The 288358-nt window shown below is 46.2% G+C and overlaps 1 protein-coding gene across 2 annotated transcripts; it reads left to right on the forward strand.

Moving 5' to 3' along the window:
- The first annotated feature begins 28988 nt into the window (after nucleotides 1-28988).
- LOC142565849 (neuropeptide Y receptor type 6) lies at nucleotides 28989-204671 on the forward strand. 2 transcript variants are annotated; one of them, XM_075676396.1, is made up of 4 exons: nucleotides 28989-29031; nucleotides 110192-110405; nucleotides 163310-164546; nucleotides 203991-204671. In XM_075676396.1, exon 3 carries the CDS (start codon nucleotides 163313-163315, stop codon nucleotides 164522-164524), a length of 1212 nt encoding a protein of 403 aa, XP_075532511.1. In that variant the 5' UTR covers nucleotides 28989-29031; nucleotides 110192-110405; nucleotides 163310-163312; the 3' UTR covers nucleotides 164525-164546; nucleotides 203991-204671. The 2 variants fall into 2 exon arrangements, with proteins under 2 accessions (XP_075532511.1, XP_075532513.1); XM_075676398.1 differs by lacking the exon at nucleotides 28989-29031 and having other exon boundaries at nucleotides 110138-110405.
- The last annotated feature ends 83687 nt before the right edge of the window (nucleotides 204672-288358 follow it).

Genomic DNA, 288358 nt, shown 5'->3' on the forward strand with positions numbered 1-288358 from the left:
GGAATTATGGAAATAAATACAGTTGTTATGTCTGCTTGCACTGCTCTTGCCTAAAAGTTTTCAAGGATAGTGTCCAGAATGGGGCACCAGTGCTTTGACTGCTTTAAATTTTTACCTGCAGGTGTTGCTGTGAGATCATTGGTACCCACGAAACACGGAAGCAGCTAATTGAGGTCTAAAAGATGTCTTGAACGGCTAATTCAAAAGTGTAGTAGCTGTCTTGATCAAGACATTTTGTAACCATGAATGTCTAGAAGTACTTAACGAAGCCCTGCTAATGTTACGCTAAAGGTTCGCCAATGGACAGCTTACAAGAACAACTGAAGACTTCTATTAGACATTTCCTCAAATTTTTGCGGCAGCTGTTACAGTAACAGGAGGTTTGGCCACAGTTTCAATTAATTTTAAACGAGGCATGGACATCAGAAAAAATATTTTATATTGTCGAATAGAGTGATTCACTGGTAGTTTTTTCAGATGTGAACCATGGTAATAGTGTAGTAGAGCCTCAATGGTCAATTAGTGCCTTTTACTTTGACCAATCAATTGCATGACGCCTGTCAGAATTATTTTGCAAATAAAACAATATCTGTATTGTATGCTCATACCATGCCAATGTTCGCCCATTGACCTAAACAAGAATATTTCTGCATGAAACACGTCAATATTGACAGAACTTCGCCCTGCTGGCTCTCCACCGAATTGAAATAGTTTCTAGCAGGGAAACATTTTGTCAGTGATGCTGCAGTTCAGGCAAAAATTACATCTTTTTTTCAGCTACAGGGGCAGGATAGCCTGACACAACTAAACGAAACAGAACGTTGTGCTGAAATGAATTGTTAAGAAAGGAAGGATAGTTCACATCTGGAAAAACACTCTGCGAACCACTCAAACTAACAATATGAATATTATTTTTCTGATGTCCATGCCTCATTTAATAGTAAATTGTAACTTACTTTGTGGGCGCCCCTTGTTAGGTAGTGCCACATGCTCGCACAGCATCACGCAGAAATAATGGCCAGTTCTTTGGTATACCACCCATTAGTGAATTACTTGTACGTTGCATCTTACCGGAACTGAAAGATAAATCATAATATGCTGTTATTTTTTTTAATACAACATACGGTGAGTTTTTCATTAATAAAATCTGGCTGCATGCAGCATTGTAAGACTTGGTGGAGGCATTTGAAGTGGTAGCCGAAAATATTAAGAGTCATCCTTGTCTGCATGGATGCTTTCAATTTCTAAATGCAGTGGTAACTGTCACTATTAGTGCAAGGCCCCCACAGCTATGCGGCGAGTGCCATAGCTCTACATTGACTTTTTCCTTTACTGCTTCACAAGGTGTCTGATGTGTACACATTAGAGGTGATCCATTTTTTTATTGACCCCAGCGTGAAGAGAGCACCATTAAAGTGCTTTTTTTGCGTGGCTTGTTTCTTGGTTTGTTTATGAATTTATGAATCAGCAGTTTCATGATGCTAAAGGGACTCATGTAATGACAATAATCAGCTTTCATTTTGCAGAAAAACAACATATTTCCTGATCCATTGTTTGCTATCCCATTCCTCGCATAATTTCACTGAGTAGTCTACCTATATTTGTTTGCTCGACCTCAACTAAAGAGTCTTGTATTTTAAAATACCACTGTCTCCTTAAAATCATTTGACACTTCTCAATTTCTGTACCATGAGCTTCTGATACTATGCATTCACCATTTTTGCTTGTTGATTCTCAATAGAAATGGGTGTTTAATTTAGAGGTTAAATTTTACCTTTGGAACACACAGAAGGGCTTGTCATTGCATATCTGCATAACAGGGAAACATGTTTCATTGAACATTTGCAAAATCCAATAGAAGATTTATGAATGCAGCTTGCAGTTTTATTTGACTGAATGAGCCATAAAAGTAACTCACCTCACTTGGAAAATAAAGCACATATTAGTGTGATGTACCACATATGTTACACTAATGTGGTGGTTTCTCTTCCTTACACAGCAAAATAATCGGTGTGCTAGAAAAAAATTATTTTTGCAAATCCCTCGTACACTCTGATTTAAGAAAAATGAGCTGGAGCTGTCCACATGATCTACTTATTTGACCTTCGAGTATACGCAACAAAAATTTGTCCCAGCTGCTTAGTGGTATTTGAGATTATGCCAGTATTGCATATGTGCGCGTTGTCTAAAATAATTGAAATTTTAAAATGCTGGTAGGTATCTGATGTGCATATATGCAGTTTATGGATATATGTAAAAGACTCAGCATCAAGCGCAAGTGAACGTTACCACAGGCCCGGAGTGCATCGTGCAAATAGATTCGCTGCGTACATTTGTAACCAGAAAAGATATGTCACATGAAATCACATGCAAGGACGTGTTGCAAATATTGCACAGTTAATAAAACGTCTACGCTATTATTATGTAAATTCATGCAATTGATTTCGTCCGTATTATGAACTCGCCTCTTGATTGATTCCTGGCACAGAAATACTCGGCATCAGGCTGTTTTTCTGCTGCGGCCTTTGTAAAAGCATGATTTTTCAAAGTGCAACGATTAAACATATTCTATAACTTGCTTGTTGATTCGTCCATACAATTCCCATTGCGTTGAGCCACCTGTCCAGCAATTCCCTATTACTGAAGGGAAACCTGCAAATAAATCGCGCATTCATCTAACTCAGGCGTGCAGTTACAATCTTGGCAATGTAGGGAAAGATTAGAAGGCTGTCCACCATCTTTCCCTACATTGCCAAGATTGTAACTGCACGCCAGAGTTAGACGAATGCGTGATGTTGTACAGGCACAAGAATGAAGATACGCGTCTTATGGTAGAGGCATGGCATATCTATAATGGTGGAAGTGCATGCGTGAGTCGACCTTCGATTACTTTACATAAGCAAGAGCTTAAGTGCCTTAACAGTTATCTCTCATGTAGACCGGCACATGTACCCGACTGACCCATGGTGATACCATTCATGAGCTTGCGCAGATCAGTTTTGTGTCTTCTTTCTTTTCTCGCCTCAGGGCTCCCTTCAGTTGATAGTCGGCGTTCGTATTGTCCACTCCTCTACTCTTGTGTCATGTCTGCACGCCTCACCTCTTTTTTGCATAATGAATCCTCACCAACTAGCTCAGCTTTCTGTCGTTCTAAGCCTTGGCGCCTGTCTACTGCTTGCTTAAGCGGCGAGCCGCGTGGTAGTTGGGTGCGTTATTTGACGGACATAACACAGGCTCGACTGCTTCACACACTTGAATTCCTTCGCACAACCTCGGCGTGCTTTCCCCACGCCTACTATGTGCCCATTCCAAAACTCCCACAGCCGACGCAACTAAAGTGAGCCGACTAAATCTACCATTTGCCTATCACATGAGGGCCCCATCACCCCATTCCTCTAAACTTTTCATGACTAGACTTCAAGATTGTCATGTGACGCTCTCTCTTAGTTTTTCTTCTCTCTTTTCTTTGCAGGAAGGTTCGTCCAGCGGCCCACATGTCGCCAAGAAACGGGCGCGCGCCTCTCGTTTCGCCACAGCCTTCAGACCATGCTTCAAACACTCGCGGGGTATGGGGAACCACGGTCGTTGTTTCGTGTTTCTTTCTGCCATAACACATAGCCAGGGACGGAGGCAGACGGAGGAAGGAACACTTATTGTCAGTGCCTATGATGGAGTGTTCTGCTTTCACGGTATCCAAGGAAAATGTTATGAAGAAATACTTGCACGAACTAAAGAAGGATGGACACACATGAACCGGCTACAGACCGTCTAGAAACCATTCCATGAGCTCAAAAAGACGTCACCGCTATAAATGTGTGTTCTCAAACAAAACGCTCCGCCAGGTTAAAGGGTGCGCTTCATACCTACCATGCATGTCGAGCACCCATTTGCTGATTGAGTGTTGCGTGATGACACACACTTTCGTTCAATATATCTGCAGGCAGGCTGCTTTTGAGTGTTCAGCGAGGACATGTTGTTCTGAAAGAGCATGCCGTTCAAGATAATACAGTGTGTTGACGAAGGCTGCCTCTTCGGACGTGACCAGCACAACTTGGAAGAATAAAGAAGTAAACAACCAAGTATCAGCTGATCTGAGTGACACGTATGGCGTATTAATTAGCTTTGTAATGCCGCCAGTGGGTGTGTAGCGTATGTTGCACGGAGGCATTCTGCCACAAAAAGTTCTGGTTATTATTACATTTTGTTGACGCAAGGATATCTAAGGCAAAAAAGTGGGCAAATTACGGTGTTTTATGTGTCAGAATCACGATATGATTTTGAGGCGCGTCGTAGTAGGGAACTCAGAAAATTTCGAGCGCCTGGGGATCTTAACGTGCACTCAATGCATGACATACCGGCATCTTTGCATTTCGCCTCCATTAAAATGCCGCCGCCGCTGCCCGGATTTGATCCCAAGACCTCGTGCTTACAGCCCCACGCCATAGCCGCTAAACCACCATGGCGGGTGGTATTCTCACATGCATACGTTTCATGCAAGGTATTTTTCCTGGGAGGACCTTAACTGATGGTGCATTCGTTGCGACTTACGTGGCTTTGGACGAATTACGATGTTTAATAAATATGGAGCTCGCATAATTATTTCCTCATCGGATTGTAGCCTTGTAAATCAAAGTAAACAGGAATCTCTACAGAGCTTAACATCCTCGCCGATACTGACATAGCAAAGATCAGCAAGACCCAAACATTTTCGAAACATGCTTTGGCAAGGGTCTAAAAAGCGCTGCTTAAATTGGTTGCCCAGAGTCAGCTTTGTCGCTATACAAGGATGTTACGCAAAGAAGCATATTACGAGTTGAACGGGGCCATTGTCACGGGACAGAGTTCCTTAATTATACACGCGCGCACCCACCGTCTCCTGTCATGGTACGAGCACTGAGACGCCTAATAAGCCTACTGGCAGGCCTTTGGAACTATTTTGGAAGTGGCTGTGGCGGTTTAAGCGTTGGTTTCCTCCACCTTGCAAGCATCCATGTAGCTATTATTGTAGAAATTATTGAACACTTCAAAGAACATAAATCGCATGAACGTCAGCTTGATAATCGAAACATTACTCTCTTACAATAAGGGCCGCACGTGTCGGTGCAAAACAATGAAGGGGATTATGTCACCACACCAACGTCAGCAAAAGATTCGCATGACTGCCAGTACAGTTATTAGACTTCTCGGGCCTCATGTGCATCACAGAAGGCGGCTGGTGCCCGCGGTATTAAGCAACACGGACTATGTCCGGTGACCGTGGCCCCTTTACGCTCTTCAGTGCTTGACAGCAATGCTCAGACTACTCAGCAATACTTATGCTTTATTGCATAATATTGCTATATTGCGGCGAAGCTAACTTTAGAAATCCCAATCATACAACGCTGCTTAGAAGCTTGTCATTGCTTGGTGCGTAATCTGGGCGGTATAACGTAAAGCTATTCCAAACTTTTCTATTCCAATTCTGAAAGCAGCCTTCCGCGATTGGTCAAAAACATTTTTGGACCACCCCCACTTCGCCTGTCTGTCGCGCGACGTCACGAAAACCGCGATGGCTTCCCACCTGATATGACGTGTACACACTGATGATGCATCATTGGACCGAACAAAAGAGAAGTAGTTATTTCTGATTCGACCCCTTTTCACCATTATCCCTCGGCTATTGGTCAAAAGTATTTTGCCTGATCCACTTCACCTGCCTGTCACGCGACGTCACAAAGCCGCGAAAACTCACCGCGTCAAAGTGACGTGTACGCATTAAATATGCATTAATATGCCGAACAAAACTGAATTTTTTTTCTGAATAGCCGCAGGCTGCCCCGTAACGAAAGCAATAAAAGATGGCTGCCACCGATCGCTCAGGCACTGGCTAATCGCACATGTCGGAGAGCGTGCGTTTATTTGTGCACAATAAAACTTTTTGCGTGGCCATGTAACGTTTTCGAGCACTTTCGGCACGTTTACGACTTCGCTCTGCCAACTCTTCTTTGCTGCGGATCCGTTTTAGCGGCATTCTTAACCTTCCGTTGCATGCCGCCGCGATTTTCGACCAGCCCCCGCAAGCAAAGTAAGGGAAAGCGGAACAATCGCAGACGCTGGCACTACCCTCTTCATACGGTTATCGATTGTCAGTGTGCTGTCTCGGCCCCATTCAATCTCTCTCCACTTGAGCGTGCTCCTCACCTCTTATCAACCAATTAGATAAGACAAGCCGCTCACTGTAGGCAATTTTATTCGTTTTGAAAGCAAACAAAAGTGACCGCCTATAAACGAGGAGGGCCTTTGATTGGTCTGTTCAGGCAACCGTGTGGATCACCACCCGATGCTTGCGTCGGTGGTTACGCAAATTTGACGTCAGGAGATTGAAAAAAAACATATTGGAATATTTTTACGTTATAGGGCCCCTGTAACGAAAACAGTGGGAACCAAATGCGATAATTTCGATCTTTTCAATGCGTGACGGTATCGTATGATATGAAACACTTTGATGCAGATTGCCTGTCCCGCGCTCTATCGACTCGCCGACGCAAAACGACCAGGACGATGACTCTTTCCTAGGGACAATAAGTGCTGACGACTTCGTTGAACAGCAGTGAGCAGACTCGGAAGTAAGAAGCCTTGTCGAGTCCTTGGAAGGGAAGACGGACATAGTCCAAAGGGCACCTAAATGGGGATTGTTTTCGTACTTCCCTCCAGTCCACGCGAACTACCTTCTGGTTGTGCCTTCAGCACTGCGACCAGAAGTTCTCCACACACTTCCTGACGACCAGATGGCATCTCTGGTTTTGCCGCACGATCGCGAGGATTCAATGGAAGTATTACTGGTTTGAACACGGACGTCGTCCAAGACGTGCCGAGACTGCCAGTGACGCAAGACACCACCTACAAGGCCAGCGGGATTGCTGCGACCGATCGAGCCTAGTTGCCGACCATTTCAGCAGATCGGGATGTTGGGCTCTTTCTGCCGTTAACATCCCGATACAAGTGGATCGTGGCCACCGATTCAGTTATCCGCTACGCCGAAACAAAAGCCCTGCCGAAACGTAGTGCGGCGGAAGCATCGAAATTCTTCGCTTCTTTTACAGCGGAGCTGTCTTAGGCGTGTGTCTAGCGTTTCCTGAGGTGCGTAGGCAAAGACAATGGTGGTGTCTATGGAGCTAAAATAAAGGAGAGTAGATTTTTGTGCTAGTTCGTTTGTTGCAATGACTCAGGTCATACCACTCGACCCACACGGACAAGAAATACGGCAGGACGTGCGCTATCGGTTTAGAACGAGTCGCCGAGAATGGGCGAAGAGTCACCGGCGGCCGTTTGCGCACTGCGCGCAAGGTTTCGTATATCACTTCTCTTTTTCGTGCGGCGGAGTGTACATAGGTCAGACAGGTAGATGCCTCAATCACAGGCATGAGTAACAGGAACATGAGTAAAAACTCAACTGTTATCAAGATGGGCATGTCTCCAAGCACTGTGACGATTGAGGGTGTAAACCACTTTTTAAAGATTGTTCCGTGATGTTTACAAATACGGATAAGGTTACGCGAGAAGTTGTCCAAGCAAGGTTGATTAAAAAGAAGGTGCTAACTGCGTATTCAGCTTTAACTCAGGAAGAGGACTTAGTGTTGAAGCAATGAACGACAATCTTATGGGCGTCATTAAGGAGTGCACAATAAAAGCTGGTGGTAGCTTGCTTAGTCAGGATACCGGTAAGCTATCGCAGGAGACCAAAGATCTGATTAAGAAACGCCAATGTATGAAAGCCTCTAACCCTACAGCTATAATAGAACTGGCATAATTTTCCAAGTTAATCAACAAGCGTAAGACAGCTGACATAAGGAAGCATAATATATACAGACTTGAACATGCTCTCAGGAACGGAGGAAGCTCAAAGCCGTGAAGAAGAAACTAGGAATAGGCAAGAGTCAGATGTATGCGGTAAGAGACAAAGCCAGCAATATTATTACTAATATGAATAAGATAGTTCAAGTGCCTGAGGAGTTCTATAGAGATTTATACAGTACCAGTGGCACCCACGACGATAATGGAAGAGGGAATAGTCTAGACGAATGTGACATCCCACAAGTAACGCCGGAAGAAATAAAGAAAGCCTTGGGAGCTATGCAAAAGGGGAAGGAAGCTGGGGAGGATCAGGTAACAGCAGATTTGTTGAAGGACGCTGGGCAGATTGTTCTAGAAAAACTGGCCACCCTGTATACGCAATGCCTCATGACCTCGAGCATACCAGAATCTTGGAAGAACGCCAACATAATCTTAATCCATAAGAAAGGGGATGCCAAAGACTTGAAAAATTACAGAGTCATCAGCTTACCGTCCGTTGCCTACAAAGTATTTACTAAGGTAATCGCAAATAGAATCAGGAACACCTTAAACTTCTGTCAACCAAAGGACCAGGCAGGATTTCGTAAAGGCTACTCAACAACAGACCATATCCACGCTATCAATCAGGTGATAGAGGAATGTGCGGAATTTAACCAAGCCTTATATATAGCTTTCTTTGATTACGAGAAAGCGTTTGATTCAGTCGAAACCTCAGCAGCCGTACAGGCATTACGGAGCCAGGGTGCAGACGAGCCGTATGTAAAAATGCTGAAAGATATCTATAGCGGCTCCACAGACACCGTAATCCTCCATAAAGAAAGCAACAGAATCCGAATAAAGAAGGGCGTCAGGCAGGGAGATACAATCTCTCCAATACTATTCACAGCGTGTTTACAGGAGGTATTCTGAAATCTGGATTGGGAAGAATTGGGGACAATAGTTAATCGAGAATACCTTCGTAACTTGCGATTCGCAGATGATATTGCCTTGCTTAGTAACTCAGGGGACCAATTGCAATGCATGTTCACTGACCTGGACAGGCAAAGCAGAAGGGTGGTTCTAAAAATCAATCTGCAGAAAACAAAAGTAATGTTTAACATTCTCAGAAGAGGACAGCAGTTCACGATAGGTAGCGAGGCACTGGAAGTGGTAAGGGAATACATCTATTTAGTGCAGTTAGTGACCGCAGATCCGGATCATGAGACTGAAATAATCAGAATTATTAGAATGGGCTGGGGTGCGTTTGGCAGGCATTCTCAGATCATGAACAGCAGGGTGCCATTATCCCTCAAGAGAGAAGTGTATAACAGCTGTGTCTTACCGGTACTTAGCTACGGGACAGAAACCTTCAGGCATGATTTTTTAGTTGTTGTTGAGAATAGATGCCCCTTGCCGTGCCATGATATGGTTGAGCAGTTTTTAGATGTTTTTAGAGCAAACGCAAAAGGACTTACTTTTACTAACGAGCTTCCGAAGGACAGTTCGTTGCAGTTTTTATACCTTTACCTAACACTTAAGAGTGATCACGTTTGCTGCGCGTACCTCCCTCGAGGTGAAAAAGAATTGCTACAATATGACTCAGCGCACTCTAAGACCGTGAAGCATGGAATCGCCCTACTTTGCCTGGAATCGGCTCTGCGCAAGTCATGTGTGCATGTGATGCAGGCGAGTTTTTGCCATCAACTTGAGAGACTTCTGAAAGCGCCCTCAGTCTCTCTTAAATTCCGTGGTCGAGTCCCTCCTACAGAAGCTATAAACTAGCGCTGCGAGTGGGAAAACGCACTCGAAGGAAAGGGAGCGAGTAAAACAAGAAGAAGTACCGTATGTGCACCGTGTGAGCCATAACCTCAAGAAGGTAGCTACCAGATATGGCATTCCGGTTGTCTTTTCGGCTCCCAACAAGTTAGCTCAATTGTGACCCCGGATCACACGCGAGGGGCCGTGGGGCTGCCAGAAGCAGTACGCCAAACTATTCAGGGACTGTGTTAAAGGGGTGGCCTGCGAGATACCCCTAGATTGCGGCAAGTCATACATCGGACAAACGGGACGTTGTATTAATGACAGACTGAGGGAGCACGCTAATAGTATCGCTAAGTGTGACAAGGTGCATCTTTCTGCGCACTGTAAAGCTTGTTTGTTGTACGCCATGCTTTGAACAATATTAATTCTTCGCAAAAGTAGCGACCAAACTGCAAGGGAGTTGTTGGAAGCGTTTTATATTAAAAATAAATGGTCTGATTGTGCCAGCGATACATCTATCGTATTATATTCCACAGTAATGTGCTTTATCCAAAGTATGTTATGATGACCATGTTGTATTGTCACACCTTGGCTCCCTGCGCATGAGCGGAAGTTGTTTTTTCTTCCATACGTTTGTTCAGGCTGTCATTAAACAGTTGGTAGTTTGGCGCTTTACTGTCTTCCTTTCTTCTGTCCCTCTTCAATAAATGTATTTTGCGCCAAAAAGTATGCCTAGGGACGTCATTAGGTTTCCCGCACGAAGTGTACAAACAATGTCTAATTAATCGCAGGCAGAAGCTTACGCTGTAGCTTAAAGGAGGCATCGTATAAGCGCTTTCCGACCATAGAGCAAGGCCGCTTCCAAGGTTGCCTGTTTTACGCGCGGCTCAAAAACTATTGTTTGGCGGCCCGTATCGCCACTGAGAATTTGCCTTTGAGCGAAAGTCTCAGTCATGCACCCTCCTCACATCCGACGTCTCAGCCTAGCACGGCGCATCAGTACCAGTTCCGTCTCGTTCGGAAAGACTTATGCGATGCATGAGACAGGCAGCCGAGACCGTGAACTGTTTGATGTACCTCCCTCCAGACGCGACTAGTGAATTCGCGGTAAGCGCTGAAAGTTCTTTCATTTTCTAATTTTCTTTCTTTTCTACTCTACTTTTAAGTGCTTTTCGATTCCAACGGAAATATATCGTGTATCTAGCCGCGTTCATGGCCGCTTGCGTATGGGGGACTTCAAAATCGCGATGATAGAACTATTGAGAAATACTATGCCGTGCCACCTGCGACGATCATCATAACCCGTGTACCGTGGATAATTCAAGCATGTTTTCAGAAACTTCAGATATACTAAATGGACTTAAACTGACTCTACCGACATGCCTCGCGCTGACTTTCTAATGAACGAAAGCCCCCCACCCCCCTCCCGAAAAAATGCAGCGCTAAAGGAGAAAAAGTGATGAGAAGATTTGCAGTAGCACGCAAACAATACGAAATATACAACGTAACGTCAACAGTTGCAAAGTTCACATGATCATTTTTATGAAGTCGTAGTTTGTGGCCAAGTCGTAGTTTGTGACCAGTTATTTCTTGTACATTTGCACTTATATTGGTTTTCGCGGGTTTCTGTTTGTACTTTTGTACATCACGATCAAGTATTCGCAACTGTGAATGGCCGCCGGTACGCCTGCAGGGTTCGCCTAGCCAAGTTCACGGCCGTCTGCGAACGTGCGATTCTGGAACTACGAGATCAGAACCATCTAGGAATCATTTTATATTGAGTTACGCGTCTATCGCAGATAAATCAAAGAAGTTGTTAGGCATGCAGGGCTCTCTGAGCTGTAGTTGTCGGTGATAAAATAGCCTCGCCACCTATGGGATTATCTGACTGAGCAATGCCAATGTTCGGTTGCCATAGTCGGAAGTTCCAATCCCTCTATAAGGATTTTTGACGATGGTGAGCTTGAAATTCACATCCTTCAGTGCACAACATCCACAGGCTTGGAGTGACACCCGTGACCAGCAAAAGATGCCTAGAGTGAGTGGGGCTATACTAAACCAGGTACAACCAAATTAGGAAGGCCCACTAAGCTTCCAACAAGAACCTCCCTCACCAGAACAGGAATTGGCCTTCCTGGTGCAGTATTCGGCCACTCACTCCCGAATGACTAACTCAATTATCCAATGGCCCTCAGTCCCCAGCAGCTGCGGAACTCCTGACCAATGCGGCGGTCAGACCTGTAATGCAGCAGAGGGTGCTAAGAATCTCTGGGTCCGGACAGGCCGCCAATGGAAACTGACCCTTGCAACACCCGAACCCTCTCGAGAGAGGCTAGCTTGGCAGGACTCTTTGAGCAACTATCAGACATTGTTTGGGATATCATCGGCCTTAGTGAGATTAGAAGAACTGGTGAGGCTTACACATTGCTGAATAACGGACATCTCCTCTGCTATAGAGGTCTCCTAGATAAGAAACAATGCGGGGCAGGATTCCTAATACATAAGGACATAGCGGGCAACATTGACGAACCTAATAAAAGGTATAGATTAAATGTAGTACAAGCCTACGCTCCAACATCCAGTCACGATGACGAGGAAGTAGGTCAGTTTGATGAAGATGATGAATTAGCGATGAGAAACGTGCAAACTCAGTATACTGTAGTTATGGGCGACTTCAATGCAAAAGTGGGAAAAAAGCAGGCTGGTGATCAAGCAAACTGGCAACTACGGCATAGATTCTAGGAACGCTAGAGGAGAGATGCTGTTAGAATTCCCAGACAGGAATAAGCTTCGAATGATCAACACCTTTTTCAGGAAGTGTAGCAATAGAAAGTGGACCTGGAAAAGCCCCAATTGTGAAAGAAGAAATGAAATTGACTTCATACTTTCTGCTGATCCCAGCCTAGTGTAGGATATAGAAGTGTTAGGTAGGGTAAAGAGCAGTGATCATGGATTAGTGAGGGCTAAGATTCACCTCAATTTGAAGAGAGAAAGAGAAAAATTGGTCAAGAAGAAACAGGTCAACCTAGAGGCCGTAAAGGTAAAAACAGTCGAAAACAGGCGACAATCCCGCCATGCGGACGCAACTCCTGGAGCTTCCCGACCCCACGCTGGACGACGCCGTGAAGGCAGCGCTGGCAATGGAAGCTGCCGCCAAGGACGCCGGCGAGATTTTCCGTGCGACTGGCTCACCGTCGGCGGTGAGGCAGTACCTGCGGTCACTGTGGTGGTGCCCACTCCCCCTCACAGTGCCAGTTCTCTCAAGCACAATGCTTTACGTGAGGGAAAACTGGGCACCTCGCACGTGTATGCCGAAGGGGGAGGACGAACAGCAAAGAGCAGCAGCAGCCTGATTCAAGCCCACGTACCACACAAGCCCGCGGCCAGGGTAGCCGTCGCAAGAGTATGCGGCGGGGACGTGCGGCAGCAGGCTCAAGTTCGTCCGAAGCCAGGCTCCACGTCGTGGCGGAGAACCCGCCGATTTTCGACATGTCGCACACAAGCTTTGTACCGTCGTCTGTGCCGCCGTGGAGGCTGACTGTCAAAATCTGCGGGCACCCCATTTCCATAGAGCTGCACACAGGGACCAGCGCGTCAGTAATGGCCGGAAAACTCTTCAAGCGCACTTTCCCCGGCGTGTCCGTCGAGGCTTCGGGCGTGATGCTCCGCAGCTACTCCGGGCAACTCTCCCAGGTCCAGGGTCAGGCACAGGTCAGCGTTCGCTTTGGCGACAGGGAGGCAACCCTTCCCCTTTACTTAACGAAGAGGTCGTCGCCGACGCTGCTGGGCCGAAACTGGATTGATGCACTGGGCGTTCGTCTGCCAGAGTACCCGGAGGCCAGCCTGCATGTGATGCAAGACGTCCCCAGTCTCTTGACCGAGTTCAAGTCCCTGTTACAGCCAGGGGTGGGCACATTTGCCGGCACGACGACTGGCATCTATGTACCTGAGGGAGCCCGGCCGCGTTTTTTCAAGCCTCGCCCACTGCCGTTCGACCTGAAGGATGGGGTCACTCAGGAGCTGCAGCGGTTACAGCGCGAGGGCATCCTGGTAGCTGTCAAGACATCTGAATGGGCCGCTCCCATCGTACCAGTCCTCAAGCGAGACGGCAGTGTCAGGATCTGCTGGGATTTCAAGGTTACCATCAACCCCGTCGCTACCGTTGAGAAGTACCCGCTACCCCGGATTTAAGATCTCTGGTCAGCATTGTCCGGTAGACAGAAGTTTACCAAACTCGACCTCAGAGATGCTTACCAGCAGCTGGTGCTCCAGGATGGCTCCCGGAAGTATGTCACAATATCGACAACTTTGGGGCTCTTTCAGTACACGCGCTTACCGTTTGGCGTGGCCTCGGCCCCAGCGATATTCCAGAGGGAGATGGACAACGTCTTCAGGGGCATGAGGCACGTGGCGGTGTCCTTGGTTACTGACAGCGACGACGGGGACCACCTGCAGAACCTGCACAACGTCTTGGCACGACTACAGGACGCCGGCCTCAAGTTCAAGCTGGAAAAGTGTGTTTTCTTAGCCTCCAGCGTTGAGTACGTGGGACATGTCATTTCCCAGGCAGGCCTAGCCCCGGCTCCCCGCAAAGTTGATGCGGTGCTCAAGGCACCTAAGCCCCAGAACAAGAGGGAGCTTCAGAGCTACCTGGGCCTCATCAACTTCTACAGGAGTTTTCTGCCGAACCTGTCGCAGCATCTACAGCAGCTCCATCTTCTGCTTCGAAATGGTCAACAATGGGTCTGGAAGAAGGAGCAGGACCAGGCCTTCTAGCGCAGCAAGGAGCTAATCACCAAGACTCCAGTGCTGGTGCACTTCGATCCTGCTAAGCATGTTGTCCTTACCGTAGATGCGTCGCCATACGGTGTGGGAGCCGTCCTCGCACACCGGGCCAAAGATGGCCAGGAACGCCCTGTGTCGTTTGCTTCTCGACGGCTTCATGCTGCGGAGCAACGTTACAGCCAGCTGGACAAGGAAGGTTTGGTCCTCATGCTCGGTGTCGACCGCTTCCACCAGTACCTGTGGGGCCGGAAGTTCGAGGCGGTCATGGACCACAAGCCGTTGTTGGGGCTGCTGGGGCCTGACAATGCAGTTCCTGTGCAGGCATTACCTCGAGTGGTACGCTGGGCCTTGAGACTGGCAGCTTACATTCACCAGCTGGTTTACCGTCCCGGAAAGGACCTGGGACCTGCTGATGCCCTGAGCCGCCTGCCCCTGCCAGAGGTGTCTGATGCTGTTCCAGAACCTGCTGAAGTGTTCATGCTAGAACACGCGTGCCCGGAGGTGCTCTCCAGATCTGCGGTATCTCAAGCGAGCAGCAGGAACCCTTTCCTTTCTCAGGTAGGCAAAGCGGTGTCCCGCGGAGAGGAATTGGTGCAGCAGGCCTATAGCCAACAGGCCACTGAGCTGAGCTTGCAGGAGGGCTGCCTACTGTGGGGTTCGAGGGTGGTGATCCCACAATGTCTTCGGTCCAGAGTTCTGCAGTTGCTGCACGCGGGTCATCCAGGGATAGAAAAGACCAAGATGGCGGCCCGGTCTCATGTTTGGTGGCCTGGCCTGGACCAGAACATCGCTCACTTGGTGCAGAGCTGCCAAATCTGCCAGGAGAATCAGCGAGCCTCGCGTCGTGTGGAAATCACCCCCTGGCCGTTCCCACAGAGACCCTGCTCCCGCCTACATGTGCATTTCGGGGGACCCTTCAAGGGCCATTACTTCCTGGTGGTGGTGGGCGCTTTTTCGAAGTGGGTGGAGGTTCTAACTGTCACCACTCCATCAGCAGGCGCGACCATTGCAGCGCTTCGAGAGGTCTTCGCCGGCCAGGGTTTGCTGGATGTCGTCGTGCCCGACAATGGTCCTGCTTTCGCCAGCACTGAGTACCTGGCCTGGCTGACGAATAACGGAATCCGCCGGATGATGGTTCCGCCGTCCCACCCTGCTTCAAATGGCGCAGCCGAGCGGGTGGTGCAAACCATCAAACACAAGCTCAAGAAGAGACAGACTGGGGATTTCCGGACGCAGATTGCCCTGATACTATTTCAGTACCGGAACACGCCCCACGATGTCACTGGCCGTGGCCCCTGTGAGCTCCTGGTGGGTCGGATGGTCAAAACACCCGTGGACGTCTTGCATCCGGACCTCCAATCCACAGTGCTTTTGAAGCATCTGAAGCAGAAGCTAGCTGCTGACCAAGGGTGCTGTCCCGGGCCTTTGCCAGAGTCTGGAGCTCCAGTTATTGCCAGGAACTTCCGTCCTGGCCCACCCTGGTCTACCGGACAGGTGGTGTCTCCTGCCAGCGCCTCATCGCTGCTCGTCCGAATGCCAGACGGGGTCATGTGGCACAGACACGCCGACCATGTCAGGCCTCGCCTCGGGACCTGGCCAGCACCCTCGACTGCCACTGAGTTCCAGCCCGCCGGAGGACTAGCGGCAGCACCAGTCGCCTCCAGTGAAGCACCACCCACCTCGGAGGCGGTAATGATTGCCAGTGGTGCGGCACCCGTTGGGACCGGTGTCGAGGCCAGCACCAGTCACGAGGCCGACCACTACGGACCCTCCGGATGGAGCGAGGCTGGCTCAGGCAGCACCCGGCGTTGCCACACCCGTTCCCATCAACACCGGTGCCCAGACGGAGTGCTTGACGGTGGAGGCCACCGGACCGTTACTCGCCAGGATAGCAGGCACCGTCGACCCAGCAAGGGTGGAGGCAGAGCCTCATATTTTGAAGATAGACGTTTGTTTTTTATTTAACAAACTGGGGGTAAGGGGGTGTAGCAAGCATGTGACGCCCCCTCAAGCATAATGTTCGTTCACCGCCAGGCTCGGTGGCCTGCTAAGCTCGGCAGGCAACATTGGTCACCGCAGCGCAATAAACACCGACGAGCACGGCTGCTCGGCGGTCAGTCATCGTTCAGCACCACCACGCTGTGGAGCATCCATCCAATGGAGGGTGCCACAAGCCCTCCCTTGTTCACGACCCGGGGTGGATCGTGACAATTCAGGCTGGTACTTGCAAACAAATTTTATTTGTTTATTTTGCTTTATTTATTTATTACAAATACCTACAGCGCCCAAGTTGAGCATTATAGTAGGGGGTTAATTAGAAACATAAAGGTCAAAGATTGAACTTCGCGAAAAACGGCATCATATCGGCTATGGTATTAAAATACAATCATCATAATTAGCCGAGAAAGACAACACGTTAAATGCTAACAACATGCGATTATAAAATTTGTTACACATTGCATAAAACGACACACTGGAAATTTTGTCTAAAACAGATTCATGTAAAGTTCTCTATGGCAGATGAAAAATTGGGTGCAGACAGTACCTCATCCGGTAGCAAATTCCATTCTGCAATCGTTCGTGGAAAGAATGAAAACGTAAATACATTAATACGACTTTGGTAGGCCTTTATTTTCTTGGAATTGTCGCGTCTCTTAGACTTATAATGAGGTGACCTTAAATATATGTTCTTATCGATTCCTGTGTTACCGCTGTTAATGTTGTGTAAAAGCTTTAACCTGATTATTTTTCTGCTTGTGGACAGCAACTGCCACTCCAGATTTTCCCTGATTGGCGAAGCTCTAATTTTGTAGTCGTAGATGCACGTGACGAATGTTGCAGCCCTTTTCTGAACACGCTCTAACTTCAAGAACTTTTGTCAAGGGGTCCCATGCTGCGCAAGCGTATTCTAACACCGGCCTAATATTTGTAAGGTACAAAGCTTCCTTCAAAGCTTTGGGCGCATACTTGAAGTTCCTCTGGAAAAGGTGCAGAAGGCGGCACGCTTTATCGCTTATTATGTCAGTGTGGGATGTCCAGTCTAATGCCGCAGTTAAAGTGACGCTCAGGTATTTGACTTCGTCAACGCATTGCACTAAAACATTATTTAATGAGTATGAACTAGGCGCCTTTTTCTTTTTGTTCGTAAATTTAACATGATAACACTTTGCTACGTTCAAATCCATTTTCCAATTAGCATACCAGGAAAAATTTTTTTCGAGATGAAACTAAAATACACTCGTATGTTCGGCACATGACACAGGATGGTACAGAACGCAATCATCCGCGTACAGTCTGATATTTGAAACGCAGCCTTCATTTAATCATCGATAAATATGAGTAACAGCAACGGCCCAAGACCGACCCTTCAGGCACACCTGATGAAACATTAACCGTTCTCGACATCGCACCGTTCAGAAGCATTTTTTACTTCCGTTTATACAAACTATCTTTAAGCCAACCGTAAAGGGAATCGAGGAGGCCAAGAAATGACAGTTTGTGCAAAAGTAAGTTATGCGGGACTACATCAAACGCCTTTTTAATATCAATAAAAATAGCATCTATCTGTATACTATTGTTAAAGCCGAATGCAACGTCATGTATGAATTCAGTAAGTTGAGTGGTACAGGATATGCGAAATCCATGCTGGGTCTGTATAAAAAAATCATGGTCATCAAGATGCTTAATAAGACCAAAGTAAATAACATGTTCTAGCGTTTTACAACAAACAGATGTCAATGACACCGGTCTGTAATTGCTTGCCAAATCACGACAATCACTTTTAAATATAGGAGTTAGATTGGCCATTTTCCAGTCACTAGGTAATATTAAGAATTTATTGACTTCGTAAATAATTGAACCAAGATAGGAGCAATACTGTGGGAACAGCGCTTCAAGACGTGATTTGATATACCATCCGGACCATGAGCAGAATGAGGATTAATGTTGCACAACAGAGCCCTAATTCCAGCGTCATTTAAAACGATGTCATGCATTTGAGGTAATTGTTCGTGAAATTCAGGTATCGGAGTATGACGACATGCTGTGGGAGGGAGTCAAAATATTCGTTAAAGCAGTCAGCTTTTTTTGTGTCATCAGTTAACATATAACTTTCATGCCGGAGAGCCGGAACACCAACACTGTCTTTTCGGTTACTTTTGACATATGGCCATAACTTCTCAGGATTACATCTTAATTTATCAGCTAGCGATGATAAGTATGTTCTTTTTGCTGCCTTTAATTCTTGTTTCAAGTTTTTAGTTAGAGTTCTAAGCTTGCCATATAAGTTCTAACTTGGTGCTATCTTGAATGCCTTGTATACTCCGGCCTCCTTTCTTATTGACAGACGCAGTTTTTTGTTAATCCAAGGTTTATCCATTCGACGTCTAGATGATACCACTCTTGAGGGAATGTATTTAGCGGCCAAAGTCAGGATTTTGTCTCTGAACAGAGTCCATAAGCTTTCTATGCTGTACTGGCTGCTGTATGCCAGCAATACGGGCAGTAATAAGTTTAACTCTTCATCTATGGCATTATAATTTCCCTGTTCTTACATAAAAATATTTCTCGGGCAATTCTTGCTAACCTGTAACTTCTTGCACACTATTGTTGCATTTATGACCTCATGATCACTTATTCCTGGTGCTGCCGTAACTGCTTCAACTAAATCATCATTGTTGCTAAACAACAAGTCCAACGTACTGTCCTTAGCTGAACCGTAAAACGTTGTGAAATTTACAAACTGAGCAAGTTCATTGTTCCGTGTTAGTTCAATGAAGGCCGAGCGAAGTGCCGAGGCACTCGTCGCTACAGGATAGCGGTCATGCCATACAACTTCAGGCGTGTTAAAATCGCCCCCAAGTAGAATAGTTTCCGATGATAAAACCGAGAGTGACTGTGCAAGGCTGTGAAATGGTTCTATGCTTGTTAAAGATGGTGGCGTGTAAAACGATCCCACCACAAGGCTGTTACCAACAAAAACCAATATTCTGCGCCAAATACATTCTGGAGAAACATCACAGTATAACGGTACACTTCTTATTCTGTCATGTACAAGAATGAACACACCTCCACCCTGGTGATTACGGTCTTTTCGATAAGTTATGTATTCGGATGGAAACGCTTCACAATCCGATATGCCAGGGTCGAGCAACGATTCTGTCCCGATGACAATATCAGGTTGTGAAATGTGCAGTAGCCTAGAGAATACGCCTGTTTTATTCTTCAGGCTCCTACAATTGATAACGATGACGGACAGGCGATCCGCCGTGTCTCTTCCGAGCCGCGGCCGCTCACGCTTTGTTTGCTACTGAATATACTCCCGCATGGAATCTGTTGTACCATCGTAAATATGTTTTGACCTCATAAGTCATCTTGTTGTACTTCAGCTTATATCTAGCTCCAGAGTTCTGTTCCCGCGCATATGCAATCAGTTTGCTTCGACATCGCCGAATCTACTGGGAGCAGTCCTCACTTAGCGATATTCTACTGCCCTTCAGTTTCGAAGCCGTAGAAAGAAGATGCTGTTTGTCCTTAAATAGTTCAAACTTCACAATAATGGGCATTGGTTTATCGTTATTATACTTCCCCATCCTGTGATCTCTCTCAATTGTTGACGGTTCAACAGTAATAGCCAGTTTGACCGAGCAGACAGAGATAACCTTGCGTTCTGATTGATCCCATGTTTCCGTCTCGTTCTCATCATCTATGTCGAAAAACAGTAAATTTTTCCTACGTGAACGATTTCCGAGTTCATCCTGATTGATGAATACGTTTTGCATAGCTTTTGAGAGCTGGTCATTTTGCGCCTGCACTTCTTCTCTGTCCCCAAGCGCAGACAAAACGGATAAATCCTCAGCTAATCTGGCAACTTTTGACGTTAGATTCACAACTTTGTCTTCGATTTGATTGTGCGCAGTTCGCAGTGTTCTAACTGTTTAATTATTTTGTCTTGACCTGCCAATATCTTTGGTAACGAACGTATTGCTTCCATTAGTTCACGCTCTTGCTTTTCCGACATTGGGCCAGGGTTCTCTTCGACGTCACCAGCTAATCGTAATCTTATTCTAAACAAAAAATATATTGCACCAGCACAGAGAGAGATACCGGCACGAACAAGCACAAACCGCTGTAACGACAAGGTGGGCTCCGGTACCGAGTTTTCATGCATGCTAGCTGGCTTATAACGGTAAAAGAGACCAGCCTGAAGAAAGATCAGATGTGAGTTTTTCGACCGCATTTCGGAATCGGAACCCGAAAGCCTTGTCTGTAGCAGGCGTTTAAATAGTCTTTCATCTAATAGCGAGCGCCCTCGGTGACCGATAGTGACAACTGCTATTACGCTGGGTACTGAAGATGCATGCAGATATGGCCATAACCACCAGTCAGTGATTACAACCGGGCACTGCCCTCCGGGGAAGTCGCTGTTTTCGGTAGTTGTGCACGTGTGCGCAACCACCTATTGCTGCTGTTGACGCCCCATCAATTCATGCAGACCAGGCCACGCAGTCGCTATGTTTCCATTTTGGCATGCGTTGTAGACGTCGCCACATCTTCCCAGCTGTCTTGAAACGAAACCAGTGCCGGACGCTGCTACAACGATCTGAAACAACTGAAGAAAGAGCGATGATGTGAGCGTTTCGACCGCATCTCGGCAGCAGAACCTGATGAACCATCTCGGCACCAGTACCAGATCAAGATGACATAGAGATAATGAATGAAACTGTAACTACGCTGGCTTCAGCCTAGATAAGTGATATAAGTGAAAGTTCAGTGAAAAATAAATGATATTCGAAACTATAACGTGAGAAAGAGTGAAGAAGCCGTAAAATGGACCCAGATTGAAGTCAGTGAGAAAGAAACTTGGCATAGGACAAACCAAGATCTATGCACTGAAAGATAAGCAGGGTAATATCATCAGCAATCTCGAAGGTATAGTAAAAGAAGCGGAATAATTATATACTAACCTGCACAGTACCCAGAGGAGTCAGGATACCTCCATTAGAAACAGTAATGAAGAGGATACAGAAACTCCTCCCATAACTGGCGACGAGGTCAGAAGGGCCTTGCAAGACATGAAAAGAGGAAGAGCGGCAGGTGAAGATGGAATAATAGTCAATTTAATAATAATAATATTTGGGGTTTTACGTGCCAAAACCACTTTCTGATTATGAGGCACGCCGTAGTGGAGGACTCCGGAAATTTTGACCACCTGGGTTTCTTTAACGTGCACCTAAATCTAAGCACACGGGTGTTTTTGCATTTCGCCCCCATCGAAATGCGGCCGCCGTGGCCGGGATTCGATCCCGCGACCTCGTGCTCAGCAGCCCAACACCATAGCCACTGAGCAACCACGACGGGTAGTCGATTTAATCAAAGATGGAGGAGACATAATGCTTGGAAAAACTGGCGGCTCTTCATACGAAGTGACTGGAAGGGTCCCAGAAAACTGGAAGAATGCAAACATTATACTAATCCAAAGAAGAGAGATGTTCAAGAATTGAAAAATTATAGGAACAATAGCTTGCTCCCAGTATTGTATAAAATATTTACCAAGGTAGCCTCCAGCAGAATAAGGGCAACACTGGACTTCAGTCAACCAAGGGAACTGGCTGGCATCAGGAAGGGATACTCTAGAATGGGTGACATTCATGTCATTAATAAGGTTTTCGAGAAGTTCGCAGAGTACAATAAACCTCTCTATGTGGCTTTCATAGATAACAAAAAGGCATTTGATTGAGTAGACATAGAAGCACTCATAGAGGCATTACGTAATTAAGGAGTACACAACGCTTAAGTGAATACCTTGGAAAATATCTGCAGAGGACCTACAGCTACATTAATCCAACACAATAAAAGTAGGAAGATACTTATAAAGAAAGGGGTGAGACAGGGAGACACAATCTCTCCAGTGCTATTCACTGCGTGCTTGGAAGAAATACTGAAGCTATTAAACTGGGAAGGCTGAGGAGTAAGGGTCGATGGCGAATATCTCAGCCGCCTTCGGTTTGCCGATTACATTGTTCTAGTCAGCAAAAATGCTGACAATTTACAACAAATGATTGAGGACCTTAACAGAGAAAGTGTAAGAGTGGAGTTGAAGATTAATAAGGAGAAGACAAAAATAATGATGAATAACCGGGCAAAGGAACAAGAGTTCAGATCGCCACTCAGCTTCTAGAGTCTGTGAAGGAGTACGTTTACCTAGGTCAATTAATGACTGGGAACCATGATCATGAGAGGGAAATTCATAGAAGCATGAAAGGGGTTGGATCACATACAGCAGACATTGTCAGCTCCTGACTGGAAGCTTACCATTATCATTGAAAAGGAAAGTGTACAATCAATGTCTTTTACCAGTGCTGTCATATGGGGCAGAGTCGTGGAGACTGACATAGAAACTTGAGAACAAGTTAAGGACCGCGCAAAGAACGATGGAACGAAGATTGCTAGGCATAACCTCCTATATGAACACAACATTCAAACCCCGGCCCTCAGTCCCCAGCAGCTGCGAAGCAACTGATCACGGCGGCGGTCAGACCAGCGACGCAGCAGAGGGTGCTAAGAATCCCTAGCTCCGGACAGGCCGTCATTGGAATATGAACCTGGCAACGTTTAACGCTAGAACGTTATCTAGTGAGGTAAGTCTAGCAGTGCTATTTGACGAATTAATGGCCAGTAAATGGGATATAATAGGGCTGAGTGAAGTTAGGAGGCCAAAAGAAGCATATACAGTGCTAAAAAGCAGGCACGCCTTGTGCTACCGGGGCTTAGCGGAGAGACAAGAACTAGGAGTCGGGTTCCTGATTAATAAGAATATAGCTGGTAACATACAGGAATTCTATAGCATTAACGAGAGGGTGGCAGGTCTTGTTGTGAAACTTAATAAGAGGTACAAAATGAAGGTTGTACAGGTCTACGCCCCTACATCCAGTCATGATGACCAGGAAGTCGAAAGCTTCTATGAAAACGTGGAATCGGCGATGGGTATAGTGAAAACAAAATACACCATGCTGATGGGCAACTCCAAGGTCAAGGTAGGCAAGAAGCAGGCTGGAGACAAGGCAATGGGGGAATATGACATAAGCACTAGGAATATCAGGGGAGAGTTATTAGTAGAGCTTGCGGAACAGAATAATATGCGGATAATGAATACCTTCTTCCGCAAGCGGGATAGGCAAAAGTGGACGTGGAGGAGCCCGAACGGCGAGACTAGAAATGAAATAGAGTTCATACTCTGCGCTAACCCTGGCATCATACAAGATTTGGACGTGCTCAGCAAGGTGCGCTGCAGTGACCATAGGATGGTAAGAACTCGAATTAGCATAGACCTGAGGAGGGAACGGAAGAACCTGGTACATAAGAAGCCGATCAATGAGCTAGCGGTTAGAGGGGTAATAGAGGAATTAAGGATCAACCTAGAGAACAGGTATTCGGCTTTAACTCAGGAAGAGGACCTTAGTGTTGAAGCAATGAACGACAATCTTGTGGGCATCATTAAGGAGTGTGCAACAGAAGTCGGTGGTAACTCCGTTAGACAGGATACCAGTAAGCTATCGCAGGAGGCGAAAGATCTCATCAAGAAACGCAAATGTATGAAAGCCTCTAACCTTACAGCTACAATAGAACTCGCAGAACTTTCGAAGTTAATCAACAAGCGCAAGACAGCTAACATAAGGAAGTATAATATGGATAGAATTGAACATGCTCTCAGGAACGGAGGAAGTCTAAAAGCATTCAAGAAGAAAGTAGGAATTGGGAAGAATCAGATGTATGCGTTAAGAGACAAAGCCGGCAATATCATTACTAATATGGATGAGGTAGTTCAAGTGGCTGAGGAGTTCTATAGAGATTTATACAGTACCAGTGGCACCCACGACGATAATGGAAGAGAGAATAGTCTAGAGGAATTCGAAATCCCTCAGGTAACGCCGGAAGAAGTAAAGAAAGCCTTGGGAGCAATGCAAAGGGGGAAGGCAGCTGGGCAGGATCAAGTAACAGCACATTCGGTGAAGGATGGTGGGCAGATTGTTCTACAGAAACTGGCCACCCTGTATACGCAATGCCTCATGACCTCGAGCGTACCGGAATCTTGGAAGAACGCTAACATAATCCTAATCCATAAGAGAGGGGACGCCAAAGACTGGAAAAATTATAGACTGGTCAGCTTGCTGTCCGTTGCCTACAAAGTATTTACTAAGGTAATCGCAAATAGAATCAGGAACACCTTTGACTTCTATCAAGCAAAGGACCAGGCAGTATTCCGTAAAGTCTACTCAACAATAGACGATATTCATACTATCAATCAGGTGATAGAGAAATGTGCAGAATATAACCAACCCTTATATACAGCTTTCATTGATTACGAGAAAGCGTTTGATTCTGTCGAAACCTCAGTAGTCATGGAGCCATTACGGAATCATGGTGTAGACGAGCCGTATGTAAAAATAGTGAAATATATCTATAGCGGCTCCACAGCCACCGCAGTCGTCCATAAAGAAAGCAAAAAAATCCCATTGAAGAAAGGCGTCAGGAAGGGAGATACGATCTCTCCAATGCTATTCACAGCGTGTATACAGGCGGTATTCAGAGACCTGCATTGGGAAGAAATGGGGATAAAAGTTAATGGAGAATACCTTAGTAACTTGCGATTCGCTGATGATATTGCCTTGCTTTGTGACTCAGGGGGCCAATTGCAATGAATGCTCACTGACCTGGAGAGGCAAAGCAGAAGAGTGGGTCTAAAAATAATCTGCAGAAAACTAAAGTAGTGTTTAACAGTCTCGGAAGAGAACAGCAATTTACAATAGGTAACGAGGCACTGGAAGTGGTAAGGGAATACATCTACTTAGGGCAGGTAGTGGCGGCGGATCCGGATCACGAGACGGAAATAATCAGAAGGATAAGATTGGGCTGGGGTGCGTTTGGCAGGCATTCTCAGATCATGAACAGCAGGTTGCCATTATCCCTCAAGACAAAAGTGTATAATAGCTGTGTCTTACCAGTACTCACCTCGGGGACAGAAACCTGGAGGCTTTCGAAAACGGTACTACTTAAATTGAGGACGACGAAACGAGCTATGCAAAGAAGAATGACAGGTGTTACGTTAAGAGATACGAAAAGAGCAGATTGTGGGAGGGAACAAACGCGAGTTAATGACATCTTAGTTGAAATAAAAAAAAAAGAAATGGGCCTGGGCAGGGCATGTAATGAGGAGGGAAGATAACCGATGGTCATTAAGGGTTACGGACTGGATTCCAAGGGAACGGAAGCGTAGCAGGGGGCGGCCGAAAGTTAAGTGGGCGAATGAGATTAAGAAGCTTGCAGGGACGACATGGCCACAAATAGTACATGACCGGGGTTGTTGGAGAAGTATGGGAGAGGCCTTTGGCCTGCAGTGGGCGTAACCAGGCTGATGATGATGATGATGATGATGATGATGATGATGAACGTTAAGAGACAGAAAGAGAGCGGTTTGGATCAGAGAGCAAACGGGTATAGCCTATATTCTAATTGATATTAAGAAAAAAAAAGTAGCTGGGCAGCTCATGCAATGCGCCGGTTAGATAAACGTTGGAACATTAGGGTTACAGAATGTGTACCAAGAGAAAGGCAACGCAGTCGAGGACGGCAGAAGACTAGGGGGAGGGATGAAATTAGGAAATTCGCGGTTTGCTAGTTGGAATCGGTTGGCGCAGACAGGGGCAATTGGAGATTCGAGGGAGAGGCCTTCACCCTGCAGTGGACAAAAAAAGAGGGTTATGATGATGATGATGGTGATGATGATGATCTCACCAAAACAACAATCACAATGAGGACACACAAAGTACAATGTAAATTCAGTGAAGTATTCAACCAGCATCGTGCTGGTTTCGTGCACAAGACACCAGCGGCTCTACTCTTGAGAGCCACTCGGGAGGTTCCGCCGACGCTTTATGGGTTGCGACCGACCAGTGCATGCTCTCCTGAAAATGAATACGTGCAGGCGGCGCCTCCTTATCAACGTGATATTCTGGACCACCAGATACAGTGGCTGCATAATTGAATCAAAAGATACTCCATCCTCATTATCTATGCTTTGGGTTACACACCGTAACAATACCAGTTAAAAAGTTCTTGGAGGGAAAGGAAAATCTTTCACTGTGGGGGATCACACTGTTTAATTTGCAAGTAGCCAGAGACAATAGATCATGTTTTCTGGCACTGTTGGGAAGGTTTTTTTTTATGGGATGTGTTACAGAGAACAGTAAAGAAAGAATTTCCACTAGACCCCTATGGCATACGGTACTTAAGCGTAGCGAAATTCCTAGTCGAGCACATCCTGCACTGTCATGGTGTGCTAGAAGTGCTCATTAATGCCATCCTGTAGTATTGCCAGACGAGAAGTTACGGGAGGACAACCGCCTACTACCCGTAGACGAATGGTCTAACGGAACACCTGAAGAAGGCCCTCGCCGACACGTTAGCAATGTACTACGTCAACGTCGACCACAAGGCGTGAGATGCTCTCTTTCTGTACGTAACGTTCACTTACAACACGGCTGTGCAAGCAACAACGTAGATCACGCCGTTCGAGCTGATTTACGACAGGAACCCTAAGACGACTCTCAACGCCATGATGCCGCGCGGCCCCGACGAAAAGAATCTCGACGCCTTTCTGCAGCGCGCCTTAGAAGCACGACAACTTGCCAGTCTGTGCATCAAAAACCAGCAAGGAAGGAGAGCCGGCACTTCAATCTTCAACGACGGTTCGTGCAATACCAGCCCGCTGACTCTGTTTGGGTTTGGACCCCGTTTCGCCGACGAAGATTCAATGAGAAACTTTTGCGACGCTATTTCGGACCCTACAAGATCATCCGACTTATTGGAGCTGCGGACTATGAGGCAGTGCCAGACGGCATTACGCAATCTCGCGACCTGAAGTAGTTCGTGTTGTACGTCATAAGCTTTTCTTCCAGCGATAACCAAGTCTCAAACATTGTTTCTTTGTTTATTATTTTTATTTACTACGTGGGATTTTATTTTTACTCTCGTGTTTGCAGCACCGGGAGGATGCTTTCTATAACACGGGACATCGACACGTTTACTTGTCCTTTTTCCGGGGACTGCATTTCACCCGCTAACAACTTAATGTTCTCGCTGAGCGTAAGACGCGCCTGCACGATTTGGAACTTACTGGAATGCTGTCATTGATTACATTTGTTTTCTATGCTCTCGCCGGGCTTTGTGCAATAAAACTGTATGCGCGACCCGAAATTTGTAGTAGTTTCTGGAAGGCACGCGAGCACCAACGATTACGCTCGAACGTTGAACGAGTCATGCGTAAACGCCGACGCTCTTAACCGCCAGATTGCGACGATCGCCGACTGTGGTCGTCGCTATCGTTGTGCTTTGGGTGCCAGTTGTTTTGCTAGACCCAGGTTCGCCCAATAAAGAGTCTTATTTTGTGAAGCCCAGTTCATCGCTACCGTGTTCTTTACCGTCACTACGACGTGACATTATGATAGCCTGTTTCAAATTTCTCGTCTTGAAACTTTCCCGTGTAAATTTAAAGGTTATTTTTCTTGACAGGACAAAAGCTTTTCAATTTGCCAACGATTTCTTTTTGCAAATAATTATTCCTCTCCTCGGTCTCCAGTTCTTCCAGGTGTATCAGAGAAAACGGTCCAGGGCCTTTTCCTTTTTTTTTCGATTTACGTAAATGGCTTACCTTCTTCCATGCAATATATCATCCTAGTAGCAGACGACTGCGTTCTTTACCACATTAAAGTCTGACTTAAACTTGATCCAATCCCGGTGTGTGAAAAAAACAACCTTAATGTGCTTGAATGTAAAAAAAAAGAGAAAAAGAAAAGCGGCGCACGTTTCACTAAATTGCAGACCATCCCAGCAGGCGTACACCATTAATACCGCTGACGTTCTTTCTCGGGAAGCTTTCGATATCTCGGCATCAACCTCGTGTATTTGTCTTGGTAATTTCATGTAAGACAGTTTCGCCGGAATTTAAGACTCGCCACTTAATACACACTAAACTGAACCACGCCAACGCTATCAGAGATCCATAGCAATATAAAAATATTGCATGCTCGAGAGCATTCAAAATATTGCAGTTAGATTTGAACGGACAGAAACTGGCCAAGTTGTTATTAACCGCAGTAACAAACATGTTGGCGTCTTTTACGTAGCGTTCACCCGCCGTCGTTGCTTAGTGGCTTTGGTGTTCCTAAGCACGAGGTCGCGGGGACAAATCCAACCCGTGGCGAGGGCATTTTCAATAGTGGCGAAGTGCAAGAACGCCGGTGTACCTTGCATTGGGTGCAGGTTAAAGAAATTCAGGTGGTCGAAATTAATTCGGAGTCCCCCACTACGGAGTGCCTCATAAACTGATCGAGGTTTCAGCACGTAAAACTCTAGAATTTAGTCTAATTAACGAGGTGTTAAAATTCTGTTATTGCTTGGCAGAAAAAGGTGAGAATAGCGTAACTTGAAGGAAGAGCGATGTCCCGATGCAAATGCTCGCCGAAGAACCCGCTGCCGAGAAGTACCGCGGCTGCAGTGGAGGAGGAGGGTGGGGGTCGACTGCGCATGCGCGCGCGCGGCGTTGTGGGAATCGATCGCGCCGGCTCCGGCACTCTCGGATGACCGGCCAGGGGCCTCGGGCTGAGCGCAGCAAACGTGAGTGGCGGCAGTCTTTCGACGGCGTGCGCTTCGGTTCCGACTTGTGCGACGCCGTTCTCCTGACCCCTCTAGTGCTCGATGTAGCATGTAATGCTTAGAACCCATCTCCATACAGCGATTTTGCAGTTACAAAAATCAAGTCAATGCCCGCACTGTTCCGAAGCCTTGTTTGATGGGCGGGCAAGAATACAAATCCCCGCTTAAAGCTGCGCATTCCTGCCTATGCTAGAACAGGGCTCTTGCGCCCTATTTGAACTTCTTGAAACCTTTACGTCGAAATACACCCGGGTGCTATTATGTCGGCACCAAATCATCATGTGACGAGGCAGCATCTCAGTCTTACTTTGCTCAAGTGGTGTTTGTAAGGATTGCTGACAGGAGCTTGTCGGTCTTGTGGGACTTGAACACCGTTGTTCGAGATGTTTCAACTCATGGTTTTCGGTGGAATCCATATTGCAATAAATCTCACGCAATGAAGATAATCCTTTCAGCAGAATATCATTAAGAGTGGCACTGTATACGCGATGTGTGTCCCTACCGCGGTCCTCGTCTTCATGATCTACACTTGTGCTTTTCGTTTCGAGCAGATACTTTGAAAAACCTACTGTGACATATATGCCTCTTCAAGTGGAGAGGTGGACGTTACTTGGGCACGACAAAATTCAATGTTCAGAAAGCAAATACGTGATCGCAAATAGACAAGAACATACGACAAATCTCACTTCGTTACCGATTTGATCTTTTATTTTGGGCCGCATGTGATTGTACAATAAGCGAGGTAGTCATGATCTCTAACAGAAGTGTTATAATAGCAGGAATTTCGATTTATCCCTCTTCAAAATGTGCCACGAATCGCGCTAGCCATCCAGATGGCAGTTTTCTAAAACTTTCCAACGCATTAATCGAGCCGAAACTAACTGGAACGTCGATGCTTCTTTTAATCTAATTTGGGGATGAATAGCTGGAAACTGTTGATAGTGCATATCTGCATCACAGCGGTAAAACAGGGCCGCAACCTCGAGACCTCTATTCGCGCTTTGGGCTGCCGTTCAGACGGCTACTGTCAACCAATAAGCCCAACTATCGGTCTTATGGTGATCCCGGTATTTCCGCTAACTGGAAATGACATTATGATTAGCGGCTTCGTTTATATGATTGCATCTCCTGGCCCGAAATCAATAATTAAATGCTTAATTAATGATACATTTTCTTTAGCTACCTGAACATTACGATTTGTCATACAAGTTGGACCGCCTCTGGAAGTGATGTCCTTCCCCTGAATAACCGCACTGTAAGCGACAGGCGATATTAAGATATTTTTTTTGAAATAAAAGGCAAGTGCTGTGCACGCACACACACAGTGGCTCCTCACCGATGCGCGTGATTTTTTAGTGAAGTGGCAAACCAGCATGTGCTGACGGAGGGGAATTTATGTGGGGTAATAACGTTTGCTTATTTCCCGATTTATTGAGCTGCGACATTACTATTTTCGATAAAATCCTCAAAAGAGGAAGGATAAATGAAAGTTTACTTTTGCAGCCGGTGGAACCCATTGCCTGCGTGTGTTAGCAAGTGGGGACGGTTGTGTCCTGGCCATTCGGTGTATTTAAACACACGCGTGTGTTTAACGCAGGGAGCGGCCAGGGTGCGCTACCTTGGTGTGAGGCGGCGACGATTCGTATCCGCTGGCAGTGGGGACGATAAATTTGAGCTAATTACGCGTTATTAAAGGGATTGTGAACGCCGGGCGTTTTGATCCTATCTATCTACTTATGTATGTATGTATGTATGTATGTATGTATGTATGTATGTATGTATGTATGTATGTATGTATGTATGTATGTATGTATGTATGTATGTATGTATGTATGTATGTATGTATGTATGTATGTATGTATGTATGTATGTATGTATGTATGTATGTATGTATGCATGCACGTACGTATGTATGTATGTAGGCCCGCAAATACTCGCAAAATTGCCACGCGATTGGCCGCTCGAGGTACTTTGCGCGTATTCGCGGCCAACTTTCACGCTCAGAAAAACACTTTTATGTTGCAATAATAATAATATTTGGGGTTTTACGTGCCAAAACCACTTTCTGATTATGAGGCACGCCGTAGTGGAGGACTCCGGAAATTTTGCCCACCTGGGGTTCTTTAACTTGCACCTAAATCTCTTTTATGTTGCACGTATTGAGGAACAGGAAGCTGTATTGGGAGGTTCTCAAGTTGCTCTACAATATCCTAATTGACACGTTTATTCTAGTTATATTAATTGAGAAGTTGATGAAGTAATTAGGACTGATGATCTAATTCGGCGGAATGAAAAAATACTTCGAGTATCTCCAAGCGACGGCAAACAACGTTACCTTGGTTCTGTCTAGCTACGCAGCATTTGTATATATTTTAAGCTTGGCCCAAGTTGAATGAAATACCGTGCATATCAGGATATAAATGACATGCATGCGTGACTTGGCATAGATGACATGACATAAATGCCATTACATTAATGACATGCTTGTCATAACATGAATGACATGGATTTTATAACATGTCATATGCGCCATGACATGAATAGCAAGACATACAAACGCAAGTCATTTCATGCCATGAATGACATCGCATGCTTGTCATGGCACGTATGTCATCATATGAATTCTGTCAATGACATGATGCTGTCGTGGTCATTTCTTCAACCCGGTATATGGTGGATATGAAGGACATGCAAGCACGACTTGACATAAATGACATGACATGAATGTCTTCACATGAATGACAAGCGTGTCATGACATGAATGTAGTAAATTGCAAGATATTGATGACAAGACATACATTAGCATGCCATTTCATGTCGTTCTTGTCATGTAATCCATGCGTGCTTCGCCACACATCCTCATATTCAGTTAAAGAAATGATGACGACGCCATCACGTAATGTAATTTGTGTGATTCATGACAATCTCGTCATGGCATGCTTGTCATCAATGAGATGACTAGAAAGGGTTCAACGATATGACGCACATTTCTTAAAAGGGATACTAAGGCAAACATTAGTCAAGCTAAAGTGATAGAGTAATGCTCGAGAACATCTAACGTGTCAATGTTATCGCGAACTTAAGTAATCGAGAGATTAAGGTAAATGCGGGACACGATTTGAGACTTCCCCGGCACATTGAAGTACTAGCCCGATAACGTAAGGCACTCCTCCTTATAATTATGCCACTAGTACTAAACCACTCGTAATAAAGAGATCATTGCATTATAAGACGGAATAAAATGGTCCTTGTTCAGTTCTATTGGATTTCTAGAAGAACTGAGTGACCCTTGAGAACCGGCGCTCGATTGTGCGCGGCCCCTACCGTCGCGCGTTTGCATAGTTTCGTTATCGTGTACTGCTGCGCTGGTTTTGCTGGCTAGTGAAGCTCGCAGAGGACAATTCCACACCGATGTCCCTGCCACTTGACCAACAGCAGCGGCGAATCCATCGCTCTGTCTTGGCTCTCTATAGCCTGGCGTTTGCGTTTTGCGCAAAGAACCGTAGCGCCGCCTGTTGGGCGCCATTTTACTCACCGACGGCCGTGAAGGCAATGATGGCGCGTGCACTGCTCGCTTGGGATTGCGCTAAAGTTATGCGGACCCTTCAGACACGATTTTCAACTTATGTCGTGAAATGATTGGCATAAATTTCATGGTCGTTACGTCAAGCCATGATATCATTCCCATGAATGTCATTACATGCACGCATGCATGCACGGCATGGCATTACCACGAGAACAGCTTGCCGACCCAGTGGACCAACTTGTCTACTAAATTGGGCCAATGACTATATGCTCCTGCTTGTGATGCCGTGATGTTCGTTGGTTCGTCATTCCTGCTTCATCATACGAGCTTCGTAATCCGATTCTCGCGTGCCATCTGCGCTTGAGCCAAGTTCCACGCGTAAAAATATCCCGGCATCTCGGCAGCAGAACACAGGTCGGTGGTTGCATCCGTGCAAACAGCGATTGGGAAAGCGCGTTTCTCACGAGCGCTGATTTCCGAGCGCCAAAGCGCGGCCGCCTCGTTTCTTCCAATGCTGGTAGCTGACTTTCACGGCCCCTCTCGTCGTTACCAGCCCGCTTAATCGAATATCGAGGCCCGCTCTTTCCTTGTGCACATGGTCTCCGAGTACGACAACGCTACATCGAATACCACAATGGCAGCGTCAGCACGGCTCGGCCAAGGCGAGTAGCTGCACTACGCCACTCCTCCGAATGGCTATGAATAGGCGTGGCCTTACAGGTTGTGCTACATCGCCGTCAAGTGACCGATTTGTGTCCGTCAAGTGGTACCACGTGCTGCCGTCAGTGAGCATTCAGTTTCTACCTTTTTTATCTATCTTTTTATCTATTTCTATGCCGCTCGTTCACATCAATTCGACCGTTCGTACAAATAATAAAATCGTGATTACCGTCGTCTTGCTGCTGTCATCGCCAACATTCACTAGCGTTAACTCTAGTTGACTCTACTCGCGTCACAAGGTGGTGAGAACCTTGTGGCTTCATCTATTGCCCCGAAGGCAGTGCGAATTTGCATTCTATAACATAAATTACAATTTGAAATGAAATAACCGACCATATTACATTTCGCTCAGTTTACTGCTTCTTTATGAGTAGCTGAGGACATTGATGCTTCTGAACGATGAACAAGGACGGTCTGTGCTGAACCGTGCGTCGATCTTCCTTGCGCATCTGCACGTGACACGTATAGTTTTGTGCTGCCTGAGGGTGGACAATGGAGTCAAAATCAAGCACATTGTGCCCCACGAATAATTTCTACTACTCGAAGAGGGTTGTACTCTGCTTGGCTAAGCACCAAACGTGCGTTGAACCATAGCACGTAACCAAAAGCAGATTCTGCGTGCCGCTCACAGCCAGCCGCAGTTAACGCGTCCTGTGAAGGTGATCGATTTTGTGAGACCGCAGTTACAATGATTCATGCAGTTGAACTCAGTGATATCGAGGGCGTCGTCGTTTTCCGCTCTCGGTGTTTATGCAGCTTTAGTAGCAAGTTGGCCCAACTGTCACCAGAAGCGTTGATGCCGAGGGGCACCAATTTTCTGCCGCGGCGCTCAACGGGCATGGCCGACTTCAGAAGCGCAAGCATCGCTGCCGCGGTGACCGTAGTTACCCGCACATACTATCCCCAGACTCGCTGGCAACGTGAGCCGTAACAATCTGCTCTTAGGTTGCGCCGATTGAAGAAGTAGGTGGTCCAAGAGTTGTGCAAACTATTCAGCATCCGGTCCCGCCTGCTCCGCTTCAACCATTTATTGCCGAACCGGTAACCGCTATCGGTTACGGTTTACTGTTCGGTTTCAGTTTGACATCCTGATTTGTGGTCCCCAACTTGACCTAATCCTCAATTTCGCGTCCACGCTTTCCATAGAAAGATGTTTGTGCACTCTAGCTGCCTATTTACGTTCGTTTGCATGTTCTCAAAACAATTTTGCTGTACGCTTCCTTGATTTGAAAAGATGCCCGACCCATATGATCCTGTATTCCAGATATCTTCGAGTTACCCCCAAGAAAGTATCTCTGATAACATACCTAATATTAGACAAACATCTTACTAATCATGATCATCATAATCATCAACATGGTTACGCCCACTGCAGGGCAAAGGCCTCTCCCATACTTCTCCAACTACTCCGGTCATGTACTACTTAAGGCCATGTTGTCCCTGCAAACTTCTAATCTCATCCGCCCGCCTAACTTTCTGCCGCCTCCTGCTACGCTTCCCTTCCCTTGCAATCCAGTCTGTAACCCTTAATGACCATCGGTTATCTTCCCTCCTCATTATATGTCCTGTCCACGCCCATTTCCTTTTCTTGATTTCAACTAAGATTTCATTAACTCGCGTTTGTTCCCTCACCCAATCGGTTTTCTTATCCTTTAACGTTACACCCATCATTCTTCTTTCCATAGCTCGTTGCGTCCTCCTCAATTTAAGTAGAACCCTTTTCGTAAGCCTCCAGGTTGCTGCACTGTACGTGAATACTGGTAAGCCACAGCTACTATATACTTTTCTCTTGAGGGATAATGGCAACCTGCTGTTCATGATCTGAGAATGCCTGCCAAACGCACCCCAGCCCATTCTAATTCTTCGGATTATTTCCGTCTCATGATCCGGATCCGCCGTCACTACCTGCCCTAAGTAGATGTATTCCCTTACGACTTCCAGTGCCTCGCTGCCTATTGTAAATTGCTGTTCTCTTCCGAGACTGTTAAGCATTACTTTAGTTTTCTGCAGATTAATTTTTAGACCCACTCTTCTGCTTTGCCTCTCCAGGTCAGTAAGCATGCATTGCAATTGGTCCCCTGAGTTACGAAGCAAGGCAATATCATCAGCGAATCGCAAGTAACTAAGGTATTCTCCATTAACTTTTATCCCCAATTCTTCCCAATCCAGGTCTCTGAATACCTCCTGTAAGCACGCTGTGAATAGCATTGCAGAGATCGTATCTCCCTGCCTGACTCCTTTCCTTATTGGGATTTTGTTGCCTTCTTTATGGAGGACTACGGTGGCTGTGGAGCCGCTACAGATATCTTTCAGTATTTTTACATACGGCTCGTCTACACCCTGATTCCGTAATGCCTCCATGACTGCTGAGGTTTCGACTGAATCAAACGCTTTCTCGTAATCAATGAAAGCTATATATAAGGGTTGGTTATATTCCGCACATTTCTGTATCACCTGATTGAAAGGGTGAATATGGTCTATTGTTGAGTAGCCTTTACGAAATCCTGCCTGGTCCTTTGGTTGACACAAGTCTAACATGTTCCTGATTCTATTTGCGGTTACCTTAGTAAATACTTTGTAGGCAACGGACCGTAAGCTGATCGGTATATAATTTTTCAAGTTTTTGCGTCCCCTTTCTTATGGATTAGGATTATGTTAGCGTTCCTCCATGGTCCCGGTACGCTCGAGGTGATGAGGCATTGAGTATGCAGGGTGGCCAGTTTTCCTAGAACAATGTGCCCACCCTCCTTCAACAAATCTGCTGTTAACTGATCCTCCCCAGCTTCCTTCCCACTTTGCATAGCTCCAAAGGCTTTATTTGCTTCTTCCGGCGTTACCTGTGGGATTTCGAATTCCTCTAGACTATTCTCTCTGCCATTATCGTCGTGGGTGCCACTGGTACTGTATAAATCTCTGTAGAACGCCTCAGCCACTTGAACTATCTCATCCATATTAGTAATGATATTAATGATATTGCTGACTTTGTCTCTTACCGCATACATCTGACACTTGCCTATTCCTAGTTTCTTCTTCACGGCTTTTAGGCTTCCTCCGTTCCTGAGAGCATGCTGAAGTCTTTCCATATTATACTTCCTTATGTCAGCTGTCTTACGCTTGTTGATTAACTTCGATAGTTCTGCCAGTTCTATTGTAGCTGTAGGGTTAGTGGCCTTCATACATTGGCGTTTCTTGATCAGAAAAAAAAAGCCAGGTGGCGTAGAGCTAGAACACCCGCCTCGCGTGCAAGAGGTCCGTGGTTCGAATCCCGGTGCCGGCAATTTTCCGCCGGATTAAAAAAAATCCGCGTGTTGATAAAATTGCATAAACAGGCCTGGAGTGTGGCCTGATCCCGGTGACCAGAACCGGTAACGCACTCCTTACCAGAGCAGGATTGGCCACCCTGGTGCAGTACTTGGCCACAACCTCCTATATGAACAACACAATCAAACCCCGGCCCTCAGTCCCCAGCAGCTGTGAAGCAACTGACCACGGCGGCGGTCAGACCTGCGACGCAGCAGAGGGTGCTAAGAATCACTGGCCCGGACAGGCCGCCATTGGAATATGAACCTGGCAACGTTTAACGCTAGAACGTTATCTAGTGAGGCGAGTCTAGCAGTGCTATTGGTGGAATTAGAGGGCAGTAAATCGGTTATAATAGGGCTCAGTGAAGTTAGGAGCCCAAAAGAAGCATATACAGTGCTAAAAAGCGGGCACGTCCTGTGCTACCGGGGCTTAGCGGAGAGAAGAGAACTAGGCGTCGGATTCCTGATTAATAAGAATATAGCTGGTAACATACAGGAATTCTATGGCATTAACGAGAGGGTGGCAGGTCTTGTTGTGAAACTTAATAAGAGGTACAAAATGAAGATTGTACAGGTCTACGCCCCTACATCCAGTCATGATGACCAGGAAGTCGAAAGCTTCTATGAAGACGTGGAATCGGCGATGGGTAGAGTGAAAACTAAATACACTATACTGATGGGCGACTTCAATGCCAAGGTAGGCAAGAAGCAGGCTGGAGACAAGGCAGTGGGGGAATATGGCATAGGCACTAGGAATATCAGGAGGGAGTTATTAGTAGAGTTTGCGGAACAGAATAGCATGAGGATAATGAATACCTTCTTCCGCAAGCGGGATAGCCGAAAGTGGACTTGAAGGAGCCCGAACGGCGAGACTAGAAATGAAATAGACTTCATACTCTGCGCTAACCCTGGCATCATACAAGATGTGGACGTGCTCGGCAAGGTGCGCTGCAGTGACCACAGGATGGTAAGAACTCGAATTAGCCTAGACATGAGAAGGGAAGGGAAGAAACTGGTACATAAGAAGCCGATCAATGAGTTAGCGGTAAGAGCGAAAATAGAGTAATTCCAGATCAAGCTACAGAACAGGTATTCGGCTTTAACTCAGGAAGAGGACCTTAGTGTTGAAGCAATGAACGACAATCTTGTGGGCATCATTAAGGAGTGTGCAAAGGAAGTCGGTGGTAACTCCGTTAGACAGGATACCAGTAAACTATCGCAGGAGACGAAAGATCTGATCAAGAAACGCAAATGTATGAAAGCCTCTAACCTTACAGCTAGAATAGAACTGGCAGAAATTTCGAAGTTAATCAACAAGCGTAAGACAGCTGACATAAGGAAGTATAATATGCATAGAATTGAACATGCTCTCAGGAACGGAGGAAGCCTAAAAACAGTGAAGAAGAAACTAAGAATTCGCAAGAATCAGATGTATGCGTTAAGAGACAAAGCCGGCAATATCTTTACTAATATGGATGAGATAGTTCAAGTAGCTGAGGAGTTCTATAGAGATTTATACAGTACCAGTGGCACCCACGACGATAATGGAAGAGAAAATAGTCTAGAGGGATTGGAAATCCCACAGGTAATGCCGCAAGAAGTAAAGAAAGCCTTGGGAGATATGCAAAGGGGGAAGGCAGCTGGCAAGGATCTGGTAACAGCAGATTTGTTGAAAGATGGGGGGCAGATTGTTCTAGAGAAACTGGCCACCCTGTATACGCAATGCCTCATAACGTCGAGCGTACCGGAATCTTGGAAAAACGCTAACTTTATACTAATCCATAAGAAAGGGGACGCCAAAGACTTGAAAAATTATAGACCGATCAACTTACTGTCCGTTGCGTACAAAGTATTTACTAAGGTAATCGCAAATAGAATCAGGAACACCTTAGACTTCTGTCAAGCAAAGGACCAGGCAGGATTACGTAAAGGCTACTCAACAATAGATCATATTCACACTATCAATCAGGTGATAGAGAAATGTGCGAATATAACCAACCCTTATATATAGCTTTCATTGATTACGAGAAAGCATTTGATTCTGTCGAAACCTCAGCAGTCATGGAGGCATTACGGAATCAGGGTGTAGACGAGCCGTATGTAAAAATACTGAATGATATCTATAGCGGCTCCACAGCCACCGTAGTCCTCCATAAAGAAAGCAACAAAATCCCAATAAAGAAAGGCGTCAGGCAGGCAGATACGATCTCTCCAATGCTATTCACAGCGTGTTTACAGGAGGTATTCAGAGACCTGGACTGGGATGAATTGGGGATAAGAATTCATGGAGAATACCTTAGTAACTTGCGATTCGCTGATGATATTGCCTTGCTTAGTAACTCAGGGGACCAATTTCAATGCATGCTCACCGACCTGGAGAAACAAAGGAGAAGGGTGTGTCTAAAAATTAATCTGCAGAAAACTAAAGTAATGTTTAACAGTCTCAGAAGAGAACTGCAATTTACAATAGGCAGCGAGGCACTGGAAGTGGTAAGGGAATACATCTACTTAGGGCAGGTAGTGACTGCGGATCCGGATCATGAGACGGAAATAATCAGAAGAATAAGAATGGGCTGGGGTGCGTTTGGCAGGCATTCTCAGATCATGAACACGAGGTTGCCATTATCCCTCAAGAGAAAAGTGTATAATAGCTTTGTCTTACCAGTACTCACCTACGGGGCAGAAACCTGGAGGCTTACGAAAAGGGTTCTACTCAAATTGAGGACGACGCAACGAGCTATGGAAAGAAGAATGATAGGTGTAACGTTAAGGGATAAGAAAAGAGCAGATTGGGTACAAACGCGAGTTAATGACATCTTAGTTGAAATCAAGAAAAAGAAATGGGCATGGGCAGGACATGTAATGAGGAGGGAAGATAACCGATGGTCATTAAGGGTTACGGACTGGATTCCAAGGGAAGGGAAGCGTAGCAGGGGACGGCAGAAAGTTAGGTGGGCGGATGAGATTAAGAAGTTTGCAGGGACGGCATGGCCACAATTAGTACATGACCGGGGTTGTTGGAGAAATATGAGAGAGGCCTTTGCTCTGCAGTGGGCGTAACCAGGCTGATGATGACGATGACGATGATGATGATGATAGCTTGCTGGTATCCTGTCTAACGGAGTTACGACCGACTTCTATTGCACACTCCTTAATGGTGCCCATAAGATTGTCGTTCATTGGTTCTACACCAAGGTCCTCTTTCTGAGTTAAAGGCGAATACCTGTTCTGCAGCTTGATCCGGAATTCCTCTATTTTCCCCCTTACCGCTAACTCATTGATCGGCTTCTTATGTACCAGTTTCTTCCGTTCCTTCCTCAAGTCTAGGCTAATTCTGCATCCTGCTATCCTCTGGTCACTGCAGCGCACCTTGCCGAGCACGTCCACATCGTGTACGATGCCAGGGTTAGTGCATAGTATGAAGTCTATTTCATTTCTAGCCTCACCATTCGGGCTCCTCCACCTCCACTTTCGGCTATGCCGCTTGCGGAAGAAGGTATTCATTATACGCATATTATTCTGTTATGCAAACTCTACTAATAACTCTCCCCTGCTATTCCTAGAACCTATGCCATATTCCCCCACTGACTTCTCTCCAGCCTGCTTCTTGCCTACCCTGGCATTGAAGTCGCCCATCAGTATAGTGTATTTTGTTTTGACTTTACCCATCGCCGATTCCAACTAAGATGTCATTAACTCGCGTTTGTTCCCTCACCCAATCTGCTCTTTTCTTATCCCTTAACGTTACACCTATCATTCTTTCCATAGCTCGTTGTGTCGTCCTCAATTTGAGTAGAACCCTTTTAGTAAGCCTCCAGGTTTCTGCCCCGTAGGTGAGTAACGCGAGTTAATGACACCTTAGTTGAAATCAAGAAAAAGAAATGGGCATGGGCAGGACATGTAATGAGGAGGGAAGATAACCGATGGTCATTAAGGGTTACGGACTGGATCCCAAGGGAAGGGAAGCGTAGCAGGGGGCGGCAGAAAGTTAGGTGGACGGATGAGATTAAGAAGTTTGCAGGGACGGCATGGCCACAATTAGTACATGACCGGGGTTGTTGAAGAAGTATGGGAGAGGCCTTTGCCCTGCAGTGGGCGTAACCAGGCTGATGATGATGATGATGATGATGATGATCGCCGATTCCACGTTTTCATAGAAGCTTTCGACTTCCTGGTCATCATGACTGGATGTAGGGTGTAAACCGGTACGCTCTACAATTTGTACCTCTTAAGTTTCACAGCAAGATCTGCCACCCTCTCGTTAATGGTATAGAATTCCTGTATGTTACCAGCTATAACCTTATTAATCAGGAATCCGACTCCTAGTTCTCGTCTCTCCGCTAAGCCCCGGTAGCACAGGACGTGCCCGCTTTTTAACACTGTATATGCTTGTTTTGTCCTCCTAAATTCACCTAGCCCTATTATATCCCATTTACTGTCCTCTAATTCCTCCGATAGAACTGCTAGACTTGCCTCACTAGATAATGTTCTAGCGTTAAATGTTGCCAGGTTCAGATTCCGATGGCGGCCTGTCCTTACTCAGTAGAGTACCGAATACCCACATTTTCAAAATACCGCGGTAGAAACAAAGTACCGAGAACCGTATTTGATTACTTTTAAGAAACTTTCAAGATGTCTGGCATTGCGCAAGCAAAACAAAGTTATTGGTAATTTACGGGCTTTATTTCGTCGAGCCGAATTACCGGAAGCTTTTGTTCAATATCGGAACTAGCTGCTCCTGTCTTTCTTTCGTATTTCTCGGTGGTTTACCATTATTGTGCTTTTCAAAGTTTAACAGCCTTGCCTTCTTATTTATGAAGCTATCGCCATCAATGCTCAAGGACGCGCTCGACACCGCAGCAACGTTGTGCTTCAAAAAAAAAAAAAAAAGCAGGCGGGCGTAGTTGAATATCGAAGTTCCACCTTGGTCGGAATACTGAAGCTGTTGCGCACATTCACTGCTTCGCGTCTGCACGTTGTGTGTCGGGCCTTGTAAAATACAGGCTGCGACATTTTTCTCAAGAGGTGAAACCGAATGAACAATAATGAAATATTTTTTCATATGCCGATGTTAATTAGCGTTATCATGCAGCTTTCTTTTTTCAGGCATATAAGGCACAACCTATGTCTTGTTGACATTTATACGCAAAGAGTTCACTTGTGTCAATTCTTGAAAATGTGATAACGTTTTATTTCCTTGCTCTTCTATGTAATTTTATTTCTGTGATTCCCATGATGAATATTGTTTTTTTTTTCACCAGCGCACGAGAAAATTGCCGAACAACTTGACCTTTTAGCGTTGTCATTATTATAGAGAATGAACAAAAGCTTGGCACCTCTGCTGCCTTAAGGATGTAAAGTTCACCTGCCATTTCCTAATTCAATTCGACGTGATGCATTCTGTGCCCCAGGCATTTGCGCATCCGCAATGTCGCTCGCTATATTAGCCGGCCGGGAACCAGGCTCAGCTTTGGAGTGACAGGTTCTCGGATTATGGTGAGCGCTGAAAAGCTGCTCGGTAGTTTCCAGGTTGTCGCCATGCCGCTATGCCCAATTCCGCAAAAAAACAAAAACAAAACAAGGCTGTTGCTGCGTGCAATAAGAGGGACGTGTCATTGGTGTAGAAAGGCAGTAATGCATTATTTCATCGTTTCCCGAAAGCAGAGAACACGCAAGATTAGATTATGGGGTTTCACGTGCCAAAACCACGATTTGATGATGAGGCAAGTCGTTGGGGGGGGACTCCGAAATAATTTGGAACACCAGGGGTTCTTTAACGTTCACCTAGAATCTAAGTACATGGGTGTTATCGCATTTCACCCCCATAGAAATGCGGCCGCCGGGGTCGGGATTCGATGCCGCGATCTCGTGCTTAGCATCCCAACACCACAGCCACTAACCAACCACGACGGGTTGATTTGAATGAGACATTTGCGCATTGGGAAAATGGTGACACATCATGCTAGTTTGTTGGAAATAGCTCAGTCGGGGTGGCTTTTTTTCGTCCCTACACCACTGCTTTCTTTTTATGTATTTTAAATATCATGCGGGTGTTTCAAATCGCGGAGTGTACTTTTGTTAGGCAGGCAATAAATAAATTTTACTGATTTACGCTTCAGGTTAATTTGGTTTCCTATGTTTAGTTTTCTGCCCAGCTTTAGTGCAGGCACTAGCACTTTAGCGCAGGTACAGCTGTCAGCACGCTTAACACGAACGCTCCGCAGCGTGGCCGGGACCCGCTTGGAATGACGCGAGCGCCGCGAAGTGTTGTGCTCTGTTATCTCGGTATGTTTGCAGCGGGTGGCGATAGCTGGAACGCAGCTCGATTTGACTGCTCGGCTTTCGCTTGTGCCTGACCGGCGGCGAGAGTGCGCTCACTTGACATGTCCGTTCCGCCACGTTTCGCTCATGGCTGCGGTCCCACGCGCATCCAGAAAACACGTTGCGGTTTGCTTATATCGGCAGAGCGAAATGACGGACGACAGCTTTCGAGTTTGGCCTCAAAGCTGACGCTTTAAGGAAATGATAAATAGAAAAAGGAGAGCAAACTGCAGGTTTGTGACGTTTGTAAAGGTAGGACAATAAATAAATCGGCAAATCGGGTGGCATAGTTCATTTCTTCTCTCACAGCGCGCATCGGAGTGCTCAGCAGCTATGCGGCATAGTGCAACCGAGTCGCAGCGCGGTATTACCCATGAAGCGGGAACAGTCAGGGATCTTGCTTAGCGGAGAGCAACCCCTTTTGGGACGCCTGCTAAGAAAGAACACAACCTCCTGCCCGCTTGAAAGGCAATGCATATTAAACAATAAAACCTGAAGCGGCTCGCCAAGCAAGCCGGACGTTTGCGCGCGCGACGTAACTGTTTCCGTTTTCTCGTCGCCGACGAGATCATTGAGACCTGTCTGCGTCAGGTGATCGGCAGCAAGTATCCTTTCGACTACGACATAACACCTCCATTTGAAACTTCAGAAACTTCAGCACAGCGCCAAGCGAAAGGTGCCTCCGTGGCTCGGAGTATAGTAGCCATCTTTGTTTATTTGGGCTGTGTTGCCAGCACAAGCAAGAGATTCTGGAGGTGCGAGTAGGATTCTAGAAGCACCAGCACAAACACGCGGACACAATACGCTTTCAACTTGCCAAGTAAAATTTTTTGGTTAATAAGAACGAATGCTTTGGAAAGGCCTGTTTATAAAATGGGTAGTTAATACGCATTGAAAGTTTTTGTCGTTGATTGCTTTTATAAAAACTTCTTTTTATTAAAAGCACTGTTTCCTTTCACCTATGCTCTCGGAATTTGTGTTGAAAATCACCTAGAAAGTTATAACGATCAAAATGCGATAGAATTCGCCCATGCATTATTTTCCCTACTTCTTTAGAAATCACTGGAAGAATTGAAATTGAGTGGTAATTCCCGACTGCGTTTTATCCCTCTTTTGAAAGAATGGATTTATTTAGGTATCTGCATTGATCTAGAAAATTGACCCTATGAAGAAATGCGGTTATCAATATGAGCAAGCACTGCGCATCTGCATCTTGGTGTTTCTCATTGAATTGGTACAATAATAAACTGCGATCTCAGTGAAAGTGGTTGTGTTGTTTTCTACGGGCGACAAGCCACAATTGCTGTGTTCCTTAAGAGAATGTAGTTGTCGCATAAAAAAGCAATATATGAAATTTATTGAAGGCGCATCAGCTATAGTGACGCACGAGAGAGCTGCTTAGCGGAGCATTGTCCAGAAGGGCAGCGAGAAGTGTCGCCAAACCACTCGCGCATTCGCTGGTTCTGAAAACAGAAACACTGGTTGCAAACTGCTCTATACTTTGCATTTCTCAGCAGATTTTAAGTCTTTAGTATTCGCGTACCTTGAATACAGCATACTCTGACTGATCATTTTAGCAGATCATATGTTATCGAAGGCTTACGAGCTTTCGAAGGAGCTTTTACTTTCTTCGAAAGAAAATTTTGAACGTAGAATTCTTCGAACTTTTGATGAAAGTGCGATGATTACTGCCACTGTCATGGTAATTGAAGACGGCGTTCCACATTTGCTTGCTAACACAAGTACGAAATGCTTGTTAATCTCCTGGTGTTACTGATAGAAACGGGCGGCGCGGTTCTGAATGGACTCAAGATTGTGCGGGCGGGAAGCATGCCAAGGGCCCCGCGTGCAGCATGCACATTTCAGCTTGGCTCATATTAGCGCTTTGTAGAAGGATTACTTTAGCGGTACTGTTGCAGATGAGAACTTCCGTCTTAAGAACTGCAGCATGCGATTAGCGTTGTTAGATATGAATTCCATAGGAAATTTCCTTGAAAGGGTGCCTATTATGTGAACACACACACACACACACACACACACACACACACACACACACACACACACACACACACACACACACACACACACACACACACACACACACACACACACACACACACATACACACATACATACATACATACATACATACATACATACATACATACACATACATACATACACACATACATACATACATACATACATACATACATACATACATACATACATACATACATACATACATACATACATATATATATATATATATATATATACATACATACATACATATATATATATATATATATATATATACATACATATATATATATATACATACATACATACATACATACACATACAGTGACGCCTATCAGTGGCGTAGTATTGAGGACATATACTACTGGGTTAAGATATATTGAATGACGCGAGATGCGCATGCTCTTGCATTTAATTAAGTTGAGCGGCATTAGCCAGTCAGAGCACCAAGAAAAAATGTTGTCCAGGGGTGCTATGCAGGATGTGCTATGCGAAACTCGGAATCTTCACGAGCTCTGGCAACCCCCAAGATGGAAGTACTAATGATACCAAGACAAAGTTTGTCCCTCGGCACGCCTCCAGTTTCATTGGTTTATTTACATTCACCCCTCTAGGTGGCTATCAGCCATTGGGCGTTGCCTTATGAGTGGTCGACAAACTGGAGCTCACGTGATCGTACCTTCGGTGCATGGTTGGTGCCTTATTTCCGTTATTTGTCGTTCCGCTGAGTGCATTACATGCACAAGGAAATTATAAATGCACTTAGTACAATATTATTAGTCACTTTAATGGGGCTTATAAGTAATCTAAAGTTTACAAGATGCACACTGAATGTGTATTAGACTAATTTGTAATTTGTTACGTTTCGCTGGCTAATTACTTTATTCTGGATTGGATTGGCGCGGCTCACTACGTATTTGCGGTCGCATATTTCCGAGCGTATATTGGTGGGCGCCAGGTTTTCGCACTGGGCTTTCAACAGATCGCTTGTTGCTCGCGCTAAAGTGAGGCTGCGAGACTAAGTGAGCGTCGGGTAGCACAGATGTGGTTTGCCGCGCACTTACCGTGTAAGCACGCCCGAATGACGGAAAACACTCATACAAGCAAAGCGTCAGAAAACTACACATTATTTTCTTCTTGTGATGTACCTTCATACCAGGTATAGCGCTGAGCGATGGCTTCTAACAACCGCAGGAAAGAGTCTTCATACTTGGTAGCTCCGAGCGATCCATGGCTTCTAAGAAAGGCAAGAAATTGTCTTTGCAGCATGCGTGGCCGTTAATTGACTAAAACCACATCCAGGTCAGGTGAGACTCCATTAGCGGCGCAGTTGGCCGGTACCCACCGCTGACGACGTGGCGCTTTTTGACACTAACTTCTGTTTTTTTTTGCGTTTGTTCGCTCGTGATAGGGTCCACAAGTTCACGTTGTGGTTGACTTTGTCTCAATCAAGATTCAACCACGCCCCGGTAGCTTCCACTAAATCTGGGATACAGTTGTATGCGGCCCACTCGTCACTGTCAATAATGGTCACCGGTTGAACAGTGGCTTCAGTAATGGGGCCTAGCGTCGCTGCGTCTTGTCGGTCGACCTTGAAAAAGTCGCAGCTCCTCTGCGGCCACGCAGACCATGCCGAGGACCCATAGTCCGCGATCTGCAACACGGCGGTGATTTTGGCGGCTCGGCGGAACCTTGTCGCCCATCATCAAGCGGCCTCGAGCGTTCTTCTGCTTGCCGCGAAGAAGGCTTCGCGGCAAGGAAAAGAAGGTTTCGTCAATTTGCAATGTCTTCTAGGGACCACCGAGCGGAGATCACGCCAGCAGCACTTCGCTCACTACCTCACGGGTGTAGTTCCTCCTGTCGGCGATGGCGGGCTCCTACAGAGGAAACGAGTCGCCGGTCATCTCCTTCAACAGCCACACGCCCTCGCTTTTGTTCACCAGTAAAGTGGTGGCAAAATCGAAATATGTTGCTGCCACCACGCTCGCTCGCTCACGTTTTCCCCCAGGAGCAGACGGATGTTTCCTGCAGCATCTGTTACAGCGGAGGCCAGACTTGTCGGGGCAGGCGGCGGAAAATGTGCGCATGCGTGCTGTACGAGTCCCCACGATTGTTGTTTCACTCCCACCTTCTTGCGGAGCTTTCTTGCTGCATTTCACGTCGGCACTGCGCCTGACCGAGCGAATGAGTGACGGATGAAAGCGAATGCGGAGCGCAGCGAGTGATGAACGCCGGAATGTACGTTAGTTAAAGGATGAGTTGTGACCATAAGCGCTAACGAATTGTAATCTGTTAAGAAGGAAAGGTTCAATGCACTTAAAAATGTTTGGGTCAAGAACTCAGCTTGTGAAGTAGCAGCTGATGACACACTCTGTCTAATGCCTTGGAGAAGTCCAGGAATATGCAGTCCGCGTTGGATGATTCATGCAGAATATGGTGCAGGTGAATGACAAGAGCTGAGTTTCACGTGAGTATATTTTGCGAAAGCCATGTTGTGCAGATGTGAAAAATGCATTGCCTTCAGGAAAACTAACTAATCATTTAAATATTACATGCCCAATTGTGTGAAGCATGTGCTAGTGAGCGAAATGGGGTGGTAATTAAAGGGTGAAGTTTTAGTGCCAGACTTATGGAGCGGAACCACCTCCCCAATTTTTCAGTGTGTAAGAAGACTAGATGTGTCAAGAGATTGCTGGAAAATTTTCGTTAATAAAATAGCAACTATAGACCCACTCTTCAAATATTTAGCACATGTAGACTCGTAACTAGGAGATGCCCTGTTACGTGATGAATCAGTTAGTTTAGCAACACCTCATACATCAACAATGATAAGATACATAAATCCACATTGTACCGACCTGGTAGCTGTAGGTTTGAAACAGGGCAGACGTTTTTAACAAACGTGTCGTTTAATGTTGTAGCACACAGGTAGTAAGCAATGCTGTCGCCATTATGGCTTTCAAGCGCAATGAATCCGTCGCGTACTGCATTGATGACACGCAAAAATTTTCTCACATTGTACTTCAGCAGAGATGGCAGAGTTGTTGATATGATGATAGTCTTAGCGGATTTGAGCGCTTGTACATAAGCCTCAGGGGCTAACTGATAGGCGGCCCACCTGGTAGTAATCTGCGAGAATTTATCTAAACGATCAAACGTTTGTTCCTGTTCGATAAGAGCTTAAGGCTAAGATTATACGAAAGGGCACGTGGGTTAGTCGCAATGCTCCGCTTAGGGATGTATTTGTCTGTTAGTCGGTGCACTTTGTTTTTAAAGAGAGCCCAGTTAGCTTCGATTGACCGGTTGCCAAAACCTGTTAAGAAGCAGTCGAGAAACGTGGCTCGATCGCTATTAATGGCCTGAAAGTTAGCTCGGTTGTAGTCTAGCATAATTTCGCTTAGCTTTAGGATGCGGTGTGTATAGGTAAAAATTAAATAGAACGTGATCACTGATTCCTAGTAAATAAACAGTGTCAGATACGAAGCGTGGATTAGTTGTGAACAATAAATCAAGGGTGTTTGCACCGTTAAGGTATACTCTGTTGGCATCTATTACTAGCTGAGTTAGAATAAAGAACAGATGTCCAAAAATTCCTGAGCCTGGACAGACGGCGTCTACAGATGCAGCGGTTGAGATACCCACCTAATACTCGTAAATTTAAAGTCTCATATAAAAAAAAAGGCGATGATGGGAAACGCATGCGCATAAGATTAGTTGCGTCGTGCAATTCATTGACAAACGAGGATGGGTGAGTCGGAGAGCGATAACACACTCCTAGGATTATTTTAAGATGACGGCGTGTAAGTGATACAAAAGTAATTTCTAGGTCACTGTGAATAGTAATACTTGAAGTCGGAATTTGTTTACTGCGTGCAAGTAATACGCCACCGCCGCGTCTAGCTGTGCGGTCACATCAATAAACAGAAAAAAGATGGGCGCCATGAGAAATATCGCAATCGTGAACATGCGCCGAAAGCCATGTTTCTGTTCAAGCAAAGATATGAGCTGAGCGGGTACCAACAGCAGAAGACAGCGAAGCATGCTTGTTAAGCACACTTCTAACATTGGCGTACAGGACTGACGCGCGATGATTGTCCATCACCCCTCGTGCGTCCCTAAGTTGAGGCACGTGGTCGTCACCAGCACTATTGATGCTGCTGCGGGTTAGATCGCAGACGTGATAGACAGATGCGTCATACATGCAGCATTTTTCGTCTGGCTTTGTTTTCCGGGCTGGTTATTTCCGAATTCTAAATGTTTTTTTTCGGGCAAAACGGGTACCACTTGAGAAGTCTTCGCTAATAGTAATATTTCTTGACTTGAACTGATCACGCAGTGAGAAAATTGGTTCTCTCGTTTTGAAACTTAAAATTGGCAATGATGGGTCGGCATTTGCTTCCTGAAAAAACATCCAAGCGGTGTGCACGCCCTACGAAATCAGTAAAAAGAAAATTCACGGCTTCTGTTGTGGTTGAAAACTAGTTAGATTCTGTTTATTTATTTATTTAAAAATACCTTACAGGCCTCAAAGTGCGGCATTGAGTAAGGGGGGCAGCACATAGAAAATACATAGAATACAAGACATCTATAAACCATATCTGTTTACAACCTACAATCGCAAGTACAACTGAGAAAGAATTATTTAGTTCACGAGTCACTAGGGAAAAGAAGAAGATAGAGAACATAATATAATAACAAGGAATAAATCACACAGATTGTTTCCAGTGAAGTCGTGTTATTAATAAGATCAGAGTGTTAAACAGTAATAATGAAAAACAATGACAGAAAAGTTACGGACGCGACATTCCAGCGAAGCGGTAAACTTAGCGACGTAACGGTAATAATGCGAAAATAAGCTGTAAAAGATAGTGCAAGTATAGAAAGCATTCTGCGACAAACGTAAAACTTCACTTTTCTTTAGTCATGCATTCCGTCAAGGCATCACGGAATGAATCGTAGTTGGACTGGCTTACAATGCTGTCCGGGAGCGAATTCCATATTCTGATAGCACGAGGAAGAGCAGAGTAATAGAATGCTTTTGTAGACCCGTAAAGGCGGGCATAGCTAAAATGATTATGAAGCCTATGTGACGTGGAGTAGGGTCGTTTCAAGCATGCGAGTGTTCGAGTGGAGTGAAGGAATTTGTGGAACAGGGATAAAAGGGCAATGTCTCAGCGAGTGCTCAAGGATTATAATGAAAGCTTAAGTTTAATTTGTGTAACACTAGACTGGTAGCTGTAATCGTTTATGATGAAGCGGCTTGCTCTATTCTGGATCCGTTATAGCGTTTCAATTAGGTATTTCTGGTGAGGAGACCAAATGGGAGATGCATACTCGAGCTTGGGATGAACGAGAGTTAGGTAAGCTAGCTTGCGAACATTTGAAGGAACATTTCTTAAGTTGTGTCGCAAGTACCCCAACGATTAGGAGGCATTAGCTGAAATGGACGTGATATGCTCTGTCCAAGAAAGATTCGATGTGAATAGAACCCCTAGATACTTATATTGTGTAGCTGTTGTAACAGTGTAATTGTTAATATGGTAGGCATACTGTGAGGTTGCCGACTTCCGGGTAAACGACATTACTTTGCGTTTTGTGGTATTTAAAGTCATTAGCCCTTTATTGCACCAGCTAATGATTTTTTGAAGGTCTTACTGAAGAACGAGATGATCATCTGACTTTTTAATTGGGCGATAAATTATGCAGTCGACGGCGAATATTCTGATGGTGGAGGACAAATTTTGAGGTAGGTCGTTAATAAAAATTAGAAAAAGCAAGGCACCAAGGACGCTACCCTGCGGTACACCAGAAGAAACGTCTGTTATGGAGAAAGAGTAGTTATTTGCAATAGTAAACTGCTGAGGATTAGACAGGAAACTTCGGAGCCATGACAAGGTAAGGCAGTTCAATTTAAGTGCGGAGAGTTTTGATATTAGGCGACACTGTGCGACACGGTCGAATGCCTTCCAAAAATCAAGGAACAACCAATCAATTTGTAAGTTATAATTTAAGTTAGTCTGTAGGTCTGTTTTAAATTCAAATAACTGCGTATCGCACGAGAGGCCCTTCCTAAAGCCATGCTGATTATGAAAAAGGAATTTGTTAGTCTCAAAATGTCTGTAAATCTGCGAAGCGATAATGTGTTCAAGCAACTTGCAGGGAATGCATGTCAAGGAAATCGGACGATAATTCTCACAGGAGTTCCTGTTGCCATTTTTAAATACAGGTATAACTTTCGCCATCTTCCAATCTGCAGGAAGGTGGCCTGTCGCAAGTGATTGTCTGTATATGTAAAAAAGAATTTTGCTTGATATTTCTACCGTATTCTTTTAAATCTTTGAGTTTATACCATCTATGCCACATGAAGAAGACATCTTAAGGTTATTTATGAGAGAAGAGAGGCCCTCCAAAGTGACTTCAATAGGTTCTATGTATTGGTAGCCTAATTATGAAACAAAAGGTATATTTGAAGTGTTCTCTTGTGTAAATACAGAGCTGAAGAATGAATTAAAGACCTCCGAACATTCGCTGACTGGAACAGAAATATTGCTGCTGTTTTGTAATGCCAATTCATCTGATTCCTTGTTAGGTTTAATTATTTTCCAAAACATGGCAGGATTGTTCTTAAGCAGCTCAGGAAGATGATTAGAAAAATATTTATCTTTAACGTCACCTAAAGCTAAGTGTACGATTTAAGGTACGTTTTGTAATTCTGCCACGCTGCTGATGTGCGATCTCGGTTAGCGATATTATACAAGCGTTCTTTCTTGTTCCTCATGCGCTGAAGTTTTTTAGTAAACCAAGGGTGCAACTTATCGTTAGTTATATTAACGAGTGGAACATACTTGTCTACTAATGCGCACAGTGTATTTTTAAACATGAGCCAGTTTTCTTCAACGGATCTATCGTAAAATGATGGCCACATTGTGTTTTCGAAGAAAGTTTCAAATTCTGAGATTATTGTTTTATAATTGCCTTTATTGTAATCACGAATTTGTTTTCTCGTTTTACCCGTAACTGGTGGCGTTGTGTTTATCGTTATTTGGAGCAAATGGGGGTCGCTGAAGCCACCCAAATATTCTACGTGACCTATTGTTTCAGGTGCTGTACTAAGAATGAGATCTAGAACATTGGCACCACGTGTGGGTTTCGTGACAGCTTGAAAGAGATTAAAGTCTAAGGACAAGTTGATGAATTCAGATGATATATGACAAGGAGATGATAAATTCGTTTAATCGATTAGTGGATAATTGAAATCCCCAAGAACATAAACTAAATCAGCCGGGAAGAGTTCAATAGCTTTGTTGACTGTTGGCAAGACTCTTTTCCATCCGTGATACTGCGAAACATTAGGTTACTGCGCCGAGACCTGTTCTCCATTTCATCCAGACGCGACTGTATCAGATTGCTACGAGCAGTTTCTTTTTCCGCTAATACTTTCGCATTAGAGAAATGCTCAGAAAATTGGTCCATTGTGTTGCATTTTTCTTCAACTTCGTTATGTCTTTAATGTATGTTACTTATTTTGAATTCAATGCCTTTTCTGCCCATTCTTGATAGCTTTAATGTCAGTAGCTAATTCTGTCTGACATGTTGAACTTTGAAAAGTATTGAATGCACGTCTTTGAGCAACTCGAACGTAATTTTCGTTTGATCAGCGGGATTATCAGGTAGTGTAATATTCGATGTCCCATGCCACTGGTGAGCGTATCGGAGGTCCTGGGTTCTCTTCAACATCCCCTGAGCGTAGTAACTACACAGCAGCAGAGGAGCATTCGCACACAGTGTCGCAAAAAAGCCGTGGACACGGGAACAGTAACAAAAAAAAAACGATTGTCGCCTCTTTTAGCGTATGGTGAAAAGGGCGTATATACCTTTTTCTTAAATTTATTGTACCCTCAAGACCGAAGTATTGCAGAGGGGAGTGAGTAAAAAAAAACATAAGTAAACAGAAAAGGTGTTTAGTTATTACAGCAAAATTGTTTGGCTAATTGCATGCGGGAGGTATGATGTTTGATAAGGCCGAACGAAACTTTGAGTTGTCCTTAATTTTGATAAGGTCGACCGGAACTTTCAGTTGTCCTTAATTGTGACAACTGCGCCGGGAAGGTGGTTCCATTCCTGAGATGTCCTAGGAATAAATTATTTGTGACAGGTTCCGGTGCGGCATTTAATTATTCCAACCTTATGGCTATGATCAACGCGAGAGGAAATGTAGGTAGGAGATGATATAAGATTATCGCACAGGTAGGAATTGGGGAAGTATAGTTTATGAAATAAAGCAAGGTGAAAGCACTTACGTCGGGCTGAGAGACGAGCAAGTAGCAAAGAGTTTTTCATGGCAGTTGCGCTTGATGTGCGGTTGTAATTGTTATAAATGAAGCGCGCGGCATTGTTTTGGATTTGTTCAAGTGATTGAATAAGCGTTTCGAGGTGCGGGTCCCAGATAGATGAGGGGTAATCCATGTTACTCCTAATAAGCGTTTTCTATAAGATTCGTTTTAATGATGTAGATTACGAAAAATGATTTGATTCATTAGAGATACCAACAGTCATCGAGGCATTGCGTAATCGAGGAGTACAGACCGCTTACTTAAATACCCTGGAAAATATCTACAGAGATGCCATAGCCACCTTAATTCATACACAAGAAAAGTAGGAAGATACCTATAAAGAAAGAGGTCAGACAAGGAGACACAATCTCTTCAATGATATTCACTGCGTGCTTGGAAGAAGTATTCAAGTTATTAAACAGGGAAGGCTTAGGAGTAAGGATGGGCGGCGAATACCTGAGGAATCTTCGGTTTGCCGATGACATTGTTCTATTCAGCAATACTGCAGACGACTTACAACAAATGATTGAGGGCTTTAACAAAGAGAATGTAAGAGTGGGGTTCAAGATTAATATGCACAAGCCAAAGCTAATGATGAATAGCCGGGCAAAAGAACAAGAGTTCAGGATCTCCAGTCAGCCTCTAGAGTCCGTGAAGAAGTACGTTTACCTAGGTCAACTAATCACAGGGAACCCTGACCATGAGAAGCATATTCATAGATGGATGAAAAATGGGTTGAAACGCATACGGCAGACATTGTGAGCTGCTGAGTGGAAGCTTACCGTTATCATTGAAAAGGAAGGTATACAATCAGTGTATTTTACTGGTGCTGACATATGGGGGAGACTTGGAGACTGACAAAGAAGCTTGAGAACAAGTTAAGGACCGCGCAAAGAGCGATGGAACGAAGAACGCTAGGCGTAACTTTAAGAGACAGAAAGAGAGCGGTTTAGATCAGAGAAAAAACGGGTATAGACGATATTCTAATTAACATTAAGAGAAAAAATGACGCTGGGCAGGTCATGTAATACGCAAATTAGATAACCTTTGGGCCATTAGGGTGACATAATGGGTACCAAAGAAGGGAAGCGCAGTAGAGCACGGCAGAAGACTAGGTGGTGCGACGGAATTAGGCAATTGCGGCTGCTAGTTGGAATCAGTTGGCGAAGGACAGAGGTAATTGGAGATCGCAGGGAGAGGCCTTCGTCCTGTAGTGGACATAAAATAGGCTGATGATGATTAGGAGGAAGCGGAGGAGGAGGAGCAGAAGAAGAATTTCGGTGAAGATACCCTAGCATGCGGTTAGTATTGTTAATTACCTTATCGAGGTGCAACGATCAGGAAACTGACGAGGTTATGTGAACGCCTAGGTATTTATAGGCGGTTACGAACTCTAGGGGAGTATTATTAAGGTAATAGTTCGGCGGAGGAATATTGCTGTGAATTACAGGCATACATTTACATTCATTTACGTTAAGTTGCGTTAACCATACGTCTTACCGGTCACAGATAGCATTGATATCGTCTTTGAATTGAATTGAATTTTTCTTTATTTCCAACAGATTGGGGGAGGCAGGAAAGAAAAGCTGTAAGTGAAAAACACCCTGCCCCCCATGATCACCTTGGTCGGTCTGTGTTTTCATGGCGCCAAGAGCAGTATCCACCATCCCGGGATAACCTTTGTCACCCCACCGGTGAATAAGGCGCTCGTCCACGTGTGGGATACGCTGACGTCATCAGACCATCATCGGCCAAGTCACCTTGGGACGGCAACGTGCGCAGACTGTTCGGCGCATAAGCCGCTACGAGCGCCACCACAGGAGTGGACCATATATATCCCGCACGGGCACTACATCGGCAGTGGGCACGGCGGCACTACTAGCATGCGGTGCGCTAATCCTCTCATCTTCGTTGTGCAGGTGAGAAGGCCTTTTGGAAAATGCTTCCGCTCTAGCGACCGTTTTTTGGTAGTGCTGCCGTGCCCGCAGCTATGTCACGGGGTGTTTGATATGGCTGTATTTCTGTGGAAGTTGCTACTGTTATCAGGAGACGTCGAAGCGAACCCCGGCCCTGAACTAAAGGACATCGTTAAGCAACTGAAGGAAATTGCTGCTGATATCAAAGAAATAAAGGAAGAACGTCTTGCAGATATAGAGACCAAATTAGATCCCATAGCACTTCTAGAAAGCAAAGTACAATATTGTCAGACCGAGATTTCCCGCATGAGTCGCGTAATAGCAACAATAGAACAAAAAATCGATGACCTTGAGAACAGAAGCAGGAGAGCTAACTTAATAGTTTATGGCATATCGGAAGAAGAAACGAGCGACAGTCTTGAGCAGTTGGTTAGCAGAGATATCATACAAGATATCCTAGAGCTGGACCCAGGTACGATAGAACGCATACATCGGTTAGGCAGACCGCAAGCGAAAAAGACTAGGCCGGTAATTTTTAAACTTCTAAATTCCCGCTACAAATCGGCAATATTCAAAAAAGGTTTTAAACTTAAAGGCTCAAAATTTGCCATTGGGGAAGATTTTTCTCCTAAAATACGGGGCATTAGAAAGAAACTTTGGAACAGTGCCAAAGAAAATCGCGACAAACACGACAAAGTCTCCTTCGCCTTTGACAAACTACATTAACAGTCCCGCCTTTGTTTGGGACGACGAAACCAATGACAATGTACGCCTTAAAAAAACGAAGCGGAATCAAGCAAAACAAACGGCCCGCCAATGACGCGGAGAAGAGCTCGATAAGACAACTAACAATCGTAAATGTGAATGCAAGAAGCTTACTAAGCAAAATAGAATCTTTCGAAAACCTGTTAACTGATCGCGAACCTGATATAGTCGCCGTCACGGAAACGTGGCTTTCACCGGATGTTTCCAACCATGAAATCATTCCACCGAATTATTCAGTCATTCGAAAAGATCGGGGTTCTCGTGGGGGTGGCGTGGCTCCTGTGATAAAGAAAAACCTTCCATTTGTTTTACTGCCAGATGTATCAGGTGCTGAAAGCGTGTTTTGCAGGATTCTTTGTAACAATACTACTATTTGTGTGGGTTGCTTCTATAGAAGCCCCTCTTCGGGTGATGAGAGCATTTCTGCCATTCATGAGTTTCTACACCGATATGCTAACAACTCTAGAATTATCCTTATGGGAGACTTTAACCTTCCAGACGTAGACTGGGTAACCATGCATCACACATCACCTTCTTCAGACATTCTGTTTGACCTAATGTTATCATTTAACCTTCACCAAATAATCCTAGAACCAACGCGTAAGCAAGGTTCAGCAAACACTATCCTTGATCTTATACTAATCAGTGATCATTTTTCAGGGCACCAAGCACAGACAGAAATTATTGAAGGCATTGCAGATCACAACATACCGCTATGCTTGTTGCCTCTGGACTGCTCGATAAGAACGCGTTGTTGTACGTCTATAGTACCCAACTTCGAGAAGGCGGATGACGCCAGCATACTAACCCACCTTGCGCACGAATTTCAAGCCTTCACTGAAATAACCTCCGACCCGTCAGTCGATGTGAACACAGCCTGGCTTCATTTTAAGAATATGGTTTGCTACTGTGTAACTAACTATGTTCCGTTAAAAAACAAGCGACCACAAAGAACAATCCCATGGATAACTCGGGAAGTCATCCTCGCAAAACGTCATGTAAAAAGGATACGTAACTCTATTAAAAATCATGGACCATGCCCATCCAAAACTAGCAAACTAGCATGCGCAGTAGCACATTTTCGACAGACAGCCAAAGAAGCTAAGGAACATTATTTTCATGTAACGCTGCCTAACTTTCTGACAAACAGCCCTCGGCGATTCTGGAACCACTTTCGCCCTACTAGAGACACGTTATCGGACTTGCCTCATGAGGAAAAAACTATCAACGCTAATGCGTACAATAACTATTTTCACTCGAACTTCACAAAAGATGACGGTAACCTGCCAGACTTGAGTAGCAGTTCAACATCGCGCATCGATCCTTTAATCATATCTGACGCGGGTATCCTTAACATGTTGCTCACCCTTGACCCTAAAAAATCATGCGGACCAGATGACATTCCAAACCATTTTCTGAAGAGATACGCAGAGTGGTGCAGCCGATACTTGGGCCTCATATTTCGAAAATCCCTGTCACAATCATCCTTACCCGAAGACTGGAAAAATGCGAAAATCATCCCAATACACAAAACAGGAGACACCCCATTGCCCTCTAATTATCGACCAATATCTCTTACTAGCACCGCTTGCAAGATGCTCGAGCATATCATCCTTAAACACCTAACAAATTTTCTTGACACTCCGAACTTATTAACGCCACACCAGCACGGATTCCGCCATGGATTGTCAACCGTCACGCAGCTTACGGAAGTTGTGCATGACCTCGCATTTAACATCAATAACTGTAGCCAGACTGATATAATAATATTAGACCTTTCCAAAGCATTTGATCGCGTATGCCACTGTAAATTATTAACAAAATTGCGAGGTTATATTGGGGATGGGGAAATTTTAGACTGGGTAACAGATTTCTGAACAAACCGGACACAATTCGTACTATTTCAGCATGTAGAATCTGCGACAGTGCCTGTCACATCAGGCGTCCCCCAAGGATCCGTGTTGGGGCCACTGTTATTTTTAATTTTCATTAACGACATAACCAGAATTATTGACTGTAACATCAAACTGTTTGCTGATGACTGCATCCTCTACCGAACAATTAACACCTACGAAGATCATGTTTCGCTTAGCAACTCACTAGACCAGCTAAATGAATGGTGCAAAAAATGGCAAATGACGATAAACACAACTAAATCAGTTTGCATGACGGTAATAAGAAAAAAACAACCTTACGACTTTCCATACTTCATTAACGGCACAATGCTAACGAAAGTTCACCAGCATAAATCTCTAACTTCTGACCTGAGATAGGACGCGCACATTGCCAACGTGACCTCGAAGGCATTACGCAAGCTATTTTATCTGCGAAGATGTCTCCGCCTTGCACCAACGTCGACTAAGCTTCTCACGTATACGACTTTCGTTAGACCGGTTTTGGAGTACGCTAACACAGTTTGGTTTCCCCACTTAGTAACTAGCATAACGAAACTGAAAAAAGTACAGCGAAAAGCGCTGCGGTTTATTCACAGGAAGTATAAGCGTACAGATTCACCCACTAACCTTGCGGCTATATCGGGTTTAGCGACGCTCTCATCAAGGGCGAAGCAAGCACGGCTAAAAGTATTATTTAACTTGATTCACAACTATTATAAGATTGACCTAACAAAATACATACGTTTTTCGCAGTCACGATCATCGAGACATAAACATGCACACGCTTTAACAGAATATTCATGACCCGCCGTGGTTGCTCAGTGGCTATGGTGTTGGGCTGCTGAGCACGAGGTCGCGGGATCGAATCCCGGTCACGGCGGCCGCATTTCGATGGGGGCGAAATACGAAAACACCCGTGTGCTTAGATTTAGGTGCACGTTAAAGAACCCCAGGTGGTCAAAATTTCCGGAGTCCTCCACTACGGCGTGCCTCATGATCAGAAAGTGGTTTTGGCACGTAAAACCCCAAATATTATTAAGAATATTCATGCCATAATGACACATTCATGTACTCTTATTTCCCCCTCGTGATAAGGGAATGGAATCGCCTCGATCCGTCAGTCATTTCTGCAGACTCATTATCTCAGTTCACATCACGGTTAGAATCCACATCTAGTTTTCAGTAACGCAGTCTTATTCACATAATATGCTTTGCAATTCTTGTAAGCCATGCTGATTATCGTGAAGGTGTTTACTGTTATTTTCGTTCCCGTTTGCTGATCTTTTCATGATGTATTATCTGTATTGCTGCGCATGTTTCCTAGAAATTTGATATCTATATTTGTTTTTTTTTATGTATTCTTACCTTGTTCCTTTACGTTCTTTGTTTGGCTTATTGACACGCAATTTGTATGTGCACGTTTATTACCATGTCTTTCATTTCTATATGTCCACCTGCTATGGTCACTGATGGGACTGGCAGTATTGAAAATAAATAAATAAATACGCGCACATGCATATAATATAAATGCAAACAAGAAGCTGTACACTCAACCAATCTGCACTCCTGAAATAGCTGACCGTATAAACATGCATATTAGTCCTGCTGATTCAGTCGAGGAAATTCTGATGGGGTCAGAATTTGTTATCCGATTTGTCTGATATTTCCCGGAGGTTAACACAGTCATCTGCGAAATGGTGAATATTAGAAAAGATGTCATTGGGTAAATTGTTAATGTATATTAAGAAAAGTAGAATGCCTATAACTGATCGTTGGGGCACACCAGAGTCTACGGGATTAAGTGGGGACATATGATTATTTGGCACGACATAATGTGACCGAATAAGGACAAAATGCTGAAGCCATGCAAACAGGTTAGGATCAAGATTAAGTTTTCTAAGTTTAAATAGAATTTCATGACACACTTTGTCGAAGGTCTTGCCGAAATCAAAGAAAACAAAGTCTGTGAATGAACTTTCGTGGAAAATAACATGAAGGCTGTGAGTAAAAGAAAGAAGTTGAGTTTTACAAGAAAAGTTTTTTTCGGAAACCCTGTTGTGCATTTGTGAAAAATAAATGATTGTACAAGTGCTTTGCTAACTGCGTGTACAAAATATGTTCAAGAACCTTGCAAGGAATGCTGCTGAGGGAAATGGGGCGGTAGTTGAGCGGTGAATTTTCGCTACCGGACTTGTGAAATGGGACCACCTTCCCGACTTTCCAATCTGCAGGTAGCTGATGGGTATCTAAAAATCGCTGAAAAAATTTCGAAAGTAGGACAGATGAATAAAAAACAATATTTTTCAGAAATTTCGCGTTAACCAATTCAGCACGAGGACTTGATGACAACTTCATATCTTTAATTACATTTTCGACCCCGAGAGGCTGCAAGGAGGTTGCGAGAGGTTGAAAGGGTTGCATGGAGCACGGTAGCAAACAACAATCGTAATTTTACGGTAACCGATATCAACGCAAGCGCACACACCTTACAGGTTACAATGAATGTGGACTGGATGACATTGCAGGGACTTTGAAATAGCGATCAGTGTGCCTCTGCGACCAGTGCGGTCGCAACGGAAGATGCGAAATCGAGACAAGTCAAAGATTTCACAATCTTGCACATGATGTTGTAGTCACGTTTCCGTTGATGCAATAATACCAGCATCACAGCTACCGATGAGCAATTCAAGTTCCTCGCGTTTGCGAAACACACTTTTAGCATTTGCAACAAGCATAGAGGCTTGTGGTGTTAAAATACGCATTTGCCCCTCGACCATTGCTATGTAGTAGGGTGATGACGCAGATTGTCAGCTATGCTTGCGTGATCTGGAACACCACTTTTAACTCTCTTGACGCTGTCGCTTGTTGAATCGTATATGAAGCATTGCTTATCAATGAAAAGCTTGTTAAAACGTAGTTTAAATAGGGGGGAATTAGGTTGGTTTTTGCCAAATTCGAGAAGCTTTTTTCTAGCGAGCTTTGTCGCAGGCGAGAAGTCCTCAGATACTGAAATGTTGCTACCGCTAAGCTGGCTGCGCGACGAAAGTATGCTCTCCTTAATTTTAAGGTTTGATAGTTTCATTATATCCGGAAGACACTTCTTCATATTTGAAGAAGTCCCCTTTCGATGCGCCCTTTCAGATGAGTTTGGTGGCAAGGCATTTCCCACCGCTGACGACAGGGCATCTACAGTTTTCTGTTCAGTTTGCAGCCATGATCACGGCAGTCGGGTGTGCCGTAAAAAGCAAGTTATTGCACCTTGATCTGTGTGCCAAGTCGTCTAAGCGCGAGACTATGGTGCCCTGCTGCTTTTTCAACCGCTCAGCGCTTTCTTTATATGTGACTAAATCATTGCAAACAGTGTCTAGTACTTCAGATTTATATTCAAGTGATGCAAGACGGCGGAAAATATCAGCTAGCTTGCCTCCAATTGAGTTTTTCTGGTTTTCACATTCTCCATATCTGATTTCATCTCGGACTGACCTTTAGTAAGCTCGACTGTCGTCATCTTTGTCTTTAAGCATTATTAAGACGGCACTCATCTGATCAGACTGGGATTCGGGAAGACTACTTGAGGCAGAGTCCTCTTGAGCGGACTTCTGCACCCTTTGAGGCCTCGGGTTTTCTTCGACAACCTCGCATTGCAACAACAGCGCCACATCGAGGCAATCGCACATAGTAAAATATAAGACAAGTAGGCATCGGAGCAACAAAAGTGAGCGATTATCACTCCGTTTAGCATACAGGGTCAAATTGTTGCCCACCTCTGCAGCTAAGAAAGGTTGCCAGAAAAAACGCAGCCTTTCAGCCATGTTGTTATCGCTGGTCCCGTGACCACTGATCCGCGAGTTGGCGTGCCACCTTTTAAGTCCGTTGACGTCGATGATGCATCTGTCGATGTGCTTGACTGCCCGTAGACAAGCTGTTACGCAAGAATAAAATCGAGGTATGGCTGGAAGCAGATGTCGGCACACGTGTGTTGACCGATGGCGGGACTGTACGACGCTGTGGGCGAGTAGCTCTGGCCACCGGATGTGAGGGGCGACAGCGGGGCGATTATCGATAGCACGACCTGCACACCGAAAGAACGCAGCCTTCCAGCTCACGAGCGTCGAGTGTTGATGACCCTGCTTACGAAACACAGCTCGGTATTCGACTTTGCGCGGCACGATGGTGCGCCATCGATGCCTACGTCCAGAACTAGTCACCGCACCAACACAGGAGCCGCCCAGCCAATCCGACAAAAATCCTATCGTGTGTCCCCGTCAGAACGCAAGATAATCAGCGATCAAGTCCAAAAAATGCTATGCAAAGGCGTCATTTGGGAATCATCTAGTCCTTGGGCAGCCACCTTGAGATTGGTCAAGAAAGACGGTACGTGGCGGTTCTGCGTTGAATATCGTCGCCTAAACACCGTTACTAAGAAAGATGTATATCCGCTCCCACGAATTGACGACCCCATCGACTGTCTCTTTCCGGCATCTTACTTTTCCTCTATTGATTTACGGCCAGGTTACTGCCAACTTCCTATACACAAGGACGAAAAAGAAAAGACGGCATTTGTAACGCCCGACAGACTATTCGAGTTTAACGTGATGCCTTTCGGGTTGTGTAACACGACTGCAACGCTCGAAAGGTTCATGGACACGATATTACACAGCTTAAAATGGGAAGTTTGCATGTGCTACTTAGACGACGTTGTGATCTTCGGGCGAACGTTTAGTGAACACAACAAACGTCTTAAACTTGGTTTTAAACTGCTTGGAGAAAGCGGGTCTTGTGCTCAATTAAAAGAAATGCCGTTTTGGGGAACGACAAACTCTTGTGCTAGGACATCTGGTCGCTAAAGAAGGCATCCGACCAGATCCACAAAAGACTGCGGCCGTAGAAGCATTTAAGGTACCCAACTCTGTCAAGCAGCTAAGAAGTTTCTTGGGCTTGTGCTCCTACTTTCGCCGATTGATTCCCCGGTTTGCAGACATGGCTCATCCCCTTACACGCCTTCTCAAGAAGGCGTTCCCTTTCAGTGGACTGTAGATTGCGACTCATCGTTTCGCCAGCTCAAGTTCCTGTCGACGTCCCCACCAATTCTTTGCCACTTTGATCCTTCATCACCAACCGAGATTCACACCGATGTCAGTGGCGTAGGCATCGGTGCTGTGCTAGTTCGGCGTGTTGGCAACAGTGAGCACGTGATCTCGCACGCTAGCCGGTCCTTGAGCCGCTCCGAGCGCAACTACACAGTGGTTAAAAGGTAAACAAAAACCCGGGGCACTTCGCCGACCAAATAAAGATTTAAAAGAAAAGAAACCTTTTAAACATGTTTCATCCCGACCAGACGGGCTTCCGTCAAACACTGAACTACATTAACTACACAGTCATCGAACAAGAGCGTCTGGCGGTCATCTTCGCAGTGCAACGGTTTCGTTCGTGTCTCTACGGGCACCCCTTCACTGTGATAACAGATCATAATTCGCTACGCTGGCTTGTGAATCTGCGGGATCCCTCAGGACGACTACCGCGCTGGGCCCTCCGTCTACAGGTATGCGATTTCGTTATTTGCTACAAAAGTAGCCGGCGACATGCTGACGCTGATTGTCCCTCTCGGATGCCACTTGAACTGAATGTGACGAGGAAAACTTTGATGAGTACATCGCTTTTGTGTCCCCGGAATTTCCGGATACGAGTACCGTCATATCCGAGCAGCACAAGGACGAGAGCTTACAGCCGCTCTTCGCGGCAGCACAGGAGTCACCTGCAGGTAGTCGCTTTCGCCCACGTGATGGTGGCGCGCTCTATAAGAGGAGCTACTCGACCACCGGTGTTCGCTACCTTTAAGTTGTCCCCAAGAACCTGCGCAACTAAATATTATACGCCGTGCATGATGACCCAACTTCCTGTCATCTTTGTTCCACACGTTCGCTCTACCGGGCTCAAGGACGTTTTTACTGGCCTAAGATGCGCAATGATATCGAACGCTACGTCACCAGCTGCTCTCAATTCCAGCGCTACAAGCTTCCGCCACAAGCGCCACACGGCCTGCTTCAACCAGTTCCCGCATCTAGCGTCCTCTTTGAGCAAGTTGGTATAGATCTTCTGGGCCATTTCCCGCGATCCTCCAAGGGCAATCGTTGGGTTATCGTTTGCGTAGATCACCTTACCCGCTATAGTGAGACCGCCGCGTTGCCATCGGGCACAGCTACAGAAGTTTGTGTTCTTGCTGGCTCACGTTATACTCCGACACGGACTTCCTCGCATAGTAATCCGCGATCGTACACGACAGTTTACCACGGACGTAGTTGAAGAAACCCTTCGTCTGTGTTCGTGTAGCTTCCGCCATTCTACGCCCTACCATCCACAAACTAATGGTCTAGTCGAGCGCACAAACAGAACGCTTGCAAACATGCTGTTCATGTACGTCGATTCAGCACACAAGAATTGGGACAGTATATTGCCTTTCATTACCTATGCCTTCAATACCGCGGGACACGACACTAGTGGTTACTCACCATTTTTCCTTCTTCATGCTCGTCCGCCGTGCTACACCCTCGACACCATATTTCTCTACTTCGCTCATGACAAGGAATCAATTGATGAGATCCTCTATCGAGCAGAATAAGCGCGACGCCTCGCTAGTCTACGCACCCTAGCATCGCAGGACCGGCAGAAGATGCGCTATGACGGGCGTCACCGCCACGCTTGCTTCGATCCTATAGTGACCTTGTGTAGCTCTAAACGCCGTTGAGGAAGCGTGGCTTGTGCCAGAAGTTTCTCGTCCTCTACGTCGGCCCCTACCTTATTCTCGAGCGCCTCAGCTAAGTGAACTATGACATTGCGCGTCTCACGAGCAGTGGACGACGCTCGGCCAAGGCTGTAGTGAGACACGTCGCGCGTCTGAGGCGTTAAGCCACGTTTATAGTCCGACGTTATCGGCGCGCGGACGAGCGTCGTTCGCGGTCAGTCACGCTACATCGGTTGCGCTGCGCCAGCCGAGATGCCATCCCCTCTAGACTTCAACGCGCGCGGCGTCAGCTGCTATCTTCGGAGCATGCGCAGAACGTTCGCCAAGTCGCGCGCCGTCCGCAAAAGCCGTCTGCGGAGTTGTGTTGGCGCCTTTTTCTTCGCGCGCAATGCATTGTGGTGCGAGAGTTCCGCCGACTCGGACAAGGTCGATTCAAATAGGTCGCGAAGTTTCGGGCGAAAAGCGGTTCAGTACAGATTGTCACCGACATCAGCATGGGGGGTTATGGGAGCAGCGCTAGAAGCGCGACTAGGTTTGGAGGGAACAAACATTGGGAAAGAAAAACGCGTTTTTTAATTCAAACGAGACCACAGTTAGATTCATTCAACGAAAGTAATGTTCCTAGTGAATTTTATATATTCGTGACGAGTTAAGAAAATACAAGTTTAATTTGATTATTATTAATAAATGCACTTCTTTTCAGCGCCCATCGCTGCAGGGGGCGTTGACGCCACTATCACTCGCAATGCAATGCACGTCTTGAAATGGGCAGAAAGGCGCACTCGTATCACCGGTTGAAATACGCCACCCTCACAGTTTCTGCTTTCTTGCTTGTCGAAGTTTGTCTGAATTTGGTGACGCGGGTAGCTTCATTGCTTCTTAATCTGTTCAGTCAAAAGTAGTGAGTTACGGCCGCCAGATAATTGTGTTGTTGTTTTCGTGTGGCTGCGCTGGCCAACGGGCTTGGTATCCAGCAATAGGATCAGCACTCTACACCTAAAGCTTTCGTCGGCCTCCAAAGAAAGTATGTTCTGTGCAGGGATGCGATTTCGACAACCGTACGGCTGGCCTTTTCCTGCATCGCTTTCCACGCTGAAAGCTCGAAACGCCCATCAAGTCGAATGACGGGGCATTTGAATATATAGCTCCAAAGGAAGAACAACACAACAAATTTCGCGCCTTCGAAAACAAAATGACGTCACTTCTGCTTTTAACGGACATGGCGTCACATTATTTTTTCTTCCGCCGGAAGTGTTCCCACCACATACAGATGGCGCTAAGCCCCATGGACCGCCGATGGACAGCCATGTTTTGAACGTATGGGATCCTATGGAAGCTTCGCTACCAGGTATATTTACCTTGACTCGGACGCGCGAATGGCCCAGGAGCCATATCGGCGCCGAGCCCGTCGGGGCGCGTCGGAAGCCGCCGGTTACGTTGGCTGCGCCTGTACGCCCGGCTATTGGCCTCGAGCTCCACCACTGGAAAAGCTGGCGCCACCGTCGGCGTGACGTGCTAGGAGGGATCACGTGGATATAGCGGCCGCATCGGCTGCTTCGGGAGCGCCGAAGCGAGCAGAAAACGAGTTTGAATTTCCTCGTACGCTGCGGTCCTCATTTAGTGGCGAAATTTTCCCGCATCGAATGTCTCCTTTACAACGCTTGAAAGCACTACAATAGCTAGTGGCTGCCTTTGAAGGCGCGCAACATGGTAGGCTACTGCTCGGTGCCGCAGGGCCGGACGTACCTAACGGAGGCCGGTGTCAGCCTTATTCACACGTAGCCGCAGGACAAGAAGCTGCGTGAAGCTTGGCTCGCGAAACATAAAACCGGCGAACAGTCATCGGCTACAACTCGGGTATGCAGCAAGCACAGACGCGAGGAAGATTTCTGCTACGGCGCCGGGTCTACGATCTTCGGAAAACGCGCACTGAGACGCTCGCCCGACTAATGTCATGACGGTTTGGTCTATGAACTTGTCGATGCTATAGATACTGGCAAGTTCAGTGTAGTGGAAAGGCAGCGGTAAGAAGCACATTTAAAAAAAAGCATGGTAATGGTCATGTTTGTGTTATGAATTAATGCACTGGATTACAAAAAAGGAGCAGCGGGAAATTGCACGCTGAGAACACCGATAAACATACAGTGCGATGCAACTCGAAAAATAATATTCAAAAGTCAAAGAATTTAGAAGAAAAAAAAAAGATTGAATCGTCGCGACGGCACATCATAGTCCATGTAGGCGTCGAAGTCTCTACAATGAAGTTATTTTTGAACAGCTCTGATAGCTCCCACGCAACAATGGTTGCTTGTATGCTGTCAAATGCTCATATTCTGCGGCCTAAAGCTCATGGCACGGTGCGAAAACGCGCGCGCGGAGAAAGCGAAACAGTGCGCGGACAAGCATGCAGACGCGCAGTCGGTCGCTGCGAATCTGCGCGATCGCTGCATTGAGGCTTCATTCTATTACGCTCCATTTAGTTATACAAACACTATAAGAACATATTTCACATAGTTTGCTCTCAGCGTTTACCTACCTTTCACGCTAGAAGCCGGTTCGGGAGACTCCATCGCGGCGACCGCGCACAGTGACGTTCACTGTACGTATTCGGTAAAGAGATAGCGTCTGTAAACGATTGTGTGCTTTCAGTTTGCCCAAGATTATTATTTAGACAGTAAACAACTTCTCTCATTTCGAAAGTACTTACAGAAATGTCCGGGAGAGCTCCCGCGTGGTGTTTTCAGTGAGCGCTGACAGCGAAACCTATGAGGAGCGCGCCGCGTGATCCCTCATACTACGCCAGCGAGGCGCTTTCGATAGATGGCGACTCCGCAACTCCTCGCCGCCAATAGAGGGATCGTTTTCGCCGACCTGACGTAGCGTGCGCGCGCGCGGGCGTTACGTCGGACTATAAACGGCCCTTTACAATCCACGAGATGACTTACTCGCCCGGCAGGCTTCGTCTGCCAGCGGGGAAATGTCACGATCTCTGTCATGAACCACGGCTGCCGCGCAGACAACCAGATGGAAGAAAGAAGAGAACGACGTTAGCCAAGCTGCCTCGGGACCGCTCTCGAAACCACGCCTATCAACCAGATTCACCTGGTTCTGCATTAAACACCTCGCGTGTAACAATATATATAAATGACGACACTCATACGCCACCATAAATTGCTTGCGTAGTGATACGAGCTTTGGATTGACATACGTAACATACGTACCTATTCTCGCGAGACAACAGACACGTTGTCAGAGCGCACAATAAGCTCCATTAAAAACCCGCCTGCTAAATGAGAAAGCCGTGGTTGCTATTGTTTCAGTGCGGGGAATTAACCTAGGTCGTATGCGTGATAGGCTTGAGGTCTGAAGTTCTGAAGCGCACCGGCAGGAAGCCTGTGGAGCGCAGGTGCGCACCTGTAACTGACCTTAGCCACAAATGAATCTTGATGTTAGCTGCAGCTAGACTTGGCGATTCGGAGCTGTAGCAGCTATGAAAGTGTTAACAATAGTGGTGCCTTTTTGGTGCAACTCCAACTTTTCTTGTTATTTTCACTGATTGCCACAGTTCAACAAACTCGCGTATTCGAAAGAAACAGTGTGGAATTCACATTTTCTTTTCACAGAATGATAGTGTTTGTTGGCGTTGTTGGCAACATCATGAATAAAAAAAACACAGCTAAAGCTCGACTACAGTGCAACAAAAATTGATTTGCTTTATGATCCGGCTGGCGCATGGCAACCGTGACCATGTGACATTATTTAAAGCATACAACCTAAATGCTTTAGCTTAACCTTTATAACGTCGTGCTGTTGGGCAGATTCTCTCGAATAAGCACAGCATTGTAGTTGATTAGTATCTAATCACCAATTCCAAAAATTTCTGTACTTTCTGCATAAAGAAACGTCGCTAGCGATTAATTAAGAATATGTCAGCAAGTCAGCGTAGAATACATTCACACTTCATCTAGTTATAACCGTCCTTACACATTGTAAACAATAATGTTAAGCTTCATGCCATTAGCATATTTATGGCTGGACAAGTATTGGCTTTTGCTTTTTAGTGCATGCGGATGATAGCAAGGTTTAAGGTTTGGTTTCCCAAAACTGCGCCAGGTATACGAGGGACATCACACTGATGGGCTTCGGTGATTTCTACCACGTAGTCTTATCTAGGCTTATTTAAATACCAGCAAAATGTAGTAATTACGAGGAATTTAATTCACTTTGCCTCGTGCCGAAATGCAGCCGCTGTGGCATGAATGGAAGATGTGAACTCATGCTCGGACGGAGAAACATTAATATTTAGGTTGAATCAATGCCTCTATAGCTAGACCAGCGTGGCACACTCCCGCAATTGGAGTGGCGCGGAAGGCAATCACATTTGTAAACTAAGCTCACGGGCGAGTTTACATGAAATTGTAGGGAACCGAAGGTGAAAAGGATGGTAGCATTTTCAACTTGAGCCTCGGACGTGACTTGCGTCGTAATGGCGAGGAAGGAAAACTAGGGCCCGGTTACCCATCGTGTCCTCTCCTGACGTTATTATTGAAATGCCATCGTTCCGCCAACTCTGGTCGACACATTGATTGGCTTCTGGCGAGTAACCCACCAAGCTATGGGCCAGTAAAACAACTTTTCGCAAGCAAGCCTTCGCAAAACAAGTTTTGGGACGTTTTCTGTAATGTGAAGATCCAAGTGACAACAATAAAAAAAGCGCCCTTTCCTACCTTGTAACCCCGTCAAGGGATGACGCAATGTGTAGATCGCGTCGCACTGTGTCACGTGTGGGTGCGCACCGTTTCTTCAAAGAACTTTCGTTTTGTCCAGACACTAATATCAATAATTCGGTTAATATTCAAAGTAGCGTTAAGTGCAATTTTAGGTTTTGACTACGTCCCCCTCACTCTCACGGATGACAGAACTCTCAAAGCTTTCTTGCCCAGTTCGAGGCACCTTTTCGTACGTGTGTGGCCTCGAACGCCACGGTTGCTTGCTTCGACAAGCGGCATGAATACTTTTTCCAATGTCATACCAAGAAGGCCGAACCTACCGAGGCAGTCGCTTTACAATGACCCTATAAACGCGTGCACGCAATAGATAAAAGCATGACCATCCGCTCAAAGGTATTTACAATCGTGCGCAAATGATTCCGCAACAGCGCTCGATGTACGCAGATTCAAGCATGCTGGATTCACACTTCCCACGTTCGTGTTGAGGTGCTCGAAATAGGCAACGCATTCGTTCAGGGGCATCTCGAGGAGTCTTCTCCTTTCGTGCTCCCAGTGAGTCGTTACGGCTGCCTTGTACCCAAAAAGCTGTTGGCCTTTACTCCGCGTGAAAGCAGTCTCATCAGCGCGAGTCATCAGGGTCCTTTTCTGCAGAAGTGAAATATCTATGCCTGCAGATGCGACAGTTCTCGCTTGATGCGTGCTTTGACGCAATGACACCGGCGTCCTCAGTCGAGCACTCTGGCGTTTCATCTGTAGAACTTGTTTACGTGAGGCACGTGTCATATGTACAGCCCACAACAACATACAGACGCGGAAGCCAGTGCACTTGGCTTTGTGGGCAAAAGAACTTGCTTTAGAGCGATGAATTCAGATACGAGGGTTCGGGAAATAACACTGTATAAAGAGAAAAAAAAAGTCATTCTCTGCCCCTCCGCCAAAAAAGTGGCGAAAGAAGACAGAGAGGTGAAATTTACCCGCGATTGTGGGACGCAGTGAGGTAAATAATGCGAAATTGACAAAGGCTTTACTTTCTGCATGTAAACGTTCATATCATGCATCATGTAAACCGGTTTGTGCAGTATTATTGATATCACGTGATGTGCAGTATCACGCAAGCTAGTTTTATTGCGATGGCAATCATATGGACACTCTAATCGCATTTCTGCCGTCGATGTCGTCGTGAGATTTCGTATAAAGTCCAGCATACAGCATACGACGCCGCGCGCCGTATGCTGTATGTACGAGTGAAAGAGTGAAAGCATGTGAGGGTGAGCCGGTGATCGCGGTTTAACCTCGCGCGCGAAGGTAAGGAAAGCGGGGATGAAGGGCGGCGTCTTCCGCACACGCAAAGCGCCGGGGGTCGTTCTACTCGGGCCGGCGCAGTCGGCCGCGCGCGCCCACCCGGGCCGCTGTATCTTGAAGGCCTTTTGCGACGTGCAGAGTCCGGCACGCGCTGTGTTTTCGCGGCTGAGCTGCCGCTGATGCGAACGGCAGGACAGTCGATTCGCTCGCTGCTGCTCTCGCGCTTACTCACTCCAGCGTTTTGATGGCGAGTTTCCGCGGTCGTCGAATGAGATGTATTCATGTTTGCTTGTGCGCGCTTGACAGTATGCTTGTTAGCTTAGTATGCCTATGTTTACAACTTCATACGGCCGATAGAACTACTTTCCTTACTTAGTATAGATGTACACTAATTCGCTATCGCAATCGATGCTTCTCCTTTCGGGCGAAACTGCGACTTTGTTTCGCAGTCCTGCCCCATGTGCGGTAGGACTGCTTTACGCGGGGACAGGATCCAACCATTCATGGAGGAAAAACGGCAGGAAAGTCAACTCTGTCAGTGTTCTCATTCACCGACTTACAGCAAAAGCTACTTTCTTGTAGCCGAGGAAAACGCCATGCCTGGTATCTCCATTGCACCTACTAAGTGTATTAACGCTTCTAGTACATTCGGCAATGACAGAAATGTGTTGGCGTTAAAATTTTGTCGTTGTTTTATAATTTTCCGTCAAGTCATTTCTATGTGCTCATATGACAGTCTAATATCATGCCTGCCTGCCTGCCTGCCTGCCTGCCTGCCTGCCTGTCTAAAGCCACGGGCTGTGTCGTACTTGAGTTCTTGAACTACCATCGGGGCGGACGTGTGGTTTGGAGCCCTTGCATCTGAGGGAAACGCTGCGGAGTCTCAAGCACTGGTCCTCGTTTTCTCGACTACCAACGCGTCACGCGATAATTATCAGCCGTGGCAAAAAAGGATTGAATCATGGGGTATTACGTGCAAAATCTACGATATGACCATGAGGCACGCCCTGGTGAGGGACTCTGGCATAATTTTGACTACCTTGCATTCTCGAACGTGCACCTAATGCATGGTACACGGGCATTTCCGCATTCTGCCTCATCGAAATGTGGCCGCCGCTCCGCTATATGATCCAGCAACATGAGCCACGCAAGAGCGCCACTGATGTTGGCCAAATGGCGAAAACACCTGAGGCGTCTCTGTGTCGCTCCGTATCAGCTGCCATGACCCGACCGGTCGTCTCAACCAGTGCGGGTGTGTGTAAAGACAGGAAGTAACCTTGACCGGTGTGGCACTACTACTTGACAAAATCACCACTCGTATCCAAGGCTTATTTCAAACACGGTGGAACGACGTCACCGCTAAGATGTCTCGCCCTCCAAAAGCCAGATGCGACCCTCCACAGGCTTGGTCCTTTCCAAAATCCCCGGCATACGCTACAACGAACCTGGGAATTCTAATCACTTCAGATATCAAGTGCAACGAATACATTTTGTGTATTAAACGGAAGGCAGCACGAAAGTTGTGATATCTAAGAAGGAGTTTGTGCAAAATGACGCGCAAGATAACACTCTTTGCATCTGAAACGTTTTCAGCCCTATTTTATAGTATAGATACACTGCATGGTATCCCTGCATACAGGCTAACATTAAATAAGGAAGTTGAAACTTCCAAAGAAAGGCAGTGAAGCTTTTCAGACAGTTATCACAGCGCATGTACTTCTCCAAGCACACTACGGAAGGATTCCCAAATCGAGCCGTTGCAAATATGACGTAAATATGAAAGGTTAAAATATATGTACCTCCTATACCTTAGTCAGCTTGCCATAGAGAAAAGCAAGTACATAAAATCGCTTAACAGGCGTTCTACACGATCCAGCCGCACAAAGGAGCTAAAAGAGCGTCCTTTCAGAAAAGACGGAAAACTTTTTTTTTCACTGTCAACCAATGAAGAAGCTGCCGACAGGCAAATTATAACGGAAAATAATTTAATCTTCAAAGCCAACTTCGTGAAACGGACTGCTGTGCTAGTGGTACATGTTAGTACCTAAACCGAGCACAGAAACAAGACAGGACAAGAGCGACAACTGAACATGTGCTCAGTTATCCAGACGACTTCAGGGCTGGTGGCTTGGACGAGTTGGTGACCTCCTGCTAACAGCGCACACAAATACGAGACATAAAGAACGGCACACAGGGCTGCTCTTTTTGTTGCGTCTCGTCCCTAGTGTGCGCTGTAACTGGTACTCGAAACAACTGGGAAAGTGAGCAGCAGTAGTTTCCCTTGTCTTGTGTTCGTGCCCAGTTTTCAGCGTCACATAGCCATCTTAGTTTTCGTTCTAGCAATTTATATTATGTTTTGCAACCTCATAGGGGTAATCCTGCACATAATGCCGCCTTCCTTTTTCAAGACATCTTCACTATTGCAGTTTCGTTTGACAAATACTGTCAGCCTTGCTGCAGGTTGTTACAGGAAGTGAGTTATAAATTGCACAAAGAAGCACATATGGTACACATATTTGCAAAACACAAGACGAGTACATTTTGATAATTATTTATTTGTTACAGAAAACCTGCAGCGCCATGCAGGCAATATTGCAGGGGGGTGACATGGCTGATAAGTAAAGAAAGTCCGCAGCACAGTCACAGTGTAAGCTGGTGGAGCAGCTCCATTTTCGGCACCACGCACTATAGAGGGTCTTCACGGCGAAGTCTCTTGGCGTCGGGAGCCCGGCGTTGACCGAGAGCTACGGCTTGTGCTGCTCTCTGCACGGCGTTATGCAGAACCCAACGTTGCCTGGTTGCATCCGCGCGCGTAGCTCTAGGATTCGCTTCTTCAGCAGCGCATCGTGCCTTTACAGGAGGCGCCGTAAGTGTACCGAACAGTAAGAACAGATATCCAGACTACGGGGTGCACATATCACATCTTATGACCCATCGCACGATACGATGTTGTTGATAAAGATGATGATGATAATAACTGGGCATCCCCTTTGAAGCAGGGCGGTGACCTGTAGAGGTCGCCACAGTTCAGTCCTTTTGTTAGGCTGCTACTAGAGTGTGACGCCCCCTGTGACGTGTGTGCTTATATATGTTCGGGCCCAATAAAGAGGGCGTTACCCTTTTCGTCTGAGCAAGCGGCTTGTCGGTCCGTCTCTGCGTGCCCATGGCCCCACAGCACTAACCACGCGACATGGTGTCAGAAATGACCGGACAACGCCCCCCTGCCTTAGCCCTTACCACAAGAGGAAGGCAACAAGATGTTCCTCGAGACCGGCGAGTCACCGAAACTGCACGGCGTCAACTTCCAGCCACCGGCACCGTTCGACGACTTCGCGAACCCGCCAACGTGGGTGACATGGCTTAGCCTCTACGAAGACTACACAGTCGTTTGAGGACTGACACAAGCGTCGAAAGACATGCAGGTACGCTCATTACTGTACTGCAAGGGCCTCGAGGCCCGCCCGCTTCTCGAGACATTCTCGCTGGACACCCAGTCGCTCGCTTCATACCAATCCGTTGCCGCCCGCTTCACTGAGCACTTCGTGCACCCGGCAAACGAGCTTTGCAAGTCGTCGCAGTTCCACAGACGTGTCCAGCTGCCCGACGAAAGCGTCGACACGTACTACGCAGAATTGCGCCGGATGGTTAAGCGCTGTAACCATCCGTCAGCTGCTGTCGAGGAAAGCCTCGTACGCGACCGGTTTGTCGTCGGCCTCCGCGACTTCCGTCTCTCGGACCAGCTGTGCCGAAACGCGAAGTTGACACTCAAGGATGCTTGGACACAGGCCTGCCAATCCGAAGATGCCGACAGAGAAAAGGCGTTGCCCCAGAAGCGCACCGAGCACTCACGCGAGCTCAACCTCGACGCTACAAAAGCTAACAAATTCCCTTCTCGTCGTCGCTCCGGAGCTAAGCCTCGTTCGCCGCAGCCGCAAGCAGAGCGCTCACCCGAGCCGTCCACATGTGAATTCTGCGGCCGCGCGCTTCATCGACGTTCGGACTGCCGGGCCCGACGCTCCGCCTGCAACTTCTGCAAAAGGAGAGGCATTTTTCCGAAGTATGCCACTCGCAGAAGGTCAAGCAGAACAAGCTCAGCTCCATTCACCTGCACGCTGTGGGGACGCCCGCCGTGGCAGTGTTCGTCGACGTCACTGTTGACCACTACACAGCGCAGTTCAAAGTCGACTCCGGAGCCGAAGTATCTGCCGTTCCCAGCAACTTTCCTGCATTGCCTGCCAAACCCGACCAAGTCGACACTCTGTTCACTGGCCAGGGAGAACAGCCACTGCACGTGCTTGGCTCGTATCTGGCACGACTTCGGTGGTAAGGAAAAATAAGCCGTAAGTGCCTCTAGTTGATCCAGTCTCTTACTGTGCCTCTTCTGGGACTGCCAGCGCTCCAAGCCTTCCAAGTAGTTCAATTTCTCGATCAACTCAAGACTCCAAAAGCAACGTTGCACGCCAAACTCTTCAATGGATTGGGCACTCTCAAGGACGAGTACAACATCCGGTTGAAACCTGATGCCGTACCTTTCTCGCTAAGCGTCTTTCGCAGGATCCCCATCCCGTTGCTAGAGATCGTCCGCCCCGAGTTGGACAAATTGGAGACCGCAGAGGTGATCTGCAGGGTCCACAAGCCAATACCATGGTGCTCTGGTCTCGTCGTCATCCGGGAAGGCGATGGTTCCTACCGGCTCGGCGTCGAGTTGACTCAATTCAACGAGGTCTTCCTCCGAGAACGACATATTCTCACAACTGTCGAGTAAGTCCTTGGCCTCCTCGGCGATGCAACAGTTTTTTCGAAGCTGGACGCGACCGCAAGCTTCTACCAGGCGAAGCTCTCTAAACATTCCCAAGAGTTTACGAGGTTCATCACCGCATATGTTCGATACTGCTTTTGCCGGCTCCCATTTGACATCACCTCCGCGCCAGAGTATTTCCAAAAACAGATGGCAAGAATTCTAGAGGGCCAAGAAGGAGTTGCCAATATGATAGATGATATTCTGGTTTTTGGACGCACCCGCCAGGAACACGACGCCAGACTAAGCAAGGTGCTATCTCTCCTCGCAAAAGCAGGTATCACATTGAACCAGGACAAGTGTCATTTTGGAGTACCCGAGGTCTCCTTCCTCGGACTCGTCGTCTCAGCACAAAGCATCAGACCAGATTCGGGCAAGGTCGAAGCAGTCAAAGCCATGGACGCTCGAACGGACGTCGCCGGCGCTAGAAAACTTCTCGTAATGGTTAATCATCTTGCCAGATTCTTGCCACACATCTCGGACGGCACAGCGCCTATCAGAGCTTTACTGAACAAGTCTGCGAGTTGGCTGTGTCAGCATGAGCAAAAGGCAGCATGCGAGAAAATCAAAGAACTCTTGACGTCAGACGGGCATGGCCAAGTACCACCCATCGTATGCCACTACGATGTCTGCAGACTCAAGCTCATTCGGACTCGGCACAGTTTTGCGACAGACGCAACCCTCTGGAGTGCGCCGCCCGGTCGCGTTCGCTTCGAGGTCAATGACCGAGACCGAGCAGCGTTACAGCCAGACCGAAAAAGACGTGGGCTATCGAGGTTCGACGAGTTCGCCCGTGGCATCACCTTCGACGTCGAGAGTGACCACTTGCCACTCGTTACACTTGTGGGCAAGATAGAACTGGATAAGTTGCTGCCTCGTATTGAGAGACTACGGCTGAAGAGCATGCGATACCAGTTCCGTATGCTGCACGTGCCAGGAAAGCTGCTAGCCACGGCTGATACTTTGTCGCGCATCACCCACAAGACACCCACTCCCTAGACACTATAGAACTTTTTGCAGCACAGGTAGTCGGCTGCACGTCGGAACTCTTGCCACTCAGTCCTAAAGACGTGCGACAGGCACAAGAGTCTGATGGCGAGTGCAAGGCCCTCGCCTCCTACGGCCAGCATGGTTGGCCACGAAAGTCCAAGATACCACTGCACCTCTCAAAGTACGCCTCTGTGGCAGACGAGCTCTCTGTTTGCGGCGGTGTTCTGCTGAAAGGCGCCCGGATAGTCATCCCATCGTCCCTTCGGCCGGCGGTCTTGACGCTGTTGCACGAAGGCCATCAGGGCATCAATAGGACCAAAGCCCTAGCTTGGGAGTCAGTTTGGTGGCCCGGTATTTCGGCAGACATTGCCTCTCTTGTCACCAACTGAGAACAGTGCGCTTCTACCCGCGTGAACTTTGCAGAGCCCCTGGTCTCCGTGGCCCTACCTGGACGTCCCTGGGGAATTCAGTGACATTTCTAAAATAGGGGACGCACTTACACGACCTGCAATGCAGAGCAAGAAGGCGGCTGTAGTTTTGTTTTATGTTGTTGGCGTGCTCCCGGAGGTGATCACTGAGTCACTGAGGCAGCGTCCCGCTTGTCCTACGTAGGAGCGCCCGCACTTCAAGGGTATTTCGTAAAAGTTGCCTGTGATGCAGCTGGTGAGGGGGTCCCTATGGTTCTTTTCGCAACCTTTTTGTGGGGGTTGTCTTGGTTGACCTTTCTGCATAAGGTGTTGAGCTTCCCTGCGGTTGAAGAAACCGAAACACCCGCCCTTCGCGCGGCCTTTTTCAGTCTGTGTGACACCCCGTGCACATAGGGAATAACAGTCGTCTTCGAATTATTGATCTCGGTTTTGCGTGTCTTCTTTCTTTGCTGCACTAACACGTCTTCTGCTAATTGTACCAGGAGGACGCTCGGAAAACCAGCCCGAAAAAGCCGCTGTACTTGGCATTCAAAGGCTATTTCAATCTCGTGTATGCATGATCCTCACAGTGCATTACAGAAGGCGGCTTTTGAGATTCCCCTCTCACTTCACTGCAATTCGTGTAAATGCATCCCCTATTTTATAAAAGTCGGTGTCATCCAAAAGCACACTGACCAGCGCACGCGTGAAATTATCGAAGTATTTGCCATCACTCAGCAGGGTCCTTCATGCATCAGTTCACCATCCATACAGTTATTAGACAAGGAAATCGTGTATCTGCAAATTTAACCGATCTCCGCCCACACGCAATCTCAAGTCGTTCTTTTCTTCTTTTCATCTCATTTATATTTTTACTATTAGTTCTCTGCCTATATATTCTGCGCTCGCGCTATAAACATACTTGCTGGAAGTTAGCGCCGGCGTCGTGTGCTTCTTTTCTGTGTCCCGTTATTCGCGCTGTTTGCTAAAAAAGATAAGCTCGAGCTGCAATGTTGCATTGTCTTCATCACACATTGGCAATAGGCACAAAGTGTAGACGAAGAAATAAACTTAATACAAAAGTTTGCATCACATATTATCTGTTCTTGATATTTCTGCTGCCCATTTAGTGTTCGGGTGCAGGAGTAAAGGCTTTGACACAAGTGGAATACTCGTAGGAAGGCAAGAAACGTTATGGAGACAACAGTGCTTACAAGTACCTCCGCAAATATTGTGTATAAACAAGGACGCTAAAGAAACGTATAAGTATGACCAATTAATGCTCACGGATTCTTGGAAAATGCAATTTGCGGTTTCATGTTGAAAAAACGTCTCGGTCTGTGTGTTCAAACAATGCAAAAAAAGTTACAAGGAGATGAATACTTCAGCTGAATAACAGAGGTGAGTAAGGGATGCCTCAGCCTGTAGCCAATGTTTCAACAACCAAGCACATTTGTGACGGCAGTGACGAAGACAAGTTCCCACGCTGAGGCTTCCGTTGCTCGTCAAGTGTTGATTGGCTGAATGTTGAGCCAAACTTCGAGTATATTTAATAACTTTTTTGTGAACACACTGTCCCCAGGTATGTCATATGCTGTTTAAAAAGAAAAAAATGTTTTTATTGGTCTGTCTTGTTTGAGAAGTGTGGAGTAGGCCGGTCGTGTGAAGTTGCCTTTTCAAGCCATCTCTTATAGTGCAGGGCTAGCCTAGTTACTGATTTCATGCAAACTGCTTATGAACCTTTTGTAGTTAACAAGTGAAAAGTGATGCATATATAGATTTAATTCTAATCCTAGAACTTCCCATCTTAACAATGTTCCCGTAGATTTCTTCATGTCCAATAAATATATTGGTGTACACATTACAAATAACTTAAATTGGACCAATATAGAGTACATATTTAACAATGCTGTCTACATGCTCGGGTACTTACGGTGCAACATTTCCAAAGCACCGTCTACTTTAAAGCTACACCTTCAGAAAACTCTAATACGCTCGAAACTTGAATATGCATCTGCAATACGCGATGCCAGTCGTGTTAATCTTATTACTTCACTTTAGCTGGTACAATGTACTCTGCTCGTCTGATTCTTTCAAGTTATGACCACACCGCGAGTATAGCCTCAATGAAAGTGACCAGAACTTATTCCCCTAGCTAATAGCCGGGGAATAAAAAAATCCACAAATCCCACAAAACGAAATCCACAAGTAACGCCGGAAGAAGTAAATAAAGCCTTGGGAGCTATGCAAAGAGGGAAGGGAGCTGGGGAGGATCAGGTAACAGCAGATTTGTTGAAGGATGGTGGGCAGATTGTTCTAAAAAAACTGGCCACCCTGTATACGCAATGCTTCATGACCTCCAGTGTACCAGAATCTTGGAAGAACGCTAACATAATCCTAATCCATAAGAAAGGGGACGCGAAAGAATTGAAAAATTATAGTGATCAGCTTACTGTCCGTTGCCTACAAAGTATTTACTAAGGTAATCGCAAATAGAATCAGGAACACCTGAGACTTCTGTCAACCAAAGGACCAGGCAGGATTCCGTAAAGGCTACTCAACAATAGACCATATTCACACTATCAATCAGGCGATAGAGAAATGTGCGGAATATAACCAACCGTTATATATAGCTTTCATTGATTACGAGAAAGCGTTTGATTCAGTCGAAACCTCAGCAGTCATGGAGGCATTACGGAATCAGGGTGTAGACGAGCCGTTTGTAAAAATACTGAGAGATATCTGTAGCGGGTCCACAGCCACCGTAGTCCTCTACAAAGAAAGCAACAAAATCCCAATAAAGAAAGGAGTCAGGCAGAGAGATACGATCTCTTCAATGCTATTCACAACGTGTTTACAGGAAGTATTCAGAGACCTGAATTGTGAAGAATTGGTGATAAGAGTTAATGGAGAATACCTTAGTAACTTGCGATTCGCTGATATTGCTTTGCTTAGTAACTCAGGGGCCCAAATGCAATGCATGCTCACTGTTCTGGAGAGACAGAGCATTAGGGTGGGTCTAAAAATTAATCTGCAGAAAATTAAAGTAGTGTGTAACAGTCTCTGTAGAGAACAACAGTTTACGATAGGTAGTGAGGCACTGGAAGTGGTAAGGGAATACATCTACTCAGGAGCAGGTAGTGACCGCGGATCCGGATCATGAGACTGAAATAATCAGAATAAGAATGGGCTGCGGTGCGTTTGGCAGACGCTCTCAGATCATGAACAGCAGGTTGCTATTATCCCTCAAGAGAAAAGTGTATAACAGCTGTGTCTTACCAGTACTCGCTTATGGAGCAGAAACCTGGAGGCTTACGAAAAGGGTTCTACTTAAATTGAGGACGACGTAAGGAGCTATGGAAAGAAGAATGATGGGTGTAACGTTAAGGGATAAGAAAAGAGCAGATCGGGTGAGTGAACAAACGCGAGTTAATGACATCTTAGTTGAAATAAAAAAAAAGAAATGGGCATGGGCAGTACATGTAATGAGGAGGGATGATAACCGATGGTCATTAAGGGTTATGGACTGGATTCCAAGGGAAGGGAAGCGTAGCAGGGGGCGGCAGAAAGTTAGGTGGGCGAATGAGATTAAGAAGTTTGCAGGGACGACATGGCCACAATTAGTACATGGTCGGGGTAGCTGGAGAAGTATGGGAGAGGCGTTTGCCCTGCAGTGGGCGTAACCAGGCTGATGATGATGATGATGATGATCATGATGATGATGATCATGATGATGATGATTATGATGATGATGAACAGCCGCAGCCGTCCGTGTTTCGCTCTTTTATAAAATTTTCCATCATACCACACTTCACGACGGCTTCATTCCGCGGCCTTAAGTACATTGCAAACTGCTTCAATCATCGCAGTAAGGCAGGAATTGATTCTTGTTACTCGAAATCTTTCTATCTATCTTCCCCCGTACATGTCAAGAATGAAACCACCTGCCCTCAAGTATCGTAGCCATTCCCAATAACAAACTTTTCTTGCGAAACATTAGCTAAGATTGCATAATCAGGAGAATCATTGCGTTACCAGTACGCACTTCTGTCGTTCGTTTGTTTTACCCTACTGCTTTGTAACCACTCCCCTCTTTATAGGCATACGGCCCTGAATATACTTTGAATAAAGAATGGAATAATAAGGTGAAGAGTGGCTGCCAGAGTTTCAGTCAACATGAAGCATCATGTCCTCAAAATTGCACTGAGTTATTTTGAAGGTTTTAAAATTCTTTGGAGTTACGTGTAACAAATTAACGCTATGAGGGAGCATGTGATACTTGGTGGTAATGCCCGTCAATCTGTTTTGAAAATAGCAGATGACAGAGTTTGTGCATTAGCAAGTAGGAGCTCGCTACATTGTTTCTATTCTGGTTGTCATGGCTGTAATGACGAGAAAGGAAACAAGTTGGGACTCAACATCTTACTTCTCGATTGTCATAAAACGGCCTTAACGAAAGGATGTAAGCTTCTATGTCAAATTTTAGCAATCCCTCTCGGTATGATACAAAACTGTAGACTGTTGCTTTCCTGATAGGGCTCACAGCCCTCTATCTGGTAAACTTGCAAACATTTCATGGTGAGGCACGTAGTTCAATAGAACCTGTTGTCATTATGGTGACCATTGAGCTTCTTATGTTGGGTACTAGGCACGAACACACACAGAAACAAGGCAGGAGACGGGACAGAGCACCACTTAGAACTCAGCAATTGCAAGTGGCGCTCTGTCCCGTCTCCTTCCTTGTTTCTGTGTGTGTTCGCGCCTAGTACTCAAGATTAATTGTGGCCAACTGGCCCAACAAGACGTCCTTTTGAGTTTCTTATGGCTTGCAAACCGATAATGTCTCTTTTATTCTTCTTCCTGAAGAAAGAAATCATGAAGTCATGACACACACGCAAGCAAAAAATTGTGAAACAAATGTTAGTCGAATAAATGAACAAATCACAGTTCTAGTTGAAGTGTTCAGAAACATACCTTGCGAGGATTCTGGCTCTGTGGTTACATATTCACTATTGACTTGTGCGTCTAGAAACAATATAGTCGAAAGGCGTGAACAAATATGAGCAGTGTCTTGGAATCTGGAGGCAAAAGAAGAGCCTCAATCACTATGGTGGTAGCGTGGGTAAGCCTATGATTCATGTATGACTAAGAACAGTGCACAACACTCTCCATGACAGAAAAGCAGACACACACAGCACTGTTTTGAGTGTGCATTTCTTTCTATGGCGCCCTTGTGTGGGCTATGTTTAGTGAAGCCTCGATTAGATAAAATTTTTTGCCAGATACTAGGTAATATACACGTAATTTATTATTTATCAAATACTATTAATCCAACTGTATCACGAGAAGCACATTTGCACTAATGTGCAGTGAATTTATCGCAGTGTATCATTCGTGCAGACACAGCCAAAACTATTTTCTTATACTGTAGTCCGTGTTAGGAATTTTAGCGACGTGGCAAAATAACAATAGCCTTGTTTGATTTGCCTTTGAAGAGCAATAACTTTATCATTATTTTCCACTTTGAAAAAAATTGACCAACGGGATCTGTTTTATCCACCTCGCACGCGAAGAAATTCAACGTTGAAAATGCGAAGCAATGTTTCTTCACTCACCGGTGCACACACTCAGAGGCTGCAAAGTTAATTCGCTTTCGTGGGTGCTTTCCAAAGAGACTGTGCTCGGTTCTGCCGACGAGTTTTCACACTAGCTAGCACATTTTGTTCAAGCAACGCGTCAGTACGCGGCCAGAGGCGGCAGATCACTGACGACGGAGGCTGTGTATGTAGCCATTACGCCAGTGAAATACCGCAGCTGATAAAATTCACCGTCTTTAAACACGTTCGCGTAGTAGCGGCTATGGAATGTCGGACACATAAACTGGCTGATATATTATTGTTCTCTAAGTAAAACGAACCTGCGTGATGCTGCTCAAAGGAAACGGCCACCCCGTTCGCAAATATAACCGCCGTACAATTTGGCTCGATAAACGGCATGGACTGCAATCGATACCACTGGGCTGCTTATCACACGTCAGTGAGGTCTCAAAACCTTTATTCAAGTATTAAAGCACAGGATCTAATAACGTAAGTCCAATAAAAGGAATTGTTTGCTTACTTTGCAAAAAATTACACGTTAACTATGTTTGACGGTTACTATATGTACATGTATAGATAAAATATTTGGCCGCGTTGAGCGCCCCTAGCAGAAAAAAATACAAATTAAAGTAGGCGACCAAATTACAGTAGCTCGATTTGCGCGCTTCATGCTGGAACGCGCCGCGGTCGATTTTTCGCCCGGTGTGGCGATCGCTGGACCTTGAGAGTGTGCGGGGCCTGAAGCAACTGCTACATGCAACTGCTACATGTTGGGACATCTGGTGGAATACAACGTAACTACAATGAAAAGTTTGCACGTACCGATGCTACGCGGCGTGCATGTCGCAGCGCGTGACAAATTGCACAATACGATGCTAATGACGATGATGATGATTTATTGGCATTCCCTTCCAAAGGGAAGGGTGACAGTCATCTAGCCTGCTTAATTTATTCAGGTACGCTACACATGGTTTTCATTCGAGCATTCTTGTGTACATCCTGTTACTCTTCTTTTTCTTCCTCAAACCTTCTGTGTCCACCTTGTACCATTACCCATGCAACTTCTAAATGGCGTGCCACCTGGTGTTCATATGCAACTGCAATGAAAAGTGTGCACGTATCGGTGCTACGCGGTGCGCATGTCACATCGCGTGCCTCCTCGCGTGTTCGGACGTGTTTATAGGGCATGTTTCTGCTGCAAACTAGCAAACGTCTGCGTGGCTCAGTGGTAGAGTAATTGACTCACGCGCAGCGGGCCCGGGTCCTTCATGTGGTCCTTCATGCAACGCGTTACCTGCATCACGTGGCAGGTGTCCGGAATTAGTGCCCACTACACTAATAAATGTTAGCAATTTAAGCGAGGTAAAAAATGTTCCTCGTGCGTGGAAGCCGCGTCTCTTGAACCTGCTTCCGCGGCAAACGCGAGACCCGCGGCCACCGTTGCTCGTGCAACGCCTGTGGTCTCGGCGCCTTCCTGCGCCACTCCTCCGGTCACGCGAGGTGCACGGAAATGATGGCCGCTTTTGCAGCCCTAGTTGTAAAAAATGCGGTTTGAAAATATGTGGGGAGCGACTGTATTAGATACCGGGGATCGACGTGGTGTCCAATATCTCGAGGCGTTCTTGTCCAGTTTATTCATGTCAAATTCCAAATACAACATTCCTATTATTAGAGACAAGATTCCTAATATTGGAGACTCTTACAAAGCAAAGACCTGCATACGGCTATTTAAACAGGTCTCCAGCAACTCTGAACAATTTTAAAATCGTTACCTGAGTAGAGACACAGGATACAGCCTCAGTCGCACTTCAATAGTATTGAAGAAACGGAGGACAAAATCTGGCGCCCAAACTAACAAATATGAAGCTATGTGTTTATGCAATCCGTACCCTAGCATTGTTGACGAAACTATAAATTCTATAATTCACTAATTTAAATCAAGTGAAGAACACAATATATTTTGATCACAACATGTTTGACGAATGTTAATGGAGTTTTAAATTTTTCGATGTAAATAGTGATGTTATAAATTTTATATTCCAAATACATAACCTATATTATTAACATAATGTCCTTATTTTTCGCACTGCTGTATTTCTTTATTTACTTGGTATTTTGCAAACAGTTGAAACATTGCTGTCTGTTTAAAATTTTGCTTTAAATAGTTTTGATGTTTTCTGTCTTATTAGTTGTATTTGGTTTTATCAGTACTTATACTTGTAAACTGCCACTTCTGCTGCTCCAGCGAAGTAAAAGCCTTAGTAAGAGGGTTTACGCTCTCCTTCTGCGTCACCTTGCTGGCAAACCTTGTATTTGTTTTGCCCAAGTAAAGAACTTGCCCATCAAAAAAAAAAAAGAAAGAAAATCAGGCGAGACGACTTCAACTGTTTTCTGTTCTTGTGTTAATCGGCATAATGCAAAAATTGTATTTCGAGTATCAGTGAAGCTGATTCAACTTTTCCGCGGTCGAGACGCTATGCAATCATCATCATCATCTGCCTATATTTATGTCCACTGCAGTACGAAGGCCTCTCCCAGCGATCTTAAATTAGCCCTGTCTTGTACTAGCTGATTCTAACTTGCGTCTGCAAATTTCCTAAGTTCAAGACCCCAACTAATTTTCTGCTGCTCTCTACTGCGCATCCATTGGCAGCCATTCTGTAACTCTAGGGGCTTACCGGTTTTCTGCCTTAGGCATTAAATAATCTGCACATCTCGATTTATTTTCTCTTAATGTCAACTAGAATATTGGATATCCCGTTTGCCCTCTGATCCACCCCGCTCTCTTCTTATCTCATAACCCTAATATTTTCTACCCATCCTTCATTGCGCTGTCCTTATCTCGTTCTTGAGCTTCTTTGTTGACCTTCAAGTTTCGGCCCCATACGTTAGCACTGGTAGAAGTCAGTGAGTGCACGTACAGTTTTCAATGACAGTGGTAAGCTCCAAGTAAGGATTTGGTAATGCCTGCCGTGTGCACTCCCACACATTTTTATTCTGTGAGTTTACTTGTGATGATTAGGGTCCCCTGTAAGTAATTCAACAATACCAATTTGTTTCCCACCTCATTAATGAAAGCTAGATGCCTTGAAAGTGGACATTGTAGCAAATATAGACACAACTTGGAACACTTGCTGCATTCTGCTACAGCATGTGTCCATTGCCGATAAGTATGATGTTTACATTTATGCTGCTTAAGAGTACACTCACCCAGAAAACATTTTGATGTGTTTGCAATGTTTTTCTTTCTGCCACCTACTGCTGCTACATTCTGTCGCTGGAAATGAGCTGTTACGTTACATCTGCCTTTTATGATACACTCAGTACTGTAGGCAAAACACGGGGAATGCGGGAGATGGAAATTCAAGACGATGAGCAAAACGTGAACAAGGTGAATGCAGGAGCCAACGTTTCGACAAGTGGACTTGTCCAGAGTCCAGACATATTCCAGAGTCTAAGTCCTGAAGAAGTTGATCTCCTGAAACGTAGTCTAATGTTTTGTCCGACGAACAACGCAGTAAACGAATACGAACTCCACAAAGATATAACAGAGTTTTCACGACGCCTGCGCATCCAGGAGTTTTTTTTCGACAGACCAAATATAGAAAAAGAAGATAGAGACTCTCTTATACCATCTAGCACGTCGACATCGGAAACCGAACAGTGCCCAGACCTCGATTTATACATAAAACTGATATCCGAGGAAATTCTGGAGTCAACGCGGCATTGCCGGAAACGCAAAAATTTGACCCCCGCTCAACACCAAATCCTTAAAGAACTTGCGAAAGGAATGATATTGTAATAAAACCAGCAGACAAAGGCGGCAGTATCGTAATCTGGCCTATAGAAAAGTACAAGAATGAGGAACCACACCAATTACAGAAAACTCGACTCAAACCCAACTTCAGATTACAGCAATATTGTGATAAACACAATAGCGGAGCTCCTGTCCAGGGAACTCATCACGCAATGACGAATATCGCTTCATGATGCCCAAGAACAAAAAAGCAGGCTACTTTTATCTTCTTCCTAAAATACATAAAGTTCCAGTCGAAGAAATATTTACAGCAGAAATCCAAGGTCGGCCTATTGTGTCTAATCACAACACGCCTACTGAGTCACTATCTCAATTCTTAAATCACCACCTGTCAAACATACCCACCACCCTCCCATCTTTCGTTCAAGACACGCCGCACTTCCTTCGAATTATCGATGGCATCAACACCAACCAAATACTTTCCCGCCGCGCTATTCTAGTCATTTTGGATGTTTCTGCCCTTTACACCAACATTCCCATGAGTGAAGGAATTGAAGCCGTTTCTAGATCCCTCGCAATCAATCCCCAACCGCACGCTCCTGAAATTTACTTATCGCTCCTTAGGTTAGTTCTCACGCTCAACTATTTCGAATTCGATTCTATTCACTACCTGCAAATTTTCGGCACTAACATGGGTACGCCATTCGCCCCCACGTATACGAACATTTTCATGGGACAGCTTGAAGCAGACCTGCTGAAACCCTACCCTTTAAACCCCACACCTACCTTCGTTACATTGACGACATATTTATAATATGGGAACACGGCACAAGCGCCTTAACCGACTTAATTAGCCATTTCAATCGCCTTCACCCGAGTATTAAATTTACTGCTTACCACTCTCCTAGTCAGATCAACTTCTTGGACACGACGGTCTACATAGAAAACGGAAAACTAAGAACGACACTTTACCGGAAGCCTACAGATAGCCAGCTATATTTATACTACAGCAGTCATCACCCACGACATTGCAAGCAAGGAAGTTTTCTCGGACAAGCGAAACGTATAAGAAGAATCTGCAGCGAAGACTACGATTATATCCACTACCTAAATGACCTTAAGACAACGCTAGCAGAAAGGAACTATCCCCAAGTTGCTCTCGATAGAGCTTATGATGCCGCGTCAAGATTGGAAAGACAGTCGGAATTGGCGAAGAGACAGCCCATACTAGAATCTGACAGGCTGCCGGCCTTTATAACAAAATATTCTAATGCACTTCAACACATAAATAACATCCTAAGAAAATACCACTCAATATTATCAAGTAACGAGCGTCTGCGAAAAGCGTTCCCGGATGTACCTAGGGTTACCTTTCTCCGAAACAGGAACTTTAAAGACATGTTAGTGCACGCATAAGTCAGCCAACAGCATTCCCCCGCAATAAAAGCATGTTGTCGCCCTAGGTGCCAAACCTGCAGGCACCTTCAAAGTGACATTGAAATTGAAAGCACCGCAAATAGTTATACATATGAAGTCAAATCTAGCTTCACTTGTACAAGTTCGGATGTGATTTATATGCTTGAACGTTCCTTCTGTAAGAAACTATATATCGGTGAAACAGGACAATCAATGAACTTCGGATTAAACGGGCATGGCGCGGACACAGCTAAAAAGCTTCCCAAAGCAGTCGCCGAGCGCTTCAACCAACAAAGTCATAACTTTATTGAACTGAATCTCTACATCTTACAGTCAAATTTCCGTCCTGAACGAGAAAGAAAGTGCAGAGAATCGTACCTTATCCATAAGTTCAAGACATTACAACCAATAGGCATCAACGTCTCAAAGGGAGCTTTAGAATCTATTCGCTATGCCAAACTTCAAGCTATAGGCAACAACACTTAGTTTGATTTCTTGGCGTATCCCCCCCTCTCCTTTTTCCTTTTTTTTCTTTCCATTCCCCCCCCCCCCTTTTTTTTTGTCAGCCGGCGTGTCAGACGCCCTTGACACGCCGGCTAACACGCGTGCGTTGACAGACCGGGGTTGGGTGTCGCCCTGGCCTTGGCCTTGTGCACAGCGTTCCTTTACTCTCAATTCGACACGCTAACACACCTTCCCTTGTTTCCGCACACTCCCGCCTCACATCCTCTCCCCTTTAGAAGAATTCCACCTATATTTACTGTGGCGAGGAAAGCGTACGTCGCCTTTAAGAAGACAAGTCCACTTGTCAAAACTTTGGCTCCTGCATTCACCTTGTTCATGTTTTGCTGACTCAGTACTCTAATAATTTTATCACTGAAACAGCTGATATAAAGAGGCATACATTGCATGTGCATAACTTGTTATCTTGAGATGATTAGCTACAAAACGTGCTACCAAATTGGCATGCACACGTGCCCCGATCTACATGGCGCTGATGTGGCCATTTTGCATAGTGGTTATATGGTGCGTCCGCTTTGATCATATAATGAAGGTCTTATTTACAGTCGTATACGTATGTTCTTATCATTTGGTAGCTAGTCTTATAATATCATAGTCGTACCATATGGATACTGTCCTATCATGGTGTACTAAAAACATTCGATATACATTCGATGGACCAGTTATTGAATACTATCGAAAGATGAAAATTTTAAAACATCCACCTATAACTGAAAATGCGCGAGCTACACTTGAATACTACATGTGTGTGCAAGTATGTACACACATTATGTAGTATGTATGTAGTCTACGAGCATGTGGGCCACACAATCAATGTCTGAAAGACTGCGCTTGCGTATAGCTTTAAATGATGCCTGGTTTCTTCCGAAGTGCTTTAAATATAATGTTATGTTGTGTTCAGGCATCTCATGTGAAAAGTGGGTGTTATAAAATTTTCTCATATTACACAGAGTGCGTACACAGTGCTCACTACCTGGTCAATTAAATGTGTATGGAGTGGGAGTAAACTGACGCTTCATTTCGTCAATCAAATCTCTGCCAGGGATACTCATTATAAATTGTGATCGAATTGATTTTTCATTGACTCAGAATGAGCTTGATATGCAGTGAATTGAAACACAAAGCACAGCTCTATGAGAGCCTGGAATTGAGACACACTAGACTAAAAATGCAAGACGAGAGCGACGCGCACGCACGACGTGGTGCTAGACTGCTTCAATCGCATCTTGACCGAAATATGTAATTCATGAGATCCGCATGATATAGATGGAAGAAAGCGGCGTTGGTGTTTTTTTTAACACAGCAGCAACCGGAACAAGTTGATGCACCTGGGCCAGATAAGAACAGTTTTGCAGTGAGATCCAGGGACGGGGTCCCGCTTTTTTGAGGCCTCGGAATGTTTGCTGATCAGGTTTAGTCTGAAGCGTACGAGCGCTGTGGGGCGCATGAGCAATCGCGGATCGGCCAATGGGGCGCGCAAGCCGACCACACTGGGAAAGCTGGGTGCGCACCCTCTCGCATACCTCACGTAACTGCAACCACCTTCCCGTAATCTTGTTTCTGTAACGATCACGCTTTGTTCAATCCTTATTTGTATTTTTTATTGTTATTAACCGTACCATATAGAGAGTCATATTGTTTGTACCACGCGCGTTTTATTTTATCCTTATTTTTTGTTGTATACTGCCTTAATGGTTTCTGCATTAGCGTTTCTGTTGTATAACTATGCACACCTTATCGTTACCTTCTAACCCACTCCCACCTAGAATGCATTTGCGTTCGATGGTATTTGGAATAAATAATTAAATAAACAAATATTTAAACATTGCGCCGTTTCACCGATATAGGACATGCCACATGGCATGTAAACCACGGCCACATGACAGTGAACGAAGCGCGTGGCGTGCTATTTTCAGACAAGCTATCATACTTTGCGCTTTATTCACTGTGCGGGGAATTCTTGATAGTTATTGTGGTGTCAAAAATTTTACTTGAACGCCAAACTCTCTGCAGCCTTCTTGAGGTGGTGCGACAAGTTATGGGACACAGCATCGGCAGAAGACGGACACCCTTCCGTTATTGCCAGCACTCTGTGGCCTGTAGGTGCTGTTTAACCTCACAAATGAGGCTACAGACGGCTACAGAGCGTTTCAGCTACATAAACTATCGTATTTTCAGCGAACTCGACTCTGCACAGTCGACCAACTTGGTGCTGCACTTTACAGACTACATTGATCTTTTAGGATTTCAGCAAGTCTGTTCGAAGGTAGTTCAGAACTATACCCCATTTAAATATACTGGAGGGAGTTACAGTTGGGGAGAGTTTCTTTTTTTTTGCTTCCAGGCAATACGTCCGGACGAGTAGAGTGCCCTCGAAGCTGGCACGGCGATCTAGGAAGCGCAAGCAATCCTCAGCCTCACGAGAGAAGCTCGGTGCCCTTGCACATGCATCCAAAACGACAACGTCATTCACAATATCTTCATTTTCCTTATTGGCAAACCATTTCTGTAAAATAGAAAATCATTACCTATCTAAGAATCATAGCAAGCAAACAATTCACGCAAGAACTCCACTGGGAGAGAAAGAGAGGTATTTATTATGTGAGACAAGCTGGAGAGGTCGGCTTGAATCAATATTCTGACCTGCTACTCGGTCTTGGGGGAAGAGGTATGTGTGTAGAAAGAAAGAATAAAGAATACGTTGATTATGAGGATGAAGAAAACTCCACTTGAGTTGTATAAGTATGCGTAAGCATTGTGCCACATTCTCATCGCCACGCAGCGCAATGTCATTAGCAACCTTATCAAACTTGACACGAGTAGCATAAACACTTATCAACCCTTATCGGTTATTATCAACCTTAACGCACTACATCCGACCCCTATCAACCCTCATCGGTTGTTATGAATCTTATCGCACTGAATCCCAGCCTTATCCATCCTGATCTGTCCTTATCGGAATGAGCCGAACCTTATCAAATCTTATCGGTCCTTATCAATCTTAGCGGACTTGATCCGACCCTTATCAACCCAATCTTTCGTACCTTATCCCTCCGCCCCAAACTATAGTCAATAACTGTTTATCCTTATGAACTCATTGACTGGCTGTCTGTTGCGCGACGCGAAGTGTATGAGCCCTCAGAAATCGGTGGCATTTCGGTCGGTGAAGGAATGTCTCAACTGAAGGCGCATGACGCGACCACCTAAGCGCATGGGGGATGTGGCGTGATTTTCGCGATATAGCAATTTCCCTAATGTCTACAATGCTCCAAGTCGGGTCTACATGTGGGGGCCTAGTCATGGCTACACCATCACAGAATATTTCAAAAAAGCCTTCATAGTGACATGTGCTTTGTACCACCGGTACAACACATTGATTTTGTTCAGACATATTCACCTTCTGCAAGCCTGAGTTCAGCCCAGTGCGTAGGACACTCGACTTCTGAGCGCGGGGATGTAGGTTCCAAGCTCACCGTCGCAAGCGTTTTTCCTTTCGAATTTATTCTGTTTGTTATGCATTAGTTCGTTGTAGCGGTTCGCCTTGCGTGACGGGCAGTTGGGTAGGCATAGAAATGCTTACGCATTTAAAATATTCGAACACGAGCGATAGGTGAGCCACACACGTCATCCTTTTGTACAAAGGTGTCTCAACAAGCATAGAAGAAATACAAAATCTAAGCACTTAAGGAAGTTGCAATACCCGAAGCATTCTGCAAAGCTGCAGATCTTCGATGTGCTAAAACTACTAAACAGCTGTGCCTGCGGACTAGAATAAAACAAATACCGGGATTGCGAAAAACCATTTCTCTGCGTCCTCATTCTCAGACACCTAGAAATGTCGCATTCGGGAAAGGGTAATTACGTGCCAATACTTTCATGTGCCTTTTGAAGAAACGAAGAAACCTCTTATTTCCAGCATTCTATTTCACTCACCTCAGCCGCATTACGTCTAAGCGTTTTGATCGCTACAGCTACCTAGATTCATTTTATTGCTGAGTGCTGATGTCCTATTGTTCAACTACTCTGCTAAAATTTTCACTAAACCTAAGTTTTAGCAATGGCTGTACTTGCTTTATCGTGATACACTGAATTGGGCATCACCACAATATCCCCTCCCTTACTGGAAACATGCAGAGCTACATCATTTTCTTTTAATACTTGCACTGATTTCTTCACCGCTTTGCTAAGGACATGTTCACCACAGTTTGAACGGAGAAAATCAACCCCATAAGAAATACACCTGTTGTTTTTTCCTAAAAGCACGACTCGAATAAACTTCTAACCATAGCAATCACACGATAGGCGCTGTAACAGGCTTGTTACAAAATTTCTACCCACATTTCAACACTTGCCAAACTTTCAGAGGCCCACAACACTCAAAAAGTTTTACATTTCCGGGCCCAGTGACCACTTTCCTATAACGCGTTCAGCGAGGGTAAATGCTTTGCCCGAAGGAACTCGGAAATGCTTGTGGGCTTACGAATTTTCGAAAGCACAGCTTCCCAGTCAGTGGGTACTTGTTGGAGATGCTATGAAAACGCAGAGGCAGAGCTGAATATGATGGACTTGGGGCCAAAGCACAATAGTCATAACCTTGGTAATTCTTCGTGCGTGCATGGTTTAAGGTAAACGGGGTACATACGAAGCCTGGACCTCCTGCAGGACGAGAAGTTTGTTGAGCGCGAAAGAAAGCACCCGGCACGGTACGTAGTAACGTGAGGCCATGTTAACGTAACGAAGTAACGTAAATTAACGTAGGCCATGAGGTGTACTAAAGTTGCTCGACAAGTGTAAGAGGGCAAGAACGGGTCACTAGAAAGTGGCTCAGTTAGAGGAGCAAATTTTGTCTGGAATTGAGAAGCCCGAGGGCGCGGCGGCCACGACGGGGGCAAAATTCAATAACGTCCGTATTGCACATTAAATAAACCCAGGTGGTCAAAATTAATCCAATGCCACAGCGTGGGCCTTATAAATATATCGATGTTTGGGCGCGTAACACTCAGAATTTATTTCTGTAATTGAGGGATGCATAACTAGCACTAAAAATATGCACTGCTTTGCTTGTTTGCTTTTTGTGTTCATCCAAAATGGACAGCCGCTTATCCGGTTATTAGAATTTGAAAACCGGATAACCAACAAGACTGCCCGTAAACACTTCCATGTGAGTGCGTTGCTTGGCGTGAATGGTGCCTTGATACTGGAGTTTATTGAGCTTGATTTGGCGTTTGGCTCAATGTACGCGTTGTGTGCGCTGTTTTCGAGATGCTTCAGACAACAACCAAGGAAACCCGGCAGAGTATGTAGTAAAGGCTTCGTTTTAACAGTGTTGGTATAGACTACAACGCGGCCACATGGCCGCTGCAATTTTTGAACACGTGACCACCCCGCTATTTGTCCCCTTCTGGCTTCCTCTTCCCGATAGCGGACGACGTACTGGTTAGATGTAGAAAGACGCTGTTTTCGCTTTCTGGGTTAATTATTATTCTCGAGTAATGATTTTAACCGAAAGTGCACACGGAAAATTAGTACTGGTTTAGCAGTCACCGTGTAGTACACATTTATGTGTCATTTCTGTTGAGTAGTGGCAAGAGAAACTGGACACACTGCTCACCTCCCCATTTCTCCACTTGAGACTTTGCTGTATGTGGGCACTGCGCCACCGTGTTTGAAGCCAGGATCGTATCGCGTTCCTTTCTTGTAATGCTGGCAGCCAATATATAACTTTTGCATGCGCTTTAAACAGAGGATTCAATTCTCATGAAGTAAAGCAACAAGACTGACTGCGGAATAAACAGATTTCTTATTATAATTACGGTGACTTATTAGAAAACGTAAGGAGGATGATCCTGCAACATTCAGTTGTTTCTATTGCAGTCTCCATGCAGGCTAATAAATTGCGCGCATTTAGCAACAGTCTATTCAGATATCGTGACTGAAGGACTCGGCCTCACCGGTACCGGCCAGGCAGCAGTAGTATTTCTTTCTTTGGCGCGTAGTATTGTGATGGAAAAGTTAGTATGAAGCCCTTGCTTCGTAGGAAAAACACGCCACCAAAAAACCGCTGAAATTAATTAATCAATACGAATGGCCGCAACGTGTAGACGCGTGCCGTGCGCAGCCGCTCGATTCCGAGCCGAGGATGACGGCTTCGACGATTCAATGTTTCACTGTCTTGGTGGCCAGTGATTGCGCAAGTGCCGGAAAAATTGGACTGTAACATACGCGTATATTTGTGCGTACGTTATCATAAACATCATATTCAGGTAAGTGCTATTTTACTCGAATTGTATGCATCAGGCGGAAACATTGGGTTCAGCAAATTGTCCCAACAGTCTCGCTCCGGAGACGAAAAGAAGCTGCTCGAGCAGCGGCCGCGCTTTCGGGGCGATTGTTTATTGCCGAGCGAAGAGCCAAGAATGCCGGCCGCCACGCGCCGCCGGCTGACTCACCGCGGGCGAGTCTCTATTCGTGGCCCGCGCGGGGCTTCGGGCGCCATTTTGGGCCTCTCGGGAAGAAGCCAGACCTAGCGCTCGCGTTGGATTCATTTAAAGCGGGACATTTTCTTTCTCCGTCATGTACAGAGAAAAGGGCATCTTGAACAGAACTGCTAGTGATTCACAATCATTGGAAAGGTTGTCCCGTGAGCTGCATTTGTGGCCGATCGCCTACATCTAGTTGCCTGCCACAAATAGGTAAAAACCAGAGAACGCCCACTGCAACGAAATCACCATGAATGCCTTTGGGGCTAATTCGTTGTGCAACACAACCTTTACGGCGGCAATTCCAGTGACATGTTTGAGCAAGGAACCCCCATCGAAAGCCAGATTGCGCTGTACTGTTTGGAGCGTTTTTGAAGCGTACGTAATGTGGTGAGTATTCTCCCTGAAACAAGCCATAAAACATATTCATGTTAAAAAGTGATCTTACTTTTATTCCGAACAATGTTACCACATGTTATCAGGCGAACCATACGTTCACATACAAGATTAAGGGCAACAAACTATCGAGTTCTTTGCAAAGATAAAAAATTCACCGATGATTACGATACTCCCTAATGCGAAATTTGAGTGCAGCTGTATACGTGTTTAATTTTGAAGCGATTTTGAAGCGATGCTTTCCACTCCATATTTGCCGCTCTTATCGCCCACCATTCATGGGCCGCTATTACAGTTAATGACGCGCAGGCGGAGTGTCAGCCAGACTACTCAGGAAAAGGAATAGCGGTTTCATATTTAACTGGACGGGCAGATAGCAACAGCACCGTCTGTTTCAAACAACAGTTAGTTTAAGGCTTCAGTGTTGCCTTGATCTTTAGTTTGTGAACTATCTATTGACTTCTGCACGTTTCTTAGCTGTGCGCGAGCAGGCAAACTGCTCTTGCCTGTATGAAAGTTATTGCCTAAGTGAAAAAGTTTCGCCTTTGTTTGCTGTGTGTTTCAAGTGCCCTGTGAGCTCTCATCGGAGCACCACATTCCCAGAGGTCTGCTGTGAGCACACGTGGCATATCGAAGTAACATGCAGAGAGTGCAATAAACTACTTGTAGTTTCAGATCGAGAACCCCCCCCCCCCCCCCATTGCAAACTATATTTCTAAAAAAAAAACATATTTAGAACAACAGGAACACTGCAGTGAGGAAGGTAGAAGTGGTACTGCAAATGTTATATTTTGCTAAAATTATTATTTTAGATCAATCGTGCGCGAATTTCTGTGCCCTAGCAGAGTTTCAATCAGTATGCTGCATATTGTAGAGAACAGTAACCTTATAATAAAAACCCATGCAAAACTTTAAAAATCACAAGATGTGCATAAATATTTCTGCGCAGGCAACTCTTCATCTATGCATGTCTACGTAACATACAGGGTTTCATCAATAGGGTCACATAATGGTTGCATAAAGGTGGCACACATCAAGGAAACATTTTTCAAGGAGGAATCAAGGAGGAATCAAACATCAAGGAGGAATTTTTTTCCTGTGACCCCCACGAAGCACAAAGGACATGCCCATTCTCATAAGGGTCTGTCGGCGTTACGCCATGAAGAAAATCCCAGGATTCTAGGCACAGACAACTTTCCTGCAAAAAAACTCCGTTCCAGAATAAAACTATAGGATATTTGCAACCATGGTTAAATTTACTTAACAAGCATGCGTACGCCTTCACAGTGTGCACCTGATTCACATAGCTGTTATGCGAATTTGAGAGCTAGTTAGCAGCAGTTAGAAAAACCGCTTCGCGTATACCTCGCCCGTTTGGAAGAGGAATTTGCCAGGTCTGCTAATATCCGTGTTGGTGAACTACAGCTCTCCTTTTCTAAAATGTTGCAAGGCTTCGCGAGTTGCAGCCGACGGAAGATGCGTGAAAAGTTTTTAGTAAGCAGGCTAGCGGAAGGAACCAGCGATAAGGGAAAAATGGGGGCGAAAGCGGGCCCCGCGAGGAGCTCACACACGCCTCTACAACGAACACCTGTACAGCGAAATTACCTGTATAGCGAAGGATTATGTTCCGGCCGAATTCGTATTCTTTATACGTATTGTGAGCGCCTCTAGGATGAATATCGAACACGTGCTTTGCCACTGTCCTCGATGCAGCGCGCACCGGCTGTCACTAGCTACCGCGTTGGCACGCCTTGACGACAGGCCACTTTCAGAACAGTCAGTTTAGGAATGCCGACGTGAACTGTCGTCGCAGCAAAAGTCGGTCAAGGCTCTGTTGACTTTTCTACGTGTCAGTGGCCTATTAGAAAGACTATAATGACCCCATTTCGTCCCTTTTCATATTTTTTTCTCACGCTTTTATTTTTGTCACGCCCTTCTTTCCGTCTTTACTTCCCCTTTCCCTTCCCCTAGTGCAGGGTAGCAAACCGGACGTTTTAAGTCTGGTTAACCTCCCTGCCTTTCTCATTTGCATCTCTCTCTCTCTCTAGGATGAAGAGCATTACAAGAAATTTGCTTGGAAGCAGTTTAGGCGTCCCATTTGTTCCTTTGCAACTATCGCCACATGATGGCGCTCCCACTGCGATGCGCTACCGCAGCGCTAGTGACTTGAGGAACGTGCCGATGTGAGAAGTGTGGCTGCATTAATACAGGAATCGCTGTACTCTGCTTGTGACGCATCAGCGGTAGCGACGGCTGACGAATACGTTGCAATTGATGACGACGTGATGATGCAACTGACAACCGACAACGTCTTCAAAGACAACTATAGAGGAAAGGATGCGAATGTCAACGAAGTTATTAATGATAAGGATCCTGTATACTAACAAATAATTTTGACGGTAAGGGAGGCGACAGCGTCAATGGACGACCTTTGCTTTACTTTGCGTAGCTCTCGCATTTTGCTTCCGATGAACCTGGATGTAACAAAGCTGCCTGCAATCGCCCGCCCTCAGACAAAGTGTGTACAAAAGCAAATGGCGACATACTTCTCCCAAGTCTATATTAAATTCATCTTACATAAAGGCTTAGCCATGCTCTGTTATTTATGAGCGGTACGGTGCGCGACCTGTACAGCGAAACGTTCTCGACGCCGCGAGCGCTTCGTTGCAAGCGAGCTTGGTTTGTAGCACGCACTGTTCACACAGAAATTCCGAAAAAGAACACATTTACTTGATAACATTTTCCTTCTAAGCGTGTATATAATATCCTAGACGGATACTTGCCTAGTGTTGAACGTTTCACAGAAGCGCTGTGCCTCTATGAACCCCCCAAGCTTACTCTATTGGCTCAGTAAGAGCTTTCGAATATGTGCAGCAGCTGTGCAGCACAGATTTCGTTGCAAAGACATAGAACCACACACTTGTTTGTTTGAGGACGATGATTCTATACCGTTTTCAAGTTGACTAGATGACATCTGTTAAACGTTTTTAGCAAACTTCTTTCAAAACAACTTATGTAAAATCCGAGGAATCTGGTAACCCCTAAGAAATTGGGGCACGACGCTGCTGCAAGAATGCCACGCTCATCATTTCGATTTTTCCAGTCCGCGCTCCTCTGGGGTTGCGTCACCTGGCTCCCCACTTGGTGGCCTTCCGTTCCCGAGGGTTTGAATCGGAATTTATCTTCACTGTCTACAGCCTGCCCACCTTTGGGGTCAACCGGATTAATCATCTGGCAACTCGGGACATCGTTGGAAGATACGGCTATCTGCCTCACAAGCGGCCTATTTAAACGCCCACCGGTGGACTTCGCATTCGGGCACGACGCTGCTGCAAAAATGTCACGCTCATCATTTCGCTTTTTCCAGGCTGCGCTCCTCTGGGGTTGCGTCACCTGGCTCCCCACTTGGTGGCCTTCCGTTCCCGAGGGTTTGAATCGGAATTTATCTTCACTGTCTACAGCCTGCCCACCTTTGGGGTCAACCGGATTAATCATCTGGCAACTCGGGACATCGTTGGAAGATACGGCTATCTGCCTCACAAGCGGCCTATTTAAACGCCCACCGGTGGACTTCGCATTCGGGCACGACGCTGCTGCAAAAATGTCACGCTCATCATTTCGCTTTTTCCAGGCTGCGCTCCTCTGGGGTTGCGTCACCTGGCTCCCCACTTGGTGGCCTTCCGTTCCCGAGGGTTTGAATCGGAATTTATCTTCACTGTCTACAGCCTGCCCACCTTTGGGGTCAACCGGATTAATCATCTGGCAACTCGGGACATCGTTGGAAGATACGGCTATCTGCCTCACAAGCGGCCTATTTAAACGCCCACCGGTGGACTTCGCATTCGGGCACGACGCTGCTGCAAAAATGTCACGCTCATCATTTCGCTTTTTCCAGGCTGCGCTCCTCTGGGGTTGCGTCACCTGGCTCCCCACTTGGTGGCCTTCCGTTCCCGAGGGTTTGTATCGGAATTCTTCACTGTCTACAGCCTGGCCACGTTTGGGGTCAACCGGATTAATCATCTAGCAACCCGGGGCATCGCAGGAAGATGCAGCTATCTGCCTCACAAGCGGCCTATTTAAACGCCCACCGGTGTGGACTTCGCATTCGGGCACGACGCTGCTGCAAGAATGCCACGCTCATCATTTCGCCTTTTCCAGGTTAGTTACCTGAGCCATGCTTCCTGCGTAAGGAGCAGTAACTGTTTATTTGCAGTGTATTGCCCTTTAGAAATGTACGTAAAGGCCAAGACGTTTTTGTTGCAGTCACCTTGTGTGTGTGTTCGGTTATTCAGATTGCTGTTACTTTCCGGTGATGTGGAAGAGAATTCGCGCCCTCAGGAGGAAATCATGACTTCACTTCTAGAATCCATGCGTAGACTTGAGACCGGGCAGGCGACGATTTTGAGCGAATTGAAAGGAGTGAAGGAAAAGCAGGAAGCAGCTGACCGCAAAATTAAAGGCCTCACTACGAGGGTTGTAAAGTTAGAAACAACCATTGCGTCGCTCAGTGGCGCCGAACCTTCTGGAACTTCTACGTCAGTGAACGCTGTTCGAGATGTGGAGGGTCAATTGCGGTAGATATCGGCCAGATGCGAAGATACTGAAAACAGGCTTAGGCGGTCAAATCTTTTATTCTTTGGCTTAGAGGACGATGAAAGGCAAGATTGGGCTGCGTCCGAGCAAAAAATGATTGGCTTCTGCTCTGAGCACCTCAAAATACCACTTTCTAGTGATAGATTCGAGCGTCTGCGTCGTCTCGGTAGGTTTTCGGATAACAAAACCAGACCGATAATAGCTAAACTAGCTGTATTCAAAGACAAACAGTTAATTTTGTCCTCTGCACCTAAGCTCAAAGATACGAGATACTCAATCGGGGAATATTTTTCGCTGCGTACGCGGCAAGCACGGAAGAAGCTGCTAGACTTCGCGCGACCGCTCAAAAAGCCATTCAAACTTTCCGTCGATAAGCTGCACATAGGAAAAACAACCTATATTTATGACCTTGTTTCGGATTCTGTCGTAGAGTATAAAAGATAGCCGCAAAAGAAGTATCTGCAAGATCACGCTCAACCCTCCCCCACTACATCAGTTTCACGCCTCTCAATAACGCTATCTAACATCCGCAGTTTGATGCCAAAACGGGAATACCTTTGTTCTTTTCTTGAAGACAATGACTCAGATGTTGTCATTTTGACAGAAACCTAGCTACACCTCGACACGCTCGATAGGGAAATTTTTACAGACTACAACAACTTCAACGTCTATCGGCAAGATCGTGTGGCACGACGGGGAGGCGGTGTGCTGATAGGCATTAAGAAATCTCTTCGTTTTCCATCCCTACAAACTCGTCTCTTGAGATAGTCTGGGCAGCATGCTTGACCCCAACAAAGAAAATATTGATTGGTGCTTGCTACCGCCCTCCGGTGACCGATCAAAATTTTTCAGACAACCTTCGTGACAGTATTCAAAAAGCTATGCACATATTCGTTTCAGATCGCGTATACCTTCTCAGTGATTTTAACTTTCCGCAAATAGACTGGCTTTCCTTGTTTTCATCATACCGCCACTCAATAGATTTTCTCAACCTTACTTTAGATTTCAATTTGTTCCAGGTGGTAAGCGAGCCCCCTCGAGAATAAACATACTTGATGTTGTATTAACCAGTACCCCCGAAACCGTAGAATCCATATCCTTCCTAGATGGCCTCAGTGATCACAAATTGCTTCAGATAACGCTTAACGTCCCACTGGCCCATGCAGGATCAGTAACCAAAAAAATGCGTGACTTCAGCAGGGCTAATTACGTTGATATGAATTCTGATGTAGAACAATTTTTTAATGAGGCACTTTTACCTAACTTTACTGATCGCACAACCGAAGAAAACTGGGCACTGTATAGGAACCAGATGTCAACTATGATTGATCTCTACGTTCCATTAATAACAATTACTAACGACAGGACAAATCCTTGGTTCAATCGATCGCTACGTAGACTACGAAACACATAAAAAGCGCTTGTATCGCGCCACAAAGCATAGGTGTGATCCTTCGGCGTTCAAAAAATACAAAGAATTCCTTAAAACATATAATAAAGCAATATGCGATGCTAAAAAAAAAGTATTACGGCAACGACCTGCCCTCTCTCCTTCAACATAATCCTAAAAAGTTCCGGCGCACTGTGTCCATGGATTACGATTCTGACCACATTTCATTGCACGATGCTAACCAAGCACCAGTATCGGACAGCGAATGCCCACTCATATTTAACAATTTTTTCTCTTCAGTGTTTACACGGTAAGATCATTCCAACATATCATTTGTACCTGAATGTGACTGGTGCTTTATGGAACCCATTACCATTACTGCTGATGGCATTTCACGCCTCATTGCTCACCTAAACGTATCTACATCGGCCGGTATAGATGATATCAATTCTAAAATATTACAAAATACCTCGTCAATTTCCAGTCAGGTATTATCCTCTTTATTCAACCAATCCCTAGCGTCAGGAAAGCTACCAGCTGACTGGAAGGTTTCGAAGATCGTCCCTGTGTTCAAAAGCGGTAACAGCCATTCACCCGATAATTATCGTCCGATCGCGCTCACATGCATTTGCTGCAAGCTACTGGAACATATTATCGCGTCTCATGTTTTCAGTCACCTAGAATCAAACAACTTTTTCTTCTCTAATCAACACGGATTCAAGAAATATTTTCCTTGCGACACGCAAGTATTGGAATTTACTACCAACTTACACTTCAGCATGGATGCCAATAAACAAACTGATTTCATGTTCCTTGACTTTTCTAAAGCTTTTGATCGCGTAGCTCGTGGTCGACTAATATCCAAATTATCAGCCCTTAGACTAGACTCACTTACACTAACTTGGATCCAGAACTTCCTTTTTCACCGTCAAAAGTTCACAGTGGTTAATAACTTCTTCTCTCCCCGTTGCCATGTATCTTCCGGTGTTGCTCAAAGAAGTGTTCTAGGGCCCCTTTTATTCTTGATCTATATTAATGACCTACCGCTTAACTTATCATCATGCATGCGCTTATTTGCGGATGATTGTATCATATATCGTACAATTACGGATGTCGAAGAACACGTCGCCTTGCAAAATGACCTCAACATTATTTCCCATTGGTGCAAAATCTGGCTTATGTCCCTTAATCTATCCAAATGCAGGCTCATAACCTTCAGTCGCAAAGCCAATAATTCTAACTTTACATATGTCTTGGATACTATACCTGTATCCCAAGTTCCATCATATAAGTACCTCGGCGTGCCTCTAACACATGATCTTTCCTGGGCCTTGCACATCACCACCATTTGCGCCAAGGCTTCCAGAACTTTGGGTTATGTCGCATTTTACGAAACTGCCCGACCAATGTCCATAAAATTGCCTAGCTAACATACGTCCGTCCTCAGCTAGAGTTCGCATCATCCATCTGGTCTCCTCATCAAAAATATCTAATTTCCATGATAGAAGCGATACAAAAGCGGGCTGCTCGTTTCATCTCTCAACAATACAGCCGTCATCTCAGCATAACTCAAAAACTGATAATACTCTCGAATCCTTAGACACCCTTCGCTCTGTCGCTGTAGTTTGTTTGCTACACAAGTATATAAACTGCGCTTATCTTTCACCTTTACCCCTAGAATCCGCCATGCGCATATCCAATCGATTAAACAACCATCGCTCTTTCAAACGCATCTACGGTCACACGCAAGCATTCAACTCATCGACACTGCCCAGAGCAATAACATTATGGGATGGTCTTCCGAACGAAATCGTTTCAGTAACCGATCAAGCATCGTTCCGCAACCAAGTGTATCAACTTTATACATGTCAAATACTGTAACTATGTTTCGTTGTGATCACGTGGGAGTGTATTGTCGCCTTTTTTTTTGGCGTACCAGTTGTCTTGCGCTTATTACCTGCCAATCAAACAGGCTGTCTCCCCCTTGTGTATCTTACATTCTTGCGTTATCGTGCCTTTGCAAACAATAACCTTTTTGTAACTATAGTGTACTTGTGTCATGTTAAACTTTCTTTTATTTATTTGTACTATGTAACCAAATTGTATTGTTTGATCTGCGTTGCTTGTGTTAAACTTGTGTCTGATTCAATCGCCACCCTTACTCAATGTTCCTGACGGAACCTGTAAGGAAACTTGAACAAATAAATACACACTGCTCTTTAAAAGTAGGAGACGCGGTGTAACGCTGCAACGGCCCAATGTGAACCAAGTGTCTCTTCACTGCTATCTGATACCTTGATTTCTGCCTCTGCGTGGTGGTCACTCATCAGAGTGATGCACGTCTCTGTCGTTCAAACTTTCGGCCCGTTGTGACTGTCTGGGCTTCTCTCGCGCTCGGTCCTTCTTAGAAGACGCTTTGTTTGAATGTCTAACTCACGCATTGCGACCTACACCTTTTCTGCGACGTCACCGCGCCGCCATATTAAGCTGGATATGCGCATAAAGGCACATAGTTGGAGCATTCGTTTCCACGGTGAAGGAGCTCTCACTGGTACCCTTCCCGGAATGCACGTGCGAAGGTAAATGGTCTAGATACTCATTTTGCTATAACGGTTCTCACACAACGGAAGTGTCTAGCCTAGTCTCGCAGGGCTGATAACTTTGTTTGTTAGCGCCGCACTGGAATTGCATGTACTGGACGACATACTTGTCGCAACTTACCGACGACTAGGACGAATTTTTCTTCAACTGTGAAACTTGCCTTTCGAGGAACCCGTATGGGTTTCCTTTGTAGCACTTAGCTACGTTTGGGTAGATGTCTCATTTTTCATTTATTAATTACTTCTCTCCACTTTGCGGGTTTCCGCAGAACTATTACGTCAGTAAATTATTGTTTATGAAAGGTAACGCTGCTGCTGAAACCAAGAAATAGCAGTTAAATTGGACACAGTCGCTCATGGCAATACATTTTTTTGCATAGTCTCAACAGAAGCTGTTGTCGATAACAGGAGCTGCCAACAGGAGCTGTCGTTGTCACAGCATACCGGAAACCATCACGCCATACACGGCCATAGAATCTTAGCCTTTAGCGGTCAGAGGATGTGCATCCAATGTTGGCATCTTGCCAGACGGAAAAAGTTCCTTTTGCAGAATGCGTTGGCGTGGCTCTGTGGTATACTCATGAGCACGACGTCGCAGATTTGGCCCCCAAAGAGGCTGCCACATTCAAACTGAGGGTGACGTGCAAAGTCGCTCTCATTCGGTGACATTGAAAATGAAACATGGATTCAGATACGTGCTGAATGATAGCAGTTCATCATAACTATCGCGTCATAATACCGTTTCCTATTTGTGACATAAAATCCCAGTAAGCTGAAGCGAGGTGACCAGTTGGAATACGTGTCGGTAATGCTGTGGCAAGCTCTAAAGTCGGGAAGAGCTTTGACGCCATTAAAGACTTGGTAACCTACGCTTTGTTCCGCTCGACTTCGTAGCCAAGAGGCTACGGGCACTACAAGCAGACAAACATTGCTCATTTCCCCTGTCATCGTGCAGGCCGTTAGTAAGCGCAGGCTGACCAGTCAAGTTCGACGGCACGGATTTCGGATTCCAGGTTCGCAGCATATTTGTGAAGAAAGAAGCACAAGTGGCACAGCTTCCCACATATGACCATAGTGGCCAGAAAAACGTGAAATTTAATCAAGATACATGTCTCTAGCAAACTGGAAGGTCAAGTGGAACTCATTTGAAGAAACAGGCCTATGAGGCGCAAGGCGGACGCACCCCGCGGATGGTGCTAGACGACGACGTGGGCGTGGCGCACCAGCGTCCAGTCACAGCCGCCACGTTTTTTTTAGAGCGAATTAGACTCAGTTTATTGACAAAATGTGCGCGAGATGTTATAGCATGTTTCAGGGTCATATGTTAAAGGCGAGATAATGTGCACGCTAGCCGAATATAGCAACATGCACCGTCTTTCTTACACGACAAAGCACGACGCAACGCTACGTCGCAATTCTCTCGTAGCGTCTAACCGCGTCATGTTTCCGTGTGCTTCAAGTGGAGTGACGCTGTTCTTTACTGCAAGGGTGATCACCGAGGCTCAGGACTTCCTGGTGGTGCTGGAGCGGCCATCAGTGCTGCCTCCCTTCAGGATGCCGAACACAATGACGAATACGACGACGAGCAGCAGGAAGACAGACGCGGTGGCCAGCCACACCCAAATGCCGAGACTCTTTGGCGGCTGCGCCCGTTTTCCGGCCTGGCTGAGGCGCGAGTGGGAGCGCTCGTTGGTCTTGTCGGCGGCCAGGTCCTCGATGGAGCCCTGGCGGGACTGCGTACCTACCACGTGGCTGATGTGGCGGCTCGGGTTGGCGTCCTTGTAAGCGAACGCCGGCAAGTTTGGCGCCGGCACTATGCGCGACGAACTCTTTTTGCGCTTGGAGGCATCGGCCTTCGGGGGCCGCCCCGCTGAGATCTTGGAAGGGTCCGCTGACGGCCGGTTCTTGGTAGCCATGTCGCACTGCTGATGCCACTGACACTGCGATGGTTGCTATCACCAGGCACAGACCCACTATGTGCCGACCGTCTGGTAAGTTGTGCATTAACAAAGAACACGACAATTTTAAGAAGTCCGAGATTCGGAGACTTGAAGGAAAAGAAAAAAAAAAGAGGCAGGAGGACTACAGAAACAATTAATGCAAAGCATAAAAAAAGATATGCGAAACTTTGAGCAGCTAGACGTTATGTACAGTCAACAGTTGCCGGTGTTCCACGTAGTTTTTTCATCTTTTTTTAATGGGAGGGTAAATGCCCCAGGGCATACAGGGTTATGGGATGGGGGTGAATAAGGATGATTGAATTAATGAAAAAAAAATTGCTGATCTAATGAAGTCCAAGAGGGATCGATAATGCGGTCTCTGCGTCCAAGCAGCGTAATCGCTCGAATTATGCGGCGAAAGTCCCGCTGCTGCGAGGTGCCGGAGCCTCGTCGATTTCAGTGCAGGGTAAACCCACAGCAGGTGGTGGATGTCGGCTTCAGCATTTCGCGACTTGCAGAGTGCATACCTAGCGCGAGGATATAACGGGCGAAAGTGCGGCCACTTCCGAGTCACGGCATGAGTGAGGGCAACTCCGACCTGGATCCTCCGAAGCGCAACCTCCACTGCACGGGTAAGACCGCGGGGGAGGTTGACCGCACACGGAGGTGTGAGAGCACGTGTGCGGCGCCGGAGGTGCTTCTTTCTTGTTAAAAGAAGGGTGGCATCATCAAGGTGAAAGATCTGAGGCATTGATGATGGATAGGTCGCTAGACGGGTCGCAGAATCCGCGCGGCTTTGGAAGCTTAGAAGGCCGCGTGGGATCCACTCGATAGATATTGGCTGCGGCATGCGTGCCGCCAGAAGATGGATCTGTTGACATATTTCAGGGCTGCGACTGACGCGTCGCCTGGAGGGCATCAGTGCAGATGACGATGCGGGCCGTGGGGACCATGCGAAAGGCGGCCACAGAGCACAACGCTTCTCAAACAGCAAGGAGCTCATCACCAAAGGAGGAAGGAGGCTCTTGGATTTGAAACCGGGTCGTCTTATTAAGGGCAGGTGCGCAAGTGCAATAAATTGCAGTGGTCGTTTAACAGTTTCACTGCACCATGGCGCGAACCACGACGACTTCCCGTGAGTCATTGCTGTTTTTAGCGCTCCCGCTTCATCGATGTGTTCGTGGCAAGCACGAAAAAAATCGACGTGAAGGGAGGGCTTTTTCAGGGTTGTAGCTTTGGGATGTACTTGAACAAACTCTGGAGCAATACAGCAGACTTCAGCGGTTCTTTTGGCTCTCCTTCATTTACTGCAAGAACAGCATTCTCCCACAGTGAAAACCACCATTTTTTTACTTGCGTGCTTTTTCGTCAAATAATTGCGTTCACCCACTGCGGTAAAGCTGGACAAGGACCCAGTGGTTATACGGTGGTTTGTTAGAGAGGGCTGATGCTGGCCGTATTGATGTAAAGTAAGAGCTTGAAATAAATATTGTAATAATTATTTAAAAGGCAATTAAAGGTCATGAAAGGCATTCCCTTTCAGGAACTTTCCTCCACCTTCAGAGCGTTCGCAGCCCTCAAGTCTGTCCGAATTAAGTTTGTCTGATGATGCGGAAACAATACAGGGGATTGGAGAAACAAGTTCTGACTTTTTGCTGCGCACAACTGCTTTTCCGTATGAAATATACATACCCGCCAACCCGTGAGCGTTAGACTTTGGAAAGCTCCCGCCGCCACAAGAAAGGGGGAGGAGGGGGAGGTGTAACCCGCGTATTAGTTTGCTAACATGCGTGTACACTTTCTGTTGGATACATACACACTTTATTAACGATTTACCTTGTGGGATCGCACGCGCATCCAGATATCTCCGGAGCGGCCACGCGGTTATCATGCGATAATCACGTGCTCGCTCGCGGAGGGTAGTGGGGAAAGGGCATGTTCGCCGCTCCCGCTGTTCTTCGCGACTGGCCGCGACGCCCCAGCCAAGACACCCCGTTCCCTCATTTCCCTTTCTTGGAACCGGGGAGACTCCCTCTTCGTCGCTCGGGGAGAAGCGCTATTCCCCCGATGCATCTTTGTCTTTCGGCTGAGAAGCTTGCGACTGGCCGCATCTCAGTTGAGCTGCTGAAACCGCCGCATGCCGCCCCCCTGCTGCGCTCGGCCTTCGTGAGCGACTGACCGCCCCAGGGCCCGAGCGCGGGTCCACTCTGGGTGAGCTGTTATCAGCCTCTTTTGTAGTTCCAACATTGTGCGGTTGCTTTCGCCTCAGACGTGCGGAACGCTCCGCCGCTGTGGTTTTGTTTTGTGTTGGTGTTTGCTGTTGTTGTCCAGTTGGTATTGTACTATTGGCCTCGAGATCGAACAGAGTCGGCTCCTAGCGGCGAGGTGACGAAGCTCCTAAGTGTGGATGACGGTGGCCCGTCGCCGCTCCAGCCGAAGTGTGCAGCGATCGTAGTTCGCGAAATCACGATGGATGTTGACGAGGAAGGTTTGTTCGATGGTGGACAAACTCGCAACCTGTTATTCTTTCATTTTTGTAACGGAAATTCGTAAGGTAAATCGCTGTACGTTTTTAGTGTACTGATGAGAAAAGCATTTGCTTAACGCGACCACACCATGTGCGCTCGTCTCCCTACTGATTCAGCTCGCACTGACGGACAGGGGCCAGGAGCTGCTGGAAACATATGGGTCCCGTAACTAGGGAACCACCCCGTCTGGTGCCTGCGTGCACTACCGATTTATTTCGGGCCCAGTAAATGTTGCTTCATCATCATCACCATCAACGTGTTGTGAGGTTAACGTGCTATTTTTCCGTTTTACAGCACCCTTGCCTCTAAGCACAATTCTCAACCATGTTGGGGACGGTGTCAGGTGTCTCGTCAAAGGCGACCAAGTCGTTGCGGCGGGCCACATCATTGAGTGTAGTGCCGTCGCTTCCACCTGCTACTCTGACGGTCCTGTGCACGTTGTCGCATTCGTGCTGCAGTCGTCCGCGCTTAGTAAAGACCCACACCGAGTCGACCTGAATTTGACCGACGAGACAAAAATAGCAGAATTGAACTGCACATGCCCTGCAGGGTAAAGTATTGCCTCAAGTTGTTCGGATGTAGTTGGTCGCAGCGCGTATCGCGATTTGTTTACATTACATCATACTAAGTTGACTCGCGGATTTGCGATGTGTTTACGTTATACGATAAATTTAGAGAACTTATGTTGCTTTATCAATGTTTGTTTTTAGCCAGACCTACGAAATCGCGAGTTAGTTTCAGAGTGTTACTACCATTGTAAAATGCTTTCGAGTCGCTTTATAACCAGTTGCAACCGTTACTCAAAGCTCAAATAAAGCATGCAACGTATAATTTATGTTCTATCATAATCATTAGATCCCTTTAATTACTTTCGCATGCAGTCACTTGGATTTGCAGTGGTACTTGAATGCAGTGCATCGGGCTTCAATTTTTTCCGCCCCCCTATAAAAGAGAAAAAAAAAATATATATCAATATGAGCAGTAGCAATAAATTCGCTCGCGCATGTTCGTTCATCGCTTAATGGACCACCCGCTGTTGGCTCGCGAAACGACACTGTTCAATCTGTACGAGATCATGCGTACACACTTGCCGTGTTTCGGTGCTCGTATTTACACTTCGGAGCACTGAGAACAGTTCCCATGGCTGAGGAAAGACAACGGAAAACGTGACAACTAGTCACGCTCGGTGACGCTCGTTTAAACGGACTCGCAGCTGAGCGCGAACCTTGCATTCACTGCGCAGGCGGCGCATGAAGGATATAAAATAAATTGCATGCGTGGAGACATGGTTAATTTACTTGCGGAAGTATATGAAAGCACAGGCAACTCATTACTGGCATCCCAGGCCACGCCGACACGAACTTTCGGGGACTGCAACGATCTTCACACGCACAGCTACTACACAGCAATTACGCATGTAGCAAACATTAATGCCCAGATAGCCGATTAGGATTCCCAAACGTGATATCAGATTTGACTATTCACCATCCATTTTCGTCAGCGAACGCTTGAACGCACCATCGTCGAAATGCTTACTGCACACCATCCCATACTTGGAAGAAGCCTTGCCGTTCCGAAGCCTGACGAGCCATTCTCGGCGACGTGCCGCGTCAACGGGATAGTAGTGAAAGCTTATCCCTGGCTCTGTGCAATATGTGCTGCATTGCGGAACCGAACAAAATCTCACGATGGTAAATGAAGCGTTTTCTGCGGGCACGGAGCACATAATCGCGAAATGAAAACAGTAGCTCCCTACACTTCCACACACCGCACGGGCGACGTATCCACACTAACGGGGCGACGGTGCTGCCACCTATAGGTCGATCTCGCGGCCAATAAGGTGAATAAACACCTTTAGTCCGAGACTCACCTTGTCCCCCTGGCCTGAACCCGCCGTGTCGCAACTCGCTGCGAACCACGGGTTAGGGGTCACAGCTCCGACTCTTAGGGCTGCTGCGAAAGTGCTAGCGAGCGATTGCCGCTCCGCCGGCGCTGTGCGATCCAGAGAAGGGTCAGGTGCGCACGCACGAGTTGGGTCGCTTTTCGGGCACAGCAGTGGCAGTGGACGGCACGCAGCATCGCTTCTCACGCACTTGTTTTGCCACTGTTGCAGAAATACAACGTGCGGCCGTCAATCCAGCTGTTACGTCATCGTGGGGATAATTTGGACCACCGCCCCGATTTCAGCGGCTACCACGTGACGGACCCGAGGACGACGGACGTAAAAAGGACAGGCGGATCCTGGATTCTTCGCATTTCGGGCACAGCAGTGGCAGTGGACGGCACGCAGCATCGCTTCTCACGCACTTGTTTTGCCACTGTTGCAGGTTGGTGTTATTTTGCTTCGAACTCGCTCTTAACCTCCTGGCGTCCCCTGCTGCTACTGTGCCTATAGTTAATCATTGTCCACTGTTATTATGGCTGAATGTTTAGTGTGCAATGGAGTCATTCGGCCCGAAAAAATACCCCTTGTGTGTACAATTTGTAAATATTCATACCATGTTGGTAAATGTTCTGGAATTACTGGGTCTGCTTTTCGCAGTAAAGGCGATTCCTTGAAAAGTTCTTGGAAGTGCGCAACATGTCAAACAAATGAAAAAAGGGGCGGTGCCTCATCCAATATGTCTGAAAGCCAAAGACTTGAATGTAAGCTGAACCAACTCAATGCAAATGTATTATCACTTCCTCCACTTGTGGCCAAAGTGGACGCCTTGTCCGAGGCTGTCAAAGGCATCAGTGGCGTTGAGGCATCTATCCAAATGCTTTCTGACAAGTATGACGAAATACTTAAGAAGACTGACAGTCAGGGTACTGAAATTGCGGCCTTGAGGAAGCGTGTTGAACATTTGGAGTCTGAAATTTCTCCAAATGCCCTAGAAGTAAAAGCTCAGTTAAATGAATTGGAGCAGTAGAGCCGCCGACAAAACATCGAGATTGACGGTATGCAAAAAGAAGAGAATGAAAACCTTCTTGATAAGATGAACTGTCTGGCACGTACACTCGAGCTTCCCGAGCTATCAGACTCTGACCTTGATTCCCTTCATCGGCTGCATCCACGTGCGGGTAAAACACCTGTGGTGATAGCTCGCTTTCGATCTGTCACGTTAAAGGAACGGTGGACGCAAAGTCGCTCACGTCTTCGGGAGAAAGCACCAGACTTGCGAATTTTCGATAATCTAACTGCGATGAACAAAAGGCTTTTATGGCTAGCGCAAACAAAGGGAAAAGAAATGAAGTACTGCTTCGTGTGGCAAAAGAATGGCCAAGTTTTTGCACGAAAGAATAGCGGTGACAGTGTCATTCGAATTTGCCAAGAAAGTGACCTCGCGAACATGGTTTAATGTTAGCGCTTCAGGCATTGTTTGATAAACTTTATTCTTTCCCATGGTAGTGTCATGTTCTAAGTCTTATATCGATTTCGTTTCTTTTTGTGTGATTTTCCTTCTAAGGAGAGTAAGCACTCGAAGTTCTTTTCCTTTTATCATTTAAACGCGCAGAGTTTACGCAACAAAGATGACCAATTAAACACATTATTCATGTCCTTAGGCTTTGAGTTCGATATTTTGGCCTTTACGGAAACTTCGTACAATACCGCTGAAGATGCAATCCAAATGAATGCTTACAAACCTGAATGCTTGATTAGGTGTAGTAAAAAAAGGGGGTGGGGTTGCTTTATACATAAAAAACGCTGTTCATTATGAAGTAATGGCTGAACACTGTGCTGTGTTGTCGAACTACGAAATTCTTTTTGTCAGATGTAGAACTTTCGTAATTGGCGTTGTTTATATGCCTCCCGCTGGGTCTCTGGTTGAATTTTTCCGTCGATTTGAAACATTGCTTGATTCTCTGTCGTCACTGAAAACGCCTGTGGTAATTTTGGCTGACTTTAACATTGATTTGTTGCAACCTGCTAACACATCAGTTAATGAATTTGTTGACCTGTTATCAATGTATGGCTTTTCAAACAATATTTCTCTGCCTACTCGCGTCTCTGCATCCAGTGAAACCTTGATTGATTTGTGTCTGACTAATCATGATGAAAGTGACGTGAAAGCGGGAGTGCTTGAAGTGCAATCAGTGATCATTTACCTTTGTTCTGCTGCATTCCTAAGCGCACCTTTCCACAGGTTACCATAGAACACTCGACAAAAACTAGGCGGGTGATAACTAATTTCTAAGTTTTCTCGACAAAATTATAGAAATTTACGAACATTCTTTTCCTTTCGTAACTGTTAGAAAGCTTAAGAAAGCTAGGAAACCCTGGGTTACCTACGACTTAGTCAAGAGAATGAAAGCACGACATAAGCTCTTCAGCAACTTCCTGAAATATAAGGACGCAGAAATTTTTAAGCAATATAAAAAGGTCAGGAACAGGCTAAATGCCGACATAAAAAAGTCACGTGTTGATTACTACGCTAACAAATTTAGACATTCTTTATGATCCTAAAAAAACTTGGCGAACTCTAAAGGACCTATTGCGGCACACAAAAAATAGCATTCCCCAGGAACTTACGTACGGCGATAAAGTGCTAAGCGGTAAATCCCTCGCGGAATTATTCAATCAGCAGTTCTTGTGCTTTGGCTGCTTGACTGCTCGGAAGTTAGCAACAACTTTAAGGACTATATTAACACCTGTTTGCAAAATACTATGTATCTTCGTCCTGTTACACCTACAGAAATAGCACGCATTATTAGCAATTTAAGGAACAGCTCTTCTTGTGGTTATGACGGTATTAAAGTAGCACCAATTAAAGCAGTCGCGGATTTATTATGAAATGCTCTTTGTGACAGAACAAATAGTGTTTTCTACAGGCACATTTGCGGATAACATGAATATTGCTAGGATCGTCGTCTTGCATAAAGGTGGCGCAACTGATTGCATCTCTAATTACCGGCCGATATCCATAATTTCAGTTTTTCCTAAAATTATTGAAAAAGCCTTAAATTCTAGAATAACTGGACACATGCAAAAGCATAACCTTATATCCCCGAATCACTATGGCTCTCAAAGGGGTAAATCCACTGAATCTGCGTTACTTCAAATACGTGATAAAATTGTTTATATTATAGAAAACCAACAATACACAATAGGCTTATTTTTAGACTTTAATAAAGCATTTGATTCAATTAAATATGACATACTTTTTTCTAAATTACCCTTTTATGGAATTAAAGGCATTGCTTTAGATTTACTGCGTAGCTATCTATCACACCGCTCCCAATCTGTGGAAATCAACAGCATAAAATCAGATTTAGCAGACATTAGGTAAGGCGTCCCGCAGGGTTCTATTATAGGTCCTACGATTTTCCTGCTTTATATCAATGATATCGTGGCAATACCAGAAACACCCGATATTGTATTATATGCCGACGATACAAACGTTTTTTCTCCTCTGATAACATCTCTACTCTAATTCCTCTTATTAACTGTTTAAATTCCCTTTAAGTGTGGTTATCGGCTAATCAGTTGAGCCTAAATGTTAAAAAAACAAAGTATATTGTTTTTACTCCTATTAACAAGCCAGTAAAGTTCGCATCTTCTTTAATATTTCAATCGCAACCACTTGAAAGGGTTTCCCGGTACAAGTTCTTTGGTGTACACTTCCATGACAATCTACGGTGGACGCATCACGTAAGTTATATTAAACGTAGCATAGCACAATTAATTGGTATGCTCAATAAGCATCGCGCGCTGTTACCTTTAAAACTTAAACGTCAGTTATACTTTTCGACTATTCATTCTAGATTCCATTATTGTCTACTTATCTGGGGCGTCACTTCTAAGGCTAACTTGGAAACTCTATTCCGAATGCAGAAAAAGTGTGTTCGTATTATTCATAACCTATCGATGTACGAACATACCTCTCAGTACTTTCACCAGGACAGTATTTTGAGTGTCATTAGTCTATATAAACAAAAGTTATCCGAAAAAGCATTTTTAGAATTCATAAGTAATCGTGAGAACTTTTTTTCTATATATACTAATACCACAACTAACTACAGCTTAAGAGCTAGGAACTTAAGGTAAAAACTAGAACAAACTACGGCAATCAGCTTTTACAGTGGCTGATTCCTAATTTACTTAATGATGAGCATGCTTTATTTGATATCATGCAAGATTCCTCCACCGGTTCAATATTCAGAAAGAAATCAAAACTGTATTTTTCCAACAATTGACACCTGTTTTTTGTAACTTATTTTCTGTTTTTCGACTGATATGCAATTTCATGCGTTGAAAGACTTTTTGTTCCCATTTGGCTTTTGGCCTTCCTGTATCTTTCTGTACGTATTTCTGTACGTATTTCTTCATTTGCACCATTTATACTTATTGTGTTGCATTGATTTATTGTATGTATAATTGTTTCATTCGTATATATAAGTGTGTATATGTGTGTATTATGTGTATATATGTATACCTTTTTCTGCACTGTTGTCTGCTGTGCTCGTGGCGCCAGGGGCCTAGTCAGGCGTGTATAGTCTCGCCTTTTGCTCCGGTGCCATGGCAGTCTTGTATTGTCCAAAATTATAACAAACTTCAAACTACCCCTATAACCTTTAGACGCAGCACCCAAGCAGCAGGAAACTTGGAGCAGCAGAGACTTACAATATTGTTTCCGAATCAATGACTTACTAATGCACCCAATTTTGACTGATGCCGGAACTTTGTTTTGTTTGTTTCCATTTTGTTTTGTTTTCAGATAAACACAAACTAACATGGAAAATCACAGAAGCATTTCATATCAAAAAGTGCGCTGAAAAATGCATAAGCCAACCATTGGTTGCAATCACTGAAAATGAATCTGCTTTTTTAAATACTGGATGAACTTTCTTAATCTGTTTTTAACCTGTTTCTGTTTTACTGACCACTCTTGTTGCGCATGCTCAGCGCTGATAGCTGGGGTATATATATGTTCTGTATCTTTGCGAAAATAAAATAGTTGTGAGTAAGCGCTCGTCTGTCCCACTTCACTGTGTCCTTTTCAATTGTGCGCGCTAAATAATTTACTATGAATGTCTGTCTCCAACCGCTTTCCCGCCAACTTGGGTCACTGTCCACAGTCTTGTCGAGGAACCGAAGGGCCGCAGTGGAGCGCCCGACGAAGAAGACCAGCGCAGCAGGCAACACTGCGCGTGCCGAGCTTGCGCATCGAACACGCGGCGCCCAACTTTATTTTCGTCGTCCTTCGCATCCCCGCGTTGCGGCGTAGGTGGACGCTACAGCGCCCAGACGGAACGCCGAAATGGCTAGTGTCAACGCATGACAAAAGGTTCCGTCGTTAGTTTAAGTAGTCAACGTGAAACGTATCGAGCCACTATCACAGAGCTCAGGCAGGCGGTAGTGTGCGCAGCGTAACGGGCGAAGAACTGGAGGAACGATGAAGGAGCGCGCCAAACTGACGACACTCGGCACATGCGTCTTGAGGACGGAGGAACGGCAAAGCTAGTGAGGCGAATGCTGCGTCGACGTCGGTTAAGCGAGCGTTGTCTGTGGCGCATATCACTGACTGACGCACGGCGTTTGGGGTGCGCGTACGAGCCATTCAGTCCAAAAGCTGGACGGACCACGACGCGTGCGTCGATGGCAGATGTGGCGCACCCTGTCGGGCGGCAAAAACGACCCGGGGCAGCTGGCGACGGGGTGCATCGTGAGTGAGCTACTGACAAGATGGCACTCGGAGATGGCAGTCGGCTGACCGGGCAGAGTGGGGCTAGTGTTCGTAGGAGTGTCTGGGCCTTCGGTGAGGACGTTTGACGCGGGATGCAGCGTAGCTGCCACTGTGACATCTTAAAAACCGGAGCGGGAGGAGGCCGGGAGGCGTACAACGACGAGGCGTGAACGTCCGTGGAGGTAGCACAGGTGAAGATTTGGAAGGGCTCGGTAGGTTGAGGGACCTGAGCCAACAGCGCCAAGGACTGTGACCGCTCGAGGTATATCTTATTCAATATCGGGGCCGGGCGCGGCAACTCCACCGCTTCGGTGACAGAGGTAATTGGCGCCATCCATCAGAAGGGTGGAAACGCAACTCCGCTGCCCTTGCACAGCCTCCTAGATGGGCGCGCGCCCGCACGCGCTGACCCATGAAGCCGTGCCCTTGCGCCCTCCTCTCAACTGGTCTACCCTTGCCCTCCCTCGTAACCCTCTCAATTTCGACTGTGTCCGCGCCAGCCCGCCCGCTCGCCGGCTAGCCCGCTGTATGAAGTTTCATGGTTCCTTATCTGCTGTTATCGGGAAGCGTGCGCTGCTGTGCGTCGACCGGCGTTGGCAGTTTCGTCAGTTTCGTGGTCCTGGATAGCTGTGTGCTTGTGCTCCGCAATGTCTCACCCGTTTCACGATTCGCACTGCTCGTGCATCGTGCAGTGGTGCACGAATACCTCAAAAACAAGCCCTGCAAGGTTCTCTGGGGCGCCTAACGACAACAGGTGTGTGTGCAGACCCAAGGACATAAGAGGACGCATGTACACGAACACAGCCCTGTGCATTTGTGTGCTCCACGACTCTCCGGACGTCGTTGCGCCTTGATTGTGCTACACTTCCCTCTTACCGGTAGAGAATTAGAGCTGACAATAGATGTTCCTCCTCATTGTCACCTGGTCTGTTACTTGTTTTTCTGTGCCAAGTATCATTCTTCAGTATCAACTGCAGTAACTCGCCCAGCTTTCCATTTCGCCCTCAGTGCTTTTTCTGTGTGTCACTGTTCTACAAACGTACTAACAGCTGAAACATTACTGTTCGTGTTTATGTATTATCTGAGTACTTGCCGATGAGAAAACTGCGCGAACACCCTTCATGTGAAGGCATGATACGCTTTTTTTCTGAAAAGCATGAATATTTCAAGTGTCCTATATGCAAATTTTTCCAGTTCGTGTTCATTACACAGGAGGTATTCAGACACCTGGATTGGGAAGAATTGCAGATAAGAGTTAATGGAGAATACCTTAGTAAGTTGTGATTCGCTGATGACATTTCCTTGCTTAGTAACTCAGGGGACCAATTGCAATGCATGCTCACCGACCTGGAGAAACAAAGGAGAAGGGTGGGTCTAAAAATTAATCTGCAGAAAACTAAAGTAATGTTTAACAGTCGCGGAAGAGGACATCAGTTTATGATAGGTAGCGAGGCACTGGAAGTGGTAAGGGAATATATCTAGTTAGGGCAGGTAGTGACCACGGATCCGGTTCATGAGACAGAAATAATCAGAAGAATTAGAATGGGCTGGGGTGCGTTTGGCAGGCATTCTCAGATCATGAACAGCAGATTGCCATTATCCCTCAAGAGTAAAGTATATAAAAGCTGTGTCTTACCAGTACTGACGTACGGGGCAGAAACCTCGAGGCTTACGAAAAGGGTTCTACCTAAATTGAGGACGACGCAACGAGCTATGGAAAGAATGACGGGTGTAACGTTAAGGGAAAAGAAAAGAGCAGATTGGATGAGGGAACAAACGCGAGCTAATGACATCTTAGTTGAAATCAAGAAAAAGAAGTGGGCATGGCAGGACATGTAATGAGGAGGGAAGATAACCGATGGTCATTAAGGGTTACGGACTGGATTCCAAGGGAAGAGAAGCATAGCAGGGGGCGGCAGAAAGTTAGATGGGCGGATGAGATTAGAAAGTTTTCAGGGACAGCATGGCGACAATTAGCACATGACCGGGGTAGTTGGAGAAGTATGGGAGAGGCCTTTGCCTTGCAGTGGGCGTAGCCAGGCTGATGATAATGATGACTCAAGGAGTGCCCAGTAGGTATGGTTTAGTGCCCTAAGCATTGCATTCGTGGTGAAAGAAAAGTCGTGTTGTTTGGCTTATTTTACCTTGTCTTAGTTTGAAGAATAGGCCTTTCTGCGAATGTTTTCCATGTGCTGCTGCAAAAGCTGACTACCTTCTGCTCCCCCTTGCCACCGTTACTCACGTTGTGGCCAACTGCAAAATAATGTACCCGCCGTGGTTGCTCAGTGGCTATGGTGCTGGGCTGCTGAGCACGAGGTCGCGGGATCGAATCCCGGCCACGGCGGCCGCATTTCGATGGGGGCGAAATGCGAAAACACCCGTGTGCTTAGATTTAGGTGCACGTTAAAGAACCCCAGGTGGTCAAAATTTCCGGAGTCCTCCACTACGGCGTGCCTCATAATCAGAAAGTGGTTTTGGCACGTAAAACCCCAAATATTATTATTATTATTAAAATAATGTGATAATGAGTATTTCCATTTTTATTACAATGTTATTTTTTTTCTGCCTTGCATTTTACATTTTGTTCAGCAACAATGAAGATGTCACGCATTTCATATACGTTTGTGCAGGTTTATAAGTTCTTCTTTTTCCTGGTATGGCTGTGAACAAAACAATCTTAGCATCTTATTCTGTTTTTTAGGTATCTTGCGTGTAATTGTTTTAGCCATTACCAGTGAATTTTCCCGTTTTTTAGTCGCCGTGACTTTGTAATGCACGTCGTCCAGTTTTGTGCACTATCTTAGTGAGTATAACAGAAGCTCTCAGTGTGCATATCTGAAGCTATTAGAGAGCTTTAGTTTAGGGGACGCAAGCGGCTTGCGTACGCAAGAGCTAGGGGCCACGCTACTGCGCATGCGCAGACCGCTACGTCTGGCTCTGCGCATGCGCAGTACCGTCGCCCCTAGTTCCTGCGTACGCAAGCCGCTTGCGTCCCCTAAACTAAAACTCTCTATTCTACACTTTGGTCTTTACGGCAATATGTAGAAAGGTTTATTTGTGTGTGCATGACACGGCCTTCGCGTTTTCTTCAGTTTAATTTTTTTTATTTCACTGTCTGTGAACTTTTGTGTTGTGTAGTAGTCATGCGCATGTCATGCATTTTTCACTTTTGTTCATTATTCTCGGCGTGTCTCATACCAAGTTATGCGCAAATATGTTTTCGGAAACAGAAGTCAATAAAACGAGGCCAAAGATCTGTTGTGTTGGAAGTGGAATTTATATATGTTCTGGCATATGCTGGCATACTCAAAGTATGAACAAGACTGCGTGCGTGCTAACGAATAAAGAGCCCACGGTGCACCACGCGACAGTTCACAAACAATGCCTGGGGTATCGCGCCCACGTGATGAAAAAAAAAATCGCGCCGCGGCAACGCCTAAGGAGGCATTGGCCTCGCACGAGCAAAAGGAAAGCAAAAGTGAATGTGCGCAGGACATAGGGAAGGGTGGAGAGACAGGAGTGGGTCGTCATAAAACGGCAAGAAAAAACAAAGAGCGCTAGGCTGAGGAGGTGCCGCATGGCTGCTGTTCTTGTGCCATGAGAACGTAAACCACCGTGGGCGCTGCCATTTCGCCAAAGTATCGCCCTCCTGCTAGGGCCGAAGCTGAAGGGGACCTTTGTACTAGCTTCTAAAGAGCGTGGGCTTAAAAACAGCCAATGGGAGCCATGCGGAGATTTACCCATGGGACTGGGGGTCGCAGAAGATCGTGGCTTATGTCTGTGGTGGCGACAGTTGGCAAGGTCGGAGGCAGCAGAATCGGCAAGGTGCAAAGTTCGCGCGCTGCCTCGGAGGCTGGCTCATCGGACGGCGTGGATGGATCGGGCGGAGGGTTGGTCGGGGGCCGAGTGGCAGGTGTGACGTTGAGACAGACCTAATGGCGTGCGGTGCGGGAGCCGGCGTCGGGTGTGTGATGCCACCACTGTCACGTGCCATCGTTGGCGCCGAGAAAGGTGATAAAGTGGCCGATATCATTGTCGTTCCGATACCCTTGGCGAGAACATTGTGCGCATACTGGCACGAAAGAGACCCCTGGTCTGAGGCCGAGGACTGCGCGGCAGCGCGTCTGTCGGTCGACGAGACGGTATCGCAGCAGGTTGAGGGAAGAAGGCTGGCCTGATGGCGATGACATACGGGTGCAGGAAAAAGCGCGCTTGGTGCTGGCCTTGAGGGTGTTGGCAGAGATTACTCGCGTGCCGTGCGGTCAACCTCAGGTAAAGGGCGGCGCGCAGTGCCGTAGAACTTCAGCATGGCCTGTCGTAGCTCGTCGTAGGGGCGCGTGCCAAGCGCTGGGCATGCCCTTTATGTTTACTGTATGTTTCCTGAAGGTGACACGAGGAAACATCCTTTATGTTCCGTACATGTTGAAATTCGGCCACTGCTTTTATGTTTCCTGCATGTGTCCGTCCTTCTTGTATCATTTATGTTACCGTACTTTATATATCCTATTTGTTGAAATTTGGTTACTACTTTTATGTTTCTTTCATGTGTCCGTAATTGATGTATGCTTTATACTACCGTCCTTTATGCATCCTAGATGTTGAAATTTGGCCACTGCTTTGATGTTTCCTTCATGTGTTCCACCTTTATGCACCCTTTATGTGGCCTTATTGATGAAACCCTCTATCTTACGTCGACATGCATAGATGAAGAGTTCCCTGCGCATACATATTTATGTGCATTTTATCACTTTTAAAGTTTCGCATTGTTTTTTTTTATAAGATTACTGTTCTCTAAACATGCAACATACTGATTGGAACTCTGCTTGGACACAGAAATTCACGCATTAATGTGCTATGATAATAATTTACATCATTATCATCATCATCATCATCAGCCTGGTTACGCCCACTGCAGGGCAAAGGCCTCTCCCATACTTCTCCAACTACCCCGGTCATGTACTAATTGTGGCCAAGTTGTCCCTGAAAACTCCTTAATCGCATCCGCCCACCTAACTTTCTGCCGCCCCCTGCTACGCTTCCCTTCCCTTGGAATCCAGTCCGTAGTCCTTAATGACCATCTGTTATCTTCCTTCCTCATTACATGTCCTGCCGATTTCTTTTTCTTGATTTCAAATAAGATGTCATCAACTCGCGTTTGTTCCCTCACCCAATCTGCTCTTTTCTTATCCCTTAACGTTACACCCATCATTCTTCTTTCCATAGCTAGTTGCGTCGTCCTCAATTTAAGTAGAACCTTTTTGGTAAGCCTCCAGGTTTCTGCCCTGACGTGAGTACTGGTAAGACACAGCTGTTATACAATTTTCTCTTGATGGATAATGGCAACCTGCTGTTCATGATCTGAGAATGCCTGCCAAAGGCACCCCAGCCCATCTTATTTTTCTGATTATTTCAGTCTCGTGATCGCGATCCGCGGTCACTACCGGCCCTAAGTAGATGTATTCCCTTACCACTTCCGGTGTCTCGCTACATATCGTAAACTGCTGTTCTTTTCCGAGACTGTTAAACATTACTTTAATTTTAGCATAGTAATAATTTTAGCACAATATACTTTTTGCAGTACCACTCGTACCTTCCTCACTGCAGTGTCGCTCTTTTTCTACATATCTTTTCCTCCCAAATGTATTTTGTAAAGTTTTGGCTGAAATTACAAGTACTAGATTGGAGTATCTGCATGTTAGTTCGATATGCCACGTCTGTTTGCAGCAGATATCTGGAATGTGGTGCTCGGATGAGAGCTCACAGGACACCTGAAAAACACAGCAAACAAAGGCGAAACTTTTTCGCTTATGCAATAAATTTCGTACAGGCAAGAACAGCTTGCCTGCATGCACACAGCTAAGAAACGTACAAAAGTCGAAAGGTAGTGCATAAACACATCAGGGTAACATTGAAGCCTTATAGTAACTTGTTTAAAACAGACAGTGCTGTTGTTATCTGCCCGTGCATTCAGGCAGAAGACTTCTTTGCCGTTTCCTCAGTAGTCTGACTTACACTCCGCCGTCTTAACTGTAACAGCCGCACGTGAAAGGTGGGTGTAAGAGTGGCAGACATCGAGTGTAAAGTATCGCTTCAAAATAGCACACCTTATTTGCAGTGCTGCAGCCCACTGTGTTAAACTATGATCGCAAGAGCTGACATCATGTTCTGCAGATGCAAATAATAACGAAAGCCAACGTCTTATTTATATGTCTCGAATAAAGAAGAAACTTGGCTGTTGTAATATCGGCCTATATTTGGCGTGCAACATGGAATACAACTATGCGAGTACGTCAAAGAACACAAACAATGCAAACAGATTCTCGCGAAGATGGACTTCAAATTACATTGTATGTATAAAACAAGTCTTCACACAAGCGAATATCTGCTCAATTGTCAAACATCGTAGTCGCGTGCTCACTCGTGCTGCCCACGACGCATCGACATATATCGACACACACATCGACCTACACAGGTAACCTGCGGAAAAGCAAAGATACGGAAGGATTTCTTGCCGTGAAAGTTCCGGAAAAACAATAACTTTCAGCGTTTACATAAATGTTTGCCCATTCAGTCCCAACAATCAGCGGTGGTTTGTAATTTTAAGTCTTTTTTAGCAAGTGTAAAGTTCATTCTTGCTTTTTGTGCCTACCTCTCATCAAATGCCGGTCTGGGGGTCACCGTCCTGCCACAGAAGCACAGCAAGCGGCTCCCGAAGCGCACCGGACCGAAGCACCGCGGTGAGCCTCCGCCGTCACCCGCCCTTCGTGATGCTCTGATGGCATTCATCGCAAGCAATGAGCAATAATAATAGTATTTGGGGTTTTACGTGCCAAAACCACTTTCTGATTATGAGGCGCGCCGTAGTGGAGGACTCCGGAAATTTCGACAACCTGGGGTTCTTTAACGTGCACGTAAATCTAAGCACACGGGTGTTTTCGCATTTCGCCCCCATCGAAATGCGGCCGCCGTGGCCGGGATTCGATCCCGCGACCTCGTGCTCAGCAGCCCAACACCATAGCCACTGAGCAACCAGGGCGGGTCAATCAGCAATCAGGTCAGCATGTTCCTTCTGTAGACCACAGAGAAGATGAGCAAGCAAGGAAAAGGCTACGTGAAGACGAGATCGACAGAAAGGAATCTACAGGAGACAACGAAGAGATGGACCAGACAGCCTTCACTGTTGCCTCTTACAGAAAGAAAAGAGCCGCAGGTGTGCCTGTTATATTCAAGCCAACTCAGCGTGACAGCAGCTTATGGAAAGTAAACCCAAGTTTTCTTGCTTCTGCCGTCGTGACAACAGCCCAAGAAAAGGTACTCAGCCATCGTCTCAACAAGGATCGCAGCCTCATGGTGACAGCGTCTACACCCTCTGCAGCTAATCGCCTCCTCACAGTGACATATCTATCGTGTATTCCTGTAGAAGCTCGAGTTCCATACACCTACTCTGCCACGTACGGGAGGATACAGGACGTTCCTGTTGAGTACTCTGATGAAGATCTCGGGGAGTATTCGAGCGAACAAGGAATAGTATCTGCTAAAAGACAAGTTTCGTGCGTCCCTAACGAAGATGGCGTGGTAAATTAAACCCGAAGATGCTCGGCCATCCTGGAATTTTCTAAGGATGCCCCTGTACCAAACCGAGTGTCGCTTGAATTCGGCAGTGATCCCGTGACGGAATACATGGGGTCCGCTACTCAGTGATTCATATGTGAAAGACATGGGCATATAGCGAAATATTGTAAAGACCCCATCCGCTGCAAGATATGCGCTGGTGCACATACGCATAAGGAGTGTACGTCACGTTCCCAGCCTCGATGTGCAAACTGTGGAGCTGAGCATACTGCATCATATGGAGGGTGTCCCAAAAAGAAATCAGCCACTCTTACACGAACAATGGAGCGCGAATCCAGGGAAAAGTGCGGAAACGACGAGAACCACCACCGAACCCGGATGTGATATATACATCTACAAACCAAAAGCAACACGACACGGTGCAGCGCAGCGACACGGCTTCGAAAAAGTCCTTCGCCTCAGTCGTGAGAGAAAACCAGCAAAGGCCTTCATGTGCAAAGAGTCAGTCAAAGCGCTCAACTAATATAGCCGCAAGCCCACAACAACAAGTGTCCCCAAAGTCGCAGCAGAAGAACAGGAAGAACCCAGAAAATCTGTTAGATGGTAGCGCTGTGAATGAGATATCAAGTGTGCTGATTCCCATGATGTTCGCAGCCATCAAATGTATTTTCCGTGTCAGTCAATCGTTCAAAAGCATACCTGAGGTAGAGGCCGTTGTGGCTTTGGAACCGCTGGTGTCGTCTTCTTTCACGGCGCAGCGCCGTGATTCTTCGGTGTAGCAATGACGGCTTCGCCAACAATCGTCTCACAAGTGGTGTCCATCAACAAGCACTACCGCACATGTACTATACTCCAGTAGAACGCTCGCGGCTTGCGTTCGAAGTTAGTGGACTTTAAGTATCTTGCTCGAGTGTACCAATTCCCTTTTATGGTCATTTCCAAGTCTCGCGTAGACGAGCAGTTTAGGATAAGGGGTTATTATTTTGATCATTCAAGGCGACAAAACGGAATCAGCCGACTGCTCGTTGGATTTCGCAACGACGTGCCTGCCTCCGTGATTGACGTAACACCACATGACAAAAATGAATATATTTGCGCAACCGCAGTGATTGTATCTAAAGTGTTTACCCTGATCGGCGTCTGCTTGGAGCTAGGATCACCTTTCGACGTGTCAAGATTGGAAAACTTGTTGACAAGCACTCAATCTTCACATATTATTTGTGGCGATCTTAACGCACATAACGAGATCTAGGGCAGTTCACATAAATGTGCCCGGGTTGCTAAGCAGGCGAAGCTTCTTGCGAGGTACAATATAGAGCCCTTGAACGATGGCAGTATAACATAACTGAAACATCCGAAGACTGTTAGCTGCAATGACGTCACATTCGCATCACGTTGCCCCTATGTTCGGATGGTGTACAGATTTCGAGACTCGAGGTAGTGATTACTACCCCATCCTAATCTCTGCACTTCATTTTCGGCCGTCGCCCAGAAAAGTAAAACTGAAGTCGGTAGACTGGGAAGCTTGCTCAGCAGCCGTGGACAAAGGGATCACAGCCTTGTCTATGAATCGAGAATTAATACCGACAATAGCTCAATGCCTCAAAGTACTCGCTCTGCCACTAAGCATTGCAATGTAGCTACTGACGACGAGGAATTCGAAAGACTATGTGCCATTAGAAGGCGTGCCGAAAGGAAGGCTCTACGTACAGGACTTGTCGACGGCCAGAAAGACATATACGGCGTTGCCTCACCAGACTGAACCGAAAAAGGTGGAGGGACTTTTGTGGGACACTGGACATACGACAACCACTGAGCAAAATCTGGCGAGTCGTCAGAGGCAGTCGCAAAGAGCCGCAACAGATTTATCCTTTTATCGCCCTCTCACTACTTGAGCGCACATCCCTCAAAGAGCTGGCAAAGCAGTACTGTAGGCTTCTTTCCAGTGGGGAACAACCTTCTCGGCAAATTGCAAGTCATCTCATCAGCCTAGTCCACCACGAGCGACCTTTCCTGACTTAGAATTACCATTTACAATTGAAGAGCTCACGGCAGCAATCGGCGAGGCAAACAAGCGATCATCACCTGGCCATGACGGTGTGAGTTATGAAGCGCTCGCAAATCTGTGCCACACATCTCGCCTATGCCTTATAGACTACTACAACGCCTCATGGATAACTGGGGAAGTTCCTACGGAATGGAAGCTTGCGAAAATTATTCCTATATTGAAGCCAGGGAAGCAGCCGACAAATTACGCCTCCTTCAGGCCCATATCTCTGCTTAGCTGCGTAGGGAAGCTATTCGAAAAAATGATTCACAAACAACTAAATTGGTTCGCGGAAACTACAAAAGTTTACCCGGAGGAAATGAATGGCTTCCGGCAAAATAGGTCCGTAGTTGATAATGTCATTACCTTGGTCTCATCAATTGAAAAGAAATTGGTCTCTGGAAACAAACCTACTGCATTATTTTTGGACATTAAGGCAGCATATGATTCGGTCTATCATAAAGCAGTACTTGATGCTTTGGAAACCCTTGTTCTTGGAGGACGCCTTTACGCATGGAATGAAGACTATATTCAAAGGCGCCAACTTTTTATGTGTACCCCAGATGGCCCCACGGCGCTTTATGCCGTCGAGAAGGGAGTGCCACAAGTTGCTGTGTTAAGCCAGGTATTATTTAATTTAGTCCTAATCCTTATGAGAAAAAACCTGCCCCGTGGCGTCAAAATCACACTGTATGCGGACGATATCTTCATTTGGAGCGCGGCGCATTCTCGCAGTACAACCCAACAACGTCTCTAGAGAGCGCTGGCAAATATATCGGCCTACCTAAATCTAAGGGGTGTGAAACTGTTTCCCGACAAAAGCGTTGCGATGGTTTTGAAGCGGAGGTGTATGGAAAAATATCCACTAGTGTTGGGTGGTCGTACCCTTCCATACGTCAAGACGGAAATGTTTCTTGCAGTGACGATCGATAGGAACCTCACATGGTCGCCTCAAGTGAAAAAGACTGAGTGAGAAGATTTCCTCGGCGTCGCACGTATTCCCATTTTTAGCCGTATCACAGTGGGGCAGCAACTGTCGATAAATGGTGCTCCTCCATAAGGCCTACGTGGACGGAACACTACGGTATTACCTGCAAAAATGTCTCCCACAAGCAAGAGAAAACTTGAGGCAGCACGGAACAATTGCCTTCGCGTCTTGGCCTTCCGAAGGGGTCGTACCGCTCAGGAACTGTAGCAGAAGCTGGATGCCTGCCTCTTGAAGTGCTATCTTTTCAGGAGACACTTCGAATTCACCTGCGACACGTCATTCATACGAAGACTCACTTTTTAAAGGGTATTTCTAAAACCTGTGCTACATCTAGCTCTGCACAGGCCGTCATAGGCATATCTATTTCGATTCCTGCTCAGGCGTAACAAATTATGCAATGAAATATTTCAGCATGGACACTGTCCCCACTGGAAATCGTGTCATATATCCCTGGAATCAGTGCGAAAAAAAAGTGCCTCAAGCAGCGAGTTATCAGATAGCTTTGGAATATATGCACAAAGAATACGCAGCCGCAACGCACATTTTCACAGATGGCTCTACAACTCCACATCGTTCATCGTACGGACTGGTTGTTCCTTCTACAGGGCAACGAATCTCGCGTTGCCTTGAGCGAACGACATCATCTACTTCATCAGAGCTATATGGCATTAAGGAGGCCCTTGTGTATGTACTTCGACAGCAGCCGCCAAAGACATGGGTGATTTTCACGGATTCAAAAGCAGCCCTACAGAGTATGTGGAACAGGCACAAAGCGTTGTAATAATCAACCTGAAACATTTGATATTGCTTATCTTCACCACAAGGCTAAGATTACAGGGCATTGCATCAAGTTCCAGTGGATACCTGGCGCCCCCCCCCCCATGCCGGCATTTGGGGAAATGAAAAAGCGGATGAGGGGGGGGGGCTGCCCGAAATGGACTCCAGTATTGCAATTTCAAAAGAACATTTTTACGAAAGCCGACGCTTCAAACATGGCAGAAGGATATGTCTATCAAGAAAATGAAAGTTGTTAGTCAGCACTTGGAGAGGAAGGAAAACGAAGTGACTGTGAGCTAGAATGCTATTTCTCTAGCTCAGCTATTTTCGGATGCAGCAAGCTGCCAGGAGCGTGCTGGTATCAAGTTTCAAGGTGGGAAACGATTTTTCGATACTTTAGGAAGCAATTCCGCCCAAGCAACGCTGACGCTGCGTTAAGACGCTGCGCACGCCTAGAGGCAAGCCTAGGCGAACCATCGCACGCCAGGCCTAACAATACCCAAGCCCTACGCACCAATTTTTTGCCAAGCATGGAGGTCAAGGTCGAAGGAGAGGAGATGTCTCCCGAAGAATTCGGTGGAGATGCCGGCTGGTGCATGATCGGCTTCAAAATCCGGTCCCGCCCCAGCGCATCGCGGGATAGTCCTAAGAACGAAGCCTACTCCCGCACGGGCGAGGGAGACGGTCGACAATCGCCCCGATGCCCGCGGAACGTAAAACAAGTGCTCAAGGCCAGCAGAATGCCGGCCCTCCCGAGGAACGACATCAAGATCGTCGTTAAACCGAAGGGCGGCCTCAACACCGCAACAATCGGCGCAGTCAGGATTGCGTCAGCGATGTACCTGGCTGCAGGAGTGTCCGATCAAAACGCCATCGAAGATACCGTCTGCCCCAACACCCATCAAAACGTCGTCGTTATCAGCACACCCAGTGGCACCAACGCAGAAAAATACAGGAAGCTCGAGGTCATCGGGATCGGCGACCACCAATAAGAGGTCAACGCGTATGAAACGGCACCCGATCATACGGCCAAGGGGGTCATCCGAGGCATACCTCTCGAAAAAGACTCCAGGACCATTAACTCCAAGCTCGTCAACGACAGGAACCCGACTGCCCTAGCAGCCAAACGTCTTAGCAACACTACGACAGTCATCATCGCCTTCGAAGGCCTAAAGGTTCCCACTTTCGTCAGGAACGGAGGCACTCTGCTTCGCTGTTCGCCAGGAAGCAGGTCGACATCTGTCACCAATGCGGTAGACTGGGGCACCGTATGGACGTCTTCCCCAATCCCCAGGACACGATATGCAGGGCCTGCAGTGCCAAGAACCCAGACCCCAATCACCAGTGAACCCCAAACTGCCGCCTATGCGGAGGGGAACACCTCACGGCAGAGAAATCCTGCCGAGCAAAGTTCAAGACCCCGCATATAGTCAAGAAACGAAGATGGGAAAGGAAAAGGGCCGAAGGGGAAGCAGAACTCTAGGTAGTCAAGGAATCCGAAGGAGAGCAAGCCCCCGCCCTGCAAAAGCCAAGATCCACATTCAGAGGCCGGGCCAGGTCCAGATTGGCGTCGGCTACGGGGACCCCTCGATCCCGCCAGCACAGCCGGTCGAGGAGCAGAGCACGCAGTCGCACCCCAGGAGCGGGCCGAACCATGTCCAGATCCAGCCGTCTCCGCCAAGGCACTCAGGAGGTCCAGGCCCTCTCCGAAAAGGTCAGCTGGGCAGACGCGGTCAAGGGTGCGCCAAGGCGCGGGCTCTACGGAGTAACTGCCTCAGAAGTGCAAGTCACAAATAAGACATAGACAATGACAATAAGACATAGACATAGACATAGACAACATAGACAATGAGATTATTACAGAAATAAAATGTGAGAACGCCATGCTTAGGGGCCTAGTACAACACCTTACACAAGAGGTACGCGAACTGAGAAAGGTCGCGCCTCCCGCGCAAGCCCCTAGACCCACTCCCGTCAGCACTCCTGCTCCGAGCAACAATGGCGAGGAACAGAACCAAACCAACCCCACCCGCGAAAAAGCGAGCCGTGCATAGCCAAAACACCAGTCGCGCCGAAGAGGCGAAATCGGAAATTAAAGCCATGCTTACCCAACCACAACCGAACCACAAAGTGAAATCGGCGATCTGTCTTCCGCCATATCCGGCCTCACAACCAGGGTGGTTCGACGATTGTGCGATGTGGGCATTGTTTCTGTCGCAATCATCACAGCCGAACGCGGGAACGCGCAATATAAATCCCGTAATCCCAGACGTTCCCATGGTGGAACCGCCCCCCGCGCACCCTTCGTTTCTCAGCAGCTGCTTATTTAAATTCCAGGATGGCCAGCCACAATAAAGAGCTATTGGTCTGGCAGTGGAACTGCAGAGGTATAGCCGGGAAAGAACCGGTCCTACAACAATACATAAGAAACGTCCAACCCAAACCCGATTTGATAATGCTACAAGAAACCGTGGATGCGTCGGCCAACATCCCGGGCTACCGCGCCCTCGTCCCTAAATTCCAAAACGATACGGGCATCGCCACACTAATCACAAAGGGCCTTGTGCCCATAGAACATGAGATTAAAGGCCCGCAGGCCGAGCATGCAATGATACAGATTATTGCTAACAGAACGCAAAAGAATAGCATCTTTACACTGAACATATACAGTAAACTATCCAAAAAATGGCAGCCATTGCTCTCCCTGCTCAAAAAGGCGGCCGAGCTCGCCGGTCTCAGCCCGCTAATAGTGGGTGGAGACTTCAACGCTCCGTGCCATGCCTGGGGATACGGCCACGCCACAACCAAGGGCAAAGAGTTATGGCAGGACTCGCAAGACTTGGAATACAAGCTCATCACGGATTCCAGCGCACCAACGCGAATGGGCAATTCGGTTGCAAGAGATACCACACCAGACTTAACTGTGATGAAAAACATCGAGAACGCTACCTGGAGAAACACCCTAGAAGACCTAGGTAGCGACCACATGATCATCGAGATCACGATCCCCCGAGCGGGAACCACCCCCCGGTCAAAAGCTTCAAATGTACAGACTGGGACAAGTTCCGCAAGCAGCGGGATATCAGGTTAGGCGACGAGCCGATCGGTGACATTGACACATGGATCACGGACCAGACCAGGGATGTCTGGGAGGCCCCGCAGGGGCGTCTGCGCAAGCAGGCGTTTGGTGTGTTGCGACCCCACGTACCCGAGCACACGAGAGTTGGACCCTCCCGCGTGTAGCCGTGCGCGGCTTAGCCGTGTCTGGGGAAAAGGGGATCCTGGCGGTTGAGCCGATGCTGGGTGTTTGGACCTTTAAGGCCCCCCGGCGGAGGCAACACACCTCTTTGGCCTCTGCTTCACATAGACGGCACCTCCAGGTTGACCCACCTGGAGGAAATCGGCAGTCTCCTTTTCCTGTCCTCCTCTCCAATCTTCGTCTTTCTCTCCCACTTTTCCATCTTTCCTGTCTTCTCTTCACTTCTTATTACTTCCGTATTTCCTGGCGGCAAGGGTTAACCGTGTGTAATATATCCTGCCTTGGGTATATATATATATTATGTTATAGCGGCGATGCATGGCTGGCGTCTGCAGGTATTCTTCCTACCTTGTAGCGTCCCCTTGTTGGGCTCGGTGGTGGGTGGCCACCATCGCCGCCCAAATTTCCGATGCTATATGGCAAGCAATTTTCCACCATTACCTGATCGCTCCCTCAAGAGGGGGCGCACCGATGGAACTTTCACCTTTTTCATGCAAACAAAGCAATCTTTTCCCAAGTACCACGTTGTACACAGTCAGCACAATAGCAAAACAGTCAGATTGATCTCACCATTTGTTGTAGCAGAATGCCTCACGGAAGCAATTGGCCCAGGCTATAAAGTAACGAAGATGGGAAGTGGTGATCTTCTTCTCGAACTTCGCGACAAAGCACAATATGACAAGCTCTCGAAACTTGTAGCATTTGGGGAAATTCCAGTCTCACTGGGCCCACACAGATCCATGAACACAGTGCGCGGGGTCGTCTCAGAAGATGACCTTCTCGAACTGAGTGAAAGCGAACTACTAGAAGGATGGCAAGACCAGAACGTAGTAAAAGTGCAAAGAATCACAATAAGGCGAGATGACAAACAAATACCGACCAAACACATAATCATTACTTTCGGAACCAGCGGCCTGCCTGAAACAATAGAAACCGGCTACTACAAGCTACGTGTTCGACCATACATCCCAAATTCGCGTCGATGCTTCAAGTGTCAGCGTTTTGGGCATGGATCTCAAACCTGCAGAGGACATGCTACTTGTGCTAAGTGTAGTTCTTCTGAACACGCTTCTGACATCTGCACTTCACCAAACCACTGTGCCAACTGTGAAGGAGATCACCCCGCCTACTCGCGATCGTGCCCCTCGTGGAAAAAGGAGAAACAAATAATAGAACTGAAAGTCAAACTAAACCTATCTTTTCCAGAGGCACGTAAACGTTTCGCTCTCCACAACCACTCTAGTCCTTCCCACACCGATGTGGCGCGCCGGGGGGCAGCGCTACATCCTTCGGCGGCCGTCCAAGTCACACGGAGTGTGACGAGGGTTACGCCATCAGCCCCCCTTGCGGGAGCAGCCACTGCGCTTCCGCCCCCTACCACGAAGGACCAGCAGACCTCCGAGCCTGCCGGTCCCAGGGCCACTGCCCGTGCAGACAGGCCCGAAAAACTCCCGAGAGTGCCCGCTGAGCGGGCGTCATCCAGCGCCTCTGACGAGGCGATGGATGTAACAAAAACTTCGCCGGCGTCTCAGACGCCGAAGGAACGGCGTTGCTCCCTGGAGCGCGCCAAGAAAAAAGAAATACCCCGCATCAAGGGGCCTGGAAAGGTCCCTTGAGCCAAGCTAATTCATATCTCTTGACACACAGCACATAAACACAAACAATATGGATACACAAATATTACACTGGAACGTGGGAGGTCTGATCCACAACCTCGATGATATCAAAGAACTCTTACACAAATACAATCCAAAGGTGCTGTGTGTTCAGGAGACACATCTTAAATCTACGCAAACAAACTTTCTTAGGCAATACGCTATTTTCCGGAAGGACCGAGATGATGCTGTTGCATCGTCCGGCGGCGTAGCAATAGTAGTAGACAGAGGCGTTGCTTGTCGGCAACTGCAACTCCGAACTCCCCTTGAGGCAGTTGCTATCCAAGCAGTACTATTCAATAATCTAGTTACTATCACGTCCGTATACATCCCCCCAAGTTATCAACTCTCTAGCACAACATTTCAAAGCTTTATTGATGAGCTGCCTCACCCTTACATAGTCGTCGGTGATCGAAACGCGCATAGCCCACTTTGGGGCGACTCTCGCTGTGATGCGAGAGGACGGCTTATAGAAAACATCCTATTCACTTCAAGTTCCTGCTTGCTTAACAAGAAAAAGCCCACATTTTACAGCTCTACACATAAAACGTTTTCTTCGATAGATCTAAGCATAGCGTCAAGTACAATTGTGCCATATCTCCAGTGGGATGTCATTAATAACCCTTATGGCAGTGATCACTTGCCCATCGTCCTAAACCTTAAAAAACAAAGTGAGTTTCCTGCACATGTTCCTCGATGGAAAGATTATTCAGCCGACTGGACGAAGTTTCGCGAACTAACGCAGCTGCCCTGGAATAATATCTGTGAACTTAGCCTAGACGACGCAGTAGCATACATAACAGCGTTCATTATTGATGCTGCATCAGTATGTATCCCCCAAACAAAAGGGTCGCCCTCGAAACGACGTATTCCATGGTGGAATGAGGAATGTAGGGAAGCCAGAAAAAACAAAACAAGGCTTGGAATCTCCTCCGTAACTCACCAACCACAGAGAATCTAATCAATTTCAAGGCGATCAAGTCGCAAGGGAGAAGAACACGCCGCCGCGCTAAACGGGAAAGTTGGAAAAACTACATAAGCAGCATCAATTCATATACAGACGAACAAAAAGCATGGAACGGGGTTAACAAAATAAAAGGCCGCGAAACTCATCCCTTACCTTTATGAAATACACAAGGAGACACCCTGGAGGATCAGGCAGATTGTCTAGGAGCACATTTCGAGCACATTTCCAGTACATCTCACTACACAGATACATTCGTAAAATACCAGCGACTAGCAGAACAGATGAATTTGGATCGGAAAAGCACATCCAACGAAGTATACAATCGTCCATTTGGAATGGCTGAGTTCCAGGCCTCACTGAACTGTTGCAACAAGTCCGCTCCAGGAAGTGACAGGATAATGTATGAGATGATCAGACACTTACACCCCGAAACCCAAATAGCACTACTGTCACTCTTTAATTCCTTGTTCTCTGCAGGCTACATTCCTTCTGTTTGGAAAGAAGCAATCGTAATCCCTATCCTCAAAGAGGGCAAGGACCCTTCCTCACCCAACAATTATAGGCCCATAGCTCTGACAAGTTGTATATGCAAATTATTTGAGAAAATGATTAACCGTCGCCTCATCCATTTTCTTGAAAGCAGCAAGATACTCGATCCCTTACAGTGCGGTTTTAGAGAGGGTAGATCCACAACAGATCACCTTGTCCGCATCGAAACAAATATCCGCGATGCCTTCGTCCACAAACAGTTTTTCGTGTCCGTATTTTTAGATAAGAAGAAGGCATACGACACAACCTGGCGCTTTGGAATCCTCCGCGATCTGTCTGAAATGGGAGTTCGAGGCAATTTGCTACACATCATTCAGAGTTACCTCTCCAATCGCACATTCCGTGTTAGAGTCGGTAACGTTCTGTCTCGTCTATTTACACAGGAGGCTGGTGTTCCACAAGGAGGTGTGCTGAGCTGCACTCTCTTTATTGTCAAAATGAACTCCATCCAGACTGCCATACCACGTAGCATGTTTTATTCTGTGTATGTAGATGATATCCAGATAGGTTTTAAATCATGTAATCTAAGTATCTGTGAGCGACATGTACAGCTTTGCATAAATAAATTGTCTAAGTGGGCGGACGAAAATGGTTTTAGGCTAAATCCGAGAAAAAGTACGTGTGTCCTGTTCTCTAATAAAAGAGGGATACTGGCGGAACCGGTAATCAGTCTCAATGGAGAACGGTTATCTGTGAGCCATGAACACAAATTCTTAGGGATCCTTCTAGACAGTAAGCTAACTTTTGTGCCACACCTGAAGTACCTTAAGGCAAAGTACCTCAAGACTATGAATCTTCTGAAGCTGTTGTCACGTACAGCTTGGGGAAGCGACAGGAGGTGCCTAATAAAGCTGTACAAAAGTCTAATATTAACACGCCTTGACTATGGCGCCATAGTCTATAATTCTGCAGGACCTAGTACTCTAAAAATGCTAGATCCTGTCCACCACTTAGGCATCCGCCTTGCTACAGGCGCCTTTAGGACTAGCCCTGTGCAAAGCCTCTACGTCGAATCAAACGAATGGTCATTGCACTACTAAAGGACATATTTAACTTTCTCCTACGCCCTAAAAGTTAACTCAGATGTTGAACATCCTTGTCATTCCACTATATGCGACTTGTCCACTGCTAGGCTGTTTCGTAACCGCCCAGCCACTAGGCCTCCTCTGTCCCTCCGGTTGGAAGCACTCTCAGAAAAAACAGGGGTTCCTCTTTTACACAATGTCCTAATGGCTCCTACACGGCTTCCACCGCCTTGGGAGTGGCAGACTACCCAATGCGACATCTCTTTCTTAGAAATATCGAAACCAGCCCCGGAGGCGCACATATATTCGCATTTTCTGGAACTCAAGGAGAAGTACTCATGTGATGAATTTTACACAGATGCTTGTCTCCAGCTGGTGTTGCTTATGCAGCTCTGGGACCCTCACTTTCAACATCAAGACCACTAAACCCACACACCAGTATCTTTACAGAGGAAGCATACGCCATTCTTAAGGCTATTCAACACATACGGTTCACAAATATCGCCAAGGCTATTGTCTTCACAGACTCATAAAGTGTAGTGAGAGCCCTAATTAGCTTACGAAAGCATAAGAACTCGGTTTTTAATGAGCTGTATAGCTTGCTATGCTCCGCATATATGTGCATCCAAGCGATTATACTATGCTGGGTACTTGGCCATAAAGGCATAAAAGGCAACGTAGATGCTGACGAAAAAGCTACGTCAGTGAGTTTTAGCACCACAGATGGAAATATCCCCATTCCTGCCACAGAACTAAAGCCCTTTCTGCGCCGTAAATTGAGGAATCATCGGCAAGAAGAGTGGGATACACAAACATTGAATAAGTTACACATTATAAAACCAAAATTGCGGAATTGGATAAGTGACAAAACAGCACGGTACAAGGAAGTACTTCTATGCCGATTAAGAATAGGACACACTTACAGTACTCACTCCTACCTCTTGACTGGCGGGGATCCTCCTACCTGTAGTAGGTGCGGCGATAGCCTGACTGTCCTCCATGTTCTTATCCAGTGCCCTGCAATAGAAACAGAGAGGAAAAAGTATTTCCCTTCTGCATATCGCGAAAATATACCTCTCCATCCTGCATTTTTTCTTAGTGACGAACCGTTTTTCAAACTGCAAACAGTCTTAGGTTTTTTAGACGAAACTGACATCCTGAAAATCATTTGGCCAGGCAATTTTTAGCACATGACTAACAGCCCTGCATTCAAGGGCTTGCTTGAAACTCTGGTGTCAGTGTTATGTTTTATTTCATAATGTTTTAACGAAAGCCCATTGCCATAGCCCACATCACTGCCTAGTCACCGTCATTATTTTAGCAACTATATATTCTACGCCATTTACATCTACAGATTTTAGGCCCTTTTACAGCCATGTCACATATACCATGAGGAATTCATTGTGCACGCCATCCGTAATACATCGTCATCATTACCATTTGTCATGGCGCTCTTTGGCCAAACCTGGCCCTTGCGCCATAAAACACCACACATCATCATGTCAGGGAGGCCACGCAAACCATCACTTCCGAAATCCTCACGGAGAAGATGGACAGTCGCCTCGCCCACCTCTGGGAAGCTAAGAAATCCATACAAACCCGATGGCAAGGCCAGGGGCTCAATCGAAAGCTGCTGAAGAAAAAGATAGCTGAACTAAGCAAACAAATCGAAGAGCACTGAAAAACCTTGAGCAAGCAACAGTGGGACGAAGTCTGCAACGCCGCAGACGGCCAACTCCACAACAGAAACTCTGTCGGCAGTAAAGTGCAAATAAGGCAAGTGCATGGTGGCGCCCGTCCAGTCTGCGAAACCAAGTGTTGACACTCGGCGACACATCGGCAGTGTGTTTCTACGACGTGTACTCCGCTCTTTGTTGAAGGAATGCATGCCGCACTCATCAGTGCCGTGCTGGCATAAGCAGCCTCCTAATATACGATACCTTTAACGTAATCTTCTTCCTTGAGTGCCGAGCCTCGATGTGCCTGGCGAATCATCATCATTATCATCATCATCACCATCATCATCATCAGCCTGGTTCCGCCCACTGCAGGGCAAAGGCCTCTCCCATACTTCTCCAACCACCCCTGTCATGTACTAATTGTGGCCATGTTGTCCCTGCAAACTTCTTAATCTCATCCGCCCACCTAAATTTCGGCCGCCCCCTGCTACGCTTACCTTCCCTTGGAATCCAGTCCGTAACCCTTAATGACCATCGGTTATCTTCCCTCCTCACTACATGTCCTGCCCATGCCCCATTTCTTTTTCTTGATTTCAACTAAGATATCATTAACTCGCGTATGTTCCCTCACCCAATCTGCTCTTTTCTTATCCCTTAACGTTACACCTATCATTCTTCTTTCCATAGCTCGTTGCGTCGTCCTCAATTTAAGTAGAACCCTTTTCGTAAGCCTCGAGGTTTCTGCCCCGTACGTCAGTACTGGTAAGACACAGCTTTTATATACTTTACTCTTGAGGGATAATGGCAACCTGCTGTTCATGATCTGAGAATGCCTGCCAAACGCACCCCAGCCCATTCTTATTCTTCTGATTATTTCAGTCTCATGACCCGGATCCGCAGTCACTACCTGTCCTAAGTAGATGTATTCCCATACCACTTCAAGTGCCTCACTACCTATCGTGAACTGCTGTTCTCTTCCGAGACTGTTAATCATTACTTTAGTTTTCTGCAGATTAATTTTTAGACCCACCCTTCGGCTTTGCCTCGCCAGGTCAGTGAGCATGCATTGAAATTGGTCCCCTGAGTTACTAAGCAAGGCAGTATCATCAGCGAATCGCAAGTTACTAAGGTATTCTCCATTAACTCTTATCCCCAATTCTTCCCAATCCAGTTCTCTGAATACCTCCTGTAAACACGCCGTGAATAGCATTGGAGAGATCGTATGTCCCTGCCTGAAGCCTTTCTTTATTGGGATTTTTTGCTTTCATTATGGAGGACTACGGTGGCTGTGGAGTCGCTGTAGATATCCTTCAGTATTTTTACATACGGCTTGTCTATTCCCTGATTCCGCAATGCCTCCATGACTGCTGAGGTTTCGACTGAATCAAACGCTTTCTTGTAATCAATGAAAGCTATATATAAGGGTTGGTTATATTCCGCACATTTCTCTATCACCTGATTGATAGTGTGAATATGGTCTATTGTTGCGTAGCCTTTACAAAATCCTGCCTGGTCCTTTGGTTGACGGAAGTCTAAGGTATTCCTGATTCCATTTGCAGTCACCTTAGTAAATACTTTGTAGGCAACAGACAGTAAGCTGATCGGTCTATAATTTTTCAAGTCTTTGGCGTCCCCTTTCTTATGGATTAGGATTATGTTAGCGTTTTGCCAACATTCCGGTACGCTCGAAGTCATGAGGCATTGCGTATACAGGGTGGCCAGTTTCTCTAGAAGAATCTGCCCACCATCCTTCAACAAATCTGCTGTTACCTGATCCTCCCCAGCTGCCTTCCCCCTTTGCATAGCTCCCAAGGCTTTCTTTACTTCTTCCGGCGTTACTTGTGGGATTTCAACCTCCTCTACACTATTCTCTCTTCCATTATCGTCGTGGGCGCCACTGGTACTGTATAAATCTCTATAGAACTCCTCAGCCACTTGAACGATCTCATCCATATTAGTAATGATATTGCCGGCTTTGTCTCTTAACGCATACATCTGATTCTTGCCAATTCCTACTTTCTTCTTCAATGCTTTTAGGCTTCCTTCGTTCCTGAGAGCATGTTCAATTCTATCCATATTATACTTCCTTATGTTAGCTCTCTTACGCTTGTTGATTAACGTCGAAAGTTCTGCGAGTTCTATTGTAGCTGTAAGGTTAGAGGCTTTCATACATTTGCGTTTCTTGATCAGATCTTTCGCCTCCTGCGATAGCTTACTGGTATCCTGTCTAACGGAGTTACCACCGACTTCTATTGCACACTCCTTAATGATGCCCACAAGATTGTCGTTCATTGCTTCAACACTAAGGTCCTCTTCCTGAGTTAAAGCCGAATACCTGTTCTCTAGGTTGATCCTCAATTCCTCTATTTCCCCTCTAACCGCTAACTCATTGATCGGCTTCTTATGTACCAGGTTCTTCCGTTCCCTCCTCAGGTCTATGCTAATTCGAGTTCTTACCATCCTATGGTCACTACAGCGCACCTTGCTGAGCACGTCCAAATCTTGTATGATGCCAGGGTTAGCGCAGTGTATGAACTCTATTTCATTTCTAGTCTCGCCGTTCGGGCTCCTCCACGTCCACTTTTGCCTATTCCGCTTGCGGAAGAAGGTATTCATTATCCGCATATTATTCTGTTCGGCAAACTCTACTAATAACTCTCCCCTGCTATTCCTAGTGCCTATGCCATATTCCCCCACTGCCTTGTCTCCAGCCTGCTTCTTGCCTACCTTGGCATTGAAGTCGCCCATCAGTATAGTGTTTTTTGTTTTCACTCTACCCATCGCCGATTCCACGTCTTCATAGAAGCTTTCGACTTCCTGGTCATCATGACTGGATGTAGGGGCGTAGACCTGTACAACCTTCATTTTGTACCTCTTATTAAGTTTCACAACAACACCTGCCACCCTCTCGTTAATGCTATAGAATTCCTGTATGTTAGCAGCTATATTCTTATTAATAAGAAATCCGACTCCTAGTTCTCGTCTCTCCGCTAAGCCCCGGTAGCACAGGACGTGCCCGCTTTGTAGCACTGTATATGCTTCTTTTGGCCTCCTAACTTCACTGAGCCCTATTATATCCCACTTACTGCACCCTAATTGCTCCAATAGCACTGCTAGACTCGCCTCACTAGATAACGTTTTAGCGTTAATCGTTGCTAGGTTCATATTCCAATGGCGGCCTGTCCGGAGCCAGGGATTCTTAGCACCGTCTGCTGCGTCGCAGGTCTGACCGCCGCCGTGGTCAGTTGCTTCGCAGCTGCTGGGGACTGAGGGCCGGGATTTGATTGTTGTGTTCATATGACTGCGCCTGGCGAATAGTGGCAGTTATAGAAAGGAGATATTGCCACACGCGACAGTTTGGGTGGTACCCTTCGAGAAGTCCTAAGTCCATGTGACGCACGAAAACTGGAACGGAGTGACGGCGTCCTCAAGTGTTTTTGCCGCAGTGAACACACGCGGTTGCCGCGGCAGAGGCCAGGGAGAAGCCGAGAAACCACACTCGTTTTCTAACCACATACAATCGCACGCACAGCGCTGCAGCTTTGCCTGTTGTGCGCCAGATGGCGCTCACTATTTTACAAACCGTCCATTTATTTAATGTTTAGGCCAACACGAGAGTGGTGAGTTAATGTTAAACGTTACCTTGCGTGCACCACTGCTGTTTGTCTGCGTAGTACACAGAACACACAGGGAGAGGCGTTTGCTTGAGGTGTTTTGTGCGCCATATTTTATAACCTGTGAGAGGGTTGAGCGTTGTCATTCCCTCACATGGCACATCGCATGGTGGCAGAAGTATTAAACTTGATTTGGATTATGGGGCTGTACGTGCCAAAACCACACTCGGATTATGAGGCACGCCGCAGTGGCGGACTCTGGATTAATTTGGACCACCTGATGTTCTTTAACGTGTCCCAAAATATAAGTAAACGTGCCTTTTCTGTTTTTCCCCCGTCAAAATGCCGCTGCCGCGGTTGGGATCAAATGCACAACCTCTAGCAATGCCATAGCCCCTAATCTACCGCGGTGGGTACATAAGTGTTGATTTGGCGCTCGATCATTTCCGTAGTGCATTCTGGACCCTGTGGCGCTAATGAATGCGGCTCTGCTTCTGTACGCCCTGCGTAAATTTTCTTCGTGACAAGTTTGCTTGGCGTTTATTTTTCAGAAATAACAGTAACGTTCTGTAATGTGCCTTGAGCATAAGCTTATCCTGTTCCCCGGAACCGCTGTGTATACTAGTAGGGTTTCCTTGCCTTCCCACATCACCCCCCCCCTCTTGTATGGGAACTGCCTTTTTTCTAGAGTTCTTTTTCTAGAGTTCTAGGTCACCTCGCGACTCGCACGTTAATAGAAAGGGAAGCGATGCAGTTTCTGCAATGCTTCTGAGGGGAGTCGCGGATGATTACAACTGTGAAGCAGCTAATGTGGCGACGGCCAGGGAGCTCCAAAGGGCATTGTGCACATTAGACGCGGTGGGTTCCAACGAGCTTCTCCCGTCGCCTTTCCTCTCTGACTTGCGCCTGTCATCTATATACACTCTCTGAACCACCCCCCATTTCTGCATTAATTTGCAGAAAACTAAAGTAATGCTTAACAGTCTCGGGAGAGAACAGCAATTTACAATAGGCAGCGAGGCACTGGAAGTCGTAAGGGAATACATCTACTTAGGGCATGTAGTGACGGCGGATCCGGATCATGAGACGGAAATAATCAGAAGAATAAGAATGGGCTGGGGTGCGTTTGGCAGGCATTCCCAAATCATGAACAGCAGGTTGCCATTATCCCTCAAGAGAAAAGTATATAATAGCTGTGTCTTACCAGTACTCACCTACGGGGCAGAAACCTGGAGGCTTACTAAAAGGGTTCTGCTCAAATTGAGGACGACACAACGAGCTATGGAAAGAAGAATGATAGGTGTAACGTTAAGGGATAAGAAAAGAGCAGATTGGGTGAGGGAACAAACGCGAGTTAATGACATCTTAGTTGAAATCAAGAAAAAGAAATGGGCATGGGCAGGACATGTAATGAGGAGGGAAGATAACCGATGGTCATTAAGGGTTACGGACTGGATCCCAAGGGAAGGGAAGCGTAGCAGGGGGCGGCAGAAAGTTAGGTGGGCGGATGAGATTAAGAAGTTTGCAGGGACGGCATGGCCACAATTAGTACGTGACCGGGGTTGTTGGAGAAGTATGGGAGAGGCCTTTGCCCTGCAGTGGGCGTAACCAGGCTGATGATGATGATGATGATAATGATGAACCACCCCCCGACGCGGTGTGCGAGACAGCAGCGACCACAGCAGCCACAGCAGCAGTTTGAAAGCCGAACGAAGACGAAAAGAAACTTCGCTTTAAAAGAAATCACTGCCCAAGCACTCCGTACAGATGGTTAACCAGTGAAGCTGGAACATGAGATACCGGTGTTTATCACTGGGTTAATCACGACGGTTCATTAAACGACGGCTTGGTAGGCTGCCGGATCCTTGGTACAGGTGCCCCAGAAAGTAAACGGAGTGTGCGAGCGCTGGCCGAACCACATCTCCGTGTAGTAGCGGCAGCAGTGCCTACTACATGGCATTCGCGATCTTAAATTGCAATGGTCATGCGATATATTTTTGACCGGTGGCTCCGCGGGGGCTCCGCCGAAGGAGCGCCTCTCCCAACGGTTGACGCTACGGGAGGTTGCAGAGTTTGCCACAAATATTCAGCAGTGCAAGCAGCTCTCGCCAGAACGTCTGCTTGAAAAAAGAATGACGCCTGTCACTGTCCGCTGTTTGTTTCAAACGCGACGATTGCCTACGTGGCCGCTGTTTCCGTCAACGGAAGGAGAATAAATGGTTTCTGGATGGATGGATGGATGGATGTTATGAGCGTCCCCTTTGGAACGGGGTGGTGGGTTGTGCGACCAAGCTCTTGTTATTACACTGCTTAGTGTCCTAGCTAGGTTAAACAAGAAAAAAGAACAAAACAAGCGCATAAAAGTTCCTCTAGCGTCGACCGCTGGAACTAGCACTCCGTCGCCTGAGCTGTTAATAAGAAAGGATTTAAAAACGTATTGAAAGGCACCCCATACTTTCTTTGCTACTAAGCTGGTGGGGCCGCTGCTAGCGCCGGGAGATGCAGATCGGCCAGCGCTCCGTTTACCTTCTGGGGCTACGCAGGTGCTGCTTGCGCTCGGATGTTTGTTCTTGTGCCCGGGCTGCAGCATTGGCACGGCGTAGACGAGCTTGCACGCGGCGTTGCTGAGCGAAAGCTGCCTGCTCCTCAGGGGTACATGTGACCCGTGGCCTAGCCACTTAGGAGCAGGAGAGAAACTTGCGTGCGCGCTCGGCTGCGACGGAGAGCAACGACGTCACTATTGGCGCAGCTAATCCAACACCACTTAGACAGCACAAGGCATTTTCAGTCCGATCCATAACGTCATGTTACCTGGCGTGATTGCCATAGAATCTAATTGGATGCTCCCGAGTAGGCAACAGGGATTTTGACGTCTCCGCTTTCATCACACTAGCCTCGTCAATGTTTCAGGCCAGGTAGCGTGACGTCATGGATCGTAGTAAACAAGCCTTTAGCTATCTGCAATCCGATCGTTGTGATATCCTTGTGATATCGTGCAATCCCATGCGCATGCGCATGGGACTGTGCCGGAGTTTTCGGTGTACGGACGACCAACAAACGCACGGATGTATGGACGAATAGGCTAGCCCATACACAGCGTCGCTGTCATAAAAATAGAAAAATAAATGAAATGAGCAGCCGCATAGCAAAGTGTGTTTGTGTCTATGGATTTAAACTTGTTTCATTTAATATTGAGCATATATGAACAACAGTGGCGCTGATGTGTGGGCGAAAAAGATTGAGCTATATCCAAATCCCAACGAAGCCACCGCAAGGAGTCCCCCTCTAGCCCTCACAGCCTTGACTGCTGTGCATGGAACAGAGTATAGTACTCTTTGCTCACTGCCCGCACCAGCTGTTGAATGCATGCTGGGAGACAATCACGCGTACGTTGTGCGGCGAGCGCTCCATATGATTTTCCACAACCCAGCTCTACGCTGCTTTTCGATTCTTGTGATATGTTCCTAATGAAGAATCCTATGACAGTGAAGATAATGGTGCGAATATGGAAAATAAAATTGTGGGACAAGTTAGGAACAGCAGCTTGTGAATAGGCTCGTAATACCTCTATGCGCGTCGGTGTGTAAATGTGTGTGCGTGTTTTCTTCCGTGTTTGTGTATATTTTTAAAGCGAAAGCTTCACTGGCCGCGAACCTGCGATTTCGCCGTGGCCGTGCTCCGAGAAGGCACATGACGTCACACCGCGTTCGCCTCCGCTCGCTTCGCCAGCTGCGTCACATGCCGGATAACATGTCGGAGAATTGAAAAGGAGAGATCGCGTGCGCCGCAATCACAGTTTAAGCGGCAGTATGGACGGTGACAATTCGGATAAACAGGAGGAGGCCTGGAATCGACATCGGAACGAGATGAAGAGGAAAGGAATCGCCGAGGAAATAGACGAACAGCGCGCCGAACGACTGGCTAAACGCCTCAACATAGCTAAACAACCAGACTAACCTGGACTTGCAATCAAGATTAACCAAGGCTAACCATGCTATGCCTTAGCTTTCGCTACGTATATCCTGGCATAGCCGAGCTCGGCCACTGCCAATTTCCTATTGTACTCTTTTTTATAATTTAGATCTTGGTTTTCGCGCTCGCGTTTGTGTGCTTGTGTTTGAATATCTGATTGCTTCCGGGCGTGTTTGTGTTTATTTTTATTTCTGTCCTTTTATTCTTGGGCTTGTTTTTGATATGCTTTCGCCCACTTCTTTCTTCAGAATTTCATTAACTCGTCTCATCAAAGCACGAAGTCCTATGAATAGCAAAGTTGGCCACGTCGACCTTATTAAAGCCTTTCTCTTTCGTCTGCCTTGTCTCAATCTGCCATCTCGCTGCGTTTTCTCCTAGTATTCTGTCATTGCTACTTGTGTTGTTGTCGCAGGGGAATGAATCAACTTACACTAAAGAAAGTTCTATCAGCTATCACAACAGAACAGTGGACAGATACATTATGTTAAAAGCATCACGTGGCTTGCACAGTAACTTCGCCTCTTACCCCTGTTAATGTATTTACGCACCAGTGCATGCGGCAGCTCGCCTGAAGTGCTCCATATTGTGAAACCGCACCTTGCTATGCTGTTTTTTTTTTTGACGTTTCCAGTCTTAGTAAATGTACGGTTTTGCAGCCCATCATGTGCGGTGGTACGCATTTTTAATGTTGTGCAGTGGGCTGTCACTTACTGTCTTGAGGCGTTCATCAACACAAAGGCATTTTTCATTGAATGGATTGCGGAAAAGCTGTGTTCTGAGAGTTCTTGCAAATTTCACTATTTATTGCTTCACCACATTCACCGTCTGAATATGGCCGTCACTTTATCTACGGCTTGTGCGAGGAACAAAGTGCCTCACTAAAACACGTTCAACCTTACAGAGCATTTTTGGTATAAAAACGACAAAAAAGTTCTGGCAAAGTAATTCAGGGTAATAATTGTTCTTGCAGTCACATTACATGCGAAAGTCTGATAAATAAATTTAACATTGACCATTACATGACTGCAATTTGAAGTGCAGGCTGCTAACGGGGCCTTTCAAGCTTGTCCAGACTACTGTCATTTCACCGTGGGGCCCGTAAAACTCGACGGTGGCTGCCTGAATGAGGATTTTGGGCCTTACTATGCTAATGATGTTTTATATTTGTTCTCTTATTCGCATTACTTGTCTGATCCAGATGATCAAAATGAACGGTACAATGTGCTTTGGCGTGCACGCTGCTAATAGTGGCTGTGAATTTCACGCTGGCTGCAGCTATTTCACCATGACATGACTGCGATTTGAAGTGCAGACTGCTAACGGTGCCCTTCAAGCTTGCCCGTAGAACTCGACGGTGACTGCCCAAGTGAACCTTTTGGGCCCTACAACATTAATCAGGGTTAATAATTATGTTTCCAATCAGATTTGCCAACACTGAAGCAATTTGCATGTCTTAAAGTTAGCACGATGTGTACAGGACGTTCATTATCAGAATTCAGCTTCAAGCAAAAGCAATATGCGATCAAATGAACTGCTCATTTATTTGAGAGGTAATGGGATGGATGGTTCACTATCGCGTACCCAAGGGCAAAATTTCGGTACCACTAATAAGGGCTGTTCGTTCATTATTAAGAAGCTGTTATGTTTCGTCCAGTAGATCAGTGGCAGACATCTCGCAGTTCTTCAGTGTCGTCTTCACCCAATTCGATGACGAAGGGTTGAATGTGCCCGCTCGCAGACATGTCAAATCTGAACTGTGGCTCCAGATCCGTCACGTGCTGAATGTTCTTCCTTCGGTCTTCCGCCGTTACGTGCTTGGTTTTCTCCCTCAAAATATCTTCGTCCGTGGATACCTTGAAGTCGCTGTTGTCCGCAGCGATGCTGTTTTTGACCTTGGCCCACACAAGCTCAGCGAGATTAAATTCGCAGTGGTACGGCCGGAGCCTGAGTACAATACATGCGCCCCTTCAGCTGCGTTATCTACAATGTAGCTCAGAATGCGTGACTTTACGTACGCCACCAGCTTAAGGAGTTGCTTTTTTACCATCCTTTCACTATAGGTGATGCTCTTGCTTTTGCGCAACTCGTGTATTTTTTCCTTCTTCCGGACCATCGTCGGCAATTTCTCTCCTCGCCGACTATGCTAAAGTGCATTGTTCATAACAATGACGCTACCAGCTGGCAACTTCTGCAGAACATCATTGAATGAACCTTCGAAGCGACGGTTGTGCATTTCTTCGCGGTAGCCACCAGTATTTTGTCTTAGGAATTCATCCATGCAGCCGTCGAAGAAACCATTCTCATTGCCGATTGGCGTCACGATCAGGCTTTGACGTTTCCCAGATTGTCGTTTCAGACGCGTCGACGGGCCATTTGCTCGAGCGTACATGCGTCTGCGCTTCTGCACCAACGTGTCTGTCCACACGATCACCCGTGTGTGTCCCATAGAGTGGACAGTCCCGTAGGCGCCTGCGGCCGACTTTGGCTCTCAGCAAACCTAGCGGAATTGGCGAAACGCACCAGCCTCAAAAAAGGTCGCCGCAAGCAGCCGAATCTCGGAGGCCATAATTGCAGTTTAGTTTTTTTTTGCGACCCATACCGTTGTTTAAATGGAGTGATTTCATGCAGGCACTTCTGCCGCTGTCTATATGTTGCCACGACGGGCGCCCAAAAGGTATTTCACTTTATGTTAGCTTTATTTAAATTTATATTTGCTCTTTCAAGCTATAACTTGGCGCAGCAATCATGCCAACTGTTGAAGTAGAACTTTATTGCTTGTGATATTGTACGTCTAGTAACTCATGAAAAAAGGAGAATCGTAAATAAATGTGCCATGTTCCTTAAATATTAATCAACCTGCTGCGCAGCCAAGAGCACGAAAATAGCAGACAACAATTTATTGCAGCAAGATTGTAATAGGCAGCTCCATGAAAACGGGAAGAATTGCGAAATGCAAGTAATACGGGTGTCACACGACGCACTTTTAATAACGACAAAGCACGGTCCGATTTCAATTTCTCGATTGCGATTGGTCTTTTGGCGCAAGCTCCGCGAGGAAGCCGATCGCAGTTGAAAATTTAGATCAGGATCGCGCTTGATTGCGATCGAAAGTGGTCGCGCGACACCGGTAGAATGGAGAATAGTCAGAAATTCGGCGTGATGTCAATAACTTTACACAAGCGAAACACATACAAGACGTGTTGCAACTATCCATATAATGAAAAAGAAACTCCACTGACACGCCAGCAATTAATTTGCCCAAAATGGGATTGCTTTAGAAGGAAAAAAATTTGACGCTTATTATCGTACTTCTGCGAAGAAGGGTCAATTAAGGTAGCAAAATTATGTGAATGGTTGCGTGAAAAAATAAATTGGCTGCGAAAATTATTAGGCACGCACCAACATCCTCATTGCCAATGCGTAAGCCAGTGCGTCCGTCATTAAACAGCTGCAATGCTGTCCTGCTGTCTTCAAAGCAGCGCATCGCTGATACTTGGAAATGTAACCCTTCAATATGCATGATGTCCTTTGGCTGTGCAGTGTATTTTGACCCTAATAGTAGAGATTCCTGCAATGCGTAGAGTAACAGGCGGATAGTAAGCAATCCTTCAAAGCTATTGAATGTAGGCGCTACGTTCCTTCGTATAAGCAATACTGGAGCCTTAAAAGCTTTAGAATGGAGATGCTTTGCTCCTTCGTGTAGTGCATATTTTTTTTATCTAAGGTCAAGGAAGCGCTGTTATAAATGCTAAGAAACAAGAAACTTTCTACGGTAAGGACTCCGTACACAATTAAAACATAAAAAAATGTATCTTCAGCCCAATGCGAAACACCTAACAACGCTCGAGTGCACATAGCCTGCTACAGAGGGTGAGAGAGCGCGCATTATTGGCATACTGCAAATATTGCACGTGTACGGTCCGCTTTAGAAGTAGCTACATTTCTTTTGCAAAAGCAGAGCACCATACATTTTCAGCAGTCGCCGCTCGTAACATAAAGCTTTACCCCCAACGGCATGTGTCCATAGGCCGCATTTCTTAACGAACCAATTTATTTCATTTTCTAACTTCGTCATTGTATCGAACGTGCCTCGCAGCTCGGGCGCGGCCGCATCGATGTTATCGCTAGCATCACCGCTCATTGCTGCGCATAAAAAAAAAAAAGAATGCGAATTGAAAGTCAGCGTAGCAAATCGGCAGCAGGTGTTCATGGATGCAAGGCCGCCGTCACTTGTTCATGCGGCTAACAGTGACATAACGAAATGCGAAGAGAATTAGTCTTTAACACCGTGCAAAAGAACTTCCTGTGGCCTTGCCATGAAACGGCGACGAAGCAGTATAATGCCAGACGCTGGCAGAAGAACCCAACAACCACGCTCGGGCGCATTTTACAGAAAGAGCCCGGCGGACGGGGCCTTGGGCACTATTCTGGACATTTCGCCATATTCTTAGATGCGTGACGTAGGCGCGACGCAAACAAAATGGCGCTGGTGGCCCCGTTTCGCTTACGTAACGTGACGCCAACTTGACGTTTCGCTTAAGAAACTTAAATGGAGGCACTGAATGTAGCGTTATCGGTAAAGCAAAACAGTTTTTCTCCGCAGTAAAAATAAAGCAGCAATCTCAAAGCGTATGATTATTCCGTCGAAAACGCTTCTCGCTTCCGTCGTCTGCTGCGTACAAGCCGTCGTCTGCTTCAACGTACGCGACATACCAGTGGTGATGCGCGCACGTTCTAGGCCACGTTATCGCTATCTCGTGAAACGCAAGTGACTCAGCCTGACTCGGCTGGCTGAGAAACGGCCGAATATCACCGATAACGTTGCGGGCGCCAGAGATATCCACTAGCGCAACGCAAGCGCCGGCGCTGCCATCTCTTGTTCATTTCGCTGGTTATTCGCACCGCAGGCGGAAACTTTAAGGCGCCGCCTAACGTACATTTCTTTTTATAAATTAAAGCGACGCCGTTGTCATAACTTCTGATTGTGCGAAAAGGCATTAATCTTGATTACAATACAAACGCAGCAGCGAAAAGTGGACAACGCTGCAGAAAATTTGCTATGTTCAACCAATGTTATTTCGTATAAATGCGTTCTCTTAAAAAAATGATGGCCCCAAACACAAATGCCAACACCAGCCGAGAGTGATGCAAATACTATGAGCACGCGTTATGAACAAAATATTTTCGTGGCGCCAAACGACGGGGAAAATGTGGCGATACCCATTCCTCTCGGCTTCCATTGCATATGGCTGCTCATTAGCATAATTCGCGTGGCTCGTCGCAGCAAAAATTATGGCGGAAAATCTCAGCAATGGCGGCCCAGCGCAACGTCACGCGTCGTCAAAATGATGTTTACAAAACAGCCCTTCCTGTGACGCTCCTCACGAGATATTCCTTCAGCCAATGGGCAAGCTGGCATGGCGCATATCTTGGATCGCCACCACATATTCGCCACACGCCACACGCCACCACACGTGCATTGCACTGGTTGTGCATGCTACCGCTCACATTCTTTTTGAAGCGCTAACATCGCAATATAGCTGCCAAGGACAAAAAAAAAATGTAATAGTCCAGAAATGTTGCAGCTCAACGTCACGTTTCGTCATCTTGATGAAAACGCAAAATTGCATTTTGCAATACTTCCGCTTCCCGGCACAAATTTCAAAACACGTGACCTCTGGACAGCCTATCAGGGAGTAAACATGGAGGATAATGGCGGCCGTGCAGCCGCCATGCGTGTCCAGAATAGCGCCCCTGCCTAGGCTTCGCAGGTGTTGGCTCGTGCCGCCTGTCAAGCTGCAAAGCAAAGCCGCAGCCACAGCCACATTTTTCTTGATGTGCTCTGCCATCACGCCATAGAGTAACACAGTAAACGACAAGAGTGGACATTCGAGCCGTTTCGCGGCCGAGCTATGGAGCTTCGCCGATTCCGCTAGGTGGCAGAGCACATCAAGAAAAATGCGGCTGCGACTAACAGCTTGAGAGGCGGCACGACCACCGGGCACGACCCACCACGTGCGAAGCCTAGTGAGGCCGCGCCACCGGGCTGTTTCTGTAAGACACACCTGAGTATCGTTGTTGGGTTCTTCTGCCAGCGTCTGCTTCCCCAGCGTCTGCTTCTGCCAGCGTCCACAGCAGGCTCCTTTGCGCGTTGTTAACGACTTATTCGCATTTCGTTATCTAAATCTAAACTTATAAATCGCGCAAGGCAGTGCAGAAGACGAACACCCTTATCTCAACAAGCTAGCGACTAAAGGAGCGTGAGTTTCATCTGCTTGTATTTAACGCTCGGAGCATTGTCAATAAAATACAAAATTCGAACATATCTTTTCTCATATAATTCTCAAATATGTGTTATAACTGAAACTTGGCTTCATGATCAAATTGGTGATGACGAAGTCGCGCCGCCGGGCTACAGGCTGTACAGACGTGACAGGGGTTCCCCTGGTGGTGGTGTTGCGTTGATAACAAAGGATAATATTGAAGTTACTGTTGCTGACCAAGTCTGTGATCATGAAAGTCTACTTCTAAGGGTGTCACTACAAGGTGACACGTTTTATGTCTGCGCTGTTTACCGACCCCCGAATGCTGATGACCTGTTTTTCAGGAGGCTATGTGATCACCTGCTAAAATTCCGGGACAAAAACCTAATTATAACTGAAAATTTTAACCTGCCATCCATTGATTGGAATAACATGCAGTATGAATATTATGTAGCGGCTGACGCTCTAGTTGATCTAGTGCTTACTTTAATCTTGATCAGATTGTGAGAGCTCACACCCGTGGAAATGCCATTCTGGATCTCCTCTTTATTTCTGAAAAATTAATCTCGGGAACAGTACAGGTTGAACCTGAAATTTCTGACCATAACCTGATATATTTCTTCTGGACTAGATATACGGAGATGCAAAAGAAAAAAATTCCTCCAGCCACAGTAAAAGATTATAATAGAGCCGACGACATAGCAGTAATCGATTATTTAGAAGAGCATCTTGTCGTTAGCATCAACAACGTGGAAAGCTTGTGGCAACAGTTTTATTCTGCAGTTACGTTCTGCATTCAAAGTTTCATACCGTCAAAAAGACTGCAAAAGCACCGTAAAAACCCATGGATTAGTCGGGAGATAATACAAACCAAAAGAAAAATTAAGCGCCTGAGAAAGAAGCACAAATCATTCGCTCCACAATTTATGGAACTAACGCATGATCTGCAACGTAAAGTAAAACAACCAAGAAGAAACTTTTTTAGCAACACTATTGCCGTCTTCGTTAAAAGTGATCCCAGAAAGTTCTGGCGCTACCTCAGTCAAAGCAAATAGGATATTCAGAAACTCAAAGTTGATGCTAAAATTCTGCGTGACCTAACTTCTTTTGCAGAAACATTTAATCGGCACTTTCAACCTGTTTTTTCAACACGTGGCGAATATAACTTGCCGAATGTTTCTCCTGTATTAGAAAACGAGTTGAATGTAACTAGTTCTTGCCGTGCTATTGAAGCTAGATAATAAGAAATCCACTGGCCCTGACGGACTGTCAAGTGCATTTTTGGGCGTTACGCTCAACAAATCGCATTTTTTTTACCATAATGTTTAACTTCTCAATAACTTCTGGTGTCGTACAAGCTGACTGGCGTATAGCCCGTGTGGTGCCTGTCCATAAAGCCGGTGACCGGCTGCTTCCTAAATATTACCGTCCTGTCTCTGTTATTAGTAGTTGTTGCAAGCTTTTGGAACACATATTCGTGAGTTTTATTCAGGAATTTGTTACTAAAAACAATATCTTGTCTCCCCACCAGCACCGTCTTTGAATGGGTCTATCTACAACCACGGAGCTTATTTCGACGGTACACGAGATATCGAGCGTACTTGACCAGGCAGGTCAAATTGACATCCTGTTTTTAGACTTATCGAAAGCCTTCGATAGAGTGCATCATGGAAAATTATTTTATAAATTAGAGTGTATAGGGTTACCTTTGTACAATATTCAGTGGATTGCTTCGTACCTAGTTGATAGAAAGAAGTTTGTGGAAATTGATCATTGTCCGTCTAGTACGCTGTCTGTTACCTGGGGCGTTCCACAGGGGAGTGTTTTAGGTCCGCTACTGTTTCTACTTTATGTTAATGATTTGGTGGACGTAGTGCCTCAGGATGTATCCGTAAGAATGTTTGCGGATGATTGTGCTGTTTTTAAAAAAAATATCACCCACAAATGATCATTTCTTGTTGCAAAACACTCTTTCGGCAATCGATGATTGGTGTATGCGTTGGGGTATGGCGCTGAATGCGGAGAAAACTGTACTTTTGCGTGTCACAAAGAAAAAATGACCCAGTTCTTTTTTCTTATCAGCTCAATAACCGACCCTGTATTAGAAGTTTCCCAATACAAGTACTTAGGCGTGACTCTAACTAATAAGCTTGCTTGGTCGGAGCATATATTGGACATTTCTTCATAAGCCCTGCGGAAGCTCTGGTTCCTTAAAAGAACACTGAAACACGCTCCAGTTAGTACCAAGATGTTAGCTTACAATACATGTGTTCGGTCAAAACTAGAGTATGCTACTAAAGTTGGGGTCCCTATTATAAAAAATGATGTTATGCAACTCGAAAGATTCCAAAGAAAGGCAATAAGATTTATTTTTGACAGATACAGAAAGCACGATTCGCCATCCTTATGGATGCTGGAGTACCACGTATGGACTCTCGAGGTTCGCCAGAAAATTAGTCGTCTTGGCTTTCTTCACAATTGTCTTGCAGGGAAAACTAAATTAATACTTCCCAATTGCATAAAACCTTTAAATACAAGGACAAGTAGACAGAGGCATGACTACTCTTTATCGCCAATTTTCGCTAGAACCAACGCACGCAAGTACACATTTTTACCTCGAACAGTATCCGAATGGAATTCCTTGCCCGACAGATTTCTGAATCCGCCGACTTCATGAAGGTACTCGAGTCTCATATTGTAAACTCCGATGGATGAACATTGCTACGGTCTTCGTGTTCTGTTGATTTTTGTTGTTGTTGATCTTCGTTACATTGAATTTATCCTTTGTAGCCCCTCCTGCTAGGGCCAAATTACTGGCCTGCAGTATTGTGTAAATAAATAAATAAATAAATGTCACTGTTAGCCTGATGAACGAGTGACGGCGGCCTTGCAGCCATGAACGGCTGCTGCTCATTTGCTACGCTGAATTTCATTTCACATTCTTTTTTTATGTGCAGTAATGAGCGGTGATGCTAGCGATAACAGCTACGCGGCAACGTCCGAGCTGCGATGCACGTTCGATACAATGACGAAGTTAGACAATAAAATAAAATGGTTCTTTAAGTAATGCGCCCTACGAACACATGCCGTTTGGGACATAAAGCTTTATGTTACGCGCAACGACTGCTGAAAAAGTATGATGCTCTACTTTTGCAACAGAAATGCAGCTATTTCTAGAGCGGTCCACGTGCAATATTGGCAGTAGGGCAATAATGCGCTCTCTTTCAACCTCTGTAGCAGGCTGTGTGCGCTCGAGCGTTGTTAGCTGTTCCGCATTGGGCTGAATATCCGTGTTTTCGTGTTTTAATTGTGTATGGAGTCGTTACTGTAGAAAGTTTCTTGTTTCTTAGCATTTATAACGGCGCTTCTTTAACAAAAAGAAAAATACGCATTAAATGAGGGAACGCAGCATCTCCATTATAAAGCTTTTCAGGTTCCAGTGTTGCTTATATGAAGGAACGTAGCGTCCACATTCAATAGCTTTGCAGCCTCCAGTATTGCTTACCTTCTGTCTGTCATTCTGCGTATTGCAGGAATCTCCACCATTTCCTCTGAATACAATGTACAGCAAAAGGACATCATGGCAAAATTGCAAGTATCAGAAGACGAATGCAAGGCTTGGAAGACAGCAGGTGAAGACCCCCAACACAAAGTGCTTAATTGCAGCTGTTTAATGACGGACATACTGGCTTACACATTCGAGATGAGCACGCTGGTTACAGCCATTTTATTTCGGCACGCAACCATTCGCATAATTTTGCTGCCCTAATTTGCCCTCCTTCGCGGAAGTACAAGAAAAAACGTGACATTTTTTCCTTCTAAAACAATCCCATCTTGAGCAAATTAATTGCTGGCGTGTATGTGCAGTTTTGTTTCATTATCTCGATAATTGCAACACGTGTTCTATGTGTTTTGCTTGTGCAAAGTTATTGCCATCACGTCGTAGATGACAGCAAGAGTCTGCGTAACCTAATGGCCGAGGCAAACCCAAGTTGGAGCATTTAAGTACTTAACAGCAAAATGATCTAAACACCAATGATGTGCGATATATGGTGGCAAGTCGTTCTGATTATATGTTTTTACTTAAGACAATGCACCCCTTGTGGGAGGCATTCGTGCTAGCCCGGAGCACCGAATGCACAATCTCTTCAGCGACGGATTTAGGTCAAATGAATCTCCCACTAAAATGGATCGGTGCGACAAGGCATGACAAGATACTTCATCGCGAGAGCTGCTTTCTTCGACAGGTTTTGTGTGACCCGCCCAAGTGGGGGGGGGGGGGGGACAAGGAGCTGCGTGTGAGGCGAGTCTGAAATGGCGGCAGGGCGCATACAATAAATAACCTCTCCGCCATTCTGAACAGGTATGCTTTTACTACAAATAGTAAGTACCAAACAATAACCACCGCCATTTTTCAGCGGGTGTGGTTTCGTACTATATATAGATTGGGCACATGTGTGCTTTTATCAGATTGAATCTCAATACGTTTCCTTGCAATATTCAATAGAGTCACCATATGTTCCAACCATTTCAACTAGAGAATAGTTACTCCGGCATGTTCTTGTCTTCAGGCAGCCAGCTCGTATCACAAATAGAAAAGCACTGCTCTCTGTATGACCATACATATTTTCCTTCCTGATTTCATTCTTGCCATTTTTGTAAATCTCCATGCTCTCTATTTTCTTTCCAACATTTTCACCCAATTTACCGTCTCTGTATATCTCACTTTCCTTTTTAATTATAATTTATTCAATGATCAGGTTTTACCTGCCAAAACCACAATATGATTATGAGGCATACCGTCGTGGGGGACACCTGAAATTTGGACCACGTGGGGTTCATTAACGTGCACCTAAATCTAAGTACACGGGTGTTTTCGCATTTCGCCTCCATCGAAATGCGGCCGCCATGGCCCGGATTCTATCCCGCGATCTCGTGTTTAGCAGCCCAACGCCTTTTCGATGACTCCTGGTTGCCTATTTATAATTTCTGTTACTCTGCACTTGGTCGCCAGCTTTCTTGACCTCTTCCTCCAATCTGCGTCCACGCTTTTCAGGTACAGATGCTTGTGTACTTTAGCTGCCCGTTTATTTCCATCCATATTTGTTAGTCTTTCTTCAAAACTAATTTTTTTCTATGCTTCTATTAATTCAAAGAGATGCCCAACTCATGCCCCCTGCACTGCCTCATTTGTGATATTACCGTGGTCTCGCAACGGCAGCCGGCCTACCGAGCTTTGGTTAACTTTCAACCCAGAGAAGATATCGATTTTCATCGTAGACGGCATTTGCAAACGTCAGCGTTGGCACCATTACTCCTTTCCAGTTTCCACGCACCACCTCATACTTATTGTGGCCCCACAGTGCTCTGTGTTTCATTATTGCAGCATTCCGCTTCCCATTTATTTTCAGGTTCTGTTGGTGGGCTCTTCCGTAAGTCTTTCCTTTGTTTATGTACACGCCGATGTAATTATATTGCTTGACTATGGGTATTACTTGCTGTTGAATTGACAAGGCTTAATTACTCGTCTCTTCATTAAATATCATAATTTTAGATTTCTCTCTGCTAATCTTGAGGCCTGGATTTGTCGCTGCGTTGCCGCATATATTCGCAAGTGTCTGTAAATCTCTTTTATTGTCCGCTAGTAGCACTCTGTCGTCCGCATACATCAGTACAGGGAGCTCCTATTGCCCCATTTGTCGATTACACCTGTAGGATAAATAAAACCGCAATTCGCTGTTTCCCAGTCGTCCTTCTATGCCCTTAACATAAAACGTAAACAACAATGATGGCATAGGACATCCTCGCTTCAGTCCTTGGTAAATCCCCCCCCCCCCCACTCTTCATTACCTTTGCCACCTTCCCTTACAAATTGTACTCGGTGGTCTGTATACACCTCCCTCAGCAACTCGACGAAATCGTCCTCTGTGCCTTCCTGCTTAAGAATATCAGACCACAATTGCATTGTATTTGAAACTCATTAAGAATCTACGTTGTCATAGGCTCCTTTAATATCGAGAAATGCTATCTATAAAGGTCTATTCTAAGCTACTGAAATCTCTATGCACTGAGTTAGTACTAACATATTATCCTCTAAGCGTTTGCCAGGCCTGAACCCACTCTGCGGTTCCCCTAGTATTTAAATTTTCTCCACCCACTTCGATAGTTCCACTTTTATGGCTTGCATTGCTGTTAATATATCACCGACGTTTCTTTAACTAGCCTGTACAAGCTCGTCTTATCACCTCTGCCACCTGTGTAGGATGGATGGGATGGATGGATATTATGAGGGTCCTCTTTGGAATGGGGTGGTGGGTGGCGCCACCAAGCTCTTGTTATGGCCTAATGTCTTACCTATGTTAAAAAAAGAAAAGAAAAAGAACTCACGATGAACACCCATACCCAAAGTTTCTGAACTCCTATTGCGAACTCTGATTTTGTACATCTCCGTTTTTTGTCGTTTCCCTACTTTTCTTCCACCAATCCGCCAACCGCCTCTTACTAATCTCTATTGAGCACATGTTTACTTTTCCACTGCTCTCGCTGAACCCAAGGGCTTCTAGGAGGCCAGTGGTGTCTAAATGGACCGCTGGGCAGATATCTTCCCATTCGCATACAACGTGCTCCATAATTTCCCTAGCTTTACCGCAGCAAGCGCATGCTTCTTCCTTCTTATATCTCACTTTATATGTGCATGTTCTATGGTATCCTTATCTCGCTTCGAAAAGTAATGAGCTTCCATTTGAGTTATCATAAATTGTTTCTTTCCTCATTTCGTTTTGTACTCTTAAGCAGTTACTCATGGCAGGTTTCTTTTCCATTGTCGCCACCCATGAGATTATCTAAGCCTCTGTGAATTTCCGCTTCAGGTTCTTTGTTGCTGTGTTGCTCACCGTACAGGCCACATACTTGCTGGTAAGCTTCCGAGTTCGTTTCGTCCACTGTGAATCAATGTTTTTCTGTACAAATACCTCAACACTCTCGTAGCACATTTACTTTCTTCCATATTCCTCAGTCGTTCTTCATAATCAATTCTATTGTGAGTTACCCTCGCTTCAAAACTTCTTCAACACGTATCACCCTGCACAACTTCATTTGTAGTCTTCACGTGTGTGCGCAATGCGAGGAGTCCCACTGACTTTTGGTTGCCATCGAGTCCTGATTGTACTCCTGATTTTAAGCAAACAACCGCATTTCCAAATGGAAGTCCTGGAACCATTGCAAGTTTCTACATACCCCGGAGTACCTCGTACCTATGGGGACCTATGTGGGCATCGCCGAACAGCGCCTCTGGCGGCAACCCGTGCATACATGCGCGGTTTCTATGCGAGGGCGTCGTTGTTCGCGAATAACTCATAGAAGACATCTTTCAAAAATATCCCGTGAGATTCTACGCGCGTAGTCCGACATCTCGTGCAAGGGTGCAGTTACTCATGGCCACGGAGCAAGAAATATTTAGGAGTGGAAACTCCGCTGTTTGCGGCGACCAGTAAAGGTCACAAGCCCGCGGATATGTTTTCATGCTGGCGGCACCTGGCGGCATGGGAAGAAATTACCGCCGTTTCGGTTGCCAGGGCAACCGGTTGAGCGTGTTGCTCCCGTTCGGCCGCGCGCGCCTGACTTCTACCACGGAGTGGCCGTAGCTGCCGGAGCCGCCGAGCCGCCTGCCGGGCGCTGCTTTTCTTTTTTTTTTTCCGCTGCGGCTTCTACGACGCGCCGCATGGTGCCGCCACTGTATACGGTAGCGTCGACGCATGCTACTATTGTGACTTTATCTGGTCGCCCGCGCTCGCTCGCGCTGACGGGAGTGTCACCTCCTATATGTCTTACTCCGTGCTCATGGCCGAAAACCGGTTCCAAATTCCGGGGGAAGTTTGAAGTATGGAAGTTCATGACAACGTTGAAATTTTGGAGGCTTTTTTGGCCAGTGTAAAGCGATTTGCGGGCAAACTATTTCCAAGGTCAATTCACATGGTTTCGAAGACGAGGCTGAAATGTCATTCTAAACCAATGAGCAGCGACATCGATTACGGTCGTGCGATTGAAGCGCGACTACATCTAGGGGGCTAAACACTAGTTGATGGAAATTTTGCATGCAATGCGTCACCAATGGAAACATTTGAAAAAGTACACACAATGTCATTTTAATAGGCAAATGTGAAATCACAGATTCTTTGCTTCCATCCGTGAATAATTTATTTACAATGACCTTACAGGCCCCCGTAAGAGCATGACGTAAGGGGGGAGTATAAACAGAAACAGTACTATAAGAGCTAGTAAACATATTATGTAGCAAGTAGCACTTATACATTTCTACTATAAAGCATTAAGTTAACACATTAAGTTAATTAAGTTGGCTCGTAGTGATGCGTGCTGAGATAATGCCGATATTGTATTAATGTGCTAACGCGACAGCGTTAGGGGCCCCGTGAGGCAGAAAATCTAGCGTCCCGCGTCCAGCATCGACCATTTTGCGAGCGAAAAAACATTCCGAACAACGTATACCCAACCACGCAGGCCATCTTTGTAGCGAAGAGGCTTTACTGAAAGAATTTCTCAAAGTAAAATGCGTCAGAAAAATGGTAAAGTGCGGCTTAAACACAACCTACAGACATAATAGCATCGGATTGCAATTAGAATATACGAGAAAACATAATTCTCGGAAAGCCAAACATTAACCCCTTTTCCAGCGTTTCTACTGTTCATCAGGCAGCGCGCCGAGCTCGGTTTCTCGCAACAAAATCAGCTCGCCTCCGCGCATTCGCGGCCCAAGCAAGAGTCCGCGTTTCCACCAGGAAGCTCGCGTTCGTGCACAGCGTTCGTCGCCGGTAAACCTCACGGTTGCATAATCGGCTGTTGCTGGGAGGTGCGATAAGCAGTCAGGGATCTTTGAATGCAATCGTGTTCCACACCTAAAGGCGGCGTATAAGTGTCCTCAAAATATTTGTGAGCCACCAAATGTCTACGTGCAAGTACGTTTTCGTCCGCTGTGACCGTGCCTGCACGCCACTCGAGCATCCCCCTACGCAGACCCCTACACTATAAAAAAAAACAGTTGCACTGTTTGGGGTGTATATTCGCCACACAACGATATTCGTCATCTGTCTGATTTGCGTTTCCTTTCTTGAAAAAGCTGCGCTCGTTACTTTCCTGTCGAGAATGCTCTGTCATGCTGATAACGCGCCTGCCGCTCGTGACTGGGAAGTACCGGGCGCGCCGCGCTAAAGGAAGTACGCTGGACATTCCGGCGTCCCCTGCTTGCGGGTACGCACAGGACGGAAGTTGAACGCGGCTTCCAGGAATAGAATCCTCGACTATTCGCTTTCGAGGCTGCTCTTCGCGAGTACCTTGCGCAGGGCTGGCTTCATCGATCTTTTTAGTCTCTCCCACCAGCCACCCTACCATGGCGCGTTGGGTACCAAGAACATTTATGATATTCGATGGTTGGCGAGAAATGAAGCAAACGGAGAACCATTCATAATGCGCCCCACGTCACTTAAGTCTCTACTTGCCCTCTTGAAGGTCAGGACATTGTCCGAATAGACTATGAGAGGCACTCCTCTTCAAGGAGCCTTCTGAAGGCAAGAAGGCAAGTGTCAGACGAGAGGCCTACTCTTACGTCTTGATGCACCGCTCGAGTTGTTGCACGGGTAAAGAGCACAACGCAAACCTTGGTGCAATGAGTTTCTGTTTCGCTGCACGTGTCTTATAATGGGCCTGCGAAGTCGATTCCCACCGCTTGAAATGGACGAGATGTAGTGGAGCATAAACTACGCTCACGGGCTTTGTGCGGAATCGTTTGCAGAGAAAGCAGTTTATAATCTTTTCGTCTCTTGGTGGGCTAGGATGATTCAGAAGCGCTCACGAATTTGCGTAAGCGTGGTTGATACTCCGCCATGTAGAACACGACAGTGTGCCTCCATAATCACCAACCTCGTGAATCCATGATTCTGAGGCAAAGTCACTGGACATTGAACTCATTTAATACAACATTTTGGTTGTTTACGCAGACGCACACAAAACGGCAACGCATGCCTTCGATGAGATTTGGTAGAGCGTTCCGCATAGCCAAATGCTGTGGCGCTATCGAGCGTGTAGAAGTGCTCAACGGAGGCTTATTTTGTTAGACCTGACAACGTCAGAAGAGAAGGCTGATCACACTAATGATGTTCCCACCTCAGGTACTATATTAAGCGAAATCTGATTTACCATTTATGTTTTGCTGTAGCGGCAAAGAGCAATAGCAAGACCTGATTCGGATCAAAGCGAGCTACCTTGGTTTCGTCATGTTGTTCGCTAGCCACGTTAGCCAAGCAGAGCCCGCGATGCTACATCCTAAAGTTAGCGTGTGTAATCCTCAAGTTTCTACATAGCGTTCTCCATATGCACATTGTAGACACGTTATTTTCTAGCATACGCAAAAGCTTTGCGTAAGCGAAACTAAAAGTGACCTGAAAAACTGTCTACTTACTGTTGGCCTCCAAGTGTGCGTACAAATGACAGGCACTTGGCATCTTCATTAGCTTTAATTCTCAGCAAAACACTGATTTAAGACATGCTCTGGAGTTGTTCCTCCATAAAGCAAGCAACAAAATCCCAATAAAGAAAGGCGTCAGGCAGGGAGATACGATATCGCCAATGCTATTCACAGCGTGTTTACAGGAGGTATTCAGAGACCTGGATTGGGAGGAATTGGGGATAAAAGTTAATGGAGAATACCTTAGTAACTTGCGATTCGCTGATGATATTGCCTTGCTTAGTAACTCAGGGGACCAATTGCAATGCATGCTCACTGACCTGGAGAAGCAAAGCAGAAGAGTGGGTCTAAAAATTAATCTGCAGAAAACTAAAGTAATGCTTAACAGTCTCGGAAGAGAACAGCAATTTACAATAGGCAGCGAGGCACTGGAAGTGGTAAGGGAATACATCTACTTAGGGCAGGTAGTGACGGCGGATCCGGATCATGAGACGGAAATAATCAGAAGAATAAGAATGGGCTGGGGTGCGTTTGGCAGGCATTCTCAAATCATGAACAGCAGGTTGCCATTATCCCTCAAGAGAAAAGTATATAATAGCTGTGTCATACCAGTACTCACCTACGGGGCAGAAACCTGGAGGCTTACGAAAAGGGTTCTACTCAAATTGAGGACGACGCAACGAGCTATGGAAAGAAGAATGATAGGTGTAACGTTAAGGGAAAAGAAAAGAGCAGATTGGGTGAGGGAACAAACGCGAGTTAATGACATCTTAGTTGAAATCAAGAAAAAGAAATGGGCATGGGCAGGACATGTAATGAGGAGGGAAGATAACCGATGGTCATTAAGGGTTACGGACTGGATCCCAAGGGAAGGGAAGCGTAGCAGGGGGCGGCAGAAAGTTAGGTGGGCGGATGAGATTAAGAAGTTTGCAGGCATGCCTGGCCACAATTAGTACATGACCGGGGTTGTTGGAGAAGTATGGGAGAGGCCTTTGCCCTGCAGCGGGCGTAACCAGACTGATGATGATGATGATGATGATGATGATGATGATGATGGAGTTGTTGGGCGCTGTATTAAGAGGAAGCTTTAGCTCGGGCCCAACTCCGACGCGGCCTATTCAAATACATGTAAAACGCAAAAACGTTTTTATGAGATAACCCCTGGACCGATTTTGATGAAATTTGTTGCATTTGAAAGAGAAAGTTAAATTCTAGTGACTGTTGGAAGCGGAATTTCGATTTAGGGCTTAAATTTTGTTAACACGATTTTGAAATATTTGACCGTTGGAAAAAAATAGAAGCACGAAGTTTACAAATTCATAGCTCTGCATCAAGAACTGATATCGCGGTTCTGTAAACGGCATCCATTAGATCATTGAAAGCGGACAAATTCAGTATGTTATTTTACATCTTACGTGAATTTCTTACGTTGGTTACAACGGTTTTGCAAACGTTGTATGTCCCTATGATTAAATTTTTTTTTAATTCATGTGTAACATACCAATTTTGTCCGCTTTAGATGTAATATTAGATGCAATTCACAGAATTGTGATATCATCTTTCATTGCTGAGTTACAGAGTTGTAAACTTGATAGTTTCGTTTTTTGAAATTTTTCGATTTTTGCCAATTTTTAATAAAAAATTCACGACCTAACTCAAAAATTCGAAACCAACAGTCACTAGATTATGAGTTTTTCTTGTAAATGCAACAAACCTCGTCAAATTTGGTGCGGTGGTTGCTGAGAAAAACGAATTCTCCTTTTACATGTATTTAGATAGGAGTCCCCGAGCTAAAGCTTCCTCTTAAGGTCAGCTATTCGTCCCGTGAATTTCTGAGCAGTCTGAATTTGCGGCTCTGAACAAGCCCTCCTGATACATAAAGACCCATTTTCTCCCTTTGCGTCTAGGTTCCAGGAGTTTTACGCGAGTGCGACTTCTCTCAAATAAATGTGTCTTTCCTCAAGGCAACGTGCTCAATTAAGCGTTCCAAGTGGTTTATAGGTCTGCTACAGCGATTGTTTGCTGTTCGTCATATTGTAGTGACGAGGCATCAGGTACAGTTTCGTTGGCTCGGCGTTCAGTTAGTGTGTGAATTACATCTTCGGGCATAGTGAAGTATGCGGTAATGTAGCTTTTATTCATCATTGCCAGTTTCCTTGTATGTTTTTAGTTTCATTAGCAGGATATAGCATGATTATTCTCAAGTGGACTCAATAGGCTAAAAACACATTTCTGCTTTTCTCTCTGTTCGCGCAAATATGGTTCTGATGCACTGTCGACTTCGGGAACATAGGTGGCACAGCATTTATATCCGCACGTGAGAATGACAAGGTAGCCTCGATATTTTTTCCGGTGGAAGTAATTTTGGCCAAGTGAGACATTCCGTAAGCCTTACTTTATAAATTTTGCAGCACTGAAAAAAATGAAACCGAGACGATATTGTTAGTCTCGATTTACGAAAATTGCCGTCACTGAAAAAAAAGAAAATCAAGGTCACCTTGCCATTCTCACACGTGGGTACGAGTGCGGTGCCATGCACATTGCCGAAGTTCCCAATGTAAAGCATATTTGCGCAAATAGAGAAAGAAGCTGAAATACCCCGTATGGAACTCCCAAGAGCTGTTCGTGCAATTTGGGAGGAAAATTGTGTCCATCGCGTTGGATGCGAGCGCGTATAGTGCCTATATCGTAACTAAACCACGTTTACATCGTTTTTTCAGGACATGACCAACACAAGTGCCCCCGAGCCTGAACTGAACATCGAGCAGATCCCAGATAAGTACATCGGCTACATCATGCACTTCATGCTCAAGTTTCAGAACGACACGTCCGAGTTCGGCAAGCCCCAGGTGCGGCGCACTTTCCGCTCCTCGTACCCGCTGTTCTTGGTGCTGTACGGGTCGCTCTTCGTGTCGTCTCTCATCGCCAACGGATGGATGGTGCTGCACATTTACCGCGCGAAACGGCCGCGGGAGACAGTGTGCGTGTACCTCTTTGCCAACGCACTCAACGACATCTTCAAGCTGCTGGTCGTGATGCCTATCTCTCTTGTGACGCTATTTCTACACAACTGGGTCTTTGGCAGTTTCCTCTGCTTTGCGTCGCCCATCGTCCAAGATTTTCCTTTCTACTTGACCTTGCTGACATTCGTGGCAATCGCTTGCGACCGGTACCGGTACGCTATGAACCCGATGAAGCGCCAGATACCCCCGCTGCTGTGCCTACTCGGCGTCTGTCTTGTGGCAGGCATCCTAACTCTGCCGTATGCTGCTTACACCAAGTTCCTCGACTTGCAGCAGTACTTGGGGTATCAGTTCCGGGGCACAGGTATCTGTGCCATCAACTTGACGGAGAATATTGAAGAGTACATCCGCGGCTTGTTCATAGTTCTGTACGCGCTACCCGTCGCACTGGTCATCTACTTGCACGTGAAGGTCACCGTAGAGATCAAAGCCCAGGAGACTTCGTTGGCCCTGCACGCCACCTACCGGCGCGACAGCAACGGCGAAGAGGCGTCCGTCTGCTCCGTCGCGTCGTCCGTGGCACCCGAGTCGGTGTACAGCACGCGCTCGTGCGCCGCGTTTCCCGTGGCCACGCGTGACCCGTCCGCGCAGAGGCGCCGCTCCTCGCCCCCCGGCGACGTGCTCGATTGGCTCAAGGAGCGCCGCACGCAGAACACCGTCATGATGATGGTCACAGTGTACGCCGTGTGCCTGCTGCCGCTGAACGTGCTGCGCCTCATCGTGCACGTTGTCCACGAGGGGCCGGAGCACAGTGTCCACTTCGACCTGTCCTTCGCGTTCGCTGTTCTCATCGCCTTCCTGCCCACGCTGGGCACGCCCTACTTGTTCCGTGTGTGGCGACTCAGCCTGGACGCCTGCCAGTACCGCAAGCTGAGGCGCCGCAACAAGGGGCGCTGCGATTCCAGGGCCTGAGCAGCCGCCGAATTTCGGTCACGTAAGTGCTTTCTGCTTTTCTAATGGGGGCCACTTCCTACAATTTCTGCGCAGTGAAAAAAAAAATTGAGTAGGATGTACAGGGACGCAGCCGCAGTGAGTACGTGAAACGTCTTGTGCGTGCTGCAGACGGTGTATCATTTCTATTCTACATAAACGATGTAACCAAATACGCAAGTTACACTTATTCACGCTTAGAAACTTACATGCTTAACGCATGTTACAATTATGGTGGGGATCTTATGGCCTGATTTTGCAGTTGCTCTCGCGTCCTAATGGGCCCGTTTGTTTTGGAGAGGGTGTTTGTGCACTAGGGTACAAAAATGACTGTTTGCCCCCCCTCCCCCCCAATCCAATATGTTTAGCGCCATGGCATTGTCCTGCGGCTTTACCGGGTGTGTCTTTAAAAAGCAAGAAGGTAATTTTTAGCGGTAGCTTTTTGTAATCTGAAAGGGTGCTTTCGAAAGAGTAATGCAAGCTTGCTAAACGGTGGTATTAGGTGAATGTTTGTCGATATGCAGACACAGGTTTTACGTCCTTAATCCGAGTAGGCGTCTGTTTACGAATCCACTTGCGCATTTGCGTGAAGGTGTCTTGTCGCGATTTGTTTCGCAGCCACATACACCTTTTCTTTTTTTGCATAGGTGACGTGTACACGCCGAGTGCCTTTTCTGGGGGCTTGGTAAAATACAGGAGTAAAAGTAGAAGTTATTATGAAACTGGTCAATGTTCAAAGGGCTGCTTCAGTCAAGGGCTTCAAGTAAGGTGCTTTAGTTTTAACAACATTGAATGTTTCCGTTCTTATCGCAAGCTCATCTTAACGGTAGACAACCGAAGTAATTTATTTCCTTATGCAGGTGGCACGTTTTGCAGCACACCCTTGTCTCTTTGCTAAGGGTTGGTAAAGTCGTAATTGAACCGAATATACGCTAATGTGCATGAACAAATTAAAATTCGCGAATCCCACCACGTTGTCTCAGTGGCTATGATGGCCTGTTGATTTGTATGAGGTCGTGGGTTGAAACTCAGCTATTTTTGTCGGTTTTCTCTTAAGGCAAACTAGAGTAACTGGTATCTTTACTTTGCAATGAACATCACAAAACCCTAGATGATAAAAATTGTTCCGTGTCCTCGGCTACGGCATGCCCTATAGCCCCCTGTGCAAATTCCGGAAGTTAAAATCAGTCAACAAAAACTACGTTATTTGATTCCGAGCAATACGAGTCAAGCGACTGTTTTTTAGTTGTGTCTGTTTTTTTTTTGCCGTCTCAGTCTGGGAAATCCACAGCACGATTAGGTGCCATATACGGGTGTGGCTGATGTCCCGTACTCCAGCGCACGAGTGGGACAATGTTCAACCAGCTTGAATGGAAAGTTTTGAAGCCTATTTTTAACAATAAAATACATAACAAACGACCAGAATACCAGCTACACGCTTTGGCAATCACACAATAGACAGTTTGAACCGGTTTGGCCAATTTCACCTTCGCTTATGGCCTGGGCGCAAGGCAGTGTGAACTCCAGTAAATGGTTATTCAATCAGCTAAGACACAGCCTTCGTTCCTCCGTACTATACTTAGCTCTGTTTTCACCAGCCGAAGAGACACCTCTGTTGACGCAAGGAAGAGTAAGGGTACAAAACAGACTATAGCGCTGAGCTAAACGTGAAATTGCAAGCAATATTATTTTATTTCGCACAGCCATTGCACTTTGTTTGGCACATTCCTTTCGTTTGCAGTCTCAGTTTTACTGCGCTCACCCTCATCGCAGTGTACCTCACCTGCACTGTCTCTGAGCATGACAGCGTGCCACGTACCGGGGCAGCACGATTCGCACTGAAAGCGGGAACGCTCCGTGGCTTTTAGGACGGACCGCTGTCGCCTACAGCAGTCATTGTGATTATTTGAAATAGCGTTCACAACCCAACGTTAACCCCCACCCAGTTTGGCTACGACATGTTGCAAAGCGATTGCTTTAAAATCAAGCATCCTATGAATGTACAGCGAAAACCTTCGACGTTTCCAATAACTCTCGCAATACTACGGCAACCCCTGTTGAATCTCGCTCGCTTTCACGGAAGCAACAGCAGAGCCATACACTTATAGTGTACACAAAGCGAGAGCTGTCACTCTGCAAGTTTAATACGTTTTCGGCACACATTTACATAAATGAACAATTCTTAGCGCACACATATTCGCAACTAATGCCGCATCACATCAGCTTGTTAACTTTCACCGTGTCTTTTCTCAAGCTACATAAGGCTCTAAAGATGTGATAACCCACGATCAACCCCGAGATAGCGGATAAGATGCCACTGAAGCTATTCGCTGCCAAAGTTGTTGTTTTCAGAAGTAACCACTGACGCGGGGCATGCAAGACGCAGGTGCGAGAAAGGGGACGCGCGACTCGACGGGGGCGGACAAGTGGCGGCACCGGAAACCAGGCATTTTTGTGTTCACTTTCTACGCTAATAACCAACCTTTCAAAATAAACGCACAATAAATATTGAAGGTGCACCCTACATCAGTAAACTTACTTATTGTTTATATTTAGTGTCCCTGTAGTTTCCCGACACGAATGCCTTGTTTGACCTCTGCGAGAATCAATGTAATCATTTAGACATAAAACAAGCGCGTAATAATACGCCGCATCGAGCAGCAATAGTTGTGCGAGAGCAGCTATAGTCCGAGCGATCGCGACGCTTCTATGCGGGAGAACTGCTGGGTCATTGTTGGGCTCTCGGTGCAAATGGTTGTTTGTCGACTGCGAGATGACACCCTCTCTGGCGTGTCTCATTGAAAGCCGAATGGCAGGGCACGCGAGCTACGTTCTTTAACCGCGTCAGCTGTGGGGTAATTGTGTTTATACGAACAGCGAGGAGTCGAGATTTGTTCAGTACAAACGTGGAAGCTTTTAGTATTCAATACAGGGCTGAAACTGCATTCGCTCAAATCAGTTTTAGGACGCGGTAGCTAAAGCACTGCGGTTGTTCATCCGGGAAATTTAACGCGAGCAAATGCTCCTCGGAGTGCCTATTTTCACACATCGCATTTCACATAAAAGGTTGCTTCAACTTGAATCAAAAGAAATCACCGGCACATGCACGTCTGACATTTAGCATTAAATTACCAGCAGTAGTTGTAGTGAAAAGCGGCGAACCGTGAATAAACAGTTCATACTTCATACTTTTACACCTTGAACCAACACGGAACAATACTTCGTCCCTGAAAGCATGCGGCAAAAGGGCACTTTGTGTCTTGGCCGACCAGGCTGCCCAAGTTTGTGTGTGTGTTTTTTTTTTTTGCATATGGCAAGCAGTTTTAAGAGGAAGCTTTAGCTCTGGGGATCCTATTCCAATACATCGGAAAGGAGAAATCGTTTATCTCGGCAACATCAGCACCAAATTTGATCAAGTTGGTTGCACTTAAAAGAATGTTAAAATCTAGCGACTGTTGGTTGCAAATTTTCGGTTTAGGTCGACAATTTTCTAAGAAAGATTTGCAAGGAATCGCAAATTTTCAGAAAACGAAGCTGCCAACTTGACAATTCTGTAACGCAGTAATGAAAAATGATATCAGAATTCTGGAAATGGCACTTCATAGTAGATCTAACACGGACAAAATTGATTTAATATAAACTCCTTTCAATTAAATTACTAATATGCGACTGGAAATTTTGCAATGCCCTTGTAACCAATGTAACAAATCCACGTGACATATAAATTGACACATGAAATTTATCTGCTTTAGATACTCTAATGGATGCAGTTTACACAACTGCGATATATGTTCTTGGTGCAGAGCGACAAATATGTTAACTTTGTGCTTACAATTTTTTCAAAGATTACAAATTTTTGAAAACTGCTTTAAGAAAAATTCAAGTTTTGCATCAAAATTCAGCAACCCACAGTCACTACAATTTACAGTTTTCTCTCAAATACAACAAATTTCATTAGAATCGACCGTTATCTTAGGAAAGCCTTCCTGAATTTTACATGAATTTGAATCAGCGGCGTTCGAGTTTGGCCTGAGCCTCCTCTTACCGGCGTTCCAACACGACTTCGCTCGCAGTCGAAACGCTCGGTCGTAGCGTATGACTGCGCTGATTGTGCATTCGCGAAGTACAGTTCCTCGCAGGAGCGCGACCGTACGGCAGGGGTGGTGGCTGCGAGATGGGCCGGGCACTGTGGCTTCCTGCGGCCTCCTGGGTCACTTCGCGAGCAAAAATGCGTCTCGCTGCGTGGCCGACCGGAGCGCTTTCTCGTCATCGTGCCTGACTGTTATTGCCATGCATGCCCAGAGCCGAGCGGGAAACATTAGTATTGCTATGTAGTATTCGCCCTCGAACTTCGAGGGCGAATCAGAAAGTCTTTGCCTTTGTTTTTTATTGGGTAAAGTAAGCTGCATATAGGTAATTACAAATATACGTACCTTACACTATTTCTACGTTCTGCGTACCTTACACTATTTGTCCACATAGTCCCCACACCGGTTCAGACATTTGCCCTATCACAACACTAAATTTGAGATGCTCCTGTGGTAGAATTCATCCGGCGGACTGTGGAACCACCATCGGACTGCTGTCTTCGCTTCATTGTTGCATGTGGATCGCTGTCCTGACAGGAACTTCTTTAGCGGACCGAAAAGGTGGAAATCACCAGGGGCGACTTCCGGACTGTATGGTGGGGGGTCCATACTCTCCCAGTGAAATGACCGGAGCTTATCGGCGGTCAACGACGTACGCGGCCTCCCCGAACGCTCATTATCATGCAAGTCTTCACGGCCTTTTTGCGAAATCACAACGCCACCACTTCACACTTCTCAAAGCGAGACACCAGACACCTGTGGATTTTGATGGGCGTTCATCCATTGCGTCACTGAAAACGACTCACACTTCGTTGCTCGTACGCCGTGGACGTGTGAAGCCCAACCGCCATCTTCGACAATTGACAGCAGGGCCGTGCCGTGGAGCTCCCGGCAGATGAGGCCGGGCTGGTCCAAGAAAGGGCCGCCACTGAGAATGGATATGTCGAGTTCGTATTTACAGCCGTAATTTGGCTAAACAGATAGGGGCAAAGACTTTCAGATTCGCCCTCGTACTCGCTGAGTTCATCTTAGTCAATGACCGGCGTGGAAGATTTGGCGGTGACGTGCTGTCCCCTTTCCCAGTACCTGGACAGGCTGTCACTTACGAGTTGCACTAGTGTTGACGTCGCAGTGAATGCGCGTGTTTGGGGGTACCTGAACTGTTTCCGCTGCAGCCTAGCGCGCGGTTGCACCGCTGGCTTTGTTTTTCTAGTCCTTCAGCGTCATCAGCTAAATTTAACTTGGCACCTCGGAAACCTTAGAGGATGAAGTTTGCGATATGTTATCGGAGTGTCTGCGCTGTGAAAGTGTTTTTCTTGCGGCAAGATACAACGCTACCAACATCCTTCAAGTTATGTGATGACCTGCCACCATGTAGAAAGAGTCATAGCATAAACGGTAAAATTTCCTGGCAAGTCTAAAAAAAAGAATCAATTTTTCATGTCTATAGTGCATATCATGCATTTCATGTCTATAGTGGATCTTTGTGCATATTGAAAAGGTGGAAGAAATATTACAATTTATTTCCTTAACCGGAATACGACCAGTCATTGTTGCAAGGACATCGCTGACTCGCTTTCTTCTGATAGGCCCTGTAGGCAATGGATTAAATATAGTGAATGCAAAAAAAAAATCGCCTGCTTTTCATCTGTGCCTACATTTGCTGGATTTCTGCTATCTTTTTTTGGAAACGTAAGTCATATACGAGACAACGAGGTAGTGCGTCTTGGTCACAGTGCTAACAAGTTATTTTTCAATGTGATGTTCCATCACTCGTCCGCCCCGTTTTAGAATATGCGGTAGTTATATGGGACCCGTTCACTAAAAGCGATATCGGAAAACTAAAAAGCTTAGAGAAAAAAAGGAGCTCGATTCATTTACAATATATATTGGCGTAGTTCTATTACTACTACTCGCCGTGGCTATGGTGTTGGGCTGCTGAGCACGAGGTCGCGGGATGGAATCCCGGCCAGGGCGGCCGCATTTCGATGGGGGCGAAATGCGAAAACACCCGTGTACTTAGATTTAGGTGCACGTGAAAGAAACCAAGGTGGTCGAAATTTCCCCAGTCCTCCACTACGGCGTGCCTCATAATCAGAAACTGGTTATGGCACGTAAAACCACCCATAATTTAATTTTTTCTATTGCTAACCTTTTATCTCGGAGTGGCTTGCCTTTTATAGGTGATACAAACCGTCTATGTCGCTTAAAATTCTTTTTCCAATTGATAAATTGTCACTACAACAACGACACGTCTAACATTACTACCTATGCAACAGGTTACACTACTAGACAGCGACACTCACTAGCTGTAACTCCACTTACAACACTTGTCAACTGCGTCAAGTAATCCTTTTTTCCTAGAATTATAGTTGATTGTGATAACCTGGCCGATAAAACTGTAACACAGAACTCATGATCACTTTTCGAAACATATCTTTAATAAGAAACCTTTTTTTGCACTTACTGAGATTGTTACTGATAGTACTGTTTGACGGTATGATTGAAAATATAGTTGAAATAAAGTTGAAGCGCTTGTTTTTACGCCTGTTTTTTTGCGCTTGTGTGAAGCACGTGTGTGAAGAATTTTTTTTAGTGCAGTTCTCCATTTTTGCATTCATTTCGTTATGTAAACCTACTCGTGTACGACGCTGATAAGATCTTGTCTAAGATCGCAGTATTTATAAGTAAATTGATCAATTATTAATTTTACCAGGTATCCTTGTTCAATTAGGACAGAGCATATTCTATCGGCTTTCCGAAATGCCTAATCTAAAAATTCGTATAAATAAAAAAAAAGATATAGCATGGTGGGAACGCCGCTGCAAAGCTGAAACTTCCTCGCAATGAGCCTTGCACGCAAGAAAACATTGTCAGGAATATAAATACAGCGTTGTGGCGTATCTCTTTTCACATAGCTACGGCGTTCCATTTGCGGACGCAAGCTTGTTTGGTAAATCTCAAGTAACATTTTTAAAAACTTCTATACGCGTTCTTGTATCACTTAAGCATGTGATATATGTAGCACGGTAAAGGACGGCCTCTCAGGTTGAAGTAGTGCGCAAGTATCGTCGAACGACAGAAAGCTGAGCTAGTTGGTGAGGATTCATAATGAAAAGGAGTAAGGGGTGCAGACACGGACAGAAGAGAAGTGGATAACACGAACGCCGCTGTAGGAGAACTATGAAAAGGGCTCAGAGTACTAGAGATAAAGCTTAGAGCGACGCAACGCTGAGCTCGTTGGCTAGGATTCATAATGAAAAGAAGGAGTAAGGCGTGCATACAAGGACAGAAGAGAAGTGGATAACACGAACGCCGTGGTAGGAGAACAAGGAAAATGTCTCAGAATACTAGAGATGAAGCTTAGAGCGACGCGAATGAGCTCGTTGGCGAGGATTCATAGTGCAAAGAAGTGGTAAGGCGTGAAAACTCGGACACAAGAGAAGCGGACAACACGAACGCCGTAGTAGGAGAACAAAGAAAAGGGCTCAGAGTACTAGAGATGAAGCTTAGAACGACAGAAGGCTGAACTAGTTGGTAAGGATTCATAATGCAAAGAAGAGATAACGTCTGCAGACACGGACACAAGAGAACCGGACAACACGAACGCCGTTGTAGAACAAAGAAAAGGGCTCAGAGTACTAGAGATGAAGTTTAGAACGACAGAAAGCTGAACTAGTTGGTAAGGATTCATAATGCAAAGAACAGATAACGCCTGCAGACACGGACACAAGAGAAGTGGACAACATGAACGCCGCTGTACGAGAAATATGAAATGGGCTCAGAGTACTAGAGATGAAGCTTAGAGCGACAGAAAGCTGAGCTGGTTGGCGAGGATTCATAATGAAAAGAAGTGGTAAGGCGTGAAGACACGCACTAAAGAGAAGCGGACAACACGAACGCCGTTGTAAGAGAACAAAGAAAAGGGCTCAGAGTACTAGAGATGACGTTTAGAACGACAGAAAGCTGAGCTAGTTGGTAAGGATTCATAATGCAAAGAATAGATAACGCCTGCAGACACGAACACAAGAGAAGAGAAGTGGACAACATGAACGCCGCTGTAGGAGAACTATGAAAAGCGCTCCGAGTACTAGAGATGAAGCTTTCAGCGACGGAATGCTGGGCTAGTTGGCGAGGATTTATAATGCAAAGTAGTGGTAAGGCGTGCAGACACGGACACAAGAGAAGCGGACAACACGAACGCCGTTGTAGGAGAACAAAGAAAAGGGCTCAGAGTACTACAGATGCAGCTGAGAATGACAGAAAGCTAAACTAGCAAGTAAGGATTCATAATGCAAAGAAGAGATAACGCCTGCAGGCGCGAACACTAGAGAAGAGAAGTGGACAACATGAAAGCCGCTGTAGGAGAACTATGAAAGGGGCTCAGAGTACAAGAGATGAAGCTTAGAGCGACGGAAAGCTGAGCTAGTTGGCGAGGATTCATAATGAAAAGAAGGAGTAAGGCGTGCAGACACGGACAGAAGAGAAGATAAGTGGATAACACGAACGCCGTGGTAGGAGAACAAGGAAAATGTCTCAGAATACTAGAGATGAAGCTTAGAGCGACGCAATACTGAGATCGTTGGCGAGGATTCAAAATGCAAAGAAGTGGTAAGGCGTGCGGACACGGACACAAGAGAAGCGGACAACACGAATGCCGTTTTAGGACAACAAAGAAAAAGGCTGAGAGTACTACAGATGAGCTTAGAACGACAGAAAGCTGAACTAGTTGGTGAGGATTCATAATGCAAAGAAGAGATAACGCCGGAAGACACGGACACAAGAGAACAGAAGTGGACAACATGAACGCCGCTGTAGGAAAACTATGGAAATGGCTCGGTGTACTAGAGATGAAGCTTAGAGCGACGGAAAGCTGAGCTAGTTGGTAAGGATTCATAATGCATAGAAGTGGTAAGGCGTGCAGACACGGACACAAGAGAACCAGACAACACGAACGCCGTTGTAGAACAAAGAAAAGGGCTCAGAGTACTAGAGATGAAGCTTAGGACGACAGAAAGATGAACTAGTTGGTAAGGATTCATAATGCAAAGAAGAGATAACGCCTGCATACACGGACACAAGAGAAGAAAAGTGGACAACATGAACGCCGCTGTAGGAGAACCATGAAAAGGCTGAGCGTACTAGAGATGAAGCTTAAAGCGACGGAAAGCTGAGCAAGTTGGCGAGGATTTATAATGCAAAGAAGTGGTAAGGCGTGAAGACACGGACACAAGAGAAGCGGTCAACACGAACGCCGTTGTAGGAGAACAAAGAAAAGGGCTCAGAGTACTAGAGATGAAGCTTAGAACGACAGAAATCTGAACTAGTTGGTAAGGATTCATAATGCAAAGAAGAGATAACGCCTGCATACACGGACACAAGAGAAGAAAAGTGGACAACATGAACGCCGCTGTAGGAGAACTATGAAAAGGCTGAGAGTACTAGAGATGAAGCTTAAAGCGACGGAAAGCTGAGCAAGTTGGCGAGGATTTATAATGCAAAGAAGTGGTAAGGCGTGAAGACACGGACACAAGAGAAGCGGTCAACACGAACGCCGTTGTAGGAGAACAAAGAAAAGGGCTCAGAGTACTAGAGATGAAGCTTAGAACGACAGAAATCTGAACTAGTTGGTAAGGATTCATAATGCAAAGAAAAGATAACGGCTGCAGACACGGACATAAGAGAAGAGAAGTGGACAACATGAACGCCGCTGTAGGAGAACTGTGAAAAGGGCTCAGAGTACTAGAGATGAAGCTTTGAGCGACGGAAAGCTGAGCTAGTTGGCGAGGACTTATAATGCAAAGTAGTGGTAAGGCGTGCAGACAGACACAAGAGATACGGACAACACGAACGCCGTTGTAGGAGAACAAAGAAAAGGGCTCAGAGTACTAGAGTTGAAGCTTAGAATGACAGAAAGCTAAACTAGCTAGTAAGGATTCATAGTGCAAAGAAGAGATAACGCCTGCAGACACAGACACACGAGAAGAGAAGTGGACAACATGAACGCCGCTGTAGGAGAACTATGAAAAAGGCTCATAGTACTAGAGATGAAGCTTAAAGCGACAGAAAGCTGAGCTAGTTGGCAAGGATTCACAATGCAAAGAAGTGGTAAGGCGTGCAGACACGGACACAAGCAATGCCTCCTTTACTAGATTCCAGCCGCGTTGTCCGTAAACTCGGTTCCTGGCCCTCTCCCTTTTCTCTCCTCCGCGAAAAGGCAACGAGCGCCACTTGTGGCGGACGTCTGCAACCTAGATCACGTGCTGCGGCCTCTGAGATCACCATGGCGTCTGTGGCCATCTCGGAGGCCCGCGATAACGCTCGCTAACAGACGCCCGCGCATACAAAGCGCCGGCGGAGCATTCAGCCGCCGCTGCCACATTCGCCTGAAGTTGAAAAGGCGACGAGCGCTGCCTCACGGAATTTATGCTGAACTAACTTTGACTAAGGGAACCGCCGCCGCAATGGGAAAGCGAGCAACGCGCCTGGCATCTAGTAAAGGAGGCATTGACACAAGAGAAGCGGACAACACGAACGCCGTTGTAGGAGAACAAAGAAAAGGGCTCCGAGTACTAGAGATGAAGCTTAGAACGACAGAAAGCTAAACTAGTGGGTAAGGATTCATAATGAAAGAAGAGATAACGGCTGCAGACACGGACATAAGAGAAGTGGACAACATGAACGCCGCTGTAGGATAACTGTGAAAAGGGCTCAGAGTACTAGAGATGAAGCTTTGAGCGACGGAAAGCTGAGCTAGTTGGCGAGGACTTATAATGCAAAGTAGTGGTAAGGCGTGCAGACAGACACAAGAGATACGGACAACACGAACGCCGTTGTAGGAGAACAAAGAAAAGGGCTCAGAGTACTAGAGTTGAAGCTTAGAATGACAGAAAGCTAAACTAGCTAGTAAGGATTCATAGTGCAAGGAAGAGATAACGCCTGCAGACACAGACACAATAGAAGTGGACAACATGAACGCCGCTGTAGGAGAACTATGAAAAAGGCTCATAGTACTAGAGATGAAGCTTAAAGCGACAGAAAGCTGAGCTAGTTGGCAAGGATTCACAATGCAAAGAAGTGGTAAGGCGTGCAGACACGGACACAAGCAATGCCTCCTTTACTAGATGCCAGCCGCGTTATCCGTAAACTCGGTTCCTGGCCCTCTCCCTTTTCTCTCTTCCGCGAAAAGGCAACGAGCGCCACTTGTGGCGGACATCTGCAACCTAGATCACGTGCTGCGGCCTCTGAGATTACCATGGCGTCTGTGGCCATCTCGGAGGCCCGCGATAACGCTCGCTAACAGACGCCCGCGCATACAAAGCGCCGGCGGAGCATTCAGCCGCCGCTGCCACATTCGCCTGAACTTGAAAAGGCGACGAGCGCTGCCTCACGGAATTTATGCTGAACTAACTTAGACTAAGGGAACCGCCGCCGCAATGGGAAAGCGAGCAACGCGCCTGACATCTAGTAAAGGAGGCATTGACACAAGAGAAGCGGACAACACGAACGCCGTTGTAGGAGAACAAAGAAAAGGGCTCCGAGTACTAGAGATGAAGCTTAGAACGACAGAAACCTAAACTAGTTGGTAAGGATTCATAATGCAAAGAAGAGATAACGCCTGCAATCACGAACACTAGAGACGAGAAGTGGACAACATGAAAGCCGCTGTAGGAGAACTATGAAAGGGGCTCAGAGTACAAGAGATGAAGCTTAGAGCGACGGAAAGCTGAGCTAGTTGGCGAGGATTCATAATGAAAAGAAGGAGTAAGGCGTGCAGACACGGACAGAAGAGAAGATAAGTGGATAACACGAACGGCGTGGTAGGAGAACAAGGAAAATGTCTCAGAATACTAGAGATGAAGCTTAGAGCGACGCAATACTGAGATCGTTGGCGAGGATTCAAAATGCAAAGAAGTGGTAAGGCGTGCGGACACGGACACAAGAGAAGCGGACAACACGAATGCCGTTTTAGGACAACAAAGAAAAGGGCTGAGAGTACTACAGATGAGCTTAGAACGACAGAAAGCTGAACTAGTTGGTGAGGATTCATAATGCAAAGAAGAGATAACGCCTGCAGACACGGACACAAGAGAAGTGGACAACATGAACGCCGCTGTAGCAGAACTATGAAAAGGGCTCAGAGTACTAGAGATGAAGCTTAGAACGACGGAAAGCTGATCTAGTTGGCGAGGATTTATAATGCAAAGTAGTGGTAAGGCGTCGGACAGGAGAGAAGCGGACAACACGAACGCTGTAGTAGGAGAACAAAGAAAAGGGCTCAGAGTACTACAGATGAAGCTTAGAATGACATAAAGCTAAACTAGTTAGTAAGGATTCATAATGCAAAGAAGAGATAACGCCTGCAGACACGGACGCAAGAGAAGTGGACAACATGAACGCCGCTGTAGGAGAACTATGAAAAGGGCTCGGTGTACTAGAGATGAAGCTTAGAGCGACGGAAAGCTGAGCTAGTTGGCGAGGATTCATAATGAAAAGAAGGAGTAAGGCGTGCAGACACGGACAGAAGAGAAGAGAAGTGGATAACACGAACGCCGTGGTTGAAGAACAAGGAAAATGTCTCAGAATACTAGAGATAAAGCTTAGAGCGACGCAATACTGAGCTCGTTGGCGAGGATTCATAATGCAAAGAAGTGGTAAGGCGTGCAGACACGGACTCAATTGAAGCGGACAACACGAACGCCGTTGTGGGAGAACAAAGAAAAGGGCTCAGAGTACTAGAGATAAAGCTTAGAACGACAGAAAGCTGAACTAGTTGGTAAGGATTCATAATGCAAAGAAGCGATAACGCCTGCAGACACGGACACAGGAGAAGAGATGTGGACAACATAAACGCCGCTGTAGGAGAAAAATGAAAAGGGCTCAGGGTATTAGAGATGAAGCTTAGAGCGACGGAAAGCTGAGCTAGTTGGCGAGGATTTATAATGCAAAGTATTGGTAAGGCGTGCAGACACGGACACAAGAGAAGCGGACAACACGAACTCCGTTGTAAGAGAACAAAGAAACGGGCTCAGAGTACTAGAGATGAAGCTTAGTACGACAGAAAGCTGAAGTAGTTGGTAAGGATTGATAATGCAAAGAATAGATAACGCCTGCAGACACGAACACAAGAGAAGAGAAGTGGACAACATGAACGCCGCTGTAGGAGAACTATGAACAGGGCTCAGTGTACTAGAGATGAAGCTTGGAGCGACGGAAAGCTGAGCTAGTTGACGAGGACTTAAAATGCAAAGTAGTGGTAAGGCGTGCAGACACGGACACGAGAGATGCGGTCAACACGAACGCCATTGTAGGAGAACAAAGAAAAAGGGCTCAGAGTACTAGAGATCCAGCTTAGAGCGGCGGAAAGCTGAGCTAGTTGGCGAGGATTCGTAATGAACAGAATAGATAACGCCTGCAGACACGGACACAAGAGACGAGAAGTGGACAACATGAACGCCGCTGTAGGAGAACAATGAAAAGGGCTCAGAGTACTAGAGATGAAGCTTAGAGCGACGCAAAGCTGAGCTAGTTGGCGAAGATTCACAATGCAAAGAAGTGGGAAGGCGTGCAGACACGGACACAATTGAAGCGGACAACACGAACGCCGTTCTGGAGAAGAAATAAAAGGGCTCAGAGTACTAGAGATAAAGCTTAGAAAGACAGAAAGCTGAACTAGTTGGTAAGGATTCATAATGCAAAGAAGAGATAACGCCTGCAGACACGGACACAAGAGAAGAGAAGTGGACAACATGATCGCCGCTGTAGGAGAACTATGAAAAGGCTCAGAGTACTAGAGATGAAGCTTAGAGCGACGAAAACTGAGCTAGTTGGCGAGGATTCATAATGAAAAGAAGGAGTAAGGCGTGCAGACACGGACAGAAGAGAAGAGAAGTGGATAACACGAACGCTGTGGTTGAAGAACAAGGAAAATGTCCCAGAATACTAGAGATGAAGCTTAGAGCGACGCAATACTGAGCGCGTTGGCGAGGATTCATAATGCAAAGAAATGGTAAGGCGTGCAGACACGGACAAAAGAGAAGCGGACAACACGAATGCCGTTTTAGGAGAACAAAGAAAAGGGCTCAGAGTACTAGACATGAAGCTTAGAACGACAGAAAGCTGAACTAGTTTGTGAGGATTCACAATACAAAGAAAAGATAACGCCTACAGACACGGACACAAGAGAAGTAGACAACAGGAACGCCGCTGTAGCAGAACTATGAAAAGGGCTCAGAGTACTAGAGATGAAGCTTAGAACGACGGAAAGCTGATCTAGTTGGCGAGGATTTATAATGCAAAGTAGTGGTAAGGCGTCGGACAGGAGAGAAGCGGACAACACGAACGCTGTAGTAGGAGAACAAAGAAAAGGGCTCAGAGTACTACAGATGAAGCTTAGAATGACATAAAGCTAAACTAGTTAGTAAGGATTCATAATGCAAAGAAGAGATAACGCCTGCAGACACGGACGCAAGAGAAGTGGACAACATGAACGCCGCTGTAGGAGAACTATGAAAAGGGCTCGGTGTACTAGAGATGAAGCTTAGAGCGACGGAAAGCTGTGCTAGTTGGCGAGGATTCATAATGAAAAGAAGGAGTAAGGCGTGCAGACACGGACAGAAGAGAAGAGAAGTGGATAACACGAACGCCGTGGTTGAAGAACAAGGAAAATGTCTCAGAATACTAGAGATGAAGCTTAGAGCGACGCAATACTGAGCTCGTTGGCGAGGATTCATAATGCAAAGAAGTGGTAAGGCGTGCAGACACGGACTCAATTGAAGCGGACAACACGAACGCCGTTGTGGGAGAACAAAGAAAAGGGCTCAGAGTACTAGAGATAAAGCTTAGAACGACAGAAAGCTGAACTAGTTGGTAAGGATTCATAATGCAAAGAAGCGATAACGCCTGCAGACAAGGACACAGGAGAAGAGATGTGGACAACATAAACGCCGCTGTAGGAGAAAAATGAAAAGGGCTCAGGGTATTAGAGATGAAGCTTAGAGCGACGGAAAGCTGAGCTACTTGGCGAGGATTTATAATGCAAAGTATTGGTAAGGCGTGCAGACACGGACACAAGAGAAGCGGACAACACGAACTCCGTTGTAAGAGAACAAAGAAACGGGCTCAGAGTACTAGAGATGAAGCTTAGTACGACAGAAAGCTGAAGTAGTTGGTAAGGATTGATAATGCAAAGAATAGATAACGCCTGCAGACACGAACACAAGAGAAGAGAAGTGGACAACATGAACGCCGCTGTAGGAGAACTATGAACAGGGCTCAGTGTACTAGAGATGAAGCTTGGAGCGACGGAAAGCTGAGCTAGTTGACGAGGACCTAAAATGCAAAGTAGTGGTAAGGCGTGCAGACACGGACACGAGAGATGCGGTCAACACGAACGCCATTGTAGGAGAACAAAGAAAAAGGGCGCAGAGTACTAGAGATCCAGCTTAGAGCGGCGGAAAGCTGAGCTAGTTGGCGAGGATTCGTAATGAACAGAATAGATAACGCCTGCAGACACGGACACAAGAGACGAGAAGTGGACAACATGAACGCCGCTGTAGGAGAACAATGAAAAGGGCTCAGAGTACTAGAGATGAAGCTTAGAGCGACGCAAAGCTGAGCTAGTTGGCGAAGATTGACAATGCAAAGAAGTGGGAAGGCGTGCAGACACGGACACAATTGAAGCGGACAACACGAACGCCGTTGTAGGAGAAGAAATAAAAGGGCTCAGAGTACTAGAGTTAAAGCTTAGAAAGACAGAAAGCTGAACTAGTTGGTAAGGATTCATAATGCAAAGAAGAGATAACGCCTGCAGACACGGACACAAGAGAAGAGAAGTGGACAACATGATCGCCGCTGTAGGAGAACTATGAAAAGGCTCAGAGTACTAGAGATGAAGCTTAGAGCGACGAAAACTGAGCTAGTTGGCGAGGATTCATAATGAAAAGAAGGAGTAAGGCGTGCAGACACGGACAGAAGAGAAGAGAAGTGGATAACACGAACGCTGTGGTTGAAGAACAAGGAAAATGTCCCAGAATACTAGAGATGAAGCTTAGAGCGACGCAATACTGAGCGCGTTGGCGAGGATTCATAATGCAAAGAAATGGTAAGGCGTGCAGACACGGACAAAAGAGAAGCGGACAACACGAATGCCGTTTTAGGAGAACAAAGAAAAGGGCTCAGAGTACTAGACATGAAGCTTAGAACGACAGAAAGCTGAACTAGTTTGTGAGGATTCACAATACAAAGAAAAGATAACGCCTACAGACACGGACACAAGAGAAGTAGACAACAGGAACGCCGCTGTAGGAGAACTATGAAAAGGGCTCAGAGTACTAGAGATGAAGCTTAGAGCGACGGAAAGCTGAGCTAGTTGGCGAGGATTTATAATGCGATGTAGTGGTAAGGCCTCGGACAGAAGAGAAGCGGACAACAAGAACGCCGTAGTAGGAGAACAAAGAAAAGGGCTCAGAGTACTAGAGATGAAGCTTAGAATGACAGAAAGCTAAACTAGTTAGTAAGGATTCATAATGCAAAGAAGAGATAACGCAGGAAGACACGGACACAAGAGAACAGAAGTGGACAACATGAACGCCGCTGTAGGAAAACTATGGAAATGGCTCGGTGTACTAGAGATGAAGCTTAGAGTGACGGAAAGCTGAGCTAGTTGGTAAGGATTCATAATGCATAGAAGTGGTAAGGCGTGCAGACACGGACACAAGAGAACCGGACAACACGAACGCCGCTGTAGAACAAAGAAAAGGGCTCAGAGTACTAGAGATGAAGCTTAGGACGACAGAAAGCTGAACTAGTTGGTAAGGATTCATAATGCAAAGAAGAGATAACGCCTGCATACACGGACGCAAGAGAAGAAAAGTGGACAACATGAACGCCGCTGTAGGAGAACTATGAAAAGGCTGAGCGTACTAGAGATGAAGCTTAAAGCGACGGAAAGCTGAGCAAGTTGGCGAGGATTTATAATGCAAAGAAGTGGTAAGGCGTGAAGACACGGACACAAGAGAAGCGGTCAACACGAACGCCGTTGTAGGAGAACAAAGAAAAGGGCTCAGAGTACTAGAGATGAAGCTTAGAACGACAGAAATCTGAACTAGTTGGTAAGGATTCATAATGCAAAGAAAAGATAACGGCTGCAGACACGGACATAAGAGAAGAGAAGTGGACAACATGAACGCCGCTGTAGGAGAACTGTGAAAAGGGCTCAGAGTACTAGAGATGAAGCTTTGAGCGACGGAAAGCTGAGCTAGTTGGCGAGGACTTATAATGCAAAGTAGTGGTAAGGCGTGCAGACAGACACAAGAGATACGGACAACACGAACGCCGTTGTAGGAGAACAAAGAAAAGGGCTCAAAGTACTAGAGTTGAAGCTTAGAATGACAGAAAGCTAAACTAGCTAGTAAGGATTCATAGTGCAAGGAAGAGATAACGCCTGCAGACACAGACAGAAGAGAAGAGAAGTGGACAACATGAACGCCGCTGTAGGAGAACTATGAAAAAGGCTCATAGTACTAGAGATGAAGCTTAAAGCGACAGAAAGCGGAGCTAGTTGGCAAGGATTCACAATGCAAAGAAGTGGTAAGGCGTGCAGACACGGACACAAGCAATGCCTCCTTTACTAGATGCCAGCCGCGTTGTCCGTAAACTCGGTTCCTGGCCCTCTCCCTTTTCTCTCCTCCGCGAAAAGGCAACGAGCGCCACTTGTGGCGGACGTCTGCAACCTAAATCACGTGCTGCGGCCTCTGAGATTACCATGGCGTCTGTGGCCATCTCGGAGGCCCGCGATAACGCTCGCTAACAGACGCCCACGCATACAAAGTGCCGGCGGAGCATTCAGCCGCCGCTGCCACATTCGCCTGAAGTTGAAAAGGCGACGAGCGCTGCCTCACGGAATTTATGCTGAACTAACTTTGACTAAGGGAACCGCCGCCGCAATGGGAAAGCGAGCAACGCGCCTGGCATCTAGTAAAGGAGGCATTGACACAACAGAAGCGGACAACACGAACGCCGTTGTAGGAGAACAAAGAAAAGGGCTCCGAGTACTAGAGATGAAGCTTAGAACGACAGAAAGCTAAACTAGTTGGTAAGGATTCATAATGCAAAGAAGAGATAACGGCTGCAGACACGGACATAAGAGAAGTGGACAACATGAACGCCGCTGTAGGATAACTGTGAAAAGGGCTCAGAGTACTAGAGATGAAGCTTTGAGCGACGGAAAGCTGAGCTAGTTGGCGAGGACTTATAATGCAAAGTAGTGGTAAGGCGTGCAGACAGACACAAGAGAGAGGGACAACACGAACGCCGTTGTAGGAGAACAAAGAAAAGGGCTCAGAGTACTAGAGTTGAAGCTTAGAATGATAGAAAGCTAAACTAGCTAGTAAGGATTCATAGTGCAAGGAAGAGATCACGCCTGCAGACACAGACACAAGAGAAGAGAAGTGGACAACATGAACGCCGCTGTACGAGAACTATGAAAAAGGCTCATAGTACTAGAGATGAAGCTTAAAGCGACAGAAAGCTGAGCTAGTTGGCAAGGATTCACAATGCAAAGAAGTGGTAAGGCGTGCAGACACGGACACAAGCAATGCCTCCTTTACTAGATGCCAGCCGCGTTGTCCGTAAACTCGGTTCCTGGCCCTCTCCCTTTTCTCTCCTCCGCGAAAAGGCAACGAGCGCCACTTGTGGCGGACATCTGCAACCTAGATCACGTGCTGCGGCCTCTGAGATTACCATGGCGTCTGTGGCCATCTCGGAGGCCCGCGATAACGCTCGCTAACAGACGCCCGCGCATACAAAGCGCCGGCGGAGCATTCAGCCGCCGCTGCCACATTCGCCTGAAGTTGAAAAGGCGACGAGCGCTGCCTCACGGAATTTATGCTGAACTAACTTTGACTAAGGGAACCGCCGCCGCAATGGGAAAGCGAGCAACGCGCCTGGCATCTAGTAAAGGAGGCATTGACACAAGAGAAGCGGACAACACGAACGCCGTTGTAGGAGAACAAAGAAAAGGGCTCCGAGTACTAGACATGAAGCTTAGAACGACAGAAAGCAAAACTAGTTGGTAAGGATTCATAATGCAAAGAAGAGATAACGCCTGCAGACACGAACACTAGAGAAGAGAAGTGGACAACATGAAAGCCGCTGTAGGAGAACTATGAAAAGGGCTCAGAGTACAAGAGATGAAGCTTAGAGCGACGGAAAGCTGAGCTAGTTGGCGAGGATTCATAATGAAAAGAAGGACTAAGGCGTGCAGACACGGACAGAAGAGAAGATAAGTGGATAACACGAACGCCGTGGTAGGAGAACAAGGAAAATGTCTCAGAATACTAGAGATGAAGCTTAGAGCGACGCAATACTGAGATCGTTGGCGAGGATTCAAAATGCAAAGAAGTGGTAAGGCGTGCGGACACGGACACAAGAGAAGCGGACAACACGAATGCCGTTTTAGGACAACAAAGAAAAGGGCTGAGAGTACTACAGATGAGCTTAGAACGACAGAAAGCTGAACTAGTTGGTGAGGATTCATAATGCAAAGAAGACATAACGCCTGCAGACAGGGACACAAGAGAAGTGGACAACATGAACGCCGCTGTAGCAGAACTATGAACAGGGCTCAGTGTACTAGAGATGAAGCTTAGAACGACGGAAAGCTGATCTAGTTGGCGAGGATTTATAATGCAAAGTAGTGGTAAGGCGTCGGACAGGAGAGAAGCGGACAACACGAACGCTGTAGTAGGAGAACAAAGAAAAGGGCTCAGAGTACTACAGATGAAGCTTAGAATGACATAAAGCTAAACTAGTTAGTAAGGATTCATAATGTAAAAAAGAGATAACGCCGGCGGACACGGACGCAAGAGAAGTGGACAACATGAACGCCGTTGTGGGAGAACAAAGAAAAGGGCTCAGAGTACTAGAGATAAAGCTTAGAACGACAGAAAGCTAACTAGTTGGTAAGGATTCATAATGCAAAGAAGCGATAACGCCTGCAGACACGGGCACAGGAGAAGAGATGTGGACAAGATGAACGCCGCTGTAGGAGAAAAATGAAAAGGGCTCAGAGTATTAGAGATGAAGCTTAGAGCGACGGAAAGCTGAGCTAGTTGGCGAGGATTTATAATGCAAAGTATTGGTAAGGCGTGCAGACACGGACACAAGAGAAGCGGACAACACGAACGCCGTTGTAAGAGAACAAAGAAACGGGCTCAGAGTACTAGAGATGAAGCTTAGTACGACAGAAAGCTGAACTAGTTGGTAAGGATTGATAATGCAAAGAATAGATAACGCCTGCAGACACGAACACAAGAGAAGAGAAGTGGACAACATGAACGCCGCTGTAGGAGAACTATGAACAGGGCTCAGTGTACTAGAGATGAAGCTTGGAGCGACGGAAAGCTGAGCTAGTTGACGAGGACTTAAAATGCAAAGTAGTGGTAAGGCGTGCAGACACGGACACGAGAGATGCGGTCAACACGAACGCCATTGTAGGAGAACAAAGAAAACGGCTCATAGTACTAGAGATGAAGCTCAGAATGACAGAAAGCTAAACTAGTTAGTAAGGATTCATAATACAAAGAAGAGATAACGCCTGCAGACAGACAAAAGAAAAGAGAAGTGGACAACGTGAACGCCGCTGTAGGAGAACTATGAAAAGGGCTCAGAGTACAAGAGATGAAGCTTAGAGCGACGGAAAGCTGAGCTAGTTGGCGAGGATTCATAATGCAAAGTAGTGGTAAGGCGTGCAGACACGGACACAAGAGAAGCGGACAACACGTGCGCCGTTGTAGGAGAACAAAGAAAAGGGCTCAGAGTACTAGAGATCCAGCTTAGAGCGGCGGAAAGCTGAGCTATTTGGCGAGGATTCGTAATGAACAGAATAGATAACGCCTGCAGACACGGACACAAGAGACGAGAAGTGGACAACATGAACGCCGCTGTAGGAGAACAATGAAAAGGGCTCAGAGTACTAGAGATGAAGCTTAGAGCGACGCAAAGCTGAGCTAGTTGGCGAAGATTCACAATGCAAAGAAGTGGAAAGGCGTGCAGACACGGACACAATTGAAGCGGACAACACGAACGCCGTTGTAGGAGAAGAAATAAAAGGGCTCAGAGTACTAGAGATAAAGCTTAGAAAGACAGAAAGCTGAACTAGTTGGTAAGGATTGATAATGCAAAGAAGAGATAACGCCTGCAGACACGGACACAAGAGAAGAGAAGTGGACAACATGATCGGCGCTGTAGGAGAACTATGAAAAGGCTCAGAGTACTAGAGATGAAGCTTAGAGCGACGAAAGCTGAGCTAGTTGGCGAGGATTCATAATGAAAAGAAGGAGTAAGGCGTGCAGACACGGACAGAAGAGAAGAGAAGTGGATAACACGAACGCCGTGGTTGAAGAACAAGGAAAATGTCCCAGAATACTAGAGATGAAGCTTAGAGCGACGCAATACTGAGCTCGTTGGCGAGGATTCATAATGCAAAGAAGTGGTAAGGCGTGCAGACACGGACAAAAGAGAAGCGGACAACACGAATGCCGTTTTAGGAGAACAAAGAAAAGGGCTCAGAATACTAGACATGAAGCTTAGAACGACAGAAAGCTGAACTAGTTTGTGAGGATTCACAATACAAAGAAAAGATAACGCCTGCAGACACGGACACAAGTGAACGCCGCTGTAGGAGAACTATGAAAAGGGCTCAGAGTACTAAAGATGAAGCTTAGAGCGACGGAAAGCTGAGCTAGTTGGCGAGGATTTATAATGCGAAGTAGTGGTAAGGCGTCGGACAGAAGAGAAGCGGACAACACGAACGCCGTAGTAGGAGAACAAAGAAAAGGGCTCAGAGTACTAGAGATGAAGCTTAGAATGACAGAAAGCTAAACTAGTTAGTAAGGATTCATAATGCAAAGAAGAGATAACGCCGGAAGACACGGACACAAGAGAACAGAAGTGGACAACATGAACGCCGCTGTAGGAGAACTATGAAAAGGGCTCAGAGTATTAGAGATGAAGGTTGGAGCGACAGAAAGCTGAGCTAGTTGGCGAGGACTTAAAATGCAAAGTAGTGGTAAGGCGTGCAGACACGGACACGAGAGAAGCGGACAACACGAACGCCATTGCAGAAGAACAAAGAAAAGTGATCAGAGTACTAGAGATGAAGCTTAGAACGACAGAAAGCTGAACTAGTTGGTAAGGATTCATAATGCAAAGAAGAGATAACGCCTGCACACACGGACACAAGAGGAGAGAAGTGGACAACATGAACGCCGCTGTAGGTACACAATGAAAAGGGCTCAGAGTGTTAGAGATCAACCTTCGAGCGACGCAAAACTGAGCTAGTTGGCGAGCATTCATAATGCATAGATGCGGCAAGGCATGCAGACACGGACACAAGAGAAGCGGACAACACGAACGCCGTTGTAGAACGAAGAAAAGGGCTCAGAGTACTAGAGATGAAGCTTAGAATGACAGAAAGCTGAGCGAATTGGTAAGGATTCATAATGGAAGGAAGAGATAACACCTGCAGACACGGACACAAGAGACGAGAAGCGGACTAGACGAACGCTGCTGTAGGAGAACACTGAAAAGGGCTGAGAGTAATAGAGATGAAGCTTAGAGCGACAGAAAGTTGAGCTAGTTGGTTAGGATTCATTGTGCCATGAAGGGGTAAGGCGTGCAGACACCGACACAAGAGAAGACAAGTGGACACCACGAACGCCGCTGTAGGAGAACAAGGAAAAGCGCTCAGAGTACCAGAGATGAAGCTTAGAGCGACAGAGTGTATAGCTTGTTGGTAAAGATTCATTATGCAAAGAAGGGGTAAGGCGTGCAGACACAGAAACAAGAAAAGAGCAGTGGACAGGACGAACGCCGCAGTAACAGAACAAGCAATAGGGCTCAGAGTACTAGAGCTGGAGCTTAGCGCGACAGAAAGCTGAGCTAGTTGGTTAGGATTCATAGTGCAAAGAAGGGGTAAGGCGTGGTGACATGGATGTAAGAGAAGTGTACAAGATGAACACCGCTGTAGGAGAAAAAGGAAAAATGGCTCAGAGTGCTAGAGATGAAGCTTAGAGCGACAGAGTGTATAGCTAGTTGGTAAGGATTCATAATGTAAAGAAGGGGTAAGGCGTGCAGACACAGAAACAAGAGAAGAGCAGTGGACAAGACGGACGCCGCTGTAGGAGAACAAGGAATAGGGCTCAGAGTACTAGAGCTGGAGCTTAGAACGACATAGAGCTGAACTAGTTGGTAGGGATTCATAATGCAAGGAAGTGGTAAGGCGTGCCCAAAAGAAGAGGCGTGAAACAAGAGAAGGCGTGAAACAAGAGAAGAGCAGTGGACAACACGAACGTCGCTGTAGGAGAACAAGGAAAATAGCTCAGAGTACTAGAGATGAAGCTTAGAGCGACGGGAAGCTGAGCTAGTTGCTAAGGATTCATATTTCAAGGAATGGGTAAGGCGTGGAGACACGGACAATTGAGAAGTGGACAACACGAACGGCGTTGTAGGAGAACAAGGAAAACGGCCCAGAGTTCTAGAGATGAAGCTTAGAACGACAGAAAGCTGAGCTAGTTGGTTAGGATTCATAGTGCAAAGAAGGGGTAAGGCGTGGTGACATGGATGTAAGAGAAGTGTACAAGATGAACACCGCTGTAGGAGAAAAAGGAAAAATGGCTCAGAGTGCTAGAGATGAAGCTTAGAGCGACAGAGTGTATAGCTAGTTGGTAAGGATTCATAATGTAAAGAAGGGGTAAGGCGTGCAGACACAGAAACAAGAGAAGAGCAGTGGACAAGACGGAGGCCGCTGTAGGAGAACAAGGAATAGGGCTCAGAGTACTAGAGATGAAGGCTAGAGCGACTGAAAGTTGAGCTAGTTGGTGAGGATTCATGGTGCAAAGAAGGGGTAAGGCGTGCAGACACAGAAACAAGAGAAGAGCAGTGGACAAGACGGACGCCGCTGTAGGAGAACAAGGAATAGGGCTCAGAGTACTAGAGCTGGAGCTTAGAACGACATAGAGCTGAACTAGTTGGTAGGGATTCATAATGCAAGGAAGTGGTAAGGCGTGCCCAAAAGAAGAGGCGTGAAACAAGAGAAGGCGTGAAACAAGAGAAGAGCAGTGGACAACACGAACGTCGCTGTAGGAGAACAAGGAAAATAGCTCAGAGTACTAGAGATGAAGCTTAGAACGACGGGAAGCTGAGCTAGTTGCTAAGGATTCATATTTGAAGGAATGGGTAAGGCGTGGAGACACGGACAATTGAGAAGTGGACAACACGAACGGCGTTGTAGGAGAACAAGGAAAACGGCTCAGAGTTCTAGAGATGAAGCTTAGAACGACAGAAAGCTGAGCTAGTTGGTGAGGATTCATAATGCAAAGAAGCGGTAACGCGTGCAGACACCAAGAAATGTAAGCATCACGAACGCCGTGTAGGACAGCAAGGCAATGGACTTCCGGCACAAAAACCTAATTATAACTGGAGATTTTAACCTGCCATCCATTGATTGGAATAACATGCAGTATGAATATTATGTAGTGGCTGACGCTCTAGTTGATCTAATGCTTACTTTCAATCTTGATCAGATTGTGAGAGCTCACACCCGTGGAAATGCCATTCTGGATCGCCTCTTTATTTCTGACACATTAAGCTCGGGAACAGTACAGGTTGAACCTGAAATTTCTGACCATAACCTGATATATTTCTTCTGGATTAGATATACGGAGATGCAAAACGAAAAAAAATCCTCCAGTCACAGTAAAAGATTATAATAGAGCCGACGACATAGCTGTGATCAATTATTTAGAACAGCACGTTGTCGTTAGCATCAACAACGTGGAAAGCTTGTGGCAACAGTTTTATTCTGCAGTTACGTTCTGCATTCAAAGTTTCATACCGTCAAAAAGACTGCAAAAGCACCGTAAAAACCCATGGATTAGCCGGGAGATAATACAAACCAAAAGAAAAATCAAGCGCCTGAGAAAGAAGCACAAATCATTCGCTCCACAATTTATGGAACTAACGCATGATCTGCAACGTAAAGTAAAACAACCAAGAAGAAACTTTTTTAGCAACACTATTGCCGTCTTCGTTAAAATTGATCCCAGAAAGTTCTGGCGCTACTTCAGTCAAAGTGAATAGGAGATTCAGAAACTCAATGTTGATGATAAAATTCTGCGTGACCTAACTTCTATTGCAGAAACGTTTAATCGGTACTTTCAATCTGTTTTTTTCAACACGTGGCAAATATAACTTGCCGAATGTTTCTCGTGTATTAGGAAACGAGTTGAATGTAACGAGTTCTTGCCATGCTATTGAAGCTAGATAATACGAAATCCACTGGCCCTGACGGACTGTCAAGTGCATTTTTGGAGGCGTTACGCTCTACAAATCGAAATTTTTTTACCATTATGTTTAGCTTCTCAATAACTTCTGGTGTCCTACAAGCTGACTGGCGTATAGCCCGTGTGGTGCCTGTCCATAAAGCCGGTGACCGGCTGCTTCCTAAATATTACCGTCCTGTCTCTGTTATTAGTAGTTGTTGCAAGCTTTTGGAACACATATTCGTGAGTTTTATTCAGAAATTTGTTAGTAAAAAGAATATCTTGTCTCTCCACCAGCACGGTCTTTGAAAGGGTCTATCTACAACCACGCAGCTTTTTTCGACGGCACACGAGATATCGAGCGTTCTTGACCAGGCCGGTCAAATTGACATTCTGTTTTTAGGCTTATCGAAAGCCTTCGATAGAGTGCCTCATGGAAAATTATTGTATAAATTAGAGTGTATAGCGTTACCTTTGTACATTATTCAGTGGATTGCTTCGTACCTAGTTGATAGAAAGCAGTTTGTGGAAATTGATCATTGTCCGTCTAGTGCGCTGTCTGTTATCTCGGGCGTTCCACAGGTGAGTGTTTTAGGTCCGCTACTGTTTCTACTTTATGTTAATGATTTGGTGGACGTAGTGCCTCATGATGTATCCGTAAGAATGTTTGCGGACGATTGTGCTGTTTTTTAAAAAATATAAACCACAAATGATCATTTCTTGTTGCAAAACACTCTTTCGGCAATTGATGATTGGTGTATGCTTTGGGATATGGCGCTGAATTCGGAGAAAACTACTTTTGCGTGTCACAAAGAAAAAATGTCCTAGTTCTTTTTTCTTATCAGCTCCATAACCGAGCCTTTATTAGAAGTTTCCCAATACAAGTACTTAGGCGTGACTCTAACTAATAAGCTTGCTTGGTCGGAGCAAGAAAGCTGAGCAAGTTGGTAAGGATTCATAATTCAAGGAATGGGTAAGGCGTGCAGACACGGTCACTTGAGAAGTGAACAACACGAACGGCGTTGTAGTAGAACAAGGAAAACGGCTCACAGTACTAGAGATGAGCTTAGAAAGACATAAAGCTAAGCTAGTTGGTAAGGATTCATAATGCAAAGAAGAGATAACGCCTGCACACACGGACACAAGAGGAGAGAAGTGGACAACATGAACGCCGCTGTAGGTACACAATGAAAAGGGCTCAGAGTGTTAGAGATCAACCTTCGAGCGACGCAAAACTGAGCTAGTTGGCGAGCATTCATAATGCATAGAAGTGGCAAGGCATGCAGACACGGACACAAGAGAAGCGGACAACACGAACGCCGTTGTAGAACGAAGAAAAGGGCTCAGAGTACTAGAGATGAAGCTTAGAATGACAGAAAGCTGAGCGAATTGGTAAGGATTCATAATGGAAGGAAGAGATAACACCTGCAGACACGGACACAAGAGACGAGAAGCGGACTAGACGAACGCTGCTGTAGGAGAACACTGAAAAGGGCTGAGAGTAATAGAGATGAAGCTTAGAGTGACAGAAAGTTGAGCTAGTTGGTTAGGATTCATTGTGCCATGAAGGGGTAAGGCGTGCAGACACCGACACAAGAGAAGACAAGTGGACACCACGAACGCCGCTGTAGGAGAACAAGGAAAAGCGCTCAGAGTACCAGAGATGAAGCTTAGAGCGACAGAGTGTATAGCTTGTTGGTAAAGATTCATTATGCAAAGAAGGGGTAAGGCGTGCAGACACAGAAACAAGAAAAGAGCAGTGGACAGGACGAACGCCGCAGTAACAGAACAAGCAATAGGGCTCAGAGTACTAGAGCTGGAGCTTAGCGCGACAGAAAGCTGAGCTAGTTGGTTAGGATTCATAGTGCAAAGAAGGGGTAAGGCGTGGTGACATGGATGTAAGAGAAGTGTACAAGATGAACACCGCTGTAGGAGAAAAAGGAAAAATGGCTCAGAGTGCTAGAGATGAAGCTTAGAGCGACAGAGTGTATAGCTAGTTGGTAAGGATTCATAATGTAAAGAAGGGGTAAGGCGTGCAGACACAGAAACAAGAGAAGAGCAGTGGACAAGACGGACGCCGCTGTAGGAGAACAAGGAATAGGGCTCAGAGTACTAGAGCTGGAGCTTAGAACGACATAGAGCTGAACTAGTTGGTAGGGATTCATAATGCAAGGAAGTGGTAAGGCGTGCCCAAAAGAAGAGGCGTGAAACAAGAGAAGGCGTGAAACAAGAGAAGAGCAGTGGACAACACGAACGTCGCTGTAGGAGAACAAGGAAAATAGCTCAGAGTACTAGAGATGAAGCTTAGAGCGACGGGAAGCTGAGCTAGTTGCTAAGGATTCATATTTCAAGGAATGGGTAAGGCGTGGAGACACGGACAATTGAGAAGTGGACAACACGAACGGCGTTGTAGGAGAACAAGGAAAACGGCCCAGAGTTCTAGAGATGAAGCTTAGAACGACAGAAAGCTGAGCTAGTTGGTTAGGATTCATAGTGCAAAGAAGGGGTAAGGCGTGGTGACATGGATGTAAGAGAAGTGTACAAGATGAACACCGCTGTAGGAGAAAAAGGAAAAATGGCTCAGAGTGCTAGAGATGAAGCTTAGAGCGACAGAGTGTATAGCTAGTTGGTAAGGATTCATAATGTAAAGAAGGGGTAAGGCGTGCAGACACAGAAACAAGAGAAGAGCAGTGGACAAGACGGACGCCGCTGTAGGAGAACAAGGAATAGGGCTCAGAGTACTAGAGCTGGAGCTTAGAACGACATAGAGCTGAACTAGTTGGTAGGGATTCATAATGCAAGGAAGTGGTAAGGCGTGCCCAAAAGAAGAGGCGTGAAACAAGAGAAGGCGTGAAACAAGAGAAGAGCAGTGGACAACACGAACGTCGCTGTAGGAGAACAAGGAAAATAGCTCAGAGTACTAGAGATGAAGCTTAGAACGACGGGAAGCTGAGCTAGTTGCTAAGGATTCATATTTCAAGGAATGGGTAAGGCGTGGAGACACGGACAATTGAGAAGTGGACAACACGAACGGCGTTGTAGGAGAACAAGGAAAACGGCTCAGAGTTCTAGAGATGAAGCTTAGAACGACAGAAAGCTGAGCTAGTTGGTGAGGATTCATAATGCAAAGAAGCGGTAACGCGTGCAGACACCAAGAAATGTAAGCATCACGAACGCCGTGTAGGACAGCAAGGCAATGGACTTCCGGCACAAAAACCTAATTATAACTGGAGATTTTAACCTGCCATCCATTGATTGGAATAACATGCAGTATGAATATTATGTAGTGGCTGACGCTCTAGTTGATCTAATGCTTACTTTCAATCTTGATCAGATTGTGAGAGCTCACACCCGTGGAAATGCCATTCTGGATCGCCTCTTTATTTCTGACAAATTAAGCTCGGGAACAGTACAGGTTGAACCTGAAATTTCTGACCATAACCCGATATATTTCTTCTGGATTAGATATACGGAGATGCAAAACGAAAAAAAATCCTCCAGTCACAGTAAAAGATTATAATAGAGCCGACGACATAGCTGTGATCAATTATTTAGAAGAGCACGTTGTCGTTAGCATCAACAACGTGGAAAGCTTGTGGCAACAGTTTTATTCTGCAGTTACGTTCTGCATTCAAAGTTTCATACCGTCAAAAAGACTGCAAAAGCACCGTAAAAACCCATGGATTAGTCGGGAGATAATACAAACCAAAAGAAAAATTAAGCGCCTGAGAAAGAAGCACAAATCATTCGCTCCACAATTTATGGAACTAACGCATGATCTGCAACGTAAAGTAAAACAACCAAGAAGAAACTTTTTTAGCAACACTATTGCCGTCTTCGTTAAAATTGATCCCAGAAAGTTCTGGCGCTACTTCAGTCAAAGTGAATAGGAGATTCAGAAACTCAATGTTGATGATAAAATTCTGCGTGACCTAACTTCTATTGCAGAAACGTTTAATCGGTACTTTCAATCTGTTTTTTTCAACACGTGGCAAATATAACTTGCCGAATGTTTCTCGTGTATTAGGAAACGAGTTGAATGTAACGAGTTCTTGCCATGCTATTGAAGCTAGATAATACGAAATCCACTGGCCCTGACGGACTGTCAAGTGCATTTTTGGAGGCGTTACGCTCTACAAATCGAAATTTTTTTTACCATTATGTTTAGCTTCTCAATAACTTCTGGTGTCCTACAAGCTGACTGGCGTATAGCCCGTGTGGTGCCTGTCCATAAAGCCGGTGACCGGCTGCTTCCTAAATATTACCGTCCTGTCTCTGTTATTAGTAGTTGTTGCAAGCTTTTGGAACACATATTCGTGAGTTTTATTCAGAAATTTGTTAGTAAAAAGAATATCTTGTCTCTCCACCAGCACGGTCTTTGAAAGGGTCTATCTACAACCACGCAGCTTTTTTCGACGGCACACGAGATATCGAGCGTTCTTGACCAGGCCGGTCAAATTGACATTCTGTTTTTAGGCTTATCGAAAGCCTTCGATAGAGTGCCTCATGGAAAATTATTGTATAAATTAGAGTGTATAGCGTTACCTTTGTACATTATTCAGTGGATTGCTTCGTACCTAGTTGATAGAAAGCAGTTTGTGGAAATTGATCATTGTCCGTCTAGTGCGCTGTCTGTTATCTCGGGCGTTCCACAGGTGAGTGTTTTAGGTCCGCTACTGTTTCTACTTTATGTTAATGATTTGGTGGACGTAGTGCCTCATGATGTATCCGTAAGAATGTTTGCGGACGATTGTGCTGTTTTTTAAAAAATATAAACCACAAATGATCATTTCTTGTTGCAAAACACTCTTTCGGCAATTGATGATTGGTGTATGCTTTGGGATATGGCGCTGAATTCGGAGAAAACTACTTTTGCGTGTCACAAAGAAAAAATGTCCTAGTTCTTTTTTCTTATCAGCTCCATAACCGAGCCTGTATTAGAAGTTTCCCAATACAAGTACTTAGGCGTGACTCTAATAAGCTTGCTTGGTCGGAGCAAGAAAGCTGAGCAAGTTGGTAAGGATTCATAATTCAAGGAATGGGTAAGGCGTGCAGACGCGGTCACTTGAGAAGTGAACAACACGAACGGCGTTGTAGGAGAACAAGGAAAACGGCTCACAGTACTAGAGATGAGCTTAGAAAGACATAAAGCTAAGCTAGTTGGTAAGGATTCATAATGCAAAGAAGGGGTAACGCGTGCAGACACCAAGAAAAGTAGACGACACGAACGCCGTGTAGGACTGCAAGGAAAAGGACTCAGAGTACTAGAGATGAAGCTTAGACCGACAGAAAGTTGAGCTAGTTGGTAAAGGTTGTGGGGTTCTTACCCGTGCTCTTCGTACCAAGGAACGACAACACAGTAGTGCAAAGAATCACAAGGACACCTTCATTGTACCTTTCATAGACTAATGCCTGCTAGTCGAGTTGCTATCCACAAAACATGCCGATGGGAGCGCGACAAATGTGGGAAGTACGACTAACCGCGATCGAATAACGAGCGAATATGTTCGCCCATGCTGGATCCCAGCGCCTGGTCGTTGGTGCCTACACTCACGCGAACGGTGGCGCGTTCGAATGAGGCCTCTCGTGATGGTGTCGCAGAAGCATGGATCGGCGCACTCGCAGAACGTCCGTGCAGCTGCCCGTTTCCGAACCAGAGAGGAGGAGTCTTCTCCTTTCCGCGCCCAAGTAACCCCGCCTTAGCTGGCGTTAGCAGCGCAACACTCGCGCCATCTCTCGTACTGCGCTTCAACCACACCGACTGCCGCGGGCATCATACGACCCCGCGAAGCCGGATTACAGGGGACGGGAGCTGTGCGGGAAAACAACATATGAGGAAACGCGTGAGAGTCGCCCGCAAGGTTCACTATGCAAAGAAGTGGTAAAGCGTGCTGACATGGACAGTAGAGAAATGAAGCGGACGACACGAACGCCACCGTTCGTGTTGTCCACTTCTCTTGTGTCCGTGTCGGCACGCGTCACCCGTTTGCATTAAGTGTCTTCGGCCTTTCGTATCTGTTCGTCACATGCAGTCTCACTGAATACACAGCATTAGCCTCTTGATATCGGTAGCATGGCCTACAATACGTTCCGCCTGACGCCTGCGTAACGAGAGTACGTTCTTGCAAATACTACTGAAGCTTGATTTACGAAATAGCAATCCTCCCTGAAAACGAATGTTTATAAAGGGCAAACACGCACTGACGAGGCGAATTATCTGTTGAAGGTAGGTTTCATTACAAATCTCGAAACACGTTATCTGTTCCGCGACCAAAATGCACAATATCAAAATTTCTTGCTCTGCCTTGTCTCGGGCACGCTTATTTAAACTAAGCACGAGAGACTGAGGTAACTGGTGGGTTGTAATAAAAAAAGAAACTGGTGGCTCCGCGGTCTACTTTCACGCACCTTAACAGTTTAATCATTCGAGTAGTAATCTGCTGTAAACGGCGCGCCACTTCCAAGTCATATGCCTGAATGTTATGAAAAGGCATTTTGAAGATTTTGTACTGGGTGTGTATTTTTCTGAGCACTGAAAGCTTGTGCCTGCGCATAAATGTGTCTCTCTAAATTAGTTCGCTCATGAAACAAATAATACAATGACGGGGAGAGCATTTGTTATTCTTCGCGTGCTTGTTGAACATGCGATAGCGTCCCGTGGTCGCTTGCCGCATGAAGCCAGTGATACGGAAACGCCGGTGCTCGCGGCCGGCGCTCCGCCCAGGCGCCTCCGGCACGCGTGGCGCCGGGAGCCGTGGCCACTGCGATCGCCGGGAATCGAGCCACTCGAGTGCTGGGCCGGTAATTCCCCATGATTCAAGCTTACGAAATAAGATGCGGTGATTTATTTTCTCAAAGGCTTTGCTTAAATCTACAAACACTGAAGCTGCATAATTCCCTTCATCGATAGCGAGCTTTAGTCAATCGCTTAGAGCAACGAGAGCCAGTTCGGTCGAGTAACCCGAGCGAAAGCCGTATTGGAATGGTGAGAGAACGTTAAATTTTGTAAGGTAATTAGTTAAACGTTTTTCTATTAGCTTTTCGATTACCTTACCTTACTTTTCATTACCTTACATGTTTCTGCCATGAATTACATACTTTTTCTTTTCAGGATTCACATATGATTTCGTTTAATATCTATTGTTGGGTTTCTTATTAACACAAATATGTTTCCATCCACGTGCTGTTCCCAGTTTTTTATTACTTTGGGCACAAAATTAGGATGTTTGTGTATTTTTGTTTTTTTTTTTGCGCATGTTGTTGCTCTATATTGCTCCATAAATTCGCTGACGTTTATTTCATGTATAATTGTACAATTTTAGCATACCAATAGAACCTCAGATGCTTACTTGTACGTAGCCGTTGCTGTACATTGTACTATACATTTGAAGAATCGAATGACCATGAACATTGCTACCATTAATTTTCACAGTAACCACCGCGGTGTAACGCGCAAAATTGTGCATATGTGTGTGATCTGCTGTCAAACCTGTCGTTCGTGGGGGCTGAGACCTTTGTCAGGCTTTATGCCTTTAGTCGCAGTCTACCCTCGTTTGAATGAACGAGAAATAAAATTCAATTAAATTCAGTTCAACTCATGAACAATTGTTTCACTCGTGTTCTTCTTTATCTTGATGCAACACCAGTGTTCCTGTACCCGGCAAAGTTCACCGATTACATTTTTCAGGACCCTCAGTAGCACTCGCTGAAGCAAACCGGCGTTGTCGCATTGTGAAGTGGGAGTCTCTTAAATCGAAGATGCTACTTAGGATAACGACTACTATTAATTATTTGGATTCTGAAGCGTATGATAATAGTAGCACACATTCGCTTCTAATTTGCTGTGCATGTTACTGTATTTTCACGCCCTATCTGCTGTTTAGCTCTCTGTAGTAAACACGAATGCCATTAGTCATCTTTTGATTTACGGCAGCTACCCAAGGTGGGTAGACTGATGTATTAAAAAAGCGCTAGTTCTGCATGCGTTGTAGAATACGGAAGCCTTCGAACTTCGATGTCTGGCATAACCACGTTTCGGAAGAGGTGACGCACTATATGCCATAGCGGAGCTTGGAGCTGCGCGTCCTTCTCATGAGTTGATTCCACTCAAGAAGGAGCAGACATAACCATCCGCTGCGTGCTACCTTGCGTCGCTCTTTGACTTCCTTCTCATCAGCAGTGCGATCTACTCGAGCAAAAGTTTCTACATGCGTTTTAACTGAGCATTCAAGCTACGAAGGAATATTTGTCTTATCCCTCAAGACTACGTTACTGCGAACAGCTGAATGATCCTCGTAAAATCATTGCGCTGGTAAAATTTTCTCAGTACTTGAAACACACCAAAAATGTATTTTGAGCTACAGCTCTTACGAACTCAGCTGTATTGATCTTGGATTTCATGTTGACTTCGCTGACGATGCCTCTGCCATATGAGGGCTCGCCATTGCTTCAACTCATCAGCTCTCAAAGAAGGTCGTTGATTTACGAGCTCATTTCAACAAGTCCCTGAATAAATCCAAATAATTTTGAGAGCTCCGAAGTATTTGTCATTTTTTACGAGCATTAAACGTTTGGTGTTTTGCGGCATCCTGAAACCTCTCGCATGTTTCTGGAAGCGACGGCACCACCGTCATTTCCATGTCGGGTTTCGGCTATTGAATCGTCGCTGCTTGCTTTGCTTCAGAAGATGGTCAAGGCGATTGGGTGGGTAGTAGTTGAGCTTCAGCTACCCATGCCTCACCTCTCCGACAATGTCGCTGTTCGTCGTCACGCGGCACAGCCGCTATGTTGGCGATAGACAGCCTCTTAGGAACCGTGGATTTACTTTGCAATGACGGGTTTCACAGGTTTACCTGCGGTTTCTAGCCGAGATTTCTGGTTTCCATACCCACAAGGATGCAATTCCGAGTGTGTTCATCATGCAGCGGACAGCTGTTTCAGGTTTCCGCTGACATCGGCAGCGCAGTAGTGGACATCTCCCCTGGTGTTCTATGCTCTTGCCATCGTGAAGATAACATTGATGTGTATATGAATCGTGCCTTCATTATTTCTCAGCTCTCGATGACGGTCCTTAACAAAAAATTAGCAAGTAAGCACATGCCCCGCCTGTGTGCCCATGGCGTAGGAAAATATATCTTGCTGTTATGTCCAAGTGCACCTGCTTTGCTGCTTTTGCCTGATCTGGTAGCGCTATCATTTCGTTTACCGTCTCGTCCAGTAGTTCTGATTTCTCATATGCGATGCATCAACCAGTTTTACGGCCGGTGAGTTCAAATAGTGCGATTATGTCGCTGCTTATGCGCACTGCCGACCCAGGCTCCGCCAGCGTCTGCCGCCTTGGCGTTGGCCGTCAAATTTAGGGCGCTTCACTTTCTGGGAGTTTGAAGAGTCCACATACCACTTATTATCCCTCTGTTTCTTTCACCAACTTTCCGGTAAAGTCGAAGACGAGCTATACTAACAACGCCATCCATTTGTGATTGTTTTTTTATGTAACAAAAAAGCAACATCAAACCAAGCGAAGCACCCCTTTGTTTTGCGGCCCACCATGTGCGTTGTCTGGCAGGCAAGTTTTGTCGGGCTTGCGCTGCTGTGTGCCGGATCTGACCAGAGGTTCAGACGCTAAAAAGAGGAACGGAAATTTGTGAACAAGAAGAAACAAGCAGCTGACCTGCTAGATAGCCAAGGTGGACAACTGCAGTTCAAGTTTGGTGTGTAGATGTAGTAGTCGTTAAACGACGATTTCTAATGTGTCGTCATAGTACATGGCCCGTTGAATTCCTATTGCTTAATTAGGCTCGGTGTGAATCGTGGGAAGGTGGCACGAGAATTTCATCGACCTAATTGCAGTGGTGGTATTACGATGGAGCGCCGAAAGGGCTATTTTGAAGATTCTGTGAATTTGGTCTTCTCAGGGACTGACTCTGACTATTCCACAGTTAACTTTCTGTGAAAATTCCCAAGTGGGTTTTTGACAGAGCTCAAAAACAGCTATTTTGAACATTCTGTGACTGCGATCAGCTATAAGGCTGTCTCTAGCAGTCCGCAATTAACTTTATACAAAAATGCCTGCGTATTTTTGCCATGAACATAATCGTGATATGCGGGAAGCTGAAAATTGTGTACTGGTCTGCTCTGCATTGCTGCATGGAAGAGTGGGATATTTGCGCCAAGAGCTATTATGGCGCTTAGTGCAAATATATGTGTACGTGCACACTGTTAACTTCAGCCGATGGCTTGAAGGAAGGTAATAGCCGTGCGCAGTCGATGTCAGCAAAAAAAAAATAAAAATAAAAAGACAGTGAAACATTCACCTTCTAATCGCACACATGCTTTCAATCAGGGACGGATACTTGTACTGTCATCGCGACAACAACTAGCCCACAAAAGAAAACATAAACTTTTGGCGCAGAATTACTGTTTGTAATTGTTCCGAATTTTTCAGAACCTCTTTCTTCTTTTGTTATCGCAAGAAAGTTAACAGTGCTTTAAAAAATATCAAAAGTCTTCTTCGTGTGTACAGCAGACATATTTTTGAAAGCTCTTTAGCGTTTTTTATGCCACTATAGAGAGATATTCAGTGTGGCAAAGTATTTCATTCTGCAATTTTAAATCTTTTTTAAGGCAGAAGTCATGAAACATTCTGAAGTGTCGGATGCTGAAAAAATTACTAATGTAGAGAACTACAGACAACTTCCTATCTTCGTTGTCGCAGCTCACTCGGAGGAAGTATGTATCATGCTGTTACGTTGAAAATGTGAGTGCGCGCTGTCGTGTTAAAAAAGGAGATATCATGAAATGGCATGCATGCCCTTCGTTCCTTAAGACTTGAGCTCTTCATGAAACTTCAAAGCCCAGTGAAGGTGATGGTTTCCGTCATAAATGATTTTCTCATCGGGCACGAAGACCTGCAATGGTGTCACCTAGTATCTGCGCCTCAGTCACGTGTTAAGTTTGTGACGCAATGGGGCGTCATCCTTTGTGGTGCTTGACGTCTCACTTTCGCCTTATATAACGGAGCGATGCGACGATCCATGGAATAATAACAGAGCGTTGAAGGAACATTAACAGAGTGACACATACAATGAATGTTCCTCTCATATTCAGGCGCTGTTCCGCTGCCTTCTTTTTTTAGTGTAACAGTTTTACACGGCTTTAGTTTCAATATCTACATTTTCTTGATACTCTTTGTAACTACTGTATACTACTGTTTCGTGAGCCCTCTGTGATTTTTCCCTTTGAAATCTTGTTTGTTTTGGGTGTCACTGTGTATAACGTTACCTTGAAAAAAAAGTTTTAATGGGTGTCTCCCCCCCCCCTTCTATAATCCTCGAGCGAATATGGGAATGTGTAATAAATAAATAAAACGTTGTTCCGGTGACTGAATCCTGCGGGTTCTATTTCAAGAAGACACAAATGTGCGTGCGATGGGGCAAACTTAGTCAGGGGGTTATGCAGGCTAATGCCCCTTAATGTCAGACGTCATGCCCCAGTCTTTTTAACACAATTACTTCTGATTGTTTCAATGTGATCAAACTGCTAATATTATGTGGGGACATAGAAGAAAACCCAGGAACTGATGACCTGAATTTACCATTGGAGTTAGCAGTTGTTGCTAAAACTATTGTTGCACATGTTGAGTCGCGTCTTGATGAACTAAGGATAATTCTTGACGACGTCAAAAAAAGTCAAATCGCCCTAGAACAAACTGTGTCTTACTTTAACGCTAGACTTGCCATCGTAGAGGACCGCGTAAACAATTTAGATGAGTGCCAAACTAATGGCCTGCAACAAGTAGTTGTGGGCAGAGTTCGTGAAGAAAGTGCCGAACTTCAGAGCAGGCTAGATGATTTCAAATACCGCGCACGTAGGGAGAACCTAATTTTTTACGGTCTTGCTGACTCGTCAAGTGAATCCAGGGCTCAACCGGACGAAAAAGTTAAAGTTCTTGTATGCAGTAGCTTAGGTATGCAGTTATCATCTGACAGTATATCTCGAGCCCATAGATGAGGAGCATATGTAGCTGCACCTTGCAGTGGTACAAGCATATGAAGCATATGAAGCACCTTGCAGTGGTACAAAAAAGAAGTAAAATGTGACGGGATAAGTGTAGGGAAAGCTAAAGGCAAAATGTATTTAAGGAATATATACAGACAGAAGCTACAGACGGAGCCTGTTTGCTTGCTTGCTTATGAGAGTGGCTCTTACCCACTATGGCGTATTGGCCGAGAATCGGGCGATTGAAGATTATCCGAGTTTGAAAGAAATCACTATTGAGAAATGTTGAATGTCTAAAGTAATCAAGTCAGATAATAAACTACAGCCGACACGGGCGGAACACCCACCACAAGAGCGCTTCTTCGATCATCGTCTTCATCGCCTTGCTGGCGTCTTCTCCTGTGTACGGGAAGGGCTTCTAACATATGAACCCCGCTGGTGGGAGCGCTGTCTCGGCGCTTACGGCAGGACTGTTGTAGTGCTGCAGACAGGGAACGTGCATGACATGACTCGATGGTAGGGAAGATGACGAGCTACCGTACACCGGGGCGATCTTGTCGCTGACTTCAGTTAGGTGGCGGAGAACCTTGTAAGGCCTGCAGCAGCGAGACAGAAGCTTTGAAAAGAGGCCCACGTGATGGCAAGGCGTCCAAAAAGGGACCAAAGGGCCTGGATAGAAGTGAACGATTCTGTGAAGTGAACGACCTCGCAGCAGCATCGCGGGCGTACTCTGTAGGAGCGTAGCTTGTGTACCTGATGGCAGGACAGTCCCAATACGCAACGTTCGATGGCGGCCAAAGTTAAAAAGGGGAAAAGCCGGCAATGTCGTGGCGGGAAGAGGTGTACGCGAATGTCACATTAGGCAACGTGCTGTCCTAATCACGATGATCCGTTGAAAAGTACTTGCCATTGTGGTCAGAGCGCCATTAAGCCGCTCGCTAAGTCCAATTTGTTTGCGGATGCTAAGCAGGGCTGCCTACAATATCATTTTCTGTATGGCTCTCCAACCTTCGTCTTCATCTATAATTTTCAATCTTTACTTTCCTCTTACTTCTTTTCACTTAGTTTTTCCACGCAGGAAGGATTAACCTAATGTAGTCTATCCAACCTTGTGTATATTATATTAGGTTATAGCAGCGTTTCCTTCGGGTCCCCTGTTTGGCTCGAAGGTGGGCGGCTGGCGTAGCAGCACAAATCAAATGAATTTGGTATGGTTAAAACGTTGTTTCCTGCAACTCTTGATCGTCCTCTTTCCCAGTGAGGACGCAACGAAGAAACTTTTCAACTGTTCAGGCAGCGCAGAGAAAAAAAAAACATCCCCACACGTCAACATAATACATAGTCAAAATCCCGGAAAGAGCCTATTTCAGCTTTCACTAGGGCTAACTGTCTCGCCGACACGCTGCGTGCCGGCCACAAGGTGAAGAAAACGAGCAGGTGCGACCTCCATCTTATGGTTCTCGAAATATAATTACACGGTAAACTCTCGAAGCTCGCAGCATTTGGTAATGGGCCAGTCATTGTGACCCCACATCGATCAGTGAACATAAGTAAAGGATTTATCTCTGATGATATTTTCGTGAGCCTGAGGGAGGAAGAGCTCCTGCAGCATTGGAAAGAACAAAATGTGATTCAAATACAAAGGATAAAGATCAAGCGGGACAACAAGGATATTCAAACTTAACGTCAGATTCTCACCTTTGCGTCGAGTCTTCTACCGGACACCCTAGAAACAGGATACAGCAAAATTCAATTCAGACCTTACATCCCAAATCCTCGATTAAGTTTCAAGTGCCAGAGATATGGCCACGGTTCGCAACGCAGCAGAAGCCGACTGCCCGTGCGGAATGTGGTGAACACGAACACGCATGCGTGAACTCTAATGGCACGCTCTAATGCCCCAACTGTGACGTGCACACTCGGCATACTGCGGAACTTGCCCCAGATGGAAAAAAGAGAGACACATAATCCCATTTAAAACGAAGCAAACCATCTCCTTTCAAGAAGCGCGAAAACTTGCTTTTTTTTTCCAAACTGCAGGGTATGCTGATGCGGCGCGCAATGGGCCAACACCGCAGCAGACGCCGGCATCGTCCCAGCCCGCAATACCTCTCGATGTGGCTGTGCCACCAGTGCCCTTGGCGACAGAAGCCAGTGCTGCTTCGCCGTCCGTGCAGAACGGCCCATCGACCTCCGGGTTGCTCGGCCCCTGATTCTCCATCACGGAGGGGAGGCTCCCAAAGCGAACATGTCACTCGCAAGAGCGTGTGTCCAGCGCCCAGAAGAGGCGATGGACATAATTGTCATCAAGGCGGCGCAGTCACTGCCCAATGAGCGGTGGGATTCTCTCGACCACTCCGAAAAAGACAAATATCCCGTCATGGCGCCCGGAAAGGGCTCTGTCAGCTAAGTTTTCTCTCTTAAATACACAGCACAAAACACCTTCAACGTGGATGCACAATTACTACACTGAAATGTAAGGGGTCTGCTCCACAACCTCGATGACGTTAAACAACCCCCGCATAAATACAATACAAAGGTGTTATGTGTTCAAAAGACACATTTTAGAACTACACACAAACTTTCTTTGGCAATACGCCATCTTCCGAAGAGACCGTGACGGTGCTAACGCCTCGTCCTGCGGTGTAGCAACCGTTGCTGACAAGTCTGTAGCTTGTCAATGTGTAATCCGTTTGGACGATTCTTTTAAATAAGTTGGCAGCTGTCTCTCTCTCTCTCTCTCTCTCTCTCTCTCTATATATATATATATATATATATATATATATATATATATATATATATATATACCTGCGTGTGTGTGTGAACGAGAAAAAGGGAACCGAGGGGCCCGATTTTTATTAATAATACTGACAAACAGAGACACGAAGGACAGCATAAGGGAAATTACTTGTACCAATTAATTGAATTACAGAAATGATAAATTAATGGAAAAAAAGTGTATGAAAACGCAACAGGCCGCAGCCGAGATACGAACCCACGTCTTCGCATTACGCGTAAGATGCACTTACGGATTGAGCTGCGGCGGTGTCGTTTCCCATGCACTTTCTGGGGTATTATTGTCTTGCTACTAGAACTAACCCTAAGATGTTAGCCAGTGCCGCCACTCGCAAACCGCCAAGGTTTGTGGGGGGTGACGCTGGCGAACAGTCCTATAGAATGTTTTCTTCGAGTGTTAGTTTATAAGAGGGCGTATGCACAAAACGTGTTTATTGTGGTCAGAATATATATATATATATATATATATATATATATATATATATATATATATATATATATATATATATATATATATATATATATCATGGAAGAGCTCGTGGAGTCTCAGTCTCCCCGCCCAAAATGAAAACTCTTCGCCTATGGTTTGGGACAAGCCTGTCTGCAAACGTGCCGAGTGCGTCCCACAGACAAGCACAACGAAGCCCATTTATACGAAGAGGAGCTCGTGTTAAGCAGCCGCTTCGTTTTGTCCACCAATGCGATGTGTCAGGCGCTTCTACAGCGAAGCTGTTCATGACTAGGGTTCCGTGGATTTTTTGCGTCCGTCAATAAATCTGCGTGTCCAAAAACTCAGCTCCCGACTTTGATGCGAAATCGCTTCATTCTATGCAAAAGCTTATATGTCTCATCACTTGGATAAGCATTTTCAGCAGATTAGTTATAAATAGACACCGTTTTCAACATCAGTAGACTCTCAGGTAGATGAGTGAATTAACTTTATTTTGGGAGCCAAGCTGTTGGTGCCTGAAGATGGGCGGCCACCTTATTCCAGGTAGCCGTGTGCTGATAGCCTGGACCTGTTCACAAGCCGTAGTTGGTCCTCAGGTTTTGGGCTTGTTAACTGTGACTCCCAATGGTTTTCTGTTGTTGCTTGGATAGGCGTTGTCCGTGGGTCCTTTTTGCATTCGCAGACCATGTGGTAAAGGGTGTGAGGTGTACTGCAGAATTGGCAGTCTCTTGTAAGTGCTGAGTGGTACAGCGAGTGTAGTAGAGCGCCGTGGAGGTAATGACCTGTCTGAAGTCGGCGTACTGTGATGGCTTCTTCTATGTTAATTTTGATGTGTGGTGGCGGAAATTCCTTCTTGTTCTTCTTGTAATGTTCTAAAATGTTATAGTATTTTCTTTTATCATTTCGTCTTGGTCTGACAGTAGGCGGTGCCCTTGTGGGGTTGCCTGCGTACATCTTCTAGGGCGGCGGCATGATCCGCTTGGTTTTCCACCAAGGATTCGTGTCCCGGGGTCCATCCGCGTCCAGGTTGAGTGTGGGCTTGTTAATTCCTAGGCTACCTGCGAATCTGTGACGACGATGACCGGCACGTCCCATCGCCAGGTCCGCATGACCATTGCTATGGCGATCAATTCGGCTACCTCAATGCTCCTAGCAACTACTGATGCAGCTGCTACCTCCGGGTTCTGCCTGTTACTTACGCAGCAAACATAAATCCCTGTCTTGTATCTGGCGGCATCCGTGCACCTTATTTCCGCCTTGTTGCTTTCTTTGTTCAGGATTTCTTGTGGCTCTTGCTTGTCTTCTCTATTTGCCGTATTCTCATCATCACCATCATCATCAGCCTGGTTACGCCCAGCTGCAGAGCAAAGGCCTCTCCCATACTTCGCCAACAACTCCGGTCATGTACTAATTGTGGCCATGTCGTCCCTGCAAACTTCTTAATCTCATCCGCCCACCTAACTTTCTACCGCCCCCTGCAACGCTTCCCTTCCCTTGGAATCAAGTCCGTAACCCTTAATGACCATCGGTTATCTTCCTTCCTCATTACATGTCCTGCCCATGCCCATTTCTTTTTCTTGATTTCAACTAAAATGTCATTAACTCGCGTTTGTTCCCTTACCCAATCTGCTCTTTGCTCATCCCTTAACGTTACACCTATCATTCTTCTTTCCATAGCTCGTTGCGTCGTCCTCAATTTAAGTAGAACCCTTTTCGCAAGCCTCCAGGTTTCTGCCCCGTAGGTGAGTACTGGTAAGACACAGCTATTATACACTTTTCTGTTGAGGGATAATGGCAACCTGCAGTTCATGATGTGAGAATGCCTGCCAAACGCACCCCAGCCCATTCTTATTCTTCTGATTATTTCCGTCTCATGATCCGGATCCGCCGTCACTACCTGCCCTAAGTATATGTATTGCCTTACCACTTCCAGTGCCTCGCTACCTATTGTAAATTGCTGTTCTCTTCCGAGACTGTTAAACGTTACTTTAGTTTTCAGCAGATTAATTTTAGTCCAACTCTTCTGCTTTGCCTCTCCAGGTCAGTGAGCATGCACTGCAATTGGTCCCCTGAGTTACTAAGCAAGGCATTATCATCAGTGAATCGCAAGTTAATAAGGTATTCTCCATTAACTTTTATCCCCAATTCTTCCCAATCCAGGTCTCTGAATACCTCCTGTAAACACGCTGTGAATAGCATTGGAGAGATCGTATCTCCCTGCCTGACGCCTATCTTTATCCGGATTTTGTTCCTTTCTTTATGCAGGACTACGGTGGATGTGGAGCCGCTATAGATATCTTTCAGTATTTTTACATACGGCTTGTCTACACCTAATTCCGTATTTGCCTCCATGACTACTGAGGTTTCGACTGAATTGAACGCTGTCTCGTAATCAATGAAAGCTATATATAAGGGTTGGTTATATTCCGCACATTTCTCTATAACCTGATTGATAGTGTGAATATGGTCTATTGTTGAGTAGCCTTTACGCAATGCTGCCTGGTCCTTTGCTTGACAGAAGTCTTATGTGTTCCTGATTCTATTTGCGATTACCTTAGTAAATAGTTTGTAGGCAACTGACAGTAAGCTGATCGGTCTATAATTTTTTAAGTCTTTGGCGTCCCCTTTCTCATGGATTAGGATTATGCTAGCGTTCTTCCAAGATTCCGGTACGCTCAAGGTCATGAGGCATTGCGTATACGGGGTGGCCAGTTTCTCTAGAACAATCTGCGCGCCATCCTTCAACAAACCTGCTGTCACCTGATGCTCCTCAGCTTCCTTCCCCCTTTGCATAGCTCCAAAGGCTTTACTTCTTCCGGCGTTACCTGTGGGATTTCGAATTCTTCTAGACAATTCTCTCTTCCATTATCGTCGTGGGTGCCACTGGTACTGTATAAATCTCTGTAGAACTCCTCAGCTACTTGAACTATCTCATCCATATTAGTAATGATATTGCCGGCTTTGTCTCTTAACGCATACATCTGATTCTTGCCTATTCCTAGTGTCTTCACTGCTTTTAGACTTCCTGCGTTCCTGAGAGCATGCTCAATCCTATCCATATTATACTTCCTTATGTCAGTTGTCTTACGCTTGTTGATTAAGTTCTAAAGTTCCGCCAGTTCTATTCTAGCTCTAGGGTTAGAGGCTTTCATACATCGGCGTTTCTTGATCAGATCTTTCGTCTTTTGCGATAGCTTACCAGTATCCTGTCTAACGGAGTTACCAACCAATTCTATTGCACACTCCTTAATGATGCCCACAAAATTGTCGTTCATTGCTTCAACACTAAGGTCCCCTTCCTGAGTTAAAGCCGGATACCTGTTCTGTAGCTTGATCTGGAATTCCTCTATTTTCCGTCTTACCGCTAACTCTTTGATCGGCTTCTTATGTACCAGTTTATTCCCTTCCCTCCTCAGGTCTAGGCTAATTCGAGTTCTTACCATCCTATGGTCACTGCAGCGCACCTTGCCGAGCTCGTCCACATCTTGTATGATGCCACGGTTAACGCAGAGTATAAAGTCTATTTCATTTCTAGTCTCGCCGTTCGGGCTCCTCGCGTCCACTTTAGGCTATCCCGTTGCGGAAGAAGGTATTCATTATCCGCATATTATTCTGTTCCGCAAACTCGACTAATAACTCTCCCCTGCTATTCCTAGTGCTTATGCCATATTCCCCCACTGCCTTGCCTCCAGCCTGCTTCTTTCCTACCTTGGCATTGAAGTCGCCCATCAGGATAGTGTATTTTGTTTTCACTCTACCCATCGGCGATTCCACGTCTTCGTAGAAGCTTTCGACTTCCTGGTCATCATGACTGGATGTAGGGGCGTGGACCTGTACAACCTTCATTTTGTACCGCTTATTAAGTTCCACAACAAGACCTGCCCCCCTCTCGTTAATGCTGTAGAATTCCTGTATGTTACCAGCTATATTCTTAATAATCAAGAATCCGAGTCCGAGTTGTCGTCTCTCCGCTAAGCCCCGGTAGCACAGGACGTGCCCGCTTTGTAGCACTGTGTATGCTTCTTTTGGCCTCCTAACTTCACTGAGCCCTATTATATCCCATTTACTGCCGTCTAATGCCTCCAATAGCACTGCTAGGCTCGCCTCACTAGATAACGTTCTAGCGTAAAACGTTGACAGGTTCATATTCCAATGGCGGCCTGTCTGGCTTGTCGTATTCTAGGCGCATGCTTCTTGGTATGGGTGCTACTTATCTTTGCTCTCAGGGCCGGGGGCACACGTTGTGGATTGTTGTGTTGTTCTTAGACAGGGTATCCAAGTCTCCAGAGGAGAGCTCTAACGTAGTCGTAAGTTTTAGTCTACAGATTTGGGTCTTCTTGTGAGCCTCCGGCATTTTTCCAAGGTATTATGTACTCCCAGTATTTCTGTTGACGTGGTGACTGGTAGTCCTATTTCCAAATTCTATGTATTTCTTATCATTATGTTCAAGTTGTCTCTTTCAGTATTCTTCATGTCTAAGTACGTTGTACCGTAGGTGGTTCTGCTAATGACCAATACTTGTATGAGTTTTAGGGTTGCTTGTTTCTTTACTCCATGTCTTCTGTTTGTGACCATCTTCACCAGATGTGTAACCTGCATGATCGTTTCTTCAAGACGCTGCTGCAAGCCCCGCTCCATCCTTTTGGAAGACAAATCCAAGGATAGGAAGTGTATTAACCTTCCATTCAGTGTTACTTCACGATCTGTTGTCTCTTGGGAGGGGGGGCGCCCTCTTGTTTTTTTTTTCAGAATCAGGAGCTCGTGATTGTCCACAAACACCCAGGTACCTTTCAGTTCTCTCTGTGGCCTCGTGTAATGCTTCTTGCTGTTTTCCCGTCAATCCCCCAAGCGTCCATATGGTTAAGTCATCTGCATACAGGGCATGCCGAATTCCCACCACTTCACCGAGAATGTTCTTCGGTAGGGCGCTCAATGCCTGGTTGAAGATCAGAGTGGAAATTACCAAGCCTTGAGGCGTGCCTTTGGCCGGGAGCTTGACTTTTTCTTACAGATCTCAGATTTCCAATGTCCACTGTTGCCGTACTGTCGGATAGGAAGTCCTTGATGTAATTGTAAACTCTCTCCCCGTAATTGAAGCGGCTGATGTGTGCAAGTATCGCTTAATGTGAGAGGTTTCCGAAAGCCCCCTTTACGTCTAACGTTAGGATGGCTCTCTTGTTGCTTGTTCTTATCTATTACCTGCTCCTTGATCAGAAGGGGAATTTTTTGTGTTGATAGGTGCGGTTTAAAGCCAAACATCATGTTTTGGAAGTGCCCGTTGTCTTCCAGCTCTGGTGAAAGTCTGGTGAGCTCTGGATCTTCATATAGTTTTCCCGCGCATGAGGCCAGCGGAATCGGCCTCAAGTTCTGAATGGATAATGGGTTTTCAGGCTTAGGAATCATAAGCACAGCGTGTTTGCACATAGCCACCATCTCGCTCGCTTCCCTGAGGAAAGACCCAAGGCAGCGTTCTCCAGATCAATTGCGGCGAACCGGCACTCTTTGTCTTTAAGGCACTCACCCGCAACAAGAACCCCATACACTATGTGGTGCTTGAAAAAAGCCTCCTGTGTACCTTGCTGTTCCAGGAATAAATAGTGAAGAAAGCTAGCCTGACCACCGCGGCTCTCAAGCACATCGCAGTGGAACTTTTGCATTGTTCATATGCTAACCGAATCCATGTTTACACGCATGGTTCCGTCTCGAAAAATTCTACGGGCACCGTTGTTCTACCATCTCAATCAGTCGTCAACAAGATTAAGACTTCACACGTAACGACATCTACAGGTTCGGAACTGGCCGCTCTTCGCGCTGCTGTCGAATACACTGAAAAAGAACCGCCCAACAAATGGGCAATATTTTGTGACTCGAAAGCAGCCCTCCAGAGCTTGCGAAGTTTACGACGTGGCGATTCCGAACAGCTGGTGTCACATATCAACGAAACCTGCCATTGCGCTTCTGAACGAGGACATGATATCGTATTCAGTGTCTGCCGGGACATTGTGGCATCGTTGGTAATCACCTCGCCGATGACGCTGCCCGACGTGCCCAGGCTGGCTCACCGACAATCCTTATACGTTTATCGAGAGTCAACGCTGCAAGAGAGCTTCGCAGTCTCGCTCGTACGATCACGTTAAGCTACTGGCATACACCACATAACTCTAAGTCTCGTTTATACAGCCTCGACCGATCACTAAAACTTAAATTACCAGCGAACCTCCCACGACGTGACGCAACACTGCTGTGTCGGCTGTGGGTAGGAGTAGCATTTACCAACTCCTACAGCTATTGTATTGGAATGGCGGATTCACCAATGTGCGCTAAGTGCAAGTGTGAAGAGACCAGCAGTCACCTTCTGTGCCACTGTTTTCCCTTCGATAATCAACGTGAGACTATCCAGTGTGCCTTGAATAGACTGGATGACAGGCCATTTACGGAAGCGAAGATCTTGGGATCCTGGCCTCACAGTTCATTAGCCCAGAAAGCAGTTCGAGCTCTTTTTCACTACCTGAAGGCAACGGACTTGAGTGCCCGACTATAGACATCCTACACCTAAGTTCTCTCTCACTCTTTCACTCCCCATTCCCCTCCCCACGTGTAGGGTAGCAAACTGGACTCAGTCTGGTTAACCTCCCTGTCTTCTTCCCTTCTCTCTTTCTCTCTCTTGCACATAACCGGCAACTTGCCCGTTTCTCAGCAATTAATGATAAATTCTGGCAAGGTGTCGATTGTTGTGGCTTCTAGGTTACGTAGTGTCTGATTGCTGATTTGATCCTTGCCTGGTGTAGTGTTTCTGGTCAGGTTGCCTATGGCAGCTACCATCTCTGCTCTTATAAAAGCCCGGTCCAGTTATCGAATGGGTTGTCCCTTTTATTCTAGCAACTTAGGGTGGACACGGCCTGAATTGCCGTCTCCCAGGAACTTGCTTGGGACCGCCTTGAGGATATGTTCCTCCGTTCCTTGGAATTTGTGGATGAGTCTCAGGTAGATAATTTGTTTGCTTCCTTGCGGTGGTACGAGCCATTGGTGAAAGGTGGTGTGAGCCATTCATTGTCTTACGTGACGGACAAAGTTCTCTTTGCTAGGCATAGAAGTGCTTACACATTTCATAACAGCGGTGACACGAGAATGTGTGCGCGTACCTATCGTCACGATGACACCCATCAGGACAATAAATGTGTTCGTACCTTTGTTCAAAATTCTGTCACTTCTTTGTCGCGTGCTAAACAGCTTATCTGGTCATCCGCCTCATGGCTCATGATTTTATTAAATTCTTCCCTTGCCGTAATACTATTTCTTTACTTCAATAATAAGCGCACGTTGTCGGTGCTGACTTGCATGTCAAACCAATCTGCCTGGCGCGATGCCGGCACACATTGCAGGGACTTTCCTTCCGATGAATAGACATGATGTTACTGAATAAGTGCCGTAAAAGACGCTTCAAGAAGAGCGTGATTACGAATTTATTACTGGATGTACGTACACTAGTCAACATAGTCACCAAATACACGGGTGAATAAAAGCGCGAGTTAGCGCTGCACTGCCTATGATGATATGATATTAAATTTATTTTTCTGCACTTCATCCATCAGAAATGCATAGAAGAGGGACAAAAAGCTTTGTCAATCGACAAGCTTCACGGGACCCCTGATCCCTGTACTATGTAATTTCGTTGCGTACGTCGATGAACTACCCTTCCCGCTGCAGTTTTCGTAATCTGAAATCGTCTTAGCGGCCTGCTTGGAAACGGGCAAAGCTAGTCTTACCAACTTTTGAGTACTTTTTTTCGACTGTTACAGAAGAAAGGACCTCGCAGGGTTGTCTGCGTCATCAGGCGTTTGGTGTGTTGCGACACCACGTACCCAAGTTTGTCGCAACATACCAAGTACCCGAGGGCTATATAATTTTGTTAATGCAAGAAAGTAAAAATTAGTCTCTGTGCCGGGAATTTGAACTTGTGACATGATGATGACGAAGCCAGTATCCTACCACTTCACCACGCCTCATTTTTTTCTTTACTACCGGTTTGGCAAGTACATACAGATATTGTCAAATAAAAACGAGTGTTAAAACGTCTAGTAGTTAGTAAGACTGACGTGTCATGTTAAAATGGCTTCATCGAAGCGAAACTACCCAACACTGAAAGCCAACTTGGTGGATAACTTAGCAGTTTCAACACTTCGCTTGTATAAATAACACTCTCAACAAAATAATACATTGCTGACCTCGCATGAATATCAGCATTGCGTACAGCCATACGAGTTCGCCACGCGGTTTGCATACACAACAGCATTAACATGTCGGCACACCGTCAGGTTCAGCACATGGAAAAAACCATATTCCGAACGCAGTGATCGGGAGCTCCTTTTTTAGAGTTCTTTGCAGGATGTCCCAAAGAAAGAGGGCATGATGGCAGTCAAGAAAAATATGTTCGACAGTTTCTTCCTTGTTACATATGGAACAGTTGTCTGACCATAGGACAAACAAGTCCTTACTTCTTAGCCATGGCTTAATAGGCAGTGTGCCGGTATGCAGTTTGAAAAAGAATGATTTTGCGTTAGCTAGTACAGGCATATTCTTCACTCGTTTGAAAACATCCGGTTCAGGCCCTAAGTAATACATTGAACAATACACTAGTGTTAGTAGAAACACTTCAACAATATCCTGATATATTTTTTTCGTGACACTGCAATTAAGTAGTCTCTCGAAAATCGAGCGTTTAGAAGACGTATCGCCATGAAAACTTCACGCAGATAGCCCTGTAGTGCCACCGGTTTGATTGCGTGCGACGATACAACAAAATCGTGCAAAGCGCCGCGCAATCTCACTTGGATCACCGTCCGGGAAAACCCATCGCTCTGGTCACGAAAAAAAAACAAATCTTGACACAAGTTGCTTGAAAAACAAATGCGTTAAACGAAGTTCACCGTTGCACAATGAATGAAACAAATTACTTCTGCTCATGCGTTCCCACACCGGACCCCAAATAAATGCTGCAAACCCTCTGTGTATTTTTTTTAATTGAAGATCGGCTCATCCAGAGCGCCTGCAGTACGTAGAACACTTTAGCCACTAAAAAGATATTACCCACTTTGGTCCTAGCAAACATAAAAAAGTTGTGGCCTCCCCATTTGTTAGTTTGCTCTTTCATTCTACCTCTCGCTCGTCCAGCATTCGACTGGCTCACGGTAGTTACTGAGCGGAACCCAAAGGTAAGTGGCGGGTAATACACTCCACTGCATTTTACAAAACATGTCTGGTGCATCTGGCCAATTTGCGTGCCAAAACCCTAAACATTTTGGCCAACTTGTGGCACTGCCGGAAGCACTGCAAAAAGCTTGGGCTTCTCTCATTGCTTCTGCAATGCTCTGTGCCCTGCAGTGGGCGTAACCAGGCTGCTGCTGCTGCTGCTGCTGCTGCTGCTGATGATGATGATGATGATGATGATGAATAAAAGGGCAACAGCTCAAGGCATTGATAGTTTGCGCGGCAGCTCTTGATATAACTAATCCGTCGCTAGTGGGCGAGGACGATTGTACCCGTGGATGCGCGTAGAGTAGGAGCTCATAGCAAATGCTTGCTAGTACTCACTGATAGCCACTTCGGTAGTCTGGAAACCGGAGCTGCTTTCAAAGAAGCTATCCCTTCAAGTAGCCTTATTGTTTTCGAACACGACATATTAACTCTTGAAAGACAACGACGTGAACTTTTGCGATGGGAGCGTCCTTGCTTTCGCCGGACAAAAAGTGCGGAAGCCATACGATGGTTGCCATGCAAAAACGGGTATTTAGTAATTAACTTTATTTAGTGCCCTCAAAAGACAAGCGTAAGAAAATCAGTTGAGAGTGCAAGTAGTTATGCCAACAAGGGAAACATTCTCCACATGGTCGATAACGTGGTTTGGGCACAAAAGCGATACAACGCTCAAGCTCGTTTTGCCGGCCAGGACGCTTTCGTGATCTTTGTGAAATCGCTCGAAGCATGCTAAGGCGCGGAGAAATTTAATGACGGGTAGAAGATACAGGTGGTACAGACACAGTTGATACCAGTTGGGCGTGTTGTCATTGCTGCAAACTTATTATTGCGATAGCATGCAGACGGCGCCAAAGAAGCAGGGAGTCGCGATGTCTGCCTGCTTGGTCTTTCGTGTTCTTCAATATGCAATTCGTCTTTGATACAGTGGGGCCTCATATTTCTTGAGGTACAGGTATATGTCCCTGCCATGATTTACTGTGCGTCTAAATTCCCAGAGGCCGTTGCTCGAGAGAGCTGCACTGAGTTAGTTGAGAGAAGTTTGAGAGTTTTCCCTCGCGTGTTTTTTGGCGGAGCTTCAAGGTGATCAAAGTGGGGTCATTGCTATCGCGACCACAACTTTCGTGCAGCGACGTTGAATCAAAGTAATTCATAGTTCCATGCATTGCGTGAGCCACCCATGTTCATCCCTGTACAGTTGCTGTATTGCGATCGCCTCTCCGGGCTCTTTAAGAAACGTGAACATGGGCGAAAGTCCTCAATTATGCTTATAAAAACGAGTGGTGGAGGAGGAGGCACGCATGAAGGTAAAAGCCGAGCTGAATACACTGAATCGCACAAAAAGCGCTGGTCCGGTGATCGAGTAATTAGGAAGAGTAAAAGCCAGGCTAATTGCTCGTGAAAACAGCGTGTGATATAATAAACTCGGCCCAGTATTTGTGCCAATCAAATGCTCTTTAATACTTTGATTAATAAACAAACCCAAGTGTTCCTACATGTAAGTGTAGTGAGTGAGCAGTCTCTACACATCACGTTAATGTGAGAAAACATTGTAAATGACATGCACATGATGATAATTAATTTTGTAAACGTTTTTGTCATAATGAGCATGGCTGCCTACCGGCATCTTTATTGCGCTTACATTTTGTTCGCACTGAAAAGCCAAGAATCGCGGAGTTTTCTGAACCGAAGACGTAACTTTTTATGATATCTGCCGCCATAGAGCTCAGCGCCGGTGCACGCCTTCTCTGCTGAAAGCGTGCCTATGGGTTTGTGCGCAAGTCGTCGCCGCTCGTCGAGTCGTCCTCGTTGGTGCTCCGCCAATTGTGCAGCTTGATGGGATCCAGGATTGCGCTGTCAATGTAATCCACGCGCACCTTTCGGCAGGAGAAAGAACGAATGTGCTTTAGGTGAGAGCATTAAACGAATTTGTATTCAATACTACCTCCGCTATGGAAATAAAAAGCGCTTATGCATAGTAGGCCTCATATGGCAGTTCCATCGAGAAATTCATTTGCTACCACACGGGCAAATCCCGTAGGCACCGCATGGAATCAAGCCCCACCCAATGGCACGCCCTGGCCCGCGCTGACGCGCCAATGCGTCGCGTCGCGCCGGTTGGAGGAAAAAGACACGCAACTACAGGACACAAGCCAAGACGCGCGCCGACGCTCGCTCCTTGGCTGCGGTGCACTGTTGCTTGACCACTTTTTCCTAAATCGTTGAAGTACGGAAGTACGGCTAAAACAGCTTGCTGCAAACTGAGCTTGAAACAATAAGTTAGTGATCTGCACGCTTTTGCCGATATAAAAGAACACGGGTTGTATTAATGAATGTACGCCTACTGCTACAGTTTTTACCTTTGAAGTAACAACAGTGCACAAGCCAGAGTTCGAATGACATCAGCGTTCGCGCTCGCGTTTTATGCTCGCGCCGTCGTCTGTCTGCGAGATCGCCAAGTCGGCGCAATCGCATTGCATACACTTGCACGACCATGCCGTATCATATCAAGAGCCATATCAGAAGCTGTCGTAAGATTTCCTTTTAGGAGGCTCATTGCAGTCAACTATGCAAGAAATAAGGTATGCGTAGTATCATTGAAAAAAACTTTGTTAGAAATATAGTTTTGATGGTTGACGTGTGCAAGAAACGCGAAAAAAGTCTGTTCTGAGAAGAACTAAAAGAATGCTAGCGCTCACAAAAAAAATATTTAAAACAGCTAAAGCTCCCCAAAGTCGAATTTTTCTCCTCCTGATTCTTGTTCTTGCCTAAACTTTCGCATGAAGCACCTCATTCTTTCTAGGTTGTTTTGAAACATCAATAATGTAGCGAGAGCTCATCACCTTGAGCGGCTAATGAATTGTAGGAAAAGCTTTCACTGTGCAAAGGTCATGTTCCATTGTAGCTGGCTTCAACATGTCAAGCCCCTTTTTCTTGACATCAATGTAATGGCAGAGAGCATCAGATATCGCAAACTATAGAAATGGAGGGTACAAATAGGTGTCTTTGGTTGCGCTTTGCCACCTCATAATATTGAAGCACCTAATCAGGGTAAGACAACGTGTGAAAGAGAACCAAGATCTGCATCTCTTTCCTTCCAATGTAGAGACGTAATCCGGGTTATCTCAGGCACACTACACATTAATTGCCAATTTTACACGGACCATTCGAAGTGCTTCTGTCACCGAGCCCTTCGCGCACGGTGACTTTCGTGTATTGATTCCCGAGAAACTTTTGTCTGCCTCACCTTTTCACTCCAATTCTTGCCATACACTACCTATTAGCACAAATTAGACAAATACAGCGTGTAAGCGCCACAAAGACAGCCAATTTTATATTTATCTAACGCATAAAACGCCAGGATAGCGTAAACAACATGGCTTAAACATAGTGCGTCCTCTTTCTGAGAGTTCGCGTGTATCACAGGTGGAAAAAATTCTGTAAATGCTTTTAAAGCCCTATTAATTCATGGAACATAATAGTAACGTTAAAACATGTAGAAAAGTCACACAATCCCTAGCATGTTTATGATACGCATGAAACCGGCATCTTGAGTTTCCGTGTCACGGACGCTGCGTGGAGTTACAAGTTCCGCTATGACTTTTGAAAGAGGCTGCGCACGAACATAATTTTTTAGCTGCAAACTGTTCTGCTATAACTCGCACTTTGAATTAAGCAAAAAACAAGAAGTCTAGGTTTCGGGGGAAAAAAATTCCGTTTTCAACATGGCGTTATACTTTCAACCAGAATCTTTCTGCTTTCAAGCATTGAAATGCATAACTAAAGCTTGGGAAATAATTTTTGAGCGATGCTGTCCTAAGAAATGTACGGTGGCTGCTCATCGCATAATATAAAAAAAAGTATCAGACAGGTTAGTTTAAGAATTTATACACGTCGAGTCAACACACAAAAGATACCACGCTGTTCGCAGTCTACTATGATGTCTTCATTGAGAAGGACATGCAATTGGTTCTTTGAGGCACGCAATAATTGTTGTTTTGTATTACTTTATTACGCAGCATTTGACAAGTTGGCCAATCATTATTAAACTTCAGAATTAACAGCACGATGCATACTAGTAGACACAGCGTTTTACTGCACTTTTCTATTCACAGTTAAAAAAGGCATTGTCACGCTGGAACAATATTGAACAAAAGGTACTGAACTTAAATAATAAACTACACACTTCAAAACACTATCTTATACCACAGTGTTATATAAAAAAACCATTCGGCATACTTTAAAAAACCAGTGTTGTTTCCTTTTTATGTACCTGCATCCACTTTCGGGCTTCAGCAGAAATGATTTGCCAGCAATAAAATTTTGATGCAATCCAGGGGTCGTATTCTAAGATGATCGCTTTGGGAGATATCACGTTCAGTCCGTGCTGATTGGCTGCTTCAGCAAAACCACTCGAATCATCTCACGTGCCTTGTACCACGTTATCGAATAGCGAAAGTAGTGCAGAAAATGAGCGTCCGAGAACACCATCGCAGGACTCAAATACAAAGGTGCATCATGACGACATCATGTACAAGACACATTTTGAGACTAAACTTGGCAAGTTTATGGAAGGGCATGGAAGAACTGAAAATTAGCAGTAAATGACATGTAAACGCGAGAAGTTTACCAAATTGAAGAAGAAGAAGCATAAACTGAGGAAGCGCAGAGCGCTGTCATGGGACAGCAGTTTTCATGTGCATCCAATTTTTTTGGGTGCTACAAGCAGTTCAAGTAGTCTCCTTAGTTAGATGCAAAACACTGAGGACTTCACCAACAGCTGCAAAGTCGATAGACCAGCTTCAATATGCAGTGCATAAGCGAAACATTATTAACGCATAACGGCAGCTAATGTCAACGTGCACAGAATGTCCCTAGCAGCTCCCACCCTAATTTGCGGTGCTGTGTACAGGTGATGCAGCAGTCGCGAAACTCCCGGCGAGTACTACTAACATCTCCCAGCAGTCTCCTTACACCTTGCGGCAAACAATCTCGCAGAAAGAAATATCATAGCAGTCACATCACATCGACCCTCTGCGTAAATATAGGAAAGAAAATTCCATTGCATAAGTCTTGAAACAAGCATTCACAACTGATGTTCCGTGAAAACAACGAGGCAATCTGCCCAGCCGTCACGTGGGTCTTAACAGCATTGACGCCGATGGACAACTGCTAGCCGATATGCTTGAGTTACCTGATCTCGACAAAATGTCACGTGCTGCGAAGCCGTCCATCCACAAAAGTGGATCTGAGGGCCTTTCCTGTTCAGAAGCCGGGACGTCAATCAGAGACGATGTGGCCACATATTGGTAAGGCGGCAGTGCGAGCTTTTCCTTGTTCGAAGCAAGAGACACCTGCGTCTGCACCGATACCTGCGTCTCTTTCGTGTTTAATAGGGAAATTTGGTTTGTATGGGGGGCAGGTCTCTGATAATAATGACCTCAGCGGTGTTGTTCTCACTGGCTTCCATCAGTGACAAATCGCTCAGCAGGGGGTGAACATCTGTGCATTCGGCCAACTAGTGCAATGAACTCCGAGTAGATGGCTTCGACGGATCACGACATATCTCCTTGCGTAACCTGTCGACTGCACCATAATAAGCGAGACAAGCCAAGAGGCCGGTTCGCCGAACGCCTGCTTTAGTTCTAACTCACTGTCCTCTATTCCTTTCTCATTTCTTCGTGCACTTAATCCTTTACACAACGTATTTATTTCAAGCGCACCTGCTCCGTATCAGCATAATGTAGCGGTAGAAGTGTTAACTCGGTAATAATTGACATTGTGTGAAGATGCATTACGAACTCGTTTTCTGGTTAACCGTTTACGTGGCTACAGTTTATAGTATGGCAGCGAGAAAAAGTTTAATGAAAGATGGAGAGGTCTGGACCAGTTCAAGCATACTGACTGCACTTTCGAAGAACTGATGACACATTTTGCTCTTCCCCACACATCTCACACTTACACTATCCACTCTTCAAATAAAGGAAAAACCAGATGAAACGCGAATTAAAGTTTCATTAAATAAGAACGTGCTGCTGCTTACGCAGGCAATGAAGCAATTCTAGTATAGACTGTTTCATCGGGCGAGGAGGAAATGGCACGCGGCGAGCCTTTCCTCCTCTCTGGCTTGTGCGATCCAGCGCAGCGGTGCTTGAAACTATTGCTGTCGCGTGCTGCGGAACGATTTGGAGACGTTTTAGATCGTACTTTGTAAAATTTACCCAATGTCCATTCATATAAGGTCGTCAGGACAGCCTTTCCGTGCATCGGTAACTACAGTACGCGGAAATATCTCATGGGGGCGCTAACATGTGACGCGCATTCTCAGCCGCGGTGTGTGTATGGGTTGGGAACTATTTTGCGTACATCGGTTTTAATTGAACGAAGAGAACTGGTGTGTCAGCATTACCAGCATGAAATGGTAAATCGGCTCACCATCTGACCGCTTGGCGTAGGGACTAAAACATAAGAGCGCATGCTCGTGTACGGCCAACCTGAGGCAACCACGAAACACCTGAGCGGCAGTCGCTATCAAATATTTGTGATACAACGGCATCGTTCTCACGCATTTCAAGTATAGTACGCTTCACATCATTGTACGTCTACATTAGACTCCTGCATGGCGCTAATCACTACTTAACACTATAACTACTTAACACTACTTAACACTTAACTACTTAACACTAAATAACTACTTAACAAAGTTTCAATTGCTAAAGAACAATCAATTTGGTTTCCGCCCAGGAAGTTTTACAAATCTAGCTGTTCTATCTCTGACTACATAAAAAAAATGTATTGACTCGGGAAACTTAGTCGGATCTGTATTTTTAGACTTCAGTAAAGCTTATGACACGGTTAACCATCAAGCCCTGTTTAATAAACTTGACTCTTATGGTATAACCGGTCCTGCGCTAACATTCTTAAAAAATTATTTACTTGAACGGCCATACACAGTACATGCAGCAAATACTTTCTCAGCAACAAAATGTATTAACCAAGGTGTACCACAGGGATCAGTTCTGGGCCCTTTGCATTTCCTTTTATATATTAATGATCTTCCGGATTCTCTTAACTCCACCAACTGCGTTCATTGCATTTTATATGCAGATGACACAACCATATCTTCATCTGACAAATCTGTTACTACTCTTACTTCTATGTTAAATATTGCATTAAGTAACATTATAAAATGGTGTAGCAACAATTACTTAGTTCTTAATCCTTTAAAAACTAAATTTATGGTATTCAAAAGTGCTCAAAGGGCCTTAACTTCTATTCCTGAAATAAAGCTTGGAATTCATTCAATTCCCGTTAGGACCGATGTTACTTTTCTTGGCATACATCTTGACCCTAACCTTACATTTCGCTCTCACTTCCAACATCTCAAGCACAAGACTGCGTTTGGTATACGTGCATTAATTAAAGCTCGCCCCTTTTTTTTTTTCGTGAAGCTCTGCTAGCGTTGTATTATGCGTTTATTCATAGTCACATTAATTACGGCATTGTTTCATGGGGTAACACGTACGCTTGTCACTTATCATCAATTCAACATGTCCAAAATCAGTCAATACGCATTATCACTTCTAGCTCCATGCAATCCAATGCCTCTTTGTTACTTCGCGCGTATAATATCTCGTCTATTAATAATTTGTTCCAGTTGAACATACTCGTCTTACTCCACAAGTTGCTTCCTAATAACCTTATGTATCCGTTCATTGCAACTGACCTTTTGCAGAATAAAAATATAACCAGATTTGCGGCTAACAACAATTTCTTGTTACCCATGGTTCATACCAATTACGGCAAAAAAACATCTTCCTTCGCTGCAATTTCTCTTTGGAATGAATTATCATCAACCATAAAATCCTGTACTTCTCTTGCAATTTTTAAAAATCACCTTAAGCATCATTTCCTGCGATAACTTAACTACGATCTGGCGGTGTACCTTTGACATTTATCTCACATGTCATTTGTTGTATTTCATCCATGCTTTTTTCCGACTTTCTGTTATAACGTGCTTTTTCGTGTTTGATTGTAAATGACATGTCTAATGATGTATTTGAGCTGTAGATGTTTATAATACGCTAATTTGCTGACTATTGATATCACCATCAATGTTGTTATTATTAACCGAGGGTCCCACTACAGTTCTTTCACTTTGGGACCCTCGTCTGTATATTTGTTGTAAGGTCGCTCTGATTGTTCGTGTTCTTAAGTGTCACGAATCGGCCACGTGCTTTGTGTATGGAGAGGGGGTTCACTTCCCCCTATGTCAGCCGGGCGACAGTTGCTGTGTTATGTGGGGTCAGAGGCACCGCGCGGTGTTGGGTGACGCGTCGCGGCAGGTGCCAGGAGGGCGAGTGCCGATTCCGGTAAGTCGGCATTGTGCGCACGGTGTTGGCAGTCCGCCGACGGTCACACGAGTCCACACAGACCAGCCTTGAAAGGGACCGCTGTACAAGGTATTGTGGGTCTGGCTCCCGAGTGCCTGACTAATTGGAGGCGCCGCCGAGGTTAAGAAGGGCTCAGCAACTCTGACCCCGTTCCGTATGCAGTGAGCATGGACCTAATCTTCTACGCGTCCGGAACGCAATCGCCAGCCTTGTTGTTGGGTGCGACTGCCTGTGTGGTGTCGAAGGCCAGCTTACAGTGCACGCTGTCGGAATGCGGTGCACACGTAAAGAGTGCATTCGGACGACGGCGTCTTGGAAACACGCACTCGGAGAACTTTGTCTTGTAGACAATAAGTTTGAAGGACAAGGAGGGCCATCAGTCTCCCACGCGGACAAACTTTGAGTACGGCCGCACTACGTGGTATCGATGCCCCTGCTTCCGAGACAGTTGCGGCCCAGAGACGCCCTTGGGATTTGAGGCGGCCTAGCGATAACTTCTTCGGGCCTGGCGTGTTTTGCTGAGCCCGTCACTGACTACGAAGAAATGAGAGGGCATCGGAGTTTTAGGGAAGAAGGAAAAGAGCTTTGTTTTCCAATATGTTTATTTTTAAGAGTAAGCCCATCCCTGTGGGTTGTGGCTTAACAAACGGTTGACTCTGATTGACAACTGAACCTGTGGGACGGGCCAACGGCCCTACCGCCTTCTTTTTCTTTGTGTAATTGAGCTATAAAAATCGGGACGACATGCTGTCCCTCGGACTTGGCTGAAATCAGGATTACTGATAGATCAGTGAGGCTCCGTGCTATGTACGTTAAAACGAGTCTGGGCTCTAACAGTCATTGAGACAGTCGAAGAGTGAGACTTTGTTTCTCAATTGTTCAAATTTGTAATGTATTTGTTTTACCTGCCATGTATATAGAAAAGTTTGCGTATAAATATTTCTTGTACATCTGATCTCATCGCTTCCTGCCTGCGTTTGATCAACAACTGCCGATCATCGTCCAAGAAGCTTCAAGTTCCAACGGTGAAGCGAGGACAGAGAACGAACGAAACTTTACTTTTGTCATGTAAATACTTCTTTTTTTTTTTAGAACGAATAAATCTGAATCTGAATCTGATGGCGCTGCTCAACACAGCAATAATTGCGGTTGGTGAACCAGCATGATACATATATAGCTATGTGCTTCGGCCTTTCCTTTTTGCCCTGTAAAGATATAATACATCAGAGGGATCGCATAAAAAGAATGCGATTTTTGAGGACAAAATTTCCGTAATATGTGTGACTGCGTTGTAAAGAACGGAACGGACACAACCGAAAAATTAAAACCATTATAATCCTCTTTCTCGAAAAAGGAGAAAACGGGCTAACGCCGCACTAAGACCTCGCATAGTCATGCCGCACAATGTTTTTAGATCTATAAACGTTGATGCCGTCTGCTTGGACCATGTGCTATATAGAAGATATCTGTAGGATATATATAACTGTAATACCACGCCTACCACTACTTAGGATGCTCGCGCAGTTCGTAAACGGTTGCTTTGCTGGACAAGCTTAATTCACATTGTAAGGTGTGCTGTCAATACTAACCAAAGCTATCTTTTTCATGGGCGGAAACCTCATCCACCGAACCAAGTAGTCATGCAATGTAATCTGCAGCTAACAGTTTGAACTCCTGTCAATGTATAACAGCACGGCTGCTATAGTACCAGAACGGTGCCTACGCTGTTACGATCGTCGGGTGTGTTTCATTGCTCCTAAACTGCAGCTTAAAACGAGAGGATAATACTGTAACAAGATCACATTAGTGAATGGAACTTTGAGAATTACACAGTTGATCTCCGAGGTTGATTGTAGGCTGAAACATGCGCGCACACATCGCGCTGCGTGCTCCGTCCGCCTCAATGCCAGCAGAAACTCCGGCCATGCCGACTCAAACCACTTTAGGACGTCTCACAGAGCCTTTATCACGTGCAAGACGCACGTCATACTAAATAGACCGCACGAGCGCGAAAACAAACGCCAGCAACTACCGTCGAGCGTATACCTGCCATGCAAAACGGTGCGCTCGCCCAAGCCGGCATGCCGACTGCCCATAGATGGCGCCACTGCTTAGCAATATGGTGGCGCCCATGAAAAAACGCTTTGTACGCGGCTTCATGCATAGGGGTTTTGTGACGCAGGTCCTCTGTTAGCCATTGCACACGGAGCCCATATTTCAAACAAATTTTTTGTCAGTGTTCAAGTACAAGGACACACAGACTCAACATGACACAGCGCTGCTTCAGGTTTCCTTCCGTTTGTCAGTGTTCTTGAGTACTGCACGAGCTATTTATGACCAACTAGCCCATACGATGCCTGCACTTGAAAGAAGTGAGTGAAGGAGTACTGAAAACTTGCATGTGCTACACATGCAAGTACATGCACACATGCAACTGTGCTACACATGCATATCGAATCGAAGAGCGCACTGTCACCTGCAACGGACGGAATGGCGAAAATGTAAAAGGTAGATGACTATTATTATTGTGGAAAAAATATACAACCCAAAGGGTGCAACTGTTTTCATAGTCTTCTCTTGTATTTTTTTTCCTGCACTGCTCTGAAGGGCTGTATAATGTCAGGACTATTATGGAAACATTTTCTCTTTTACCCCTTGAATTCGCGTTATTGCATTTTTCGTTGTATGTCAACATAAGGACACACTGCTTGAAAGTTATTTCCTAGTAACTCAATATAATCACTAACCTCCCAATCTTCATACATACCCGAAGATCCGATAATAAAAGGTGAGCGCCGGTCATGTAAGGCGTTTTCTGTAACGTTTTCTATGCATATCATTGGTTTTCTCGGAAGCGTTGCACAACAGTCAAGCAAAGGTACATGCGCAATGCTGCTCAAAATATATTCTCAACCATGAAGATATCTATTCTCTTATGGGGAATATTTCTGTATGAAAATATAGCTGCCGCTTTTGTTGCGATAGGAATTATATCTACACTCGAGGCGAATTTCTGCCGTCGGCGTTGCCGTGACATTGCGTAAAAGTGATGTTCCGGCGATGGCGTCGTCGTCGGGTGCCGTATTTGTATGTTCGAGTGAGAGCGTGCGAGGTTAAGCGGACGATGGCGGCTCAATCTAACGCCCGCAAGGGAGGAACGCGGGGAGGAAGCGGGCCGTCTTTCGTCACACGCAAGCCACCGGGGCGAGGAGAAAGAGACGCGTTCTACTAGGGCGGCTGCTGCGTATGGCGCAGTCGCGCTGGCGTTATCTTGAGAGCGACCTACGATGGGGAAACTGAGCCGAGTGCCGATAGCGTCGTGCACGCTGTGTTTTCGCCGCTTAGTTCGCACTGGGCAGAACGAAGGCGAATTCACTCGCTGCTGCTGCCGCGCTTCATCGCTACAGCGTTTTGACAGTGAGTTTCCGCGATCATCGACTGAGATGTGTTCATTTCTGCTCGTGCGCGCGTGACACCATGCTTGTTAATTTAAATATAAGCAAATGTTTACAAGTTTATACACCCGATAAAACTACTATCCTTACTTCGTATAGCTGCCTACTAATTTGCTATCGCAATCGGTGCTTCGCCTTTAGGGCGAAAATGGAAATTAGCTACAGCGATGTGGTGATATACAGTCAAAAGGAAAAAAGAATTCACGGTGCTCAGGCTCGACTAGCTTAATATAGTGCGTCAACAGGCAACGCGATAAGGAAAACTAGAGAAGAGAACTAAAGCGAACGTACCAAGGAATAGGCTACACAAACATAAATCACAAAGATGCGAATAACTTTTTCAACAGTTTATTTTTGCAAAGTAACAGAAAAGTAATCTCCTAATAAATCATTAAAAATTTCAGGTATACGCACACATCTTCTCCCCTCACCATATTTTATGGGAGAACAAGGCCCAGGGAAACGGTGTTTCCCCCTCGACAGCCGTGCATCAAGATGGACCCTAACTTGCGTCTTCGCCTGCCACCTGGGCTCTCCCGTCGTGAAACAACTTTACTGTGCCGCGTGTGGTCGAGCGTCGCATAGACAAATTCCTATTAATTCCTGGTAGGAATGGCCAACAGTGCGGCGTGCAATTTGTGCGGGTGCGATGAAACTCTAGAGCACCTTCTGTGTCACTGCCCATCCTCTGACACTCAAAGACGTACTTTACAAGCGAAACTCAACCTGCTAGACAATAGAGCGCTCTCAGAAGACATGATCCTTGGACCATGGCTTATGCGTTCTTGCATGCAAAAGGTCAAACAGGCCTTCTGCCTTTCTTGAAGGGCACTGTATTTTAGGAACGCTTCTTACAGCGGAGATTCCTCTGCGACTGTGAATGACTGACTAGAACTTTTCTCTCCTTATCAGTTATTTCGCTTTGCCCAAGTGTAGGGTAGCCAATCGGGCAAGTCCTTGGTTAACCTCCCTACCTTTCCCTCTTCATTTCTCTCTCTCTCCCTCTCTCCGCATATTTTTTTGTGAACTGTCGATTCGGTGTTTCCAGCGTTCTGTACTGAAGGCGAAAACCGTATCGCGGTATCCGAGCAGAATGTACTTCAGTGCATGTACTATCTGCGTCAAATGAAACGTGAACAGCGGAGCTCGTGGCCCAAGCGTAAGTGAAGGTATAGTGCACTTCGTCCAGTCATCACCATTGACAGGCGCAAACATCTGCTTTGGCTGTACTATGTGATCCCCCTATAGCGATTTATTTTCGCTTATGTTCTGGTTCTTATATTTGGAAGGGAGAAAAAAATACAGAGGCTAAAATATTGCAGTTTACGGCGAGGATTTATTCTCCTTCCCAAGCTATTTTGCAAACATGTCATACCAACAAATATATTATTCTAAATGAAACTTAAGGGGAAGCTTCATCTCCGGAGCTCTGACATGAGAAATCGGCAATCCTTACTTCTGATCAGTCACTGCACGGAAATTGATGAGTTATGTTGAACTTAAAGGGAACAGTTAAATTGTTGTGATTTCAGAAAGCCTATTTTTTATTAAGGCTGGGTCCTTTTTTCCCCTCAAATTCTTAAAAATTTCGAAATTTCATGAAAGAAGACTTGAAGTATACAATTCTGTACCTCCGCAAATCAAAACGATATCGCAGTTCTGTAAGCTGCACCTAATATTTCATCCAAAGAAGACAAAAATAATGTAGCACATGCCATCCTGAAATATACCTTTAACTTCTGATTATTACATTTGCAAAATCTTTTCAAAGATTGTTACAAATTTATTTATTTATTGGTACCTCAAATACCCCATTTGTGGTTTTACATGACGGGCTAAATTCACATAAGTCGTAAATTCATACATGAAATTTGTCCTATTTAGTTGCTACAACGGATGCAGTTTATAGAAATGCGATATTTGTTTTTGATGCTGAGTTACGGATTTGTAAACTTCTTACTTCTATTTTTTTCAGATTTACTTATTCCCGACAATTCTTGTAAAAAATGCCATGGCCTAAATTAAAATTCTGTTTGCTGCAATCACTGTGATTAAGCTTTCTTTCCGCAACAATACTCATTCAACCTGGTTGACAGATTTTCTCATAAAAGCATTCTTGCGTTTTACATGTATTTGAGCAGCCGGCATCGGAGATAGGCCCGAGCTAAAGCTTGCTCTTAATGCATCACGCCGGTTCTACAGGAAACCCACGACACATAACGCTGACTATACGCAAGCCCACGACCGCAGTGGTGCATAAAAAGTAAGAAAAGCAATCAAAAAAAAAAAAACGGAAGCTTCGCGGGAGGAGGTATCTGTGATGTAGAGGTTTCACTGCACACCACCGATGTGTATTCAAGTTGGGGAAAACGTTTAGCCTAAAATGGGGTTGGAGTGGGAGAAACTAGAAAGCGCCGGCCACCCATAGCACTGCGTGGTCTACGTTGACCACTAATAATGGACAAATAAGACCTTAATACGCGCGACTCACACAGCTAAAGTCTAGAACGAGTTAGCGATCGGCGTCAAGGATATAAGGACGAGCAAAAAGAAAATCAAAGCACAAGTTACATAAATCCAGAATGTGAACAAGGTGAAAGCAGGAGCCTGAAAACATCGTCTGCTCATTTTGCTCATCGTCTTGAATTTCCATCTCCCGCATTCCCTGTGTTTTCCCTGGATAAATCCAGAAGAGGCTCAATGCCTTGAATCAAAAACTGAATATATTGAGCTCCTAGGGCATGCTGTTGTTAACATAGAGGACTGAGCGAGGTCGATTGACGCCCATCTTGACCGCCTAAAGGCCCGTCCTGACAAGAAAAATGACCGTTCGCGGCGCGGTAACATAATTCTTCGAGGCACTCCAGGTTATCGAGAATCGTGGGAACAATCCGAATCCTGGAAAATGTACACATGATAGCGGGTGAGCTTGACGCCCTGCCAGACAGCGTGATCGAGTGCGCTCATCGCTTACGATCGCATTCGCAAAGTAAATGCCTCCCTATCATTGTCAAATTGTAGGACTTGAAAAGTGAAAGTGCTTTCTGTAAGAGCAATACTTAAAGAGAAAAATATACGCGTTAGCCAATACATTTGTGTGGCCTCACGTGAAGCGAGGCGAACACTATTCCACTTTGCTAATCCCCAACCTGGCGCACACACCCGCCATGTGCGCAAGAAAAAGTTAATCATGAATGAAAAGCAATATGTCTTCGATCCGATAAGCCGCTGTGTCAAAGAAGACCAGTCGTCACGATTTCCCAGAGCTGCAGACAACAGAGAGTATCCGCCTGGGCGCGCACCTATTACGATGCAGTCGACGTTTAGAAAAAACAAATTCACCAACTCGTGAAATTTTTCTGTTCACCGCTGTGATCCCCATACACGCCAATGTGGCGGTGTACTGTTGCCGATAAATAAAAGGCTACCTTAAGATTGCATTAAAATTATATCCAGTTTGGAGATTGTATGGGCAGTCGAAAATGTCGCTTGCCTCGAGCGACCTAAACCGATAAAGAAGTCAAGGCATTTGGAAATTATGACAAGGCTGACGTTCTTTCAAATAACAATGAACGCGCAGTATTTAGCGATGAATACTTACGTGAACTTGACCATCGTAATGTTATTGAATTAAAAGATAAGCACACTCCTGTTTACATGATCACCTCTAACCTAACAAATACCATGATAAAATTGCCCAGCTAAAACAGTCGTCTAATAAAATGAAGCGTCTGTTTAAATCAGCTAAACTAAGCCATACCAATGCTCGTTGGGCAGCCCACAAACAGAGAGCTGATGAATACGTGCAGGCCCTAAAAGTTGCCAAAAATAGCTTCCCAGGCAGCACCTTACCCTCCATGCTTAAAACTTACTCTAAACATTTTGGCGGATGGTTAATTTTGAACTCGATATTACAATATCACTCAACAAACTTAGTGGTGACGCTATGCCTTCCGACCTGTGTGCCAGAATACTAAGTTTTCTGAAAATATTCCTTTTTACCCTGCCATACCACTTCCCCCCTACCTGCGACCATATAAGCAATATGAAATGTTTCCTCTTATAACGTCGCAAGAACCACTAGATCGCTAAAAGCATCTTCTGCGCTGGGCAGTGATCATATTACATGAAATTTTTTCAAAGCACAGTACGGGACCATGTCAATCATCTTAACCAAAATTTTTCAGCAGTCACTGAACGACGGTGTACTTTCATCCGAGCGGGAAATCGGGAAGGTAATTCGAATGCCTAAATTACGCAATAACCATTCCCCTCTAAATTAAACACCAATTTTGCTCAGTAGTATATCCTGTAAGATACCACAGCATATCTTCGCTTCTCAGGTAGCGAATTTTTTTATTTTTTTTTTTGGAGTCACCTTCATTTTTCGCACCATCGCAACATGGACATCGCAAATCGCACTCTTGTGAAACTGAATTGACACTGTTTTACACAAACCAAAAACAACTTTGGACAATAGGTCCTTGGCTGACTTCCTTTTCCTTAACTTTTCTAAAACTTTAGACAAAGTGTTACAACCTGCTCATTTATTACTTACAACTACTGAAGCTTGATGCCCGCATTTTAACCTCGATTGAACGTTTCCTTGCTAACTGCCCTCGGTTTGTTTCCGCTAGCGGTACTAATTCAGGAGGATACGCAGTGACTTCTGATCTACACCAGGGCTCAGTCCTCTGTCCGCTCGTTTCCCTCATTTATATTAACGATTTACTACTTTGTGTTTCCTCATCTGTTCATTTGTTCGGCGATGATTGTGTAATTTTACGACAAATAACAGGGCCTAACGACGGCGCTCCTCTTCAATCTTACATTAACGCCGTCTTTTAATGATGTAAAACATGGTCAACGGAATTAAACATTCAGAAATGCGAATTTATGCTTGTGTCTAGGAAGATTACTAACTTTCCCATTGATCACCTAAATATTGCACAACTAGACAGCCTGCCTTCAACAGTTAAGTAACTCAAAGTTCACATTAGTAGCAATCTAGCATGGGACACATAACTTTCATGTTGTCTGTACCGCTGATCGTATGGTCGGATTCCTTCGTCGTAACCTGGCAAAATCACCTTCGTCTCTCAAACTGATGCTATATACGCCCTCAGACTTAGTCTTGGGATCGTCCATTTGGGATCGATATCAATAATTTGGTACATTCGCTGGAAATAGTGCAAATAACTCACTGCCTCTTATACAATCTAATTACAATCGAATCCCGAGCATCACGTTATTGAAAGCTGACCTTAATATACCTACTATTAGCTATTATTGCAAAAACATTGCCCTGATTCTTTGCATATAAGTTTTTTCAGTTTTCTTTTCTGTTTTTCTTACCGTTCCCTACTGTAATGTCTGCTGGCTCTGAGGGTATCCGACATGGCTGACTTCAGAAGCCCCACTCAAAGGAAAAAAATACAGAGAATATCAGACCAGAATACTTTCTGTTTTGCGAGAAAAAGCCATAATTTTGCACCTACAGGCGTTGAGGCTGAGACCATCATTTTTGCACCATGCCGCAAACGACAACTAAGGGCCCTCTAATGTAAAACTATTCCGATTTGCTTTTATTAGAATCTCCTGGCGTCAAATTCTCGCAGCCGCCGACGCAAGCATCGGGCGGTGATCCGCAGCGTTGTTTGAACCGATCATTCAAACGCTTTCCTCGTTTATAGCAGGTTTGCTTTTGTTTGCTTTCCAAACAAATAGCATTGCCTATCTTGACAGATCTAATTGGTATAGAGAAGGCGAGAAGAACGCAGCTGTGGAGAGCATTTCGGTGTGGCCGAGCTAGCGCAGTTAAAGTAAATAACCGGATGTGGAGGGTGGTGCCGGCGTCGGCGATTGCCCGCTTTCTCTTGCTTAGATTACGGTGGCTGGTCGAAAATCGCAGCGGTGTGCAACGGAAGAATAAAAATGCCATTAAAATGCATCCTGAGCAAGGAGGAGTAGGTAGAGCGATGTCATAAACGTGCCGGGATGGCTCGACAACGTTATACTGCCACGCGAAAATGCTAATTGCACGCAAATAAATTCATGCTCACCGGCAGGTCCAAGTTCCATTGTCGGAGTAAACGGTTGGCAGATGTTTTATATTGTTTGTGGAAAGGGGGCAGCCTCCGGCTAATAAAAAAAAAGTCCCTTCTGTTTGGCAAACTACTGGCTCTTAATTGCGTACACATCACTTTCACTTGGTGAGGTTTCGCAATTTTGAGACGTCACATGACGGACAGGAGAAGTGTGCACAGCCCGAAATCTTTGGCCAATAGCGTAGGGATAATGACAAAAAAAAGTGCTTAATCGGAAGTAAATATTTTTTTGTTCGGTCTAATTATGCACAAACACTATGTATACGTCATATCAGATGGGGGTGTGGCTGTTCGCGTTTTTCTTGTCGCGTCACAGACAGCTGGAGTGGGAGTGGCCCGAAAACTTTCTGCCCTATCGTGCAGGATTTATTGCAGAAATGCAATAGAAACTATTTGAAATAGCTTTGCGTTATAGGCACCATATGTCAGACTGAAGAATTTGACGGTCATCAATAGTGTGAGTACTTTTGGAAATTTTGATGTCATCGTCAGACTGAAGAACAGACGACTTCCGAATAACGCAAAGAAACATTGAGAAATACCAAGAACAGGAGTAGTGTTAAGACGGAGCTTTCAGGGACAGCGCTAGTGGCCTTGTGCACAGAAGATGGCTGTTAATTGACGCTAACAAAACAAGGCCTCTCTTATAAGACAGCTGCGAAGGAGAGCAGCAACTGAAGCATCGGCACCATGACGAGCAAGCTTTACGAGGAGCATTGGACGCCCGAGCACATCACTTTCGCCGGGGTACGCGGCCATCCACTTGCCCCCTCTGGTATGCTAGCGTGGAGACCTGTGTTGTCAAGGTCGCAAGATTGGTGACTGTTCAGCGATAACTGAGAAATGTTGGTTTGAAGTAAACAAGCTCTTTATACTAGAAGACACTATGGTTTGACGGGCGAGCTCAAAAATCATGGATGTGGCAGTTAGGAGCGAAATCGGCCTGTAGTTCTATACATCTGTCTTGTAAACAGACTTAAATAAGGGAAAACACAAGCGGTTTTCCAAATGCGTGGAAATGTGGAAAAATTGAGAGTTGTTAAAAATAGATGTAAACACCAACGAAAATATGTTGCGGTAATAATAATAATAATAATAATAATAATAATAATAATAATAATAATAATAATAATAATAATAATAATAATAATAATAATAATAATAACGTTGATTTCCACCAAAAATGCAAGAACAACACAAATAGGCCGGTCAAAGCCTCAGCTGGCTTGTAGGAGCGTGCCTATGAATATGGTACACATGGCGAAAAAAAATGCATCGATTGAGGAGGCACGTAGAATAAAGAAATAAAGTGAATGATAAAACAATGGAGATGAACACGATAACATTTGGTTATTCTACTTAAAACAAAGGCAATTGAAGAAGTAAATATGATGCAAAAATTTTCTGGAGGTTAATTTCACCATAGCTCCTTTATTAATTCTTTCAGCGTGCTTTTCAATGTGGCGTTAATGATTTCATCTGGTAACTTGTTAAGGATGTCCGGCACATATGCACAGCGTCTGGCCGCTCCATACCTTGTGGCTGAACGAGGAACTACATAACGGACGTGTTTCCTAAGTTGTCTTGTGGTGGCACTTTTTTGTTTGAATACGGCATTCCAAAAAAATGTTTTACAACTGTTTCTATAAAAAATTATTGAAAATTCAGTAGACCAAGTTCACGGAAGATATTTGCAGCTCTTACTACTGGGAGTTGTAGGCAACATTTTCAAGAATATTTTTTATAACCCTGTCTCCCCTGCATCTCCAAGGACCCGAACACGAGCCGAAGACTGTAATGCCGTATCTCAACACGCTGTAACCCAGTGCATGCACCATAATTTTTTTTGCAGACAACGGTGAAAACCTTTTGATGTTAAACCACAGCCAAGCGACTGACCTCAGTTTATAACAAACTATTGATAAGTGATGTTGCCACGATAAGTTACTATCGAAAGGTATTCCGAGATATTTCACACAATCCACGTATGGAATAGGCGCACATTTACATGAAATACAGTACGAATCATATAAGTAGAGAGGCATGTTAATTAGAGTAGTTTTGAGTAGAGAGCGAAAACAAACAAGTTGTGTTTTTGGGTATTAACAACAATTCCATTATTTGTGAACCAAAGCATTGCATTGCACACGTCTTTTTGCAACATTTCAGTGGACATTTTGTAAGAAAGATGTTTTGCCAGTAACACCGTGTCGTCAGCATACTTGAACACGTAACATTTGGAAATTGCCAAATGCAAGTCAATGAGGAAGATGTTAAACAACACTGGCGATAAAATGGACCCCTGAGGAACTCCAGCTTTCAGCGACAGCGTGGAACTAAGAACTCCCTTATCGACGGACCACTTGAAATCTGTTCCTCAAGTAATTTTCGACAATGTTGTAAAAAGACCCAGGATATCCCCAAAAATACAGTCTACTTAAGAAGATTTGATGATTCAGGTTGTCAAACGCATTCGATATATATAACGGCGCACACGTCAAAAGAATCTGATCGAATGCCGAGAACAGTTCATCTGAAAATTCCTCAAACAGTGCCACAGTACCATACGCTGAAACAAAGCCAAACTGTCGATCAGTCATGATAGAAAATTTGTTTAGAAAAGAAGACTTTGTGGAAAAGAAATTTTTCTAAGACCTGAGCTATAATCGGCAATATAGAAATTGGTCGATAGTTTTCAATAATGACACATGTACTTGTTTATCTTTTCCGGGTGACCGTTTGTCACCACCTAACATGTTATCGCACAGCGCAGGACGCGCCTGCATGTATCGGAAGTTTCTGGAATGTTATCGATGGTTCCATGCGCTGTCTGTCACCGAACCTTGTGTAATCTAATTGCATGGATGCGCGACGCGAATAGCATACAACTTTGTGGAAGACCCGCGGGTCCCAGCGATTAGTCTGGAATATTCGACGACTGATGTATAAAAGCCGACGCCCTTGACCCGGTGATCAGATTTTTGACGATCGCCGAGAGTGTTCGCCGCTATCGTTGTACACGAGTGTAGCCTGTTTTTGAGGGCACAAGTTCACCCAATAAAACGCTAGTTTCGCAAATCACAGTTTTTCTGCCTTCTTCATCGTCACTAGTACGTGACATCTGGTGGAGGTGCTAGTGCGTTCATATACCGAACGCCCCCGCAAAGCCGCGATCAAAGCCTGATGACAACACCAACGTCGCCAAGGACCAACGAGCGAGCCGTAGGCAGCAAGGATTGCGACCAGAATACGGACCTCTTCTCGAGAAGACCAGAAGGATCAAGCCCAATGCAGAAACCCCAATGGCTGCGCCAGCGTCCCCCATTCTGCTGCAACAACCTCGAGATCCCCGACCTTTCATGGATCATCGTCTGAAGGTCCAGAAACTTGGCTCGAGACATATGAAAGAATCGCGACTTTCAACAACTGGGACTCCGACAACAAGCTTCGGCGCGTATACTTCGCCTTGGAAGAAGCTCCCAGGACGTGGTTTGATAACTGGGAGTCGACCCCGACAACGTGAGACCTGTTCCGTAGCGCCTTCCTGCGGACCTCTACGAGCGTCGTGCGTAAGGAAAGGGCCGAAGCTATGCTAGAAGCCCGAGTACAACTACCCAACGAAAACATAGCGATTTTCACACTCTTAGGCAAAGTTACACCCTTTGGCTTGCCCCTTCTGCCACACAACAATAATCGTTATCTGCCTTGATGCGTTTCCTTTCTTTAACGCTGCGAGCCCGGTACTTTCCAGTAACGAACGGCACGCGCGTTATCAGCATGGAACAGTTTACACCCCTTGGAGTGCCCCTTCTGATAACGCGCGTGCCGTTCGTTACTGGAAAGTTCCGGGCTCGCAGCGTTAAAGAAAGGAAACGCATCAAGGCAGATAACGATTATTGCTGTGTGGCAGAAGGGGCAAGCCAAAGGGTGTAACTTTGCCTTAGAGTGCACCGAGGAGATGACTCGCCTGTTCCGCCACGCCGAACCCGAAATTTCCGAGGAGAAAAAGGTTCGCCTACTCATGCGTGGCATAAAGCAAGAACGTTTCACCGAAATGATAAGAACTCCACCGAAAACGGTCGAAGAGTTGCTTCACGAGGCCACGATCATCGAGAAAACTCTGAAAATGCGGAACCGGCAATTCAACCGCCGCGCAAGCCCAGCAAACTACGCCGAAGTTCAATCGTTGACCGCCGACGACCTACGCGAGACCATTAGAGCGGTCGTGCGAGAGGAACTTCAAAGCATGTTCCCAAGATCCCAGCCTCAGGTTACGTCGATCTTGAACGTCCTGAAAGATGAAATCGAGCGGTCACTGGAACTTCCCGAAGGACAGCCCAAATCGCCACAGGCCCAGCCTGAAGCGGTGACCTACGCCGCCGTCGCCTGCCGTCAAAATAACACTCCGTGCCCGCGCACGAGCGCTGTAACGACGGAGTTCCGCCGTCCGCCGCCGCCAGCTCACCCACCCGTCGTCCAGCGAAGCGACCCAAGGAAGAAAGACGTTTTGCGCGCCCCTGACCACCGCCCGCTCTGTTACCACTGCGGAGAAGCGGGTCACGTCTACCGCCGATGCCCATACCATACCGATGCCAGATGGGACTGCGAGGGTTCGCCGTTAATGCGCCGCGACCACAGATAGGCGAACGACCTCGCGATATCGCCGACTACCTTGCCGCCACTCAGTGGAACCCTCGACGACCGTCCCGTTCGCCATCACCAAGCAGCTACCTGTCGCCGCAGCGCCGTCCATACACTACTGGCCAAGCCCGGGGCCGGTCTGCTAGCCGATATCCGGAAAGCTAAAAGGAGCAACCGATGGAGGTGCGGTTGCTGTTCATCGAACTGACGAATATCCTCCGCCGCCGACGAAGACACCGAAGAGAGCACCTCGACGACATAACAAGGACACGCGTGCGTCCCAACGAATTCTGGAAGCAAAGAATACGCCGACGAAAGACGACCTGACGACGCCAGATACCTGCCACAGGTCAACGCGACGCAGCCGTGATCCGACGCCAAGACCTAACTGTAACGCAAGACAAAGAACCACCGACCTCGACGTGCTTCTCGAGGGCCACGGAGTCACCGCCTTAGTGGACACAGGCGCCGATTACTCCGTAATGAGTGGGCGCATCGCCGCACAGTTGAAGTTAAAACTGCATGGGATGGGCCTTCAAATTCGGACCGCTGGAGGACACCTAATTACGCCGACTGGAATATTCGCGGCAAGAATTACCGTTCATGACCGGACTTACCCTGCCACCTTCGTTATCCTCCAATAGCGTTCAGGAGGCGTCATTCTTAGCATGAACTTCCTGAACCAACACCGCGCAACCATCGACCTGAAGTCGAAATCGATAACGTTGTCCGAAGATCAAGCGATACCGCCGGAGAGCTCTCGTAATAACGGCGCCTTGAGTGTGCTCGAAGATCAAGTAAGCATCCCGCCGCGCTCCAGTATTATTATTTCCGTCGGCACCGAAATACCCGCTGATGTAGAAGGCGTCATCGACGGTCACCAACATCTACTGCTCGACCGTGAAATTTGCCTTGCAAGAGGGATCGCTCGACTCCACGGAGGGAAAGCGGAAGTGATGCTAACCAACTTTAGGCAAGAGTTCAAGCACATCAGGAAGGGCGCGACAAGCGCGTACATCGAGGAAATTGCGGAAACCAGCAATGCCTTTGCCTCTCGGATTCTGCCGCATGTACCCCGAAGACCATAGTCCCCAAAACAGAGTTCGGCGTAAATCCAAGTCTCCCCGCGAGTAAGCAGCAAGTCTTCTCCGACGATACAAAGACTGCTTTTTGACGCCATCGAAGAGTCGACAAATACCAGTTGCAAAGGATCGCAGAATAACCGAAGAGTGCGCATGACCCCTCCGCCAGAGCCCTTACCGAGTTTCGACGCGAGAACGTGAAGCTATCAGGCAACAAGTCGACGAAATGCTGCGCGACGACATCATCCAACCGTGGAAAAGCTCGTGGGCGTCTCCTGTTGTTTTAGTGAAGAAAAAGGACGAAACCCTACGTTTCTGCGTCGATTATCGTCGACTGGGGAAGATCACGAAGAAGGACGTATACCCCCTTCCACGGATAGACGACGCATTGGATCGGCTCTGCAACGCTAAATACTTCTCGTCGATGGACCGCAAGTCTGGCTACTGGCAAATAGAAGTCGACGAGAGAGATCGCGAAAAGGCCGCCTTCATCACGCCAGGCGGCCTCTGCGAGTTCAAGGTCATGCCGGTTGGACTGTGCTCGGAGCCTGCAACGTTTTAGGGTGTCATGGGCACGGTGTTAGGAGGATTGAAATGGCAGACGTGTCTTGCTTACTTGGATGACATCGTTGTCTTCGCCAGAAATTTCGACGATCACCTTAGGCGGCTTGCGACAGTGTTAGAGGCCATCAAGTCATCAGGGCTCACTATGAAGCCGGAAAAGTGCCGCTTCGCTTACGATGAGCTTCTGTTCCTAGGCGACGCCATCAGCACATCTGAAGTACGCTCCGACCCGCACAAGTTAGCTGCCATAGCAAAGTTCCCGCAGCCCATCGACAAGAAGGCAGTGCGTAGATTCCTTGGCATGTGTGCCTACTACAGGCGCTTTGTCAAGGACTTTTCACGCATCGCTGAGCCGCTAACACAACTAACCAAATGTTATGTCGACTTCAAGTGGAAAACGCCGCAGGACGACGCATTTCAAGAACTCAAACAATGCATGAAGTCACCGCCGGTACTTGCACACTTCGACGAAGTCGCCGATACCGAAATCCACACTGACGCCAGTAGCCTAGGCCTCGGTGCCGTCCCAGTCCAGAGAAAAGATAGACATGAACACGTGACAGCTTACGCTAGCCGGTCGTTGTCAAAAGCGGAAGGCAATTATTCTACAACCGAAAAGGAATGCTTCGCCATATTCGGGCTACAGCAAAACTCCGTCCTTACCTCTAAGCTGGCCATTCAAAGCCATAACGCGTTGTGTTGGCTAGCTAACTTAAAGGACCCTTCAGGACGGCTGGCGCGGTGGAGCCTCAGACTGCAAGAATATGACGTCACGGTAATATACAAGTCCGGAAGGAAACACTCCGACGCCGACTGCCTATCACGCGCCCCCATTGATATCCCGCCGCAAGACGATGAGGACGACGACGCCTTCCTTGGAAGAATAAGCGCGGAAGATTTCAATTAACAGCAACGAGCAGACCCCGACCTAAAATGCTTCGTCGAATATTTGGAAGGGAACACCGACGTTGTCCCTAGGGCATTTAAGCGTGCATTGTCTTCGTTCACGCTACAAAACAACCTGCTCGTGAAGAACTCACCAGTCCGCGCCAGCTACCTTCTTGTTGTTCCGTCAGCGCTGCGTCCAAAAGTATTGCATGCTCAACGTGACGATCCGACCGCTGAGCACCTTGGATTCTCCCGGACGCTGTCGAGAATACCTGCAGGAAAGGTATAACTGGCCGCATCTGACCACCGACGTCGCCCGTTATGTCAAGGCATACCAAGACTGTCAGGAGGCAAGGCACCATCGACAAGGCCAGCAGGAATACTACAGCCGATCGAACCTCCTTGACGACCAATTAAGCAGATCGGGATGGATTTGTTGGGAACGTTTCCGACGTCAACATCCGGAAATAAGTGGATCGTCGTGGCGACGGGCTATCTCACCCGCTTCGCTGAAACTAAAGCTCTACAGGGAGACAGCTCAGATGAAGTGGCGAAATTTTTCGTAGAAAACATCCCGCTGCGACATGGTACCCCAGAAGTCGTCCTCACCGACAGATGAACGGCCTTTACAGCAGAGCTCACCCAAGCCATTCTGCAATAGAGCCAAACAAGCCACAGGAGGACAACTGCTTACCAGCCGCAGATGAATGGTCTCACGGAGCGCCTGAACAAGGCCATCGCCGACATGCTAGCAATGTACGTCGACGTCGAACAAAACACCTGCGATGCGGTCCTCTCGTACGTAACATTCGCTTACAACACGGCGGTGCAAGAAACCACACAGATAACGCCGTTTACGCTCGTTTACGGCAGGAACCCGATGACGACTCTCGACGCCATGCAGCCGCACGTCACCGACGAAGAGAATATTGACGTCGCTACTGTTGTAATCGCGCCGCTGGCACGAGTTGTTGGGAACTCGGCGCTGACGCCCGTTGTTGCACCTGGGTCGCAAGCCCCAAGGGTAGCGTTGGCCTGGCGGCCTGGGGTACAACTGGAAGCATCCGAAGATCTCGGCAAAGCATGAGTCGACTGGTAACAACAAAACAACTTGTTTATTCTAACATCGCAAAGAGTTGGCGGTCAGGTTGACCGAAGTAGAGAGACGGGAGTGCACTTTACTCAACAGAAGAAATCGGAGCCCTTTTGGTGTCCGGGGGCAGCTGCTTTTATACTCTCGCAGTTGAGGGCAAGAAGGAACCCCTCTATAGACGAGCACGTGACTGTGCCGCTCGGGCACAATGGGATAAGGTGGCGCAGCGTCGTGTCGGCGCCACTCGGGCACAATGGGAAGAGAAGGTGGAGCAGCCGTCGTGTCGGCGCCTGTCAGACCACCTCGCTTCACAGTTGTTGGGAGCTCCTCTCCCCGGCTGCCGCGCTTCGACAAGCGTGGGCACCAATATGCACATACACTCACACACGCACATGAAGACACGTGGCATTGGAACATGCCTGGACGCGCTTGGCAGGGAGGCGTAGCGGCGGCGCCGAACGGGCCAAAATGTCTGCCGCTTTGAACGAAGCCCCGGCGTCCGTTGCATCCGCGCCGGCTATACCGCGCGTCGTAGGCGAAACGTAACAGACCGCCCCGCCGGGGGAAGGAGATCCCGATGGTCAGGGGACTGCATCCGCTGTCCGGAGGGATGTCGCTCGATGATGCTCATATTCGAAGTCGGGCGTCCCTCGACGTTTCTTGAGCGCAGCGCACAGAGAAGGCCTCGTTCTCTCGTTCAGGTTCGCACGGGACACTGCAAAGTGACTTCGGGAGAGTTCACATTTTTGTTCTCGTTCCCGGCAAGCGTTAGAACTACGCTGAAACTCAACCGCTCAGTCAGCAAGCACGGCACAACCCTCACTAAGCCCTGCCAGGCTCTTTCCCCTTTTATACCACTGCCTAGTTCCTTACAGTAGTCTAGCAGCACTCAGAACGCGTCCAGAAATTGGAAAATTGCACTAGAAAGCATGTCATCACTTTGAAACACTAAACAAAAGCAATATGTTAAAAATCCTGCCTCAGGAAGAAAAACATCAGTAACAAACAATTTTGAGGCTGATTCCTACGTTAGGGGCTTCGACTTAAGCCATCGGCGTTACCGTTGAGACTCCCCTTTTTGTAACGCACCTCAAAGGAATATTGTTGCAAAGCGAGGCTCCAGCGCAGGAGGCGGCCATTTTTGGGAGAGATGGTCTGCAGCCATTGGAGAGGGCAGTGATCCGTCTCAATGATAAACCTCGAGCCGGCTAGATAGCATGACAATTTCTGAACGGCCCACACGAGACACGCACACTCTTTCTCGGTGGCGCTGTACGCCTGCTCACGACTGGTCAGCTTACGACTAGCATACAGGACGGGGTGTTCTACTTCTCCATTTTCCCGTTGGCACAGTACAACGCCCATGCCTCGCTCACTAGCATCGCCCTGAACAACGAACCCTTTTGTATAGTCTGGCGATCGTAGCACAGGCTGGCTTGTTAGGGCACTCTTTAGGGCGCTAAAAGCTCTTTCCTTTGTCTCGTCCCATACGACTGTTTGGGGCTCTGTCTTTCTTAGAGCATCCGTCAGGGGAGCCGCGATATCAGAGTACCTGGGGATGTACCTCTGATAGTAGCCGGCGACACCTAAGAACGACCGAATATCGGTCTTCGTGCGCGGTTGCGGGAAGTCTCGCACAGCGGCCACCTTTATTTCAGAGGGGCGGCGACGACCCCGACCAATCACGTGACCGAGGTAGACAACCTCGGCCTGTGCTAACTGGCACTTAGGAGCCTTGACTGTCAAGCCCGCTTCGCGCAGGCGGGTTAGCACTGCCCGCAAGTGTGCCATATGCTCAGACCAGGATGCGGAGAATATCGCTACGTCGTCTGGATACGGTAAAGCGAATTCTTGCTGTCCCCGCAACACTTTATCCATGAGGCTTGAAAAACAGTATGGCGCGTTCTTGAAACCAAAACTCAACACTTTAGGACGGAATGTTCCCATTGGTGAAATGAACGCCGCATACCTACTAGCCTCTTCTGTAAGAGGAACCTGCCAATAACCCGTGACAAGATCTAGGGTGGAAATAAACTGAGCGCTACTAACTTTCTCAAGGCGCTCCTCGATGTTAGGGATCGGATAAATTTGATCCTTAGTGATGGAATTAAGCCTGCGGTAGTCGACGCAAGGACGAGGTTCCTTGCCCGGTACCTCAACTAAAATCAAAGGGGAGGTATAATCACTCTCACCTGCCTCAATAACACCGAGCTGTAGCATTTTCTTTACCTCAGCCTCCATAATATCGCTCTGGCGGGGTGACACCCGGTATGCCTTGGATCGTACTGGCTCTGGGGAGGTAAGTTCTATATCATGAGTAAGGACAGAAGTCCTACCAGGCCTCTCAGAGAACAGACCTTGAAACTCTTGTAAGAGCTGGTGTAGTTCGGTTTTCTGCTCAGGCGACAGCGATGCTCCACTGACTAAGTCACTAATGACCTGATCGGTGTCTTTCCTGTTCGTCACTGAGCCTAGTCCCGGAAGCTCGACCGGAAGCTCTTCAGGAACGTTTACCATCATGCACACTACTGCTTCCCTTTGTCTATAAGGTTTGAGCAGATTACAGTGGTAAACTTGCTGTGCTTTCCGCTTTCCTGGCAGACTCACCACGTAGTTAACGTCCGACAGTTTCTGAACAATTCGTGCTGGGCCCTCCCACTGCACGTCTAGTTTGTTGTTTAGCGATGTGCGCAATATCATGACCTCATCGCCCACCTCAAAACGACGGGCCCTGGCGGTCCGATCATAATAAACCTTGGCCCTCTGCTGCGCCTTTGCCATTGCTTCACCTGACAACTCCTGTGCCCTTCTTAAGCGTTCGAGGAGCTTAAGCACGTACTCCACCACGACTGGGTCGTCGCCCCTGCCTTCCCACGATTCTCGAAGCATGCGAAGCGGAGATCGCAGCGAGCGACCGTACACCAGTTCAGCTGGCGAAAACCCCGTAGCTGCATGCGGCGCGGTCCGTAATGCAAACATCACCCCAGGCAGACACAGCTCCCAGTCAGTTTGATGTTCAAAACACAAGGCTCTCAACACGCGCTTCATGACGGAGTGGAGCTTCTCAACGGAATTCGACTGTGGGTGGTACACTGAGCTGTGTAACAGCTTTACCCCACACCTTTCGAGAAAAGTTGCGTCAAAACGCTAGTAAACACTGTGCCCTGATGTGATTGGATTTCCGCAGGAAAACCAACTCGCGCAAATATGGACAGTAGTGCATTGACTATCTCAACTGAGCTGAGTTCTTTAAGCGGCACTGCTTCAGGGAATTTTGTCGCTGGGCAGATCACAGTCAAGATGTGTCTGTACCCCGTGGCTGTTACCGGCAGAGGTCCCACTGTATCAATAACGAGCCGTCTGAAAGGCTCCGTAATGATAGGTACCAATCTCAACGGCGCCCTTGATTTGTCCCCTGGTTTGCCCACCCGCTGACAGGTGTCACATGTCCTCACGAAATGGTCTGCGTCCCGAAAACACCCTGGCCAATAGTACTCTTGCAAGAGACGGTCCTTAGTTTTCTTAACTCCTAGGTGTCCGGACCACGAACCCCCGTGCGACAAGCGCAACAGATCCTGACGGTAGCACTGAGGCACGATCAGCTGATCGAATTCCACTCCCCTGCGGTCTAGATACTTCCGGTACAGGACTCCACCTCTTTCCACAAAGCGAGCATTTTTCTTGGCGATACCTTCCTTGACAATGCAGCGTACGTTTTCTAGGCTGCCATCCTTTTTTTGCTCGGCTATCAAAGCCGACCGGCTGACTTTTAGCAACCTATTAAGTCCGTCTGACGTAGCCGCGATGAGCAAATCTGCAGATAGCTCTTCTAACTTTCCCGCATCGGGATTTTCCTCTCCAGTATCTGGTGCCTTTAACGTTACAGACTCAATTTTATTCAGTTCGGGCGTGCTCTGAATATCGGCTTGCTGCGCCTCTGACCCTTTTTCATGGTTTGATAACGTCGGCCCCGCAACTACCGCCTTTGCAGCGAGCTCCCGAACCTTCGATCTGGTTAATGCCTGAACGCTAGCCTCACCAAACAAAAGCCCCTTCTCGCGCAGGAGGTGATCGGACCTGTTTGAAAATAGGTACGGGTACTGGGGGGGCAGCATAGATGACACTGCCGCCTCCGTCTCAAGCGCTCCGAAAGGTCCTTCAATAAGCACTTTTGCTACGGGCAGACACACGCTATGAGCTTCCACGGCTTGCTTGATCCATGCGCACTCGCCCGTGAACATATGAGGTTCTACGTAGGAGGGGTGAACTACATCCATCGTAGCTGCGGAATCGCGAAGCACTCGGCACTCTTTCCCGTTCACGAGGAAGTCTCGCATGTAAGGCTCGAGAAGCTTCATGTTCTCGTCAGTGCTGCATATTGACAAAAACACAACTTTTGGTGTTGTTTCCGGACACTGCGCCGAAAAGTGACCCGGCTTCCGGCACGTATAACAAACGCGCTCTTGCCTCATCTCGAACCGTTTTCTGCGTTCGGCTTCGGCTGCCGCCGTCTCCTTTCGTTCGTTTTGCCGCCGTCTCCGCCGTCTCCTTTCATCCGCACTACGTGTGTCGCCCCTTGCTCTCATGGGTGTGAACTTTGGCCTCTCAAACTTGGAGCCAAATTCACCCTTTTGACCGTCCTTAGCTCCGCGAGCCCGACGCGTCACAAACTCCTCGGCTAGCTCGGCGGCTTTAGCCACTGTACTAACGTCTGGCCTATCCAAGACCCAGTACCGCACGTTCTCAGGTAACCGACTATAAAACTGTTCCAGCCCGAAGCACTGCAGAACTTTATCGTGGTCACCAAACGCTTTCTCTTCTTTGAGCCACTCCTGCATGTTTGACATAAGCCTGTACGCAAACTCCGTATATGACTCACTTTTGCCTTTCTCATTTTCCCGAAACTTCCGACGGAACGCCTCCGCTGACAGCCTGTACTTTTTTAGCAGACTCGATTTCACTTTGTCGAAATCCTCTGCCTCCTCTCTATCCAAGCGAGCGACTACGTCGGCCGCCTCGCCGGGTAACAAAGTGAGCAAGCGCTGTGGCCACGTTTCCCGAGAGAACCCCTGCTTCTCGCACGTTCGCTCAAAGTTAACCAGGAACAAACCAATGTCCTCTCCAAGCTTAAACGGCCGCATCAGGTCAGTCATTTTGAACAATACGCGTTCTCCTGCACCGTGTGCCTGACTTCCATTACGAGCGCGTTCGATCTCTATCTCGAGACGCTTCATTTCCAAAGCGTGTTGACGGTCGCGCTCTTCTTTTTCTTTCTCTTTTTGTTCTTTAAGTTCGCGCTCCTGTCTTTTTGCAGTCTCCTTTTCCTCAATGGTCTCAAGGCATTCCGACAGCTCGTCATCCTCAGCTTCTAACTCAAGAATAGCCCTTAGCAGTTCTGGTTTTCTGAGTTTGTCCGAGACATCCAGACCCAACTCTCTTGCAAGCTACAGCAATTTCAGTTTGCGCAACGACTTCAAATCCATGGCTGCTCTGAATGCTGCTTTCTCTATTGCCTACTATTGTCTTGCCGCGAACTAACCCGGCAGCAACGACAACCACAATTACCAGCTCTGTTTCTGACACTAACAAAAGCCTGGCAAAGCTCAGAGGAAGAAAGTCCCGCACTCACCAAACCTCGCAGCCAAGAATTCAGCGCAGTCGTTCCGCTGCAGGCAACCAGTCATCACACAGGGCTCGTTGCACTGCTCCCGGATCGTTGTGCTGCTCAGCATACAGTCAACTGCATATCTTCGCTGCTGGCCTCCGTTGTCGCGATCTCACCGCTGGCAGACAGTTGTTGTAATCGCGCCGCTGGCACGAGTTGTTGGGAACTCGGCGCTGACGCCCGTTGTTGCACCTGGGTCGCAAGCCCCAAGGGTAGCGTTGGCCTGGCGGCCTGGGGTACAACTGGAAGCATCCGAAGGTCTCGGCAAAGCATGAGTCGACTGGTAACAACAAAACAACTTGTTTATTCTAACATCGCAAAGAGTTGGCGGTCAGGTTGACCGAAGTAGAGAGACGGGAGTGCACTTTACTCAACAGAAGAAATCGGAGCCCTTTTGGTGTCCGGGGGCAGCTGCTTTTATACTCTCGCAGTTGAGGGCAAGAAGGAACCCCTCTATAGACGAGCACGTGACTGTGCCGCTCGGGCACAATGGGATAAGGTGGCGCAGCGTCGTGTCGGCGCCACTCGGGCACAATGGGAAGAGAAGGTGGAGCAGCCGTCGTGTCGGCGCCTGTCAGACCCCCTCGCTTCACAGTTGTTGGGAGCTCCTCTCCCCGGCTGCCGCGCTTCGACAAGCGTGGGCACCAATATGCACATACACTCACACACGCACATGAAGACACGTGGCATTGGAACATGCCTGGACGCGCTTGGCAGGGAGGTGTAGCGGCGGCGCCAAACGGGCCAAAATGTCTGCCGCTTTGAACGAAGCCCCGGCGTCCGTTGCATCCGCGCCGGCTATACCGCGCGTCGTAGGCGAAACGTAACACTACCTATCTACAGCGCGCCGAAGAAGCCCGACAGCTCGCCCGCCTACGGATCGAGAACCAGCAGCGTACCGACATCCGACACTACAACCTCCGACGACGCCACGTCTAGTACCAGCCCAGCGACCGTGTTTGGGTTTGGACCCCGATACGCTGACGAGGACTCAGTGAGAACTGTTGCGACGCTATTTCGGACCCTACAAGATCGTCCGACGTATTGGAGAGCTGGTCTATGAGGTCGTGCCAGACGGCATTTCGCATTCACAGCGGCGCCGCGCACGAGCTGAAGTGGTCCACGTGGTGCGTCTTAAGACTTTTCACGCGCGCTGACGAACTTGCTTATTTTCTTTCTCTTTGTTACGGGTGTTTTTGTTTATTACTTTCCTTTATTTGCAGCATCGGGTCGATGCTTTTTAAGAGGGCGGTATTGACATGTGTACTTGTTTAATTACCCCTGTCACACGGGAAGATTTAGTAAACGAGAAGACAGGGGGTTAATCGATGGGCCCGATTTTTATTAGTCATATCATAAGAATTATTATTATTATTATTATTATTATTATTATTATTATTATTATTATTAGTCATATAATAAGATTTAATGTCATTTGAATCGAATAGCATTCAATGCATCGAATGCTAATCGGTCTCTTGCGGTGCTACACAGAAAAATCTAATGGCATTCGCGAATGATAGCAACGACAATCTGGAAAAAAATATTTGAAATTCAAACAAATTTTGCGCCTAATAAACCCGTTTAAGAACTTTTGCGAGTACTTTTCAAACAGACGAAAACATCTGGACGCCAATTATTCACAACTAAGAGCACTTCGATCAACACGTTCAATATGGCTGACTGCCTCAACAGACTCCTGATGCAAGAGTATAGCGCTTGAGCACAGCCCGTGGTGAAAACATCATCGCGGCAAAAATAATTATTCCTTTTTTTAAGTCTAAAAAGATATCTTCTGATTTTGCTGATATATGCATTATGTTTTCGCGTTGCGTGTCGCTGTTCTATACGGCCAAGAGTATACATACGGTTCGAAATTGAATGCGAATGAGTTCCCCTAACTCATTCGATGGCAAATGCCATTTCATTCGAATGACAATAAGTTTTCCCGTGTAAATCCCAATTAGTGGCATTATATGCGAATGCCATTGGATTCGAATGACATTAAATACTGCCGTGTGATAGGGGTATAAGAAATGTTATCGCACAGCGCAGGACGCGCCTGCACGTATGGGAAGTTTCTGGAATGTTATCGATGGTTCCATCCGCTGTCTATAACCGAACTTTGTGTAATCTGATTGCATTTATGCGCGACGTAAATAGTGTACAACTGTGTGGAAGACACGCGGGTCGCAGCAATTACTCTGGAACATTTGACGACTGATGTATAAAAGCCGACGCGCTTGACCCACTGATCAGATCTTCGACGATCGCCGAGTGTGTTCGCCGCTGTCGTTGTTCTTTGAGTGTAGCCTGTTTTTGAGGGCACAAGTTCGCCCAATAAAAGGCTGGTTTCGTTTATCAGAGTTTTGCTGCCTTCTTTACGGTAACTACTACGTGACAATATTATCTTTCTTCCCTGACTTGCGTAGTGTTAGAACAACTGGCATATTTAGGCATTGTGGAATTTTGTAACTGTCCGAAAAACCATTCAGTATAAGCAGGATAATATCTGACAGTGCATTGAAATTCCTTCTGGTGGTGTGTAAAGATATTCCATCATATCCAGTGGACTCGTTAGGACGGAAAGCGAGAATGATTTCTTCCAGATCACTCCTCGAAATAATAATAATAATAATAATAATAATAATAATAATAATAATAATAATAATAATAATAATAATAATAATAATAATAATATCGCACAGATAAACAAATCTGGGAGCCTTTTCGGATCGTACACAGCTGTGTCAGATCGCCCTTTGTGGTACGTCTTTAATTGTGATAATCATAATGAATAAACATGTGTGGTGGAAACTGATTGCCACAGTTTTTTTTTACATCGCGATATGCATATTGTTAAACAAGCGAATCAGCCGCCCGTGTGCCACTCACCTCGATGTCGGACACTCTCTGGAAAATGTTCATGATGGAGCTCGTGCCCGCGACGCTGGGATCTGGAGCGGCCACCGGTTCCGGGTTCTGCCGCGACACCTTGTGCCCACTGGCCTCAACGAGCCCCGTGGACTCGCCCTCCGAGTCCATCAGGTGGCGCCAGCTTGCCAGGGACCTACAGAGTATTGCGGAGGGGCATGATGGCGTTCGCCCAGTGGGGTTGAATTGGCAGTATTTGTTTATGCCCTTGTAACCCTTATGCTATCGTTGAACTGATGTTCGTTGTACTTCTAATGCGAGAGCATTACTTGGCTCACTGTGTGTCCCAGCCATCATCAGAAAGCCATGGCAGAAATACGGCAGACAAATTACGCCATATTAATCGTAAAGGAAAGCGGCCCCTGTGAAAATTCAATCTCTGCTCCACCGCCACGGCTACCGCTCCGTAGCCGAGCGTGCTAACCGCTGCATCACCGTTACGAGAGCCGACAGTGATTAGTATCTTCGAGTCCGTGCACTCCTAGTTGGGTTCTGCCTGGTGGGTGATTGACCAGATGGCGCAAGATAGGAGCGGCGCCTAAAACCCCTAAATGATCTAAAAGTAACATCTCTCTCTCACGCCGGCGCTCCTTCTCCCTCCCTGGCACCGACGGTGGCGGCACCTCGGCCGGGTGGAGCTCGTCCCTTGGGCGCGCAGTACAGTGCGCGCCTGAAGGATTTGGTTGTTGCATTTATGACAGGAGAAGCTCGTAAATGAGTTCCTTCAATAACTGCCGGTATCCACGTTGCACTGATTTATCGAAGCGCCTACCACTGCGATCACATCGATTGCGGTGTCAACGGGGGAGGTCGTGTGCTCAAGCGATCTAACGAAGTGTTTTTTTCTCGAACGGCGCCTTTTGATCAGCTTCATTTGAACTTCAACGTCGCCAAGAGAAATTGGAACATACGCTTTCTATGTGGATATTCACCTTTTACTTTTTTTATAAGACAGGCGCGGGGTCTAGGCTTTATAAGAACCGATGGTAGTGTACTGTTTCCATAATCTGTCAAAGCCGGGTTTGCTCGTACTACAAAAAGGCTTGGTAATGCATTGGGCTTTAATTTTTTGATGCCGTAATTCCGAAGGATTTGGCTCTCAAATTGGCCTTCGGTGAAGTGATCCTAAGATGAATAAGCTAAGATTTGGTAAGGCATACCATTTTGAGAAATGACACAAGGCACGGAAGAAAATATACGCCGTGACATTTCACAAATAATATCGAAAATAAGAACTGTTGATATGTCAGCCCACCGTGTGCGTGACCAACGTCGAACGTTGAAAATGGTCTGGGTCATTGCGCGCCCCTTCGTTAGAGGTTTGTTTTGCCCGACTTATCCGCGTTAAAAATGTTTCAGCCAGCTTAGACTACATTTTTGAACCCAATATAATTTCGGCTGTGATTAGCCGATGTCTGTGTTCTGATTTATTGTGCGCGCAGATGTGGCGCACACGAGATATAGCTGCCGTTACTGTGCCTAGACACAGTAACTGGCGTCTTTGGTAACAATGCCGCAAATACAAATACATGCACGAATGCAATGCGCGCTACATAAAAGCTAGACCTGCACCACGAGTAGCATAAACAGCGGGGTCTCAAACGATGAGACCCGCCGATTTAGTCTTGGGTTCGTCCGTGGAGTCCAACTAAAAGAAAAGGAAAATACGTCAGCAATGCGCGTCACATCATTATGCAATACGCGTCACTGAACGGCTGGTCGAACTAACATATTAAGCGCAACTTTCGTGTCTGAGCCTAGCAACGGTTTCAACTACAGCGAAACGAGCGCGCCAAGCAATGTGCGTAGCATCATAATGTATCCTGCCGAACCAGAAGCGTGAAGGGCGAGGCTCAGACAACAGAAGCACTGCTTTCGTAGCAGCGAGTGAACGTTTACAACTACAACCGTGCCGAACGCTATTTAGTGCGAAGAAAGGCTGCAGACGCTCGCGCGTCTCACCAAATCGTCCGAAAAAATACGAGTTACTTCTGATGAACGGCCACTTTCCTCACAAAGGCGCGTATCCCGGCATTTCCAAAGTTTGGCCGGCCGATCCTCTGCAGCCAAATCTTTCGGCGAGCCGCGTTGCTTCTTGAGGATAGAATAACGAAAAGTCTTTTCCCCAAGACTCCTCGGTTGTTGCACTTATAAGCACAATATAAGCTAGGCAACGCCGCAATACGTAAACGGCGCCAGCGCTGGCGAAACGCTCCCCGCCAAAACTTCGCCGCCAGAAACCAACCGAAGCGCGATTACGATACGCACCTGGGAATGGCGCCAGCGTCTGCTACGGACCAAAAAAGCGCGCGACGTGACCACGGTGCTACGACCTATTAGCCCCGAGAACGAACTACAGGGGCGCTGCGAGCGCGGCTCACGTGACGTCAGGGCAAGGACTCGCGCCTGTCGTCTGCCACAGTTCGGGCGTTGTCCGGGCGCTTTTTGCGCTGTTTTCGTTTGTTCGCCCTCGTTCTCGCTGCTTGTATACTTATAGTGGTCGTCTCAAATATATTTTTACGACGTCTTCCTTTGCGAACATTTATTAAAAGAGCTAATTTCTCAGACAACAATGCAGCTCTCAAAGGCAACGCTACAGTGCCAGCCGAAGGAGCGCAGACCAGCCCATTGCGGGTTTTTCATGCGCGGATGGAGAATCGCAAAAGCATAGCATTTAGGAGTCCAGTTATGATATCATACCTGCCGCGGTGCAACAAGTATGTCTCAAACGCTGGCTATATATGATGTCTACAACAGTTACGTTGATTTTAATCCGCAAAAACAGGTTTGCTCACGACGAGTAGTTCATGGTATAATATCGAATTTTTGCATTTCTTCACAGAAACGCTCGGCAGTAACACGGGGACTTAACTAATACTGGAGTTTCGATTCTACAAGCACCACTTGCTTCTTTAACTGCTTGTCAACATTAGGCGGTTCTTCACGTGTTTATTTTAAGCGGCGGAAACTTGAAGTAAAGTTAATGAAGGCTTACAGCTATATACAGAATACAAATAGGAATGTACCATTCCCTTTTCCGTGCTACACGTTCAACTCACTTGAGAAATTTACTGGTGCTTGTTGCTTAAGGAATATACATGACGAATCTGTTTGGCGAACTGACACAGGCTGCTCGACTCAATTTTTTAGTGAAGTATGTCTGTTGGACCGCATGGCTGCAGCCAGAAAGAAGTCGAAGCTTCAATCACTAGTAGTATGGGACATATTGAAGATATCGAAATTCCCCTCCCCCCCCCCCCCCCCCACCCCGGTAGAGGGTCAGAAATCAAGTAAAAGTATATGCAAGACTTGTGGTGCTTTCTTTATGAATGTTTGCGATTGGATTGGAGCAAACTTTATTTAGCCTGCAGTTGGGCAAGGTTCTCTTTTATGTACCGACGAAGCGAATAGTTATCCGTTTGTATTAAAGAACGCTGGATCGAGACATGGTGAGACAGAAGGTGCTTGAATTTTCCTTTTCTAGGCAATCTAAGCTGCGCTGTAGTAGCCCGGGAATACTTTAGTCATTCCAGTTGGCGCTGTAAAAAATGCTTCATGGTTTGAATTCGAAGTTGTAGTTAACTGATAGGTTTCGCGAACATAGAGTGCCTCGCCAAACGGACAGTTGATTGCTACCGTTACGTGATCAGGGGTGTGCCATATTGTCGATAAAGGCTACTGAGGGCCACTATGAAACATTTCATCACTTTCAATTGATTGGCTCTTGATCTTAACAACGAAACTTTTCTCTCAGGTGATTTCTACTGCGGTGTTTGTGAATTAACTATGTAAATACTTCACATGACGCGCCGTCGTGTTAGCAGCCATGAGCAATTCGTTTTTTGGAGGCCTGTATCAGAGGGGGATGAAAGTAGCAGCAAAGTTTTTCATAAGAAATGCGCGCCTAACTATCTTTTTACGCATTAATGAAGGGCCATATTTGAATAGAAAAACACACCAGAGTAATAAGAATCATGATGACAGCTTCACTGGGCAGTGTCTTTCTAACATCGGATAACATGCTGACGCCAATTATCAAAATTTTTCTTCCATGTAAAATGCAATGTCTCTCATAGCTAAATACTAAGGGAATGTTAAGTGTTTAGCGAGGCATCATACACAACTTCGCGTGTTGAATTTGCAGACATTCTTTTTAGGCAAAATTTACCGATAGACACGGTGCATATATGCATTGCAAAACCAGTAGACCCCTTTAACGCTCATAGCTTGCGATATCCAAACCGCAAAGTTTCTCGACTCACGCGCTCTTGAAGAAAAAAAAACTGTGGTTAAGGCATGGCAGCTGAAAGAAGCCGACGTATCCTTCAATACGTACGGCTCGAGCCACCCATACCCCAAGCATACACAAGGGGAACGAGCGCGCGCGGCAGCAGATCGAGCCGGAGCGAGCGGCGTCCTGGCCGTGACGTCGCTCGCCAGAGGGCGCCACTCCTAATTCTAGCCGCTAATAGGAGGGTTGTCTCTCCGGAGGCGTGGCAGTTCAGAGGAAGTCGCCTCTTTTTGATTCAGGGGCTTTAGCGGCGCCACTGTCGGCGCTATAGACCGTTTTTTCGTAGGCGCCGCCATATTGTGAACGCAGTGTCTATGAGCAGCGCCATACTGACTTGGGTGAAAGCGGTCTTTTGCATGGCAGGTATACGCTGGGCGGTAGTTGCTGGCGTTTGTTTTCGCGCTCGTGCGGTCTATTTAGTATGACGTGCGTCTTGTACGTGATAAAGGTTCTGTGAGATGTGCTAAAGTGGTTTGAGTCGGCATGGCCGGAGTTTCTGCTGGCATTGAGGCGGACAGAGCACGCAGGGCGATGTATGCGCGCATATTTGAGCCTACAATCAGCCTCGGAGGTCAATTGTGTATTTCTGAATGTTCCAATCACTAATGTGACCTTATTTAGGTATTATCCTCTATTTCTAAGCTGCGGTTTAGGAGCCATGAAACATACGCGACGATCGTAACAGCGTGGGTGCCGTTCTGCTACGATAGGAGCTGTACTGTTATACTTTGACAAGCGTTCAAACTGTTCGGTGCAGGTTACATTGCGTGACTACTTGTTTGGATGGATGAGGTTTCCACCCATGAATAAAATAGATTTGACGAGTAATAGGGGCATACCTCACAGTCTGAATTAAGCTTGTCGAGCAAAGCGAGCGTTTACGAACTGGCCGAGCGTCCTAAGTAGTAGTAGGTGCTGGATTACAGATATATTTGTTCTATATAGCGCATGGTCCAAGCATACGGCATCAGCGGTTATATATTTATAAACGTTGTGCGGCGTTAGCCCGTTTTCTCTTGCTTTCTAGAGAAAGAGGATGATAACCGAATTTCCTTTTTCGGTTGTGTTCGTTCAGTTCTCTACGACGGACTCACACGTATTACGGAAATTTTGCGCTCAAAAATAGCCATCCCATTCTTTTTATGCGAACCCTGTCATATATTATGGCTGTATACCGGCCAAATAGGCAATGCCGAAGCACACAGCTTATATATGTATCGTGCTGGTTCACCAACTGCAGTGGTCGCTGTGTTGAGCAGCGCCATGGGCCTCATGCAGAAAGGCTAGCGTAGACATATGGTAATTTCAAGTATACTAGACTTGAAATGCGTGAGAACGATGCCAGTGCATCACAAATATTTGATAGCGCCTGCCGCTCAGATGTTTCGTGGTTGCCTTAGGTTGGCCGTGCACGAGTATGTGCTGTTATGTTTTATGTTTTACTCCCTACGCCAATCGATCAGACAGTGAGCTGATTTACCATTTATTGTTGGTAATACAGAGACGCCGGTTTTCTTTGTTGAATTAAAATCGATATAAGCAAAATAGTAAACAACACATACACGCACCGCGACTGATAATGCGCGCACACCGCGGCTGATTTGGCGCGTCAAATTTTTGCGCCCCCAAGACATATTTGTGCCTACAGTAGTTACCGATGCACCGAACGGCTTCCCTGACGACCTTATATGAACGAACATGGCCTAAATTTCACAAAGTAAGATCTAAAACATCTCGAAATCGTTCCGCAGCACGCGACAGCGTTACTTTCAAGCAGCGCCGCGCCGGATAGCCCAAGCCAGAGAGAAGGAAAGGCTCTCCGGGCGCCCTATCCTCCTCGCCCGATGAAACGGTCTATATAATATTGGGGGTGAGCTCCACCACTGTAAATGCTGGCGCCACCGTCGGCGTGACATGGCATGAGGGATCACGTGGAAACAGCGGCCGCGTCGGTTGCTTCGGAAGCGCCGAAGCGAACTGAAAACGAAAGGTTAAAGTCCTAGCTGCGCTGCGGTTGTGATTAAGTGGCGAGGTTTCCCCGCCTTGGGTATCTGCCTGACAGCCTTTGAAAGCACTATAATAGGTAGTGGCTGCTTTTGGAAACGTGCAACATGGAAAGCTACTGTTCGGTGCCCCGGCACCGGACGTATAGGCAATGGAGTCCGGTGTCAGACTTATTCCCACGTAGCCGCAGCACAAGAAGCAGCTTGACTCGCGAAACTTGAAACCGGCAAACAGCCATCGTCTACAACTCGGGTATGCACCAAGCACAGACACAAGGAAGATTTATGATACAGCGTCGGGACTGCGATGTTCGATGTGTAGCAGAAAACGCGCACTGAGACGCACGGCTAGTGACATGACGCTTTATTTGGTCTATGAACTTGTTGATGCTAGACACTGGCAAGTTCACTGGAATAGAAAGGGGGCGGTAAGAAGCACATTAAAAAAAGTCATGGCACATGGTCATGTTTGTGTTATGAATTAATGTACTGGATTACGAAAAAGGAGCAGCGGGAAATCGCACGGTGAGAAGACCGATAAACATGCAGTGCAGCGCAACATGAGAAATAATGATGCTGAAACATATAAGAATTTAGAAGAAAAGAAAGAAAGGTTGAATCGGCGCGACGGCACATCACGAAATTATTTTTGAACAGCTCTGAAAGCGTCCACGCAACAATGGTTGCTTTTGTACGGTCAAACGCTCATATTATGCGGTCTAAAGCTCACGGCACGCTGCGAAAACGCGCTCGCAGCGAAAGCAAAACACAGTGTGCGGACTTGCGTGCAGACGCGCAGTTGGTTGCTGTGAACCCGTGCGATCGCTCCATTGAGGCTTCATTCTGTTATGCTCCATTTGGTTATACAGACATGCCACTATAAGAACATATTTCACATAGTTTGCTCTCAGCGTTTACCTACCTTTCACGCTAGAAGCCGGTTCGGGAAACTCCATCGCGACGACCGCGCGCAGTGGCGCTCACTGTACATATTCGGTAAAGCGATAGCGTCTGTAAACGATTTTGTGCTTTCAGTTTGCCGAAGATTATTATTTTAACAATAAAAACTTCCCCCGTTTGGAGAGTTCTTGCAAGAATCTCCAGGAGGGCTGCCGCGTGGTGTTTTTATTGGGCGCCGTAAGGCAATCCTATGAGGAGCGCGCCGCGTTATCTCTCGATCTACGCAATGGCGGCGCTTCCGACAGATGGCGACTTCGTAAGTCCTCGCCCCCAATATTTGAGGTTTTCACCGTGTGCAGCCACTCGCTTGCTCTGCCTTCCGCGTTGTCAGGGGTTTGGACGGTGAACGTTGTCTCAATGCAGCAGCTCGCTTCGCACATTTCGCTGCGTTGCAATGGTCTCGTACTTCGTCAGCGACCTAACTTAGCCACCCACTCCGCAAGAAGTAATTCTCTCGCATCTAAAGGGACACTAAAGCGAAACAATAAATCAGTTTAGACTAATGAAGCATTGTTTGAGAACCCTGCAGGCAGCCATTTCAATAACATAGTTTGATTATTAGATGAGAAAATTAAGGTCCAAGTATCAGTATTTGAACTTCGCGCCGGAACTCCAGGGCTGGTACGTCAGCGTGACGTCAGGGATTCCAAACTATGTTTTTGCATTTGGGCCGCGTTGGCTGAATAAAAGTTCCCGAAACTTGCCATGTTTAATATGTGGTTCCTTTAGAACACAATGTAGTCAATCTGTACCGCTATATATAATTAATAGGCCCTAGAAGATGCCATCAAAATCCAAGACGTCACAGCCCCCAGGTGCGGAAACTTAAGTAGGCGTCGCCACCCGTATTTTGTTCTTGCGCTTTTTCTGGCTTACCAAACGTCTTATCCTTGCAAGAGTGGTGTTTTGGTGTTGTAGAACGGTAATTTACTGATGCAGAAGAAATAATTTTCCACTTTAGTGTCCCTTTAAACATCGTAAGAATCGCCTAAGTGCCGATATATTTTTGTAGCTTATACCGGGTGATTTGGTCCATCTCATTTGTATTTTACCTATTCTAGCCTTAGTGTTGATGTGACGTTCTTTGCGATATAGTGTATTCATCGTCTGACTTTGATGTTAGGCACCATGCATTTTAATTCGCTTACGATAGGATCTGTACTCACAATATGTCTGAGCCTATTGTTTGGTATATCATGCGCAATTTCTTATTTTGTTTGCTTTAAGTATATCTTTGCATTGATGTATTTGTCTTTCCCTGCCATGTGTACTATGTCGTTGGACTCTTGAAACCCATGTAGCGACTTTTTGACCATGTTCCTCAGTATCACAGATGTTGGAATAAATTTTGGTTTGGAGTCAGTGGCGTAGCCAGGGGGTGGCACACCGGGGTGGTGCCCCGAACTTTGTTTCAGTATGTGGCTTTCCAAGGACCCCTCCCCCTCTTCCTCCCCCTCCTTGTCTCCGGCGAAACGAGTGTCCCCCCCTAAAAAAAGATTTCTGGCTACCCCACTGGTGCGCCAAGAATGGAGAACCAATCAGGCAGGTGGAGACTATAAGAGTGCTAGGACTTCTCCTGCAAGCGAATGGATCTAATTGTAGGATGATACAACGTATCTCTAACAAGTCTGAAGAAGTCATTAGGCTTCTGCGTGGAATTACCAACAGGCACAAGGGGCTAGGAGAAGACAGTGCCATAAGATTGATACACGCATTCGCCTTTTGCCACTTCTCGTACGTGGCAGGCATGCTACAATGGCCACAGGCTGATAAGGCGAAGCTAAATGCTTGAATCAGACGACTTATAAAAACTGCACTAGGACTTCCGATCAGCACGGCCAATGGTAGCTTATCGCACCTAGGGCTGCATAACACACTAGAAGAGACAGCTGAGGCTCAACAGGTGGCCCACCAGGAGAGAATAATGGAGACACGACCTGGGAGGACGCTACTTGAAGAAATTAGCGTAGAAATGAACAACCACACCAACGAAGAAGAATTATTACCAGAATTGCAAGCGGGACTACGGGAAACAATAAAGACGACCCCGTTCCCTAGGAAGATGCACCCGACACATAACTTCGAGAGACGGAAGGCAAGGGTGAAGGCACTCCAACAAGACATAGATCAATATGAGCAACAGGCGGTGTTCGTTGACGCTGCCTGGGTTAAAAATTAGGATGCGCATACCTCCGTTGTTGTAGAAACTCAAGGTAACATACGGGATGCCATCATCGTCTATACCAAGGACCCAACAGTAGCAGAACAAGTAGCAATCGCCTTAGCCATCCGGGCTAATCGGTGGACACATATTTACACAGACTCTAGAACAGCCATACGCAACTTTACTAACGGATATGCGACACGCATAGCAACAAGATGACTAGAGAAGGTCAACAGTGAGAGGATTGAAATCCGCTGGTTTCCTGCACATCTGGGGGTGGTGGACGGAGCTCGGAGAAACCTCAATGAAGTGGCAAATGAAGCAGCACGAGGACTTTCTAGCCGTGCTCTTCTAGACCGAGCAACTTACACTTCACCCGGGGAACACAGGGATCGATTATTAACATATAACGAAATCACGAAACACTACTATTTAAGCAGAAGGGAATACCCATTGCCACACGGTAAGCTTTGCACAGCACAAGCTGTCACATTACATTTGCTACAGACAAGAACATACACAAGTCCAGATTTTATTAACAGGATCTATCCGGAGAGGGAAACTCAAACCAACTGTAATGAGTGCAATGGCACCATTACTCTTGACCACACGCTTTGGCAGTGCCCCGCGGTCTTCACAGACTGTGACAAGGAACAAGAATGGTGGCGGCAAGTGCTACACAGTCAATCACTCTCTGACCAATTACGGGCAGTCCACAAGGCCCGCGATGTGGCTGAAGGGCTCGGCCTGACAGTTCCAACGTGGGAGCGGCCCGCGTCAACCTAGGGTTAACCTTCAGGACCCAATAAAGTTATTCATACAATATCATACCCCACTGGTTCAAGTAATTTGAAAAAAGATAGGGAAGCGAATGTCATTTTTTATTATTTATTTATTTATCAAATACTGCCGGCTGCCCATTAGCAGCCAAGGCAGGAGTGGCTACAAGTGGAAAGTAGAGCAAGAAGCAAACATAGACTGCTATCGATAGCATAAAGTCACAAAGTGAATACTGTCCTTGACACAAAGCAAAAAGTACTGACAGAAGTTCAGCAACACTTGAAAATTCACCAATGAGAGGAGAATATATAGTTTAAGTGAAAGTAAGCGAAAGCACTCGTTCTCGAACCAACAAAAAAGGCAGAAAAGAATACTCGCAATCACAGAGCACAACTGCGAACAGATTTTGAACAAGAGCTTAATGATTTATTCTAGAGGTCGGGAAATTTAAGGCAATGTTAGCATGCGCTATGTCACATAAGTTTTCAAAGCAGTAAGGAATGAATCGATTGATGGCACGGTCAGAACTGCTGCTGGCAAAGTGTTCCATTCTGCTATGGATTTTGGAAAAAGGAAAAGCGATAAATTCTTGTCTGAGGCATTACAATTGTTTTATCATGTTTCCGTCTAGTTGCCCTGGCTCTGTACTGAAGTCTAATTTAGTCTTATTGTTCGATATATTGTAGAGCATTTGTAGCCGATGAATTTTTCATCGCGTTTGGAGTGTTGGAATGCCGTTTCTTTTCATGAGATTGCTAACCGATATGTGCCTGCCGTACATGTTGAAGATGAATCTTATCGCTCTTCTCTGAACACTTTCGCGCTCCTTAATGTCTGATTTGGTATGCAGGTCCCAAATGACGTCAGCATAGTCCAATAAGGGTCCTGAACCCAGGTCCTTTGAGTTCCTGACCTGAAACGTATCTCCAACCTCGTATATCTCCTCGACAACCACAACTCAGATTAATTGACATAGGCATATTTACCGGGGAGGGGGGATAGCGGGGCATTTACCTCCCCCCCCTGTCAGAAGTGGGGTGCAAAGTATGCCATTTGCCCCACCCTCACCTCCCCACTTCCGAAAGCGGGCCCTTTCGGCTGCAAGCTGGAAAGTCTAACAAAACTGCAGCTGAAGCCAGATTTTCTTCCTTAATAGAGTGGCCACATAAGTAATGTTTCTCTTTACGGCGTATCTCCTGTTTGTCCAGAAAGGATTGTCTTTTGTGCCATCTTGGGACGCGGAGTAGAAGACGGTGCGCTGTATTCGTCATACACGCTCGCGTTGCGTAGGCCTGGCGCTGGGCAGTTCCGACCCTGACCAATTTCAGCTTGCGCTATTTGCGTCCTGCCCAGTTTATTGGAGGCCATTATGGCCATATTGGAGAACACAATCACTGTGCCATATTTAACCTGCGGGCGAGGGGCAGGTCCGGATACAGCTTTGTAATCAGCCGCGCCCAATGGTTCGTGCCTTGCGGCATGAAATCGTTGGATTATGAAATGCTGGAACTATTCAATCTCTGTCCAGAGATCATCTACATACACTGCAATCTCAATATATTGTTACGGATGATCGATGTTTATTTACAGGTGAAGACCATGCGGTATGAGAGGTTGCCATGATGTCGCCACCGAAAGGTTGCCTTGTCTGCCGCTGAACTCGTCGTTCTCCTCTTCTTCTATCTACACCTCTTCGCCACGTTACAATCCCCCTTTCGCAGACAAAGCCCAATGGGAGGGTCACTGTTCTGTCGCGGGGTAGTCGCGCTTCAGGTGTGCAACATGAGCAAGCTGGAACGCTTATCTGCAGACGAAACGCATGCAACCACGTAAGTTAGGTCACTCAGGCGATCTAAAACAACGAACTGGCGCACATAATTTGACGAGAGCTTGCTGCACAAGCCACGCTTGCGTTGTGGGGTCCATAGTAGCATTAGCTCACATTTTTCAAATTTAATGGCTTGTCGGGAACTATTGTACCGCTCTTTCGAGCGGTTTTGCGATGCCAATGTGCGGACGCGTGCTATTCGGTGGGCTTCCTCAGCGAGGCAAAGTGTCTTGGCGACGGAATCCTCAGCGTCCAGAGAAAACGGCAGAATCGTGTCGAGGAAGCTTGCCTAAGCATAAAATAGATAGAAAGGGCTGTAGTTTGTTGTCTCATGCTTGGCAGTGTTGTAGGCGTATGTTATGAATGGCAACACATCATCCCAGTTCTTGTGGCTAGAGGACACATACATAAATAGCATGTTCAAGGTTCGATTCGGGCGTTCAACAAGACCGTTGGTTTGTGGATGGTGCGGCGTGAAGTGACGAAATTGTGTTTCACCTAGCTGAATCAGCTCAACAGCGTCGGCCACGAATTGACGACCGCGACCACTTGTGATCACGCGAGGTGGGCCATGCCGTAAGACGACATATCGCAACAAGAAAGCTGCGACGCAAAGAGCGGTATATGACGGTACTGCTGTGGTCTCTGTGTAGCGTGTAAGATGGTCAACACAAACGATGATCCATCGATTCTTATTCGATGACCTTGGGAATGGGCTCAGGAGGTCCACGCCCACTTGTTCAAAAGGTGCGTGAGGGGGAATCAACCGCTGCAAAAGACCTGGTTGGGCGGTTGAAGGTCGTTTCCGCAGTTGGCACTGGTCACAACTAGCCACATATCAATTGCTTCGTTGTCTGACGCACGTTAGACCAGTGAAAGCTGTTTTGCACACGTTGTCGCGTACGGGCGAATCCAAGATGACCTGATGTTGGATCATCATGCACGGCATGTAGCACAGCACTACAGAGAGTCTTCGGGACGAAAAGAAGAAATCGGACGCCAATGGCAGAGTGGTTGGTTTTATACAAGTTGTCACGTATAGAAAAACCACCACTGGCTTTCAGACACAGGACCATGACGAAAAGAGGTTCCAGACTGACGTCGTTGCGTTGATCCCCCTGGAAGGCGGTAGCGTCCTGAAATTCAGGTGCAATAGCGGCCCGACAGTCATCGAAAGTGTCTTTTTCAGAATTTGCTGTTGGCAGTGGTAAGCGGGAAAGAAAATCGGCGTCAGCATGATGGCGGCCGCGTCTGTATTTCACTACAAAGTCATACTTTTCCAGTCGTAAGGCCCACCACGCTAGACCTCCAGAAGGATCCCGAAGGCTGACCAGCCAGCATAATGAATGGTGATCAGTGACTATGCTGAATGGGAGACCATAGATGTAACAGCGAAATTTCTGAAAACCAAAAACAGCTGCAATGCGTTCCTGCTCAGTAACTGTGTAGTTTCGCTCAGCATTGCTTAAGCAACGACTGGCATAGACAACAACATGTTCGGCGTCGTTTGGCCGTTGAACAAGTACTGCTCCGATGCCTATTCCGCTAGCGTCAGTATGAATTTCGGTCGGGGAACACGGATCAAAGCAACGCAGGATGGCGTCTGACGCAAGTAAGAACTTAAATTGACGGAACGATGACACACATTTTGATATCCAGTCGAAGGATACATCCTTTTGCAATAGACGCGTCAACGGGTGCACCACGTCGGCGAATTTCGGGACAAAACGACGGAAATAAAAACAGAGTCCCAGGAAACTGTGCTGTTCCCGCGTTGACCGCGGAGGCTTGAAGGCACTGACCGCTTCAATTTTGTGGCGGTCAGGTCTGACTCCATCTTTGTCGGCTAGATGACAGAGGACCAATGTTTGTCGCTCCCCAAACCTAGCTTTCCAGAGTTGAGTATCCAGAGTTGAGCGAAGACATATTTCCCACTTTAGTCCGCGGAGAATTGTGTCCATGAATCTCTCGAACGTGGCGGGCGCATTACAGAGCCCAAATCGCATAACGTTAAATTAGAATAAACCGTCCGGTGTAACAAAAGCGGTCTTCTCTTTATGGACGTGATTCACAATTATCTGCGAATAGCCTGAACGTAGATCGAGGGACGAATAGTTGGAGTCAGAACGTGGGCAGTCTATTACGTCGTCAATTAGCGGGAGCGGGTACACATCCTTCTTGGTAATCGCATTTAGTCGCCTATAATAAACAGAAAATCCACACAAGCCATCTTTGTTCTTCACAAGGATGACAGGTGAGGCCCCTCGGGCTTGATGGTTGTTGAATGAAATTTTTCCTCAGCGTACCTTGTACCTGGTCCGCAATAATCTCTCGCTCTGATGAAGACACCCAGTAAGGCTTGTGACGAAGAGGATGTGCCGATCCTTTGTCAATGCGATGAAGAGTACGCGAGGATGGGATAGTTGCACGGTGCTCATCTTGAGAGAAGTCGAACATAGAAGCATACTGTACGGTGCTCATCTTGAGAGAAGTCGAACACAGAAGCATACTGGGATAGCAGTTACACTAAGGTGCCCCGTTCACGTGAAGACAAAGACTGGCTGACCATGCGTAGGATTTTCTGCTCGTAAGGGCAGGCGGCTCGTCATTCAGTGGAACCCTCTTCCCTGATGACCATCGATGCACTGCACGTGACGTTGTCGAAGACAGCAATCTTCATGTGTTCGGGAACACAAACAGAGACGTCAGACTAATTTAACGTCCACAAAAACGTGCTACCATAGTTAACAGATACGATACTAATAGGTACCAGTAGGCTTTTCTTCCCGCAAGAATCAACAAAGGGTTGCACACTGGCGTGAAATGAAGCGTCGTTACAAGATGCGATGACGGATATCGGTGCTAAAGACCACGGAGGCACCGTCACTGCCTCAGCAGCGGCAATTGTGTTTCGTCCAGCGGGTCGTTGATCCACGAGTTCTGTTAATGAGGGATCTTGACAGGCATCGACTCCAAGTTCTTCGCTATTTATTGAAAACTCGTCGACACCGCAATTGACTGAAGCCCTGTAGTCCTGTAGAAATCAATCCCTAATATAACATCAATAGAGCAGCGTTCCACAATCACAAACTCGGTTGAATAACACTTGTACACCAATAACACATTCACAGTACACACACCAAGAGGACGCAATATTTCACCGCTTACTCCGCAGAATTTAGCATGCGTATCGAGCGAAAACATCACTTTCCGTCGAAGATGTTTCTTGAAAGAAAGGGCTCATAACAGATCTCATAGCTCCGGTGTCCACCAAGGCCATTGTGCATATGCTATCAATTATCACTTCCACTTTGCTTCTCAGCATTGTAACCGGTAGAGGTATCTGTACCTCTACCGCCTGTCCTCACTTCCATCGGCCGCGCAGTCTAGTTTTCCGGAGGTGGTGGTGAGAATAAACGTCACCTCGGTGAAGGAGAGCGACGTTGACGTGAAGACGGTGGAGTGAGTCTGCGGTCTGAAACGGGTAAGTCACTGCGGTGATAACGTCGCGGACTGTTGATGGGAAAGGTCGTCAATGAAGGAAAGGAGCGTGGAGGCCAGGAATGGTCGAAGTTACGACGTTCAGCGCTATAAAACGTTGACTGTGACTCGTGCCACTTCGGTGTCCAACGACGTTCCCAACAGAACCGAGAGATGTGTCCTGTGACACCGTAGCTATAACACACGAGAGGCTCACTGCTAACGTTTGGGTAGGATGGGTATGTCCGTGGCTCCGAGTAGGCCGTTGCTGAACAACGGGCATATCCCTCAGTACGCTCGTTGCCGGTTTCCCGGTGGTAGTTGTGTTGCGTTCTCATTGACCTTCTCGAGCGGTACTTCCCGACAGTCATTGCAGCGATGGAAAGGGGTGCTCGTGGAAGATTGTATGGATGTTGATCATCACGGAACTCAGCGTTCAATTCCGTGCAACGACATAGCTACTCTCTAACAACCTGTCTGATGGTCGTCGCGAGATCGACTGATGGGATGTCGTCTTCAATGCTTGCAATAGTTGTTACGTTTGCTAGCTGGCCAAACATCGAGGTTATGCGGCGCAGCTTGAGAGCCTCAAAGGTACGGCAATGACGTATTACGTCGGTGACTGAGCTAAGGTCCTCTTTACCAATGAGGAAGTTTTAAACGTCCTCCGCGATTTCCTTCGACAAATGACCATCTTTGTCCTCCTCTGATATACGAGGGTTGGCCGTTCTGCATAGCTTGAGCGCGTTTTTGATGTAGGTCGTTCACGTCTCGCCCGGAACATGAGCTCTTTGAAGGAGCGTTTGGTCTGCCTGCTTCTTGTTTGCGACAGAATAGCCGAAACGCTCCTTGATTTTGAACCTGAAACAATCCCATCTTGTCAGAGTTTCCTCGTGGTTATCGAACCACACGAGCGCCGTGTTCATCAGAAGGAATACTACGTTTGAGAGTCCCGTTACGCTGTTCCAACAATAGTGCTTGCTCTCCCATTCGTAGTGGTTAGGCCCTTCTTCGTCGTCCTGGAATGAGGACGCCTCTCTAAAGCTGCATTTACCTTATAAAAATGTTTATTGTCCATCTCCGAATGTGCGAGGCTCTACCAGGTGTTGGCACTGCCACGGACTAGCCATCATTTGGGTCGAAGATGCCGCTGGTTCGGTGGGAGTGCTGCCTTCGTTGTAGGTCATCTCAAATACCGGAAGTAATGGGGGCAATCCAGTGAGTCGGCGGCTTCGACGCACATCCTGAGGTTGGAGAACCGTGTTGTTCGTGTTGCGTGGTGGTCGGGGGTACCCAACACCTCCACGAAAAACTATCACGGATGATCGATGTTTATTTATAGATAAAGACCAGGAGGGAGGAGAGGTCGCCACAATGTCGCCACCGAAATGTTGCCTTGCCTGCCGCTCAGCTCGTCATTCTGTTCTTCTATCTGCACCTCTTCGCTACGTTACAATATTATTACCAACAAAGTATGATAAAACATATTATAGGTCTAACTGTCGAATTTCGATGTGGAATCACGAGTTGTCGCAGATATTGTTACGGGCGGCGATGCTGTGGCTGGTGCTCGTGCGACGACAACAGTGTGGCGTAGGGTGTGCATGCGCTGACCCTATCATTGCTGCAGCATTGTGCGCCTTGCCGTGTAATTATATGTCCTTTGTATGTAGGTTCTCCCCGTGACATCTTCGGTGCAGGTGCGGGGTAAGTTCGCTACAACACCGGGAACTAGATCTCCGCAGCGGACGGCAGGTTTCTGCAACCACAATGAATGACCATGCGAGCCAGTGTGAACAACGCCCGTCACCGGTCATTCTCTTACACAATCGTGATCCCGCGACAGTGAACGGCACAAGTGGCGTCGACGTCGATGAGTAGCTGGCGATGTATGAGCGCTTCAGCAACAATAACGAGTGGGACCCGTCGATAAGGCTTGCCAATGTTATCTTGTATATGCGGGACACTGCGAGACTGTGGTTCGAGATACATGAGGGAGGTTTGACAAGTTCGGGCGTCTCTAAGCAGAAATTACGCGATGTATCTAGGAACCCTATCGGGCGACAACTAGCGGCCAAGAAACAACTCGCAATTCGCACCCAGACGTCCCGAGAGCCGTACATCTTTTATATTGAGGGCGTGTTGGCTCTGTGCCGCAAGGTCGAGAAGGGCATGTATGATGCGGACAAAGTCAGACAAGTACTGAAAGGCATAGCCGATGACGCTTTAACTCTGTTGCTATGTATGAATTGATCAGCAGTGGATTTACTCAGCGCAGAATGCTGTCGTTTTGAGCAGGCAACAAGTGGGCGTATCACTCACCGCTTCGACCAACTTCGGCTGCCACGTCCTCATGGGAAGTTTTATCCAGGCTAACTCAAAGCAATGAAAACTTACCCTTGCAACGTTTAATGCCCCAACCCTTTCGAGTGAAGCCTGTTTCACATCATGCGATTTTCGTCGCACCGGAAGTGCGATTTCCGTCGTTTACGACGAAAATCACAGTCGCAGTGCCGACCCCCCGATTTTCGGCTGCAACCAACCGGTTGGTCGCACCGTCGCAGCGATCGCTGCGATTTTCCGTCGAAATTGCGCGGAAAGCTATTTAGCCGGTTTGTTTTGGGAAATGGCATCTCGCTCAACAAGTGCACGAACAACAATTGTACGAATCTGTGAAGGCAAGAAATGACAACCTCCTCCAAGAAAACAAATCCTTGAGAGACGATATCAAGTCTTTGATTGATAATAACAAAAGCCTTTCACAACGAGTAGCTGACCTTGAGCAGTATTTCAGGCAAAATAACGTAGAAATTAAAGGTATTCCAAATACTGAAGGAGAAAGCTGCCTAACAATTATCCAGGCTTTGGGTGACAAGATTGGGTGCCCTGTCACTGCTGGTGACATTGACATGGTTCACCGCGTGCCTGCCAAACAAGGAACCAACATTATCGCGCGGTTCTGCTCACGAACAAAGAAGGCTGACTTTGCTTCCCAAGCGCGTAAAGCAAGACTCACAACAACTACAGTAGGGCTATCACATAAACCACCCACTTCCATTTTTGTTAATGATCACCTCACAGCCGATAATAAGCGGCTTTTTGCGCAGGCGCTAGAGCTCAAGAAGTCTAAAGGAGGGAAATTTCTATGGACCGATAACTGTGCCATTAGGGCAAAGAAGTCGGAAAACAGCCGTGTTCATCGCATATGTAGTGTAAATGATCTGTCAATCTTCAAATAAGTTCTTCCTTGCTTGCACTAACGTCTAATTCATCATGGCTGACTCAGTTTTTACTCTTGACGAAGCGAAAGCTCTCATTGAGGAAAAACAACCCACTTTATCCTTAATACATTGGAACATCCGCAGTATTCGTAGGCATCACGATGATCTCATCGCTCTTCTTTGCAGTCTTGATCATGCGTTCTCTTTCGTATGCTTATCTGAAACGTGGTTATCATCTCATGACGGGAATCTATAGGGTCTTTCAGGTTACACTCCTGAATATTGTCATCGTGAAGGTTATCGTAGTGGCGGTTCGGTCATTTTAGTAAAATCTTCATTGTCATATAAACGTCGCCATGATCTTTTTCGTCATTGCCTCTGTGAATCAGTATGGCTAGAAGTAGAGAGTAATAATCTGCAGCTGCCTACCAAACGTAACATCATAATTGCATGCATTTATCGCTAGCCTTCTTCCTCTTACATCGAATTTTGTAAAGAATTCGAGCAGTTATTAAACACAATCACTGATGAAAACAAGGATATTGTGATATGTGGCGACATCAACATTATCAGCCCTGACACTCAATGTTGCTCTGAGTACTTACGTACTTATCTTAGCTGCGGTCTCTCCCCACAAATTACAGCTCCAACGAGGTGTGAAATAGGCGGACCTAATACTTTAATTGACCATGTACTGTCTAGCATACCTACTGATCTTAGCACAGCTGGAATAGTGGAATATGCCGTAACAGACCATTACCCTATATTTTTTTGCATATGTTCCGTAACGCCTTCTCAACCAGCAAAATATGTCAGGACTTTCTTTGATTCTAATAAATTCACTGGTATGATTCGTGCAATTGACTGGGCTGACGTGCTTGAAGAGCAATGTGGTGAAAGGGCTTTTGAATCTTTTTTTGCAAAAATATCTGAATGCTCTAACTTATGTACAAGTAACACTACGGTGACGCGGTGGTTTAGCTCGCCAAGAAAGCCTTGGATTAGTGATTCTTTATTGCGGTCCATTAAAAAAAGAGATAATCTTCGTAAGAAACTTAAAGTCCAGCCATTCAATAATGCGTTGCGATTGCGCTTCCACACATATTCAAATGTTCTAACAGCCACTTTAAAAAATGTCAAGCGTAATTACTACGAAAATAAAATTAGAAAAAATGGAAGTGATACCAGACGAAACTGGCAGGTTATTAAAGAATTCTTAAACATCAGTACAACTAAAAATCGCATATCGTGTATGAACCACAATTCTGCTAATATTACTGACCCTCAAGACATAGCTAATGTTTTCAGTGACCATTTTAGTATTGCAGACGGTAGTCAGCCTGATTCAACGTTGCTTAGTTTTCCGCGCTGTTCTCATTCATTTTACCTGTTCCCCACAACATCGCTGGAAGTAAGTAACATTATCAATTCTCTTAAAACAACCGGTGCGGGCCTCGACTTGATACGCCCCTCTAGCATTAAGCTTGTGTCTAACGAAATCTCACCTGCGTTAGCACATATAGTAAATAGACTATTTAAAGATGGCAACTTTCCTAATCGCCTCAAGACAGGTAAAATAATCCCAGTATTTAAAAAAGGTGACCATAAGTGCACGAGTAATTATCGTCCTATCTGCATTTTGTCTTTCTTTAGTAAGGTCATCGAAAAACTTATACATAATCGCTTAACTAAATACTTATCCAAATGTAATCTTTTAACTCCTGATCAATTTGGTTTTCGTGACAATTTTTCAACTGAATTAGCGCTTATTACATTTACTGAGAGGGTCAAATTAGCCATCGATCAAGGCCTCTTAGTTGGTGCTCTCTTTATTGATTTCACCAAGGCGTTTGATACAATTAACCATCGTATTCTTTGAAGTAAACTTGAATCATATGGCATTTCTGGACCGCCTTTACAAATAATTCGCAACTACCTAATTGACCGACAATATATAGTCGAATTTAATGGTGTCTTGTCCTCATCAAAAACTGTAAATACAGGTGTCCCTCAGGGATCAATACTTGGGCCACTTTTATTTCTCATATTCATTAATGACTTGCCAGAAATATTAACACATGCGCACTACCTTCTTTACGCTGATGACACCACCATTTTCGCATCTGATAAAAATTTATTTGCATCGCTGGATAAACTTAACGCTGACCTAACGAATGTTCATTCATGGTGTGTAAAAAACAAGCTAACCATCAACCCATCTAAGACAACATTTATGGTATTCCATTCTTCAAAATCTTTGCACATTGACTCTATTGTAGTGTCTCTAAATAATAATGTATATGCAAGATCCACGTCTACTAAATTTCTTGGTGTAGTACTAGATGAAAACCTAAAGTTCCAGTGCCATATTCAATCACTTATTCAAAAAATCTCATTTGGTATTCACATCATAATAAAAACTCGCTCTTTTTTCCAGCAAACCATTCTCATGTCTTTATATTACGCGTATATACACAGTCATCTCTCATATTGCCTGTCATCTTGGGGTAATACATATACCACACATCTTCATCAGTTAGAAGTTTTGCAAAAGCAGGCATTACGATTAATTGCATTCCAATCGCATACATCTCCCTCTGCTCCAATATTCCGTTCCCTAAATGTTTTACCTTTACGCATGTTATTCAATCGTAAGCTGTCGCTACTTATGTTTCGTCTTATAAATACCGAGTTTAATATTCCAGGTTTTAATCGCTCTAGCCTCATCAATTAAAACAACACAAGATTTTCAGCTCAACTCAATCTTCTTCTTCCAAAAGCAAGAACTAACTATGGGAAATTTACCGCCGCGTTTTCAGGCATTTCTGTTTGGAATTCTATACCATCTGACATGAAGACATCTACATTATTATCATTCAAGCGTAGAACGAAGGAGCATTTCATGAACACTTTATCTGACGCGTAGCATAATTTAACAAACCTAGAATTAATTAGTATGTTGTTCACTTTAACATTACGCAATGTACTTTTCAATTACCGAGTTACTAAATTTTGCCTTAATTGATACTTCTCCTCGTTGTTAGCTTTACGTGCCATTTATCCTCGTTTGAATTGTTGCATGTTATTTTTAAGATTTCTTCAATTATTTTTCTTCTTTTTAACTCTGTGAATATACCTGTGATATTGTTAACAGATTTTGTTTTTTCTTCTATCTTATCGTTTATTTCCGATGTAGAAACTGTATAATATATGACATTGACTCACTGTTTGCCACGATCTTACTATCCCCTTTTCATGTTTTGTTAGGAGGTCCCCCCGACAGTTGTTACTTCGGGACCTCCGAATGTGTACTTATACCCATCTTGTATTTGTTTTGTCAAAAATAAATATTGATTGATTGATTGATTGATTGAAAAAAATGCGCGGAGACGTGGATTAGCGAATTCAGTACGTACGCGAAGGGAGAATAAAAAAACTTGTACCGCAGATTCCATTCTCCCATTTCTACGCGTTCGGTGAGACGCTACGCAGCAAATGAAGTGCATTTTCACCTTTGCTTCGTACACCTTTGCGAATTGCCACGAGACGACATGGCCTTTTGGGGTCTTCACAATTTTCTTTTGTTGAATAGCATGGAAAAATCTGGCGTACGGAGCAGCTTCAATAATTTCAACCTCAGCAAGGGCAAATGACGAGACAGCAAAGTGCCCGAAGTTTCCACGTTGGGCAGAACGCGGTATCGTTCAGTTGCATTTTCTTGTCGGTTTTCAAGCGTGAATTTTTCGATGCATCTTGAAAGGTTATCTCACCTCATTTATTAAATTTGACAGAGCAAAAGTATAGACTATCGTAATGAATTTTCTATGATAGCATGAAATCCGTGGCTTGAATAAACAGCGTCGTTAATTTGTTTTCGCATATTACATGCACGTTAAGTTGGACCTCTTCTGGAGAATTTTTTTCTAGCTCGGAAAGCAATAAACACTGAATAGGTTGAGGACTTTCTATCCTTACTGCACCTGTAATAACATTTGCTTTGAAAGGTTATTAACTCTACAGCTAGTAAATTAAGTTATTCGCTTGCTATAGTGGCACAGTGACAACGTATCCACGTGCACCGTCATGTAAATCTCGGGCAACAATGCGAAAAGCAGGCAAACAGCCGGTTTTTGTTGGGACAGAACGTTAGAAAACGACACGTTAAAGAAAAGTAAATCAAAACTGTGCATTAAAGTCAGCCATTTGCATCCCTTCCTGTGAAACATTGAATCATTTAAGTACAAGCAATTCTTGCACGTTCACAGCTCATCAAGTGTGCATAAACATTCATGTCTTACATGTTTCTAATAACAGTTTCTAATAAGTTTGTGATCACATATATTAGTGTGTAAACCCATATGACGATTTCCGCTGTTATTACTATGTTTATAAGTAATGAAATACCATGTTACTTGCAAGAACATATCACCCGGATATTTTAGAACAAATTTCTGCATTTTCACTATACACAATATGTGGTTTATTCAATAAAGGACCACAAACTGCTTTCTTGCAATGACCCACTTATTGCAAGTTTTACCTACATACAGCGAAGAAAAAAAAACATCTGCAGACAAATTGTTCAATTTATTCGCCTGCCACTGTGGCTATAGCATTCTGCTGCTAACACAAGGCGAGGGGTTGAATTACCAGCCATGGAAGTCGCATTTCGACGGGAGTCACAGGTTAAAAAAAAAGCTCTTTCACTTAAATTTTGTTCATCATCTTATATTCAACCCTTAAACTCCCAAATACTATTGCATAGGGGGGGGGGGGGCATGCTTATGCATAATCTAACACCAATCGAACGCAAAGGGCACAATTGTAAAACAACCATCGTTCGTGATAATTCGAGTGTGCAAAAATTCATTGCATCAATATCTATTGTTAAACAGCACTGCACAAATAAGCATAATCAAGTATACCAAGCACTCTGTCAGGAAGCTGGTTCTACAGAGTTACAAATGTCAAGACATGAATGCTCAAACTACATCGCACACACAGCACAAAGAAAACCGTTTTCAAGAGTTGTCCCTTCTCGCAGATATTAGAGGCCCATAAGCAGCAGAAACTTTATTGCAGGGCATTGAGTAATACCGCTTGTTAAAGAATGAAGATAGTGAAGAGGCTTTTGACAGCAGTACCTCATGCTGCTCTAAAAAGAGGAACGATGAGCAAAAAGTTTCTGTTAGAGCACTTCAGTTAAACTGGAACTTTCTGAAAGACAGAAAATTCCAGGTGATAGTTGGAGGTGCATTTGGTCCACCCACACCAACAACACAAGAATATTACAAGAAGTACTACAGCCTTAGGTGTACTACAGTCTATGGGAACTCTATCTTATACAGAAATCAAGATGCAACAAGCTCTCGACAACACTGCAGACTTTCTTGACCAGTCGGACCTCTCAATTTCTGATAAGTAAGCTTACCCCGACATCGGAAAGAAGACTAGAATCAAGAACTACCCTAGATTGCACACTGTGATCCACATAACTGGAGAAACATACCCGCAAGTCAACATTCACAAATCTTCAGCTAGTGTAAGACCATGACGGCAGAGCCAGCACGTGGGTGAAACAATAATGCCATTCCTGGACGCAAATTGAACACCTGATGAAAAGAACAATCTTGAGATCATGGGTGGAGGACGAGTGGATACAATGGAAAATCGCAGCTGATGTGCTTGTGTCCAAGGTATTGTACGGTATGAATTGCCAGCAGCGCACAAAAAAGACAACTCATCAAACACAGGCATCGGGTAATAACAGGTCTTTATAACTTTACCATGCTTGAAGACCTCTATGAGAGAGAGCAAAGGAACAAGCACCTAGACAGAGTAGAGTTGCAGCATACAGCACAAATTCTTAGCCTCAAGAGCTCATAAGCTGGTCCCAAGATACTATGCCAGATAGCATATGAGATGCAAAGACGACTACCCCTCCCTTCCCACACAACCTCGGGAGCACCTGAACTTGAAACGCAACAGGCCCATACCGTGCAATATGGGGGCAAACAGTTAGACCAGGAGACTATATACAACTGCCAAACATACAGAGGAGGTTGCTAATCATGAAGATGTAAGCAAACATCAGGCACATATAGTACACTGATGTGGCAATAGCAGTGTCACAGTAGCATGACACTACATAAAATTACACCCCATATAAGTGAGTACCATTCCAGGTAATCCTACACCTAGAAAAGATGAACTGAAAAAGCAATCAAAGCAGCACTTGTAGTGCAAATTACATCTTGCACAACACTCTGCACACCTGCATCGATTCACCAGAAACTGTCGGGGCATGCACATCACACGAGATTGTCGGGAAAATCAGGAGGTTGACACGCGATTTGCAAGCACATGGCCAAAAATTCAATTGCACGATACATAGCCATGAAGACCTCCCAGGACACAATCGGACTTATAAGCCCAACATAAGAACTGAAAACTGGACGAGTTGGTTTGTATTCATTATTAACTAATGCGCAACGGTTACACAACGGACAAGAATGAAGCGCTCTGTGTTTTCACTTCGTTTTTGTCCATCGTATTTCTGTTGCACTATAGTTAATGAATTCATGAGGCTGCACAGGAGAAGAATGATAACTCCGCCAAAGGGCGCGATTTCACATACGAATCCATGCGTGCACGCACGCACACACACGCACGCACGCGCACATACACACAAATGGTGAAAGGGTGCATAGCATGAAGCAGTATCAGCAGGATGACACTAGAGATAGATGAGAACTAAGTTTCAACTAAGGTTCATTGTAAAAATGTCGCGAGTTATACAAAATACAAAAAAAAACATCGTTAAAGGCTAGATAAAAATTGGTGCTTGATGCAGCCAAACATAAATAAATATGCTACAGTAAAAAATACAGAAAAATTCCAAGTGCAGAAAAAATCATTACAATTGCCAATCCTGCATGCCAGCGCCTTTCAAGAAACAGTGTTCTTATTCCAATAGACAGACTGACAGCTTGCTTAGGCAAGCATACTGTTCCATTTCCATGCCATTGGAAAATAAGCGAGTTTCTCGGAAAGTAGCCGCATGCGCGCTTGGGGATCACATTTTTTTCCCCTGGACTTGTATATTTATATCTATTTTCTCTCTATTCCAGTTTTTATGCTTGTTTTTATCGAGCACTAGTCTTTATGAGGTTTTATTGCTGTGCTAATTTCTGGTAACCTTTATAAATCACTGCATTTTCATAATATCCCTTATAATTAGAAGTTAGCGTACCCTGTTCTTACTGCTTCACACTATGCATTCTTGCTACATTGGTCAAATAAAAGATTTTATAAGGTACACATAAGTATCATAATGGCCATTAAAGGGACTTGCAGTCTAAAAAAATAAAGAATAGCCTGGCTGCACATAGGACGAACAAGAAAACCAAAATGATGTAACAACGAAAAGTTTAATGTACACACCGAGTAAAGGTTGGCTGACAAGCAATAAACTGTACATGCACAAAAAGGCGAACCAAAATGAATGTGTTTTTCCTGACAGGAAATGCATCCACCTCTAACGGAGGCCATGCTGACAAGATTCTCCCAGCATTTTTAGATCTACAGCTTCCATAATTTCTCTAGGCAGCCGATCTGCACAGAATGCTAGCTTCTTCCTCTACAATGCACGCTCAGATGTCGAGAATGCATTATAGAGGAAGAAGCAAGCATTCTGTGGAGATCGACTGCCTAGAGAAATTATGCAAGCTGTAGATGCAAAGACACTGGGAGAATCATGCGTCAGCATGGCCTCTGTTATACTTTCAGAGATGGATGAGTTTCCTGTTGGGATCTTTATGGGCACACATCAGTTTTCATTTCTGCTTTTTGTGCAACTTCGATTTATTGCTTGTCAACCACCTTTTACTCGGCATGTTCAATAAACTTCCATTTGTTAGTACGCCTCATGATCGTCTTGGTCTCTAGCAGAAAGGTGTTGATTCTTTTTACAGTGAAGCTGTAGATACCTAGGCGAAACACTCTTGGTCCGATCACAAAAACCCTAGTGCAGGGGTATGAGCCATTGTTTAGGGGGTGTGAGCCATTGCATTCGTCTTACATGATGGACTGAGAAATTTCTTGTTGGGTATACATGATGAAAAATTTATTTATCCCTCATTAAAGGGAAGGGGGCAACGAAATAGAGGGTGGGGGAAGAACTACTTGAAGTAGGCCTCCACTATCCGCTCAGCCCACTCCAGGATGGTTTCCTGAAGGTCGGGCCTCGAGCTGCGCAATGCAGCCTCCCACTGCTCTTCACTAGTTATTAATTGCTTGAGGAAAGGGGGAAGGGGGTGCTTAGGGCACCCCCACATGATGTGGTTTAAGTCTGCTTTGGGGGAGGCGCAGAATTTGCAAGCGGGAGAAAAGTAAATGGAAGGATGAATGCGGTGGAAGAGGTAAGGGGAGGGAAAGGTGCGAGTTTGCAGCTATCGCCACAGAAATTCACACCTGCGAGGGGATTTCCCATGAGTGGCGGAAAGGTTAAACGGTCTAATCGGTAATGTCTGCAGATGTTGTGGTAGGTAATAACCCGACCCGCGCTGTAAACGTCGCCTCCTCCGTGACGAGGTCCGACACATAGCAGCTTATGCATTTAAAACATATACATTTCATCATCATCATCATCATCATCATCGCCATGGTCATCATCAGCGTGGTTACGCCCACTGCAGGACAAAGGCCTCTCCCATGCTTCTCCAACAACCCCGGTCATGTACTAATTGTGACCATGTCGTCCCTACAAACTTCTTAATCTCATCCGCCCACCTAACTTTCTGCCGCCCTCTGCTGCGCTTCCCTTCCCTTGGAATCCAGTCCGTAACCCTTAATGACCATCGGTTATCTTCCCTCCTCATTACATGTCCTGCCCATGCCTATTTCTTTTTCTTGATTTTAACTAAGATGTCATTAACTCGCGTTTGTTCCCTCAACCAATCTGCTCTTTTCTTATCCCTAACGTTACAACCATCATTCTTTTTTCCATAGCTCGTTGCGTCGTCCTCAATGCAAGTAGGACACTTTTCCTGAGCCTCCAGGTTTCTGGCCCGTGGGTGAGTACTGGTAAGACATAGCTATTATATACTTTTCTCTTGAGGGATAATGGCTACCTGCTGTTCATGATCTAAGAATGCCTGCCAAACGCAACCCAACCCATTCTTATTCTTCTGATTATTTCCGTCTCATGATCCGGATCCGCCGTCACTACCTGCCCTAAGTAGATGTATTCCCTTACCACTTCCAGTGCCTCGCTACCTATTGTAAATTGCTGTTCTCTTCCGAGACGGTTAAACATTACTTTAGTTTTCTGCAGAATAATTTTTAGACCCAGTCGTCTGCTTTGCCTCTCCAGGTCAGTGAGCATGCATTGCAATCGGTTCCCTGAGTTACTAAGCAAGGCAATATCATCAGCGAATCGCAAAACTTTTATCCCCAATTCTTCCCAATGCAGGTCTCTGAATACCTCCTGTAAACACACTGTAAATAGCATTGGAGAGATCACATCTCCCTGCCTAACACCTTTCTTTATTGGGATTTTGTTTTTCATTATGGAGGACTACGGTGGTTGTGGAGCCGCTATAGATATCTCTCAGTATTTTTAAATACGGCTCGTCTACACCCTGATTCCATAATGCTTCCATGACTGCTGAGGTTTCCACAGAATCAAACGCTTTCTAGTAATCAATGAAAGCTATATATAAGGGTTGGTTATATTCCGCACATTTCTCTATCACCTGATTGACAGGCCGAATATGGTATATTGTTGAGTAGCTTTTACAGAATCATGCCTGGTCCTTTGCTCGACAGAAGTCTAAGGTGTTCCTGATTTTATTTGTGATTACCTTAGTGAATAGTTTGTAGGCAACTGACAGTAAGCTGATCGGTCTACAATTTTTTAAGTCTTTGGCGTCCCCTTTCTTATGGATTAGGATTATGTTAGCGTTCTTCCAAGATTCCGGTACGCTCAAAGTCATGAGGCATTGCGTATACAGGGTGGCCAGTTTCTGTAGAACAATCTGCCCACCATCCTTCAACAAATCTGGTGTTACCTGATCCTCGCCAGCTGCCTTCCCCCTTTGCATAGCTCCCAAGGCTTTCTTTACTTCTTGTGTCGAGTCGCTGCCGGCGTGCCACAGGGCTCAGTGGTGAGCCCCTTCCTTTTCAACCTGGCCATGGCAGGGTTGCCTGCTGCCCGGCCAATCGACCATCACTTCTCCGTGCAGCCCTCAATATACGCGGACGACATCGCCCTATGGGTGAGGGGACCACCGCAACACATCCGCAAGGCACGTGCGGCCCTACAGAGAGCCCTGGACACTGCGGCTGCCTACTTGTGCAGCATCTCTATCAGGAAGACAGAGGTCTTGCTACTGCACCCCAGAGCATCAGCCCACCGCTCAGCCGGCCGGCTGTGGTCGGAGGGCGTCCAGATCCCATGGAACAAGGCAGTCACCTACCTGGGGCTGCACATTGACCATCGGCTGAACTGGCTGCCGGCTACCAAGGCCCTGCGCCCAGGCGCTTCGGGTCCGCAAGGCTATCTCACAGCTCCTTGCCCGTGGACAGGGCTGTACCCCCAGGTGGGCCCTGCAGCTATTTGAAGCTGCAGTCACTTCATGGCTACTGTATGCCCTCCCTCTTGTGGCGCTGCTCCCACCCCGCCTGCGGAATCTAGAGCTGCAGCATCGGTCAGCAATACGGCTCTGTCTTGGCGTTCCCCGAACCTCACAAGTGGCCGCCACTTTGGCTGAGGCAGGTGCCTTGCCCCTGTCATTACTCTTCCTGCAACAGGGGCTACGACACATTGATCGCCTACACCATGCCGCAGATGGTCAAGCACTCCTGACCCGCCTACGCCCCCGGCCAGCATCACACATGGGACGGCTGTGTGGCCTCTATAAGGAGGTCATAGGGGACACGCCTGCAAACGCAGTACAGCCTCTCCCACCACACACACATCGACCACCAATCCCTATCTCGACGGAGCTGCCAGGTGTCTCGAAGAACCGTTCCCCAACATGTGCCCTACAGCAGACGACAGCCTCTCTCCTCCAAGAGAGGCTTGGTGACCACCTTCACATCTTCGTCGATGGATCCGTGATACCGGAGACTGGCTCATCCACAGCAGCCTGCGTTGCACCGGCCCTACGAAAGAGCAAGCTGTGCCGTCTCCCGGGTCACGCAAGTTCTACCGCAGCAGAGTTAGCAGGACTCCACCTTGCTGTGGACTTACTTGCAGAGGAGCTACCAGCGACCCCGGCAGCTATCTTCTGCGACTCCAAGGTGGCGATGTTCTGCCTGCAGAACCCTGCCAGGGCTAATCTTGGGGTAGCGCTGCTGTCTTCAAGACTGACGGCCCTTCAGGACGCAGGATGCTCAGTATCTCTGCATTGGCTACCAGGACACGTGGGGATCCCGGGCAATGAAGAGGCGGACACTCCGGAAAAATGTGCCCACCACTCAAGCGTCCCCCTCAGCCCTACTGTAACGGCCGCAGACTTGTCGAGACACAGGCTGCGCCGGCACATCATCGCCTGCCACCCAGACAAACGGGTATCCCTGGGCCGGCCTCCATGGCCTCTTCCACAGCACGGCCTCCTACGAAGGGATGCCTCGTTGCTGCTCCGACTGCGAGTTGGCTGCTACTGGACGGCAGCCCGCCGGCACCGCCTTGGGAAAGCCACCTCGCCAGCCTGTGCCTCCTGTGGTGAACCAGAAACTCTGGAGCACCTCCTGCTGGCCTGCCCTGCTCACCTGCAGCACCGCGGTCGACTTCTGCAAGAGTTCCACCACCTGGGGCTCCCATGTTCACCACAGGAATATATCCTCTTCCCCAGTCGTAATCAGCTACCAGCCTTCCTAAGTGTCGTCGAGTACCTCGACTCGTCGGGGCTCTCGGCGAGACTATAGGACACTTCTACAAAGACGGATGGCCTAACGGCCATCCCACCACCTCGGGCTTCCTGATCGGCCACTACTTCGCTTCCATCTCTACGACCCTCCACCTTTCTTCCTCCTACCCCCTCTCTCTTTTAACCCCATCCCCTCCACCCTGCTGGCTCTGAGCCGTGCTCCCGCATGGGTTGCAGAAAATAGCGCTAGCCATTTCTCCTTCCCCACAAGAACCACTTCTCTCTCTTCTTTCGGCGTCACCTGTGGGATTTCGAATTCCTCTAGACCATTCTCTCTTCGATAATCATTATCGTCGTGGGTGCCACTGGTACTGTATAAATCTCTATAGAACTCATCAGCCACTTCAACTATCTCATCCATATTAGTAATGATATTGCCGGCTTTGTCTCTTAACGCATACATCTGATTCTTGCCAATTCCTAGTTTCTTCTTCACTCCTTTTACGCTTCCTCCGTTCCTGAGAGCATGTTCAATTCTATCCGTATTATAATTCCTTATGTCAGGTGTCTTACGCGTGTTGATTCGAACTTTCGAAGTTAATCAACTTCGAAAGTTCGGCCACTTCTAATCTAACTGTAGGGTTAGAGGCATTCGTGCAATGGCGTGTCTTGATCAGACCTTCCGTCTCCTGCGATATCTTACCGGTGTCCTTTCTAACGGAGTTACCACCGACTTCCATTGCACACTCCCTAATGATGCCCACAATATTGTCGTTCATTGCTTTAACACTAAGGTCCTCTTCCTGAGTTAAAGCCGAATACCCGTTCTGTAGCTTGATCTGGAATTCCTCTATTTTCCCTCTTACCGCTAACTCATTGACGGGCGTCTTATGTACCAGTTTCTTCCATTCCCTCCTCAGGTCTAGGCTAATTCGAGTTCTTACCATCCTATGGCCACTGCAGCGCACCTTGCTGAGCACGTCCACAACTTGTTTGATGCCAGGGTTAGCGCAGAGTATGAAGTCTATTTCATTTCTAGTGTCGCCGTTCGGGTTCCTCCACGTCCACTTTCGGCTATCCCGCTTGCGGAAGAAGGTATTCATTATCCGCATATCATTCTGTTCCGCAAACTCTAATAATAACTCTTCCCTGCTATTCCTAGTGCCTATGCCATATTCCCCCACTGCCTTGTCTCCAGCCTGCTTCTTGCCTACCTTGGCATTGAAGTCGCCCGTCAGTATAGTGTATTTTGTTTTCACTCTACCCATCGCCGATTCCACGTCTTCATAGAAGCTGTCCACTTCCTGGTCATCATGACTGGATGTAGTGGCGTAGACCTGTACAACCTTCATTTTGTACCTCTTATTAAGTTTAACAACAAGACCTGCCACCCTCTCGTTAATGCTATAGAATTCCTGTATGTTACCAGCTATATTCTTATTAATCAGGAATCCGACTCCTAGTTCTCGTCTCTCCGCTAAGCCCCGGTAGCACAGGACGTGGCCGCTTTTTAGCACTGCATACGCTTCTTTTGGCCTCCTAACTTCACTGAGCCCTATTATATCCCATTTAATGCCTTCTAATTCCTCCAATATCACTGATAGACTCGCCTCACTAGATAAAGTTCTAGCTTTAAACGTTGCCAGGTTCATATTCCAATGACGGCCTGTCCGTCATATACATTTGTCTATGTATCACTGCAGGGAAGTGACACAGAGTGGGACGGGGTTAAGACAAGACCATGATGTCATAATTATATCGCAGCAAAGGTGTGGTGGGCCATTGGCTATACCGATAGTGAGTTCGTTTCTGTCTCGCAGCAGAGCGGGCGTGCAGCATTCTCTATCCGACTTCCCAATAGGATAAAAAATGTGTTCCTGTGTTTAATTAAATTAAATGTGCAACCCCGGTGTGTCGCTCGGCAACTGCAGTGCATAGGCGAGTCATAAATACTATGATTAAGGCATTACGAAACACAAGTACGTAACATAATTCAGAAAGACATTGATTGATCCGCTGGATTAACACAATGAACCACTCACTGCACTTTCCATGATGGTGACCTTGCGAAACACGATGTGCGGCATTTCAAATAAACAATGTTATATACCCAATCCAAACGTGTGCGTAACCTCATTGAGAAACACAGACATAACCAATCATTCAGAAAGACTTGCATAAACCGTCGGAATCAACCCAGTAATAAACACCGGGGCCGCACATTTCAGCTTGGCTGGTTTACCATCTGTGCAGGGTGCATGGGCAGTAATTTTTTCTGTTATTATTTGTTAAGTATTGTATGATGTTTTGCCAGTAAAAGAAGTTGTGCTAGTTGGTGCATTGTATTGGTGCTGCTTTTTTTTTGCTGTCTTTTAAATAATGTTGTGCCCCTCACGTAATACTCTAACCTTGCAGCCTGCGAGGTATATAAATAAATAAGTACATAAGCACATGTCATTCTTTCATGTCGATACACCTCGCACCATTCCTTGCTCAACAAATGTCAGTGTTGATGACTCGCAGTGTGCATCTAGATTAACTGCCATTTGCATTTCGGTATAGTTTGGGAACAGTGTATTGAAGCGTGGGAAATATTTACTGAACCGTCGTTCCCCACCCCCCTTTTTCATGCATAATGAGACGTTCCTATAGTCGGGTACAACTTTAGAAAAAAGGGGAGGCGCAGATGACCGAAGCGCCACAACGGATTGCCTCCGCGACTAAAACAGGCCCGCTCAAAAAACCGTGCTTCTAAAACGGGCAGTTCTCGGTATAAATAAATACTTTTGTATTCTGATGGCTTGTTTGGCAAGGCTCTTGTGACTGGAATGCTACAGCACATGCCATATCGCGAGAAAAAAATAACCCCGTGCCTGCTACAACGCTCTGCGTCGTCTGCTTTTTAGCTTCAATGGAAAGGATAAAAGTAGAAAGACCAGCTCTGCGTGGCTTTTGCGCTGGTTTGCATGTACATGGCACATTTACTCCTCGTTTTCCGAGCTTAAAACGAATAAGTTGTTTTTTAACGAGTACTTAAAAAAATGTGGACAATCCATGCGCATTTCTGCCGTCGCCGTGAGATCGCGTATGAGTGAAAACGTGTGAGGGTGAGTCGGCGAACGCGGTTCACTTTCGTGTGCGCAAGCGCGAAACGCGGCCCGGATGCGTGCCCTCTCCTGCGGCGCGTGAGGCAAGGGCGGCCAGGCGAGGGAGGCCGGGCGGCGTATTTAGAATTGCTCGTAGATACAGACGGAGCTCGACGTTTCTGCGCAGGCGCGAGTAAGAGCGGGCGCGAGAGAGAAAATCTGGGGGCTTTTGCCCCTTGAATATATGACTCAGCCTAGGCACTACGGAGGAGGTTTCTTAGAGCGCGTTGTATTCGTTTGTCCCCTAGACATGCCGGCATTGCGGAGTTCGGTCGAGTTGGTTCATACGCTCCGCCGCTGACTGCTCGCGCGGTGAGGCAGTGGGCGTGGACGCTGCTTGGTGATCGCTGTGTCTGAAGGGACAATGTTCTGACTGGTGTTTTATAAGTCGCGGGTCGCTTTTTTCGTCGCGACGATAGATCGGATTTTTTACGTGCACTGCTCCAGGAGGGCACATGTAACCGGCAAACGGAGGCCTCAGGAGAGCACCTGAGGTTATATTAAAGCAGGCGGCGCTGGATCTCCGGGGCACCCTAACGGTAGCGGGGGGATCAAAGCTGGAAGCCGGGCGGCCCGTGGGTTGGGGCCGCAGAGGCCGAAGCGTGCCTGGGGGTGTTCGCATAAAACATTGGCTGTCCGCGATAGCGGACAGCCGATCTGATACTCCCATGGCACGCGCAGGCCTCTGCGAGCCCCAACCCACGGACTAGTCCGGCTTCTAGCTTTGATATCCCCGTTGCCGCTTTGGTGTCCTGGAGGCGCCGCCAATAAGGCGAAATAATGACACGTTGTTTTCATTAGCAAAACATGATCGATTAAATATGATTGCGTCGGCCGCCAACTTGCGATGCTAAGTTCAGCACAACCGCGCCCCGCGACTTCTGCCGGTACGTCTAGGGACAAGCGCATACACTGCGCGCCAAGAAACTCCTCCGTAGTACTTAGGCAGAGTCGTATTTTCAAGGAGCAAAACTCCCCACATTTCCTCTCTCGCACCCGCTCTCACTCGCGCATGCGCGCAAACGCCCGTCGTCTCCGCAAGTTCCACGGCCCGCTGTACAGGCCCCGCACACTCTCAAGTTCAACAAATGGCCACAGAGGGCGAAAAATCAATCGAGGCGTGTTTCAGCGTAAGCGCGCAAGTGGAGCTACTGTAATTTGGTCGAATACTTTTATTTGTGCTTTTTCTGCTAGGGGCGCTAAACATGCTGAATTTTTTACTTTACACAAACCATTGACATAAACAATCGAGGTGTCTAAGGATGTTTTGTTACCTCAGGCAAATAGGCAGTTGATTTTTTTTTAATTTGATTGTTGAAGCTGCTTTTTAATCATAGCGTCAAGGTTTTTGTACTTGATTAACCGCCGACAGCCTATTGGTATCGATGTGTTTCCTGCCCGTTGGCGTTCGAATACTACGGCGGTAAAACATTTTCGAAAGCATGCTGGTTTCATCTGCGAGTCATTACATAGACTTGCTGTAAAGAGGTCTACTCTTGGCAAAACATAGTGCCTCATTTTGTTTAGGCGTTGATTATCATAATGAATGCGGCGGAGGTTGAGGGAGTACGCTTGAAGGTACGTTTTTATGCCGTTGATCTCCATAACACCGTAAGTACGCAAACCGATGTCACAGAACACCCGATGCATCATTGTGTGTTCTCCGTCATCGCTTGTTTGCTGTACGCCTACTAATTCTTCATTTCTTCAAGTGTTGTATCCTCCTTTTGTCCTTGTTCTGTTGTGCTTCACTTACAGTATGTCGTTCCGTCAGCTGTAATGCGCATTTGCAAAACCAATACGTTTGATAAGACGCAGTGGTTATCATAATTTCACTACACATGTATTAAGCTGGCACATATGGTTCGGATACAGATGCCTGTATGCGGACTTGCACGACGTTGATGCGGAGATTAGGATAATTATGACACCCGTAAGGAAGAGGCAGCTGACGGCCGTAAGCTGTTGCGTTCTTTCCGCCAAACTACCCGGCCTGGTAGTGCTGTAAAGATGCTGTATAAAAGTGACACGCGGTGACAGGGAAATTACTATACTTAGCAGCCGACCGTACGTTTTGTAGCTTAGGTCTTCTTTCTTGTGCGTTTGTGCTACCCTTATTAATGAGCCATTTCTTGACTATGTTCTTGACTATGTAACCGCGTTTGTGTGGATGCGTAGACGTGTGCTCTTTGTTGTACTTGTAAAATGCAAATAAAATATTTTCAAGCTTACTCAATCTTTGGTGTCGTGTGCGTTTATTCCAGTCGAGGCCATCGTGCCACCTGAAAACCGCATTCTGTCAGCAGCCCTACACGAAATGCAACAGCTGTAGCGCGGCGGCACAACTCGGGGCAACGGCGGCGTAATAAACGAAAAACCGTTCGGGATGCCCTTAAAAGTCAGTTCAGAGTGTGCCTTAACTCGATATGACTCTGCGCTACATGTATTCTGCTGCGCCTCGATCGTGCTCCCGCCAGTTTGGTTGCTGTGTGGCAAACGTAGCGCCTACATATGTATGTAGGCGCTACGTTTGCCACACAGCAACTAAACTGGCGGGAGCACGATCGAGGCGCAGCAGCCAGAAACCCAGTAAAGCCACAGAACACCTGGTAAAGCGTGTGCAAAACCCCGTTTCCGTTTCCTGTTGTACTGCGCCACCTGTGGTCCCATACTTTAGTTCACGACGCCACCGCTACGCTTATTTCCGTAGCACTGTGGAAGGTACAGTTTCCCTTCTCTAATTTTGTATAGGTGTTCTGTGGCTGTACCTACGAGCAGTTGGAAATATGCGGCCGGGCGTTCTGCTCCGGCAGCTGCCAGGGTGTCTCGATGTTCTTCTCGCGAGTCGCTTTTGGCGGACGGGCGATGGACGCGACGTCGCCTTTTTACCGTGTCGTCGTAGGGACGCATTTCTGACGCTAGTGTGTCTTGAAAGCAATCTGCAATGTGGTCAAAGGGCGCACCCCCGCGGGCCTGATCCTCAAAGCCATCTGCGATGTTTGCAGAGTGCGCGTAGTGCCGGCAGCTTCGTATACGCTGTGCTATTGACGTTACGTTCGCGCTGAAGCGACAGATGCACGGAGACTAATTGGCTCGCCGCTGCTGCCACGACTCCTAACTGGAGCGCTGTCGCAGACAGTTTCCACTGTCATCGAGTGAGATGTGTCATGTTTACCTGTGCGCGCGTGACACCATACTGGTTAATTTAGTTAAAACACGTTGACGGGCTAGTTGGTTTGAAGCCATAATAGTATGGCTAAGCGCGACTGAATAAGGACGTAGAAAGAAGCAGACACACGAAGGCAGCGCTGTCTCCGTGTGTCTGTTTCTTTATACGTCCTCACTGAATCACACTTACGCGTTCTATAAATGTTAATTTAGTCAGCAAGCGAATGTTTACAAGTTGATACGACCGATAAAACTTCTATCCTTACTTTCGTACAGCTGTCCACTAATTTGCTATGGCTATCGGTGCTTCGCCTTTCGGGCGGAACAGAAAATTTTTTTCTACAAACCTTTTTAATAAAACGTCTGTTTTGCAATGAAGCACAAAAGTAACGGAAACGCGGATGTATTTCGTCATCCGCTTAGGGAATGAATATTTCGTAGAAAGTGGTACCGTGTGTGAGAATTGCCGCACGATTGGCCGCTCGAGGCACTTTGCGTGTATTCGCGGGCTTCGTTCACGTTCCGAGAAACGTGTTTATGCATCACGCATAGAGCGACAGAAAGCTTTATCTGGAGTTTATCGTGTTGTTCTAGAATTTTCTCATTGACACTTTTCACCTAATTGAAATTTCAGAAGTTTATAAATAGTTAAGGTTAATCATACAGTTAGGCGGAATTCAAGAAATAATTCGAGTATCTGCAAGCGACACAAACATTACCTTGGTTCTGTCCACTTACGTGGCATTTGCCTATCTTTAAATGTCGGTGGATGATAGTCGGGACACCTTGTTCGTGTTGGCATTCGTGTTGGCCACTTCTTTTGTGTCCTCTCTGCACGCCTCACTTTTTTGCATAATGAATCCTTACCAACTAGCTCAGCTTTCTGTCATTCTAAACCTTGTACATGCGCTGTCATAGATTGTCAGATGACAACGATGGATGCAGAAATATCCTAATAAAGAAGCGTATCACGCCAGTTATAGCTTGAAGAGTGCATACACAAAAATATTCACCGACGATAACGATACTCCCCAATGCGAAATTTGAGCGCAGTTGCATACGTGTTTTTATTTAGTGATATATTGGCTGGCGCGTATAATCTGCCTCGTGCGGCACATTACAAGCGGAGAGAAGTGCGGCGCGACGGCCTCGCTAATCCGGAGATGGCGAGAGCCAGCGCGCGGGTGGGCGTGATTCACAGGAGACGCCGCCGACAGACAGATGACGCGCGCTGCTCGGGTGCCATCTCGTAGCCGCACCGCGCTTTACCTCTCACCCCTTTGCCGTGTCCTCCTCCACTTTCCGCCTCATGCTTCCGCTGCACGTCCGCCTCTGGTTTCCTGCTCGCACCGCGTTCGCTTTTATCTTTCGCTGTGCTCGTTCGCTCGGCTACGCTGCCGACACTCGCCGTAGGAACGGGCGCGTGAGAGCTGCGACCTAAAAGGAAAACAAATTGCTTATATGGCTTATTGGATATCATTCTGCCTATTATAACAACGGCTTGCAGGAGTTAATCGTTCTGCATTTTTTTTAATCTGTTCGGTGACTTCCCCTCCTTTCAACTCTTCACGATCGTCCTGTATGAAAAGAAACACACAAGCGAGCTGTTTGCGCTGGCCGTGCATGCCATATGCTGTACCGAACAAGTTCTCGACGTATTTTCCGCGCCGGCCGGCTTTCACGCTTCGCTGTCTGCTTCGGGCATCGGCCGCACGATCCGGCATGGACGGACTTCGGCGGCGAGCGAGCGTCGCCCCGTTGTTCTTGGGGACACCGGACGACGCTGAGCTCAAAAATCTGACGGAAACGTGATCCTTGTATCTGCGGCTCTACTAAACCCCAACGCTTCCACCGTCTGTGTTGTGAATGACAAGGCGACAGTGGCGCGCACCTACCTGGCGGCCTCCCTCGTCAGGTCCACGGCGCCTCGGCTGGACGCGCGCAGGCCGACCAGTGGCGTCACCGCGGCCCTCTTCTTCTCGGGCTTCGCGCCGCAGCGGTGCTCCTCGCCGCCACGGTCCACGGTCTCCTGCCGGTCATCCTGCATAGCTGCACCTTCCTCTTCTTCGGCGGCTGCCTACGTTTGAAGGGAGATTTAGGTCCGCCGATCTAAGCGCAATTTGTGTGGTGTGAGTTTGGGGGGTGTCATGTACGTTAAATAGGGTGGCTGATG

Source organism: Dermacentor variabilis, unplaced genomic scaffold, assembly GCF_050947875.1.
Source record: "Dermacentor variabilis isolate Ectoservices unplaced genomic scaffold, ASM5094787v1 scaffold_12, whole genome shotgun sequence".
NCBI classification, from domain to species: Eukaryota; Metazoa; Arthropoda; class Arachnida; order Ixodida; family Ixodidae; genus Dermacentor; species Dermacentor variabilis.

Excerpts from the sequence above, each read along its gene's own strand:
- LOC142565849 (XM_075676396.1), top strand. The coding sequence starts at position 163,313 with ATGACCAACACAAGTGCCCCCGAGCCTGAACTGAACATCGAGCAGATC.